Below are 274,334 nucleotides of genomic sequence, written 5' to 3' on the forward strand. Positions count from 1 at the left end.
ACCAGGAGACCTCCGTAGAGTAATTCGCCAGATAATTACATAGTAGCAGGTGGGGGGTGGGATTCTTCTCTGGAAGGTAAAGAGGTAGCATTTAATTTCGAGGGGGAAGCCTAATCCTATAATTACTCAGTGAAGTCCCGGATTCTCGCCAGCCCGATTTCCTGGGGCCGGCCTGACCTGCAGGACCAAACCAAGCAGAGGCTCTCCCCCACAAAGGGCATAAGGGCCTCGCCGGAGCCACTTCACGGTTGCATCCGCATTGGAGGCTTGAAATACAGCAGGAGAAGTAGGCCGGACACAGACCTGGCTGCTGGCCGCCGGCAGCCAAACTGACAGCGGAGGAGGAGCCTCCTCTGTCCCCAGGCCACTCGGTGGTTCCAAGTGTGGCCATTCTGGCTGGGGTTGGAGCCCAGCCAGGCCACCTCAGGACTACTTGGCCTTTCTCAGCTTCAGAGGGCGATGCCATATTGCACCAGCCATCTATACTCACAAGCAGTGTTGTCCAAGCAGCTGCCCCAAACCCAGAGCTGCGCATGACCCCTGCTTCTGCCATCAGCTCTCAGTCCAGCCTGATGTGTGGCTCAGTCCCCTGACTGGTGGTGGCTCTGCCGTGAGTCTCACCCTCCAGCAGGTGAGCCGGGGCTGTTGGCAAGGCAGCCGGCCAGTTCCAAGAGCAAGCGTGGAAATGGACCGGGCCTCTGAGGCTGGGCTGGGAACCAGCAGTGTGGTTTGGTCACAGTTGACTGGCCAAAGCAGGTCACAGGCCAGCCCCGGGACAAAGGGTGGAGCCAGGGACTCCGCCCCTCCTTGTGAGGCTCTGCTTACACCGCAGAGGGGCAGGGGTGTGGAGAAGAACTCGGGACGGGCCCGTGTCTGCGTCATTCTCCCGTGACCTGCCTGGGGCTGTTGCAGGATTTGTGTGGTGTGCACAGAAGGTCCTGTGCACACTGGCCGTGTTCAGTGAAGTGAGCTTTGCTGGTTATTGCGAAATCATAACGATAATAATAGTAATAATATACCCCCAGCACAGACTTGGGGGTCCCACAGCCCGCCTTGGGGTTCCCGTGCCTCTTTCTCCAGCTGTGTGTTCCGGGCAGCTCTCTTCCCCTCCGGCCACACTGAAAACGGAGGACATTGCATTCCGCAGAGTCGGGGCCACGTGACGCACGCCTCCCGCTGAGCTCGAAGCCAGCCCGATAGTCTGTGTTTTTCGGTCCAAGCCCCAATTGTCCAGAGGAGTTTGTTTAGCGCTGCGTCCTGTTGTTCCTATTACAACGAGCTGATTTCCTCTCTCTTTCTGGATGTTAAATTATTCTGTGACACAGAAATTCTTTTTCAGGCTGCACAGTGCTCCGGGGAAGATGGTGGGCTGTGCCTGCCCTAGCCAGCCCCACGGCCAGACCCCCGAGGCGGGACCGAACTCTCCTGGCTCGACTTCTCTTTTAAAATGAAGTAACCTCACAACAAGTAAGTACACTCTTTGGACAACGAGAGCATTGCAGGTAAGGTGAAGTTCCCTACGTCCACCAAAGTTGGCAAACCCTCAGAGGTACAGACACTTGGAGTAGCTTCTCATGTTATTCTTAACTTACATATGTGTATGTATGTATGTGTATGACATAGAAACATGTAATTTTGTGTCTTCATATAAATGGTACATATATTTGCTAAGTTGAAATATGGTTCGCTCCTTCCAAAACTTAGGCTGAAATTTTTTTAAAGATTTATTTATTTGAAAGTCAGAACTATTGGGCGGGGGAGGAACAGAGAGAGAGAGAGAGGTCTTTTTTTTTTTTTTTAACTTTTTGCCAGGCAGAGTTAGACAGTGAGAGAGAGACAGAGAGAGTTATGGACAGTGAGAGTGAGAGAGAGACAGAGAAAGGTCTTCCTTCGGTTGGTTCACTCCCCTAATGGCCGCTATGGCTGGCGTTGCACTGATCCGAAGCCAGAAGCCGGTTACTTCCTCCTGGTCTCCCATGCGGGTGCAGGGACCCAAGCACTTGGGCCATCCTCCACTGCACTCCCAGGCCACAGCAGAGAGCTGAACTGGAAGAGGAGCAACCAGGACTAGTACCTGGCACCCCAACCGGGACTAGAACCTGGGGTGCCGGCGCCGCAGGCGGATGATTAGCCAAATGAGCCATGGTGCCAGCCGAAGAGAGAGGTCTTAACATCTGCTGATTCACTCCCCACATTGCCACAATGGCCAGAGCTGAGCTGATCCAAAGCCAGGAGCTTCTTCTGGTCTCCCATGCGGATGCAGGAGCACAAGCGCTTGGGCCATCTTCCACTGTTTTTCCTGGGGCATTAGCAAGAGCTGGATCAGAAGTGGAGCAGCTGGGACTCAAACCAGCACCCATATGGGATACCGGCATCATAAGCAGCAGCTTTACCCGCTATGCCACAATGTTGGCCCCTAAAATTTTGTTGAATTATTTGAGAAAGCAGAGCGACAGAGATACATAGAAAGTCAGAGCTCTCGTCCACTGGTTGACTCCCTAGATGCCTGCAACGTCCCTGGGCTGGGCCAGGCTGAAGCCAGAAGCCTGCAACGCAGTGCAGGTCTCCCATGTGTGAGGCAGGAACCCAGTTACTAGAGCCACTCCGCTCTTTCCCACGGTCTGCATTAGCAGGAAGCTGAGCTCGGGAGCCTGGGACACAGGCGTCCTAACGGCCAGGCTACCTGCCGGGCCCTGTGTTGCGATTGAGCCCCAGTGTAGCAGTGTGGAGAGGGGGTGGGAACTTGAAGAGATCACAGAGATAAATTAATGCCCGGCTCCCAGGACTGGGTTGGTTCTCCGTGGAGTGAGCTCGCGCCAGCCTCGTGCCCTGGATCAGTGACTGCAGAGCAGTGTTGGCATTGAGGCCCTCGTATGTGCGTCCTCCCCAGCTGCCTGCTCGCCCTTCTGCTTTTGCATTAAGGTACGGCCCAGGCCCTCGCTAGAAGCCGGCAGGTGCTGGCTCCCGCCCAGGGCCGATCAATGCAGAGTTTAGTAGCACAGGGGCAAACCCTTTGATAAGTCCTGAGATGGCCGGGTCCAGCTTCCCAGAGAGCTAGAAGCATGTGCCAAGAAGGGGTGGTGGAAGGCAGCGGGGCGCACGCTGGAAATGAGAAGGGGTTCAGTGTTGGGGACATAGAGCAGGGAGAAATGAAGATGCGAGATGGTGTGGGTGGGCATAGTCTAAATCAGGGAGACCTTGAATGCCAGGCCAAGGAGAGGCCCCTGCAATGATGGAGACAAGGGGCAGCAGGGGACGTGTGTGCAGCCGGGGATGGCACAGGCGCTGCAAGAGTTTGTGGGCTTGAGAGAGGGAGTTTGGCAAAGGACCCCGGAGGCCTGCAGGTCAGCCCGAGCCCTTGTGCAGATCCTGTACTCGCTAAGCGGGGCTGGGAACCACTCACAGAGCAGGGATGGCTTCCTCTGGGGAAGTGGGGGAGCAGAGGTGGCCGGAGCGTCTGCAGAGAGGGTGAACAGCCTTGCCTGCTTCCTTCAGCTTCTTTGAGTCCAGTGTCTTAGGGGCAGGAGCCTGCCAGAATAGGATGAACTCTGCCATTGGCAGGCAGAGCCCGCTGAAGGCCCCAGCCCAGAGGTCTCCCCATCACTCCACAAGTATCAGTTAGAGAAGAAATCACCCCTGAGTCACTCCCCGATGATCAGAGGTGGGGTGTGCTCCCCGCATACAGTAAGAGCTTAATAATTCCTTCTCCCATGCCCCAGAACAACAGCTCTAGCACACAGGCTGCAGGCTGAGCCCAGGCCATGGGACCAGACGCGGCTCTCAGGTTCTCTGAGATGGGAGGGTTAGCTCTTGCCTGAATCATCGCCAGCCTCATGGAGAGCTGGGCAGGGCCTCTTGATGTCAGTGCCTGAGCTCAGTGTCGGGAGCGCGGCCCCCGGAGCCAGATCTTGAGGGATCGCCCCTCAAGGCCGTATTCGGAGGTGATGCAGGGAGCACAGGGAGACAGCCAGGGAGTGAGGCAAGGAAGGGCAGGCTCAGCCCAGTCTCCCGACCTCTCTGAATCCCCCCAGAGCCCACCCTCACCCCACCTTTACACGCCCCCATGGTCTGGCCACTGCCTGCCCTGCAGGTGGGTTCAGCCCCCCTACACACACAGACACACTGTGAGTCTGCCCTGCTGGCTGTGTGCCCCCGGCCCATGCACACGACCTTCCTTTGGGGCCCCTGGACCCCTTGGAACTACCCGGGGGCTGACTCGGGAGGGCAGGGCTTTCCCCTTGAGCTCTGGAGGCTGCTTAGGACCCCACAAAGACAGAGGCCAGCCAGTCCACACCAGCCCAGGCAGCAGCAGCCGCTCCTGGGAAGGAGTCTACACACACGTGAGTGGGCACAGCCCTGCAGTTAGGCACAGCCCTGCAGTTGGCTGTCTTCAGCACAGGCTTACCCTAGGGCAAGGGGCTGGAATCCCAGTGTCCAGCTGACACCCTCATTGGCCAGAGCGTGAATCCTGGCTCAAGTCCTGGTCAGTTGCCCCATGGCCTCAGACCCTTTCCTCATCCCTCTGGCCTCACTTTTGCCATCTGTGAAATGGGGCTAATAACAGCGCCTATTTTCTCTGCTGTTAAAATGCAAGGACGTTCGCCCACACAGAGGGCCTGGGCGTGCACTAAGTGCACACAGGAAGCTGAAAGTTGGTCTGGCTGCTGGGCCCGAGGGGTGGGGTGTCCCCAGGCTCACTTCCCCGTTCAGAGGGGGCATCATGGCACCTATAACAGCCAGTGACAGGGCGGAGCCCACGGAGCCCAGCCCAAGAGTATGGCCAGGCCAGGGAGTGGGTGAGGCCCCGAAGCAGGCTCAGCCTCCTCGATCCCTTCTTTCCCCAAGGACAGTCACTGGGTGTCTGGTGTTCCCAGTCCCCTAGCCAGCCCTGTGGGCAGGGTCTCCCAGCTGTGCCACGTTGGCGCCTTCACCTCGTCTTCAGACAGAGGCCAAGGGCGTCGGGCAGCAGGGGCCATATGAGCTGCACTGGGGACCCAGGACTCCACCCGCAGCCCCCCCCCAGGCCCCTGCTCCCTACAGCTCCCCCCTCCCCCACCTGCCCGCACCCCCACCTGGGACTCTGGGCACTTGGGTGCAGTACCTGGGCCTCCCCACCCCCCACCAGCTACAGGCGGGCCCCAGAGCAGAAGGGAAGGCACAGGCTGGCGTGGTTAGGGGTGGGGGTTGCTTCCCGCCTGGCCCGCGGCTCCCACATCAGACCCATGCTCATTAAGAAGCGCGCAGTGTGCCAGGGTGACATCTTCATTCGGGCGCCGGAGACTTCAAAGCCTTCAGGAGGAGATCTCCTCGGTGCATTAGACGTGGGAAATGTCGGCGATGAGATGGAGCGAGGAGGCAGCCGGCTGCTCCGGGCGCTAATTAGGCAGGGGGTGGGGGCAGAGCCGGTTGGCATCAGAATGAGGGTCGCCCAGCCTCCCAGCCAGGGTGGGGGTGCGGAGGGCAGAGGCCCGGCCCCCCCAGAGTCTGCCTGCAGCTGCAATCCTGGGACACCTGGGGGCCGGACTCGCCCAGCCTGCAGGCCGGGGCCCCGGAGGTGGGCAAGAGTGGATGGACAGGAGCGGCTGCTCTCCAGTGGGCAGACCGCGTGAACGCGGCCTCTCTGCTCCCCTCCGCCTCCTCTACCGAGCAGCTCCCCTGGCAGCCACACACACAGATCCTGTCCCCAGAATGCGGCACTGTGCGGGGTCTTGAGAGGGAAGTGGTCACCGGCCCCTCTGGGCAGCTCCTGTGGGAGCTAGAAGAAGCCCTTCAGGAAAGCCTGGGGTCCCTGGAGAAGGGGCCCATCAGGACACAGAAGAGAATGCCCAGCAGAGGGAGGGGCACACACCAAGGCTGGAAGGCCATTGGCAGGCTGGGGGATTGATGGGGGGGGGGAGGCAGGGGCAGGTGGAGGTGTGGTAGGGCCAGGAGGCATGGGTGGTGCTGAGAGCTGGCCATAGGGGTGTGGTCTGGAGAAGTGGAAGACCAGGACCTGGGGCTGGGCCTGGCCAGGCCAAAGCCAGGATCCAGGAGCTTCTTCCAGGTCTCCCATGTCAGTGGCAGGGGCCCGAGCACTTGGGCTGTCTTCCACTGCTTTTGCCAGGCCATTAGCAGGGAGCAGGATCTGAAGTGGAGCAGCCAGGACACGAATGGTGCCCATACGGAATGCTGGCATCACAGGTGGCGGTTTAATCCGCTCCGGCACCATGCCAGCCCCTCACTGTTATGTTTTGACTTTCCGAGAAAGTTTAACTGTGTAAAATGGTAGCAGATGTTTGCCTGGGACCTGGAGGCAGAGAAGGAAGCAGCGGGAGTGACTGGGGAGGACCTCCAGCCGTGCTGCCTGGCTGCGCTGGGGAGACGGGGCCGGGCAGGAGAGGTGGGGGGCCACGGGAGATGGGTGAGGGACGGAGCCAGGTCCCTGCTGCCAGAGCCTGCCAGAGGCGTGTTGGGGCCAGCCTGTGAGGAGGCGTGTCCACTGGAGGGAACCTGATTCTCTCTGTGGGAGAGGAAGTGCCCCACGGCTGGGCTGCACAGCCTGCGACCCAGGCTCCTTAGGAAGCTGGGGAGAGACCTGCAAGGACCCACAGAGTGGGGCAGGCAGAGGGGTCTGGGGATTGCAATCCACGCCCGGAGCCCCAGGACACATACATGCAAGCCCGCGTGCACACGCATGCACACGCAAGACCCTGCCCTGTGAAGCATCTCGGAGCTTCCCTTGGCCTTTTAAGAAAGACAGGAGCCTTCCCCGAGTCCCTCCTGCGGCTGCAGCCCCACCCCACCCCACCCCGGATCCACCCTGGGTACACTGGCCTCAAACCCAAACCCACGAGAGCATGCTGGGATGTGCCTTCCTCTCCCGCCCTCTCCACCCCGCCAAGCACCTGCCTCACCACTCCCAGGAAGTCCAGCCGTCCTCTTTCCAGCCCTGTTCCCCGCTGCTGGGGCAGAGCCCAGCCTGCTGTCACCAGGCCCCCAGCCCCCCTCGACGTCTGTCCCACCCAGCGAACGGTCAGCGCCAGGACAGCAGGGGCACTCGTCTGCCTTATGCTTTATTTCGTTTTATTGGCGCTCGGTATTCTTAGAGACACATGAGCCCTAAGTGTGCAGTCTGTGCAGTTTCCACCATGAGCACCACTTGGGTACGCGGTACCGGATGGGGAAACGGAACGCAGCCCCGTGCCGGTGACTGACTACTCGTGGCTTGCCCTCGGTGCCTGCCACACCCCAGACCTCCCGCAGCCTCATTCTGCTGCCGTCAGCACTTCCTGCGCTGGCGAGATGGAAGTATGTTGCTGAGGGTGACGGCGGAGCCCCAATTCCTCCCTGCTGGGTGATGCCATTCTGTGGCATGGGGACCCCAAAATTCCTCTCCCAGTCTCCTGCCAAGGCACCTGGGTGTCGTCTCTGGTTGGGATTTGGTGAGCGTCTCTCCCAGGGACACTGTTGTGTGTGACTTTGGTCAGTGCCCACAGACTCCGCTGTGGACTCTGGCCCGGGGTTGCTGGGGCAGAGGATGAGAGTGTGCTCAGCTGCAGCCAGCAGCAGGCCGCGACGGGGAGGGAAGTCTTCCTGTGTGTGCCAGGCTCCCTGGTGCCGCTGTCAGAACCGCCATCCTGCTCTGCGGGCACTGGGCGCTCGCCGGACCGCACCTGCTTGTACTCGTTCCGCATCTGCATGCCCAGAGCGGAGCCTGACACTGAGCCTCTGCCAAAGGCAGGAAGAGGGAGGGCAGGGGAAAGCAAGGCGGCTAGAAGAAAGGCGGGGAGTGGGGCGGGGGGAAGGAGAGTAGCGGCATGGGGGAGGGGGCTTGATGCCGCTCTAACGCCCCTGGCAGCCAAGGCAAACAGGAAGCCAGCAGGCTGTGTGCATCCAGCAGGAGCGCTGTCAGCCCTGGGGAAGCTTCTCAAGCAAAGATCAGGGATCTGGAACGGGCTGCGAGCTTTGATCAGACTCTGGCTAAGAGGGAAGCGTTGCTGACGCGTTGGCAGGAGATGGACCGCTCCGGAGCAGCACGACTTCCCGGGGCAGATGAAGAGCACTGGCTCGGCGCGCCCCTTTCAGGCCGGCAAATGAAAGCAGAGGCACCGGGGTGGCCACGGCACATCCGGGACTGGGCAGGGCTGCGAGCCTCCTGGCGACCAGGTCGCTGAGCCCTGTCCGTTTGTTTAGAAGGTAGAGTAAGGTCCTGGGAGGGAGCTCACGCAGAAGAACGCGAGCCGGGCCTGGGCGTCAGGTGGACAGAGAATGGGAAGGGGGAAGACAGAGCAGGGGAGGCGGCAGTAAGGCCCCTGGGCGCATGCGTGGCGTGTCTGCATGTCCAACCTGAACAGGAGAAGCAGGGCTGGCAGCACAAATGTCAGACAAAGCCAGCACAGTAAGTGTCGTCAAGTATCAAACGAACATGGTGCAGCGGCCCTTGCGTCGCAGCAGCAGTCACGGCCACACCGCTGCCGGCACTCACTGGACACTTCCGGGAACCAGGCACCCAGCGGATGTCAAAGCCGCACTCATCCCCTCCCACGGCAGCCTCACAGGGCGAACACCAGCCAGATCACCATTTTCTTAATTTATTTTTTATTGATGTGATGTGATGTGATGTGATCTCTCATCCGCTGGTTCACTCCCCAGATGCCCACCATGATCAGGGACTGGGCCAGGCCAAAGCCAGGAGCCAAGAACTCAATCTGGGTCTCTCCTGTGGGTGACAGGGACCCAACCACTTGAACCATCAGCGGCTGCCTCCCAGAGGTGCGTTAACAGGAAGCTAGAACTGGGAGGAGAGCTGGGACTGGAACTTAGACTCTCCGGTATGGGATTCAGGCACCCCAAGTGGTGTCTTTGCTGGACCAAACATCCAACCCCCATGTTAAGTATGTATTTTCACTTTATTCATGGGCGTAGAGACAGAGACCTTCCGGACATTGGTTCTCTCCCGCCATGCCCACGAGAGCCAGGGCCGAGCCAGGCAGGCAGCAGCCAGGAGCAGAGGACTCAACCCACGTCCCCCGAGATGAGTGGCAGGGACTCGGGCACTTGCGCCATCGCGTGCTGCCTTGTCGCGTGCCCATTAGCAGGACTGGAGGCGGAGCAGCCAAGACACAAGCCGGGCGGTCTGATACGGGGTGGAGCATCTCAACAGACAACTTAAACTGCTGTTCAAAGCACCTACCGCCAGTGCCCATTTTAGAGATGAGAACACTGAGGCCTGAAGAAGCTCCACAAGCCGAAGTTCTGGCTCAGAGATCACCTCGGGAAGTTCGATGCATCCCAGTGTTTCCCACCCCCACCCCCCCCGCACTCTCATGGGCCAAACCACACAGCAACAACACTTTTTTAAAAAACGTCAGAACTAAACCGAGAGAAGGAAATTTTATAATGGGAGAGTATTTTTAATTCTCTAACTCGATGCAATATTAAGTCAACAAAAAACAATAAGCAGTGGATAGGGATTGTGTGAGCGAGGAGGGAGATCACGTCTCAGTCTTTCGGCTAAGTTCAAGCATCTTGACTCGGTGTCGTAAAGCTCAAAATAAGGGCTTCCTAAAAATAGAAGCCCGGAGCGTGACAGCCACTCTGCTGCATCTGGGTCAGGGAGGAAACTCACGCACAACGGACGGCGCAGAAGACAATGGAAATCACGTCGCTGGAATCGAACCTCGTGCGCACGCAGGCCTCCGAGACGCCCCCTAACTTGAGGTGCTTTTATCGTGGAACCCTCCTGCGTCCACAGGGAGAGCGCGAGGAGCGGACGAAGCTTTAGGCTTTTTTAAGAAAAGAACAAGCCCAGAGGAAAACGGGGGGAAAGGAAATCACAAAGATAAAAGCAAATAAATAAATTAGAGAACATGAAAGCCGTGGAAATAATAAATAAAAGCCAGAGCCGGCTCTTTGAAAAGAAACCAATAAAACGGAAAAGCCTCCTGCACATCTCATCAAGACCCAGTGTGAAAGTGAAGGTCTTTCCGTCTTCCATTCGGGCTCTTTAATTTTTTAAATGGAGACAGGCTGTTATAATTAGAGACCGAGGCCGGAGGCGGGGAGGTGGCGCCCACCGCCTGTGCTGCCCCTGTCACCCAGGCACTTGCGGGACTGGGGACTCACAGCCCTGCACGCGCTGCTCCTGGGGGCCCCAAGAGTCAGCAGGTCTCGCTCTGAGACCTTGAGCACGTGGAGTAGCCTCCTGAGCCCCTCTCACAGCTGGGACTCTCAGGCTTGTTAGAGCTTAGGGATGCGGGAAGCCCCCAGCACTGGCCTCCTGTGCCTTTTGCTCACACTGTTCGCTCCCTCTTGGACGGCTTCCACCCTCCCTCCGTTTCTTCTCTTTCCTTCCTGGTGAACCTTATTTCTGAGCAAGGAGGCAGTGGTAGCAAGTGAGGTTGGTGTTGTGGCATAGCGAGTAGAGCTGGGAACCGGTTCGAGTCCCTGCTGTTCCACTTCCGATCCAGCTCCCTGCTAATGGGCTGGGAAGAGCAGTGGAAGGTGGCCCAAGGGTTTGAGCCCCTGCCACCCACATGGGAGACCCACAGGAAGCTCTTGGCTTTGCCCTGGCTCAGTCCTGGCCATTGTGGCCATCTGGGGAACGAACCAGTAGATGGAAGACTCCCCCCACCCCGTTCTCCCTCTGTCTGCATAACTCTGCTTTTCAAATAAATAAATAAATCTTTTTAAAAGACCCTTGGCAACAGATCACTCCGTGTTCCATGGTGGCTGTGTCCTGTGGCATTGCTGAGGCCTGAATGTGAGGGTCCTACCCATGCACCCTTTGGCTGGACCTGCACCCCCTGGACACTCTGACTCCCTCATAGCCGCATCCATGCAGCCCTTCCCACGTGACAGCTGACAGCAGCCTCATCCGTCCTGCTCGGGACAGGCACGCCTGTGCCACATACAGCCTTTCCGTCCCCCGTGTTGTATTCCATGGTGAGCCCATCCGATGCCCACGGGGCTGGAAAATGGCCGTTGCATGGTGACAGCGCACAAGGCCTTGCTCGCCTGGGTGGGGTCACTGGTGCAGACCCCTGCCCCACCAGCCCTGTAAAAGCACAGCAGGACGGCGAGGGACATCATGCTGGGTGACCACAGTAACCACTGTGCCTCTGCTTTGCATGGTCGCTACAGCTTCTTCTCAGCGCTACCTAACAGTGTGCTGCTTCTATGAATAACAGTTTCCCAGCCATCAGACGGTGTGCCCGTCACATCCGCACAGCCTCACGCACGTGCGTTCACTCTCCCTTGCGTTAACTCCATGTTGAAGGCTGTCCCATACGTGTGTGGCTGTGGTGTGCAATGGGCTAGGCTGTCCAGGCTTGTGGAAGTGCAGTGTGTGCTGTCCACTCAATGGTGGACGCAGCTGACCACACCTCTGTTGTGAAGCGTCGTGTGACTGTGCACAGAGCGAGGTCCCAGCCCCCTGTGACCACCAGAACAGTGCAGAGGAACTAAGTGGAGAGTTTCTGGTTTTAGGGCTGCATTTGTTCTAAACTGCCGCCCCGATTCACTCTTGGGAGCAGATACGTGGTGCAGCAGCTGAGACAGATCCACTGTCAGTGCCGGATCCTAGCTCTGATTCCCCTCCCAGTTTCCTGCTGCTGGGCCTGCACCCTGGGAGGCAGCAGGAGAGGGGGCAGGTGCTTGGGTTTCTGCCACTCTCATGGGAGGCCCAGACTGAGTTTTGACCTCCTGCCTTTGGCCTGGTGCAGCCCTGAATGTCATAGGCATTTGGGGAGTGAACTAGCAGATGGAAGACTCCCTCCCTCCCTCCCTCTGCTTGTGTGTGTGTGTGTGTGTGTGGTGTCTGTTTCTAATTTTCAAATAAAGTGAAAATAAATTTTTTAAAAATTTTTTGGGGGGCTGGCACTGCCTCTGCTTGCAATGCCGATATCCCATTTGGACACTGGTTTGAGTCTCAGCTGCTCATTTTCTGACCCAGCTCTCTGCTATGGCCTGGGAAAGCAGTGCAAGATGGCCCAAGTCCTTGGTCCTCTGCAGCCACATGGGAGATCTGGAAGAAGCTCCTGGCTCCTGGCTTTGGATTTGTCCAACTCTGGCTGTTGCATCCATTTGGGGAGTGAACCAGTGGTTGGAAGACCTCTGTCTGTAACTCTACCTCTCACATAAGTAGATAAATCTTTTTTAAAAGAGATTTATTGACAGAGACAGAGAGTGAGATCTTTCATTCGCTGATTCATTCCCCAAATGGCCACAACAGCCAGGACTGGACCAGGAGGAAGCCAGAAGCCAGAAACTGCATCAAGGTCCCTCATGTGGTAGGAACTCAAGAACCAGAACCATGTCTACTGCATCCCAGGCACATCGGCAGGGAGCTGGATCAGAAGCACGGGTTAACCAGGAGTGCCGCCACACTAACTCCAACCATACACTTAGAAAAAGCAACAGCAGTTGTGAGAGTGATCAAACGTTGGATTTAACAGAGACTTCAAAGTAGCCATCATCAACATACTCACAGAAATAAGATAAAGTTTGACTGAAGAAGTAAAGAAAGGTATGATTGCAATGTTGCATCCAAGAGAGAATGTCAATACAAAGACAGAGTGGCTTTAGGAGAGAGCCCAGTGGAAATTCTGGAGTTGGAAAGTGTAATGACTGAAATTAAGAACTCACTAGAGGAGCTCAACAGTAGATTGGAACAAACAGAAGAATTAATGAACTTGAAGATAGATCAATAGGAATTATGCAAGCCAAAGAACAGAGAGAGAAAAATAATGAAGAAAAATGAGCCTCAAAGACAGCAACGTAACGGGAGGGCAAGGATGGGAGAGAAAGAGAGCACCAAGAATTTCCGAAGGAATAATGGGGAAAAGCTCCTCGTGTGTGTTTAGAAAACAGTTACTGACACTTTAAAGTCCTCGAAAGGATAAATGCAGAGATTCACAAACAGTTACAACATAGGAAAAATGCTGCAAGTCTAGACAAGGAGAAAATTTGAAGCCAGCAAGAGAAAACAGACTCTGGCTGACAAAGGAATCCTGTTAAAAATAATAGCTGGATCCTGAACAGGGACAATACAGGCAAGAATGCCGTGGGAAGAGACATTAAAGTACTCACAGCGCAAACTGACCGCTGAGCCTGCGCCCAGCAAAGCTATCTTTATAAATGAAAGTGCAGTACTTTCCCAGATAAACAAATAAAAAAATGAGAATTTGCAGGAAATACTGAAAGCAGATAACCTCAGAGGATAATTTGAACTCAGAGAAATAAAGAACACCATGAAAGGTAACTATTTGATTATAAAAATCCGCATAAATGCATTTTTCATCTTTTTTTTTTTATTTTTTTTTTTTTATTTTTTTTGACAGGCAGAGTGGACAGTGAGAGAGAGAGAGACAGAGAGAGAAAGGTCTTCCTTTGCCGTTGGTTCACCCTCCAATGGCCGCCGCTGCAGCCGGCGCACCGCGCTGATCCTGGCAGGAGCCAGGAGCCAGGTGCTTTTTCCTGGTCTCCCATGGGGTGCAGGGCCCAAGCACCTGGGCCATCCTCCACTGCACTCCCTGGCCATAGCAGAGAGCTGGCCTGGAAGAGGGGCAACCGGGACAGAATCCGGCGCCCCAACCGGGGCATTTTTCATCTTTTTGTCATAACTGATTTTAAAAGCAATTGTATACAATGTTTATAATGTTCATCTTGTGACACAGAAAAGCGTAGTATGCGTAATAATGTATTTGTCAGCAGTAGCAGGATAGAGGCAGGTAAGAGCAGAGCTCTGTTGGACTAAGGAGGTGGTGACAGATGTAACATTAATAGGTAGAATCTGCATGACAGTAACAGCACGAGCAGTGGAGGAAGGGAATAAGGCCATACAGAAACCATGCTTCCAGGGGTGGGCTTTAGGCGAAGCAATGAAGGTGCCACTTGGGATACCCATTCCTGCATCCGAGTGCCTGAGCTCCTGTCCCAGCTCTGCCTCCAATTCCAACTTGCTGCTGATGTGTGCCCTGAGAAACAGGAGATGATGGAGCGAGTACTTGTGTCCCTGCCACCCATGTGGGAGACCTGGATTGAGCTCCTGGCTCCTGGCTCTTGGCTGACACAGCCCTGGCTGTTACGGGCATTTGGGGAGTGAACCAGTGGATGGAAAGTCTTCCCTCTGTCTGAGCTTCTCCTTCCTTTTTCTCTATTTCTGCCTATCAAATAAATAATAATAAACATTTAAAAATAATGCTTCCACATATCATAACCATGAAGCCAATATAAATCTGAAGGTAATTCTAAAAAGTATGTGAGAAACCCACGAGCAAAGGTAAGGTGGAAAAAATAATTAAGGATATCAAAATGCTGTTTAGAAAACAGTCAAAGCAAAAGAAAGCAGGAGAGGAAAACAGAGGGAACAGTGACGTCAGACTTAGAAACGTGAAGCGGAGCAGCCTGTCAGCTGTACCGGTAATGACCTGATGGTGACCACGCAAGGGCAGGCATTTGGCACGGCGGTTCAGGTGCCGCTCCGACTCCCACATTCCCTGGCCGAGGGCCTGCTCTGAGTCCCAGCGCATTCACTTCTAATTCAGCTTCCTGCTACTGTGTATCCAGGCGAGCAGTAGCAGGTGGCGGCTCCTGGGTTAGGGTCCCTGCTGCCCGCATGGGAGAGCCAGGTGGAGCTCTGGGCGCCTGGCTTCAGCCTGGCCCTACCTTGGCTGTTGCAGGCATCTGGGGAGTGAGCCAGAGCATGGAAGCAGAGCTCTGTCTTTCAAATAAAATGGAATAGATTGTTGAGCTAAATTTAAAAATATGGTACAACTATATTCTGAGTACAGGTGAACAAGATCAGATTCAAAGATACAAACAAATTAAATGTAAAAGTATGGGAGGAAATATGCAAACACAACCACAGCACATCCAGAGTGGCTCCGGTGGTATCAGACAAAATATCCTGCAAACGAAACACTGGTGCTGGAGAGGAAGGAGCATTGCACCGTGATGAGAGGGTCAGCCAGTCAGGAGACCACAGGAGCTGTCAGCATGGACTCCATAGTGGCACCAAAATACACAAAGTGAAACTGCTGTACACAGGGGGAGATGGACCATTCGGCACTAGTAGTCGGACACTTCACCGTCCACTTTGAGTAACAGACTCGACGGAAGGGCTGGCACTGTGGTGCAGCAGGTTGAGCCGTCACTTGCAGAGAACAGGTACAAATCCCAGCTACTCTGCTCCTGGCCCAGCTCCCTGCTGGTGCTCCTGGGGAAGGCAGTGGGAGAAGCCCCAAGTACCTGGACCCCTGCTGCGCATGTGGGAGATCTGGATGGAGTTTGGGCTCCTGGCTTCATCCTGGCCCAGCCGCAACTGTTGCAGCCATTTAGGAAGGGAGCCATCAATGGAAGATATTCGCATTCTCTCTCTCTCTCTCTCTCTCTCTCTCTCTCTCTCTCTCTGTGTCTCTGTCTCTCCCCCTCTTCCTTTCTCCTCCCCTCCCTCTCTTCTTCTTTGCCCTTCTCTGTAGCTCTGCCTTTGAAATATAAATAAATGAATGAAGCCTAGATGAGGATCTACACTGTAATATTAGACCCAAACAACACTGTAACCCTAATAAGCATCTCCAGACACTCTACTCAACAGCAACAGAATATGAAACTTCTCAAGTGCACGCGGAACATTCTCCAAGATCAGCCATCTGCTTGCTTGTAAAATAAACCTCAGCAAATTTAGAAGGATGGAAGTAATACAGAGTGTGTTCTCTGGCCACTGTTGGGATGAAATTAATCAATAATGGAGGGGCTGGTGCTGTGGCATAGCGGGTGAAGGCACTGACTGCATGCCGGCATCCCATATGGGCACCAGTTTGAGACCCGGCTGCTCCACTTCTGATCCTGCTCTCTGCTATGGCCTGGGAAAGTGGTGGAAGAGGGCCCAAGTGCTTGGGAGAACCAGAAGAAGCTCCTGGCTCCTAGTTTCAGATTGGCACAGCTCTAGCCGTTATGGTCAGTTGGGGAGTGAACCAGTGGATGGAAGACCCCTCTTCGGGCAGTGGCTTTACCCACTATGCCACAGTGCTGGCCCATAAATAAATCTTTTAAAAAAAAAAACCTCCAAATGGTCCTTGTGCATCATTCATAATAGCTCCAAGCTAGAAGTAAGCCACATGTCCACCAGTAAGAAAAGAGAAGCAGAAATTGTGGAACGTTAGCCAGAGAAATGCCTGACAACAGCAAAGGAAGCAGCCAACTGCGCTAACACACGGGGCAGGATGAACCTCAGAGCACACCGAGTAACAACACCAAGTCAGAGAAGCAGGCTGGCCACCTGATTGCGCTCATGAATATGTGAAGTGTCTTCAAAAAGTGCATGGAAAATGCGCATGATGGAAAGGCTGCAGGTGGATTTTAGAAGGTTTTGCATCAAAATAAACTGGTGCTTTCACTCTGTTTTCCATGCAGTTCCAAGGGGACTCTTAAAATACAAACAAGACACAAAAATCATGTATTAGGAGCACGTGCTTAGTGTGGTGATGAAACAGTCAAGGCAAGAGGAGATCCATCGAGATCCAAGCCAGGGCGGCAGTTACTGGAGGGCAGAGGCGGGTGGGGGGGGTGCTTGCAGGGTTCCACGACCTGGTCAGTGGCATCCACCTTGCGGTAACTCACTGGGCTGCTCGTTCCGGGGTGATGCTGGTGAGTGCCTTCCCTCACACCCCCCAGGGAAGACGCTAAGGGGAGCACCTGTGTCTCTGCCCATGCCCCCATTCATAGTCACGTTCCTGGAGACTCAGCGCTCGCACTCTCCCCAGCACTGAAGGCCCAGGGTGGCGGCTGGCCACGCTTCCCTTTCCCAGCTCAGGACACTGGGGCCAGGGGCTGTGGCTGTGTTCAGAGACAGAGCAGGAGTGGAGCACTCCCTCCCTGCCCTGCTTCCGCCTTACACAATGGATACGTTTGGGAGAAAGACGCAGATCACGGCTTGGTAAATGGATTTCATTTCCAATGCACTGGGGAGCCTGCCACTTACAGAAACCCCAGAGCGAGCTCGGTTATTAATTGATTCAGCAAATATTTATCGAGTGCCTGCTTCATTCACAGAACTGTGAACCCCTTTGAAACCTACAAATTTCTCTCCTGAAGTGAATGGTTGCCCCCTGATTTATGGGTTGTACCCTTCTTAAATATCTTTCTCCTTTTACTTTCTCCAAAAGTCATGCACTGACTGTAGCGCATCTAAAAATGGAGAAAACCAAAAGGAAGACAATAAAATCACGTGGGCCCTGCACCGGGGATAACCATGGTCAGCATTTCGGTGTCCCTCGTTGTAATGGTTCTTTTTCTGTAATCACAGTGGAATCATATTAAAAATCATGTGGTTTTTTTTAACATTTTAATTTTCTTTTAAAAAATTTTATTTCATTTGAAAAGCAGAGTTACAGAGAGGCAGAGAAAGAAAGAGGAAGAGAGGTCGTCCATCCACTGGTTCACTCCCCAGATAGCCGCAATAGCCAGAGCTGGGCCGATCCAAAGCCAGGAGCCAGGAACTTCTTCCAGGTCTCCCACATGGGTGCAGGGGCCCAAGCATTTGAGCCATCTATGGCTTTCCCAGGCCATATCAGTGAGCTGGATTGGAAGTGGAGCAGCCTGGACTTGAACCGGCACCCATGTGGGATGCTGGCCCTGCAGGCAGCAGTTTTACCTACTATGCCACAGTGCCAGCCCCTCATTGTGGTTTTTTTTTTTTTTTTTTTTTTTTGACAGGCAGAGTGGACAGTGAGAGAGAGAGAAACAGAGAGAAAGGTCTTCCTTTTGCCGTTGGTTCACCCTCCAATGGCCGCCGCGGCTGGCGCGCTGCAGCCGGCACACCGCGCTGATCCGATGGCAGGAGCCAGGAGCCAGGTGCTTTTCCTGGTCTCCCATGGGGTGCAGGGCCCAAGCACCTGGGCCATCCTCCACTGCACTCCCTGGCCACAGCAGAGAGCTGGCCTGGAAGAGGGGCAACCGGGACAGAATCCGGCGCCCTGACCCGGACTAGAACCCGGTGTGCTGGCGCCGCAAGGCAGAGGATTAGCCTAGTGAGCAGCGGCGCCGGCCCCTCATTGTGTTTTAAAAATCCAACTGGAATCCGTCCCAAAGCAAAGAGAATTATCTGAAACATGAGTCACCTCCCCTCCCATCCGGCTGAAGACGAAGTGGGAGGGGCCCCCTGAGGACTGCAGGGGTGTCCCTTGCCCCAGGGACAGCCCTGGAAGTGGCTGCACAGCTCACAAGTGCAGATGATGTCCCTGTCGCAGGGCTGTGAGGAGAGACCCCGCCCCCTGCTCCAGTAGGGAGAGAACCCCAGGCAGCTCTCTGCAAGCCACCTTTGAGACTTCCCTGGGAGGCTCCGCTAAGCTCCAGATAAGCTGGGCTCTTTGCTGACTGCGTCTCACCGCGGGGGTCCCTGCACAAGGCACTTGCCAACCTGCCCACGTGCTGTGTTTCTGGAAGAATCCTCTGCCACCCCAGGGTGCCGGATCCACCGCCACAATTTCCTTAGAAGGGGAAAGGGCAGTAAGTTACACGGCGGGAAAACAGCTGTCAGACGCCGTGTCATCCTGTAGGTCGAGGCATGGCGAAAGGCAGTAAGCGGAGACAAGCCAAGCACAGCGCGTGAGGGACAGAAAAGAGGGCCCGTGACCAGGACTCCCCAGCCAGCCGGCCGGCGGCTGGATGCCAACAGCCCGCAGCTAAGCCGACAGCATCAGAGAAAGACCTTGACCTGACACCTGGATTCCAGGTGCCCCACGGGAGCACAGGACAGTCACAAGGTGAAGGATCAGGAGAAGCACCCGGACACAGCTACCACGGACAGCGCACGCACCACGCCCAGAATCGCATCCCCGGCGCGATCCACCTTCCTCCACCTTCCTCGGGTCAGGATTCTACCTTTTCTTTTATTTTAATATTCAAGTGTGGAATTATATTTTGTAGCTTTTTAAAAATATTTGATTTATTTGAAAGAGTTACAGAGAGAGGTAGAGACAGAAAGAGAGGTCTTCCATCCACTGGTTCATTCCTTAAATGGCCACAATGGCAGGAGCTGAGCTGATCTGAAGTCAGGAGCCAGGAGTTTCTTGCGGGTCTGCCATGTGGGTGCAGGGGCCCAAGGACTTGGGCCATCTTCCACTGCTTTCCCAGGCCAGAGCAGAGAGCTGGATCGGAAAAAGAGCAGCCAGGACTAGAACCGGCGCCCATAAGGGATGCAGGTGCTGCAGGCCAGGGCTTTAACCCACTGTGCCACAGCACCGGCCTCAGGGCCAGGATTTTATCTTAATCTTATAGCACCAAGCACTGCCTTGGGAAAATGCACCTGATGGCTTTTGTGAAACAAAACCGTTCTTATATCAAGGACAAAGTCACCGGACCAGACAAAAAGTGAAGAGCGAGCAAGGATTAAAACCATCGTAGCCGGTGAAGAACTGATTCTCTCCCAGCTGGTGCACAGCTTCTCCAAAGCCTTTTCAACAGTTTCCCCAAAAAGTGAAGTGAAAGAATCAGCGGTACCCTTGCCTCTGGGTTGGTAATGAGTTTTGCGATGCCTCCGGTCTCTTTTTGGATATCAGCTTCTAGGCCTTTGTTCTGTGCTTGGAGGAATCTCGCCAGAGAAGGACGCTTCTCTGAGGTGCTGACCTTGGTCGTGGACCTATTGAAGAGCTTCCTTTTCAAGGGCGAATGTGCGCCGAAGCAAGAGCCGTGTTGCGCGCACGCAGGTCAGTGTGAGAGTTTGGAAAGGAGGTGCACAGACCGCCGGAGGGCGCCGACGCACGGAAACCGGCTGCCCAGTTTGTCTGTTTGGGACTTAGTAAACGGCTCACATGGCAAGGAGCGTCCCCCTGAGCCTTGCCATCTCTGCTCTGGACACAAAGAGGCACCGAGCCCTGGAGGAGCAGGGGCCGGGCCCTGAGCAGCCTCCTGCTCCCCAGGCTGCCGCGCTCTGCACACCTGGTTTGCTTTTATCCCACTCAGGGCACCGTGAAAGCCGTTCTGCGCCGCTAAAGGGTCTTCGATCACATTTCTTAATGGTGCCCAGCGTTCCCGGGTCCGAGTGCCAAGCAGAGGATTAAGTCAGTTCTCAGATTGTAGTTGTTTGAGACTTTGTGCTATTCTAACTGCCCCTACAGGGAACACAGTTGTAGCTACATCTTTACTCACTTAATTATTACCTTGGCATAAATTACTAGAACTGGAATTGCCGGTTCAAAAGGTATGTGCATTTTAAAGGCTTTGATGCATATTGCCAAATTGCCCTTCCAGAATGTTCCATGAATGTGCTCTCAGACCAGCAGGGTGGGCGTGTTCCTGTTTCCCTACCCACCCCCAATGCTGGGTCTGATCTTTTTGTTTTCCTCATCTCTTGCCAATCGAACTGGGTTTTTTTTTTTTCTTTTTTAAAGTGTCTTATTGTTGTTTGCATTTGCATTTCTATGATCGCTGGAAATATTCGGCACTTGTCATGGATTTATTAACCACTTGTGGTTTCAGGTCTTTTGTCCGCTCTCCCATCGAGGTACCCGTCTTCTCCTTAATGATTTATAAAAGCTCTCAGCGTACCTGCTCTCCCCAAGCAGAGCCCAGCTGCACCCGGCACCCTCTCTGGTTGCTATGCAGATGCTCGAGTGGCGGCACCGGTCGCCATGGCCACAGATGCCCGGGTCTCAGCGAGGAGCAGAGTGGGGAGAGGTTGCCATGGCGATGCTACCCAAGCAGGGCCTGGCTCCCCGCCCACTCTGCAGAGCCGCTCCGGCCGTGCGTGCCCAGGCAGAGGCTCTGCCCACTGCAGGGGAGGAGTTGAGGGGTGCAGTGGCGGACACCAAGGGCCGGGGGTTTAGTCCACTGCATCCCTGACATGGAGATGCCAGGTGCGATTAAAGGATGAGGCTCCTCACTGCAGAACTTAGGGAGCTGTGTCTGTGGCTGCGCCGGGCACCTGTAAGGCTCTGAGCATCGGTTAAAAATCTCTGGTCCCCTAGATGCTGTCAGCACTGTGGGGAAGCATCGTGTGCAGTTCGCTTGAAATGCTAACTTGGTAAAGTGGCCACTTAAAATATAGACTGGCATTTTATCTTTTTAAAGACGTACTTATTTACTTGAAAGGCAGAGTTAGAGAGAGAGAGGAGGGACAGAGAGATCTTCCATTCACTGGTTCACTTCCCACATGGCCGCAACAGCCAGCGCCGGGCCAGGTCAAAGCCAGGAGCCAGGAGCTTCCTCTGGGGCAGGGGCCTAGGCACTTGGGCTATCTTGCTCTATTTTCCCAGGCACATTAGCAGACAGCTGGATTGGAAGTGGAGCAGCCAGGGCTCCAACTGGCACCCAGATAGTGGCTTAATCTGCTGCACCACAGCGCTGGCCCCTTTACCTTCATGTTTTAATACATGGAGATCCCAAAAATGCATACATAAATCAGCTGCAGGACCCTGGTCTCTCTGCTGCCTCATTTCAGGGACAACCTGTGTCCCCATCCCGTGGGCCAAAGTCCGAACCCCTGCATCTAGAACGTGACTTCACGCACACGGTCTTCTAGACGTGATCACGTGAAAATGAGACCCTTAGGGTCCTGACCTGATATGAGGGGAGTCCTCGTGAGAAGGGGAGATTGAGAAGCAGGCCCTGGATACAGCTGCCAATGGCGCCACGGGAGAAGCCTGCAGCCCGCGTCAGAGAGCTGGGCTCAGACCTCGCTCTGCTGCTCGCTCCAGCCGCTGTGTACCCCGGGAAGCAGCAGGTTGAGTTCTGGGCTCCTGGCTTGGCCTGGGCCAGATGCAGCCAGGGTGGACATGTCGGGAGTGACCCAACAGGGGGGAGATTTTGAGTTTGATTCTGGATCGCTCTCTATATTTTATATCTCATGCAAATAGCAACTTTTTTTTTTTTTTTTTTTTTTTGGACAGGCAGAGTGGACAGTGAGAGAGAGAGACAGAGAGAAAGGTCTTCCTTTGCCGTTGGTTCACCCTCCAATGGCCGCCGCGGCTGGCGCGCTGCGGCCGGCGCACCGCGCTGATCCGATGGCAGGAGCCAGGTGCTTTTCCTGGTCTCCCATGGGGTGCAGGGCCCAAGCACCTGGGCCATCCTCCACTGCACTCCCTGGCCACAGCAGAGGGCTGGCCTGGAAGAGGGGCAACCGGGACAGAATCCGGCGCCCCGACCGGGACTAGAACCCGGTGTGCCGGCGCCGCCAGGCGGAGGATTAGCCTAGTGAGCCGCGGCGCCGGCCACAAATAGCAACTTTTTAAAAACTGTTTTGAGGGGCTAGCATTGTGGTGTAGCGGCCACCAGCTGAGATGCCCATATGGGCACCAGTTCGACTCCCTGCTGCTCTGCTTCTGATCCAGCTCCCTGATAATGACCGGGGAAAGCAGAGAGGAAGAGCCAAGTGCCTGGGGCCCTGCACCCATGTGGGAGATACGGAAGAAGCTCCTGGCTCCTGGTTTCGACCTGGCCCAGCGCTGGCTGTTGCAGCCATTTGGGGAGTGAACCAGCGGATGGAGGATCTTTCTCTGTCTCCCTCCGTGTCCCTGGCCCTCCTTCTCTGTAACTCTGCCTCTTAAATAAATAAGAAGGAAGCCAGCCCTGGCCCAGGACCTGGTGGCTCTTACTTTTCCCCTCGCTGACATTTCTGTGCAGTTCCCACTTAAATATCCGAGGATACTAAACGGAATTCCAGGAAAAGTTGAAATCAAAGATCAGTTTATTTCAGTGGGAAACGTCTGGGCCCCATGGCCTCTGTCTCAACGTGCACGGTCCACAGCCCCTGAGGCCCCGCCCACCCGCTGCACCGGCCCACCGGCCTCTCGTTGGCTGAAGGCCCCGCCCACCAGCTCCAGCCCGGCCTCTCATTGGCTGGTGTTCCACGTGTCCTGGATGCCGGCAGCGCACAGCGCGCAGCGAGTGCTCCTTACAGGTATCAGAAGATGAACGAATCGTGTTTGTGATCCTCAGTGTCCAGTCTCAAATTCGCCCTCCCAGAAGAACAACCCTGCGTCCTCGCTGAGCGCCCAGGTCCGCACTCGGAATCCCGGCATCCAAGTGCTGGCCACAGAAGCGAGAGAGGAAGTGACGAGTGTGACTTCAGTTTGTGCTATTAGAAAGATGGGCCAGCGCCGTGGCACAGTAGGTTAATCCTCTGCCTACAGAGGCGCCTGTTCGAGTCCGGCTGCTCCTCTTCTGATCCACTGCTCTGCTCCCGATGGGGAGTTACAGCCGAGAGTTAGATAACCAAACTCAAAGTTCCACAGGGCCCCAGCCTCGCAGAAGGCAGATCTGCAAACTCCAAGGTTCCTCCACCTGTACAACAGAGAAGAAATGAACTTAAGAAAGGCACAGGATAGGGCCGGCGCGGTGGTGCACTAGGTTAATCCTCTGCCTGTGGCACCAGCATCCCATATGGGCATCGGGTTCTAGTCCCGGTTGCTCCTCTTCCTGTCCAGCTCTCTGCTGTGGCCCGGCAGGGCAGTGGAGGATGGCCCAAGTGCTTGGGCCCCTGCACCCACGTGGGAGACCCGGAAGAAGCTCCTGGCTCCAGATCGGCGCAGCACTGGCTGTAGCGGCCATCTGGGGAGTGAACCAACAGAGGGAAGACCTTTCTCTCTGTCTCTTTCGCTCACTGTCTATAACTCTACCTGTGAAAGGAAGGAAGGGAGGAAGGAAGGAGAAAGAGAAAGAGAAAAGAAAAAAAAGAAAAGAAAAGAATGCACAGGATCTCAGGTTTCCAAGGGCCGGCTGCAGAGCCACCATGTGTGTCGTCAGAGTCCCAGAAAGAAAACAAAGATGAGGGCAGACCACTGCTAAGCAACAGACATAACACTCTGGACTCAAGCGATCAAGCCAACCCCAAATCACAGAAACCAGGGCGCAGCCCGTGTGTTAAAACTCCTGAAAGTAGAAGATTCTTGGGAGTTGCAAGAGAGAGAAACAATGTGCCCTTAAGGGAAGGCGGTTTTAATGCCAACAGATTTCTCATGGTCACCCAGGAGCCCGGGGCATTCTTCAAGCCCTGACGGCAGAGACCAGTCAGCCCAGCTTCGGCACTGCTGGCATCCCATGTGGGCCCCATGTCAAGTCCCAGCTGCCCCGCTGCCCCACTTCCGATCCAGCTCTCTGCTGTGGCCTGGGAAGGCAGTAGAAGATGGCCCAGGTGCTTGGGCCCCTGCACCCACGTGGGAGACCCCAAAGAAGCTCCTGGATCCTGGCACGGTCATTTGGGGAGTGAAACACTGGGTGGAAGACCCCTCTCTCTCTCTCTCTCTCTCTGCCTTTCAAATAAATAAATAAATCTTTTTTAAAAAGGAAAAGAAAGAAACTCAGAAGAAACCAAAACGTTTCAGAAGAAGGAACGCCGAGGGGCTCTGTCACCAGTAGCCTGCCCGCAGGAGCCCTTAAAGGAAGCTCTCCAAGAGGAAAGAAGGAAGGACAGTAACAAACAGAACAGAACAGAGCGCAAGAGAGGACGAGAAAGCGGGAGCCTGGGGACACCAGCAAGGACAAGCGTGAGCAGAAAGCACAGGTGCACAGGCGTGAGCTCCTGCCTGGGCTTTTCTGAGTGACGTTTGCTGGTCCAAGAAAACCTGGCGGCTCCACCAGGCGTGACTGTCCACGTATGTAAAAGAAGCGTTTGAGACACTAGGGAGTGGCAGAGTGGAGACGTAAAGGGACTTAGGTTTCTACACTTTATCCGACTGGTTACCTGTGGTGGAAATCCTAAAATAACCACTGAAAGATCTACATCCAGATGCAATCATAAACACAGAAACAAATACAAATGAAATGATAAATATTTATTTATTTAGAAGGCAGAGTGGCGGGGCAGGGTGGAGACAGAAGAGAAAGAGAGATCTTCCACCCGCTGGTTCACTTCCCAAATGTCCACAATGGCCAGGGCTGGGCCAGGGCAGGGCCAGGAGCCAGGAAGCCAGTGTGGACCTCCCACGTGGGTGGCGGGGTCCAAGCCCTGGAGCCGCCCTCCCCTGCCTTCCCCGGGCGCACCAGCAGGGAGCTGGATCAGAAGCAGAGCAGCAGGACTGGAACCCACGCTGCAATCCAGCACGCTGGCATCGCAGGTGGCAGCTGAGCCTGCTGTGCCACGGCGCGGGGTCCCGGTGGAGTGTTTCTAAAGGTCTGGTAGTCACGGGAGTCAGGACACGGAATGCAGGAAGACTGAAAACAGGAGGAGCAAATGGAAGACAAAGCGTGAGATCAGTCTTGGACCCAGCATAGCGACGATTGCATGAAACATTACGCTGGCACTGGGGGTGCCTGTGAGAGGGAGCTGGGGCCTGAGGTGGGGCCCTCCTGGGTCCGAAGGGGGGTGTCCTTGCCGAAGGCGGGGAGAGCTGCTTGTCTCTTCCAGCGGGAAGGGACTCTGAGCCAGCTGCCTCCGCTACCACCACCGCGGAGCCCACCGGGGCTTCACTGGGGCATTTTTGTCCACACATATGGGCTAAGATGCATGCAAACAGTGTGACATGCCCATGAGTGGACAGCGCCCAACCCAGCCCTGTCACAAAGTCACTTCAAAACCAGCGCTGTGGGTTGGCTAGAAGTCAAAGGCTGGGAGAGGGTGGCGACTGCACCACCTGCTGGCGAGGGCGCAGAGCTACAGGAACCCACATTTAATCCTGCTGGCGTCGAGAGTCAATGTTCACGCTGATGGTGGCACAGCCATGCCAGCAACACAAGGGACAAGTGCGATGGTGCAGCAGTTTGGGTGGGAGAAGTCACACAGGGAGCCTCTTTCCTGCCGAGACCCCTTTAGATATCCGTAACGTCGTCTGCGGAGCACACACAATGACCGGCCTAAAAATGAGCCTGGTACACATTCACTGAATTTTGAGCCCTGCCTGCAGTTACCCTGGCTGGGCTAGAGCAAACACTGCAGGGGCCTCGTACAGCCAGTGAGCCAGTGTCCCCACCCCTGCTGCATTTACAGAAAAGTCCCAGTTAGGATGCCAGCTAAGGCGTCGGCGTCCCATAGCACAGTCTTGGGTTCAGTCCCCGGCTTTGGCTGCTGAATCCAGCACCCCGCTAATGTGCACCCTGGGGAGACCACAGGTGATGGCCCGAGTCCTTGTGTCCCTTTTGGACTGAGTTCCCAGCTCGTGGCTTTGGCCTCTGCCTGAGCCCTGGTTACTGTGAGCACCAGCAGAGTGAACTAGCAGGTGGATGGGAGACGTGTGTGTGTGTGTGTGTGTGTCTATATCTTCCTCTCTAATCAGCCAATAAATGTTGAAACCATCCAGTGAGAGCTGAGAGCAGGTAGTAATGGTTGTCAGGGCCGTGTGACAGCCTGGGGGCAGCAGTGGGGTGTTTGTGGTGCGGGGGCAGTTCTGTGAGTGACAGCAGGCGTGGTGACGGGGATCTACCCATGGGACCAGCAGGCAGAGGCACCGCCTCCTCTCAGTGCGCTGCTCAGTGCTGTGTTGCAGAGATCACTGAGGCCGCCGTCGGGACCTCTCTGCACTGCCTCTGCGGCTTCCTGAAAAAATCTAAAAGTTCTTCCGAGTTGAAATGTAAGCAAAGTTTAGAATGCAAAGTTCTGTTCCTTCCTGTGAGTGCGTGCGTGGCATTCCTGAGGATAACGACCTGGCAAATCCAAAGATTTCTGGTCAGGATTTTTTTAAGGAGTTGATGGTGAACATGTTGTTGGTTATTTTGCCTTCTTTCTTTTTTTTAAGATTTATTTATTTATTTGAAAGAGTTACACAGAGAGAGGAGAGGCAGAGAGACAGAGAGAGAGAGAGAGGTCTTCCATCCAATGGTTCACTCCCCAGATGGCCGCAATGGTTGGAGCTGTGCCGATCTGAAGCCAGGAACTTCTTCCTGGTCTCCCACGTGAGTGCAGGGGCCCAAGGACTTGGGTCATCTTCTACTGCTTTCCCGGGCCATAGCAGAGAGCTGGACAGGAAGTGGAGCAGCCAGGACTAGAACCGGTGCCCATATGGGATGCCGGCGCTTCAGGCCAGGGTGTTAACCCACTGTGCTACAGCGCCGGCCCCTTGCCTTCTTTCTAATAACCCCCATCTTCAGCAGTTTCCAGCAGTTTCCTGAGCTGGGGGAACTGAGGCAGAGCAACACCTCCCCCCTCCTCTGAAAGCTGAAATCCCCGTTCCCACCTGCAGGCCGCTTGTGAGCTCCTCACCTCCTGTGTGCACACCGTGCACCTGCGTGGAAGCCCCTGACAGCACGAAGCCCGTCATGCCACTCCTGATGCCCGGGGCCCAGAGTGGCCCCTGTTTGCCCGCAGTTCTCCAGCCAGGAGCTCAGGGACCCCCAGCGCTGTCCAGTCCTGGCTCCCGGCACTCCCTGTGTCCCCTCTGCTGCTGCCCTGCTCCCGCCTTGCCGTCCCCACTTCTCCGTCTGCTAGGAGCCCGTTCGTCTGCCCTCTGGGTGTCTGCCTCCAGAGACAGGGGTTGAAGTTCACGTGCTGAGGAGTGCAGGGAGGGAGCACTGGGAGGCCAGGGCCTGCACTGGCAGGAAGCTGGAGTCAGGAGCAGGAGCCAGGAGTAGAACTCGGGGACTCTGGTGTGGGATACGGGTGTCTAATACCCGGTCAGTCGCCAGCTCCTGGGCACCATGAACCTTAGACGTCCTGGCACAGCTCTGCTGGGTGTTCCCGTTCTGACCGCCCTCATCCAAGCTGGTGGACTCCCACACCTGGATTCTGGCTCTGTGCGACGTGGCTACCCGCGGTGGAAAGACCAAGTCTCTGCTCGTCCAAATGACCGACTCACCCTCTGTGCCCTTGCACGACCGTCAGTCCCCTGAATGGAGCTCGCTCGCATTCCTCTCTGCTCCATCAGAGGCCAGATCGTTTGCCTCAAACCCAAGACCAAAAGCAGCCCCCAGGATCAAACCGTTTTCAGAGCAGTGGGAGTGGGAGGCTGCTGGCTGCAGTTTCATCGCTAAAGCCGGAGGTTTCGCACGGTGTCTCCCTGGCCACACTGAGTCCCTGAAGCAGCCCCTGAGACTCTGGCTGCCACCGTGCCCAGCCTGGGCATCAGCAGGACCCACGACCCTCGGGCTGTGCTCCGTGGCAGCCAGACCCCCACTCCGGTGCTGGGGAGGGTCTCTGCTCCCTTCTGTTCTTTCTAGAAAGAGTCCAGGGCCGCTGCGATGTGCCAGGTGCTGGGGACAGAGCAGCAAACAGCAAAACAACTGTGGGCACCGCACACTCAGCCTCTCTCGGCCTCAGGGCCCTGTGTGTGACCTGGAGCCGACAGCAGCTCCCGCATCCTACGCTTGTGCCGAGGGCAGCACCACTTAGCATGCACCAGGGGGCTTGGAACAGGGCTTGGCCCACTAAGTGCTGAGTAAATCTGGCTATTATTGGATGGCAGAGCTTCTGTGGATGAGACAGGGGGTCGAGAAGTCTGGGAGCAAACAAGATCATGTTACAGAAGGATTAGTGAACAGGAAAAAGCCAGCAGCCATGGGGTGCCGGGGGCGGGGCGGGGCGGGGCGGGGTGGGGCGGGGCTGGGCAGCGAGGGCTGGAGGTGACAGAGCAAGGTGGCCGAAGGAAAGAGCAGTGAGGCCTGAAGGACTCCCTCCCTGGTGGGTGAGGGCAGCAGCTGCAGGAGCCCGCAGGTCCTGCAGGGCCAAGAGAGGGGGGAGGCAGGGCCGGAGGGGACCCAGAGAAGAGAGCCCCGTCCAGGAATGCAGGATGTGCAGCTGCGGCTAGGCCAGAGACAAGGCCCTGCCCCTCCCCGCCACGCCACGCCCTCTCCTGCTGCCCTCCAAGCTCCTCCCCCACACAGGCACCTCCTTTGTCTGCAGAGACTCCAGCGCTGCAGTCCCTTGGTTGCTAGGTGATAGGAACTGGGGGGGGGGGCGGAGAATGGGGCGCAGAGCAGGTCCTGGGGTCCCGCAAGCTCCCGTAGAACACGCAGCCCCACAGACACGGAGGACACAGCCACACCCTGCAGAGGGGCTCACACACTCACACTTTGCACAGCCCACCCAAAGAACCACGTGCACAAAGACACACAGGCACAAAGCTGCACCCCAGACGCCGCTTTCGCCTGTACACGGGGGCATGCCCAAGGCAGGAAGGGGCCACCACGATGCTGCCAGGGCCAGAGACACCCAAGGGATCCCTGGCAGGAAAATGGGACACCCGTGGTAAGCCACATCCAGCGGTGTCCACAGCTGTATGCCCAGCAGGTGAGCTTCCTGAGCCTAGACGCCTGCCCGGGTGGAGGCCTGCCCAGCAGGCATCTGGGGACACCCCGGTGAGGACAGCCCTGGGAAGATGAGCCCCTCGTCCCTGAAACAGGAGGCTCTGACCTGTTGGGGAGCAGGGGAGCCCCAAGAGATCACATAGAGATGAGGAGCATCCCAGGCACGCACACAGGGCCTGAGGACCAAGGCATGGAGCCGAGGGACCAGCCAAGGCCTGGCTGCAGGGACACAGCAAATGCTGAAGAGATGGGCGGGGGTATGGGAGCAGCTAGCCAGGGCCAGTGGGGAGCCTGGTGCCTGGGCAGGAGTTAGCACGGAAGCGTTCTAAGCAGGGGTTGTCCCGAACTCTGAGGGCTCGGGATTGGGTCTGGAGAGGAAGCCAGGAAGGCAGAGGCCATGGCATTCAGACAGTGGGTGAAGGTGGCCTGGGTCGGGGACCCCTATGGGGTCAGAGAGAAGAGGCAGATCTGAGACTGGCAGGTGCAGGGCCAGGTGGGGTGTGGAGGGAGGGAGGGAGGAGCGGGCCTGCACCTTCCACGTTCTGAACCAATCTGAATGTCATGCGTTCTTCCCGCGTGTATCACCGGCGCTCCCGGCACAGGGCTGTGCTCAGTGTGAGAAGCCGAGAGACCAGGGATCTCAGCCGCCAAGACCTCAGCAGGCTGCTCATGCCCATAGGCCAACCCGGGTCAGCACTGGAGGGGCCAGCTGTGGCCTAGCAGGTGAAGCCACATTCAGGATGCCGGCATCCCATATGGGCAATGGGTCGGGTCCCAGCTGCTCCACTTCCAGTCCAGCTCTCTGCTATGGCCTGGGAAAGCAGTAGAAGATGGCCCAAGAGCTTGGGCCCCTGCAACCACATGGAAGACCCAGATGAAGCTCCTGGCTCCTGGCTTCAGCCTGGCCCAGCCCTGGCTGTTGCAGCCATCTTGGGAGTGAACGAGTGAATCAACAATCTATCTCTGTCTCTCTCTTTTCTCTGTCTCTAACTCTGGCTTTCAAAAAAAAAAAAAAAAAAAGAATAAGCTGGAACTTCTCTGCATAGCACAGGGACCTGAAAAGAAAAAAACAGACCTCCAGTTCCGTGCATGTGTTTCTCTAAGAGGGAGAGATCTGCTGTAGTCATGCACACGTGCAGGGTACCGCGGGCCCGTGTGGAGCAGCCATGCTCCTTCCCTGAGGAACAGAGGGGCCGGCCCAGGCTCCTTCCCTGGCTGCACAGTGCCCGGGGAAGTGGATTTGTGGATTAGGGTTTCTGATTTTAATTAAACGAACCCTAACAAAATGAGCAAGTGGCTTAAGACGCTCTGTGCAAAGGAAAGCCGGATCGCACCTCGCGGAAGCAGGGGCTTACGCGCAAGCCGGTCACGCCGCGCTCTCCTCCCCTCCTGCAAGGAGACCCTTGCGGAGTGCGGTACCCCGGTAAGTAGAGGGGGTCTCTCGCTGGCCGTGACGGCAGGGCAGGCACAAGAATTTGAAGGCTGGTCTGATCTGGGAGAGGTCCCAGGGCACGAAGCACGGGGCAGGACAGACTGTGCCTCATATTGCATGCACTCCGGACAATGGCAGGAGTACGTAACGTATGTTAGCGTGAGGATAAAAGCCACCCGCACTCTGGCCGCCCCTTGAGCTTGGCGCTGGGACGCTTGGCGCTGGGACTCGGCTGATCTAGATGACCACGGATTTGAGTTACAATGAGAAACACAAATGAGAATGCTCAAGTACCCGGGGTTTTAACTTTGTATCCTAAAAAACTGGGAAATTTACTGAAGAATTACAAAGAGGGTGGGGTTCCCCGCCCACTGCCCTCTCTGCCCCCAGCTCCTCCCAGGGTTAGCACCTGCGGGGTGCACTGGTCAGACCCAGAGGCGCACGTGGCCCCCACTTTCCCACTGATGTCTTTTTCTGTTCCAGGAAACAACCTCTCTGCCCCCACTCCAATCCGTGCTCCTCCATCTCCCCTGACCCAGCCACTGCCCTGGCCTGGACACGGCCGGTTATTTCACGGGAAGTCTCTCCGTTGAGGTTTGCCCCATGCTGCGTTACGATTGTGCTGGAGCTGTGGGCTTTCAGGTGTGCGAAGTGAGTATTTGGTCCATTTTCACAGTAGGGTGTTTAGCTGAGAGGCCACAGCTAGCTAGCATAACAGCCAGGTTAGATGCACCTGCAAGTTCTCCAGCAAACAGCAGGTTCGTGGCCAGAACAGCTGAAGATGGTAACCCTGTAGCTACTCGGCCAATGAGGAGCCGGGGGAGGGACCTGCGTGCTAGGAGATAAATAGCTGGCTGTAAGCCGGCCACCGTGAGCTGGTTCGTGAGTCACTGCATCTCGCAAGATGACTTTCACTGCTGTTCCTGGGTGCAACTTTATTTCTTGAACAAGGGACTTCAGAGGTGAGGTGGCCTTCTTTTTTTTTTAAATAAAATATATTTATTGATTTTGGAAGTCAGAGATCTTCTATCTGGTGGTTCACTCTCCAAATGGCTGTAACAGCCAGAGCTGGGCTGATCCGAAGCCAGGAGTTTTTCGCGGTGCAGGGGCCCAGGTGCATTAGCAGGGAACTGGATCGGAAGTAGAGCAGTGAGGACTCGAATAGGTGCCCATATGGGATGCTGGTGCTGCAGGGTGATTAATCTCTGCCCCCACACACTTGAGGCCTCCGCGGGAACTCTGGGAGCAGCTGGAGGGCTCATACTGCTGGGGGCTGCATCACTGCACCACATGAAGGGGGTGGGGCAGAGCAGGTGCGCGTGACGGCCTCATGCAGTGTGGCCACTGGGCTCCCAGAGGAGCATCCTGAAAACCGGCTGTCGAGGGAGCAGGCAGAGTCTGTGGATCCTCTCAGCCCATTCCCTCACAATGTGGCCACACTGCGAAAAGGCCCAAGGCATGGGAGCAGTGTGGAGGGTGGGGGGCCGTGGAAACACGCTCTGCCCAGGTGCTGCCTCTCCCCTGCACCCCCAGCACTGTGCCGGGTTGGTCCAATCCATGACCGTGTTCCAGCGCCAGTTTCCCCCACTGGACACTCAATTCCCAACAGCAACCTTGCCCCATGTCTCCACACTGTCAGCAAAAGTCCTCCACCCCGTGAGGGTGAACCTGGTACCAGTTCCATTCATGCCCCTGGCCAGCCACGCTACCCAGAAGCCATCGCTTCTCCTCTGAGTGGCTCTGATGTCCTCGGCCGGCAGGAGTTAAGGGGAGGGGGCTTCTGGGATCTGCAGAGAGAGAAGGAACAGGCGGGCTAGGGAAGGCAGAGCAGTTTGTGATACCGCCCCAGCTGCGGGGACTTTTTCTGTTTGTCTGAAAGGCTGGGGGAGAGAGACAAAGCTCTCCTCCATCTGCTGATTTATTTTCCAAATGCCTACAAAAGCTAGGGCTGGGCCTGGCTGCAGCCAGGACTCCAGGCAGGCATTGCGCATGGGTGGCAGGGCCCAGGTACATGAGCCATTGCCTACCGCTGTCCCAGGTGCATTAGCAGGGAGCTTGGGTCGGAAGCGGAGCAGCCAGCGGGAAGTGACCCTGCAAGCAGGTGACTCGGGCCAGTGCCTGGGCATCTGAAGGCAGATGGCCAGTCACCACTGTCTCCGGGTGGGGAAAAGCCGGTCAGTCCCTCGTAGGTAGGGGGTGTGGCCTCAGGAGTGGGCGAGCCCCTTATTAATGAGTCCCAGGGGGTGGCTTATCTGAGTATTTCCCATGAGTACTATTTTAATTAGGATGGTCAATTTTTTTTTTAACTTGAAAGAGAGATACACATAAAGATCTTCTATGCTGTGGTTCATTCCCCAAGTGCCTGGCCAAAGCCGGTACCCAAGCACTTGAGCCATCACCTTCTGCCTCCCAGGGTACCCGTTAGCAGGAAGCTGGAATTGGGATTGGCGCTGGGTCTCAAAGCAAGGCACGGCGCCAGCTGGCAGCTTTGCCAGACGCTTGCCTGGCAGTGGCTGACTTGATGTGTACTAGCTGCTCCTGCCTTGGCCTCCCCGCTGGCCAGCCTGCAGAAACATGTGAGCCAGTTCCTTAAAGAGACACACACACACACACAGAAAGTAGACACACAGACCGACCCACCCTCGCCCTACTGATCCATCTCCGGAGAACCCTGGCTCCCAGTCTGAGGACACAGCATTTGCTACACAGACACGTGGGGGCATGGCTGGTTAGGACTCTGGGATGGCTGGGGTGTGACGTGCTCCGGGAAGAGCGGGAGGCCCGAGCAGCCGGGCGTGGTGGTGCGGGGGGCCCAGCCGCGTGGGGCCCCCTGAAGGGTGCCGAGTGACACTTGGTGTTTGTGGGCAGGTGTGGGAGGGAGGTGGCGCTTCCTCTGGCTGCCAGGCGGGCAGTCGACCACGAGAGGCCTGGGCAAGGCAGAGAGGTCAGCGAGGAGGCTGCTGCTGTGGTCCAGGGGACAGAGGACAGCTGGCGATGGCACCAGGGTGACGGCCACGGAGCTGGTGCTCCCGGGTGATTCTTGACATTTTGGAGTCAGAGTCCAGGGGTCCGACTGCTCCCCTGCACCTGCAGGTGTGTTTGCCAAGGGAGTGAGTGGACGGCCTCTACGTGGTGCCTGGGGCTGCGGGGGCCACGCCCAGCCAGGGCGGCAGGGGGCCCAGCCGGAGCCAGAGCACGGCTGTGCCTGGAGGCACGCTCATGCAAGCTGAAGAAATAAGACACGGAATAATTAGTGAGCAGAGTGTGTCATTAAGCGCTAAATAGCGTGTTTCAGACTGGCTGGGTTGTGGGAGTGTGAGCTGGGGGGTTGATGCCAGGCTGCAGTGGCTGGGGGGTGGGGGGCCTCTGTGGGAGCCTGCGGGGTGGCTGGGGGCCCGAGCGAGGCAGTGGCAGGGCTGGGGCAGGAGCAGGGCGGTGAGGAAGGTGGGCACCCATGGCAGTGGGGGGGGCGGGGGGTCCCAGGCCTGGACAGGGTCAGCAGTAGGCCACGTCTGTGAAATGGGGTCACGGGAGAGTCCAGGGGCAGGTGCAGCATGAGGTTTGGAATCCTGGGACATCCAGGCAGGCGGAGAGGCAAGAGACGTTCAGATGGACACCTGGGCTCCCAGCCCCTGGCAGTGCAGGAGCCCCACCAGGAGTAGGTCCTAGCTCCCCTTGTCCCGCTCCGAGAGGCGGGAAGCCAGGGTGTCCCTAAGCCGGGTCCAGTCCCTAAGGGCATGTGTGGCAGGCTGTCGGCCTCAACACCTTCTGAAGCTGGGAGTTCCAGGGGAAGCACCCGGCGTGCGCTGTGGGCCTCGGGAGCCAGGTGGAGAGGACCAAAGGGCAAAGGGGCCCAAGTACAGGGATACGGGAGCAAGAGTGGGCTGCGCTGGGCGGGGAGGGTCGCCGCCAGCCAGGCCAGGCCAGCTCCCCACCCCCACCCCGCACCAGGCAGCCAGGCCAGATGGAGCAAAAGGGACAGCCGTGTCCCCAGCGCCGCGGCACGGGAGGCTCCCTCTTGGCAGCGCCGTGTTTGCAGGCTGGCTTAGCGAGCCGCTGCCTGTTAGACAAATATTGTGACAAGCCCACTCGACGCGGCTGGGGACAGCGGCAGCCGCAGCTGTCACCAAGGGCGGCCCGAAACGCAGCTCTGCCAGGCCAAGCCTCTTGCTGCAAGGTAGAGGTTAAGCACAAGCTGGCCCTACACAGGGGGTGTGGCCGATGCTAGCCACGCCCAGAGGTGACGTGGGGGCGGGGCCACGGCAGGAAGCTGGCAGAGAGCTGGCATCTCCGGCTTCTGCACAGCCTGTGCACTGATTTACCCACTCAGCAAGTATTGCTCGGGCAGCTAGTGTGTGCCACGTGCGGCCTGGGGTCTGGGCTACTATAACGGGTAACAGGCTCAGAGGCCTGCCCTGTGTCACTCACATCCAAGCACAGGAGGCCACCACCAGGAAAGGGGCCAGAGACAGGTCAGGGAAGACCTCCAGGAGACTGGGGGGACAGGAAGGGAAGGAGCCAAACAGCAATCTGGGAGAGCACTCCAGCATCAGGAGCCAAGGCCCTGGGGCACGCTTGAGTGTGATGACGTGAGCAGCTGGACACGTAGACCCCGAGGCCGAGGGGGGACCAGGGCACCTGCACAGGGCATGGCCTCAGCAGAAAGGGGGTCCTTGTACTCACCGGGGGCCAGGGCAGAAGCAGGGAGGCCCGGTAGGGGGCTGCTGCGATAATTCAAAAGGAAGAGGCAGCCAGGTGTCTTGGAGCTGCAGATGGCCGGGTTCCTTGGCAGACCAGGTGTGGGGTGTGGGGACAGGAGGTGTCGGGAAGTCCCCTCTGGGTTATAAGCTTCGGAACTGCACAGTTTCCACAATCATTCGTGTGTTCATGGTGCATCTTTTTTTCTTTTTGGTGGGGAGGAGGCGGGGCAGGGAGCTAGTGCCCCATTGTAGCTGTAATCCTGAAAGAGTGGGCCCCAGCTACCAGGCTCACAATGGGGTAATAAATAAATCAAGTGAGCCCAGGCAGATGGAAGAGCAAGCGGCTCTCAAGTTGCAGTGTTTGGAGAGTGTCCAATCCATCAGCCTCTCTGTCCAGCCTGAAGCCCCTCCCAGCCGTGCGCAGAGCCCCAGGGATCCTGAGACAAAGACCTGGCCAAGGGACAGCCCGGGCTGGAGACAGCTCCCCGCCCAGCCGGGGGAAGACACTGGGACCAGTGCTCCGGCAGGCAGGCGAGGTGGTGGGCGGAGTTGCGGGCGGGCAGGGGAGTGGCAGCCTGTCCCTGCTGTTCTGTTCACTGCGCTCCTTTCTCCGAGGCTTGGAGGCTTGGCCGAAGCGCTCTGCCCCTGGGGCCTGCGAGTCCTGGTTCCACGCTTGTCTGTGTCGGGGCTGCAGCCCTCAGCAGAGCCGTGTCCACTGTGGCAGCGCAGCTGAGCAGCCGCGTTCAGCGGCTTGACACAAAGCCTCCAGCTGGGACTGGGCTGCCGTGCAGTGGGCACGCGGGACTGCCGGCTAATTGGATCCCCGGGGAAGGGAGCAGCCGCCAGCCCCTCCGTGCACCCATGCATCCAGCCATTCATTCACGAGTTCATGGAGACCCTCCCACGTGCCCGCAGTGCCGCGCAGATGAACTCGGGCCTGCTGGCGGAGGGCTCGGAGGCAGAGCTCCACGGGGTACAGCGAGCCCCTGTCAGGGCGTTGTGCTTCTGCTGGGAAGTGACGGTGAAGCTGGACCCTGGCACATGCTCCCAGCTCAGGCCCCTGTAAGCACAAAATCCAGGGGGATCTGCTGGTACTTGGGGAGCTGGGGTGTGTGTGTGTGTGTGTGTGTGTGTGTGTGTGTAAGATGCGTTTATTCAAAATGCAGAGTGACAGGGAGAGACAGATCTTCCATCTGTTGGTTCACTCCCCCAGATGACCACAACAGTGGCTCATGAAAACCAGCCCAAAGCCAGGAGCCAGGAGCTTCTTCCAGGTCTCCAAGTGGGTGGCAGGGGTCCAAGGACTTGGGTCAGCTTCCATTGCCTTCCTGGGAGCATTAGCAGGGAGCTGGGTCGGAAGTGGAGCAGCCAAGACTTGAACCGCACTCAAATACAGGAATCCAGCCTCGCAAACGGAGGCTTACCTCACTGCGTGTCACAAGGCCGGCCCCTTGGGAGATGGTGAGGGATCGCGGAGCCGAATGGTCAAAGGGAGGAGTAGACAGAGGTGGCTGGGGGTCTCAGCAGGTGTCCGACTGGCCATGGCCTTGTCTGTGTGGCAGGAAGAGTTTGCAATGCAAGCCCAGGGCCCCAGAGGGACAGACCCGAGCCTGGTGTGCATCACAGCCTCTGTGGCCGTGTGGCCGGCGATGCCAGCCACCCATGTGGCCTTCTGCTATTATTAGCACACAATCCTCGATTCATGGATTGGGAAGCCAAAGTATGGTACCCAGACGCGGATCGCAGCCGGAGCCCCCAGAACCCTTCTGCTTGACCTGCTGAGTTTTTTAACGTTCCGTCTGTTGCCCACAGCTAGAAGTTGGGTGGCTTGTGGCCTGCCGGCGTCCCCGGGATAACCAGTCTGGGGCTGCCCCCGGCCCCCTCGGTGGGCTGCAACTCCCCCTTCACATGGCAGAGGTGGGGTGAGTGCTGGCAGAACCTCCCCTCCTGCTTGCACCACGCGTGGTGTTGCCCCTCTTGGGTGCCTTCCCTGCTGTTGGGGAAACTGGGGTTGCGCCTTCGGTTGGCCTGCCAGCTGCTGAGCTGACAAAGGACCCCCAAACCCCGCCTTCAAGATGCAAAAGATTTCAGAGGCCCTCACTGTCAGCGTACAAGGAGCCATCCCCCGAGGGGAAACTGGTCCCAGCCGCTCCTGGAGCACAGTTCCTGGGTGGCAAGCCTCAGTTTCCCCATCTGCCACAGTGACATCGCCCCCCCCCCACCGGGAGCAGTGTTGGAGGCGTTTGGCGTCATGGGTCTCTGTCGATTCAAAGTCAGCCTCCCCCACTTGCAGCTGTGTGACCTTGGGCAGGCGGCTCCACCCACGAAGTGGAAATCGGGGCATGAGGTTAACAGTGAGACCCCGTGAGAGGAGTTGAACAGTACCGGGCCCGTGGTCGGAGCTCAGCCCGTGTAAGCCAGAGCAGGGGGTCAGGAGCTGACCTGGGTCCTCTTCCCCAGGGGTTAGGCCCTGGTCATGGCCAACATGCCAGTGTCCCAGGCCATGGCACGGAGGCCAGCTGTCGTGTCACCGAGACTCTGCCATGTGCATCAGCACGAGGGAGGAGGAGGGCAGGGAGGGAGGGATCTGCCCAGAGGAAGGAGGGTGTCGGGCACTGGCACTGGGAATCTATTTGAAGGTGACAGGAGCCCCTGGAGGTGGCCTTGCTGGTTTAAAATGCGGCCAGGGGCAGGCTCGGCTCAGCCCGAGTCCTGCGTCAAGCCCACAGCTCCAGGCAGCTAAAGCCCAAGGGAGGACCTGGCGCATGGACCGCAATATCCGGGGTACAGCCTGAGCTAGGGGGTGGGCAGGGGGCACAGGGTGCAAAGAGTGGGGTGGGGGGTCCACAGAGCAGGGCCTGGGGCCAGGACCCGAGCTGGAGGATGGGATGGGGTCTCAGAGAGGAGGGCTCGTGCTGGATTTGGGAGAGGAGTCCCAGGACAGAGTCTGGGGGCGGGGTCCGAGCCGGTGGGCCTCACGGGGTGGGCGTGGCTCGGAGCTCTGCTGTGCCGCGGGACCCAGGGAGTGAACGGCGCAGAGGGCACTGCGCAGCCCGGACGCCCCCTGCTGGCCGCGCCGAGCGCCGCGCCCGCCGCTGAGTCTGGGGAGCCCCACCCCCGAGGCCGGACGTGGGGAGCCCTGCTCAGTGTTCGCCCTCTTCGTGCTGGACTTGTGGCCGCGGACGGCCCCTCCCCGGTGTGGAGCGCGCTTCGCAGGGGGCCGTGGCCGAGGTCACCCAGCGGGAGTGGCAGGCCCAGTCCGGGCAGCACTGTCGACCTTGCGTGTCTCCCGGGTTCGCAGCCTTCACCACTCAGGGCCGTTGTAGTCTGGGCGGGAAGAGCTTGAGTACGAATTCTCCATGTTCTGGTGGGTTTAGTTGCAGTCTCCCTGCTTGGCCATTTGTTTTTGGCACTGGGGTAAATGAAACACAGAGGAACAAGCTCCCAGCTGCTGTGTCTCGCTCCGGATGCGCACGGCGGCTGGGGCGGAGCCCACTGTGAGCCTCCTTCATAGAGGGCGGGGACCCAACTGTCCGAGCCATCACCTGCTGCCCCCCTGGTTGTGCCTGAGCAAGGAGCCAGCATCCGCTGTGGAGCCTGAACTTGAACCCAGGCACTCCAGCGTGGGGCAGGGCGTCTTCGCCGCCAGCCCGAGCACCTGCCCGGCCATGGCTGTCTTGAAGCTCTCCAGGACAAAAGGGTGCCCGTGGGTGCTGGTGACTGTGGGAAGAAGCCCTCCAGGAGGCCACCGGTGGTGGCTGCCCAGCACCGGTGCCAGCAGCAGAGACGACAGAGAGGGAGATTCTTAGCCACGACCAGGGTTGTGGCCAAGCCCCATGAGGATCTATTTTCTATTCACAAATTCAAAATGTTTATATAATGTAGATGGCTCTGATGAGGAGGCAAGAAGCCAGTTGGGGAGGAGTATATATAGAATGCTACAGTGTGCGTGTGTGCGTGGGAGGGGCGTTCTCCTGGGAGGGGGCTGGAGGGGAACCCACCTTGCACTGCGGACACTCTGCAATGGTGCATTTTCTCTGTCTTTGCCGCATGCAGATTTGGGGGTTTTCAAGTCTGGTGCAAGGCCTGGGCACTAAGATAACCTGCTGCTGACCGTCAGACCAGGGAAGCAGCCCGTCCCTACAATGCGGCAGGCCCAGAACCCCCCTAGATGCTCTTGGACCAGCAGCTGGAATACAGAGGGGTTCTGGAATCTAATCCCCACCCCACTCCGTCTGAACACCCTCCGAGCCGGCTGTGTAACTTTTGCTGGAGTTGTCCCCTGGTCTGACAGTTGGATCCAAAAGCCCCTCATCAAGCTCAGGACACGGGCCGCTCTGCCCTTGGGGCCGGATTGCTCCCTGCTCCGAGCTGGGCCCTGTGGGCCCCTGACCAGGGCGCCTGGACTGCTGTTGAAGTTGATCAGTCCTGACTCCCACGGCCGCCCCTGCTGGGAAGTTCAGGCCCGGCCTTCTCCTCCCTGGGTCGTAGGCAGCACGTCCTCCTCCAGGAGTTTTCTGAGCTCCACAAGGGCAGGACTGCCCACGCTCTGCTGTGACTCCATGCTGTAGCCATTCTACCCTTTGGTCTTGCCCATGTTAACCAAACCCAGACATACCCCTGGGCCTTTGCACCTGCTGTGGCCTCTATATGAAAAGCTGTCACCCTGATCAGGATGGTAACCACCTCAGGGAAGCCTCGGCTCACCCCCACCCCCACCCCCACCTTCCTTGCTTATGTGTTTGATCTTCTGTGTCCCTGGTAGACCAAAGGTCCCAAGGGAGAGGGACCTTGTCTCTCGCATTCTCTGCTGGATCCCGACACCTAGATCAGCACCTGTCACGTGATAGTCGTTCAACAAACATGAATGAATGAATGCTGCGGATGGTAGCAGGGAGGGACAAACCAGGTTGTGGCTGCACGCGCCCACCCCTGGAGACTGCCCTGAGCAGCCCCCACCCAGCCTCCTGCCCTTGAGCCCCGCCCCTCCTCCACGCTGGCGAGAAGAGGCAGGGCTGTAAGTCCCAGGTAAAGCTGTCTAATGGCCTAACTGCCTCGCTCTCCGGGGCAGTTTGTTAACAAAAGTGATTCTGCAGCAGCTAGTCCAGCCTAGCAGAAAATTGGCGATTCAGCCACAGGGAGTTAAAGAGGCAGAGCGCTGCAGCCCCACGCCCCTGCTCCACCCCCACGCCTCACCCCACTGGGCAGGACTCGGAGAAGGCAGAGGGCGGAGTCCTGGGAAGCCACAGGGGCCGCTGGGTGGTGTCTCTGGGCCGGGAGAGCAGCTGTTTCTGGCGGCGTCTCTGCTGGGTGCTTCCCTAAGCGTGTCTGGGCTTTCTTCTCCTTTGTTTTTAATTTAGGCTTTCACGTAGGAAACACATGCTAATAATGCAAAAAAAAAAAAAAAAAAAAAAAAAAAAAGTTCGAAAGTCAAGCTATAAATAGGCTTGCAGTTAGGAGTAGCTCCACCATGGTCATCGCCCACGGTTCCTTGCCTTGGGAATAAACACTGCTACTGGTTTCCTGGGGCACCTTCCAGAGGTGTGTGTGTGCGCACGCAGAAAACTGTTTGCATAGAACCGACGGCGTGCTATCCACACTCTGTTGTTTTGTTCTGGTCTGCCTCATTGGAGACGCTCCCTCTCCACGCCTCGTCTGGAAAGCTCTCTCGTTCTCTAACACCCGCGGGTCCTACCCTGGGAGGACTGCACCTCCGTTTCTCCGTGGCTCCCCTATGGCCGGAATTGAGGTTGGGTCCAGCCTCATGCCTTTATATGTGATTTTCACACGTGCGCGCAGAGTTCACGTTTCTTTTCAAAACAGTGGAGAGGGGGTGCCGCCGTCTCCTAGCTCGGAATCGCCCGTGGGTCCACCCCCGGCAAATCTCAGGGCCCCTCTTCCACGCTGGCGCTGACCTCCGCCGTTCCCAGGTGGGCTCCTAGCATTCAGACCACAGCGTGGGCTGCCCTGTTGCTTTCGCTCCATAGTAAGCGGCGCTCGCCATGCGTGCGCTCTGCGGGTCGCCATGCGTGCGCTCTGCGGGTCGGGATAGCGCGCACGCCACCCTCCGCCCAGACCACACCCTGAACCCCTCGCCTGGGGGCCCGGACGGTTGCCCGCGCTGTGCTCTGACAAAGCAGCACTGCGGAGAAGTTGCTGGAAACTGGGCCTCGGCGCACACCCTGGCACAGCGTCCGGCGGCGGCGGCGCGTTGGAAATGCGTGTGATGTGATGTGTGGCGCTGAGCCTGCTGGCCCGCACACATCTGCCCCACGGCTGTGCATCCAGTGGGGTGGGGGCTTTCTCACACCACGTGTTTCCTGAGCGTGGGGAGGTCACCGCAGCCGCGTGTCCCCGGGGGCAGGTGCGGTGTCAGGGCTGCGGCCCAGGCGGATGGAGGTGGGGAAAGCAGTGCGTGCAGAGCCCTCGCCTGCCCCTCGCTTCCGGTTCCCTCGTTGCCGGCTGACTCAGGTGGGCCCTGGGGTGTGGTGGCGGAGACCTTCAGGGTAGGCCCCTGGCTTCTGGGTAGGACCCCCTCCCCCTGCCCCTCCCCCTGCTTTTTTGCCTGCTGGTCCAGACGGCAGCTGGGAGTTTGATGGGGTTGGCCCATGGCCATCTGCGAAGAACCCTCTGCTGTTCCCACGAAGTTGCTTTGTCTCCCCAACCCCCACATGGAATGACAGGGCCGTGGCTTGATGCTGACACTGAGCCATCACAGATGCTTCTTCCATCCCATGTCCTATAGGGATGGGTTCTGGGTTTTGCTGAACTCCTACTTATCCCTCAAAACCCTCCTCAGTGTATCCTTCTCAGGGAAGCCTTCCCTGAGTCCCTTTCAGGCAGGACCAGGCAAGCCACCTCTGTCCCCTGAGACAGTGCCACCCATCTGCTCTGGGATGGGGCTTCGGACTTCTTGCCTCATACCCTGCAGGCTGTGAAAGGAAACTTAGGGTTGAGTGGAATTTTGATCATCAAAAGGACCAGTACTTGTTTTTATTCATTTGCATAACATATATAGGGAGAGAGAGCACACTTAGCAATACCAAGGCTTGTACTGGGTGCCCCCACAGAGATCAAAAGCACGCATACAGGAACAACGCCAGCACTGGAGGGGGCTCGTGTGCAGGCGGCCAGCCCAGCCAGGGCAGCAGCGGGGAGCGTGGTCCCCGAGCCACCTGCCTGGGTCTCATCACAGCCTCACCGGCTACCGACCGGCTGAGCTCGGCCGAATCCTCAGCCCCGCCGAGCCTCAGCTTTGTCATCTGCAAGACGGGAACCTGCACGTACCTGCCCAGGTCTCTGTTCGGAGGCAGAGGGTCTTGTGCGGGGCTTGGCTCTGGGCAGGCGCTCCACACGCGGCTGTGCAACAGCACCCTTCCGGGCAGTGCGCGTCGTGGGGGCCACTGTTGCTCATGTGGTCCAGGGAGGTTGACAGATGAGAAGGAGTTAATCGTGGGAGGGGGAGAGGGAAATTGCAAGCAGAGGGAGCCACGGGTGCTCGCTCCGGACACCCCGACCTGCTGCCCGTCACAGGTGACGGAGGAGAAGCAGGAAGGGGGGTGAGAGTGCCCACGTGACGTGTGGTGAGAACGTGACATTCCCCAGTGTTTGAAGAATATACTCCATTTCGGAGAGGAATTAAATTTCCAAATACAATACCTTCAAATATGCAAATGAAGCTTGAATTGGCTTCTCTGAATGTGACTTTTTTAAATAGACCGTTATATCCGGTTTCGTGCTCCAAATCGCTAAGCACAGCCTCCGATCCAGAATCTCCTCCGGGGGCAGACGTTTGGTTAAAATGCCGCTTAGGACACGCTGGCGCCATGTGACGGCGCCTGGGTTCAAGTCCAGCTCTGCTCCCGACTCCAGCTTCCCCGTAATGCGCGTCCTGGGAGGAGGTGGTGATGGCTCAAGTACCTGGGCCCCTGCCACCCCCGTGGGAAACCCAGCCTGAGTTCCTAGCTCCTGGCTTCAGCCTGCCACAGCTCCAACTGTTGGAGGCATTTGAGGAACAGACTGGCAAATGGGATCTGTTTCTCTTTCTATATTTCTATTTTTCTTTCTGTATCTATCTCTGCTTTTCAAATAAACACAAACACTTTTTCTCATGGTCAGCTCCCTGGGTTCTTGGTCACCACTGATGAGGAGTGGCAGGGACAGCAAATGACAAGTGTGTGGCCTCCCTGTGAAGCTGCTACAGAGAGCCCTCTAGTGGCAGGTGGGGAGGCTACAGGATAACGTCACCAGTTCTGTATTACATTTATGACAGATGCCAGGATCATGTTCCTATGTAATCTGCACTCCTGTACCTTTGTGGGTGGTTGTGAAAAGGTGATTTTGCAGCATGAAAATGCGCGGGTTAGACCACCTGCAGGCAAGGTGATGGTTAGGGTGTGAAAACTCAGATTGGGGCTGGGAGTGGAGCCCCAGGTGAGGAGGGGCCGCGGGGGGCCTCCTGAGGACCCAGGTGTCCACAGTGGAAGGGGGCTAAGGGACGGCCAGGGCTCGGCGAAGAGCTGTGTTGTGCAAAGATTCGGGGCAGGGCGGAGGGGAAGCAGCACGGAGCAAGCTAGTGCCAGTGGAGAGGGACAGAGCTGCGTTTTAGAAATCAAACGCACAGTTCTTGTTGACAGAATGGGGACGTGGGGTGGTGCTGAGCCGAGGGGAGATGTCGGGGGACTTCTGAGGCCTGGATCCTGGAACTAGGTGGGGAGGGGTCCCTGGGGGGGGTGGAAGCAGGTTCTCCTTTGGAGGAAGTCAGCCGGGCGGGGGCGGGGGTGAGGGAGGTCGTAGGTGGGTGCACCTGCCAGGGCACTTTGCTGGGGACAGTCCTGAGGAAGTATTGCCCCATCATTCTATTTTTAAGATTTCCTTGAGAGGCAGAATTAGGGAAAGAGACAGAGAAAGGTCTACCATGTACTGGTTCACTCCCCCAGATGGTTGCAATGGCCGGAGCTGTGCCGATCCAAGCCAGGAGCTTCTTCTGGGTCCCCCATGTGGATGCAGGGGCCCAAGCACGTGGGCCTTCTTCCACTGTTTGCCCAGGCCATTAGCAGGGAGCTGGATCAGAAGTGGAGCAGCCAGGGCTCAAACTGGCACCTGTATGGGATGCTGGCACCACGGGCGGAGACTTGGACCACTACGCCACAACACAACCCCCCCACACACACACACACTCTTAAAAGTACCCGTGTTCTCCTCTGAATGACCCCTAGAGTACGTGGATCATCAGTGAGGGCCCCGTGAGCGGCTGCAGGGAGAGGAGGTGGCGCTCTGTGCGGACGAGTAACCTGTGAACAGGGACAGTGTCGCTGCAAACTCGTCACGTGGCTGACAGGGAAGAATCAGAAGTTGGGCTGCGATGCAGCTTCAGGGTGACAAACAGCGTGCACACCCAGGCTCCCGGAGTGGAGGGGTGGGGGCGCGTTCCCAGGGCGGAAGTCCGCAGGACCCTCCTTCCACGATCAGGTGGCAGCCTGGCCTTGGGGCCCCTGGCAGGTGCACGGAGGAGAACGAGAGTCGCTTCCTTGCCGTCCCCCCGAGCACGTAACCTGCATCTCAGCACCAGGGCCCATCCCTGAAACCCAAGCTGCAGGATTCCCACGGAGAACACAGCAGGGCGACCTACGGCATCCAAGTCTCAAAGTCAAAGACCGAGGAATGTTCCAGACTGGGGAAGACGCGAGAGACAGGACCCGCAGGTCAGGGCAGGGTCGCGCCTCTGACTCAGGGGCAGGGACGTTCACGTGGTCTGGCTGCTGTCGTGCACCCGGCGTGAGAAGCGGGCAGAGCAAGGGGCTGCCAGTGGGGGCAGGAGGGGAGGAGGTGCAAAGTTCAGGCCCGGCCCAGTTCTGGGGCAGAGCTGATTCTTCCCCTTGGACGTGACTGTTGTGCGGAGATCCCTCCCCCTGCCGTCTCACTTCCTGCCGCTGGGACCCTCCCCTGGGAACAAGCCAGGGTGCAGCTACCCGGACCCCCTGCCTGGCCTGTGGGTGGAGCGCTGACTCAGCCCCAGGAAGCAGGTGTCACCTGAGCCCATGGTTGCCCGGCCGGGGGTGGGACCCGGTCACCATGGCACACACAGATAGTGCCACCTAAGCCAAGTTCTCAGATAATTCTGGGGAAGCCAGATTTCTCCAGAACCTTCCATGTGCTGGTTCCTCCGCACAGGAAGAATACAGGTCAGGTCAGGGAAGGGAGAAGTGGTACCCTGCGGAGGGAAGGCAGAGGGTCCCTCGGACAGTGGGGGTGTCCCCCGGCTGGACAAGGACTCTCCGCTCCAGGTGACTCAGTTCCCCCCAATGGGAATGGAGTCAAAGATGCTGTGTCGGCCACACCCTTCGGCAGACCCCTGTCCCTGGCTGGGCTGGGCTGCCGTCGCTCTGAGAGGTGCCAAGAACGTGAGGAGTATGTCCGGTGGGCCTGTCGCCAGAGCTGGAGCTGTCTCCCGAGAGGCGTGTGGCAGGGCAGCCAGCCAACACGGGCGCGTCCCCGCCGGCTGGCCCGTTCTAAGATCACCTTGCCCTTGGCATCCGAGGAGGGGAGCGGGCAGAGCCACATGGCTGCAGCAGCCCGGACGCCACTTCCCTGTGGATTGCCGTCACGTGGCCCAGCCTTCGGGGTCTCGACGCGGGGTCTGTCCCTTGGCAGAGCTGTAGCTCTTGGCCCTCAGAACTCCTTTACCTCCTAAAACTTAGCGTGAGGGGTGGGCATCTGGGGCAGCTGTTAGGACGTTGCTGGGGTCGCCTGCATCCCCTATCACAGTGCCTGGGCTGCAGTCCCGGCTCCACTTACAACCCAGCTTCCTGCTCATGCGCGCTCTGGGAGGCGGCAGGTGACGGCTCAAGTAGCCGGATCCCTGCCACTCGACTCGAAATGAGTTCCAGGCTCCTGGCTTCTGCCTGGCCCAGCCCCAGCTGTTGCCTGCAGTTGGGGAGTGATCCAGGATAGCTATCAGTAGAAAGAATACTTGGCTGCAGCAGGAGTGGCGTGGGGCCGTGTGCGCCCATGACCCCAGCAGTTTTGTCCATGAGGATGACCCCCAAGGGCTCCTGTTAAAGTCGCATGAAACATCAGAACCTCATTTGCTGTCACAGTTTGCTAACATCCCGGATCGCCAGAAGAACTGACGACTAACATACTGCCCCGCTGATGTAACAGAATATGAGTCGCTGCAGGTGTCAACATAGAGAAGCCCCCCAAAATGAGACGGGGGCACAGCAAGCTGTCAGAGAAAGCCATCGGCGCCGTCCTCTGAATTTCAGAGCACGTGAGACCAGACCTCCTGTTTCTTGTGTATACAGAAACTGCTGCATGGGGGTCAGGTGAGGGAACAGAGAGGGGTTTCATTGCAGCGGTGACGCCGTAATTCATCACATGATTTTGAAACGGCTGTGGGTGGCTGTGGGGACGTGGGGAGCCCTGTCGACGACTCCCCAGTACTCCGGGCAGAGACCGCCAGCTTCGCTCCAACATCTTTTCTTTCTGTCTCACTGACTGGGGACAGCGTGTGCACAGCCTATCCCTGCCACGGCAGCCACGGCTGATGAAGTGGAATTGGTCAGGAAGCACCGCTCGTGGGAAAGTTCCTCCACCAGAAGGCGTGATGGCCGACTGCAGTGTGGAGCGAGGCGGGACTGGACAGCTGGAGCCACGGCCTCCCTGCTGTGCCCAGGAGGCTGAGGACAGCAGAGGTCGCAGAGACAGGGACCACACACAGCTCAGATGGGGTGATGTCACGGGGCCCCGCCCGCACCTGGACCACACCAGCAGAAGCCCCTCCTGGCCAGGCCACGTCCACTTGCAGCCCCTCGCTCTGGCCACATGGAGCCGCCGTCCGCCCCTGTGCCACGTGCCTGCGTCCCCGTCCTCTCTGACCCTGTCCTGCTCTTGGCCTCGTGGAGCCTGCTTGCGTGTCTCCCCCTGCTGCCCAGTAATGGGATTTCAGCAATGCGGGAGGGGGAGGGGGAGGGGGAGGGGGAGGGGGAGGGGGAGGGGGAGGGGAGGAGGAGGAGGAGAGAGAGGAGGGAGAGGAGGGAGAGGAGGGAAGGGAAGGGAAGGCTGCCACCTCCCGGGCCGTGGGGGTGGAGTCCGCGGGGACACAGAAACCCTTGTTGCCTTCTGTTCTGGGGGAGCCCCGGATCAGCAGCTGACGATCGGACGTGTACATGAAGCCCCAGAATACTGGAAGTCTGAGAACACTTTTTTTTTTCCCCAAACTTTGTGGCAGCCCAGAGGAGGAGGAGGAGGGGTCGCATCTGAAACCAGAACACGAGCAGGAACCTTCAGGAAGGCCGAAACTATGAGAGCCTTGGCGCCCGCTCTGGCTCATGGCTGCGGGATTCCCGGGCTGCAGGGGTCGGCGGGCAGAGCCCACGTCCCAGCACGTGGCGGGAGGGGGCGGGCCCTGGGGTGCTCTCCCATCTTCCCCTCGCATCGGCCCCTTCCACACCTGAAAGCCATTTGTCTCTGGCCAGCGGGACCTGCTTTTGTGTCCCTGGGAGCCCCGGGCTGGGCCCAGCTGTCAGCATTGTTCGCAGCAGCGCCGGGATCTGCGTGTGCTCCCTGGCCCACTGGAGGGCGACACTGCCCAGGAGCCGTGACCAGCGCTGCAGTACAGGTGGGGACACTGGGGCATGTCCGGACCCAGCTCCGCCACAAGCACCCTGGCAATTCTGGGGGGGGTCTCCTTGGCACCCCTCCAACCGGCTATGTGTGCTGCAGGTGCCACCCCGTGGCACGGCCGCCTGGGAACCAGGCTCAGAGCCCGCTCTGTGTGGAAGGTGTTTTTGCCGGCTGTGACTGTGGCACAGTGGTGAGAGGCCTGGTCTCCGAGCCTCACTGCAGGTGCCGTCTAACCCAGCCACACGTGCACCTCCCGGGGGTCCCCATCTGTCAAGCGGTGGTATCAATGCCGAGAGTCTACACTGCTGTCCCAGCACGGTGCTGGGAGCCCCGACCTCCCCACTCCAGCAGAGCTGACAAAAGCCAGCCTGAGGTTCCCACGCAGGACCCTGCGGGGCGGCCTGGCCTTGCCCATGCTTATTCTCTGCCTGTTCCTGTCCGATTGCTCTGTCCTGGGGCGTGGCTGTGGCATCACCCGGTGCCACACTGCATGCGGCTGCCCCCGCACGCGGCCTTCTCGTCCCACTTCCCAGACAGAGCTGGAGCGGAGCAGGGCAGGGCTGGCCCGGGATGGCCGTGCAAGGGGCAGAGGAAGGACCGCGGGAAACCGCACAGGAGGGCAGCGACTTCCCTTCCGGTGCCATCCCTGCTCATGCCTTTGTCTCCCACACACACGCAGGATCTGGCGTCTCCGTCTCGCTGCGGCCAGCCCCGGGCCTGGGTGCTGGTCCGTGTTTCTTGGCTGAGGGAGCGTGAGGCCTGGGGAGCCCCCAGCCCCGCCCCCAACCCTCAGGGTTCAAGAAAGGGACTGGCCCAGGCACTGCAGCCCTATCTGCCGCTTTTGCTTTTTATTAAAAAATAGATCACGAAAATATACACGCTTCAGTCCACCCACCCCGGTGGGCTTGGAGGAGGCCAGAGTGCCATGGGGACGGGGCAGCGGGGCGAGGGAGGTGCCCGCTGCCAGCCTGCCCTGGGCTGTCAAGCCAAGGGCAGACGGAAGGGGGCCCCCGGGGGGGGGGCAGGAAGCGGCCCTCGGCCTGGCCCTGCCACCTCGCTCTGTTGCGCCCGGCCTCGGCCTCGGGTCCCCCAGGGCCAGTCCTCGCCGCGGCCCAGGGCAGCCGTGCTCAGGCGTTGATGACCCTCCAGCGCTCGCTGTCTGTGCTGTTGATGCTGCCCGCGTGGCAGGGCATGGAGGCCACGTCGTCCAGGTAGGCGACGCCAGCGGAGTCGAACTGCGTGCTGGAGTAGCAGGCGGCGGAGGCCCCGGCAGCCCCTGCGGCCTCCAGGCCCTCGCGCCTGGCCACAGCGTAGGGCTGGGGCAGGTGCACGTCGGGCTCCTCCGTCTCGTCCACTTGGCATTTGTAGGAGAAGAGGATCTTGGGCTCCGAGCTGCTGGGCAGGAGACAGGGTCAGAGGCGGCTCCCCGGCTGCCTTGGGGACTGAGGCCATCGGATGCGGAAGGGGAGCTACCAACAGGTGCCTGATGGCCGGGGTCGGTGCCTGCAGTGCGCCCTTGACCGGGCACTTCTCCAAACGCTCGCGCTTGGGGAGGGGGGGTACTGAGATCCTCTAAGCGGAAAACGGCCATGCGGGACAATGCACGCTGCCGCGCTCTCCCGGGAAGAGTGGGGGACAGAGCCCACGTGCGCGCGCACAGCGTACATACGCCGCGCCCCCGTGGTACCTGGCGGGGCCGCGCCACGGCACGCACACGCGCACGGTTCCGCCGGCAGCCACGTGGGGGCGCCGGAGGCCCGCGCACACAGGCCGGCCGGCCGGACTCACCCGAAGAAGCCCCGGAGGAAGGCCACGTAGATGAGCGGCGCGAAGAAGCTGAAGTAGAGGAAGGTGGTGGCGTCCACACAGCTGGAGCGGGGCGCGCAGGTCATGGCGGGTCTTCGTGGCCGCCCCGCCCCCCGCCTTCCCCCATCCCCCCATTCCTTGCCCCCGCCCCGTGCCCGTACCACAGCCCCTCGATGATGTCGGCGCAGAGCAGCGCGCTCCCCAGCCCTTGCAGCAGGTTGAGCAGCGCCAGGATGGCCGCGTACACGTAGAAACTCCTCCGCGCTGCGGGAGGGCGGGGGCGTGAGGCTCTGGGACCCCTGGGACCCGCCCTCCACTCCTTCCCCACCACTCCCAGCCCGCCCCCAGCCGCTCACAAGGCAGGGAGATGCGTTCCTTCAGCGGCGTCTTGGGCAGGAGGACCACCAGGGAGTAGACCTGCCGGGGAGAAGGTCGGAGGCGCCGGGCTCAAGCCTGCAGCCCGGAGCCTGAACACCGAGCACCCCGGCCGGCCGCACGGCTCACCAGGAAGAAGCAGCACGAGCTGACCAGCCAGAACTGGCGGCCTCCGTGCCCGTAGATGTTGAAGTCCTCGGCTGAGAGGTGGGCGTCCGGGTACAGGATCTCCAGGGTGCCCTGCGGCAGCGGGCGGGGCAGGCTCAGGCTCCTGGCCCTGCCGCGCCCGCTTTCCCTGGATGCGAAGCCGCACGCGCTCATCACCACACCAGCCCGCTGGGGCTGCCCCAGCCTGCTCCCTGCAGGACCTGGGCTGTCAGAGGCCTGGCCCTGGCCCCAGCCTAAGCGGGGACTCTGGACGCTGGTCTCGGGGTGGCCGTCCAGCCTGCCTTCCCCCTCCTGGGGCTCTGAGCCTGCTGCCGGTTGGACGGGGAACCTTAGAGGCAGCTCAGGGCCTGCCTCGAGGGAGCAAGCACCCCAGGTGTTTTCTCAGGTGTTCCGAGGTGTTCTGCCCGTGCTGTGCTTGGAAAACCTGCAGAACCTGATCCAGATCCAGACCAGGAGGCCGCGGGGTCCAGCCTGGTGCCCCCAGCCCTGCTCACCTGGGTGACGGAGTAGGCCAGGGATAGCACGGTGGTGATGGCCAGCACCCGTCTGATGCTTGACTTGCTCTCCAGATGACCTGGGGGACAGGTGCGGGCCGCTCAGCGGGAGCCATCAGGACGGGCCCCCCACCAGGCAGGGGTGGGGGCGGGGAGGCGGCCACCCAGGCCCCGGAGCCCAGCAGCGCACGCACCGAAGGCCAGGCCCAGGATGACCACGCTCAGCTCGATGGCCAACAGGAAGAAGCGGGTGATCTCCCACAGGATCTGGGCACAGAGCGGGCAGAGTGTCGGCCTGGGTGCCCCATGCCGCCCCCCCGAGCCCGGGTCCACCCCGCCGCGGCCTTAGCCACACCTTGTCAGCCACTGTCGCATCCGAGGCGCTCACAGTCATGGACACCACGGCGCGGGCGATACCCACCAGCGCCACCACAAACACCTGGCAGGCAGGGAGGGGTGGGGTCAGGTTGAACAGCCTCGAGGGGGCGGGGCAGGACGGCAAGCCCACCCCACACCTGCAGGGGACTTGGATGGAAGAAGGCAAGGAGGGGGTGGGGCGGAGGCTGGGGCAGGGCAGCCGGGGAGACCCAGTGGCCGGCCCATGACCTCAGCACGGCCTCTCCTCTCGGGCCACAGTTTCCTGTGTTTTGCCAAAGTGCCTGGGCTCACAGCTGCACCCCTCATTCTCTCCTCTCCCCGCAGTGTGGTTCCCGGTGAGGGTGAGCCCGCCCCTCCTGCTGCAGGGACAGGCCTGCGACCCTGGGCTGGCCTTTCCCAGGGTTTGGGGCCGGCCTGGCGATGGGCTTGGGACCCAAGACGACCTGAGGGAGGTCAGGCCCAGGAGGACACGGCACCCCAGCAGCACTGTGGAGCCCCTGACTCTGGCCAAGCCTGATCCAGCATCTCAGTTTATCAGTCAGCGACTTCCCCAGGTTTTCTGACGCCCGAGGGCCCAGGCGTAGCCACACTGTGCAGGGCAGGTGCAGCTGCCCCGCCGGTGCTCCCAGGAAGGCCACAAGCTAAGGCAGAGCCCACACGTGTTACCAAGGAGGCCGCTGCAGTGCAAGGAGGCCCCAGGTCACCCAGCTGCAGGGTCAGGGCCCGGAACCCACCCGTCCAAGGCCACTCTCGCCCCTGCCTCTGGAGTCTGGAGCCCCGTGGGACAAAGTTCCCGAGTAAGCAGGCTGCCCCGGCCCTGCTGTATGTTCTAGAACGTCAGCCCTGGCTCCCTTCTCCCTGTCTGCTCCCCCAGAAAAGGCACCTGCCTGGCACCCAGGCCCCTCGCCTGCCTCCCTGCCTGCCCGCTCCCCTGACGGGGAAGTTCTGAACCGGACCACAAAGAGGGGCCCAGGGCTCAGCCCGCAGGGCCGGTGGCTGAGAGTGACGGCCAGGGAGCAGGGGTTCCCTTCAGGGCAGGGGAGAGGGGCCCTGGAGGAGGACAGCCGGGACGGCCTACACCTGGGGGCGGCCTCTCAGCCCCAACACCCCTCTCTCCCGGGGACGAGGACGCAAACGCCCCCAGCAGGGCTCGTGGGGTGGGGGTGTGGAGAGTCCCGATGACATCATCTAATCCCCTGGACCCAGCCATACCTGAAGCCTGTGTCTCATTACAGCATCGGCTAATTCCCTTTCTCCCTTGAGCCATTGGAAGTCGGGGTTTCTGTCAGCAACTGGAGTGAACTCACCAGGATGTAGAAGGTGATGAAGATAGGGCTGGGGGTGATGCGGATCTTGGCGCGTGCCAGCGGAAGCTTCCAGAGCAGGAAGATGAAGAAGAGCACATTGGGGATGAGCAGCAGGAGGTCCCAGTACCGGACCCTGGCGGACAGGGGAGAAGCCGGCTCCCCGGTGAGGCCACGCCTCCCCTCCCGCCCACTCCCGGCTGCCCCGCCCCTCGGGGCCGCACCTGGAGGTGCCGATGTCTTCGTAGAGCAGTAGCAGGCAGCAGTGGGGCACGCTGATGTTCGGGGCCATGGGTGCGGGCGACACTGTGCCGGCGTCAGCCCCGGTCACCTCCTCCAGGGTGTCCATCCTGCCAGCAGGGGCCCTGCGGGAGGGAGAGCCGCTGGCATTAGAGGGCCCAGCGCGGCGGCGGGGGGGGTGGGGTGGGGATCAGAGGGGCTGCACAGGGAGCTCAGCCCCAGGCTTGATGGCCCGGAGGAGACGTGTGGGACTTGTGCAAGTGTCACGCCCAGGCCCTGGGCAGGCGCCTGTCCGTCTGTCCACCTGTAGGTGTGTCCGGCTCCATCTTGTGACCACCAAGCGGTGACATCGATGGAGCATCTCTGTGGGGCCTGAGGACTGAGCCGGGGAGCAAAGCCCTGCGTCAGAGCCCAGCCCAGCCCCACCCCAACCTCCTTGTCTGTTCTGTGCCTCAGTATCCCCGCCCCTCCCCAGTGCCTCCTCGCGAGGCGCCCCCACCAGGGGGCAGCCCCACCCTGCAGAGCTGGCACAGAGGCCACGCAGCTGCGGAGGGTCACGGCCGGCCATCACATACTCCTGAGTGGGACCCTCGAGCCCTGTCTCCCTTGGGGGATGCTGAGCTGTGGCTGGGAGACACACAGGCCCCCAGGTGGAGACCCTGCAGAGGGAATCCCAAGGCCAAGGGGGCAGGGGTGGGCCCAGAGGCCCGGTGCCTGGGTGGCAGTCAGTCCAGCCTGGGGAGCAGACACAGGCTGGGAGACTAAGACACAGACTCCCAGGTCAGGGGCCTCCGGGGCATGACAGCAGGGACTTCTGCAGAAGCTACAGGAGAGTCCAGGGCAGGATGAGCCAGGAGGGCGTGGGGCATGAGCAGAACCTAACGGGGCCAGCATTCAGAGTGCAGAACACACAGGTGAACGAAGGCCGGCTCAGCCCGTGGGATTCCATGTAGCGATAGAGAGAGTAGTCGACAGCACGGGCTGAATCTGCCAAGCTCGGTGTGGAGTGAGGGTGGGCACGCGACCTGCACGCCGTGTGGCCCGTGTGGAAGTGCAGACCGGGGGAGGGGAGGTTGCCTGTGTGGGGGCAGAGTGCACGCCAGCGACTGGCATGTCGCAGCTGACTTCAGCAAAGGCAGAACGTCAGAAAGACGTCACCCTGACAACACGTTCAAGGGCACAGCGTGGGGAGCTGCTTGACCGTTCAGGGGCTCGGTGACACCTATGATATCAGCCCGAGGGAGGGGGCACTTAGAGACCTGCCTGAGCCAAAAGGAGAGAGGACCCCAGAGTGAGTGGGAAGAGTGCGGCTCGGGCCCCCGTCCTCTCCACTGGGGCTGGGGCTGCACTGCCACTGGGACGTGTGACACAGAGACCTCGCAGCGACCTCCGAGGTGACAGGGAGCTGATCACTGAAAGGCGCCGGCTCCTCCCCTGCTGCCTGCTGATGGGGGATGTGACAAAGAAGCCCACCCGCTCCTGCACCTGCCTCGCAGCCCTTGCCAAGCACCCGCTGTGTGCCAGGCACAAGGGCAGGTACTCGGACTTGGCAGGGAGCGGAGCGGGCTGGGACGGGATGATGGGACACACAGACGAGGCCCCGCGGGTCCTGGCGACAGTGAGGCCTGCAGGTGTGTCCCGGGCGGCTGGCACCCAGAGTGTCCCGCAGCAGACGGAAGGCATCCTGCCGCTTTGGGTGGCGTGGTGAGACAAGGTGACCCCTGAGCTGAGGCCTGAATCGCTGAGGGGGAGCCAGCCTGGCAACAGCCCGAGAGAGGGGCGTTCCAGGGGGAGAACGGCAAATGCAAGGCCCCTGACGTCCAAGCAGGCTGGGCCCGGGCAGCCGCAGGACAAGACGCAGGCCAGCGCGGCAGGAGACGAGATCAGGAAAGCTCACGGGGCCAGGTCGGAGGGGATGACGGGGCCCACGTGCAACGGGAGTTCACTGAGCGTGCAGCAAGCCGGGTGCTTGGAAGGGAGGTGACGGGGCCTGGCTTCACATGCACAGGATGGCTGTGGCTGGATGAGGGCGGAACGCGGTGGGACGATGGACCCTGAGGGGCTACTGCAGCTGTCCCGGCAAGAGAGCGCAGTGCTCCACCTGGTGGCGGCAGTGCAGTGCAGAGGAGGGATGTGGCACAGCCCTGGGAGAGCCAGGGGAGGGGACCCTCAGTGCCCCTGCTCTCTGGGAGGCTTCCTTCTGGCTGACTCCACCCCTTCCCAACTTCCGGTAATGTGCACGTGAGCTAAGCCACTCCCACTAATGTGCACGTGATCTTAGCCTGGCCAATCAGGGTGTCCTATCACCCTGGCCAATGAGACTGTGCCCTGAGACTTTTGCTCTGATTTCCAGGAAACAGTCTGCTGAGATCGGTGAGTCGGGGCTATGGTCCCATAACTGGGGGCCCCTGCCCCAGGAGAGAAACCAACACAGGACTGCACCAAGCTGAGAGACGGGAGCAGTCACATCGCGAGGAGCTCCCTGAGCCTCTGGATTCGGCCTCACACGCTCTGTCTCTAAAACGCAGTGAGTTCCCTTCTCTGCATGGGCCCATTGCTGTCTGATTTCTTGGCTTTGCGAAGGAAAAGCTTCCAGCCAACACAGGTCACGGAGCTAGGCCTGCGCTGCACTCCTGGCTCTGCCCCGTGCTTGCTGGGTGACCTTGGCTGAGTCACTTCCGCTCTCTGAATGTCACTGGGACGGCAATACCTCCCTCACAAGGTTGCTGGCGGGAGCAAACCAAACAGGAGAAGTGAATGTGTGTGAAAGGACGCTGGCACGGCTCACCGGGGAGGGACCCCGGGGGGGGGGATGAAGGGGAGGAGGGCGGTTCCAGGGGCTAAGAGCCCTCACTGTTACGGGGGCTGCTCCCCCTGCACCCACTGCCCTACAGTGAGCAAGAGAACAAAGAGCAAGCCCTGAGCCCTCCCAGCCCCGGGAGAGGGACCCTCACTGTCCCTGCCGGACAGCCACCTGCTGGGCCTGCCGTCCAGGCTGGCAGCCTCCGGAGCCCAGCCCCCAGCCACCCCCACGGCAGGTGCCCGGCTCCATCTCTCGGTTCCTGCAGCCGTGGGTCCAGGGCACAGGCCCTCTCCAGAGCCGCGATTCTCAGCCCTGAGCGTCTGCAGGAATCATGGGCACGCAGGTCGCCACGCAGGTTCTGGGAGGGCAGAGAGCACCCTGCTAACATGGTGACGCTCCACCAAGCTGGCATCCTGCGGCTGTCGCTGGTATGTGTCAATGCTTATAAACCCACTGACGTCATGGTTTTAAAATAACAACAGCGTGCACCTCCCACGTGCAGACTAGGTGCTGAGTGGTAAAGTGTCCCCGCGCCAGTCTCTAAGAGTCAACAACCTCAGTACTGGCCCCATTGCACAGAGAGGAATGCAGAGGCTTGGCCTTGGCCTTCTCTGCCCCAAGTCCTGAGAGGTGGCCCAGAACACCCACAGTCTCCCCAGACACACTCCCTGATGCTCCTGGCGTTGCCCTCGGATGGGTTCCCGGCCTTGGGGACACAGCCCAGGCTGGCTCCTGGACAAGGAGAAGGCAGGATGGCTGGCTGAGGACAGGGCGGGGCCCCCGGTGCAAGAGGGGGGAGGGGCTTCTCAGAGAAGCCCGCAGGAAATAGAGAACCCCGGGGGCAACCCCAGGCCTCAGGACCAGAGAAACCGGGGCAGGCTGGGAGGGAGCCTCCCGGCCTCGTTAACATTGCCCTGCCACCTCTCCTCCCACTCTCTGCCGCCAGCCAGCCGGTGGGGCAGGATGTCACAGGTCATGGGGACCTGCTGTGTGCCCCTGGGCAAGCACCTTCTCTGGGCTCTCCCGTCCATGATCTGTGTGACGGGAACCCCTGAGCAGAGGAGAGGGGGCCGCGATGGCGCCCAGGGCTCCCTACCCTAGCAGGATGTTGAGCTCTCAAACGCTGGGCCCTCAGCGGGGTAGGGAGGACCCCAGACCACCGATGCCAGGTTCCTTTGCCGCGCCCCCATCGCCCTTCTGTGCCGGGGGTGGGGTGGACACTTCCTAGAGAGCCCAAGCCGGCCAGCAGCCAAGACGAGACGCAGGGCTGAGTGTTGTGGCACAGCGGGTGACGCCACACTTGGGATGCCAGCTCCCCGGATTCTAGTCCCGCCCCCCGCTGGTGCACCTGGGAAGGCAGCAGCAGGTGGCTCAAGTGCTCAGGCCCCAGCCCCGTGGGAGACCCTGATGGAGTCCTGGGTGCTGGCTTTGGGCTGGCCCAGCCTTGGCTATTGGGAGAGTGTGGGGAGGGAACCAGCAGGTGGAAGATTGTGTGTGTGTGTGTGTGTGTGTGCATGCGTGTGTCTCTCTACCTTTCAAATACATAAAACCTTACGAAACAGCGGCAGCAGCTTTGGCAGGAGCCCCCAGGGAGCAAGGGGGGCCAGCCCTGCTTCCCTAGGCCTCCAAGGCGCAGTCTGAGCTGACCCCTGCCCCGCTCTGCCTCAGTCCCCCCCCCCCCCAGCCAGCTGCTGGCGTTCAGTTTGTTCCTCCCACACACCAAGCTTAGTCTTAGCCCCAGGGGTCTCTGTGCTTGCTGTACCCCTCCCTGACTCTGCCTCCTCACTCAGGGCTCAGCTGTCCTGTCACCTCCTCCTAGAAGCCCCCCTGTGGTTTCCTTGCTGCACTTGAATTCTGCATGAGGCGGCCCTAGCTGTGTGTTTACACAGCCTCTGAGTGTCAGGACCCACACCCAAGAGCAGGGCTCACCAGAATACTGCCAGTGTGCACAAGTGACCCTGCGGCCCAGGGCAGCTGGGCCCCTCTGGGCGTGGGGAAAGGGGACCCCACCCTCATCCCCCAAGTCTGGTGGAAGTCTGGTCCCTGGGCCCCCACGAGGGCCCCTGACAGAACAGCAAAGCCCAGGGCAGGGCTGTGGCCCCAGCTGAGGACAACAGCTCCCTGTGCCTGGAGGCTGCAGGGAGGGCCTGGACCCCTGTTTGTGCACCGGGTTGGGGGTGGGGGGCGCTCCGCAGCCCAGATCTCTTCCTGCCTGGCCTGAAGCCAGGTGCAGAAGCCCTCCTGCTTGTGGGCGGCCCGGGGCCCTAGGCAGCGGCGGCGGCCCGGGGTCATTCCCCCCTCTCTGGGCCATGCCCCGACCCCATTCCCGAGGGGACCCCCAAGTACCGCGCGGCCCCTTCCGCTGAGCCCGCACACTTCGGGGCCCCTGCCCGCCCCGAGACCTGCCCAAGGCTGCCTCCTGAGGCTGCGCCCTCAGTGGGCAGGGGTCACCCAGGATAGAGGAGCGGGGACAGGGACAGGTGGGCCCCGGTCCCTGGGGATAGGTCCGGGGCAGCGATTGGGCTTTACGGCGCAGCGAGGGAAAGGGACAGAGTCCCCCTCCTTACCTGAGGTCCTGGCCGCGCTCAGACCAGGCCCCCGGGGCCGCCCATCAGCCGCCGCTGGGTGCGTGAACCCCACCGCACAGGCCGTGGGACCCGGGCCTCCAGGGCCGGCCGACGGTAGCCCAGGCCGGGGAGCGTCGTTCAAGAGCCGCGGACGGCTGACTCCGCGGAAATGGGCGGGAGACAGGAAAGACAAGACTCGGGGAGCGCCGCGGGCCCGCGGGCCCCCGAGACACCGCGCTGTCCTCCCCGGCAGCGGCGACCCGCAAGACAGCACCGTCTCTTCCGTCCAGCCAAAACTGCGAAAACAACCACCGTCCCTACTTGTGGCACCTAGGTCCGGCCCCCGAAGCCGCAGTAGCCTATAGGAACGGACTTCCCCCGAAAAGCACAGAAGAGGCCAATCAGGTTTCCAAGGGGGCGGGGCGGACCACTGACCTCTTAAAGAGATAGCACGGCTGCACTGCGTGCGGAAGAAGCCGCTGGGTTTCTCACCGGGAAGAGGGCCAGTTCCGCGCGCTCCAGAGCCACAGACGCCCCACCTCTTGCCCTCCTCGCCTTCCAGGTGTCAGCAGCTGGCGACTGGCCAGAGCCCGCGGACGGGTGCTCAGCCTACGGCCAGGTCGCCCTAGGCGGAGCCTCCAGGGACCGTCCCCTCGCAGGCCGCCGCCGCCTGGGGGCAGCTGGCAGTGGTGACTCTGGGTCACCCGGGAGGGAGGAAGCCAGGGAAGGCCCTCCCTCGGAAGCACGCACTTGCCCAGGAAGCCTTGCAGCCGGACGGGACGGTCTCCGCGAAAGCAGCGTCTCAGCCCCGAGCTGTACCCCCTCTCGCTGCCATCAGGCCGCTTCCTCCGGGAAGCCCTCCCTGGCTGCCCCCACCCGCCAGGACCCCTGTCCCTGCGGGCCTCAGCGCTCAGTTCACTACAGGCCCCCTCAGCTCTGCGAGATGGCGCCCCACGTGCCCCCGGGGGCCTCCTCTCCTGCCTGCCCCCTCCTCATTCCCCTCGCCTGGTTTGGGTCCTCCACCCCTCTCTCTGCCCTGACACCTGGCTGGCTCCTTGTCGCATCACCTGCCCAAGGCAGCTGTCCAGTCGCCAGCCCATAATGCTCTTTTATTCCCTTCAAAGCACCATCCCTCCCTCACATGATTTGTGTTCGGCCGCTGCTCCCCCCCACCCCCAGCATCAGTGTCATGCGGGCATCTGCTCTGTAGCATCCCGAGGCTGACTCAGTGCCTGACGCAAATGGTAGGCACCCCGTTATTACAGTCGCCCCAAAATACACACCCGTGACAGCACAGCTGGGCTGCAACAGAGTGGGCCCCGTTCCTTGTTCCAAACCGTGAGGCGGTTGGGCAGAGACAGCCTTGTAACCATTTGGGACTCGGTTTTTCTGGAACTTTCCCAGCCTGGGCCGCGGCCACGGTGTGTGCAGCTTAAGTCTCAGTGTCTGTGTTTGCTGGGAGCTACCTGTCGCTCGGATCACCAGGGACCACAACCTGCAGCTCCTGCAGCTCCTGCAGCTCCTGCCGGTTCATTCCTGCTCATGTTGAACCAACAGCAGTGCGTCCTTGGCTGCTGCTAGCGTCCAGGGGGCAGGACACTGCCATCCTTGCCATGTGCCAGGAAGCACGCGTCCAGGGCACCTCCGATCAGGCCTAAGGACGACCCTGTCTTTGTCGCCGTGCTGAGACACAGGCGGAGGTGGGGGGGGGGGCGAGTGAGTTTTCTGTCACCGCCACCACCCACGATCCCGCATTCTGTGCTCTTGACTTTCAGGCCCCATCGGTGAGCTTCTGAGTGGTTTTACTGTCTTTGTGGAGGAAGCGCAGGGACCCCGGGGGCATACAGGACGCACGCTGCTTCTGCCCAGATCAGCAGTACTTTGACGTACAGATGCGGCTCGCAGGAGGCGGCCCTCGTCCCACCCTCCCCAGGCCATGGCTGGCCGCGTGGACACGCTGCTGCGGAACGGGCTCCCCACAGCAGTGGGGAAGATAGCAATCCCAGAGCAACAGAGCCGCGTGGCAGTGCTTAGATGTCATCAGCAGGTCCTGTGACTCCCAGGTGGAAGGAGTGGCCGGGAAGGTTCCGCGTATTCCTGGGGTGGACTTGCTGGCACAGTGCCCGGGCTGCCTCCTGGTCTGTGGTGCGAGGGCTGTCACGGTGAGGAGGTGAGGTGTGGGTGGGGCCAGCGTTGTGGCCCAGGGTCGCCATTTGCTGTGCAGATGTCCTATATAGGGAGTGCTGGTTTGGGTCCCCGTTTCTCCGCCTCTGATCCAGCTTCGTGCAGATGTGTGTGGGAAAGCAGCAGAAGGTGGCCCAGGTGCTTGGGTCCCCACTATCCACGTGGGACACCAGGGTGGAGCCCCTGACTTCCGGCTTTGACCTGGCCCAGACTTGGCTGTTGCAGGCATTCGGGCAGTGAGCCAGTAGACAGAAGACATTTTCTCTCTCTCTCTCTCCCCCTCCCCTTCTCTCCCTTTCCCTCTGTTGCTCTTCCTTTCAAATAAATCATTTAAAAAAAAAAAAACACATTCAGTCAAAGCCCTTGAAACCCCCTCCCCCCGTCGTCGAGGCCAGTGCCACCTCGGGAGACCTGCAGCACCTGGGACAGGATTGGACTCCGATTCACCCATCTGGCCTTAAAAAAACAGTACAGAGGGTGGGCGTGCCTTGTAGCACACTCAGCCAAGAAGTCCCAAGGGCAGCTGCTGAGCTGGTGTCGCCGGCAGCGCTGGTGCACATGGCCTCGGCGACCCCAGGTGGCAGGGAACCATCTGCATTCAGAGCTGTCCCTGAGGCCACGGGACCCACAGGGACATTAGAGACATAGGGGGTGGGGAAGACGCCGCATGGAGTTTGCTGGCAAACCCTGGAAGCAAAACCACAAAGCAGCCCCTAGGGGAGCGGGAGCAAGGCCAGGGCACCCACCGCAGGCAGCTCTGCAGGGCTGCTGGGCCCTGGCCAGCAATGACCCGGGGACACCCAGTGACCGGGAGGCCAGAGCCCACTAGGTTGGAGATCCAGATGGGCCCAGAGCTGCAGGCCTGTGTCACCCGTCGTCACTTAACACAGTGGCGGCTCAGGCACCACCATGGCTGACAGGCTGGTCCTATTTATGGAGGAAAAGGCTGCGCTGGATCACAGGGGAGCTGACTCACCCTGTGGGCCACACGCAGCGTCTGGAGGTGGGACAGCTGACTGCACCTGATGGCGGGAGCAGCAGGTGGAGACGCCTGCTGACGCGCTTCCAGCACAACTCCAACGGGACTGTGTTAGCTGGGGCCTGCAGCTTCTCCCTGTGGGTGGCTCCCCTGCAAGTGAGCGGTCTGCGGGGTAGGTCAAGGTCAAGCACACACACTCCTCTCTGAATTCCCGCCTCCTGGAGCTTGGAAGTAGACCGACCCAAAGAGCGAGGTGCAGCTAGCCGGACCCTGGGATCATCTGTTACGTGGCAGCAGGTGCAGGCCTGAACATTCCCACCGAACCCGGCTCTCTGCAGCTGTGACTGGAACACACTCCCCGCACCTGGGCTCCCCTGGGTGAGGGGAATTTGCACCAAGAACCTCGTCTGTGAATGCCCACAAAATCCTGAAGCTCTTTGGGTGCTCTGTAGCTTGAGGAAACGTGGACACTGCCCACTCACAAACGAGGCACCAGGAAACACGGCTCTGAGCCTCATCGGCCCCGTCTGTAAGATGGCCGGAGCGCCACCAAGCCCACGCAGCCAGCGAGTGGGGTGGGACCCGCGGGACCCGCCCCCGCAGCACAGCCTAGCCCAGCCCAGCCCCGTCCCAGGCTCTCTGGCCGCCTCCCGGGGAACGCAGGGCCGAGCGGCGTGGGCGGGGCCAGACTCTGGCCCGCCCCCCCCGCGCCGCCGCCGCCCGCAAACAGACGCCGACGTCATGACGTCGTCTCCCTCCGGGCGCTTCCCGGGCTCGGTGCGTCACGTGAGCCGGTTTTCGCGCGAAAACTGGTTGTTGCTGGAGGAGCTTGAGGGAAGACAGCGGCGCGACGATGGCGGTGAGCGCGGCGTGCGGGGCGCGCGGGGTGCTGGCGGGGCCGAGGCGTCGCGGCCGCCGCGCCTCAGGTTCTCTGGGCTTCTCCGGGCCGCGGGCGGGACTCCGTGTTCGTGCCGGCGGGCCGGGGGCTGGGGTGCGCGGCGGGGTGGAGTCCGCCTGGCGATCCCTCTGCCCGCTGCAGCCTGGGGTCGCCGGGCACCCCAAGCCGAGCGCGCCCCTGTCATTGTTCACCCTGCACGTGCTGTGTAGGGCGCCATCTGTAAGCCTGCCGGGGGGGGGGGGGGGCGCGCCCGGCACGCCGGGGCCTGGGTCTTCTCCGCTGCTTCCTGCTGTGTTTTCCTGTTCCTTTGTCTTGGTTGCTGTGCGCTCCTCCAGCCCAAGGCCCCAGCCCGCTTCTGGTTTGGTGCCTCTACCTCATTTCCTGGCACAGGGCTGGGTACCTTGGGGGTGCTCAGATGGGTGGAATTCCTGCTGCAGGGCGAGCAAAGAGCCGTATCCCCTGGGTTGCGTGGAGAAAACGCAGGGTGCTGTGAGTGGCCGGGGTTCCCCTGTGCTCAGCCGAGAACATTCCAGGCAGAGGGAACCTCAAGTGCGAAGGACGTGAGGCTGGAAGGGGCTGGGGTGTTTGAGGACTGCTGCTGGTGGTCAGAGAGCCAGGAGGGAAGACCCCCGTGGGACCACCAGGAAGCTGAGTCGCACCCCCCCCCCCCCTCGGTGCCCCAGTGTTTGACCGCGGCTGCTTCTCTTGCAGGAATCATCCGAGTCCTTTACCGTGGCATCCAGCCCGGCCCGGCGTCGCCGAACCAATGATCCTCTCACCTCCAGCCCCGGCCGAAGCTCCCGGCGCACCGACGCCCTGACCTCCAGTCCTGGCCGTGACCTTCCTCCCTTTGAGGATGAGTCCGAGGGGCTGCTGGGTACAGAGGGGCCCCTGGAGGAAGAAGAGGACGGAGAGGAGCTTATTGGAGATGGCATGGAGAGGTACTTTCCTTCAGGGCCCTGGACGTGGCTTTGCAGAGCGCCCAGGCGTAGGCGTCTCGGCTTCGGGGGCTGGACAGCATCCTCGCCTGTGAGCGCAGCGTGGCTCAGGGTCTCGGGGAGACACAGCACAGCTTAGGTCGGTTTAACTTGCAGTATCTAAGCTAGAAGGGCCAGGTCTCGAGGCCTGGGTGGGCCCAACTGCTTGAGGGTGGCTCCCAGGGGACACAGGGGTCTGTAGGCTGGAGAAGAAGCACCAGCACAGAGAGATGGATTTATTTTATTTAAAATAGTTGTAGACGGAGAGAGGAAGGGAGAGGCAAAGGCGGAGAGAGAGATCTATCCTCTGGTTATTCCCCAAATGGTTACAGTGGCTGCGAGTGGGCCAGGCCAAAGCCAGGAGCTTCCTCTGGTTCTCCCACGTGGGTGCAGGGGCACAAGGACTTGGGCATCTTCCACTGCTTTCTCAGGGACATTATCGGGGAGCTGGGTCAGAAGGGGGACAGCTGAGGGGCTTTGCTGTGGTGTAGTGGGTAAAGTGCCGGCATCCCATATGGGCACCAGTTCAAGTCCTGGCTGCTCCACTTCCAATCCAGCTCTCTGCTGTGGCCTGGGAAAGCAGTAGAGGACGGCCCACGTCCTTGGGCCCCTGCACCTGCGTGGGAGATGTGGAAGAGGCTCCTGCTCCTGGTTTCAGATCAGCACGGCTCCAGCTGTTGCAGCTATGTGGGGAGTGACCCAGTGGCTGGAAGACCTCTCTCTCTCTTTCTCTGCTTCTGCCTCTGTAAAACTGCATTTCAAACAAACAGGCAAATCTTAAAAAGAAAGAAAAGAAAAGAAGTGGGGCAGCTGAGACTCGAACTGTTGCCTGAATCAGATGCTGGCACCGCAGACGGCGCCAGCCCTCAGTGCAGCTGTGGGCGTTGACATACAACTTTGTGTGTTTTCGGTTCTCTTGGTATGTTTCTAGGCATGGGGGCCAGGCCCTAAGACTTTTTTTTTTTTTTTTTTTTTTTTTTGTATTCACCTGTGTGCCGGAGAGACCCTTCATCTGCTGGTTTACTCCCCACAGAGCTGTGATGGCTGTTGTGGTCGTGGCTAAAGCCAGGAGCCTGGAACTCCATCTGGGTCTCCCACATGGGTGGCAGGGGCTCAAGCACTTGGGCCATCTTCCTCTGCCTTGCCAGGGGCATTAGCAGGGAGCAGCTGGGACTCGAGCCGGCTTTGATATGGGGTGCCGAGGACACCACCGGCAGCAACTCAACCCGCCGTGCCACAGTGCCAGTCCCGCCTTCCGCGTTCTTAGAAGCGAGGCTTGAGGGTTCCGATTCTCCGGCTGCTGTGAGGGGACACGTCCCTGTGGCTTGACTGGCATTTTCCTGGTGGCTGATGATTTCCGTGTTTTGTTTTTTGTTGTTGTTGTTGTTTTTTTAAAGATGTCTTTATTTTGAAAATCAGAGTTAGAGGAGGAGGAGAGAGAGAGATCTTCCATCTGCTGGTTCATTCCCCAGATGACTTCCATGGCTAAGGCTGGGGCAGACCAAGCCAGGAGCCAGGAGCTTCTTCCTGGTCTCCCACGTGGGTGGCAGGGGCCTAAATACTTTGGCCCTCCTCTGCTGCTTTTCCCAGGCCATTAGCAGGCAGGTGGATGGGTGTGGAGCAGCCAGGACTCGAACCCACACCCATATGGGATGGAGGCACTGCTGGCAGTGGCTTCACCCACTACATCATAGTGCCGGCCCCTCAAACACCTTTTTTGATTTTAGTAAAATACATAAAAAGTTGACTGCTTCAGTCTCTGCAGGCGTCACAGGTGGCGGCTTTACCGCATGGTTAAGGGATATTAAATGTGCCCGTATCGTGCAGGCCTTCTGAGCCTGCGTGTTGCTGGCCTGCGCGGCTGGGGCTCGTGGGCCTCCGGGATCGGGCCCACGTCCCGGGCGGGATGCTCTCCGCGGCGTTCACCGTGTTCACTCTGGGGCCGTCTCAGGGACTACCGCGCCATCCCGGAGCTGGACACCTACGAGGCGGAGGGGCTGGCTCTGGACGACGAGGACGTGGAGGAGCTGACTGCCAGCCAGAGAGAGGCGGCCGAGCGGGTCATGAGGCAGCGCGACCGGGAGGCTGGCCGGGGCCTGGGCCGCATGCGCCGTGGGCTCCTGTACGGTGGGTTCAGATGCGTGCTGGCCGGAGAGGCCGGTCCCGGCTTCCAGAGCCCCAGGGGGCTGGCAGGGCGTACCGGGGAAGCGGTGCGAGGTGCTGGGGAAGTTTGACGCGTGGGTACCCCTCGCCTCCCCAGACAGCGACGAGGAGGACGAGGAGCGACCCGCCCGCAAGCGGCGCCAGGTGGAGCGGGCCACGGAGGACGGCGAGGAAGACGAGGAGATGATCGAGAGCATCGAGAACCTGGAGGACCTCAAGGGCCACACGGTGCGCGAGTGGGTGAGCATGGCGGGCCCGCGCCTGGAGATCCACCACCGCTTCAAGAACTTCCTGCGCACCCACGTGGACGGCCACGGCCACAACGTCTTCAAGGAGCGCATCAGCGACATGTGCAAAGGTGTGGCTCCCTGCACCCTGGCCCCCTCAAAGGGTCCCTCACGTTGGCCTTGCTGGGGCACAGTTAGCACCTGTGAGGTGTGGGCAGTGTCCGGCTACAAGTCCCAGGCCGGATGGGGCTGGCACCGGAAACACAAGATGTCCGACCTTCAGAGAACCACAGTGTATTGAGTGTCTGCACTTGGACTGTCCTGGCTGTGCAGGGACCACCAACCTGGGTTCCTCCCCCACCCCCAAAAGATATTTATTTATTTGAAAGGAACAGTGAGAGAGAGCTTCCATCTGCTGGGTCACTTCCCAGATGGCCACAGTGGCTGAGGCCAGGCCAAGCAGAAGCCAGGAGGCTGGAGCTCCATCAGAGTCCATCTGTGAGGGGAAGGGCCCAGGCACTTGGCCCGTCCTCTGCTGCTCTCCCCGGGCCCATTAGCAGGGAGCTGGAATGGAAGTAGAGCCGCTGGGGACTTGAACTGGCAACTCAGGGAGGGCATGCCGGAGTCCCAAGTGGTGGCTTAGCCTGCCGCACCACAACGCCAGCCCCACCAAAATGTGTTTTTTTGTTTGTTTGTTTGTTTGTTTTGTTTTTTTTTGTTTTTTTTTTTTGTGTGTGTGTGATGTGTTTTGAAATGGCCAGGTTTTGTATAGAAATCTGGACTACTGCCTGGTCACAAAGTGGCAACACATTGCTGTGTGCAGTCCCCCCGCTCCCTGTGCCGGGCAGTTTCCCCATCAGTTTCCTTCCTGGTCCTTGAACGACTTTGCATCTGTAGCTCTGTTCCGTTCAGCAGCTCCACACTGTGGGGCGGCCCATTTTACAGAGCGGGGAGTTGAGGCTCAGGATGTGTCTAAGTCACGTAGGTAGAATCGCAGGGCCCCAGGGTTGGGCCAGTCGTCGTCTCCCTCCTCGTGCAGCCCCTGTCGTGAGGCAGAGGGCTCCTCCCTGGGCCCAAGCTGGCCCCTGCTCAGTGCCGTTGCCTCTCGCCCGCTCTCAGAGAACCGCGAGAGCCTGGTGGTTAACTACGAGGACCTGGCGGCCCGGGAGCACGTCCTGGCCTACTTCCTTCCCGAGGCGCCGGCAGAGCTGCTGCAGATCTTTGATGAGGCTGCGCTGGAGGTGGTGCTGGCCATGTACCCCAAGTACGACCGCATCGCCAGCCACATCCACGTGCGCATCTCCCACCTCCCTCTGGTGGAGGAGCTGCGGTCACTCAGGTGAGCTGCGGGCAGGTGAGAACCACGGGTCCTTGTGGTCTAGACGCTGCTGCAGAGTGGCAGTGCTGTGGGTGGGGCAGGGTGCGGCCAGGAAGAGCCCTCATCCCAGATGGGTTCTGGTTGTGTGGGAGTGCTATGGGGTGGGTTTGTTGGGTGGGCACTGTGTGTCCTCCTGGGTAGTCCTGGCCTTGTGTGGTCAGAGCAGCCTGGCTGCCGGCCTCTGATGTGTCCTTGTCCTCTACAGACAGCTGCACTTGAACCAGCTGATCCGCACCAGTGGGGTGGTGACCAGCTGCACGGGTGTCCTGCCCCAGCTCAGCATGGTCAAGTACAACTGTAACAAGTGCAACTTCGTCCTGGGCCCCTTCTGCCAGTCCCAGAACCAGGAGGTGAAGCCAGGCTCCTGTCCTGAGTGCCAGTCGGCTGGCCCCTTCGAAGTCAACATGGAAGAGGTGAGAGGCACACGGGTCCTGCTGCTGGCTGCTATCCAGTTTCAGTGGGTCCCCAAACGCAGGGCCTGACCCACCTCAGGCTCATGAAGAGGGACAGCAGAGAGCAAGATGGAGTTGTGTACTTGCTACACCTTAAAGAACTGCGATATTTATTCCAAAGGCAGAGTTTCGTGGGGGGTGGGGGGGGGCTCCTTCCCTCTGCTGTTCACTCCCCAGTGGTCACAATGGTTAGGGCTGGGCCGGGCTGAAGCCAGAAGCCTCGTAGTGCAATCCAGGTCTCCCCTATGGGTGGCAGGGCCCGAGCACTTGGGCCATCTTCTGCTGCCTTCCTAGGTGCCTTAGCAGGGAGCTGGGTCAGAAGTGGAGTCGCCAGGACTTGAACCAGCACTCATGTGGGATGCTAGCATCGCAGGTGGCGGCCAAAACTGCACCGTCGCTCTGCCAGCCCTGGTAGTTTTGTCTGAAATGTCCAAGTGGACAGCTTCTCCTGGCAAACTGGACCCCTTCTGACCTGGCTGCTGCTTTCAGGACACAGCTGTCCCGCCTCTGCAGGGCTGTCACTCATATGCACAGCCCCCGTCCTGTATGGACTCTGGTGCCTGCCCGGCTCGTGGGGCCCCTGGATTAGAACCACCTCAGGGCCGGCGCCGCGGCTCACTAGGCTAATCCTCCGCCTTGTGGCGCTGGCACACCGGGTTCTAGTCCCGGTCGGGGCACCGGATTCTGTCCCGGTTGCCCCTCTTCCAGGCCAGCTCTCTGCTGTGGCCAGGGAGTGCAGTGGAGGATGGCCCAAGTGCTTGGGCCCTGCACCCCATGGGAGACCAGGAGAAGCACCTGGCTCCTGCCATCGGATCAGCGCAGTGCGCTGGCCGCAGCGCACCGGTCGCGGCGGCCATTGGAGGGTGAACCAACAGCCAAAAAATATCTTTCTCTCTGTCTGTCTCTCTGTCCACGCTGCCTGTCAAAAAAAAAAAAAAAAAAAAAAAAAGAAAGAGTTACAGAGAGGGAGGTTCCTAGGCCATTAGGGAGCCGGATTGAAAGTGGAGCTGGTGGGATGGCAGTGTTGCAGGCGGTGGTTTACCTGCTATGCCACAACGCTAGCCCCATCACCGGGGCATTTTGGTTCAGAGTATGTACTTCTAACTGCTACGTCGTTCTCTCTTTGAGACAATAGTGAAATAATGGACAGCAAATAGGCTGGCACAGCCCATCAGAGTAACAGAGAACTCTTTCATCATTTGCTGCGTTCCTCCCCAAATGGCTGCGCCAGCCGGAGCTGAGTCAGGCCAAACCCAGGAGCTAGGACCTCCCTCCTGGTCTCCCGCATGGGTGGCCTGGGCCCAAGCACTTGGGCCACCTCTGCCTTCCTGGGCACGTTAGCAGGAAGCTGGGTAAGAAGCAGAGCAGGTGGGACTCGACGTGGACCTCCAGGATGGGATGCCAGTTTAACAAGCAGCAGCTTGACCGTTGTGCCACGAGGGCAGCCCCTCGGTGCTGTGTCCGTGGGGCTGATTCATCCGTGTCATGAGGTTGCAGTTAGAGCATCGGCATCCCCGTAAGTCACTTGCCCAGGAGAACGGACGCAGGATTTGAACTCGGGCAGCGTGGCTCATGGTGGCTCAGCCTGTATGAGATGTGCCAGGTTGGCCAGAGTGGGGACCGCCTGCCAGTGTTCTGGGGCGTGTGGGCTCCCTCCTGCCATCTTTGGCTCTTTGTTATTGCCCCTTTTCTTCATGGGACTGGGGTCGAGGTCAGGTGGCCTGGTAAGCTGTTGCTTTCAGGAGGGCACGAAGTGTGTCGCTCAGGGCGGGGCTGCCCTGACCTGCTGTCTGTCCCTCTAGACTGTCTATCAGAACTACCAGCGCATCCGCATTCAGGAGAGCCCGGGCAAAGTGGCGGCCGGCCGGCTGCCCCGCTCCAAGGACGCCATTCTGCTGGCTGATCTGGTGGACAGCTGCAAGCCGGGAGACGAGATCGTAAGTCCTTGGGGGCGGGAGCTGGCAGGCACGGTCACGGCCAGGGGTGGGGCTGGTGGTAGTGGGGGAGTCCGCCTGAGGTTGGTTCTTGAGTCAGCTGGGCAAAGAGCGTTTCCCCCTTGTGATGGCTGGCCAGGTGCTGGGATTAGGAGCAGTGTTCCTTTGGTTTTGCTGAGCTGCTCACCTTGGTGTCTGCAAGTGTGGTGTGGACAACTGGCAGTGGGAGAAAGTTGGGTAAAGGCAGCTGGAGGTGGACCCAGCTCCCGCTTGGCGCCTGGCTTCGGCCCTCTGACCAGTTGGCCTCTGCTGTCCCTAGGAGCTGACCGGCATCTACCACAACAACTACGACGGCTCCCTCAACACCGCCAATGGCTTCCCTGTCTTTGCCACCGTCATCCTGGCCAACCACGTGGCCAAGAAGGACAACAAGGTGGCCGTGGGGGAGCTGACGGACGAGGATGTGAAGATGATCACCAGCCTGTCCAAGGATCAGCAGATCGGCGAGAAGGCAGGTGGCAGGCGGGCTGGGGGCTGTGGGGCGGAGGCTGCTCGGCCCTGATGCCCTGGAGCCTTGGTTGCGATTCCCTGGTCCTAGAAATGGGCGCCCTCCTTACTTAGCTCCCCACCTGGAGCTCAGTCATCGCCTCCATGGGAGGCCCTGTCGCCGTGGGGAGGAGCCTGGATGTGGGTGCCAGGGAAGGGCCACCCAGCTCCTGCTCTGCCACGTGCCAGCTGAGTGGCCTGGTGGCTTCTGAGCCTGCGCCCCCTCCCGTGAGACAGGGAGGAGCCTCACTGGTTAGGACAGGATTGGGCTGACCATTGGGTGGGTTCTTTCCCCTTCGGCCTCCCGTGCCCTGCCCAGGCCTGACTCTGGAGCCAAGGCAGAGCCTTGGGGTAACTGCCAGCTCACGGGGCGTCCTGGCGGCCGGCCCTAACCCACAGCAGTTTCTCCAGGAGGAAGGCTCCCCCGCTGCGGCTTTGTGGTGGTTTCTTTTTTTTATTTTTTCCCCATGTAGACATTTTCACTGGAGGGTGGGGAGATGAGGGTTAAATCGGATGTTAGATTTTTCTCTGTAAAACTCCTCTGCCGTGTCTCCCGTCTAGACTCGCCTGCTTCCTGGTGCCTACTTGTTCTGAAGTTACTGTTCTCCCTCTGTCTTCCTCAGCTCAGTTTCTTGCTGGCTTTGTTGATGGTCTTGGATTTTGTGTGCTTTTTTAAACATTTGTTTATGTACTCGGAAGGCAGAGTGACAGAGAGACCTTCCATCTACTGGCTCTCTCCCCAGATGGCTACGACAGCCCGGGCTGGGCCTGGCTGAAGCCAGGAGACAGGAACTCCATCCTTGTCTCCCACGTGGGAGGCAGGGGCCCAAGCACTTGAGTGGTCACTGAGCATCTTCCCAGGTGGTTAGCAGGCAGCTGTATCAGAAGCAGAGGGACTGAGGTGCCTGGCACTCCAGTACGGGACGGGGGACGGCAGTGTTGCGCGTGGTGGCTTCCCCCTCTGTGCTCGACCTCGGCCCCTCCTCCTGCGGGGTTTCAGTGCAGAGCAGCTGCTGAGGGCCGCGTCCACTGCACTTCCCGTGGGCTGGCTTAGTGAGTGGGCTCATCTCCCTTGCGTGTGTCATCTCCCCAGGGACAGGGCCACCCCCGTCCCTAGAGGCTGGCTGGAGACAGCACGGCGAGTATGAGTGAATGGAGGCTGCTACGATTGGGGCGGAGCTGTGTCCCGGCGGCCGAGCAGCTCCTCGGTCATCGTCCTCTGTCCACTTGGCCTTGGAGCCCATGAGCCCTCTCTGCACAGCCGTGCCTGTCCCTTCTGGTCCCCCTCATCTTTCCATGCCTTGTGTCTGCTTGTCAGTGTCCCTGCACGTGCACGGCTGTTCTGCTTGCTTTGTTCCTCAGTGTGTCTTCTGCCAGTTAGCAGAATAGCTTCGTGTCCCACATCCCTATCCCCGGAGTGTTCAGTGGCTCTGAGTCCACGCGAGAGACTGCTCTGTCACCCAGCGGTAAACCCGGCAAGGGTGAGGCAGCTGGCATCTGCAGGCCTTGTCGGTGTGGGCTAGGCGTTCGGGAGTTTTCTGGGTTCTTCCCAGAAAGTTAATTTGGCGTGTCTGTTCTGTTCTTCCTCACCCCATCCCGTCTCCCACCCCTAGTCATCCCTGATTCGGTCTTTTAGTCTGAGGGTGAAGGAGAGAATCATGCCTTAGCGATGGGACCACAGAGGAGGGCTGCTTGTTTCATTGTGTGTTGCTGTCATTGAGGAAGTGCCACGGGAAGGCTGCTGTGAGTGCCAGTCCGCCCCCGGGTAAGGCAGACATGGCCCTTATTCTCACGCAGCCATAGATGCCCATGACAGCTAGGGCCAGGCTGAAGCCTGGAGCCTGGGACTTACTCCAGAATCTCCCAGGTGAATGGCAGGAAACCAGGTACTCGAGCCATCGCCTGTATCCCGGATGCACCAGCAGGAAGCTGGATTGGAAGAGGAATAGCCTGGACTCGGACTGGTGCCCCGGTAGGGATGCAGGCATCCCACGTGGTCACGTGGCTCTAGTTTGCTTTGATGTTCGTGTCACATGAGAATCTGGGCGTCTGGGTTTTTCAAAGTCTTAGTCTCTGATTACTGGTCCCTGTTCCTCTGGCAACGCTGACTAGGGCCATGCGGCAGGGCATGTGCCTTCCAGCGTGTTCTGTACCCCCTCTGGAGTTCTGTCCAGCCTGGTGAGCTCTGTTTTGAGACTCAGGTTGCCTTCTGGGGGGCATTGAATTTTGAGGGCCCTGGGCACTGATGGGGTCAAGTATTAAGGAGGTACGTGGCACACTGGACACAGATGTAACAGGAGAGGCACACGGCGTGCAGCCAGACTTCCTGTGGATTTTGGCCTAATCCTTCGTACGACCAGATAAGCCGCCCTCGTCTGTAAGTGGGGGGTGAGAGGACCTACTAGAGTTGTTAAAAGACCACGCAAGGGGCAGGCGTTGTGGTGCGATGGGTTAAGCTGCCACTTGGGACACCCATACCCTGTCTTGGAGTTCCTGGTTTGAAGCCCCAGCTGCTCCACTTCCCATCCTCTGCTAAGGCGTCCTGGGAAGCAGCGGATGATGGTTCGAGAACTTGCGCCCTTGCCGCTCTTCTGGGAGTCCTAGATGGAGTTCTGGGCTCCTCGTTTCAGTCTGGCCCACACAGAAGGAAAGAGCTAGACTGAATCAGTATTTGTGAAGTCCCTGTCCATGGGTAACTGCAACACTGTGACTCCTTGGCGCATTCGAGATTAGATTCTGTGCCACTCACCTGCTGTTCAGTGAGCCCGTCCGTCTCCTGGCTGACCGGGTCAGTGGCAGAGGGCACACGGGCAGTGTGGGCATTCGCGTGTTTGCTCTGCTGGCGCCCGGGAAGGCCTGCCTGGCACCGCCGCGGTGTGTACAGGATCGGCCTGGGCTTGGGGACTCTGCCCCGCATGGGAAGCAGGATGCCTGCCGCCCTTGGGACTGAGGGAGACGTTACCTCATCCTGCAGGGTTGCCCACTGCCAAAACGACAGCGGGCGGTGTCCAGGGGAGAGAGGTCAAGGCTTGGAGTCTTAGCCCGCCCAGCAGGGGTGCAGGCATGTGAGGAGGCTGTCTGCCCAGTGGTCTCCGCACAGTGAGCGTCTAACAAGAGAACTCTGTACTCGGTATTTGCCTGGAACGGTCGAGGTGATTTCCACGTAGTGCCAAACGCTGGAGGTGTCCTCTGGGCCCGTTTTGCTGACGAATACACTGAGGCACAAGGGGTTAAATAAGGATTTCCACCTTGGCAGTCGGGGAGCCCGTGCTCCCTGGACTCTCACGTGGCTGCTTCATCCGGTCACCACAGCTCGTTTTATTTGGTTACGAGGAGGTCCCTGGGGCACTCCATAACGCAAGGCTTAGTTCACACTGCAGAGCTGGCTGTCAGAAAACTTCATATGCGTGTGGAATGGTGTCATGAATTCGTCTGTCTAGTCCATTTTGTGCTGCTATAGCAGTGCCACAGACTGGGTGATTTTTTCGAGAGGCAGAGGGGGGGGACAGCATCCATGTGCTGGGTCAGTCTCCCTGCCCGCCCCGTGCCTGCAGTGGCTAAGGCCAGGAGTCAGGAAGTCAGTCCAGTCCACAGGAGTGGCAGGAACCCAGCTGCCTGAGCCGCCACCTGCTGCCTCCCAGGGTCTGCGGCAGCACAGAGCTGGAGCCAGGAGCCAGGGCCAGGAGTGGGACCTTGGGACTCCAGTGTGGGGCAGAGGCAGCTTGGCCACGAGGCCTAACCCAACCACGATGCGGTTATCACACTCGAGAAACAGTGAATGATTGGGACTGTGTTAGATGTCTCTGAATGTCTGACCTTTAAAAATCGGTGTGGGGGCTGGCCTTGTGACGCAGCGGGTTAAGCCGCAGCTCGCAGCCCTGGCGTCCAGTCCTGGCTCTTCTGCTTCCAGTCCACCTTGCTGCCCGTGGGCCTGGAGGCAGCGGATGATGCCCACGTGCTTGGGCTCCTGCCACCACGGGAGATACCTGGCTCCTGTCTGCAGCTGGTCCACCCTGGCTCTTGCAGCTGTCGGGGGAGTGACTGTGGACATAGGATTTCTCTCTCTCTCTCCTCTGTGCCCACCTCCTATTCCCCCCAGCACTCTGCCTTTCACATACATAAATCCTTAAAACGTTTGTTAGATGTTAGTGGCTTCTTGGAGCCAGCTTCCAAAAAGGGCCCACGGTGATGACTGATTTCTAAAGCTCATCTCTGAATCTCGTCATCTTCAGGCCGCTGCTTCTCCCTACTCCCCTTCAGTTGTTTGGGAGACACTGGGTGGTCTCCCCTGCTGAGTCTCCCAGAGTCCAGATGTTGCTGACCTGTGCTGGCTGAACACAGGCCCCGGTCACCTGTGCGTCAGTAAACTGGCGTCAGTTAGAGAAGCTGAGTCAGACTCTGTTTGGTTTTCATTCTTTCTGTGTGGGGGCCCTGGCTCTCACGGGCGGACTTCCTTCTGATGGGAGTGGCCACCAGGGACGGGGCGATCCTTGGCCAGGGCCACTGGGTCACGAGGAGTTGCCAGAGGAGGCTCACTTGCCGGGAATCCTTGGCAAGGAGGAGCGTCTTTGTGAGCTGTGTTTAACACCAGGTCGAGCCCCAGGAGGAAGCGCAGGACGAGTGCTCGCTCGTTCCTCTTTGATTTGCCAGTTTGCAGAATGGCGAGTTGGTTCTGCAGCGTCCTACGACGTGAGTGGCGCGTCCTTACTGAGTGGCGCTGTGGTCTGTCTTGTGGTTGCCATCTTCACTGAGCTCAGAGTGGCCCGTTTTTGTCGTGTTGGATTCGAAGAGTCCTGCTGACCCCACCCTGGTTGTCTTTGAGCTGCCTCTCTGGGTTTCTGGCAGAAGATACCGTAGGCTGCTCTTGTACCTTTCCCGCTCAGACCCGGTGTCGGCCACTTCTCCGAGGAGTGGGAAGTCTTCAGTGGGACGCGGTGTTCAGGAACGTCTGACTTGGCAGGTGGGGTGGGCCTCCTCTTCCACCGTCACTGCCGGTTTTCTTCTTCGGTGCCCTCCTCCCCGGGGCCCTGGTGCCGTCTGAGCTCCTCCTTGCTTTGTCCTGGAAGGAGGGAAGTGTGGGGATTCCGTGCTGCTCCTGCTGGCCGGGATGGGGGTGGGGAGGTGGCACCGAAGGTCAAGGTTCAGCTCTGCAGCTCCTCCAAGCAAGAACTTTGATGCCTCTAATTCTGTCTTTAAAACTCACGCAGATTTGCGTTCTCTCTCCTGCACACACCCTCGAGAGCTGTTGCAGTGAGTTGGCAGTCTCAGCCTCTGGTGGACACAGCTCCCAGATGTGCAGTCTTGGTCATTGACCGTGGCCCAGCCATGAGCCAGGCACTTGCCTGTCTCTCTGCCACGTGATGACACAGGCTGGGGCGGGGCAGCGTGGTGAAGACCCCCCGCCCCCGTGTCTGTTATGGGCTGACTTCCGCCACATGGTGCCCTGCTCTCAGATGCGGCTCTCGCCTCATCTCCACTCTTGATCTGTGGTCTTGGGAAATTACTTCCTGGCGTAAGAGAGTAAAGGGGTCTTTGAGTCATGGGTCTGTGGTTGTCTGGTAGAACTGATGGGAAGGCCCCGCGTCGGGGCAGGGCCTGGTGGGCCGGGTGCCTGAGAGCTGGGGCCAGAGCGAGCACTCACATCGGTGTCCCTCCCTGTTCTCAGATCTTTGCCAGTATAGCGCCTTCCATCTATGGCCATGAAGACATCAAGAGAGGCCTGGCCTTGGCTTTGTTTGGAGGGGAGCCCAAAAACCCAGGTGAGTGGCTCGGGCACTACCCCTTCCTCTCCAGGGCGCTAGCGGCTTTTGCTCCGCCAGTGTCTTGGGGAGCCAGCACTGTGGTAACAGGCAAGGCCACGTGGGCGCTGGGTGGAGAGAGTGGGTCAGGCTGTGTGTGTGACCCGCTCACCAGGAGGGAGGACAGCCCCTGGCCACTGCTCCTCAGGCTGCTGGGGGATCCAACTCCACGGCTGCCTGCCCTTGTGCTTGGAACAAATTAGTCTTTGCTTCTCTCTTAGGTTTAAGCTTTAGCTACAACCGTAGCATAGAAATCTTTATTTTACATTTTGATAAAAGATGAGCACACACTGCCCTTTTTTTCTTTTTGATAGATTTATTTATTTGAAAGCATTACAGAGAGAGGTAGAGACAGAGAGGTCTTTCACCTGCTGGTTCACTCCCTAGTTGGCCCATATGGGATGCCGGCACTGAAGGCTGAGGCTTTAGCCCGCTGCACCACACCGCCTACCCTAGACTGCTGTTTCTCGCCCCGGGTCCCTCCCTGCCGTAGGTCACTCCCAGTCAGGTTGCTGTGTGTGCTCCAGGCCCTTGTGGCAATGTTAACCGATGTGTGCAGTGAACAAGGGGCTTCCTGACATACGTGCGCATTGATATTTGCAAACGCAGGCTTCCCTGTGCGTGTGCCCCGTGCCCTGCCCACCCCGACACACCCAGCTGACCTCCCCCCTGCAGCCTGCAGAGCAGGCTCATTCTTGAGTCTCCGTGTCCTGGTCCGTATAGCATGGTTTGTTTAGTTCCGGTTGAGTCTCCGTGTCCTGGTCCGTATAGCATGGTTTCTTTAGTTCCGGTTGAGTCTCCGTGTCCTGGTCCGTATAGCATGGTTTCTTTAGTTCCGGTTGTACATTTGAATCACTCACTGCTGTGCACACTCACATTCACAAAGGATGCCTTGTGCAGGCTGCGTCCCCGGACGTGTTCCTCAGGGTTAAATGCTCAGAACGGAAAGACTGCTGGTGGGGGCCGCCCCTCCCTGTCAGGGGGCTGCGCCTTTGCCATTGCTAATAAGCAGGTTGAGGGGTGGATGGGGTGCACCCATCTTGCCCCCCACCCGCCCCGTGCCTCTTCCAGGTGGCAAGCACAAGGTGCGGGGGGACATCAACGTGCTTCTGTGTGGAGACCCTGGCACGGCGAAGTCTCAGTTCCTGAAATACGTTGAGAAGGTGTCCAGCCGGGCCATCTTCACCACCGGCCAGGGCGCGTCAGCTGTGGGCCTCACAGCCTATGTGCAGCGGCACCCCGTCAGCAGGGAGTGGACCTTAGAGGCCGGGGCGCTGGTTCTGGCCGACCGAGGAGTGTGTCTCATCGATGAGTTTGACAAGGTGGGTCCCTGGGTGGCGTGGGCCTCGGCACTCGGCTTGGGCCCGCCTGAGACCGGCGGTGGGGGCTGGGCCTTGCTAACGGTTGGGCCCTCGACTGGCAGATGAACGACCAGGACAGAACCAGCATCCACGAGGCCATGGAGCAGCAGAGTATCTCCATCTCCAAGGCCGGCATCGTCACCTCCCTGCAGGCCCGCTGCACCGTCATCGCCGCCGCCAACCCCATAGGTACCCCGCGGGGCAGCTGCTGGGCTTGGGGCCTGCCGTGGGGCACTGGGCAGCATGGGGTCCCTTCCGCGCGTCTTATTGGAGAGGGCAGGAGGTCAGAGTGGAGGCACGGGTGTTTTTGTAGAGCCCGCGTCTTGGACCCACCGTGGCTGTCCCCGGGAGGGGGCATCGTCTTAGCTGGGGCAGAGCTGGGTCTGAGCTTGTTAGACTTGCTCTTCAGGCTGTTTCAAGCATTGCTTGTGGAAAGAGCACTTTGCCTGATGGACAGTAGGTGCTGCGTGGCCATTCCGTGTCCTCCTTCCCTCCGACGCCCTCGTCCGCTCCCCCTCTGATGGAGGCTGGGGGCACTCGCTGTGATGCAGGGTACCCTGTGTTTCAGGAGGACGCTATGACCCCTCACTGACCTTCTCTGAGAACGTGGACCTCACGGAGCCCATCATTTCCCGCTTTGACGTCCTGTGCGTGGTGAGGGACACGGTGGACCCGGTCCAGGTACAGCCGCCTCTTCTGGGGTTCTGGGGCCCTCGTGTGAGGCTTAGGGCCGTGCAGTGTGCCTGGTGCAGGGAAATGGGCACTGCGCGGGCGTGGCCTGCTGTCCAGTGTTGTTCTCTCGGTCTTGTGTCATGTCCAAAAGTCCTGACTTCTCTTTCTTCCACCGGCCGCTCCCTGGCTGCCCTCCCAGCCTAATCCTCAACCTTGCAGTGAGTCTCTGCCCTTAGGCCTGAGAGTGTAAGTTGCTTATCGGCCAGCTTGTGGCTTTCCACTGAGATGAGAAGCCGTGGCCGTCCCTCTCCTGCCGGACCCTGTGAAATCTGGGCTGTCGCCGGCCGGTGGCGCACTGCCCGCACTGCTCCCTGCCTCTGCTTGCACCCGCCTGCTTCCTCTCCTTCCTGTCTTTCTTCCCGGCACATGAAGCTCTCTGTCCTGGAAGTTTGGAACTCCTCGCCTCCTCCCAGCTGTGTGACATCTCCCAGCGGGCACCCGAATCTGCACCGAGAGGGTGTGACGCGTGCATTGGTGAGAGGCCGTCGCTCTGCTCGCACACGCCACTCGGGCTGACCCCCCCCCCCTTCCTCCCCACCGTAGGATGAGATGCTGGCGCGCTTTGTGGTCGGCAGCCACGTCAGACACCACCCCAGCAACAAGGAGGACGGGCTGGCCAACGGCAGCGCCGCGGAGCCTGCCCTGCCCAACACGTACGGCGTGGAGCCGCTGCCGCAGGAGGTCCTCAAGAAGTACATCATCTATGCCAAGGAGAAGGTCCACCCCAAGCTCAATCAGATGGACCAGGACAAGGTGGCCAAGATGTACAGCGACCTGCGGAAGGAGTCCATGGTGAGGGGTGGCCTGTGTGCTCAGTCCCCAGAGCACGGGGCAGGAAGGCAGTGCAGAAAGCGGCACGTCTCTGTGGTCTTGGTCTCTTTTACGCCATTTTCTGTAACAGTACCCGCGACTGGGAGCTTGGGAAACAGAGGCTCTGGGACCTGCTGGTGGTGATAGCGGGTGGAAGGAAGGGTGAGAGGTCACTTAGCGGGAGGGGAGCGGAGAGCCGGCTGCCGAAGCCTTGCAGGAACCTGCTGGCCCCTGCGTTGATCCCTCCTGCCGGCTCACTGGTCTACCAAAGGCACCCCTTCCCAGTATTACGCCAAACCATGGCATACGCCTGCCTCGTGGTAGGGCCAAGGTCTTTGGATTGACCAACCGTCATCCTAAGTCAGCCACAAGACTCTGACCTTCTCTGGTTAAATTCCACATCGGCTTTGCGTAAATCTCACCCAGATCAACGTGAGATCTGAGCTCCAGGTTTCATTTTAGTTCATAATGAATGGAGCAGGAATTCTTTTATTTCCCTTATTCCTTTCATTCTAAATTTTTGTTTATTTACTACTTTATTTTATTTGAAAGGTAGAGAGCCACACAGAGCTCCTCCGTCTACTGGTTTACTTCCCAGATGTCCATACCACTGGGGCTGGACCAGGCCAAAGCCAGGAGCCCAGAACTCAGTCCAGGTCTCCCGCCTGGGTGGCGGGGCCCCATGCACTTGAACCATCACCTGCTGCCTCCCATGGTGCCCATTTACAGGAAATTGGAATTAGAAGTGGAGCCAGGACTTGAATGCTGTCACTCTGACATGGGGCGTGGGTGTCCCAAGTGGTGTCTGAAGCACTGTGCCAGATGTCCACCCTGGGAGGAAGAATTTCAGGGCAGCTCGTAAGCAGCTGGGATGCAGAATCCTCGTGGGTGGCTCTTCCTGCCCACACCTACTCAAGGCAGCCATGTTTTTTTGTTGTTGTTTTTGCCCTTTAGTTTTACCATGTCTTTCAGAGCATTCAACTCAGTTTTCGTAGAAACTACTTTTTTTCTCAGTGACATTTCACTGGGTTATGTGGTATTTGGTATGTGACAGTAGATTTTACAGCTGGCCACAGATAAGACCAGCTCTGAGCTGTGTTGAGGTCGGATGGGGGAGCAACCCCTTGCAGATGTGAGCGGCCAACATGCACTGCACACCTTCATGTTTTAAGAAAGACCCAGAAGGGGCTGGCGCTGTGGCATAGCGGGTAAAGCCATTGCCTGTAGCACCAGCATCCCATACGGTTACCGGGTTGAGTCCTGGTTGTTCCACTTCTGATCCAGCTCTGCTGTGGTCTGGGAAAGCAGTAGAAGGTGACCCAAGTCCTTGGGCCCCTGCACCTGTGTGGGAGACCCAGAAGAAGCTCCTGGCTTCAGATTGGCCGTTGCGGCCGTTAGGGGAGTGAACCAGCGGAAGGAAGATTTCTCTGTCTCTCTCTTTCTTTGCCTCTGCCTTTCAAATAAATAAATAAATCTTTTAAAAAATTCAGACAGACAGAGCTGGGAGCATGAGTTGGCCTGGCGCCTTCGCTCTGTGAGATAAGCCTGCCTGGTTCTGGCTGCCCAGAGTGCCCCCTCTGCCTGTCCTGCCTCTCCTCCCCCCCTGAGAGACCCGACGCCGTCCTCCCCCGCAGGCGACGGGCAGCATCCCCATCACGGTGAGGCACATCGAGTCCATGATCCGCATGGCCGAGGCCCACGCGCGCATCCACCTGCGGGACTACGTGATCGAGGACGACGTGAACATGGCCATCCGCGTGATGCTGGAGAGCTTCATCGACACGCAGAAGTTCAGCGTCATGCGCAGCATGCGGAAGGTGGGCGTGGAGGGGGCGTGGCCGCGGGCCAGCTCGGCCCGGGAGGCCGCGGGTGGCCGGCGCCCTGGCTGCCCGGCGGCGGCCTGACCTGGCGCTGTGAGGCGTGGGGAGCGGCGCTTGACTGTGCTGTCTCCCGCAGACTTTCGCTCGCTATCTGTCGTTCCGGCGGGATAACAACGAGCTGCTGCTCTTCATATTGAAGCAGCTGGTGGCAGAGCAGGTGACTTACCAGCGGAACCGCTTCGGGGCCCAGCAGGACACTATCGAGGTGCCCGAGAAGGACTTGGTGGACAAGGTATGCGCATGGGTGGGAGGTGGGGGTCGGGCTGTGCTGCTTTGGGAGCTGTTAGTGACATCTTGGGGTCGTTGAGCGGACCGGCCTCTGATGATAGCCGTTTGTTGAGTTTTCACAATTCCACGTGTGTGGCAGCTTGATCTTGTCTCATTTCCTAGAGGCAGAGAAAGGCACAGGGCCACCAAGGAACTTGTCCAAGTTCCACGGCAGCGGTGGAGCTAAGATTGGAAGCCTGGCTCCCGGCTCCGGCCCCGTGGTCGCTGCCCCTCCGGGTTCCCCTGCTCTGGGGACACGGCCCGGCTCACTCCGCGTTTGCTCTTCGCAGGCTCGGCAGATCAACATCCACAACCTGTCCGCCTTCTACGACAGTGAGCTCTTCAGGATGAACAAGTTCAGCCATGACCTGAAGCGAAAGATGATCCTGCAGCAGTTCTGAGGCCCGGGGGTTCTGGGCCTGGGGAGTCGGGCCAGGCGCTCAGTTTTACGGACTTTAGCCGAAGCCACTGGCGCTCAGAGGGTGCTGAGGCCACGGTGTGCAGCCCTGGTCTCCTGGGCTCAGGTCGTGTCTCGGAGGGAGGGTATTTATTTCTTTGGCTTCGCTTCCTGCTTCTCTCACCTTCTGGGTGGGCAGACTGCCAGCGTGTTAGAAGCTCAGTAGGCCGCGCCCACACCAGTGTTGTCTGTATATAGCACCTTGCACCACCAGAGTGCGCTTTAGGGGAATGACCGTCCCTGCACTGATGTCGGGAGAGCTGTGCCTTTCACCTTGGGTTTTGTGTCCACACTTGATTCTGCCGCCTTTGGCCACAGAGCAGTGTAGACGTCTCTGTTCTTTTTCACAGCTCTGTCCCGCGGTAGGGGAGCACCGCCCACCAGCGCGTGCCTGCGGGGCACCTGTGTGCTGCGGGCGTGGTGGGGCTTACATCCCCTGGCTGGGGCACTTGAGGGAATTGGATTGGGACATGAAGAGTCTCCATTAGCCACGACTGTCAGCCAGCGTTGCTATGCTCATCTGTTTCCTCGTTCTCCTGTTTGTACATGCAGGTCTGTTTCTAGAGTTTTAATTTTTAATAAAGAATTCCAAGCACTGGATGTATCCGTTGGCCTCAGTTCTGCGTAGTATCCCAACCCGAGCTTCCCCGGGCTTCCTTCGAAGGCCTTTTCCATCGTTGGCCTTTGGGTTTTGTAGGAAGTAGGGCAGATTAGGAAAGCAGCTTTGTGAATGTGGCAGAGTAAGAAATCACATGGACCTCCCTCAGGAACTCGGTGTCGGTGCTGTCTGTGACGTCTGAGTGGAATCCGTGGGGATCCAGGAGCAGGCGTGTGTGTGGCGGGACCGGGGGAGTGCGGCGGCATTGTCCTTTTCCGCAGTGTCGCTGGCTTCCACACCAGAGGCGCTCAAGGGCTGAGCTGCTGGAGGGCCTGGTCCGGGGTGGGGCTGAAGTGTCTCCTTGCTCCTCCTGCCTTGTCCAGTTGCGCCCTGGGGAACTTTCCAAGGTGCATCTGTTGGAGGAAAGCCCTGCAGATCCTTAGGGAAAGTGAGTGTCTGGGTCCCTCATCATTTCCCAACACGAGTAATTGCCTAAGAGCCTGCTAAGCACCACCCCTAGGCGGCCAACAGGCCGCACGTGGTTTCCTTTCCTCGCCCGGCCTGCAGCTCATGCAGGGCACGGGGAGTCGGCACAGGCCAGGGAGAGTCTGCAAGTCGTGCTGTGCGGCGAGAGGAAGCAAGCAGAAGTGGGAAGCTCCGTTGGCAGAGGTGGTGGGGAGTGGGTTGCTGAGGGAAGGACCCTTTTAAAGGTGTGGTTTCTGGGAGGATGGAGAAGGGGCCGGCCACTAGAGCGAGTGGCTGAGGCGCAGAGCTGGGGCGGTAAACTAGGCCGTAGCAGGCCTCAGCGCGGTAGGCAGCAGGGAGGAGGGTGTTGACAGAAGCCAGAAGCAACCGTTTCACAGGGTCGAGGCCAGCTGGCCCGAGTATCTGAGAGCAGGTAGAATGACACCTGTCGACGGTGACGTGAGATGCGGCTGTGCTGAGTCACCAGTATCCTGCGCAGACATCTCTAATGCATCCCGATGTATGTGTGTCTCTGAAACTCGGCGTTTGTGGTCGCGTGCAGGGGACCTCGACAAGCGTTTTCTGTGCTTCCTGGTGGAGGTCGGGTTGGAGTGTGAGTGGGATAAACGGAAGGAAGGAAACTGGAGAAAGCTGAGCAGTCTGGTGCTGAGGGGAGCCCGGGGGGACAGCTGACTGTATATGCAGCAGGGGAAGTTTTTCCATTGCTGTTCATCTTAGGAGTAGGCAATTCAGTTTCTTGTTCTTGCCATAGTTTATCAGATTAATTTTTTTTAAATTCAAAAAATATGCTGGTGCCGCGGCTCACTAGGCTAATCCTCCGCCTTGCAGCGCCGGCACCCTGGGTTCTTGTCCCGGTCGGGGCGCCGGATTCTGTCCCGGTTGCCCCTCTTCCAGGCCAGCTCTCTGCTGTGGCCAGGGAGTGCAGTGGAGGATGGCCCAAGTGCTTGGGCCCTGCACCCCATGGGAGACCAGGATAAGTACCTGGCTCCTGCCATCGGATCAGCGCGGTGCGCCAGCTGCAGCGCGCCGGCATTGGAGGGTGAACCAACGGCAAAAGGAAGACCTTTCTCTCTGTCTCTCTCACTGTCCACTCTGCCTGTCAAAAAAAAAAAAAAAAAAACTTAAAAAAGTCAAAAAATACGATACCATATGCATTAACTTTTCATTAATTTTCATGAAATTATTTTCATTTTTATTTGAAAGGCCAAGAAAGATCTCCCATGCACTGGTTCACTCCCCCACAACAGCCAGGACTGGGCCAGGCTGAAGCTGGGAGACTGGAACTTAGTCTGGGTCTCCCACGTGGGTGGGTATCAGGGACCCAAGTACTTTTTAAAAACTTTATTTATTTGAAAGGTAGATCAACAGAGAGAGACAAACAGATCCCTGTTCTGTGGTTCGCTTCTCAAATGCCTGCAACGGCAAGGCCCAGGCAAGGCCAGGCCAGGAGTCTGGAACTCCAGTGCCGTCTCCTGTGAGTGGCAGGCACCCAACTAGGTGACGTATCAGCTGCCACTCCACTTCCACAGCGCAGTAGCGGGAAGCTGCAGTCAGAAGCAGAGTAGCCGGGACTCGAGCCAGGCACTCCAGTGTGGGATGAAGATGTATTTATTTGAAAGGAAGAGTTACAGAGAGACAGATTTCCATCTCTGGTTCACTCTCCAAATGACTGCAATGGTTGGGGCTGGGCCAGGCCAAAGCCAGGAGCTTCTTCAGGGTCTCCCACGTGGCTGCAGGGGCCCCAGGACTTGGGCCATCTTCTGCTTTCCCAGGCCATAGCAGAGAGCTGGACCGGAAGTGAAGCAGCTGGAACTCAAACCAGTGCCCATATGGGATGCCGGCACTGCAGGCGGCAACTTGACCCACTACAGCACAGTGCTGGCCCCGTGTATTTTCTTCTAATAGTTTCGTTTTCATGGTTTTAGCTCCTAGGTCTCAGATCCATTTGGAGGTAAGTTTTGTATGAGGTAGGAGGTAGAAGCACCCAACCCTCATTCTCTTGTGTGTGTATACAGTCGGCTCAGCACCATTTCCTGAAGAAACCATTGCTTCTGCATTGAACTGATCTGGCACTGCTTATTGACAATTGACTGGTGACGATGAGAATTTATTAATGGGCTCTGAGTTCTTTTTCAAGGATATGTCTACCGTGTGCCAGTACCAATTTGTTTTTCAAGTTCTGACTATTTTAGATGCATTGGATTTTTGTATGAATTTAGGGTCAGCTTGTCAACTTGTGCAAAGAAGCCAGCAGCAGTTTCGGGGCGGGGGGGGGGGGGGCGGGGGGGGCACTGACTGTTCACTGTCGGGATTGCTCTCACTGTTAGGTCCTCTGATTGGGAAGTGGGATGTCTCATTTAGTACGTCTTTCATGTCTTTCAACAGTGTGTTTTCAGGGTGTTTTGTGCTTTCAAAATTAGATATTAATAGGACTGGCAGTGTGGGGTAGCTGGTTAAACCGCCATCTGCTGCGCTGGCATCCAGTATGGGTGCCGATTCGAGTCCTGGCTGCTCCACTTCCCATCCAGCTCCCTGCTAAGGTGCCTGGGAAAGTCCTTGGGCCCTGTACCCACATGGGAGCCCTGGATGAAACTCCTGGCTCTTAACTGTGGTTTGGCTCAGCTTTTGCTGTTGCAGCCATTTGGGGAGTGAACCAGCGGATGGAAGATGTCTCTCTCTCTGTCTCTCCCTCTGTTATTCTGCCTTTAAAGTAAATAAATAAATCTTTTAAAAATTAGATTTATGAGGATAATTTTTTAAAAAGCTCAGGAAAATGTAATTAAAATTGAAGTTTTTTTTTGTAATAAAATTTGAAGATCATGAGATGTCTTTAAAAAGTTCATAGAAAATGCATACTATGAAAAAGCTGTCTAAATTTCAAAATTTTAGATTTTAAATTTTTTGATAGGTGATGGCTTGTAGTTTTTCAATCTTATTTGTACCTTTGTTCCCTCTTTCATTCCTTGACATTTACTTAACGCCTTTTCCTTTTTTCTTATTGCTGCTTTATTCATCTTATCCAATAATACGCTCTCAGCAATCAGTTCTACTTGGTTTTTGTTTTTACTTCCACAACCGTAGAAATTTATTGATTGGCTATTGTGTGTGTTTGTGTTTTTCAAGCTCCCTAAATTGAATGCTTAGTGCATTTATTTTTAATGTCTTTTTTAAAAGTGAGCGTATTTGTGGCTATAAAATGCCGGTTGACTTGGCCACATCCCTTGGAGTTTGATGGACGGAGTTCTCACGTTGTTGATTTCTGAGCGGCTCCCATTTCAATCGTGACGGCCTCCGCAACCCGGGAGTCATTTAGAGGCACACGAACTTTGGAGTGCGGTTTGCTTTGTCAATTAATGCTCATTTACTTTGCATCTTTCAAGAGGTTCCTAGGCCTCTTGGATCCGCCACTGTGCCCTCGGGTTTCCCAGTGCTGTTTTCCATGTGTGTTTGCACGTGTGTGTGTCTTCCTGTCATCCCTAGGAACTGAACAGGATGGAAGGCAGATCTTACCTCCCCCAGTTTTTGCTCTTGTTTGTGTGTGTGGGTCTAAAGACTTATTTATTGGAAAGAGGTATGGAGAGGGAGGACGAGATGGGAAATCCTCCATCCAGTGGTTCATCCCCAAATGGGCGCAACAGTCAGGGCCGGGCCAGACTGAAACCAGGAGCTTCATCCAGGTCTCTCCAGGGCCCAAGCATTTGGGTCACCGGCTGCTTTCTCAGGTGCATTAGCAGAGAGCTGGATCAAAAGTGGGGCAGCCAGGATTCAACCTGGTGCCCCGTGGGATGCTGGCACCACAGGCAGCGGCCTAACCTGCTACACCACAGCGCCCGTCCCCTTGGAAAGTTCTCAAAAGTTCAATGATGTGACGATGAGCTCAATAGGAGGAACCTGGCCTGTGGGGCACAGGGACACTTTAAAGTCCAAAACTGCTTTACAGTCTAGCAATGACCCCGGTCTCCCCTTGACTGGGGAGGGGAGTACCTTGGCCCGGAGCTGCTGCTTGGATGGAGACCAGCAGAGGCAGCACGGGTCAGCGCTGTCATTCTCTGTGCGCTCTGACTTGTACCTCGGGAGAGTGTGCTCTGCTCTAACCCTGCTACGCCAGCCCCAGGTCAGACCTCACCCCTGGCCACCAGGACTCCTGCAAGTCTCTTCACTGGCCCTTAGCTCTTCTATCACAGGCCTTCCTCCCAGGTGGCCATCGGCGTCATCTAAAACAATGACCCAGTCGCACTATGATGGCTGATAAGAAAGGAAGTTCTTACAGGTTGGAGGGCAAATGTATCATCACATTCAAGACCCCTTACTACCCAGTACCTCTAATACCCAACCAATAAAACGGGCTATGGCAGCCGGCGCTGTGGCGTAGTAGGCTAAGCCTTTGCTTGCAGCACTGGCATCCCATATGGGTGCTGATTGGAGTCCTGGCTGCTCCTCTTCCAATCCAGCTCCATGCTAATGGCCTGGGGAAGCAGTGGAAGATGGCTAAGTGCTTGGGCCTCTGCACCCACGTGGGAGATGCGAAAGAAGCTCCTGGCTTTGCGTGGCCCAGCTCCGGTAGTTGCGGCCACTTGGGGAATGAACCAGCAGATGAAAAATCTGTCTTTGCCTCAAATAAATAAATAAATCTTAAAAAAAAAAAAAAAAAGGCCATGAAGTTTAAGTTGGCCATAAACTGAGACATGGGGTGGTTCTGTGAACGAAACAAGGCCTTTACTAAGGTCTAACCTGACATGACTGCTTTCTGTTACGTTCTTAGATTAGCCCCTTCTTCCTTGGGCTTAAGTTCTTCATGGAATACTCATACAAGGGCACAACCAAAAACTCATTGAGGTGTTTGGCTGAAGCCGTTTGCCCGTCTTCTGCCCTTGTCTTATCATGAAATCCACCCAGACTCCTAATACTGTGTTTTTCCTGGAAGAACCGTGTGAGATCACACTCAGTGCTGCACCCAGCACGGGGGAGAAGCTATTGTTGGGCAAAGCAGACGCCATAGAAAAATCCATTGTTTTCCTAATACACCGCCTATAAGGAAAGCGCCCACAAAACCTCTGTTTAAGTTGCAGTCATTCTCAAAGGGTCTGGGCGCCTCTCTAGCCGGGGAATGGCCAACAGGTGTTTGCCCTCTGTCTGGAATGTGCTCTGTGAGAACAGAACCTCCTGCCCCACTCCCCTCCCAAGGGCGGCTGCACCGGTGTCTGCAGGTACCCCTGCCCGCCGTCTCGCTGCACCTGCACTTGCTAACGGTTCAGCGACAGCACCACCTGCGCGCTGATACAGGTGGGCGGTGGGGTGGGAAGTGCCTGCACCTGCCGAGCTTGGACAGCGCGTGGCCTCTGGGAACGGCGGTGGGAAGTCTTGAGTCAGCTGCGTGGCCAAACCCTCGTCCACAGAGCGCACCCAAGCCGAGGTGGACCTGGTGGTCCTCGCCTCCCCGGGCTCCCCCGACGCAGCTGACCACGCTGCCTCTCGGGGGTCACTCCGACGTGCTCCCCCTCTCCGGCGGGCGGCCAGCTGACCCGCGCGCTGACCTCTGCCAGGACCCCAGGGCGCAGGTGCCGCCAGAGGTGCGAGGCCAAGGCGCTCGGGCAGCTCGGGACCCGCCCTCCTCGGGGTGTCCGCGGCGCTGATTGGCCGGCCGGGGGCTGGGGCTGCGGCGGAGGGGCGGCCGGCCGCGCGCCCGCCTCGCCTGCGCGGGGGCGCGCCCGCGGCACGAGGCCGGGCGGGAGCTGGTGTGAGTGACGGCCGCGCGAGCCAATGGGGCGGGCGCGCGCCGCCGCCGCCGCCGCGCGGCCCCTGACGCGGGCCCGGGCGCCGCGCCGCTGCGGCTGCGGGCGGCGACGGCTGCACCATGGGCCGGCTGCTGCGGGCTTCCCGGCTGCTGCGGCTGTCGCCGCCGCCACCGCCGCTGCTGCTGCTGCTGCTGCTGGCCGGGGGTGAGTGCGCGCGGCACCGGGCGGCCGAGCGAGCGGCGGGCGCCGTGCTGGACAGCTCCCCGGGCCGCCAACAAAGGGGCGGGCTCGTGTGGCGCGGCGCGAGAGCGCGCGGGCCGCCGACCAGCCCGCCTGCTGGCCGGCGGCGTGGGGATGGTGGCGAGTGCCCCCCGAGTGAGGCGACACCTGGGGCCGGGGCGCGCGTGAGGCCCGCCCGCCGCCCGGTCCCGACACACCAGACACGCGGGAGCGGCCCAGGGGTGCGAACGCGCGCCGCCATCGCGGGGGCTCCGCCCGGGACGCGGCAGGTGCGCAGGGTCGCGCGCGCTCGGCGGGGAGGAGCAGCCTGCGTGACAGGGGCTCGGGGAGGCAGGGACCGCATTCGTGCGGGCCCCGCACACAGCTGTGCGGCGTAGAGGTGTTGATGGGTGCGCGCCCGGGGCCACTCTGTTAGGAGCGGACACACACACAAAAAAGGGAGTGTCCCAGCCACGGGGAGGGCTCTGCTTGCGACGGCGACGCGGCCGGACGCTCCCAAGCAGCTGTCACACATGCGTGTGTGTGTCCGCGCGCGCGGGATGTGTGCAGGTGCGCAGCGGCTCGCGCGGTGTGGGAGAAAGCGCTCCCGAGGGGCGTGCGTGCGTGTGCAGGGGGTGTGACAGCCCGAGAGGGGGGTTACGTGAGGACTTGGCGCGGCTGGCACAGCAGAGGGGACTGAGTTGTGGTCGCACGCCCCAGCGTGGCGTGTGCCGTGGAGAGCGCTGCTGGCCCCCGCGTGTGCGTGTGTGTGCGTGGCTGGCAGGTAGCCTGGCCTGGCTTCGTTCCTGAGTCACGGGTGCGTCTGTTGGGAGCAGTGTGCGTGGCTCCGTGGCTGCTTCCCGGGCTTGTTGTGCGCAGGTGTGTGGGAGGGGAGGGGCTGTCTGCTTGGTGGGGCCGCCAGATGGGCTCACGGTGACAGGCCGGGAGGGGACAGGGGCCCTTCGCTGGGATCCGTGAGGCCACCGAGGATGGACAGAGGCCCTAAGGCCGTGTCCAGAGGAAAGTGTCCGTCGCTCGCACACACCTGCCTGAATCCCGAGTACCTTAACTCCTCTCTGGACCAAGTGCGGCTGATGGGTCCGCCGATCCTTTGTGTGACGGCCACACCAGAGCTGGCCAGCGGAGATGTGGCGCTATGCCCCTGCGCGACTGGCTGCGGGTTACTGTCCCAGCTTCCGTGCAACCCCGGCCCCCGCCCCCTGTGGCCGTCTTCTCCCGCAGCGTGGAGGGCGCGGGCGAGTGTCTGGCGCCCTTGGCCAGCTTGGCGTGGACCCTTCCCCGCGAGCTCTCAGACGCCCACGGACACACGCGTGTGGCGCTGTGTCTGCTGAGGCTGATGGAGAGAGAGGTGGCCCTGGGCTGGTGGTGGACGTGGGAGGGGGAGGTTGGCGCCAGGAGCAAACCGCAGGGGCTGACCTGGAGCCGGAGGTAAACACGGCTTCCGCCCCAGGGCCGTCAGCGTGCGTCGCTGGGTGGATTTGGGTCAGGTTTTATTTGTTCACTGTGTGTGTGCGTGCGTGCGCCTCTCTCTCTCCTCGCCCGCGCCACCACCGTCTCTGTTAGGAGTGATGAAGTGACAGAAAATTATAGGTGCCAGAAGGGGGAGGAAAAAAAAAAAAGGAAATCCATCACACAGCGAGTGGAAAGCTGCAGTTTGAAGTCACGTGGGCTCTCAAGTACGGCAGATTAATTAGGAAGCGAAACAGTGACTGGACCCGGACTGGTCAGGCCTCTGCTGCTACTCCGGTGCCGTCTTATGGAGGACAGTTTTGAAAATAAGGTCTCCTAATTACCAAAACAATTGTCTGCCAAGGCTGTTGAAAATAGCAGGCGCCGGGGCCTGCGTTGTGGCACAGCGGGTGAAGCTGCCGCCTGCAGCGCCAGCATCCCATATGGGTGCCGGTTCGAGTCCCGCCTGCTCCACTTCTGATCCAGCTCTCTGCTGTGGCCCAGGAGAGCAGTGGAGGATGGCCCAAGTGCTTGGACCCTGCACCGGCATGGGAGACCCGGGGGAGGCTCCTGGCTCCTGCCTGGCCCCGCCCTGACCGTTGTGGCCATTTGGGGAGTGGACCAGTGGATGGAGGATCTCTGTTCTCCTGCTCTAACTCTGCCTTTCAAATAACTAAAAAATAAAGGAAATTAGCAAGTGCTACAGGTCAACAACAGTCACCACAAGGAAAAACAAGGTCAAGGCAGTGGACCTGCGTACCAGGAAAGGAATGAAAACCAGGAAACACTAGATTCCTCTTTTTTTTCCTCAGCACGATTTTCAAAATCTTTGTTAAAAAAGGAAGACAGAGAGGAAAAAGAGCGATGTTGGAGGGGGCCTGTGGCTGCCCCAGGTGACCGGCAGGGAGAGGTTCAGAGAACGGGGGACCTCGCCCGAGCCGTGGACAGGGCAAGGGACAGAGCAGTGAATGTTGGCACCGCCGTCCCCTGCCCAGGCCGTGTGGCCGTCCAACACCTGTCTTACCCCACAGGTGGGCAGTCAGCGGGCTCCCTACTCGGACTCATCTCGCGAGGGCACAGGCGGCTTTCCCGAGGCCCGAGAGTTCTGGGGTGCCAGGACGAGGCCCAGGAGGCAGGGGCTTGTCGCCGAGGTCTCACAGAGGCCCTGCACGTCTGCCTCTTGGGAGCAGAGGGGGAGCTGCAGGCTTCGCCAGGGAGATGACCTTGCCCTTGGCCCGGGAGGGAGAGCCCCAGCTCAGGGCCCTCTCGGCGCAGCTGCTCGAGTGCCCTGGGACCCGGACAGGAGCTGTTGGGTGATAATTAGAAGCATCTCTGATCAGTTGGCGCTTTGTCTTCCTGGAATGCATGAATGAGATTTCCAGATTAATTTCTCCTGTTCTGGTTCCATGCCAGACGCGTTCCCCATCCCAGGGGATGCTGGTTCTGCAGGGCAGGGCTCTGAAGCGTAGAGGCGGCCCCTCCCCGAGGGCTGGCTCCAGGGAGCACCTGGCGCACCTCTTGGTGCAGAGTGGGAGCTGAGCAGTGGTCAGGGTTTCTGTGTAACCAGCAGCCCAACACAAATGTTACCTCTGCCAAGACAGCACAGCCAGCCTGAAGCCAGAGCTCCCTGTCTCAGGGGCAGTGTCTTGTGACTCTGATCCACTTCCTAAAAATCAGGAAATAACTGTGAAGTAAGTACAGGGTGGGGATGACATACTTCCAGATACAGGGCCTCTGTGGGATAAAACAAGGAGGTTCATGGTGGTGAAAACTCAGGGAACCTTCATTGCCTTGGTCTTTAGTGACAGGGTCTTTCCCTCGCAGTCTGCTTTAAATGTGTGTGTGTGTAGGCACGCATGATTCGAAAGGCAGAGTTACAGAGAGAGGTACAGGAAGATGTTCCATCCGCTGGTTTGCTCCTCAGCTGGCTACAGTGGTCAGGGCTATGCCAGTATAAAGCCAGGAGCCCAGAACTCCTTTCTGGTCTCCCCACAGGTGGCAGGGACCCAGCCACCTGGGCCATCTTCTATTGCTTTCCTAGGGACATAGCAGGGACCCGGATCGGAAGTGGAGCAGCTGGGGCTGGGACCAGCACTCATATGGCGGTGGTTTTTTCTTTGGCCCCGAATCCCTGTGACATATTTGGGCAGTCTGGGGTCTGGTCATCCTTTCTGTACACTGTGGAGGGAGGGCTCCCAGCTCAGCAAGCGGCAGCTCCTTGTCCCTTCTCCATGGAGCTTCTAGACCTTTCTGTTGAGAGGGGACAGCTAATGACAGCTCTTCCATTCACTTGCTGTTTGACCTGAATCCCACGACAGCTCACGTATTTCATGTGTGAAACAGGGGATTGAGCCGGATCCTTTCTTGTTTATTCAAGGATTTACTGAGCCCCTATTGTGTGTCAGAGACCAGGAGGCCGTGGAATTAAGGGGCACATTGACTAAGCACTCCTCATTTATTTGTTTATTTATAAGATGGATTTATTTGGAAGGCAGAGTTAACAGAGGGGAAGAGGCAGAGAGAGATCTTTGATTTGCTGGTTCACTCTCCAAATAGCTGCATAGGCCGAGGCTGAAGCCAGGGGCTGCTTCCTCCAGGTCTCCTACACAGGTGCAGGGGCCCAAGGACTCGGGCCATCTTCTGTTGCTCTCCCAGATAGATTAGGAGGGAGCTGGATTGGAAGTGGAGCAGCCGGGACTTGAACTGGCGTCCACGTGGGATGCCAGGTACTGCAGGCAGTGGTTTAACCTATTGTGCCACAGCGCCGGTCTCAGTGCTCCTTGTTTATAAAGGAGGTTGTACGGGGTCTCAGTCAGTCAGGTGAGGAAGTGTGGCGACAAGAATCTGTCCAGAAGGCTCTATGAGAGGGAGGAAGTGCACCTCGTCCAGGCTGGTGGTGGGCAGCAAAGGTGTCTCAGAAACTGAGACCGGGGTCAGTGTGGCGCAGTAGGTTAAGCCACAGCCTGTGACCTGCCTCCCTCTTCAGAACACCGGTTGAAGTCCTGGCTGCTCTGCTTCCAGTCCAGCGCTCTGCTAATGGCCTGGGCTAGTAGTGGAAAATGGACCAAGGTCTTGGGCCCCTGCACCCAGGTGGGACACGCAGTGGAGTTCTGGCTCCTGGCTTCAGTGTGGCCCAGCCCCAGCTGTTGAGGCCATTTGGGAAATGAACCAGTGGACAAAAGATGGCTTTCCCTCTTTCAGTCACTCCCTGACTCTGCCTTTTAAGTAAATATTTTTTTTTTTTATTTTTTGACAGGCAGAGTGGACAGTGAGAGAGAGAGAGACAGAGAGAAAGGTCTTCCTTTACCGTTGGTTCACCCTCCAATGGCCGCTGCAGCCGGCGCCCTGCAGCCAGCGCACCGCGCTGATCTGAAGCCAGGAGCCAGGTGCTGCCTCCTGGTCTCCCATGTGGGTGCAGGGCCCAAGCACTTGGGCCATCCTCCACTGGACTCCTGGGCCACAGCAGAGAGCTGGACTGGAAGAGAAGTGACTGGGACAGAATCCAGCGCCCCAACCGGGACTAGAACCTGGTGTGCCGGCGCCGCAGGCAGAGGATTAGCCTAGTGAGCTGCGGTGCCGGCCAATTTTTTTATTTTTTAAGATTATGTATTTGAAAGTCAGAGTTGCAGAAAGGAGAGAGATTTTCCATCTGCTGGTTCACTCCCCAAATGGCCGTAACAGCCGGGGCCAGGCCAGACTGAAGCTAGGAGCCAGGAACTTCCGCTGGGTCTTCCACATGGGTGCAGGGCCCAAGCACTTGGGCCATGTTCCACTGCTTTCCCAGGTGCATTAGCAGGGAGCTGGATCAGAAATGGAGCAGCCAGGACTTGAACTGGTGCTTGTGTGGGAAGCTGATGTTGCAGGTGCCGGCTTTATCAGCCCCACACTGAATAACATTTAACCATACAGGTAAAGCCGCCGCCCATAACATCTGAAAGCAGTTCAGGTGGTAAATCTTGTGCTGTGTGTACTTTTTAAAAAAATATTTATTTACTTGAAAGAGTTAAACAGAGAAAGGAGAGGCAGAGAGAGAGAGTCTTCCATCCAATGGTTCACTCCCCAGATGGCCGCAGTGGCCGGAGCTGTGCTGATCCGAAGCCAGGAGCTTCATCCAGGTCTCCCACGTGGGTGCAGGGACCCAAGCACTTGGGCCATCTTCTACTGCCTTCCCAGTGCATAGCAGAGAGCTGGATGGGAAGTGGAGCAGCCAGGACGCGAACCAGCACCCATATGGGATGCCTGCACTGCAGGCAGCTGCTTTACCCGCTACACCACAGCGCCGGCCCTGTGCTGTGTGTATTTTACCAGAATTAAGAAGGTGTTGGAGGGGCCGGCGCTGTGGTGTAGGGGACTAAGCCGGCAGATGGTTCGACAGGGGGAGAGTTGGGGAGAAATGGGTGCTCAGGCCGAAGGGCTAGCAGGTACAAAGACCCAGAGGCCAAGAGGGCGTCATGTTCTGGAAATTACTGGAGAGTGTGGGTGAGGAGTGGGTGACCCTGGAGAGGGTGCGTGAGGAGTGGGTGGCCCTGGAGAGTGTGCGTGAGGAGTGGGGGACCCTGGAGAGGGTGAGTGAGGAGTGGGGGACCCTGGAGAGGGTGCGTGAGGAGTGGGTGACTGGAGAGTGTGCGTGAGGAGTGGGTGACCCTGGAGAGTGTGAGTGAGGAGTGAGTGACCCTGGAGAGGGTGAGTGAGGAGTGGGGGACCCTGGAGAGGGTGAGTGAGGAGTGGGTGACCCTGGAGAGGGTGAGTGAGGAGTGGGGGACCCTGGAGAGTGTGAGTGAGGAGTGGGTGACCCTGGAGAGTGTGGGTGAGGAGTGGGTGACCCTGGAGAGTGTGCGTGAGGAGTGGGGGACCCTGGAGAGGGTGCGTGAGGAGTGGGGGACCCTGGAGAGGGTGAGTGAGGAGTGGGTGACCCTGGAGAGTGTGCGTGAGGAGTGGGGGACCCTGGAGAGTGTGGGTGAGGAGTGGGGGACCCTGGAGAGTGTGGGTGAGGAGTGGGGGACCCTGGAGAGGGTGAGTGAGGAGTGGGTGACCCTGGAGAGTGTGGGTGAGGAGTGGGTGACCCTGGAGAGGGTGAGTGAGGAGTGGGTGACCCTGGAGAGTGTGAGTGAGGAGTGGGTGGCCCTGGAGAGTGTGCGTGAGGAGTGGGTGACCCTGGAGAGGGTGCGTGAGGAGTGGGGGACCCTGGAGAGGGTGAGGAGTGGGTGACCCTGGAGAGGGTGAGTGAGGAGTGGGTGACCCTGGAGAGGGTGCGTGAGGAGTGGGTGACCCTGGAGAGTGTGAGTGAGGAGTGGGTGACCCTGGAGAGGGTGAGTGAGGAGTGGGTGACCCTGGAGAGTGTGAATGAGGAGTGGGGGACCCTGGAGAGTGTGGGTGAGGAGTGGGTGACCCTGGAGAGTGTGGGTGAGGAGTGGGTGACCCTAGAGAGTGTGAGTGAGGAGTGGGTGACCCTGGAGAGGGTGAGTGAGGAGTGGGTGACCCTGGAGAGTGTGAGTGAGGAGTGGGGGACCCTGGAGAGGGTGCGTGAGGAGTGGGGGACCCTGGAGAGTGGAAGGGGGCGGAAGGTGTCCGTGTCGGAGGCTCCTTCTCTGCTGCTGGCCCTTTGTCTTGGTGACAGGAGTGACAGAGGCAGTTCTGTATTCACGAGGGGCTCCCTGAGCTTTGTTACTCGAAGCGCGGCCCGTGGACCTGCAGTGTTGTTCAGCCTGCTGAGCTGGGGCTGGCTAGAGTCTGACGAGTATGGCTTAAATTATTTAGTTCATGATTCCCTGCGATAGCCATTAGGCTGGGGTCAGCTGCGTGGTTCTTCTGGTCTCAGCTGGACTTCTTCAGGCTTGCTGTCAGCTGCCGGTCACCCCGCTGCTCTTGGCTGGCTCTGTCCCGTTGAGATATCAGCTGGCACGCGGAGCTGACGTGGGCAGCTGGCCGGCCCGGGCTGGTATGGGCAGGGGAGTTCACAGAGGACGGGGGCAGGGCCGGCCTTCGGGGCCTTGCCTTGGAAATGGCACGGCATCACCACTTCTCTGCCTCCTCTTGGCTGTTGGAACTCACACAAGAGCAGCTCAGATGCGAGGAGTGGGCAGTTAGCCGTCGGCTCTGGCCAGGGGGAGCGTGGGGGAGCGTCGCAGTTGTATGGCGAGGACCCGTGGCTTGGAGGCTGCTGACTGGCCTCGGTGGACCGTCCACTGACCACAGAGCCTCAGGGAGGAAGCTTAAGAAGATGGTTTTCCACGGTAGGACACGTGACCCTGTCTCTTTCTCATGCACATACTACAGCGTGGAAACAGTTTTCCTTCATAATAACAGGGCTAGGAAAAAACCATGAGTAGTTTACTGTCCCCTGCCCCCCCACCCCCCGATGGGAAGGAGGACTGACGGAAGGGGCCGTGGGAAGGCCTGAGCTGCCCGGAACCCGACATCCCTGACTCCCCCTCTCCTGAACAGAGGGAAGTGGACCCTGAGCTGATGGGCTCGGCTTTCCTGGCCTCCAAGTATCCAGCCTCTTAGAAACTGCAGAGCGTGAGGATGCCGTGGCCGCGTTGGTGCTGGGGACACAGTCACGGGCTCGAGGATCATGGCGTAGCTTCGTGGAGCCAGGGCCTTGGGTCTGGAGGAGAGGTGGTGACTTCCCGGTCTGCATTTAGCAGAGAGCCAGGAATTCCCGGGGCTGCTGGTGACCAAGCTGTCCCGGAGCGGCGCAGCACCTTGGGGCCTGCCCTCCAGAGCTCACGGGAGACAGTTTCGCAGAGTCTCAGAGTGGACGTGACCACAGTCCTTACCAGCTCTGGGCAGAGGCTGAGATCTCGGGGTCTGCCTGCCCGTGTCCACCCCAGCCCTCCCCCCAGACTCTCCCTAGCATTTGTGGAAGGCACGGAGAACGCCTCTGATCTTCATTACCGCGGCAGCCTGTCCTTTGGGCGTATTTGAAGATGCCGGCCGACCACCGTCTCCTTTAAAAATCCCCTTTTCTAGGCCACGGGCTGCCGGGTCTGTTCTTTCTTTGGGATGATCACAGGTTTGCAGAATACTCTGGTCTGTGCAGCCCTGTGGAGAGCAGCGCACACATGCTGCCGGGGGTGAGCTCATCTGAGGCCCCTCCCCCGCAGGGGCTGCGGGAATCGCTGGCCTCGTTGTGCACGTGGGGGCTCAGCCAGCAAGCCAGAAACACAAACCTGCTTTGCTGGCAGCCGGCGCTGGCCTCCAGAGCACCCTTCTGTCTCGATTTCAAGGCCCATTTATCCTCTGCCGGTCTCTCTTCCTCCCCATTCATGCTACCCCAGAATGCCTCCCTTGTGGCGCTCCCCGTCCTGCGTTTTCCGGCGGCTGCATCATGCGCGGAGCCTCCTGCACAGCCCAATGTCCCCTCTGTTTCTCCCAGAACAGTCGGAAGCATTCTCCCTTTCTCCGGGGCCCGTCGCTGGCTTGGCACGTACCTAGCTTCAGGCTGCTGCTTCATCAGGGGCTTGTGGAGGTTAGCATTCAGACGCTGCTCACGATGCCAGCTGTTACCTGTGTTACAAACACACCACCTGTGCTGCTGTCAGGCCGGGCCGCGGGGCACGTCCCGCCCCGGGCAGGAGAAAACCCTGGAGCTCGCCTTCTGACATCACTGGAAAGAGTCTGGAGGTCACTCCTGCCCGCTGCCTTGCCTCTTGGAGGGGACCAAGACCAGAGGCCGGAAGCCGCTTTGCAGGAGGCCAAGGGCCCGCGCCACATGCCCGCTGTTGAGCCGAGAGACGGCGAGTGGGGCTGCAGTCCTCGTTTTCACTGACCGGGAGGGGAAGAGGGCCTCCCTTTAATCGGGTGCTGCTTTGTGCATCTGCTTGTTTTCTGAATTAGGGAGATGCAGGGTTCTGAGCCCTGTGTCGGATCACCAGCCTGGCGTGAGTCTTGCCTGTGGCCTCGTGTGGTTGGTAAAAGGCCGTGTCCGGGACACCGTGCTGCCTTGGTGCAGATTGGGGAGAATCTGAGCCCAGGGCAAAGCCTGTTGAAAAATGTCCACATGGGAAGCCGGGGCCCCACGGGGCTTGTGTTTGTGCCCCGGCCCCTGGCACCATTGCTAAGGGTGTTGGTTCCTTGCTCTCCCCACCCGTCGCCTCCGTCTCCCCCTTGCTCAGCGTTTGGCCTTTTCAGAATGAAGACAGCATCTCAGAACCCCCACAGCCTCTGGGTGTCAGAGGGGCCGTGGAGGACCCCAGCACTGGGCTCTTTGTGGTCGGACACGCCCTCCCCTGCCCTCTGCCGCCTCTCCTAACCGTCTGCCTTTATGTCCCTGCAGGAGCGTCCCTGGGTGCCTGCGCAGCTGGGTCTGATGAGCCCGGCCCAGAGGGCCTCACCTCCACCTCCTTGCTGGACCTCCTGCTGCCCACTGGCCTGGAGCCCCTGGACTCAGAGGAGCCCAGTGAGGCCATGGGCCTGGGAGCCGGCCTGGGAGCCCCTGGCTCGGGCTTCCCCAGCGAAGAGAGCGAAGAGTCTCGGATCCTGCAGCCCCCGCAGTACTTCTGGGAGGAAGAGGAGGAGCTGAACGACTCCAGCCTGGACCTGGGTCCCACTGCAGGTAGCCTTTCTTCCCTGGAGAGCGTGCACCACGTGCATGCCAGAGTGAGCCACACGACCGTGCCCCGCCCCGCTGCCCTGTCCTCCCGCTCCCCACCACTTTTTTTTTTTTTTTTTTTTTTTGACAGGCAGAGTTAGACAGTAAGAGAGAGAGACAGAGAGAAAGGTCTTCCTTCCGTTGGTTCACCCCCCAAATGGCTGCTATAGCCGGTGCACTGCGCCGATCCGAAGCCAAGAGCCAGGTACTTCTCCTGGTCTCCCATGTGGGTGCAGGGCCCAAGCACTTGGGCCATCCTCCACTGCACTCCCGGGCCACAGCAGAGAGCTGCACTGGAAGAGGAGCAACCGGGACAGAATCTGGTGCCCTGACCAGGACTAGAACCCGGGGTGCCGGCGCCGCAGGCAGAGGATTAGCCTAGTGAGCTGCAGTGCCGGCCTCTCCCCACCACTTCTGACCGTGCTGCCATCCACCTGACATCAGGGCAGGGTCCCTGGGACTCGAGCGTCCAGCTGGCCCAGGACACCCATTCGTGGTTAACTTTAACTGCTGTTACTTTGTTCTTAATGTATATAACGCTTGTCACCTGGGAGACGAGGAGCGGTGTCTGCATTCCGGACAAGGGAAGTGGAGGCTTGCAGAGGAGAAAGCTCGCCCGAGGCCGGGCGGCTGCGCAGCAGTCGTGTTCCAGAGGTGTGGGAGTTGCGTCTCCCCGCCTCGGTGCTCTGTCGGGGGTTCCCGTGAGACCAGCGCAGCTGCGTCCCTCTGGGTCTGTTTGCATCCAGTCCAGAGGCTCCGGTTGCCTCCCTCTGGGGGCATCAGAGCCGGTGGCTGGGTCAGCAGAGCGTTTCTGTGAATGCTGGCGTCCCGGGGCGAGTGTGAGGCCTGGCGCTCTGAGCGGGAACGAGATCACACGGGGGCGGCTGATCCTGCTGGCTGTGCCGCAGCTGCAGCAGCTGTGCCCTTTCTAAACGATGACCTGGTGCGTGTGTTTGTGTGTGCGTGTGTGTACGTGTGCGTGGGGCTGGGGTGTTGCAGATTTTAGCCATAATATTCATTCTCAATATAGATAGTGTTGATTGGATGTAGTCTCTCCAGTTGCAAAGAACCACATAAACCTTGTAGAAAATCTGAGAAATAAAAAAAACAATACATAGAAGAAAAAAACCACCCATAATCCCACAGCTGGAGGATCATCAGCACTCACAGTTTGGGGTCTGTCCTTCCCATCACCGCTGTGTGCAGAACTGGAGTCGTAAGGGACACTTTTATTCCACATCAGTGGCCACCCTTTTGTGTAACCCGATTTTTAATGACTACGTGTTATGTCATGTTGTGGGTCATCGAATGATGACACCAGTTCCCTGCCAACACAGAAGCTGCGTCCAGGTTTAATCCTTGCACTTCGCTGGTTGTTTCCTTAGGGTACATTTCTAGAGTAAAATCGCTAGGTCAGAAGATGGGTCAGTCAGCGTCCTGTCGGTGACGCCATCCGATCAAGATGGTCCACGGAGGGCTTACCTAGAACGCTGTGGGGACACAAACCCAGAGGATCCAGGAGCAGCAGCAGCTGAGCGGTCACATCTGAGCCCCAAGAGACAAGGAGTGGCCGGTGAAAGGGGCCTACAGGGAGGGATGTGAGAGTGGGTGGCTCTGTGGGGAAACCAGGAGAGCAGACCCCCAGCCTCAGTTGCAGGAAGCCAGGGCATGGGATCCTGTGGCCTTGGTCCACCGGCTTCCCGACCAGGGCCAGGATCCATGGACGTGGGAAAGTAGACCTGGACAGCAAACAGGCGCTGATCTGTGCAAAGGCCACAGTGAACTGTTGGCCCTGCTGAAGGTCTGTCCCTGTGCAGCTCAGCACACGTGGGCCGGGCGTCAGTGCTGTGAATCCTTCCCAACAGAGTTTTGTCATTGAGAAACCTTTCTCAGCTTGATAGGAGAAATTATCAGGGCTTTGATTGTGAATAAGTTGTGTCTTATTCATGATATAAGTAAGCATTACACAGAATATATATATTCTTCAGAGAACACTAGCCAGGTGCTGGCTCCGACGAGGAGCAGCCAGGACTCAGACTGGCACTGTGGTGTGGGTGCCAGTGTTGGGAGTGGCCGCTGACGCCACCTCCTGGGGCTGGCATTGTGGCGCAGCCCATCGAGCAGCTGCTTCCAACACCGGTGTCCCACATCGAGTGCCAGTTCCAGTCCTGGCTGCGCCTCTTCAGAGCCAGCATCTTGCCTGTGTGCCTAGGAAAGCAGCAGGTGAGGGACCAGGTGCTTGGGCCCTGCCGTCCATGTGGGAGAAGAGGGTGGAGCTCTTGGCTCTTGGCTTTGGCCTGACCCCGGCCTGGCTATTGCAGCCATTTGGAAAGTGAACCAACAGACGAAAGATCAGTCTGTGTGTCCCTGCCTTTTGAATAAGTAAATAAGTCTTTAAAAATATGTATTCTGTCTCTATGATGAATATAATAAATAGTATAATCATATGTAACATACAAGAGTTTCACAAAGTTCATGGAAAAATAAGATGAAAACTTATTTTGGGTCAAAAAAATTTAGAAATCTATGCATAGTTTTTTTTCATAATATGTATTTTCCATGATGTTTTTGAAGATTCCTGATAAAATATACTTGAATAATCTGTATGAATAATGCATTTTTGTATAGAAATAATACCTATTTATAGATCTTTTTGATTTGAAGCATAGTGTAGTTAAAAGAAGAAGCTTTGCAGTCAGGCGGGTCCCACAGTTCCAGTGCTGCGATGTGAGTTTTGGCAGGCAGCTTAATCGGTGCCTTGGAGGTAATCGCGCCTGTCCCGCAGGGCTGTGAGTTTCCAGCGCAGGAAGCCATTTCAAGTATTAGTATGCAGCTTGGCACATATGAAGCACTTTGTGGGTATTAGTTTGGTTTTATTTTTTTCCCAGATTTATTTATTTATTTATTTATTTATTTATTTATTTATTTATTTTATTGAGATGCCAAGTTACAGAGAGGAAGAGGCCTTCCCTCTGCTCATTCATGCCCCAGTTGGCCACAGTGGTCGGAGATGGGCGGATCTGAAGCCAGGAGCTTTTTGCGGGTCTCCCACATGGGGGCAGGAGTCCATGCCCTTGGACCCTCTTCCACTATTTTCCCAGGCTATGAGCAGGGAGTGGATGGGAAGTGGAGCAGCTGGGACTCGAACTGGCACCCATCTGGGATGCCGGTGCCACCGGCAGAGACTTAGCCTGCTAAGCCACAGCACTGGCCCCAGGTGTTAGTTCTTAATGCTTCCCATTTGTGTCCCTGCGGCGTCAACGTGCTCTTATCACTGCACACATTTTTTTTTTTTTTTTGGACAGGTGGAGTTATAGACAGAAAGGTCTTCCTTCCTTCTGCTGGTTCACCCCCCAAATGGCCGCTATGGCCGGCACTGTGCTGATCCGAAGCCAGGAACTCCTGGTCTTCCGTGTGGGTGCAGGGGCCCAGGCACTTGGGCCATCCTCCACTGCAGTCCCAGGTCACAGCAGAGAGCTGGACTGGAAGAGGAGCAACCGGGATTAGAACCGGCACTCATATGGGATGCCGGCGCTGCAGGCGGAGGATTAACCAAGTGAGCCACGGCGCTGGCCCCATGCTCAGATCATCATATGGAGTGGATACTCACTTGTCTCTGACATATACAGAAAATACCTTTCTTAAAGGCTTGTTTATTTGAAAGGCAGGGTTAGAGAAAGAGAGAGCTTCCATCCACTGATTCACTCCCCTGAATGGTTGTGACAGCCTGGGTTGGGCCAGGCTGAAGCCAGGAACCAGGAGCTCCATTGGGGTTTCCCCATGCAGGGTGTCGTCTTCCGCTGCCTTCCCAGGTGCATTAACAGGGAGCCGGATCGGAAGTGGAGCAACCGGGACTCGAACTGCTCTCTTATGGGAAGCCAGCATGTCAAAGGCAGCAGCTAAACCTGCTGTGCCACAACACCCGCCCCCAAACACCTTTTCCGTTTGTCATTTTTTAATCTTACTGTGGTAATTTTCAGCATACAGAAATTCAATATTTTGTCAGCTTACACTTTGTTCTGAAATGAGTCAGATGTTTTTACGTCCTTTCGTTTGCTTTGTGTTTGGAGACGCCTGCCCCTCCCCGAGATCTGTGCACCTTTATCCCTCCTTTCTCTGGATCTTCACGTGGGGCTGTAGCGGTTGTAGCTGGGAGTGTGGTGTAAGGCAGGAACCCAGTTTGGTTTTCACAGTGAAGACCCCTGACAGCCGCAGTGGGTTCACGGATAAATCCATCCCTTTGCTGTTTGAGAACAGCGCCCCCCTGCCTTGCACCGCCCAGTTCTGTGTCCTCGGGTCTCGTTCCCGAGAGCCTGAGAGCCTCTGTGGAGAAGGCAGTGGTGTGCCCTGGGCCTGTGCAGGACTGCAGTGGGTACTCCCGAGTGCTGACGGGCAGACCGCAGTCCCTCCTCCCATTCCCTGGCTCCTGTCCCGTCCCTTGGCTTCTCCAGGTCTCTCGGGACTAGCTGTCACTCGCCCCAGTCCTCTGCGGTCTTCACCGCGGCTGCACGTGGCCCTTCCGCCTGCACATCCGAGTGTGGGGTGGCTCCCGGGCCCTGCTGTCCTCAATGCACTGCTCGTCTTCTCCGTGGGCCCTTGGCCACAGGCCTTCCTGCCCCTCGCAGGCCCTTCTCCGTACCGCCTGGGGTTGAAACAGCTGCGGACGCCCATCTGTTCTTTTTTTTTTTTTTTTTTTTTTTTTTTAATTTGAGAGAAACACACAGAGTGCATTCCCGTCCGCCAATTCATTCCCCAAATGCCCCCAGTGGCCAGGGCTGAAGCAACGAGCCAGGAGTGCAGTCCAGGTCTCCTGCGTGGGTGACAGGATCCTGATGACTTGAGCCATCGCCGCTGCCTCTCGGGCTGCATTGGCAGGAAGCTGGAGCAGGAGCGGGTGTGGACCCCAGGCACGCTGATGGGGGATGCAGGTGTCTCAACTGCTTAGCTGAATGCTGCTGCCCACCCCCCCCCCCATCTTCTTAAACACCTTCTGGAACCCCAGCGCCCAAGGAATAAAGATTAAATTTCTTAGCATCTCAGAAAATGCTCCGCGTGGTGTGGCCCCAGCCTTCCCCGAGCCTCCTCGCCTTCCCCTGTCTGCTGTCCATCCGATTAGCTCATTTAATCAGCAGCTTTATCCCTGACGCTAGCAGACTTGAACTGACGACACCCTGGAAGCTGAGTGCCTTGCCCGAGGGTGCACAGCTTTGTGCATTGAGGCCGGGTCTAGAATGAGTGTCTGCTCCTGACAGCCCAGGCCGTTCCCTGGACGTACAGTGCCTTCCTTCCTGGCAGCCCACCTGCTTAGGGAGCTCTTCTCCATCCCTCCCGTAGCCATAGAGGCCTGAGCGAGCAGGGCCACTGTAGGAGGTTACGTAGGTGGTGCCACACCCAGGGCACTTGCTCAGTCAGGACCACCCGTGCACCAGGCCTGGCTGGGTGGGAGGAGGGCCCTTTCCTAACTCACCCCGCAAAGGGGACGTCCCTAAGTGCTGGCAGTAACCTTGAACCGAGCAGGCCGTCCCGGCACCTCGGTGGTGTTGGATGAGGACGTGGCAGAGGCAGGCAAGTGTTGTGGCAGCTGGCTCACCGACGAGGCAGAGGATGCCGTGGGCCACTCCTGCGGCTCTCTGCTCTCCTGGCACACAGCCTGGGTCCCAGCCGCCTGGGACGTCTCTGGGGGGAGGGTGTACCGCCCTTGCCCTTCAGGTCAGAAGGGACCGCTGGGAGCCCACCCCGGGGGAATCCGTGCAGATTCTAGACTCTGCCAAGTGCGTTCCGCTGGGGACGCTGCTAACGTCATGCAGCTGAAAACCTGGCTGCGGGCGGGTCCGATTGCCAACCAGTAGCTCTTTGAGTCGTTCGCGGCTCCCCTTGGGAAAGTCCCCCTCGATCAGCTCATCACCAGCCAAGCTGCCTGCCACGCCCTGAACCCCGGCTGTGTGCCGGGCACCCGTTAGGAGTTAGGAGGTACGGGTTCTCAGTTCACCGAAGAAACGGGTTTGTATTCTTACTCCCATTTGAGCAGTGAACAGACAGGCTTAGCGAGGGGGCAGCAGCCCAGCTGTTAGCTAAGAACCAGGTTGTCAGACCCCAAAGCTTCTGCTCTTTCTCGGGGGACACCTCAGACCGTTTGTGGAAAACAAAGTGGAAAGATAAGTCTGTGCTGATGTAAGGAACTTGACATCCTTGCGTGGTTCTTTTACAAGACATTTTCCGTGAACTCCCTGAAGACCCCGTGCACGTGGCCCCTTGGCTTGGCGGTGTTGCAGGGAGAGGCCGCCGTTGTCTTGTAGAACTTTGTAGACTGAGCTGGTTTGAACCTCGCAGCCATGCAGTGAGGCCAGCCAGGCGGCGGCTACTGCCTTTGCCTGACACGTGGTGCAGCTGAGGCCGGGGCTCAGGGCCCACCAGGGGTCGCACAGGCTGCGTGCAGCAGAGCCCAGCGTGCGGCCCGTGCCCGCTGAGCGCGCTGCCTCCAGGCTGGCTGCTTGGCCAGGGAGCACAGCACGTGCCTGCTCTGTTGTCCCTGGGACTCGGCCTCGCAGCTCCTTTCTCGTGCGTGGCCTGATGCCGCCCTCCCCTTCTGTGCTGCCCCCTGCAGTCCGGCGGGCGGGCAAGCCGCTGGTGGGAGTCCTGCTGGGCTGGGGACCTGGGCGGGGGCAGGGGGGGTGCTTTTCTATACTCGGCTCAGGCTGTAATGAGACCGGTGGAGAATACACTGCGGTCTTTTTCTACTTCAACACACGGTGCTTCTGGGCCATTTTAGGTGGAAAGAGCTGTTAGGCCGTCACGAAACACCAGACACCGGAGTGAGGGAAGAGGTTTATTGGGGAAACTGCAGCAGACCGGAGGGGTGGGGCGAAGAAGGGAGGAAAGGGAGAGAAGGAGACTGTAAGAGAGAAACAGAGAGGAGAGGAGCTAGCGAGGAGACAAGAGAGACGAGAGGGGGAGAGGAGAGGAGAGCAGACGAGAGGAGCCGATAGAGCCACGTGCTCGGGAACAGGCCCTTTTAAAACTTGGCCAGGGGGCGGCCAGGGAAGCAGGAGCAGCGAATCCCATTAGGATGGGGGTGGAGCTTGGCACCGGTGGTTGGGCCATGTGGCCACCAGGCTTCCAGCAGTGGCGGGGGGGGGGCTAGAGCCTAGCATGGTGTCAGGGTGTAGATCGCGCCATAGATAAAACTGCGCCATTTTCCTAACGAGCAGGCTCAGCCGAGTCAGGAGTGGGGCGCGCACTGCCCCCCCCCCCCCCCGCCAGCCGTGAACTACATCCGGGGCTCACGGACCACCGCTGGTGCTTACGAATGGGCTCCCGGCTGTGCGTCCCAGGGCCATCCCCGTGCGCCCTCCACCCGTCTCCTTTGTCAGGTTCCTTAAGAAAGTCATCTTGGCGTGCAGTTTCGATTTTCCTGGTGAGCAAGCAGATTGCTGTGTTCTGCGAGAAAAGACAAGGCCTGGGGCCTACCCAGGTGGGCTTTTCCTGTGGGATAGGTGTGCAGCTCCAGCAGGCCCGGTCCTGGAGGGCTGAGCCCCGCATGGCAGAGCCCACCTCGCTTGCTTCTGCCCTGCCTCCCCGCCGGCTTCACCCTCGTGCAGACAGGCTGGTCCTGGGTGCAGGCTTGGGGAGCCCCGGTAACCCCTTCACCCGGTTGTGGGTATGGACTGCCCACGACTGTGTTGAGCCACCCCAGACGCCGGGGCAGGGCCCCCAGTCCTGAACCACAAGGAGAGGTGGAGAATCTCCCAAAGAACCGAGGAGCCCTTGGCCGACTGAGACGGGGAGTGTGTGCACCGCATCGCGGCTGCGTGAGGAACATTGACAGGCGTGCTGAAGCTTTGTCCGCGTCTGCACGCACGATAAAGTCTGTAAAAGCATGCATGATTGGTCTCTGTTTTACAGCTAAGGAAACTGGGTTAGAGATGTAAAGTGGCACTGACTCCCGTGGTTAATTTAAGTGGCAGAGCTAAATCTCCGGTTTCTGCTTGGAGACGCTGCCCCCTCTCGGCAGGAAGTCGTCCATACTGGAGTGCTTTAGTTATCAGTGCCTGGAATGAGTTTGGGAGGAGCCCGATCATCAAAGCAGCTGTCTGCTGGGACCCGAAATGCTCTGTTCAGTGACTGTGTCTGCGGCAGAGTGAGCTCGGGAGGGCGGGCTGATGCCTGCAGGGCACACAGAGCCCAGGAGCACCTTCTCGCTTCTGTGCCAGTCCCCAGCGGGGTGGGGGCCGGCTGCTCCAGGAGGGGGCTTCCAAGAGAGGAAAGAATCCCAAAGGGGCTGGTGGTAGTGGGGTTTTAAGTATAATTTCGAAGGAGAAAAAGCTGACAATCAGACTGGCATTAGGTTCCCAGGCGGGACAAAGCCCATCAAAAGGCCTGGCTTACAGTGTTCCATCCTGTCTGGCTGCTCCTGGTAAAACAGAAACCATCCAGAGGGTGGGGTGGGTGACCTGTTCGCTCCCTTGCTGTTCTCACGGTGAACTGGGAGATTCTGAAGGAAGGAGGGCGGCCTCTTTGTTCTTGAGGAAGATAAAGTTGTGGGGAAGGAAGCACATATTTTCCACCCCGAATTCCATAGGGATCCCCTGACCTGTTACCCACTTGACTCCTCCCATTCCATCTCCCCAAGATTGAAACCCTAACTTCTGTTAGGGGGACTGGGCCATGACTGCTCTGGCTGCTGCTTGCTGGCAGGGGGGACAAGGCAGGGGTGCAGCAGGAGGGGGCTCCTCCAGGGGGGTGCAGTGCCAGCTGCAGAAACGGCTTCCATCGGAGGTGTCATGTGCACGGCCACTGAGGTTCTAAAACCGCGGAGAGAGTCCCTGTGGGAGGCCCTAAGAGAGGTGCCTACACCACGAGCAAGCTCTTTCGTTGAGAGGTGAATAGCAACTGACACAGGCTTGAACGTCGTCAGGTGGGCCTCAAGGCCTTGCCGGCTCTGAGGCTCAGCCCTATATACTTGGGATACGTCCTAAGGGAGGCACCCTGCTGACTTCCATCACCTGGCTGGCCTGGGAGGAGAGCTGGCTCAGGAGACATCAGTTAACAGTTCTGCCTGCAGTGTTGCTGACCCTGCCTGGCCGTCCCCTCCGCAGCGGCGGTTACTTCGGAAGCCGGGCCGAGCGAAGGGCTCTTCAGCTCAGAGCTAACAAGCTCTGGCTCTGACGGGAGCCCTCCGACTCCAGGGCAGGTCTGTTTGCAGTGACCCAACTCCTGGCTGGCAGAGCTGCCAGGCTCTCCATCAGCTGACTTCGGCTGCAGCCCTGGCTTTCCACACCGAAACCCAGTGCAGTGGGCTGGCCTGTGGGTCTCCGTGATCGCAGATGTGCAGTCTGCTGTGCGAGGCAGCCATTGACTGGCCTGCCGCCTCTCTTGACATTGCTCCTACAGCCTAGCGTCCTCTTCCTCCTGCTGTGTGTTAAAGCTGACCAGAGGGAACCTTTGAGGGGGTGCTCCGTCCCTCATCTTTGGTGGGCTACACTAGAAATCTGCAGTCACAGGTGGTGGAATAAGGACACCTCTCTATTCTGCGCCTCTTTTCCTAACAGTAGGCACGGCACGCTCTGATGGTGGTTTTCCTTTGAGGTGCACAGTCAGGCTTTTGTTACGTGAACCGTGGTGGGAGACCTGAAGCCAGGCCGCGGGAGCACCCCGGGGGTTTCGCGAGGGCACGTTCCTGAGTGGCAGTTTCTGTTCAGAATGTTTGTTTCTCGAGCTTTTCGCTCATACTGCCCAGTAGCCCTCCCCAAGCGTAGCCCGTTTCTGTTCCCATTGGTTGTGAGGAAGAGTTGTAGATTGGTGCCTCCTCACACGGGGAACCAACATTTTAGGAGAAGATGTGCAGAACAGAGAGGAGGCAGTGTACGAATTTACAGCCAGACCAAATTTCTGCAGAGAAAATTTGTAGAGGTGGGTGACCAGCTGCCTGCATGCGCACTGATGGAACGCGGGGCAGAAGGCCTGGACCCCCAGGGGCCAGGCCTTTTTATAAGGAGGGCTAGGGGTGGGGGTAGGGAATTCCTGGAACTGGGCGGGGCCCTGGGAACCTGGAAGAGAGTGCAGGGTAGGGTGTGAGACCCACGTGAGATTCAAGAGCAAGGAATACGTCCCCAGGTTTGTCTTGTTTTGGGCAGTGAGTGAGAACGGCTGAGGCTTATGTCCTGGTTCCATCTGCCCAGTGGTTTGAGTCCTGTTCCTGCTCCACCCAGCACCAGTGTCTGCTTCTGTATGTGAGACACATGCGTGTTTGTCAAGGTTGTAGTCAGACTTCTTTTTAAAAAAGATTTGTTTGTTTGAAAGGCAGAGTCACAGAGAGGCAGAGGCAGAGAGAGAGGGAGAGAGAGAGAAATCGAGATCTTCCATCTGCTGGTTCACTCCCCATATGGCTGCAACGGCCAGAACCGGGCTGATCCAAAGCCAGGAGCTTCTTCCCGGTCTCCCATGCGGGTGCAGGGGCCCAAGCACTTGGGCCACCTTCTACTGCTTTCCCAGGCCACAGCCCAGGGCTGGATCAGAAGTGGAGCAGCCAGGACTCTATGGGATGCTGGCACTGCAGGTGGCGGCTTTACCCACTATGCCCCTGTCTAAACATTTTGGTAATTGTTTAGGTCTCTTTGATGACCACCAAGGTTAACCATTAAAAGACCACTAACAGCGTCTTCCTTCGCACCTCTGTTGAATACAAACCCATTTTGAACTTCCCGTGGTTTTGCGTCAGCACTTGGTTTAATAACTGGCCTGAGAGCTATCCTCAGGGGCTGTTTCAGTCACTTGACGTTAGCCTAAGAGGACATTTAAAGTGGTCTTTCAAGGGCTTGGGCCCTGAGGCCTGTTTTTAATTTTGAACACAAGAATCAGTTCATGAATATTTCAGCTGAGACCAAAGGTCATCCCTAAGATGATGGCTGCCCAGACAGAGGTGAAGTCCAGTGTGGCCTTGATAATTTTCGCAGGTGTTCCTGCTGGGAGTAGAGCCAGCGATGCATGCCGACGTGCCCCTCGAAGGAGGCCTGGACGTGTTCGTGAAGGTGATTGCCAGCCCGTGTTTGCTAGGCTTAGTCTCCTGCAGGAGGCTGGGGTGTCCGTCAGGTGGGCCTCCGAGGCTTCGTGTGTGGCAGGGCCGTGTAGGTGCTTAAAGAGCAGACACACAGCGTGCCTTCCCGGGGCGCAGGGAGGGGCATGTCACGTGCATTATCTGGTCATCGGGCCACAGCGTTGGTGTCTGGTGTTGGGGACAGGGGCCTGTCCTTTGGCCAAAGCCAAGAGAACCCTGAATTCCAGCCGCTCCCTGCCCACGCAGCTGCGAAGCGCATCTGGGCTCTCACTGTTAACCACTCTTGGATCCAGGCCCAGCTTCAAAGAGATCTGTGGTCACGGAGGCACAGAGGGACCGGGGAGGGGCAGTGACGCTGCTTGTCAGCTCGTGCCCCTGGCTCGGGGTCCCACGGCAGGAAGTGTCAAGACACCGGCTGTAGCTACCACGAGTCTAAGAGATTTATAGCCTTACTTCTGTGCCGTGCCAGGCGTCGGGACGCAGAGCTCCCTGTCTGTAGGGGGCGGGAGGCGGGCCCTCCTTTACCCACCTGGGCCCTGAGTCTGGGGTTAGAGACTTGCTTCCAGGGCTCCAGGGAAGATGTAGTTTCCAATTAAAGCCACCAGGGGACTGTCACTTCACAGCGCCGTCCCCAGCGGTAATGGGAGCGAAGTGACAGAGCCTAGGGGACCGTGTGGTCCCTGGCTGCTGATCTGTTCCTTGTCTCGAGCCCCTCCCTGGGCACTTGAGTGGTGGAGGGCCCTTTGCCTGCCCTGGGCCATGAGCCGTTGCTTCCACGGAGCCAGCCCTTTGACAGGGCTCGCTGCTGTCTGCAGCGTGTCCCCCGTGGGCTGCGCTGGCTTGCACCCATGTGCAGGTATGGCCCTGGGGGTGCTCAGGTCCTGGTCCAAGAGGCTTTTGGAGTTTGGCTGGAGACTCAAGGAGCTTCTTTGAGGGTCTCTGCTGAGCCCAGGAGGAAGGGGAAGCCTAGAGCTGCAGGTGCACGGGCCTCCCTGTTTGGAGCTGCAGCCCTACACACGGCATGGTGTGCCTTGCTGAGCCAGGCCGAGAGGCCTGGGGAGTCCGTGGCGCGTCCCTTCTCCCCGCCTCCCTCTCTCCAGTCTCCTGCATCCCCGCCTCTCTCCTCCGTGTCACGTCTTTGTTTCTCACCCTCCAGTGCCCGTTGGCTCTCCTTTGCCCTCCAAATGCCCGCTGGGCATGCCCGCCCCTCACCACTGGAGTCCTTGCAAACCACTCTTCATTGCTCAGGCTGCCGTGGGGGGCAACTCGACCCCTGTCTGCCTAGGTGGTGCGCCTGTCTCAGGGCAGCTCTGTCCCACCTCCTGGAGGTCCGAGCTTCGGCTGCTGGCCGCTGGCGCTGGCCCCGGCCCGTCCTTTCTGGTGGCTCAAGGCCGTTCACTACCACTGGGAGGGTGATTCTCTCTCAAGCCTGTGACCCCTCAGGCTGAAAACAAAACTCCAGAGCTGCAGCAAGGATTCCCATGCACACTGTTAACAGTTGGTCCCTTTGGCTTTATCGTTCTGTGTGCATGGGAAAATGGGTTTACCAGATGAGTTGATTTTAGTGCAGACATTTTTTAGATCCATGCATAGTTTTTCCATAACATGCCAGCTTCATGACCCTCATATGGGTCAGTTATTTTGGTGGCTGTCCCTGAATTTAGGTTTATCCCGTGTTTCCCCGAGGTTAAAGTCAGGTTACGCACTTAGGGCAGGGGTGACAGAAGCAATGTGTCTTTCTCAGTTGTTCGGAGCAGAGGTCAGGTCTACGCTTGGACAAAGCCTGCTTCCCTCACTGCTTGTTTCCCACTGGGCTCTGGGCTCACCAGCCACTCTCGGGGCCCTGTCCTGTCCCTGTGCTGCCTGTGGCACACTCGGTCACACCGCTGGTTCGTAGTGGTCTGTGTCTCTCTTGGGCTTCCCCGTGAAATTCTCGATTCTGGTGTAGGAGACGTTTCTAGAATTCAGGTTGTGTCTGGCCTTGTCCATAGAGGCTCCATTGTTTCCTGTACTTTTTCTTTCTTTTTGAGCTTTATTTATTTATTTGAAAAGAAAAGTAACTGACACAGAGAGAGATCTTCCATCCGCTGGTTTGCTCCCCAAGTGCCTGCAGTAGCCAGGAGCTCTGTCTGGGTCTCCCCCGTGGGCGATGGGGACCCAGTGCGCCGGCCATCGTCTGCCGCCTCCCAGGTACGTTAGCAGGAAGCTGGCTCAGAGGCGTGGGAGAAGCAGTCTGACGTTGCAGAACGGCCTCCCGAGTGGCGCGTGATCCGCTGCACCGCTGCTCCTGCCCTGCCCGCCCTTCGCCCCGTCCACGTGTCCACGCAAGAGCTGAGGTCATGCGGTGAAAAGAAGGGGGCACCGTGGGAGCCTGAAGCCGTGGGCAGGGGCTGCGGTGGAGCCCAGGACCCAGTGTCACTTAGAGGCTGGGGCAAGGGCAGTGCTTGGCCGAGGTGCGGATTTTTCGCTGACAGCGGACGGTCCTGGGGATGAGAACTTGCCGAGGAAGGGGGCGGGAGTGCAGGCCGGACCCCGGGAGCGGTCGCCTCATCCGGGAGACCAGCGAGAAGCTGCTGCACAGCCGCAGGAGGAGCGTGTGTGTGGTCGGAGGCCCCGTTCTCCCCATGAGGCACAGGCCCTGGGCGTGGGAGGCAGCAGGCGGGAGTCGGGCTCCCGAGGACCCCTGGCTCCCGGTGCTGGGTGCCGGGTTGCTTGCGGCCAGTGTGTGCCAGCTGGTGAATCCCGTCTCGCTCCCGTGTGCGGCGGCGAAGTTGCAGTTAATATAGTAAGGCCTGTTTCTCAGAAACCGGCTCCAGAGTTTACAGTTCCGGTGCTGGCACGGCTCTGAGTGGTCCTACCTAGCCACGCCCTCCTGTGATGGAAGGTGAGAACTGGAGCCCGGGACCTGCAGGTGAGCTGGGCGGAGCCTCCCGAACCCCGGGTCTGTGGCCAGCGGCGTGGCCCACAGTGGCGCTGTCTTGAGGAGATGGTGGGTCGCCTCCCCTTATCCCCAAGCAGTACCTGGGACTCCCAGGGGTGCCAGAAATAGCCTTGCAGGTAGTGCCAAACCCTGGGAGTACGTACGTATTAGGTGAAGCTTAGTTTATCGATGGGGCACAGTAAGATTTAACAGTAATGGCTAATAAAATAGGATACTGACAGCAATACACTGTGGCAGAAGTTATTGTAACCATGTGAATTGTTTCTGTTTTCCACATCCTGCCTGAGCCACTGTTGGTTGTGGGAAACTGAGGCTGAAGATAAGGGAAGCGCTGGGGCGGGTCAGGGCGTTCTCTGGGCAGCGGCCGCTCTCTGGAGATGCCGGGACCCCGGCTTTGCCAAGTCCGCGTCCCGCTGTGCTGGCACGCGCGGTGTGGTGGGCCTGCCCTCTTGGGAACCCCCCCCCCCCAATCCCCAGTGGGATTCTGCCGGGAGGACGTCGCCCTCCGCCGTCTTCTGCCAGTCCCGGCCTGGCTGGATCCACGGCCGCCCCAAGTGCCTCTGGGAGCTTCCAGGATGCTTCACCTGCCCTGTTCTTGGCATGGCCACGCCCACCCCTGGCCAGGACTAACTTCCTCCCTCTCCCCACGCAGCTCAGTGCTGGGTCGGCGCTCCCTCAGGGTCCTGACGCGCAGCCGCCCCTTCTGTCCCTTACGGAGTCCTCGCCTGGCTGTGTCTGTCCCGGCGCTGCGTTCAGTAAGCCACCCCTCCGCCTAGTTCCTGCACGTCGCTGTTGGGCTGATTTCCTAGTAATGAAGTCTGGGCGTGCAAGGATTTCCTGGGCTGTATCTCCACAGCCCTCATCCGACTGTTAGTGTGGCACTGAGTGTTCCTGCTACGGGGGCCTCCAGTGTCTCGGCGGTGGGCTTACGGCCTGCCTTTTCATTAGGCGCAGATCTGGCTGTTAGGAAGTTCTTACTGCCGTTGAAGCAGAATAGTTCTCTAGTGCTTGCTCGATGGGTGTAGTGTCTTCCTGACTCTTTCTGCAGATAAGAAGTTTGTCTGAGGTCTCTTTTGTTTGGGATCTGTCGTGTCTCAGAAGTCAGCTGCTGTGAGGCCGGCCTCCCGCACGGGTCCCGTGGGTCTCGAGCGTCCCTCCGTGTCCATAAAGGTGACACTGGACGTGGCAGTACTGGTGGCGTGGGTGTCCCCAGCAGTGAGGTCGCTGTGGCACCGTAGCGACTGTTGTGCCTGGGAGCAGTGAGCTGCCCTGCAGAGCGTGTGCAGGGCCGGAGCAGAGGAGGGTCTCCTTGCGGTCCCTGCCCCTCAGGAGGGGCCATTCACGAGGCGTCCTATTACTCAGTGAGACGTGGCAGTGGGCTTTGGGCTGTCCCAGGGCTCGTTCGGCTTCTCCGCCACGCCTCCTGTCGCAGGGCATCCACTCGTCCCCAGAGCTCGCTGGATCCCTGCTCAGGTCTGAGCCGGCCGCCCCCAGGCCTCTGTGCAGCTTGAGCTGCAGTCGCAGAGCACTGCTCTGTTCCTTGATTTTCCATGTCTGCTGTTGTGGACTTCCTGGACAACCTCCTTAAGTCACTCGGAATCTGTAGATAGCGAGACTGTGAAGTCCTCGCGGGTATGAAAATACCTGACTTTGCCATCACTGGAATAATGGTTCAGTTGGGTATGAAACCCTTTGGTTCAAAATAAATACCCTTTAGGATTTTTATTGCATTTTCAATTTTCTTCCTGCAGTCTAGGGTTAGTAGAAGCTTGATAATTTGATGATTTATTTTTCTGAAAAAAGGATTTGTTTATTTCTTTGAAAGGAAGATTAATACAGAGAGAGGGAGAATGGAAGAGAGAGAGAGAGCGAGAGAGAGAGAGAGAGAGTGCGCTTCCATTTGGTGGTTCACTCCCCAGGTGGCTGCAGCAGCCAGGGCTGGGTCAGGCCACAGCCAGGAGCCAGGAGCTTCATCCTGGCCTCACACGTGGGTGGCAGGGGCCCAAGCACTGAGGCCACCATCCACTGTCTTCCCAGGTGCATTAGCAGGAAGCTGGATTAGAAACTGCATGGGGCTGATACTGGGGCTTACGTGGTTAAGCCACCGCTGTGGCACCGGCATCCCACGGGAGCTCTGACTGAAGTCCTGGCTGCTCCACTTCCGGTCCAGGTCCCTGCTGATGCGTCTGGGAAAGCAGTGGAGGACGGCTCAAGTGCGTGGGCCCTGCACCCACGTGGGAGACCTGGATCTACACTTCATCCTGGCTCGACTCTGGCTGCTGCAGCCGTCTGGGGAGTGAACCAGTGGGTGGAAGACTCTCTCTGTAACGCTTTCAAATAAATAAATAAATCTTAAAAAAAAAAAAAAAAAAAGGGGGAGGGAGGGAGGAAGCAGTGAACAGAGCAGCAGGATGGAAGCCGCTCTGCGTTGTGGGGTGAGGCGGGGTGCGCAGCGGCCGGATGCCTGGCCCGGGTCTCTGTGGGCGCTCTCCTCTCTGCCTTCCCTCGCTGTTCCCAGCTTCTCTTGCTCAGAGCAGTGCAGTGTCCCGAGAGCAGGGTTGGGCGTGAGCGCTCTGGGGACCTTCACCCGGCCTGTCCTGGGAGGAGGTTTGGTTCCTCCGTGCTGGTTCGACGTTGGGACCCTCAGTGTCGGCTGTCTTTCAGCTTCTTTCTCTTTTTGCTTTTGTCCTGGAGGCTTTTCCCCGACTTTGTCTTCCAGGCGTTGGAAACACTGAGTTTTTCTTTTTTTTTTTTTTTAATTTTTTTTTACAAGAGAACAAATCCACTTTTATTTATTTACTTTTCAATAGTTTAAATCCTTGAGGGGTACAGCATCACACGGATTCTGTGTCCAATGGCCCTCGCAGGAAGGTTGCTTCGGAATTTGGCACGAACCACGCCACTGTTTCCGTGAGCACGAGTTACCTTTCCCCAGGTTACTCTGGTTTTGTTAGGTTTGCCGCCAGGAGTCACTGTGGTGTTCTTTGCTTTGTACACATAAGCACACCTCTTGCCCAAGTAGAATTCAGTTTCCTCCCGAGCATAAACACCTTCGATTTTAAGCAGTTGCCGTGTGTTCCCTTTGGTTCCGGAGACCTCGCTTATAGCTAGCAAAAATGGCCTTGCACCACAGTCTTCCAGACATAGCTGCCTTCTAGAAGTCCTGCTCCCTGCAGGCCTCCACAGTCTCCAAGATGGCCATTGAGTTTTCTATCTGTGGAATTTCAAAATTCCAGCAGTGGAAGTCCGAGGTCCAAGAACTCTCCCTTTTCAGAAGATGACTGCTGCCCCAGGCTGCGCTGGTGTTCCGTCCTTCCGCGCGTGTCCCGTGTCCTTGTCACTTCTGCAGTTGTGCGTCCCCCATTGCTGCCTTTGGCCCAGAGATGATCTGTTCCCCCGCTCTGCTTTCCATGCCCTGGAGACGCAGCTGCGGGTTTTCCCTGGGGCGGTGCTCGGGCAGTGGGGTGCCCCCTCGCACGCCGGAGTACCTGCATCTGAGTCCCACATCCGCCTCTGAGCCCAGCTTCCCGCTGATCTGCACCTGGGAGGCCGCAGGTGTGCACGCGGTGGCTGTGTCTGCACCCGTGTGGGTGAGCTCCTGGCTCCTAGCTTCTCTGGAACGTGAACTGGTGGATGTGAGATCCCACTCTCCGTATGTCAAAGTCGTAATTTTTTTTTTAAATGAGCACTCAGATGCCTAGCTCATCCTCCAATTAAAAAAATAAATAAAGCTTTGTGCCTTCATGCTGCCAGTTAAGTGTTCTTCCTGTCACGTGACAGCTGTTTTGGAGGAAGGGGAGGTGAGTGAGTGGACTTGGCCGTCTGCCGTCACCGCCTCCCTCTGCGCTCCCGTCTAGAAGGTCGCCTCAAACCCGACTTGGGTAGTTACTATTTTGGAACAAAGTGGCACCAGTAAAAGCTGCTGCCCACATCGGGCTTCTGTTTTGAGTGAATTTCCAGAAGACCGGTCAGTGGCCACCCTGAGGGAGAGTGGGGTCCCCGTGCAAACCAGGAGGCCTCCCGCGAGCTCTGGGTCCTCACGTGGCTCCTGGGCACAGCAGGGGAGGAAGACCCCTCTGCCACAGCCGGCAGTGGCCTGGAAACCTCTGGGCGCAGCCCCCAGCCCCTCTCTCGGCTCCCCTTTCACTGGGCCTGTAGTATGCGGATGGTGGTCGGACCTGTGGCCTCCCCTGTGGCTGGGGTGAGAGGGTCCTCAGGCCTCCTCCCGGATTTCACTGGGAAGACCCCTCAGCAGTACCCTGGGGGAGGGGCCCAGGGAGCCCCTGACGGGTGCTGCAGGGGTCCTCCTGGGAGACTGCAGACGGGGAAACCCTGGGAAGGTGAGCCTGGAGCTGCTGCCGGCTACCCTGAGGCGTGCAGCCCCCTCTCCACGCCCGCGCTCACTGATCTGGGGGACGACTGCATCACTTGTTAGCCTAAGGAAGCTGAAGGCTGGCCGGCCCTTGGGTTCCTGCACGGTCCTTGCCCTGTGCCCAGCCCCCCTGCCTGCCCTGCCTGCACAGCCATCATTGTCTGATGCCCTCCTGCCCCATGTGTGCGTTACGTTCTCAGTGAGCTCTGACTCAGCCCAGGAGGAAACAGTGAACGCTGTCGTCTCTGTCCCTAGATTACGTCTTCCCAGACCTCACCGAGAAGGCAGGTTCCGTGGAAGACGGTGGCCAGGCCCAAGAGCTACCGAGCCTCCCCTCGGGCTTGCCCAAGATGAATCTCGTTGAGCCCCCCTGGAGTATGCCTCCTGAAGAGGAGGAGGAGGAGGAGGAGGAGGAGGAGAAGGAAGAGGAGGAAGAGGAGGAGGAGGAGGAAGAGCTGCTCCCTGTGAGCGGCTCCCAAGAAGAAGCCAAGACTCCTGCCCACGACGCTCCTCCCACCAGCAGCCGCCAGACACCAGGGGCCACCACACCCAGGCCCGAAGGCCCCGGGGACCAGGCCTCGTCAGGCGCGGAGGTGGAGAACAGCGTGGAACCCAGCCTGTCAGCGCCCTCCGTGACCCCGAGTTCACTGACCCTGGGGGATAGGGACTTCACCAGCCAGGAGGCAGGGGCCACGATGCTGCCAGCTGCGGGGCTTGGGGTGGAGTTTGAGGCTCCCCCAGAAGCCGCCGAGGAGGCCACTGTGGGGGCAGCTGGGATGGCTGGCAGGCCAGGGGCGGAGCTGGCCTCGGCGCCGTTCCCTCACACCGGAGCTCCCAGTGGGGCTGAGGCCCTCGATGAAGGTCACCCTCACCCCAGGACCCCAGCCTCTTTCCCACTGGCCCCCCGAGATGTGGAGCCCACGCCCTCCTCTGCTTCCTCGGGCCCAGAAGATCTCAGCCAGCAGCCGCAGCTGCAGCCAGGGCAGGCGGTGGAAGCGCCATCCAGAATACCCTGGGACTCCACTCAGGTAAGCGCAGGTGCAGCCCAGCCGCGCACGGGCCAGCGTGGCGAGGTGGTAGCACCTGCCAGCCAAGGAGCCCCGGCCACTCACACACGGAGACCGTGGCTGAGCTGGGGGGCGGGGTCTGGCCCAGTTTCCGTTTGTTCCCTGCGACCCCCGTTTCTCCCAAGCACGCGCACCCCCGGACAGCGCGAGGGAGGGAAAGGTGTCCCAGGCGCTCAGCCCGTGTGTGTGGCCCACAGAGCGTTGGAAAGCAGCTTTGCTGTTGAAGTCCTGCTGCCGGGCGCCCTCTGCAGTCAGCTGCTTGACGCAGGCCCCTCTGCCTTCTCTCGCTCAGACTCCCGGCTCCTGGGCCTGCCCGTGCAGACGCTGGCAGCCCCGCGAGCCTGCGCTGGCTTCCGCCCAGGGCGCTCTCCCCGACGCCCCTCCTGCTGCCCTCCTCACCGTTGCCCTTCCTTCTGTCTCATTGGACAGGTGATCTGCAAGGACTGGAGCAATCTGGCTGGGAAGAGCTACATCATCCTGAACATGACCGAGAACATAGACTGCGTGAGTGCTGGGCCAGGCTCTGTCAGCAGGGATGGGGCGGGGCGGGGCTTAGTCCTTAGGGAGGAGGGCCGCCCGCACTCCCGCCTACAGAAGAGGCGTGCTCTCCTAGCGAGATTCCCCCTGCCTCCCTTGACCCCGACCCCGAGAGCGGTTGTTTCGTTCCCTGCGCAGCGTCTTCTCGCTCTGACAGTGCGGGACTCTTCCTGCAAGGTGTTTGCTCCCTGCCTGGGTGGTTTCCACCTTTGCTTTGGTCTCGGCTGTTTGATTTACGCACTCGCGTCTCTGAGTGAGTTGACGGAACCTGGCCAGGAGCTGCGAGCTGGGGCGTGGGGCCGCCCCGTGCAGCACCGCCCTTCCTCCTGGCGAGGTCATGGTCTTTGCAAGGAGCTTGTGTCCCCCTGGCTGTCCTGTTTCTAGGAGCCAGGGTGGGGCAGAGGACAGGTGAAGCCGTGTGCATCAATGTTAATATGCATGGCCCCTGTCCCCACAGCCGGGCCGGCGCCCTCAGGTTAGAAACCATCTCTCGCAGTCTTCATCCAGGGACGAGGGCCGCTGTGCAGCCCTGGGAGGGGGCTGGGATCCAGCGGCTGTCCACGCAGACCCAGCACGGCGTTCGTGCCCTCCCGCAGAGGGGACCGGGGCTCGGTGCTGCTGCTCCGGGGCGCACAGCTCACGGCTGCACGGTGTTCCCCGTTTGGGGTTAGGGTGCAGCTCTTCACGGCGTGTCAGATCGGGAAATTCTCATCCCTCCGCTTCCAGGATCCATGTTCTGTGGCTCCTATGGCTTGGTGCTGGCCCTGGCGGTTTGAGACCCTGAGCCCTTGGCCCGTGCTCAGCGGGTTGAGGGAGGGGGACGGGCATCGTCTACGCGAGGGCCAGCCGGAGGCTCGTGTCCTCCCCACAGCGTCAGTAGAAGCTGCGGGCTCCCCAGAATGCGTGCGTTCCTTCCTCTTGCTGGTGCTCGATCCCTCGCTTGTGGCCAGCGAGGTCCTCTGCGCATTGGCCGCTGCGTCCTTGGTCTTCTCGCCTCGTGGTGCGGCAGGACCCTGCCTCGTGTCCCTGCCCCAGGCGGGAGTCCGCGCTGCCCTCGGCGTGGACAATGGCTCCTGGCCGCCACAGCGTGCGCACGGGGCTCTCTCAAAGCTTTGGGACGCGTGTTGAGCAGTCGAGGCTCAAGCGTGAGTCTCGGTTTCCACACAGTGCCTAGATACTGAATCGCTTTTATTCTATTTTCCTTATTTTTATGGTGGATTTTTATTGTGATATAAAACACAGAACATAAAACCTGGCATTGACCGTTTCTAAGGTCGGCAGTGTCAAGCGCATTCACATTGTTGGCAAACAGATCTCTTGAAGCTTCCATTTTCTTTTTTCCTTTTTTTTTTTTTTTAAGATTTTATTTATGTATTTTGAGAGGTAGAGTTACAGATAGTGAGAGGCAGAGAGAAACGTCTTCTATGCTCTGTTTTACCCTCCAAATGGCTGCGATGGCCAGAGCTGAGCTGATGCCTTTGATCTTTTTTCGGGTCTCCCACGTGGGTGCAGGGGCCCAAGCACCTGGGCCATCATCTTCTGCTTTCTCAAGCCGCAGCAGAGAGCTGGATCAGAAGCGGAGCAACCGGGACTCGAACTGGCAGCCACATGGGATGCCGGCGTCACAGATGGAGGATTAACCTACTGTGCCACAGCACCAGCCCCGAAGTTTCCATTTTCAAAACTGAAATCCTATAGCTGTCAAGCAACTCCCCACTCCCCCACGCCCAGGCCCTGGCTCCCACCTTCCACCTCTTGTCTGTGAGTCTGACTGCGCTAGGTGACCGCACATCCGTGCAGTCAGCGCTGTCTGTCCCTCCGTCTGGCTCACTTCCCTTGGTTTAAAGTCGTCCGGTTCACCCGTGCTGAGACACGTGTCAGAGTTTCCTTCCCCTTGGAGGCTGCGGAGCACGCCAGCCTGTGCGGAGGGCGCAGTGGGCTCCTCCGTCCCTCCGTCCGTGGACACCGGGGTGGCTTCTGTCTTGTGTCTGTTCTGAACGATGCTGCCGTGAGCTCTCTTGGAGACCCTGCTTCCAGTGCGTTTGAGTCTAGACCCAGAGGCAGGGTGGTAGGTCATTCTGCTTTTAATTCTTAGACTCCCTCCTGTCTTCCTCGGTGGCTGCACCGAGTCGCAACCCCGCTGGCGCAGTGCCAGGGTTGCGGTTGCTCCGCGTCGTCTTTTCTGTCGTCGTCGTTTTTGTGTAGTGGCCGTCCCGACAGATGTGAGGTCACATCTCCCTGCGGTCAGCTGCTGACTTGTGAGGCTGAGCATCAGTCATTATTATTACCGATCCGTGCTGATTCCACTTCTTACTGTTCACTGCAGTTGAAAGGCAGAGAGGCAGACAGAGGTCTCCTGTCTGCTGGGTCATCCCCCGCTGCCCACAGCAGCTGGGCTGGATCGGGCTGAAGCCAGGAGCCTGGGATTGGATCCGAGTCTGCTGCGTGGACGGCAGGGACCCAAGCGCTTGAGCCGTCACCTGCTGCCTCCCAGGGTGCAGGTTCGCAGGGAGCCTGCGCTGGAGGCAGAGCTGGGGCTCGGGTCTGGGCTTGTAGGGGTCCCAAGGGGCGACCTAACTGCTGGGCTGAGTGTGCGCCCCAGTGTTTCTTGGGCTTCATTGGCGAATTCGCAGCATCCTCTCATTAGCTCCTGTGGCCCCTCACACCCCCCGCCCCACCTGGCTCCAGGCCCTTCTTCCCGAGGGGCCTCCGTCGTGCCTTGCCTGCTGTGTCGTTCATTTTCATGCTTGCTTTTTGTAATTCCATGTGCTGACGCAGTCGCAGACTTACAGAAAGAACGAGGAACTCCCCGGTGCCCCTCGGTCAGTGTTACCGCTTGTGCAGCAGTTTCTCAAATCGCTCGTGAAAAAGTTTCGCCCCTACCTGTAAATACCTTAGTTGTATTTTTTGAAAACAAGAATTTTTTTTTAGTTAACCCTGGAACCGTGATCAGAACCGGGAGATTAAAATAGGCACAGGACTGTCCTCTCAGCGGCTGCCCTGCTTGGACTTCTGCAGCGGCGCCTGTAACGTTCATTGTGGCTTCCTCTGCCCTCGCGCAGGACGCGACCCAGCGTCTGGCGTTGCATTGGCTGTCGCGCCCCGGGGCCTGCTTCGAGCCGGAGCAGTTCCGCCGCCCTCCTGTGTGTTTAATGCGCATCGCGTAGTGCAAGAGCCACAGGAGAGCGTGTACCAAAAGTGATGGGGTCTCTGGAGCCCGCGTCTTCAGAAACAGACAGGGAGGGGAGCAGCACGCGCCCCGGAAAGGTGTTTCCTGATCCAGCTGCTGTCCAGCCGTTCCATCCTCAAGATGGAGAAAAACGAGCAGCTTCCGCTCGTGTTCCTGAGCTCTCAGAGGAAGCTCTGAGATCCTCCCGCCCCCAGGAAGACCGGGGGGATCAGGTGCTAGTGGCGAGTGTCACCTCCCAGCTCTAGAAGGCGCTAGAACAGTGCCTGCTGCGGAGGCGTGAGGTTCTAATCCTGTGCCCAGCCCACCAGAGCCAAGTCCCGTGCAAAGACGAGCGGGAGGGAGATGCTGGCCGAGAGAGGGCTGCAGCGCAAAGCACTGGGCAACTGAGTGGGGAGCACTGGGCGCGTGATGCACCCCCTCCCCCCGGGTGTCCCAGGCTGCTTTGCACTTGCCCCACCCCAGGGAGAGTACAAAGGGGGTGTGCACAGGAAACCTGACTCAGCGTTTCTCCGAGGGGCCCAAGTTCCTGTTCAATGAGGAAAGGGATCTGGAAACCAAGATCTGAGTGGCAGGTGTGCTCCTGGCTGTGGGGCTGTCACTGCTTGCAGACCCCTCCCTTTTCTAAAGATTTTATTTATTATTTGAGAGGTAGAGTTACAGACAGAGGGGGAGAGAGGGAGAGGGGGATGGAGGTCTTTCATCTGCTGGTTCACTCCCCACATGGCCCTAAGGGCTGGAGCCGGGCAGATCTGAAGCCAGGAGCCAGGAGCTTCTTCCGGGTCTCCTATGTGGGTGCGGGGGTAGTTCGGTTGGAAGAGGAGCAGCCGGGACTTGAACTGGTGTCCATATGGGATGCCAGCACTACAGGCAGAGGCTTAGCCCACGACGCCACAGGGCTGGCCCCCTGCCAGCTCCTTTTAGAAGAGCTGATACACACAGATCCCTGCGTAATAGGCACAAGTACACGTGCACACATGCTGTTAAACTGGGTGTTCAGGGCCCCCAGCCCCAGCATGTCGCTGGCCAGATCCTCTGTGCTCCTGGCTGAGCCTTAGATCCGCAGTGCACCTGGGATGATTTTGGTGGCTGGTGTGCGGCGCGGGTCTCAGCCTTCCTCTCCGCCTCCCCTGGGTTAACCAGTTGTCCCAGCACCGAGCTTGAATAAGCACTTTTCATCTTCACAGGAAGTCAGGACCGTTGCTTACGTTCACAGGTGGGAAACTGAGGCTCAGGGAGACAGAGTACTTTATTCAAGGTCGCAGAGCCGCCAAAGGGCAGAATCAGGATTTGACCCAGGTTAACTTGATTCTGAAGCCAGAGCTTTTCACCCTTGCCATGGACGCTGAATTTTCCCATCTGCACATGGGCGGTATAAAGGCTGTGGCCATCAGGCCCTTGCAGAACTGACACGGTGGGTGTGTGGGCTTGTGCCAGGAGGACGTGGGGCATGGGCAGTGGACAGACACTGCACACGACAGGGGCATGCATGCTTTGTAAGCAGCGGGACCACTGGGCCACAGTGCGCACCTTCACCCAGGCAGGTACGGGCATGCAGGGAAGGTAAGGGACTGCAGGGCCAGGGCTCTCCTGCCTGTGGGCAGCTGCTCCCGGATCCTGAGCTGAGGCGCCTGCTAGGCTGGTGTCTGTCCGCACCTGATACTTGGCCTGGTGACAGGAAACAGAGGCTAGAGGTTGGCATGACAACCAGGGCACAGCTCACTTGCTGGGGCTCCTGCAGGAGGGAGATTAGGAATAGCAGGGGCCCACAGGGGTGGCCTGGCTCTCAGCTCCGTGGCAGGGCACCTAAGAGAGCTGAGCAGCCGGGACAGCCGTGTCTGGCCCAGCGCTTTGGAGGCTGGGGGTGGGAGAGGAGCTGTCTTACACTCACGGGAGGGGTTGGGGGCCACGGGGCACGGACTCGGCACCACAGCTGGCCGCCTCTGAGCCTGAGCCCCGCCCCTCGCTGCGTCCTGGCTGAGGGCAGGCTCTTGCTTGCGTGTCAGCACGTTGGGAACCCGAGCAGTGAGAGCATCGCCTGGGAAGGAAGTGTCCGTCTCCGGGTCCCTGTTCCCAGCACCGCCTCGCCACCGCTGTCAGTTCTCGGGCGGCTCTCGCCGTCCACCGGCGTGGGGCCGGTGGTCCTCCCACCTCGGCCCGGATTCTGGCCACTGTCCTGGGGCGGTGTCCCTCTGCAACCTGCCGCCCGCCCCCCGGGGCAGCCCTCCACGGTGTGCTTGCTGTCTGGTCCTCTGTGAACTTCGCGCTGTGCAGGCCCAGCTCCGAACCCTCGCTCTTCAGCTGTGGACACTCACTCCGCTGGAGGCAGAGTGGACCGTGGGAGTGTGTCTTTGCGTCCCTGCCCCTCCACGCCCCCCCCCCCCCCCGGCCAAGCTCACAGCTCTCTGGCCGGCCCCAGGGCTGGCCAGAGCTGCCTGCCTGGGCCTGAACAGGGGGCTCTTTCTGAACCCGTAGGAGGTGTTCCGGCAGCACCGGGGCCTGCAGCTGCTGGCCCTGGTGGAGGAGGTGCTGCCACGTCACGGCAGCGGCCACCACGGGGACTGGCACATCTCCCTGAGCAAGCCCAGCGAGAAGGAGCAGCACCTTCTGATGACGCTGGTGGGCGAGCAGGGTGAGCGCGGGCCGGCGGGCGCGTCGCCGATGAGGCCTGGACACTGGGTCCTCACGATGGCAGGCCTCTGCGTTAGGGTTCAAGGCGTACCAGCAAGCGTGGGCCCTGAGGAGAGGGGCAGGGGCTAGGTGGTTCCAGCACGGTGTGCGACACGCAGGCCCTGCCACCGTAACTGGAGGGGGCTTGTCCCGGGAAGCAGGTCGCGGTGCCGCGAGGATGTGTGGTCATCCGCAAAGCGTGGCGAACGCGGCCCAGGGCAGCTGCGGGGGAGGCGCCGGGCTGACAGCGGCGTTCCTTGCCCTCAGGGGTGGTGCCCACGCAAGATGTCCTTTCCATGCTGGGCGACATCCGCAGGAGGCTGGAGGAGGTAAGGACGCAGGGACTCGGCCCCTCTGAGCCTGGGGGACAGCAGGCCTCCCTGGGGACGCGGCTGCCCACGTGTGCAGTTCAGAGGAGCAAAGCCAGGGCCCTGCTCTGGGCAGGCTCATGGCCGGCCTTCCGGAGTCGCTGCCTGGAGCGCAGGGAACACGCGGAAGTTCCCCGACGGGGCAGCGCGTGTGGCAGCCGTGAGGGGAGGGGGCAGGAGGGGGCAGCTGCAGGGGCATGAGGGGGGAGTGGGAGTTGGCTGGGTGGACAGTGGGGGACAGAACGATGGCTCCAGCAACACGAGAGCTCTCCAGGCACGGACGGGGTGCCGCAGCCACGCCTTCCCAGACGGCAGTCTGCAGGTCCAGGCCAGCTAGGAGGAGACAGCTGGGCACCCCCCTGAGCCGGCGCACAGGCTTGGTGGGGAGGGGCGGAGGCCCGGTCTTCCTGCTCAGATCCCACCTTCCCTGGAGGGCAGAACCTTCCACACCTCCACCAAACGGCCTCAGTGCGCTGGGGCTCCCTGTGCCTTGCTGTCTGTCCCCGTCACTGTCCCCGTCACTCAGGGCTCTGCGGTATTTGACAGGCAGGATGTGTGTGTGTCACTGCGGGCCGCCTCCTTATCTGTGCCACCCAGGGGCGCCGTGTGTTTTCCTGCCTACTCTATGCTGAGTTCTCTCGCGTAGTACTAGCCGCCACCCCCTGGGGCCCGAGGGCTAAAGAAGCCGCCTGCCCAGCACTGCGGGCGTCTGCGGAGCTGGCTGGGGCAGGGGTCTTTTCACGCAAGGCAGAGCTTGGGTGGGAGACAAAGGCGTGAGCACCTGTCCAGATGGAGTCCGACAAGCAGACTGGGGTGGCAAGGTTAGGGTTTAATGGAGAGAACACACCTGGCAGGCAAGGGGGCACCTAAGCAGACTAAGCAGACATGAGAGCTGGCACACAGCTGACAGCCCTGGCCGGTGGCTCGGGAGGACTGGGCTTGTGAGGGAGTGGAGTGGGGGCCAGGTGTTCTGCCGTTTCACCCCCCCCCCCAATCCCCACCCTCTCCTCCTGGATGAAGGGATTGCTGGGCTATGCAACAGGTAAAACTGCTTGTAGGGTTTAATTGCCCAGTTACCCGCCTGGTAGCCCGCCCGGTGCCGGGCCTCCCTGGGGAAGGCCGGGACCCCCTGTGAAGCTACCAGGGTCCAGGCAGGACTTTGCTGAGAGCTGCTTCCCTCCTTTCCATGGACGCTGTTTCCTTCGGCCGCTCTCACACACGGGCTGACTTCTGTCTTCCCACGTAACCCTGGTGCTCCCGCTTCCGGTGAGAGCCGACCCAGAGCAGCTAGGTGGCCGCTGGAGGCCGCACAGCTCGTGGGCTGCAGAGCCGGGCTTTGGGGCAGGCCCGAGTGGGAGCCTGGGTGTTCACCAGCTGCTGTGCTGCCTGGAGGGCCACTGCGAGCCCTTCCAGGTCTGAGATTCTGGGTTCCTGAGCACAGGGGAGGGGCGGGGCTGCTGGCCTTGCCCTTCGCACACAGACCTGCCTGCCCTGGGCACTGCATTCAGGCCAGCGGGCCAGAAGGCAGCACACGGCGGGCGGGCAGGCGGGCAAGTCCAGCTGCGAAGACGGATGTCTGGAAACGTCCTGGGAGCGAGCAGGCATCTCATGGAGAGGGCGCGAGAGCTGCGGCCTGGGACCCTGTGGGGAGGGCAGGCCCGGCAGGAGCACCTGCGGTGTGGGAGGGCTGACCGGCTCCTGGAGGAGGGAGGCAGTGGGGAGCCAGGTGTGGCCCCTGAAATGGGCTGCACCAGCCTCCCTGCACCTTCCCTGGCGATGAGGGGCTGGCCGGCGCCCCGTGGCCATGACCGTGCCCACACCCGAGGTGAGCACTGTGCTGCAGGCCAAGCCGTGTGTGTGGGGAGGGGAGGCTGGGCATGGGGCCTCAGACTGCAAGCCCTGGTGAGCACGGGCGCCCGGAGCGTGCCAGCGGCTTCCCAAAGCCTCAGCTGCAGCACCTGGCCCCTCCCACCCCCAGATTGGCATCCAGAACTATTCCACCACGAGCAGCTGCCAGGCACGGGCCAGCCAGGTGCGCAGTGACTACGGGACGCTCTTTGTGGTGCTGGTGGTCATCGGCGCCATCTGCCTCCTCATCATCGCGCTCGGGCTGCTCTACAACTGCTGGCAGCGCCGCCTGCCCAAGCTCAAGCACGTGGTGAGCGTCCGCGCGCGCCGGAGGGGGCGGGAGGCCAGGATGCCGGGAGAGCCAGCCAGTTCACGGAGATGATGCTCAGCTGTGTGGGGCCGCCCTCAGGGCCAGCAGCGGAGGTCTGGGAGCGGCCCCCGCGGGGTTGGTTGGTGCCAGGGATCGAGGAGAGGCCCGGCAGCCTGGCGGCTTCTCCAGAGAGAGCAGGGACACTGGCCGCACCCCCCCCCCCCCCATCTCGGTCTTTGGTTCTCCGCGTCTCTAACGGGTTGCTGGGAGGGAGCCGGTGATGCTGGCGACGCCAGAGGGCTGCTCTGCGCACGGGCCGGCCAAGCTGGGAGGACACCAGGGCCTACCCAGGCCCGTGGCCGTCCCCAGCAGCCTCTCCCCCCGCCGCAGTCGCACGGCGAGGAGCTGCGCTTCGTGGAGAGCGGCTGCCACGACAACCCCACGCTGGACGTGGCCAGCGACAGCCAGTCGGAGATGCAGGAGAAGCCGGCCAGCCTCAACGGCGGCGCCACCGTCAACGGCCCGGGCAGCTGGAGCGCGCTCATGGGGGGCAAGCGGGACCCCGAGGACTCGGACGTGTTCGAGGAGGACACGCACCTGTGAGCGCGGCCGCGTGGGGCGGACTCGGAAGTGGACCGCAGCCGCCCTGCGGCCCCAGCCTGGCTGTCGGCGCGGGGCTTCTCCTCGCCTCCCCGACTTCACCGAGCGCTCTTGGCACAGCTCACCCCACCTCCCGCCCCAGGAGCGGGTCTCGGACCCGGCCCCCGGCCCCCTGCGGCAGCCGCTCGGAGCGGCTCCGCTTCCCGGCCCCGTGAGCCCCGGCACCGCGGGCGGCGGGCCGGCGCTCCCCGCGCCCCGGGACTCCATTAAACCCTCCCGGAGACCCGCCGGGGCCAGCCCGTCCGCCTGCCCGACTCGTTCTTACTTCCGGGGTGGGGGCGCGGCCGGGCGGGGCGGGCGGGGCGGGCGGTCCTCCGGGCGCCAGGCGCCGCTGCCGAGCGAGCGGGGCGGGCCGGCCGCGAGTGTTTACATCCGGCCGGAGCTCGCGTCGCCGCCGCTCCGAGCCTCCCGTGCCATGGATACCAGCGACCTGTTCGCCAGCTGCAGGAAGGGGGATGTGGGCCGAGTGCGGTGAGAGCCCCGCGGGGCGCGGGCGCGAGCGGGCGGGGGGCGCCCTCCGAGTGTCTCGGCTGCGCAGCCGCGGGGTGGGGGAGGGCGGCCGCGCGTCGGGCCGCGGCTGCGGGGACCACCCGCCGGAGCGGGAGCGAGCGCGGGGGCGCCGGGGCGGCGGAGCCCCTGGAGGCGGAGGCTGCTCCGCAGAGCCCCGCAGAGGTGGGCGGGGAGAGGAGCCGCTGCTCGGACGGCGGGCGTGGCGGGGCCGGCCTGGGGCTCCGACCCGGAGCGCGGTATCGCCCCATCCCCCGAGGCTCGGGAGCTCCTGGTGCGCCTGGGGGAACTGGCCAGGGGGACGGGTCTCCACGGCCTGGGCCCGCCCAGCTGGGGCCTGGGGCGCCTCTTGCTTGGCTCTTCGCGCTCCTCTCTGTCTTCCTAACTCTTCGTCTCCCATTCCCTGGTCCTTACCCCCAGGAAGCCTCAGCTTCCTCAGTGTCAGGTGCCTCCCAAGAGTTGGGGGAAGACTCCCACCCCGCCTCCCCTGCTAGCTCAGTCTGGCCCCATCCCCCACCCCTGCACTCCTGGCTGCCTCCACACCAGCCACGGCCCCAGCCCCTGGTCCACTGCCCGGCGTCTCACCTTGCGCGTCGCGTCGGCTGCCTCATCCTGTGACCTGTACCTTCTCGAGTGTTTCCCCCTCTGCTGGTGCCGTCCACACCCCGAGGCGCCCACAGCAGGGCCAGCTTTTGGTCCAGCAACCGGGCAGGAGGAGCCCCGGCACCTCTCTGGAATGCCAGAAGAGCCGTGTCCTGGCCGCCGCCGCCCAGCCCAGCCCCGGCTCCGGAGCCCATCACCGCGCTGACTCGCTGTTGTCCACGCTGCTTTTCCGTGTGGGCCTGGCTGTGCAGCTGCACCCCTGTGTGCCCTGGGCCGCAGACACCTTTCCTGCTGGGTCCTCCCTCACCCGGGAGGCCCCCAGCTAGGAGGGGGTTCCTCCCCACCCCCAACCCCACGCACAGCTCTGACCTGGGCTCTGGGTTCCTTCCCTCCCAGGTACCTGCTGGAACAGCGCGACGTGGAGGTGAACGTGCGGGACAAGTGGGACAGCACGCCCCTGTGAGTGCCCGGCAGCGGGTGGGCAGGGTGGCCAGGGGGCGCTTCGCGGCTGATGGCTGCCTCCCGGCCCTGCCTCCCCAGGTACTACGCCTGCCTGTGTGGGCACGAAGAGCTGGTACTCTACCTCCTGGCCAACGGTGAGGAGAGGTCGGGGGCGTGGCCAGTGGCTGTGCCCGTGCCTCTGTGTGTGTGTCCGGGGGCCTGGCATAGGTTTGCAGACACCCCGACATGTGATCCACAAGCACTTTCGCACCCTGCCGGTTCCTCTGCCTGCTTCACCGGCCCTGGCCTGGGCGCCTTACCCTTAGGGCTTCCGGCTGCTCCTCCTGCCCCACCTGCAGTGCGTTCTCGGTGCTGGAGTCTGTAGGATCTCATTAGCGCTTGGGATTGAGCCAGAGGCTTTGGCAGGCTGTGCCAGACCCCACCCCCCACCCCCAAACACACACTCCTCCCCACTGCGGCTGGACCTCCCTGGCCTCTCCCGGCTGCTCATACAGCCCCACTGGCTGCCCCTGGTGGCCCTGGGCCTGCCCCAGGGCCTTTGTCCTGTCCCCGCTGCTGTTCCCCAAGTCTACAGTGCCGCGCGCTCACTTCATTTGCGTCTCTGCACTCTGTCACCTCCACGGTGACCTTCCATGACCTCCCCGAGTGACAGCCACCAGCACTGTCGCCGTTCCCCGGCTGTTTTCCTCAGTAGGCCTCCCCGCCTGCATCAGCACCCTCTGAAGGCAGCCACCCCTGCCGACAGAGCCCGGCTGGCGGGGCGGGGTGGGGCCTGGCTCGGCTCCACGCGGGCTGTAGCACGTGCAGAGTGTGTACAGGTGTGAGTGTACGTGGACTCTCTGTGTGGGGCCTTGCCGTGGAGGATGCTGGGGTCACGCTGGGTCCGGGGTGTTTTGGGGGGGGTTTCCGTGTGTGTGGAGGAGGCTCAAGGGGATTAAGGTCTCCCCTGCCGCCCCCAGGAGCCCGCTGTGAGGCCAACACCTTCGACGGGGAGCGCTGCCTCTACGGGGCGCTGAGCGACGCCATCCGCCGGGCTCTGCGCGACTACAAGCAGGTCACCGCCTCCTGCAGGCGCCGGGATTACTATGACGACTTCTTGCAACGGTGAGCAGCCAGGGGCGCCCCCCCCCCCCCCCCCGAGCACGCACCCTAGCGGGGGGCCATGGTCCCTACCCACTGCTCTCCCGTCCCCAGGCTCCTGGAGCAGGGCATCCACAGCGACGTGGTCTTCGTGGTCCACGGGAAGTCCTTCAGGGTGCACCGCTGTGTCCTGGGGGCCCGCAGCGCCTACTTCGCCAACATGCTGGACACCAAGTGGAAGGGCAAGAGCGTCGTGGTCCTCAGGCACCCGCTGGTGCGGTCCTCGGGGTGCTGGGGCGTGGCGGCCCGCCCGGGGCGGCCGGAGCTGGTGCTGGGCTCCTGCCGGGCTCCTGCCCTGACCGGCCCTCCTGGCTGTCTCTGCCCACAGATCAACCCCGTGGCATTTGGGGCCCTGCTGCAGTACCTGTATACAGGTGACCGCCTGTGCCTGGGCTCGGGGCGGGGGCAGGCTGCCTTTCTGGAGGCCTAGGTGGTGCTGAGCTGGCCCTGGACAGCTGGACACTGGGTCGTGCCCATGCCAGCGTGCGGCCGGCCGCCTCCAGGGTTGGGTGGTGGGACGCCGGGCTGGTGGGAGCCTGGGGGGGGCCCTCACGCCCTGCCCCCACTCACTCGGCACCCAGGCCGCCTGGACATCGGCGTGGAACACGTCAGTGACTGCGAGCGCCTGGCCAAGCAGTGCCAGCTGTGGGACCTGCTCAGTGACCTGGAGGCCAAGTGCGAAAAGGTCTCCGAGTTTGGTGGGTCGGGCTTCGGGGCTGCAGGCACTCCGCTGGGCACGGGCGGGGCCGGCCTGGCTCCCTGAAGCTGCTCCCTCCCTGTAGTGGCGTCCAAGCCCGGCACGTGTGTGAAGGTGCTGACCATCGAGCCGCCCCCAGCAGACCAGCGGCTGCGGGAGGACCTGGCTCTGCTGGCCGACTGTGCCCTGCCCCCTGAGCTGCGAGTAAGTGCGGGGCTAGTGGGGCGGGGGATGCGGTGGAAAGCCCGCCCGTACTCAGGGTCCGTTCCTTGTGTGACCCCAGGCCAGGCCCTTGCCCTCTGTGAGCAGCTGCGCTCTGACGCCTCTCCTTTACCCAGGGCGATCTCGGGGAGCTGCCCTTCCCCTGCCCCGACGGCTTCAATAGCTGCCCGGACGTGTGCTTCCGCGTGGCCGATTGCAGCTTCCTCTGCCACAAGGTGCCGGGCCCGTCTCTCCTGTCCCCCAGCCCCTGCCCTGAGCCCCGGGCCCTTCACGAACCCCAGCCTCCCCCAGGCCTTCTTCTGCGGCCGCAGTGACTACTTCCGGGCCCTGCTGGACGACCACTTCCGAGAGAGCGAGGAGCCGGTGGCCCCCGGGAGCCCCGCGGTGGTCACGCTGCACGGCGTCTCGCCCGACACCTTCACCCACGTGCTCTACTACGTGTACAGCGACCACACCGAGGTGCGCCGCGGGCGGGGGCAGCGCCGCTCTCCACCTTGGGCAGGGAGTTTCATTTGCTTGATGGGCAAAGTTGCAGAGAGATTTTCCTGTCTGCTTGTTCATTCCCAAGCTGGCCTCAAGGAGCAGGGTGTGGCCAGGCTGAACGCCATCTGGGTCTCTGCTCTGTGAGCAGGGGCCCGTGCACTTGGGCCATCTTCCACTGCTTTCATAGGGCAGAGGTGCAAGTCCACCAGCCGGGACTCGAACCTATGCCCATACAGCATGGCCTGCGCCTGGTCTAGGCCATAGCTTGACCCAGTCCTGGAGAGACAGGCTGGAGGAGCACCTTGTGCTTTGTTTTTTTAAAGAGCTTTATTTTTTTTTTTGAAAGTGAGAGTTACACAGAGAGGAGACACGTCTTCCATCTGCTAGTTCACTCCCCAGTGGGCTGCAACGGCCGGAGCTCCTTCCAGGAGCTTCCTGTGGGTCTCCCACGTGGGTGCAAGGGTCCAAGGACTTGGGCCATCTTCTGCTATCCCAGGCCATAGCCGAGCGCTGGATCGGAAGAGGAGCAGCTGGGTCTCGAACGGGTGCCCATCTGGAATACCGGCACTGCAGGCGGGGGCTTTACCAGCTACGCCACAGTTCTGCCCCTCCCCCCTTTTGCATTTTTGTTTCAGACAGCAGGGACCCTGGGAGGTGGTTCCAGTTCAGGAAGGAGTGTCAGAGTCTGGGCAGTATCTCAGAGTCCCTGCCTCTCGATAGGGACCGGGCTGGGGACAGTAACCTCAGAGTTCCCTCAGGGAGCCCCGCCCCTCCTTCCAGCTGCCCTCACGCACCTGCATCACCCTGTGGGGATGCAGACCCCAGACAGGGGGCTAGCAGGCTATGTCCACAGGGCAGGGGCTTGCTAAGGACCCAGGCTGTCCCTTCCCTCCGGGGCTCCGCCCACAAACTTTCTCTGGAGGTAAACAGTGTGGGTTCCCACGGCTGCTCCTCTGGGGGCAGGGCTGTGTTTTCCTATAAAGCTCTGTTTCCGAAGCCTGACTGCCATTGCCCAACGCTGCCCGGGGCACAGTCCTGGGGGGTGGGGAGGGCATGACAGGCCAGCTCGGTCGGGTGCTAGCACCTAGGGAACGGGCAGGGGGAAGTGGCAGTGCCCCACCCCCCACTGCACCCACTCTTGGCCAACTGTAAGGCGGCGAAAGGCCTCTTGGGGACTTGACAGCCTTCTGCCCCAACCGCACGGCCTTCGTGGTGGATGCTGCCCTGGGCCGGCTGCTGCCTGGGGAGCTCCCCCTGACGGAGCTTGGCTGTTCCCAGGGCCCGTAGTGCACACTGGGTCGAGGCCTGGGCTGGCAGGATCAGCCTCTCCGGAGCGAGCTGTTCTGCCTGTTTTCCCCTTCATGAAATGGGGATAGCAGTAGCCCTTGCTTCCTAAGGTTTTGTGCAGATGAGTGTGTCCTGCAGGTCAAGTAAGGGCCCGGGCACCGTGTACACGGTAAACACAGGCACGTGGTGGCAGAAGTGAGCAGTCCAGGGGAGACCCGAGCCCTTCCCAGCCTGTGGGTGTGCACTCAGCGCTGTAAACCCCAAGGGGGGATAGCAGGGAACAGTGACGCCACTCCCGCCACCAGCACCTGGGAGGAGAGGCCCCAAGCCTGCACAGGCTCTGCCTAGGGGGCACCTTGTACACAGGACAGCAGCAAGTGGCTTGCCAGGAGGCCCCTGCTATGCCCTGCCTTCCACCCTGAGGCATGGGAACCCCCCTTCTGTCTTCGTGGGGTGTCATGGATCACTGGGGGACTCTGGCTTGGACACGAGGGGCGTGGCCAGGAGCTGCTGCTCGTCCCGTAGCCCCCAGGAGCTCGGAGTCCACCTCCTTCCCCTCTCCCTGCAGCTGCCCCCCGAGGCGGCCTACGACGTGCTCAGCGTGGCTGACATGTACCTGCTGCCCGGCCTGAAGAGGCTGTGTGGCCGCAGCCTGGCGCAGCTGCTGGACGAAGACAGCGTGGTGGGCGTGTGGCGCGTGGCCAAGCTCTTCCGTCTGGCGCGGCTGGAGGACCAGTGCACGGAGTACATGGCCAAGGTCATCGAGAAGGTGCGTGGTAGTGATGGGAGTGGAGGGGGGTGGGGGTGGGGGCCGTGGCCGCGCTGAGCGGGCCTGTCCCGCCGCAGCTGGTGGAGCGGGAGGACTTCGTGGAGGCCGTGAGGGAGGAGGCCGCGGCCGTGGCCGAGCGCCAGGAGACGGACTCCATCCCCCTGGTGGACGACATCCGCTTCCACGTGGCCAGCACCGTGCAGACCTACAGCGCCATCGAGGAGGCCCAGCAGCGGCTGCGGGTGCTGGAGGAGCTGCTGGTGGCCATTGGCCTGGACTGCTGAGTCCGCCCGGCGGCCCCCAAGGCAGGCGCGTGTGTACGCGTGTGTGTGTGTGTGCAGCTGTGCTGCCTGTGCCTGGCACGCTCGGGCTCCGGGGGATGAGCCCCTTCCCCCCGGGGCCCTGGGACTGGCACCACTCAGGGACACCGGGGGGTTGGGGGGATGGGCATGGGTCACTCGGTGCCTCCCTGCCCCCCCATCCCCGGTCCTGGCCTGGCCTGCTGCTCAGGCTGGCTGTTCATGCACACGGGGCCGGGCCAGGCGAGCCTCCTGGCGTGCCAATAAAGCTTGAACTCACCGTGGCTCCCGTCTGAGTGTCAGCCTCACACAGGCAGGGGCTGGGGTGCTGAGGCCCGGACAAGGGGAAGCGGGTTGAGGGGTCACAGGAGGTGCATCAGAGCTGCCCTGATGCCCAGGGGGTGCTCCCGCTGGAGTCAGAACCGGGGTCTTCCTGCCGTGTTCTCTCTGCCCAAGGCGCTCGCCTTCTCCCAGCCTCTCACCCTCCTTGAACTTGGGCACAACGCGGCCTTGCTGCGGGGAGCGGGGAGGCCCAGGCAGGAGCCCGGCCGCTGCACTGAACGGGCTGCAGTCCGACGCTCAGTGCTCGTGTGTAGCTGCTGGGGCAGTTGGGTTTAACCTAGAGGCAGGCCCCGCGCGTTGGACTAGACGAACAGGCGGAGAGCAAGCCTATTCTTGAACGAGCTCCACTCTTGATCATTTTTTTTTCTCACTCTTGATCCTAACCGGGCCCACGGCTGCCGTCGGCCGCCTGGCCCCGGGAGTCAGCGGTCCCCCGGTGTTCGCTCCGGGGCAGGAAGTCCGGGGCTTGCTCTTTGGTCTTGCTCTTCGATCGTGTCAAACCGTATTTTTGGTCACTGCAGGCAGCTCTTGGGAGCGGAGGCGGCCACGGTGGGGGCTGCAGGGTCTCAGGGGGCTGCTGTCTCTGCTGTTCTTGCCCTGCGTGGGGCCTTGGCGGGAGGTCAGGAACTTTCCATCTCTCTCCTCTGCTGGGGGGTGGGGTGGGGGGAGGGGCCGGCGCGTGGGAAGGAAGTGGCCTCGGGAGCCACCATCAGGCCATGCTGCGAGGTTGCTCAACCCCGGCATTGGCTCCGCCTCCCACGCTGACCTTAGAAATGGCCGAGTCCCGTTTGAGGTGGGGCGCACTGCCCACCTCCAGGTCATGTGAGGCTCCCAGCAGGAGGGACCCTGAGCCAGCACGAGCCCCGCGGGGGACCCCAGACCCCATTCTGCGTCTCTTCTCTCCCCACCCCTCTGCCCTCACCCCTACCTGGTCACCACGCCTTGCCGAGTCTGCCTCGTCTGGAGCTGCTGCCCCTCACCCTTCCATGTCCCCACTGCCATGGCCCCATTCAGGGTCCCACCTCAATCCCTGCCACCTCTCGGTTGTCACTGTTCCTGGGCGCGTGGGGCCTGCACCCTGATACCAGTCCGGCCCCTGGTGTGCGCTGAGCAGAGCCGCAGGCCCCTGCAGTGGCTGCTTCCTCCCTCGCTGTCCGCACCGCCTCCCCTCCCCTCCCCTGCACTAGCACTCACCCACTCAGTCCCGTACCCGGGCTCCGTCCCTCAGCCCGTGCCCTGCTGGACACACTTTGGAGGCCCCTCTGGAAGCAGGCAGAGGTTCAAGGAGGGCTGGAGACAGGCAGGGAAGGGACCAGGGTGGGGAAGGCTTTGCGAGGGTGCCGTGTGGACACAGGAGGGTGGGGGCGAGTCACAGTGCGCTGGGAGCCCCAGGAACAGTGCAGTCGGCGCGGCCCCAGCCGAAGGGAGGTGTGGCTGCTGTCCTGCGGGAGCCCCAGGACTGGAGACGCTGCGCCGGCAGAGCCGCTGAGGCAGGCGTGGAGCGAGGCCGCGGAGGGGTCCGGCGACCTAAGGCAGCCAGGTGGGAGGGTGGACGAAGCCGGTAGCCACGGAGGCCGGGCACCACAGCCTGTGAATCGGTGCACGGATGAACCCACTTGCCGGGCACACAAGCCCCAGTGTGGACAGAGAAACTGCGCCGCGGGGAGTGCTCCCATCTCCTCTCGCCATGCCCGGTGCAGGTCCTGCGCCTAGTTCCCGGCAGGGTCCCTGCTAGCGTGCCTCCTGGGAGGCAGTCGGCGAGGGCTCACAGGCTGGGGGCCTGCCACCCCGCTGGCAGACTCGAGGTCTGGCTTCGGCCTGGTCCAGCTCTGGCTGCTGAAGACTGGGGGAGTGAACAGCAGCTGGAACTTCCCGTTGCTCTGCCTCTCAAATACACACACATAAATGAACAAACAAGAGACCCCGCACGCTCCGACCCAGGCCTGGAAGGAGTGCTGGGTGCTGCCCCGGAGAGGCGTCGCTGCCATCGGAGGCCGTGGACAGACGGGACAGACGTACCCCTTCAGAAAACACCTGTTTATTACGATAAGCTGTGGCGTACATGGGTGCTCGGAACAGCTCGAAGCTGGTAACGCGTTCCCCGCCTACGGCGTACACATGGAGGCGGGACTGTGCCGCGGTGACAGTGACAGAGTGGCGGACAGCTCGGAAGATCACGGTCATCTAACAGGTTTACACCGGCGATCGGGAAGACAGAGGAGCTAGTGGGAGCCGGGAGGCGCGTGGGGAGGCCCAGGCCAGTGGGTTCACCGAGTGTCCCCCAGCACTCGCTCTCCGAGCCCCAGCGCCAGCCAGGAACTGTGAGGCAGAGCCTGGGGTTGTGCTGGGAGGGGGGGAGGTGGCCATCTGCTCATCCCCCATCTCAGCCGGGGGCCTGGGGGGGTCGTGCCCCTGCTGATGCAGGCAGCATCTCTCCCCAGTGGGTCCGCGTAGCCTCGGGGATGCTGGGAAGGTGCCGTGTTCGCATCAGGGCTTTGGCCTGGTGACCCAGGTAGGGAGGGCCTGCGCCCTCCACTCCCATCCAGAAGCCGAGCCTTCTGCGGCCGTATTCCCTCAGAACCCCAGCTGCTCAGCAGCTCTGAGGCCAGCCCGGGGCCCTCCCGGTCCCGAAGGCTGGATTCAGGGCGCTCACGGTTTGCTCAGGACAGGGTACAGGGCATAGCTCCGGGGGCCCTGCCCGAGGCGTGCCACCGCAGCCCCCTGCCCACTTACAGAGGAAGGCAGCCGTTCTGGGTTCAGACCGTGGGGTTTGCTACTGGGGGTTCTTCAAGCACACGCGTCGCCATGACAGGTTTTGCACGTCTGTAAGGGCTGTCCTGCCCTAGTGCACGATGTCTAGTGTAGGAACAGCTGTTGCTGTCCTGTGCTTCTGGGGAGGCGGCACGGGGACCGGGGGTGGCCCGCACTGTCCCAGCTGGGGGTAGGGGTGGCAGATCTGACTGCAGGGGCCCCTCAGGGTCTGTGGTGGGGTCCCGGTTCTCCTCCGCCGAGAGCAGGCACATCCCTGTGGAGGCCTGGCACGGTGGGGCTCCCCACATTCTCAGAGCTCTGTCTTCCCAAGAAGCCAGAGTTACGAGGTGGGGCTGGGGACCTGCTGCAGCACCTGGGCCTCTCTGTGCCATGCAGGGCTGGCCTTTCGTGAGGCGCAGGGACAAGGGAACCCCCATGCATGGCCTCCGGCAGGCGGGCCAGCTCCTGACCCCAGTCTCTGCCTTTTCTGGGCACCCAGACCCAGTCCAGAGAAGAGCAGGCCATGGAGGGGACAGAATCCACGGCCCCAATGCCCAGCCTCTGCGGCACGGTTGCAACATGGGCCGTGGGGTTTGCCGGCCCCCAGCAGCCGCCCCCCACCCCCAGCCAGGGCCACATTTGCGCTCTCATGAGGCTCCTGAGGTAACAGCAAGGCCCCTTGGAAAGGTGGAAGTGGGCCTGCACTGGGCCGTGGGCCCCGTTTATTGCTGGCGCTGAGTGAGGCCAAGGGCGGGGCCAGGGCGGGGCGGGCACCTGAGTAGGGCAGGTCAGGCAGGGGCCTTATCTGGGAAAGGCTGGCCAGTGCCAGCCATGGTCTTGGGCGAGGACCGCTCGGCACGTCCTGCTGTGGCCAGGGATGGGCTGGGTCCCTGCGAGTGCTCCGTGCTGCCTGGGCAGGGCGGCCTGGACAGCCACTGGGATGGATGATTCCCTCCTCCTGCCACTAGAGGGAGCTGTGCTGCCAGCACTGAGACCCTGGGCACTGTCCTGCGGGGCTGGGACTGCCCCTGCTCTCAAGTCCCCCCAGGCTCAGGGGCACTGGGCTGTCTCCCGCTCAGGGGCTCCCTTCCAGTTCCCCTTGCTCCCACCCCCGGGCCCAACAAAGCAGTGTCTGCTTCTGAATATACATTCTGTATCAGGCGCAGTGCAATCCCCCAGCAGCAGGGGGCGTTAGTCACGCCGGCGCTGGGTTAGTTACGCAGTGCAACATGGGCAACCCAAGTCCCCCACAGGAGTGCGAGGGCTGGGGAAGGGGGTGCCAGGCTTCCTGCCTGCCTCCATCTCTGGGCTCAACCTCACCCCCCACCCCAAAGCGGGGCTTCAGGCTCCAAGAGCCCACTGTTTGCTGCTCATCTCCAGAAGTGCGGCCTCCAGGGGCACACAGGCACCTGGGGGAACTGGCCTGGATGCGGATGGCGGCCACCTTGTCACATGGCCGCAAGCAGGCCACAGGGCCAGGCCAGTCTGGGTCGGAGCTGGGAGGGGGCAGGGCAGGTCTCAGTGCGGCCAAGCCTACCATCCCAGGAATCCCAGGGAAGCTGGTGGGACTGGGAGAGGCGGGCCGAGGCTCATGGTTCAGCCATCCCTTCGGCCACGTGGCCTGGGACCCCTTCTCTTTTTTGCATAAAGTGCCTGCCCCCTGGCAGCCTTAGGGTGACAGAAACGTATTTCTTGGTTAAAAAAAAAAATCCAATTGAGCTAGTGATTCCTCCAATTGGTGGTGGTTGTGTCATGTTCTGTGTGAGTGTGTGTGCGTGTGTGGAAGCCACATCTGAGAAGCCAGCTCTGCCCTCCCTCCGCCTGCCCCCCCAGACCGTGAGCCGGTCACCTGGCCAGGGCGCTCAGGGCGCGGAGCCGGTCCCGGCCGCAGCTGTCCTTTGAGAGACCCACATGTTTATTTCATGGAAGACGGAGTTGGTGACTTCAGGAAGCTCTTTGTGGAGAACGTGGTAGGCACCTTCGTAAATCTGCAGTTAGAGGAGACACAGGCAATCAGCGTCCCCCCGTCGGAAAATGGGGCAGGTGGGGGCCCCAGCGCCGCTCCCACACCCCAAGGACTCGGCACAGGCCGACATCACGCGAGCCCCACGCCCTTGATCGGCTGAGGTCTGAACGAACCGCAGTGTTCCGGCTTGTTCCAGAACCTCCCCGGACCCCCCAGCTCTGGCCAGACACCAGCCATTCCTGGGCTTCCGGCTCCAGAGCAGTCTCGTAGGGGTGTTCCTTTCCTAGTCTTCCGTGGGGGGCTCAGCCCCTCCCAAGCCACTGTCCCTCCCTGCGGTCCACGGAGATCGTCTGTGGCAGGGTCTCCAAGAGCTCCAAGTGCCACAGCAGGGGCCCCGGAGCGCTCAGGTTTGCACTTCTCGGCCTCTCTCCTCATGGCTCAGTCCCACCTCCCTCCTGGAAACAGGGCTTCTGTGGCCAGGCGCTCCCCTGCCCGCAGCTCCTTCAGCACAGGTGCACAGCGCCCCCGACCTCCGTGGCTGGCCTGCACCGAGCGCTCAGCCACGGCCTTCTCTCTCCTCCTCACTCCCTGTCACCTCGCCTCGTCCTGTGGCTCTGAAAGCCATGCGCGGGTGGAGGACTCTGGGACCCTGCTGCGCCGTGGGCCGCCTCTGCGTTTGTAACAGTGCCAGGGGCCACTGAGCACGGAGCCCTCGAGCTGCTGCTCCCCTGCCCGGGGTGGGCTGCCTCAGACCCCCAGGCTCATCCTCCCTTGCTCTGATCCCACCTTCCTCATCTCCCTCCAGGCCGGGCCTGCGCCCTTGGCCTTGGTGCGGACACCAGCCTCCACACTGGCCTCCCTGCTCCCACTGGGGCCCCAGGCCCCGGCCTCCGTGGGCTGCTCTTCGATGCCAAGATGGCCCGGGCCTCGGGCCCTGCCCTGGGTCTGGAATGTTCGTCCACTGTCACCTCTCAGGCCCCCGTGTCCCCTTGGCCCCTCCCTTCTGCTCGAATTCCTTCACCAGAGGCCATCCACTCCTCTTTCCTGTCCAGCCCACTAGGCTCGGCGGAAGGGAGGCCTTGGCACAAAGTGAAAGCCCACTGCATACCTGACTTACAGAAGCAGTGGCTGAGTGGCAGGGAGAATGACAGGGGCCAGGGGATCGCTCTGGGAGGGGCAGCAGGGCGGCACGCAGCGGGTGGGGGTGCAAGGGTGCACGGGGCTTGTGTGCGGCTCCAACAAGGCCCGTCCCTCTGGATCCCAGACCACGTCAGTGATCTCAGGGCCCCTCCGAGTGCGTCCCTTGCTGCCTCTGTCTACCGACCCCAAGGCCCAGTCCTGACCCCCTGCCCAAGGCCCTGGACTTGAGGGCGAGCGCCTGCAGATCCCCTGGCCCAGGAGGCTCCGCCGGGCCCCGCAGGTGAGAGGCGGCTCGGCCAGGCCCCCTCCCCGGAGCTTCCTCTGCTCAGCGCCCCGCGGTGGGTCCTGTCCCTGAGCGTCTTCCTTCTCTCTGCACTCACACATGGGAAGCCCTCACCAGACGGCTCAAGCGCTCTCAGACTTGGCCGGTGCCCCAGCCCCCTGCTTATCCGTCGCCTGGCCGGTGCTGGCCGGTGGCCGTGCGGCCACTCACCTTGAGCGTCTTGTCCTGGCTCTTGGCCGACTCCATGAGCAGGTAGGCCCCTTTGCTGTCACACAGGCGGTCGGCGGAGCCCTGGAGCAGCAGGAAGGGCAGGGTCAGCTTGGGCAGGGCCCGCTCCACCCGCGACACGGCGTTGAGCAGCTGGATGCCGAAGCACACTTTGAGCCCAGCGCGGCAGATGAGCGGATCCGCGTTGTACAGGTCCACCTGCAGGGGAGGGGGAGGGCGAGTGTCCTGTCAGTGCCCCACCCCCACCCCTTGGGAGCTCTGCCTCACTCCCCTGCCGGTCTCCATGGGGACCCCATGCTCCGGGGGATGCTTGCGTCCCATGGAACCCACACGTTTCCTCCTGCAACCCCCAGTAACGTCAATACAGTAACTTGTAATGCCCCATGCTAGGTAAATGCGGGGTATGGGGTTGCTCGACTGTGTCACCTGGGGACTGGTGACAAGGACCAAGGTGCACGTTCAGAACACAAGTCACCACCCACCGTGTGTGTTCAGTTGCTGCCATTGGAGGACAGGGACTCCCAGGAGCCGAAGGGCCCACTGCTCCTTCCCCTGTCTGCCTGGGGGAAGATGGTGAGAAACCACTGGGGGCCCGGCCGGGACCTGCCTGCTGGGATTCAAGCCAAGGGCCGGCCTGGGCTGTGGTCAGGGGGTGGACCCCGAGGCTGGGCCCTCGACGCCAACCCCCAGCTCTGAACCTGGCCTTGCCTTCCTTGGAGCCACGCTGGCACCCGGTCACGGCTTCCTTGGGCCTCCCTCCTCCTGCCTCCCATGGCTGAGCTGCATAGCCCACAGAACATGGCTAAGACATTTCTAGACAGTTCTCAGGCCCTTATGGGTACGTCCCTCACCCTTGCCCGAGGGTTTTTGGGGAGGGCCTGGGGACAGCAGGGATCATGGCGTCCACTGGACTGACTCAGATCCTCCCAGGGCAGGGGCTCCCCCCCACCGAGCCTCACAGAATATTCCAGATCCCCGCTGGCAGGAGACAGGCTGTCCTGCAGCCACCCCTGCCATCCCTGGATGCCTTCCCAGGCAAGGGACTAAGCTCCGCCGACCAGAGCATTTGTGAGAGCCCCACGAGGCGGATTAGCCACTTCCTGCAGCTGAGCTGGCGTGAACCACAGGGCCAGGCCATCTGTCCGGCGGGCTGAGGACACGACACTGCCAGGGCAGTGTGTGGGCAGTCCAGGGCCAGCCGGCCAGGGACCGGGGGCGGGCCGAGTCTGGATACCAACAGCGCGGCAGCACCACCTACCAGGCTCGCTCCCTGTGCCCGCTCTGTGCCGGGGCCCCCTGAGTAACCCAGGCGAGGACAGCGAGCTCTCCTACGCCTTTCCTACATGCACAGCACGGAGCGCTTTCTGTGTCACAGCCCACCGACCTTGTCCCCCTGCCCTCACCCAGGTGAGGAGGCTGAGGCATGGAGAGGCGGAACGAGCCATCACTCGTCACCCCAACTTGTTGTTTCCCCCTTTAGGACCCTGGATGTTTACTGGAGTGCTCCACCACTCAATAAAGACTACATTTCCCAGCCTTCCTTGCAGCTACCTGCAGTCACATGATCACACCTGGCCAATCGGAAGTGAGCATTCTGGGTGGGGCTTTCCCCCTCCCCTCTGTTAGATTATGAGCTGGGCCGCACTGTTGCCCTGATATAAGAACTGTCAGCCAGAAGGCAAAGCCCTGTAATGGCTTTGGCTGCTGTGTAGGGCTCAGTCCCAGCAGGCTGGCTGGTTCCCGGGGCCGACGGCGCCCTGTCTCCCCCAGGGCTCCCGGGAGACTGCACACACAGGGGCAGGCCCTGCGGCTGTGTGCTGTAACCACCTCCTCCTCCCTGGAGCGGCCTGAAGCTCTGCCCGGCTGACCCCAACGCCCCAGGCAGCCCGGCCCCTCGGGGACTGCGCTGGGGTTTAACTGCTCTGGTGGCCCAGCAGCTTCCAGCTCTTGGCCTCGTTCTCCACGTCCCCATCACGCAGGTCCTGTTTACACAGCGGTCTATTCTGGGCCCGGGGAAGGAGCCAGCAGATGTGTGGAGCAAAGAGCAGGTCCCTGATGCAAGCCACAGGGAGGCGGGGGCAGGAAGGAAGAGGGGGCCACGTGGGCAAACGCACGCTCCTGGGGGCCCACACTCGCCCTTCAGCTCTCGTCCACAGAGCGGCCCGCTGTTTCCCAAACGCCAGGAATGTGTCCTGCTCTGCCTGCACCTCCCAGACCAAGCCCAGGCTAGACCACTGACTGGCAAAGTGAGCCTGCTCAAAGCCACAGATCCTGGAAGTCAGTCCTCAAAGCTGACCTCGGTTCACACAGAAATGAACCCACCTGTGGTTGCCAGGACTAGGGAGGCGATGGGGGTGAGAGAGGTGGGGGTGAGAGAGGAGGCGGTGGGGGTGAGAAAGGTGGGGGTGAGAAAGGTGGGGGTGAGAGAGGTGTGGGTGAGAGAGGAGGGGGTGAGAGAGGAGGGGGTGAGAGGTGGGGGTGAGAGAGGTGGGGGTGACGAGCATACATGGGGAGGGAAGTGCTCCGTGGCCTGTGTCGATGGCCGGACCCTGGCTGGGATACCATCCTGCAGCCGTGCGAGACTTGACTGCTGGGGGAACCAGCTCTTGGGGTACACAGACACTCTCCACGTTATTCCCCCCAGCTGCACATGAGCCACGATGATCCCACACACAGCTAACGAAAAATCAGGAGCAGGGACCCCACTGTCCCCCTGTGTCGTCTGGACCACCAGTCTCCCACCCACTGAGGACAGAGCCCATGGGGGACACAGCCTCAAGCAGCAGCCCGGCCGATCATCCGGAAGTGACCGCGTCCTTGCTCTGGGTAACTGGAGTCTGGGGAACGTGGAGTCTTGTTCCACCCTGCAGCTTCCTGGGCCTCAGTTTCCCCACGGAGGAGACCACCGAGGCCCCTCTTGGGTTTCCAGTTGCACAACCTGTGACTCCCGGCCCGGCCCCGTGCGTTCGTTAGCGACTCACCGGCACGGCCCCTGCTGCCCGGGGCTCTCTGTGAGGCTGCTCTTGACAGCCAGGGCCCCGCACGCCAGCCGGGGCTTCTGCGTGTCGAACGCTGCCCTCAAACTCAATTCCCCAACTGCTGGCTGAGCCAAGGCAGGCACGGCCTGTCCCATTCACCTCCCTGACCTGCTAATTTTCAAAAACCTGCTCCAGGAAGAGATGCAGGACCGCCTGGTCGTTAGAGTCTTGCTAACGAACTGCCCGCTGAGCCCGGAGCTCCGTGAGCGCTGGGTGCACGGCCTCATCGCCCACTTGCCCCTTTAACCTTCTCAGGAAGTCTGTGATGTGAGCCCTGTTGCTACCAACACTGCTCTCCATGGGGCAGGAGGGGACTGACCCCACCCCACACAGCAGGCCAGGCCCACAGCCACCACGAGGACCGACGTGCGCCAGCTCCTCCGCGAGCACCCTAGCCCTATTGTGCTGCGTTCTGCCCAGAGAGCAGGACCCTGGCGCTTGCCAGAGAAGATGGGCGTGGGCCTGGCAGGTGTCCCCATGGGCCTTTCAGAGGACCTGGGGGGCGTGCCAGAGTCTATCACCCTTCACAGCCAGCCACAGGGGGCCTGGGAGCCCGTCTGGGCAGAGACCCGTGTGCTCCCTGACTGCACCCTCACTGCACCCCAGCCATCTCACATCCTGCGGTGCCCCTCACTTGGGTTCTTCTGCCCCTCCTCCCCTCTGGCTGCACGGTCCCCCCAGGGACCCCACCTCCCTCCTCTGCTGTTTAGATCTCTCTTAACCCAGCCGCTTCCAACACAGGGAAACCGGACACCGCCTCTGGCAGCAGGCACGGCTCCACCCACTGACACCTGTGAAACCCAGAAACCCTGGGACCCTTTGTCTGAAAAAGCAGGAGACGCCCCCTTCCGCGTGCGGGCTGCGTCTCCCACCTCCAAGGGCTCTTCTGACCCTTTGCTCCCGTTCTAATTCACGCCGCCTGCTCCTCTTTCAGTTCCCGGCTGGGACTTGAGAGGAGGAGGGGAGGACCCCCACCCCCAGACTGCCCCCCGCGGCCCTGAGCCCGGGCCCAGGCTGGTCAGCATGTCTGTCCCCCGCACTCTGTCCATCCTGCTCCCGGCCAGGCCCTAGGAGGCCCCGAGTAAGCCGTGAACGCGCCTCCTACCCCCTTGCCCTGCTCCTCCAGCCCAGATGCCCCTCGGCCTGCACCGCCCTGCCTCAGCTGCCTGTGGAGCCTATCCTGCCCCTGCTTCACCCTCCCAGGGGCCTCCTCCTGGTGACCGCCCCCTCTTCCCTCCGTGCTGATGGCGTCGCTGGCTCCCCGGGACCTCTTCCCTTCTGCAGGGCCCAGGCAAAACCCTTCCCCCTGCTACTGCTGACCGGCGCCCAGTCCCCCTTAAACAAGCCCCGTCTCACAGCTGGGGCGACAGCTCCCATCACCAGCGCCCCCTCCCCTGACACATTGAAGACCCGAGGCCCAGCAAGACCACCTGTCACTTCCAAATGCATAAGGAGGCACGAGGGGGCGAGCTGGACTCATACACTGGGCTATTCCACCCAGCAGTGCATACACGGGAAGGCAATGGCCGTGGCTCAAGTACTTGGGTCCCTGCTGCCCACATGGGAGACCTGGCACCCCCAGCCATCTCTCTGTGTCTACCTCCCTCACACCCGCTCTCTGGCTCCCCGCAGGCCCAGTGCTCCTGGACTCCCCTGCCTGCCTGATCCTCAGCTGTGTCCCTTGGAGACCTAGAGACCTTGACCCACAGAGCCTCCTTCCTCCGTGCCGCCTCGGCTAAGCGGCGGCAGGGGCCAGGCGGCCCAATTTCAAGACGCAGCCAGAGTCCCTCAGGGCACAGAAAGCCAGGAACGGCCCAGCTGCCTGAGCCACTCCACCTCCCGTTGTCTTAGCGATTTCTGCCTTCTGAGACAAGAGGGGGAACCGAGGCAGAAGGGTGTCCAAACTGATTGAATTAGGAGGATTCTGGCGTCTCCCTTGTGCCCAGGGTTGCCTTCCAACCACGAGCTGCAAGCCTGCGGGGACCCTGGCCCACCCACAGAGCAGGGCTGGAGACCACCACTCCACATATTCCCAGGAGGACCCCAGGCAAGTCCTCTCCCTCTCTGGGCAGTTTGCTCCTCTGCAGTATGGGCCTCTTTTCTCTAGTACCACTGACCCAAAGGACCCCCCCCCAACCCTCAGTCTGAGTCCCCGTGAGACTGATGCCACCTCCTTTCCTAGGCAAGTAACCCAGGTCTAGACAAGCACCCAGTAAGCATCGCTCTGAGATTTCCTGTTGGAAACAGGCTGCTCAGGCAGGGCGCTGGTGCCCTTGTCTCCGGCTGGGGAGAGCCTGTGTAGGAATGAAACCAAACCAGCGCACGTGGGAGCTGGGACAGACGGGCGGTGAGCAGGACGCGGACCCCCCGGATCCAGCCACGCCTGAAGCCTCCTGTTTTGGTTACTAGTAAATCCCTCCCTCCTCTCGCTTCAACTGCTCTGACTTGGGTTTCTGTTGCTTACAACCCCTAGAGTCGGGGCTGACACAGCGTCCTCCGGTTAGCAGCTCTGCGTGCCCGGGACACAGTTCACGCCCCACGACCATCCCTCTCCGTACCCCACCCGAAGCCGGCGCTGTCTGTGCCTTCCCTGTACTGCCACCACGTCCCACAGCCTCAGGAAACGGACAGAACACACAGGACAGAGCCCAGGCTCCGGTCTCTCCCCGGGGCTGCTGCCCTCCCCAGCCCGCCGGCCCGGAAGCGCCCAGGGTTCCAGGCAGATTCTCACCTCCGTCTTGTTCCGGGAGAGCACGCTGGAGTCAATGGGCCCCAGGGACAGGTTTGGCAGCACGAGGTTGAGCACCTTCGCTGCAAGGACCTAGCCAGGAAGCGAAAATGAGAGTTGTGAGTCCGCCCAGCAGCCGTGGGAAGGTGGGCAGAGCAGCGCCCCAGCCGACGGTCAGCCGGGCTCCTCGCCCCAGACCCGGCACCCCGGGAGGCTGCCTTCCGACTCAGCCTCCCCCGTCTGGCTCGGCTCCCCGGGGCGGGGCGGGGCAGGGGAGATGTGCCCTGTGTCTGTTCCTCACCTGCTTAGAGGTGTGCGTGCCGCCCTGTGATCACGCACTGGAAGTCATTTCCAGTCACGTGCAGGAGCTTCTAGGCTGAGCTCTAGGACCCAGGAGCTAAACCTAAACCTATCCCTAGCTCTAACCTCTACCCTCGCCCTCGCCCTAACCAAAACCCTAACAGCCGCCCTCACCCTAACCCCAGCCATGACCTTATCCTGAACCCAACGCTGGGGCTACTGAAAACACAGCAGGGCAGGGTGCCTGGCCCAGGGGTGCAGGGTGCCTGGCCCAGGGGTGCAGGGTGCCTGGCCCAGGGGTGCAGGGTGCCTTGGCAACAGGCAGAGTCAGCGGCCTGACCAGGAGAGTGTGGCGGAGGGGAGAGGCTTGGATTTGACACCGGGCTCTGTCGCCTGGGGAATGGCTGAGCCTCTGTGTCCTTGGCCGCCATGGGGGACCTCGGCGCCTCCCCGGAGGACCCTGGGGACAGGTTGTGATGCCCCGGGCAAAGGCCCTGGCATGCGGGGGACGCTGAGCACATGGGCACTGAACTCGAATCCGATGCTGGTTCAGACCTTCCCGCCCCTCCCCCACGTCTCCTTCTGCATCACACGTTTTCCGGGGAGACGCAGAGCCCGGATCTCACACGTACGTCTGCCTTCAGAAATGGGCTGTCTTCATTTCTACAGCGTGTGCAGACACTTGAGGGAGGTGGGGGGGGGGATGCTATTTCAAAAGTGAGCCTCGAAACCACAGCCGGAATTAGAACTACGAGAAAGTGGTGGGCAGGGAGCTGGGGCAGGGGCACCGACGGTCCCCGGAGGACCAGCTTCTGGCGTGTCGGGCACAGCACGGGGTCCCAGGTCTTCTCAAGCGTCACAAAAATCCCAGGTTGGGGGCACAGTGGTGATCCTCATTCCACAGGCAAGACTGCGGCGGGGCTCAGCACCTGCGGCCAATGGGCAAGGGCCGGGGTGGGGCTGGCCCCGTCTCTTTCCTCGTGGATGCTGCGGAGGGATCTGAGCACGTGGCCATGCTCACGGGTCCTGGGGCACACTCTCACTGTACCCCCTGCAGACCTGGGGCCGTCCAGGCCTGTACAGGCACGAGGCAGCCTCACCCCACCCTCGTCCCCACCACTAGCAGTCAGGCAGAGTGAGTAAGAAGCCCCCTGTGCGCCATATGGCCAATGGAGAGTGGACCAGCTCCATGGACAAACACGGCGAGGGCCTCAGCATCCTGGGATCTGCCCCCCGGGATCTGGATACAGTCGCACGTGGCTACCCAGCAGGCTACATTCAGAGCAATGCGTCAGGAGGTGTGTAGGGGATGGCGCAAACACCCTAGAGAGACTCACAGCGACTGGATGGCGAAGGCCAACTGCAGTCCGTGGTGGTAACTGTGAGGTGTGCGAGCCGCCTCCCATGGAGACGTCCCCTCTAAAACAACAACTCAACCTCTGGGATGATGAATGCGTGCACACACCACCATGCTGACGGGAACACAGCCTGCTGTGCACAGGTGGGGTGATGTGTCCCCTGCCGCCGCTCACCATGGCGACACTACTGCTGGACTGGCTGCCTCCTCCCCACTACCCGGCATGCGATCGTCCTGGCGCCCCCTAGAGGAGCTGGTGAGGCTGCAGTGGCCCACAGCGTGGACCAAGATGTTGGTGTCCTAGCAACGGTGGTCCAATTGCAAATGCAGACGAGGGCTCATCCCCTCCAGGAACGCCATGTGCACGCATCATAGCCTCTGTGTCCCAGCGCTGAGCCCCGAGGGAGGCCACCTTGAGAACAGTAAGGCTGCAGATGGCTGCCGAGGCCCTGGGTGCGAGTGCATGGGGAGGCAGGGGGAGAGGCCCAGACAGACAAGCCAACACAGCACAGGCAGACGGAGCCACCGAGGCGACATCTAGACCCACGGCCCCGAGTTCTCAGGAAGCCTGCCCATGTGCTGCTCTCCACAGCCAGAGTGTACGGCTTCCCTGCTCCCAGTGTGGTCCTGAGACCAGCAGCCCCTGCAACGCTGGGCTCACAGGTCAGGATCTGCACCTTCACGAGACCCCAGCTGGCGGCTGGGTGGCCAGGCCCGGGGGGGTCCCTGCATCTGTGTCTCTGTAAGAGCTCCCTCGGTAACTGCATTGTGCAGCCAGAGCACAAGCGGTACTGACGCACACAGCTGGGGATGGGGCAGGTGTCTCTGCAGGCCAAGCTGCCCTGAAGGAGCTCCCGCGACACGCTGGGACAGCCCTGACCTCCAGCTCTCTAACCCTGCGCAGCCAGTTCCAGGCCTTTTTTCCAACAGGACTCCATTGGGTCAAGGCAGAGCTTTTGATCACAGTGACCTCATAGCTTAAAAAAAAAAAAAAAGCCCCCCCCAAAAAAGGAAAAAAAAAAAAAAACAGGTGCTTGGTTAGCTTCTCTCCCCACAAACACCATGGAAGAGGGGAAGCAATCCCGGGGCAGGACGCTGGGAGCCAGTGCTGCAGACTCTCACTCCCCGCTGTCTTTAAGGCTTGTCAGTTTCAGGAGGCTGACGGCTCACGCGGGAGGCCAGGGTCCCGGGGGAGGAGGAAGACCTAGCAGAGGAAGGAGTTGATGGTGGGCGCAGGGAGACTGCAGGGTTGAGTGGGGTCCAGCCACCTGGCGAGGAAGCACTAGGAAGCAAAGGGTCTCGGGAGAGCCCACACCCGAGCAGGCCAGCACTGACGTAGCCGACCAGCCGGCTGCTGCTCCCTGGGCTCACAGCGGCGCGCTGCACCATAGCCCAGAAGGCAGAGGACATCTAGGGGGAGGGAGTGCTCACCCCTAAAGGAAGTGGGGTGCAAACCATCACTGCTCTTTCTGTCTTTTCAACCGAGACTTTCAACATCTTTGGATAATCCTATGGGAGTCGGCAGAGGACTTGAACCTGGCTCAGGAGAGGGGAGTCCCTGGACAGGACCCCTCCGCGAGGTGGAACCTGGCTCCGCCTACCACATGGGCAGGAGGTGGCAGATCTGTACAACCACAGAGCACCCAACGGCACCGACACTACCCAGACCCCCCCTGAGGGCAACTGGGAGCCAAACCTCACAGTGAACCCCACTCCTCCCGGGAAGGGGCTGGCGACGTCATGGAGAAATCAGACTCAGGCTGGCGGGTGAAGATGTGGGCTTTGGTTCTGACTCGACAGTCTGGGATCCTCAGTGTCCCCTTCTGTAATCTGGGGACCATGGAACCCACCTCTGAGGACCGCTCAGAGTGTGACAGGAGACCAGCTCCCCCTTCCAGCTTCCAGCCCCCAGGAGAAGCCCGAGACGTACCCCTGGGAGAATACCAGAGCAAATCCATGCAAAACAGACTCGGGGAAAGTGTATGTCTCCTACAGACAAGAAGAACTGAGGCCAACACCCCCATGAGCACCCTAAGTGCTGGCGGCACACACCAACACCCTTATTGATTGCAAAGGTCACCAGCTCCTTGCCTTCACATCCAAGCCGTGGCCAGAGAGGGACTCGCTGTGGGAAAGGTCATTACCACTTTCTCCCAATATGGGTCCAGCCAGCCGTCCTGTGCGCAAGGAGCTCAGGGCTCCACGCCTTCTGAAGGGACCAAGCAGGACAAGGGTCACGGGAAAGCCACACCCGTGACACAGCAAGGGCCCTCGGGGCCAGCCCAGGCTTCCTTAGGAGGGAAAACACACCCCAAGGCAGTCGTGCACCTGACGGCCTCCTGTGCCTTCTCCAGTGACCTTCACTGGGCAGGACCCGGCACTTGCTCCCTAGAGCTGGGCTGGGGGAGACTGGCAGGGACAATGGCTATTTCCTGCAATTCACTTTGTCCAGAAATCTGGCCCCCAGCTCAGAGAGAGAGCTGCTGCCTGCAGGACACAGGTCAACCAACTCCCACCCGCTCCTGGCTGCAGCCAAGTGGGCCAGGGCAAGGCCAGGGCTGAGTTCCCTGCTCCTGGGTCTGAGTTCGCTGGAGCTGAAAGCGTGGTTAATTAGCCACACTCCACCCAACCCCCCGCCACCCCCACCCCAGCTGCCCTGAGACCTTCTGGATTCTCAAGACTGACAGCAGATGCGTGACAGTCAGAGGGAAGTGGCTACCGGCCAGGGAGGCTGACCCCAGGCCTGTTTCGGGGTCAAAGGTGGTGTGCTAGTACCAGGCTCAGGCAGCAGGCAGGGGAGGTTTGGGGCGACGAGCTTCAGGGGGATTTCTGTGCCTTCCCCGAGGTTCCCAGGGGGAGGGGGGCCCTGGTTCCTGATGGTTGTCCCAGGCAAGCAGCGGTGAGGAGCCTCTGTCCCCGGGGCACGAGACGGACAAAGTCCACCCCCACACCAGGAGCTCAGAGCCAGCGCGGTCTTGTGATGCCCTGGGGTTTTGTTTCTGAACTGCTGCTGCTGCCACTTTCCCGGGGAACCACTCTCTCAGCACAGCCGACGTCCGGGGCCCCAGCCGCTGTCCTCGCTGTCTCTTCTCCGGGCTAAATATATCTCAGCCTGGGGAAGATGAATGCCGGGCAGAGAACCAGATGGCAGTGGGATTTTGGAGGGTGCCAGTGACCCGGCCTTCTCCCATCTCAGGGGTGGGGGCTGGTCCTCCTCGCTTGCCTGTCTGTTCCGAGACTCGGCATCACCCTGGGGGGTGGGGGGGGCTGAACGACGGGGGGCCCTGGTGCCAGGAAGCTACATCTGAGGGCTTTTGTGAGCAGAGCCCCGGATGGCGCACCCTGAGGCCCGGAGGGGGCTCTGCTCTGCGGCTGCACACGGTGCAACGTGGGGAAGCCCCCGGACCGCGGCCTGGCGTTCTCGTCCAGAACACGTGGAGAAGAGGCAGACTCCGGAATCTTCCAACTCGGAGGGTCCCAAGAGCAAACCTCACCTGCCCTTCCGGAGCCAGAACCCGGCCTTGCAGGGGGACCCGGGTGAAGCCCCGATGAGCAAGGGGTGTCGTGAGGGGCCGCTAGAGACAAGACTCGCAGAGACAAAGCACCACCACCCAAAGGGCCAGAGCCAGCAAGTGACGGCCAACGCGCACAGCAGGCGCGGCCACGGGGTGCCGAGGCGGCACACGCGGGACAGGTGCTGTGGCCGATGGCAGCCCCCAAACCACAAACTAATTTAAAGTGTAAATTAGGGGCCAGCGTTGCGCTGCAGCCAGTTAGGCAGCCACACTTTGTGTGACGCTGGCATCTCCTATCTGAGTGCCGATTTGAGTCCCGGCAGCCCTGGTTCCCGTCCAGCTCTCCGCTAAGGCACCAGGGAAAGCGGCAGAAAACGCTCAAGTGTTTGGGTCCCTGCACCCATGCGGGAGACCCGGATGGAGTTCCTGGCTCCTGGCTTCAGCCGGGCCCCAAGGCTGGCTACTGTGGCCATTTGACAAGTGAACCAGCAGATGGAAGATATGTCTTTCCCTGCCCCTGTCACTCTGTCAAATCCATAAATCTTTCAAAAATTGTTTAATTTTTTTTGAAATGTGAGACTCTCAGCAGGGTGGTCAGACATGCAGATGTGCAGAGCAGCCGAGTCTTGTGGGGCAGAGGGACCAGCACGTCCCAGACTCAGCCCAGCAAGAGTTCAGGGTGAGGAGGGGGCCACCCCCGAACCTCATCTGTCTTGGTTAACAAGAGGGCACTGCGTTCCCCAGGGACAGCCGGCCCCTGATGTGACATGCTGATCTATGAGCACGAGGTCACCCAGGGTAGCCTTGCCCAGAAGTGCTGCCTCCTGCAGCCAGCCCAGGAGCCCCAGGGGACTCTGGGAGGACCCCTGCTGGCCCCACCGCCCGGCCCAGCTGCCATCGCCCCCCACCCCACCCCCGGGCACTTCAACTGAAAAGCCCCCACGTCCCTGGCTCTTCTCTAAGGAAAACTATCCTCTGTCAGCGTCCACTTTCCTCCAGGAGAGGAGACAGGGAGCGACAGCCCTGGCTTCGGTCCCGTCACGCCTGCAAGTCTCTCATGCTCCCTAAGCCTTGCCAGCCGCAGGACACCGGTCACGGGCCGGGCGTTCAGCCTGGCAGCCAAGGCAGCAGTCACATCCCGCGGCGGGTGCCTGGGTGCCACACCTGGCCCTGACTCCTGACTCCGGCTTCCTGCTAATGCAGACCTGGGGAGGCAGCAGTGATGGCCCAAGTCGCTGGGCCCCTGCCACTCGTGGGGGACCTGGACTGAGTTCCTGGCTTCACTGCAGGCACTTGGGAGTAAACCAGAGGATAGGGGAGTGTGCTCTCTCTCTCTGCCTTCCAAACCAATGAATAATAAAACATAACAATACAATACAACACAACTCCCCAAAGTACAGGCCGTGGATGTCAGCGCACCTGCGTGTCACCCACGGGGCTCCCAGATCCCCACGCGGTGCCTGGCACCCAGCAGGGCCTCCCCTTGCTCTGTGACCCTGCCTGGCTCGCTCTGTTCTCAGATGAGAACCACGAATCCCTTGGCCTCACAGGACACAGTCATAGTGATTATGGAGCCATGTCTCCCCTCGAACAGGGAGATGACAAAGTGGCCCACCCACACAGCACGGGTGGCACCCAGGGCCCTGGGCTGTTCCCTGACAAGCCCCGCCTGCTGACCCACCCAGCACTGAGAGCCACACCCCTGGAAGTCAGCTCCCTGGGGATAATGGGGGGCCTAGAGGCCACCGTTTAAATGGCCCTGCTGTCGTCTGAGGCCAAGACCGAGAGACGGGCCTGTGAGGTGACGGCTGCCCAGTTGCCCAGGCCCTGGGACCCACCCCTCACTCCCCTGGGGTTGGGGACTCCTCCCATCCTGATCTGTGCCGAGGCCTCTGCTCTCAAGGCCAACCTGGCTGGGTGGGCCTCACCACTCCACCGGGAGGAGCCCAGAGCCCCCGCACTGACAGCAAGTGCCGTCATCACCGGAAAGAGCAAACGGTGGATTCGCTGGGTCAGGCTGCATGCGCCCAGGGAAGGGCGGAGGGAAGACAACTCCGCCTAACAGCCAGGGGCAGCCAGGAATCTGCCCACTGCTCACCTGGTGAGCAAACAGCGCCCTGCAGGGCTCCCAACCCAGTAACCTCCCGTCCTGTAAACCCAACCAACAAGCTGTGAGTTAACAGGAAGGCACCTTGCTCTGTGTCTTTGGGGAAGGAGACCGCTGACTTTAGAATGCACAGAATGTGGACGAGACAGCAAGCCTTGGCGTTTGTCCAGACTGCTACCCGACGGCGCCAGAAGCCCAAGGACAGACCTGGGCCCTCTGCGTCAGGCTCCGACTCCAGATGGGTGCGCCACGGCCAGGGAGCCGGTGGGGACTGCACAGGGCGGAAAGGACCTTGTACCTTGAACGTTGTTGCTGACTCCGGACTGGCGAGAACCAGAGGCGAGATCAGGACCATGCCGGAGAAGTGGGCCGGCCTCTCTGCGGCGGTCAGGATGGCGATGGCACCGCCCTGCAAGGCAGAAGGGCAGGGTTGCCGCGGTCCAGCACCGGCCAGGGCACGCATCTCTCACACACGTGATGGAGGAGGCGGTCCCGAGCTGAGCTGCGGCCGGGCCCCGCGGGGGACTCCCCTCCAACACACAGCATCTGGCCAAGGATAAATCTGATCTGCGACCAATCTACCACATGTGTTTCTACCCCCCTGGTGTTTCCCAAGAGCAAGCACTTCAAGGAGACAGAAGTAGGGGCTCCAGGCTGTGTCAGCACCACAGTCCTGCCGTGTCTCAAGCCCAAAGCTGGCAGACCCGGGATCCGGCTGCCCCGCAGGCTGAGGAGGTGACATGATGAGGTGACACGTGTGTGTTTGTGCTTCGGGTTTATTTACTTATGTTGTTGGTGTGCGGGAGGTAAACGGATCATAATCATAGATCGTTAACACCTTTTTCCTGGTTCAGTGAAAGTCTCAGAAATTGAGGGTCCAAGAAAAACACTTCAAGAATGGAGGAGGTAGGAGGGAGGCCTTGCCTGTCCCCTGGGGTTCAGAGGTCATTTAAGCCGAGTGCTGTCGCCATCTCAAACACTCACCAGGCCCAGGCAGCTAAGAAATGCAGGGTGGAGCCAGGCAGTGGGAAAGGGGGCAGAATCCCCGTCCTCATGACATGTCCCCAGACCCTCTCCCAGCCAACCTGTCCGGCCCAGGGGCAGCCAGTGTGAGCACCCCTGCCCTGAAGCTGAGCCCTGGCTGATCGCAGGGGGCTCTGATGTGTGCCAAGGCGAGCAGGATTCTGAATGATCCTGAAGGGTGGTGTCCACGGGGACTCCTGACCCCAGCTCGAGTTGCTCAACTCTGACACGAGTGCGTGGGGGGTCTGGGGCCCTTCGTGAGCCAGCCCCACCCTGAGCAGTGGCTCTTGGTGGCTTTCCTAGGGAACAGCACCAAGGGACCACAGGAATCTGGGAAAAGGATCAGCTTCCCAAGAGGCCTCTGCAGCACAGGCTGCCGCGTCCCGGCCCAGCCCGCAGCCCCGACCTGTAACGAGGGGGCAGCGCCTGGGCTCTCCCCGCGGCTGTCTCCAGGACCCCGAGCCCGGCCTGTGGCTTACCTGCAAAATCGCCTGGAAACTGCAAGGGCGGAGCCTGCCAAGGGGGCGGAGCCAGCAGCTGGGGGGACAGGGCCCTACCCGCCCCCAGGCGTGGCACGAGCTGGGGCTGCTTACCATGGAGTGGCCCAGGAGGAAGACGGGGACGCCGGGGTGGTCCTTCTGCACGAGGTCCACGTGCTGGAGCACGTCCCTGACGAACACGTGGAAGTCGGACACCACCATCCTCTCTCCTTGGCTCTGCCCATGGCCAACTGGAAGGGAACGGAGGAGAGAGAGGCGCATGGTTACTGTGAGGTCGCCCGTGCCAGGCCCAGTGGCCCCCCTCCCAGTGACGACAGCCACTCCATCAACCTATCTGACCTCACGTGAACGTTGGGACCCCTCTCCCATCTCACGGGTTAGCAAACAAAGGCCATGAGTGGTTAAGGAACTTGCCCGGGGTCACACAGGCAGGGGCTGCCACACCACGGGGTGGACACCACGAAGCCCAGCCACCCAGGTCCCCAGGAAGCAAGAGAGTGCAGGTGTGCAGCCAGCCTCAGCCTGGCCGCCGCCCCGCAGGGTGGCCCGGAGGACGCCAGTGAGGCTCCGAGTTCCGCTGGGTCTGCCCAGGTGCTGGACGCTCCCAGCCGTGTTTCGGCATCAGCCTTCAGCGGGGACCCTGCTGTATGCTGTCACCTCACTTGGCAGCGGGAGGTGAAGGTAACACGACAGAGCTGGGTTAAGATCAACTCCAGCATGGTTGCCTGAAGTCTTCCAACCGAGCAGCCGCAAAACTGGGTCACCCTCTGCTCCTGCTGGGCGTTTATCCATCAGCGCCGGAGCTGTGCACCTCCCCTCTGCTCTTCCCTTAGGCTGCCTCACTTGTCCCCCGGCTGGAGGTCGGCAGTAGCTATAGAAACAGCTGGGGGCAGCCTGATGAGATGGTGGGGGGACCGGGGGCCCCACAGCATATAGGACCTGCCCAGGCCCTCCCTGCTGGGAGCCGGAGGCCTCACCCAGCGACCCTCCTGCTCTCCCACCAGGGGGCTGGGACAGCAGCCACAGTCATCGCCGTCTGTCACGGCCTGAAACCGACCGCTGCCCAGACCCCCACTCAGAACCGCTCCTTGTGGTCAGCCTTGAGACGCCTTTCTGGCCTGCTCCGGCACCTGGGCCGGCCGTCCCCCTGCGCGGCTCGACAGGTGGGGGGTGGGTACTTGAGCCATCACCTGCTGCCTCCCAGGGTGCGCATTAGCAGGAAGCCGGAACTGGGAGCCGAGCTGGCCACTGAGCCCAAGACCTCCAAGGGTGGGATGCGGGTGTCCCAAGTGGGCTCTTCCAGCAGCACCAAGCACGTCCACGGCGCTGTGCACCCCTCACCACAGTCTTCCTTAACCAAAGCTGCACAGCCAGTGTGCGGCGGCGGCTCGGTGCCCTCCCCGAATCCAGGTGCAGAAGTCCCTGCCCTGAGGATCATGGGAGGTCACTGTGGTTGCAACCAGGCTCTTCAAAGAGGCAATGGAGTTCAAGTAAGGCCCTAGTAGTGGGCGTCGATCGAAGCCGGATACAGAGCAGGCCACGTGAGCACACGGCGAGAAGACGGCCGCTGGCACCACCCTGAAAAAACTGGCCCTACCACACGCCGGCTGCAGCTCTGGAAGCTGGAGACACTGGTGCTGCTGGCGCTTCAGCCACCAGGTCTCTGGAGCTCGTTACAGCAGCCACGGCACGGCAATTAAACCTGAACTCCCCAGAGCCCGCTCGCCCAGCCCCAGGAGGGCTAGGCGGCGCCCTCCTTGCGCTCCATTCCTGAGGCACGTGTTGGGTCTGCCTTCCTGTTTAACGCCGAGTAACATTCTGCTCTGCAAACACACCACGTCGTGTTCCTCCGCTCGTCCGCAGCCCAGACGCCGGGCGGTTCCTCCTCCTGCCTGCTCACGAGCAGTGATGCTAGGACCACGGCCGTGCACCTCCCGGGGGCCGCGTCTTCCATTCTCGGGAACGAGCACCCAGAAGCGGATGCAGGACGGCGTCACAATCCTGTGCTGGATTTCTGAGGGGCGGCCCAGTCTGCACCTGGAATGTTCACAGCCTATAGCTGGCCCTCTCCGTGCCACCTGCTGCGGGCTGCGTGAACACGACCCTCGAGCCCAGCAACGCCAGGCAAGCTCTGGGCTCTACGCCCCGCTTTGCTCCTGCTCTGGTGTCCCTGCCCAAACCCACGCTGAAATGTGGCGGCCAAGGTCGCAGGATCGGGAGGGGGCTGCAGCCTCTGACACGAGGCTGGCTCGGCACCCCGTCTGCCACGCACACACCACAGGCCCTTCTGCTCTTTCCACCACGCACGTCCCAGCAAAGGCCTCTGCCAGCGCGGCCACCTCACCTTGAACTTCCCAGCATCAGGCTCCGCGGGCTACCCCAGCCTCCTCCTCTACAGAGTGGCCGTGCTGGCTTGCTTTCCAGCAGTCCCTACCCTCCCAAAGTTCAACCCCACACCCTCCTCATCCTCCCGCCCACACCTCCGGGGCTTCCCGGGCCACGGGCTCTGGGCAGGCTCCCGACGGGGCACGGTCCCTCTGCCTGATCCTGGCCACCCCTGGCCAGCTCGCCCTCCAGCTCCCCTTCATTCTGTCACCCTCTGTCCTCTCTCTCCCCCTTCAAAGGGTCATCCATACCCACCACGGCCTCCTCCCAACCTGGAAAGGTGGTGCCCCTTCCTCTGCTCGGTCCCCACAGCTGCCCGCTGGGCAAATCCAAGGAGCTTTTCTCCGCCTCCACCCCCTTGGCTCTCGGCTCGTGGCGCGCGGCTCCCTGAGCGGCCCCTGGGAGAGGGGCGCCCATGTCTAGGGGCTCCTCACCAGGCTTGCTCTGTTGCCTTCGCCTGCTGGATTCCTTCTGTACTTCATTCATTCTTCCTTTTAAAAACTGCATTTTCACATACAACGCGCACACACGGTTCAAACATCCCAGCAGCGTTCCCAGGGGCACCTGCGCAGCCTGTCACGCCTCCATCCCCACCTCCCCCGAACTCTGCTCTTTACTGCTCAGCTCTTCCCACACAAACACAAACACGCACCCCGATCCCCGCCCCTCTCTGTCAACACAAAGGAATACACAAAGCACTTCCAGGGCGCCTGGGAAATGGAATTATAGGACAACTGTACCTTGACAAAATAAATAAAAAGTACACACATAAGCGGGAGGGGGTCTTAAAAGTTCATGGAAAAATGCATATTATGAAAAAACTATGTGTAGATTTCAGAAGACTTTTGCACCAAATTAAGCTCATCTTTTAATTCCACTTTCCCAGAACTTTTTGAGGCTCCCTTGCACGGTGTACCCTGACGGGTACCTTGCCAAGGTCACCTGATGGCGCACCTTGGCGCTCTTTAACTCTGGTTTTTACACTATCTTTTTTTAAGATTTATTTTTATTTATTTGAAAGGCAGAGTTTCAAAGAGAAGTAGACACACAGAGAAATAGAGAAGTCCTCCATCTGCTGGTTCGCTCGCCAAATGGCCGCAATGATGGGGGCTGGGCCAGGCCAAATCCAGGAGCTTCCTCCTGGTCTCCCACATGGGCGCAGAGGCCCCAGCACTTGGGCCATCCTCCGCTGCTTTCCCAGGTGCATTAGCAGGGAGCTGGATCAGAAGTGGAGGAGGTCCCTGTAAGCGCCCTACTATCTTTCCTCGATGATTGTTACCACTTTATTGGCTGTGTATCTGTCATTCAAAAGGAAGCTGTGGATTTCAACGACTGGAAAATTTCAGTGATACACAGGGTTGGTGCCAGCGCTGTGGTATAGTAGGTAAAGCCACTGCCTGCAGACAACAGTTCAAGTCCTGGCTGCTCCACTTCCGATCCAGCTCTGCTATGGCCTGGAAAAGCAGCTGAAGATGGATCAAGTCCTTGGGCCCCTGCACCCAAGAGAGAGACCTGGAAGAGGCTCCTGGATCTGGATCAGCCCAGTTCTTGCTGGTGTGGCCATCTGGGGAGTGAACCAGGAGATGGAAGACCTCCCCCCCCGCACCTTCTCTCTCTCTGCCTTCACCTCTCTGAAACTCTTTCAAGTAAATAAATCTTAGAAAAAAAAAAAAAAAGACACAAAGCGTTGCTGGGTTTATTACTACTATTTTTGAAACCTTTCTGTATACTTGATTTCCAAACAGAAGTTTTATAAGTCATACGTGGCATAACATTTCACCCCTGAACACTTCTAAAAATTAAGACATGCTCCTCATCCCCTACCACTATGCTCCTCCCTGAGTAAACGAAAAATAACTCCCTGAGCTCGCCTCACGCTTAGTCCCGATGGAAACTTCCTGACCGCCTGCCGTCTCTACGGCTCGTTTGTAGAACCAGCCTAGGCGCTCCGTGGGCTGTATTCAGTGGTTGTTGTCCTCACACGGACCATGTTCTGGACCTGTTCTCTCCCGCGTTGTCGCTGGCCGCTCCCCGCACTCCCATTCATTGCCACCGGCGCCTCATTCTCTGGTAGAGGGGCACCAGCCTCACTTCATCCTCTCCCTGCTCCGGACCAGGTAAGCATTTCCCAGGGGCCCAGCTCCTGTGAGTGCGCAAAGGGGGTTACAAATGAAGACGCCAACACTGGGGGCGCTCGGTGCCACAGGTGCCGTCGCTCCTCTACCCTTTCAGCTGAGCTGGAAAACCCGATTTTTTTTTTTTTAAAGCTGAGTAACAAAATTTCCTGTTAAAACATCAAAGTTCTAGAGTTGGCTGGTGCCGCAGCTCACTAGGCTAATCCTCCACCTGTGTCACCGGCACACCGGGTTCTAGTCCTGGTCGGGGCGCCGGTTCTGTCCCAGTTGCCCCTCTTCCAGGCCAGCTTTCTGCTGTGGCCCGGGAGGGCAGTGGAGGATGGCCCAAGTCCTTGGGCCCTGCACCCCATGGGAGACCAGGAGGAAGCACCTGGCTCCTGGCTTCAGATCAGCGCGGTGTACTGGCTGAGCAGCCATTTGGGGGGTGAACCAACAGAAGGAAGACCTTTCTGTCTAACTCTGCCTGTCAAAAAAAAAGTTCTAGGGTTTGTGGCCAAGGTTAGGTGCAGTGTGGGGTTCCTGCGCTGTCTACTGGAGAGCCAGGGTTCGAGTCCTGGCTCTATGCCTAATTCCAGCTTCTTGCTAACGCACATCCTGAGAGACAGCAGACGCGGCTCAGGCACCTGGGTTCCTGCCACCCACATCTGAGACCCGAGCTGAGTTCCAGGCTCCTGGCTTCAACACGGCCCAGCTGCAGCTGCTGGAACATTTCAGGAGTGAACCAGGGGATGCAAGATCTGTCTGCCTCTCTCTGCCTTTCAAGTAAGTAAGAACGTTTAAAAAACTGTAAGAGCCATGTTCTATGGTTTTTCCTTCCTTCTTTGCTTTCATATTTTATCTTTTTCTCAACACTGAAATTTTTGCTTCCCAATAGCAGGAATGGGTTCACCTGCGTGAGGGACCCTCACTGCACAGCACGGCTTCAAACCTACAATACCATCACCGTCATTAACAGTGAGCCTACCGAGAGAAGCCGAGGCCGGAGATGCATTTGTATTTATTTTTATCCTTCAAATACAGTTCAGTTGTGGCCACAGCGTTGTGTCCAAAGTTCAAGTTCTTATAAATAGGTGGTAATTCTTTTCTCTGTATGCACATGTTACTAATTAGATGGGCAATTAGATCCATCAATTTCAAATTAACTGTATTTCGGATGTTAAGTTTTGCCTTTCAGCTTCTCAATTTAATTTGCTTTTCCAAACATGTAAACAGCTACTTAGTCTAGCAGTCAGAGTCTTCAAGAAGATTCCCCAGTGCAGTCTGCCTTCTACCCCCGTCTCCTCTGCCTCCCTGCTTTGTTTCTACGGTTAGTCACTGGAATTATTTTCTGGGTTTTCCTAGAAGCATTTCTTCCTGTAGAAATAATAAAGCTCCCTGTCTGTGCATCTCCTCACTGCGTTACCCACCCACTCTGCCACCCACCCCTCCACCTGCTGTGGGTCCCCTCCTGCGCCAGGGCTTTTGTCTCCTACTTACAGGTAGCAGACCCTGGGACCCGCCTCATCCTAACGGCCTCCCCCACTGCAGGGTTCTACAGGAACTGGGCCTTGTTTTCCCTGAGTCCTTTGGGACGCGCTGTCTCTGTCTGTGGTAACACACACAGAGCAGCACGCTGATGTGAACGTACGTGTGCTCAAGCGAGCTATTCTGCGGCAGTACGCGGATCCATGCCGCTGTGTGCTCCTCGCCACCATCCGGCTCCAGGCCTGGTTTCCTGGCTGTGTGTTCCATCCTGGACCTGTCGCTTCCTGTCTAGGTATGGGGTGTGAGGCAGGGATCTCTTTCCAGTTCCATGTCCGTTTTTTTCCCTCCAGCAGGGGTCCCATTCAGGTCACAGGACATCAGCCACATTGCGCATAGTTCAGTGGCATCCAGCACACACGTGGTCTTGTCACACGCGGGGATCCTTCCTGCTCATCCCAGCAGGGACGTCCTCTGTCCCTCTGCCACAGTGCCCTGCCACCGTGGCCCAACGTTAAAATTCCCTTCCCTGGAGTGTCACCTCTTTATGGATTTCCGCCCAGCTCCCCTGACTGGCTCAGTCCTAAACCAGCTCCGCACTGCTCCTGCGTGCAGAACCTAGGCTGCTGTGTGCACTCCTGCTGGGCTGTGTGCACCACTCCCAGGCTTCCACTGGCGCCCTAACGCAGGCATCCCCCGGGTCTGCTTTCCAGAGCTGCTGGCCAGGCAGGAAGTCCCCACCCCCCACCCCACGCCCCATCTGTGCCACGACGCCTCTGAGATCAGCTCTCCTTCTGGGTTCCACTTCACGTGGCCCCAGGATCCTTCCCAACTGTGCCAGGCTCACAACAGGGCCACCGTCTTCGCCCTTGATGCTGTCCTGACGTGCAACCTTTGGGATTCCTAGATTCCCTGGTCTCCTTCTTTGCCCTCTTGGGTCCCCTATGCCCTTTAACTTGCAACGGCTTTGTCATCCTTCTCCCTGCCCCGAGCCCTCCCCATTCAAGCCAGCCCACATGGATCTACCTCCTCTTCCTCACCTGCAGCACCCAGACTGCCCGTGCTGTTCCGAGCGCACCCACACACTCCAGCCCGTGCTACAGGCTCCTTCTGCTGCACATTCCACACCCCACACACCCCTGCCTCCCTGCGGGTCCCTGCAACACTCTCTGCCCTCCCGCCCATGCCTCTGACCCGACAGGCCCTCTGCTGCGACGTCTGCACCCCTGCACCAGGCCGAGTCGTCCAGGGACAGCCTCAGATAGCCCCACTCCTTGGCGCCTGCTGCACTGCCTGCAGGTGCCACTGTCGTCCTTTCACACCCACAGGAGCCGATCGGAGTCCTCCCTCCGTCCGCAGGCCCTGACAGGTGGGGAGATGAGCAGCTCTGGCTGGTGGGCAGAGGCCGCCCCCTGCACCACGCCGCGGAGGATTCCGAGCGAGTCTAGCGGGACTGGGCAGGAGAGCGCCGTGGGCGTGAGGCCTGCACGGACTCGGGGAGGAGGCTCAGGGTGCGTGTTTGCCAGAGCTGCCCTCGAGGGCAGGGTCCTGCTACACTCATCTGCCTGCTCCTCAGGGCTCCCTACACCGGCCTAGCAGACGGCAGGTGCCTGCCACGTGGGCTGCGGCGGTCTGTAGGCAGAGCCTGCACCATGGCTGCTCACCAGATCCTCGGCTCCTGCACCCCAGTGACCGCTGACGCAGAGCAGTCCTTCCCCACCAGGAAAGCGCGGGTCACCGAGTCGTTCTGCAGACGCAGGCAAATTCTTTTTCTCCTTTTTTCCTTAAAAAAATCCTGCTCCACAGATTGTCCAGTCTTTGCTCATTCTGATTTCTGAATATATTAACTCTGCCTTTGATGTTCCATCATGGGATGCTTGAGATCTCGGGCCCTGCGCGTCCTGGCGTTAGCTAGAGACAGGAACAGACCTCACCTACCAACGCCCCTTCTAATACACACTGAACAGTCAGGGACCAAACCCCACCAGCCACTCTCTGCTGCACAGGACCAGACAGCCAGGGACACCCCCGCCCAGAGCCCTGACCTGGTTCCCAGGAACCCCACACCCCCTCGCCCCACCCCGCCTGCTCCCCAGGGCAAACTCGCTCCCTCGCTTGTGTGTGCATCGCGACCCAGCCCTGCTGGCCCGGCTCTTCCTGGGGACCTGTGAGCCCAACAACCCTCCTCCCTCCTGCCGGTCATTCTGCCCCTCTGCCCACACCTGATTAAAACCAACCCCGGGCACCGCATTCAATGCGAAGCAAGCACGGCCCCGTTCTTTGTTGAATAATTAGACACAGTCTCCCTCTTACACAGCATCTTCCTACCCGAAAGTAATTTTCCAGACGGCTACCATGTGCGCAAAGAGGATTTCAGGGGGAAGCAGCCGGCAAGCTGACAGTGTCGCTCGGGTCAGAACGGGCAGCCTTGGGCCTCCCACTCTGGTTTGCCTAGGGCGCCAGTCCTCCTCAATCACATTCCTACAGAGGGAAAAGCCAGGGAAACCCACCCCGAGTGGGGAGACGGGGGCTGAGCAGTTACCTGACGTCAGCGCGGCCCTCACAGCCCGAGGGTGGCGTCACCCACGGAGCCCTCTGCCCACGGCTGATTTCACAACCTCACTAGTCTGTCCCCCGTCTCCTGGCCGAGAAAACTGAGCCGGAAGTGATCACGGGCGAGCTCAGCCCCTGCCACGTAGTGCCCTACGCGGGGACTTGGAAGCAGTAGCTTTGCTCTCCCAGCTCAGGGCGAAACATCGGGAAGAAAACAGATCTGAGCGCAAACAAGACCAGACCTACTTTGCAGGAAACAGAACCTGATGTGAAAGCCCCCAGCTGGCTTCTGCCCTCCCAGGCCCTGGCCACGGCGCTGTGGCTGGGGCCCCGGGAAACATCCTTCGGGAGACTTCAAAGTTTCTGAGGGTGGGCCTGATGGGAACAGGGGGCTGGGCACACGCTGCCCCTGGCACTGACAACAGCACCGAGCGTCCACCAGAGAACACGCGCCTAGGCCAGCGGTGTTCGCCCGCCAGAACTTTCTAGACAGCATGGCTGGGTCTGGGGAGATTCAATGTCCTTGCTGGCTGGGAGGCGTGGCCATGGCGGGGTGTGTGTGTGTGTGTGTGTGTGTGTGTAGGGGTGCATCAGGATGACAGCGTTTTAGGTGCAGGGAAGGTGGGGAGAGGGATGTGATGCGCTGTGGGAGGAGGTGGCCGGAGACTGCAGCAGGGACAGTGGCCTTGGCCTCAGGCTGTCATTTCTCCATGGGCCATTATGGAAATGTCCCAGTCACCAACTCCATCCACACGGCCCCAGGGAGAAAGGACCCTCCACGCTGGGGCTCCAGGCGCTCACAGGTTGCATCAGTGCCTGAGGGCAGAGGGGCAGAGTCAGAGGAGATGGCTCCCGCTGGCCCTGACCCCTGTGCAGAGGGCGGCCCCACACCCTGCTGGGCCTCACCTCTGCAGGTACCACCTGCAGCTCTTACCTCACAGGTGAGGAGACTGAAGCCCAGAGAACCAGAACTGTGCAGGAGGCCGCCCCACCGGGAGCCAGATTTGATCTGCGAATCTCATCTGGAGCCTGCCGGCTGAACCCTGAGCACCCAGCGGCGGCACAGGAGGGGTTCTGTCCCCCCTGCCCCCATGTGGTCTCCCTGCTGCAGTCAGAGGCCCTTAGTGGAGGTGCTGACCCCACACAGAGCTCCCTGGTGGGCTTCTGCACCTGCTGCAGAGAGACCATGAGCAACGGGAGCCCAGGTGGCATCAGGACGCCGAGCTCCCCATGTCGCCACCGTCACCTGGGAGGCATCATTGTGGGCGCCCCCCTGCAGGGGGGCTGGCTTCAGCTTCCCTAGCCCTGAGCCCACTAGGGCTGCTGTACAAATGGAAATCACTCCTCCTCTCTCCCCTCTGTGCCTGAGCAGGTGCCAACTGGAAAGTGTGTCCCTGACCCTCCTAAGCAGCCGCTCAGCCGGCCCAGTACGACCTGCTCAGCCTACCAAACCAACCCATTCCACTGAAAGATGCAGGAGCTCATTCTGAAAAAGGGCTCTCATCCTGGCTCCGCGTGGACCGCCAGTGGGCTCTGCTCTCCAGAGAGCGAGGAGACAGCTCGAGGGGGTGGGAGCCAAGGCTCCGCAGAGCTGGACTCCGCTTCCCCAGGCCATCAAGAGAACAGATACCGGTGTGGGCGCTGTGGTGCAGCGGGTTAAGCGGCCCTAGGACTTGGGCCCCAGGGCATCCATGTAGGATTGAACCGGCAGGTGGAAAATTTCTAGATCTCTCTCTCTCTCTCTCTCACTCACTCGGCTTCTCATACAAAATAAATAAAACCTTTAAAAAAATACACCAAGAGCAGAGAACACCTATTTTTAGAAATCCATGCCTATGTGATCCAAACGTACAAAAGCAAGGGAATGAAATGCAAACTTCAAGACAGCAGCTACCTGCGGCTACTTCCTCACCTATAAACCGAGGAAAGCTCTTTGCAAAAAGTCATTGGGCAAATAAATGCAACATCGCCATGGGCCTTGCGTGAGCCTGCAGCCTTGCCAGCTCCGTCTTCAGAGCAGACAATGTACGAAGTCACACGCGGTCTTGGGGTTCAGCCCTCTCGCCCGTCAGAGCCGGCCCACCCGGGTCCTCGGTTGCCATCAAGATCTCCTTGCAGGCGGGGTCTCCCGGCTCGCTTTCCTCTGAACTAAAAATTCCCAGCTGCAACACCCAAGGGACCTCGTGCCTCCCTCGAGAAACACGAAGCCAGGGCTGCCACACCAACCATCAAATTCAGAAGTTCCCGGCCAGGGCCCACACAAGCTGTTTCGAGCTCCAGGTTGGTAAAATGGGACAAAAATACCAACACCTGGTGACGCAAGTTTAATTACAGGGAACTGTGAAGAATGTTGCTTTAAAAAAACAAAAGGGAGGGGCCGGCACCATGGCTCACTTGGTTAATCCTCCACCTGCGGCGCCGGTTTCCCATATGGGTGCCGGTTCTAGTCCTGGTTGCTCCTCTTCCAGTCCAGCTCTCTGCTGTGGCCTGGGAGGGCAGTGGAGGATGGCCCAAGTGCTTGGGCCCCTGCACCCGCATGGGAGACCAGGAGGAAGCACCTGGCTCCTGGCTTCGGATCAGCGTAGCTCCGGCTGTAGAGGCCATTTGGGGAGTGAACCAATGGAAGGAAGACCTTTCTCTCTGTCTCTCTCTCACTGTCTGTACTCTACCTGTCCAAAAAAAAAAAAAGGGGGGGGGGACAAGAAAAACTCAAGTTCAGCACTTCCAGAGCTTCCAGTAAAGGCAAGAGTGGGGACTCTCATGGATCCCATATGAGTTATGTCCCCCTCCTCCGCCCTGCACAGTGTGACCTGCACCCAGCAAAGGCAACAGCTCTGTGCCCTCACGCCCAGCGCCGCCCCGGTGTCAGGGAAGGCCCCGCCCACATGCATCCCCTGAACGAAGGAAGGAAACGAAGGCTGCTGCAGATTCAGAATTGGCTGTTACGAAGGCAAAAAGGAACCAGAGTCATTTGTCGAGCGCCTGCTGTATACCTGGGCCTAGGCCAGGCCGCTAGACCTGCTGCTCCTCCAAGCTGAGAGGCAGGAGCCACCATCCTACCAGAGAGCAAGGAGGCCAAAGCCAGAGGTGGGCAGGAAACAGAGCACAGGGGCCGTGCGGCCTTGGGCAGGTGATGGCCTCCTGACGCTCTGTGTGCCACCTGCACCCGAGGCGCCGTGAGGATTTATGAGCGTGGGCCGGAAGTGCCCACTGAAACGTTCGCCGTCACACGAGGGTGACCGGGGAGAGAGGGCTGGGCCCCCAAGCAGCCCTATGTTGTCTGCTTGGATCGGTGCCAGTCCCAGGGCGTGACCACCCACCTCCAGGAAGCAACGGGACCATCCGCTGCGCCTCCCCCCAAGGCGCACAGTGAGGAACAGAAAACCTTGCCGTTTTTTCCCATCATGCATTTCCTGTGAACTTCTGGAGAACTCCTCTGTAAAGACTCAGGACAGCACCAGACACACGGTGAAGTCGGAAGAGAGGCTGAGGGCTGGGACCCCTGGAAGGGGGCCACAACCCAGCTCTTTCCTGTTGATTCCTCAGGCAGACTCGGGAGTGAGCCCACCCCAGGAGGTCTTGACTCCCACCCCCTCCCTCCTAAGGAGCCTGGCCAGGCAGGGGGTCCAGCAGGGGTGCAGATTGGGTACTGGAACTCAGTCCCAGGTTGGGGGGTGCTGCAGGCAGAGTAACGGACAAGGCAAAGGGAGGCCTCGGGCACACGCCACCTGCTGGGACTGGGGGCCCGTACAGCCTGAGCCCCAACCCCTCCGGCCTCATGAGGTTAGCGCCAGGCCATCTGGCCTCCCTGCCCACCCTCACCATCTGCACACACGGCTCAGCTTCCAGCACCGAGGGAGGGAGCGTGGTCCTGTGGCTGCCAGGCCGGCCCCTGCTGCAGCGAGCTCTCTTGAGTTTGCCAAGCGGATGGGCAAGGCCTGGCTTCCGCCGGCAGGGCTTGGCTCTGCTGTGCCTGTGAGAGGAGACGGCACTGCCCAGTGTGGTGGCCAGCAGCCATGTCCGTCTGTTAGATGAACTTGGACTTACTTACAATGAAAAACTCAGGTCCTCAGAGTCTCCCCTGCCACAGTAAGGGCTCAACAGCCAAGGGTCCAGGGGCTTCCCAGCTGGACGGGGCAGGTGCAGAACACGCCCGTCATGGCGGGAAGTCCCATCAGCCGTGCTAGAAGCAGCTTTGCACTCAGGAGGCGCCACAGGGCACACCGAAGAGCACCTGGGTTCACTGGCTGCCTGTGACACACACATACAGGCACACATGCACACACACATGCAGTCACACACATACACACACAAAACATGCACACAGGCACACACAAGCACACACGCACAGACACACGAGCACGCACTCATGCAGTCACACACATACGAGCGCATACACACACATGAAGTCACACACACGCACACACAAAACATGCACACACACATACAAGCCACACACAGGTACACATGCACACACACACGCAGTCACATGCACAGACACACACACAAAACATACACATACCTGCACACACATGCGCATACAAGCACACATGCAGTCACACGCACAGGCACACATATGAGTGCACACACACACATGCAGTCACACACACACAAGCGCACACACACATGCAGTCACACAGTCACACACATATGAGCGCACACACACGCACACATGCAGTCACACACACATGCATACACACACACAGCCAAGCATGCACACACATGCACACCCGGTGTCTTCTCTGACTGCACAGCAAATTCCTGGCCAAGAGGCCACAACAGCCTCAGGGCAGCTGCTGGGGGTGGGGCGGAGCACGAGAACCCAAATCAGGCTTGGATTAAACCTGGCCCCCCCACGGGCAGACTTCCCAAGGGCCTCAGTGTCCCTGACTGTAAACTGGGGACAGTAACAGTCCCCAACATGTCAGATCACTGGCGCATCTCACTAAGGTAACACAGGAGGGCTGCCCAAGGTTAGCGGTAAGTGGAGCTCGGAGGCCGGTTTGGGGTGGGTGTTTGGTGTGGCAGTTAAGGTGCTGCTCGGGACACCTCACCTGCACACAGCGCAGTGCCTGGGTTCGAGTCCTGGCTCCTCCACTTCTGAATTCAGCCTCCTCCTACGCACACCCCGGGAGGCAGCGGTGACAGCCCCTGCCACCCACACGGGAGGCCAGGATGCCGTTCCTGGCTCCCGGCTTCGGCCCGGCCCAGACGTGTCTGCTGTGGCCATTTGGAGGCTGAGCCAGCAGAATCAAGTGTCTGTCTCTGTCTCTCTGTCTTTCAATCAATAAATAAATATTAAAATAATTAAAGGTAAGTTTATCTGGTTCCAAAAGAAAATGGAAAACCTTGCAGTTTTGTCCCATCATGCATTTCCTGTGAACTTCTGGAGAACTCCTATGTAAAGGCTCAGGACAGCACCAGACACACGGAAGGTGCCGCTGACCCTGGCCGTCTCCCGCTCTCACCCAGGCCAGTATGCCTCAAAGTCAACAGTTCCAAGAGGGTCCAAACTTCTTTGACTTATTTGAAAGGCAGAGTGACAGAGCGAGTGAGCGAGCGAGCGCACTTTTCCATTCGCTGGTTTACTCTCCCAGCGGCTGCAATGGCTGGGCCTGGGCCAGGCCAAAGCTAGGAGCCTGGAGCTTCTTGCAGGTCTCCCAGGTGGATGGCAGGGGCCCGAGCCCCTGGGCCATCCTCTGCTGTTTTCCCAGGTGAATCAGCAGGGAGATGATCAGAAGCAGAGCGGGCGGGACACAAGCCGGTGCTCTGATCTGGGATGCTGATGTGGCAAGCTGCTGCGCCACAACACGGGCCCCGAGAGGGCCAGGATCCCACCAGGGTGGTAGGAGGCGGAGCTGGTGGGAGAGGCACGCCCTCGGGGTGGGGAGAGTCCTTCTCACAGGAGGGGTGGCTATCAAAGCTGGACTGGGCCCAGCCTCTCTCTCTTACCCTGCTTCCCAGCTCACCACGTGCACGTCGCGAATGCAGGGGCCACACCAGCGTGGCTCCTTCCCAGGTCTTCTGCTATGGCAGTGGGATGCTGACCAGGGCAGAGTGGCTAAGTGAAGACGCAGGGTGTGTCAGTTGTGAAGATGACAACTGAGAAACCGCTCCTGCCCTTACCAGCCAGTTCAGTCTCATCCCAGCACCGGGCAACTGGAACGAGAGGAACCCGGGACAGCCTCAGGGAGGACACATGCGAGAGAAAAATGCAAGCTGCCCCAGGACACCCATCTAACTCCCCACTTCTGCTTTTGACACACACCAGATCTCTCTCTCTGTTCCCTGGGAGTCGTCTAAACACATACTGAAAAACAGAGAAGGCCCTGGAAGGCCACACTGAGGCTGGCCATGGCCTGGGAGGGCCTGGGATTTGGATGGTGACCCTCAGAAGCCGGGGGCTTTGCAGGTGTGATGGTTACTGACGTGCTGCTGCTTTGAGCTTCTGAGGCCCTGGGGACTGTCCTGTGTCCTGCCCTGCAGGCATGAGCTGGCCCCTCCCCCATGCGGCCACATGCTGGCCAGCATCCAGGGGCAGTGGCCACAGGGGTTCCTCACAGGGGTGTCTCAGGCAGTGAGTCACGCTGCATGGGCGGGGAACCCACTCAGGGGCCCGAAGGGCCAGGCAGGTGACTCAACGGAGTGGACAGGCCTGGAGCGGAGGGACACACACAGACCTGCAGGGCAGTGTTCAAGAGAAGCCAAAATTTCAGCTTTCAATGTCAAGGTTACCAGTTCTGTATTTTTTTTTCATTTTTTAATTATGGTAAAATCTGCATAATGTAAAACAGTATCATCATATCCACCCTTAGGCTCACTGCCACTGGTACATTCACATCACTGTGTAAGCGTCACGGCCATCCATCTCGCCACCTTTCCCTTCTCCCCAAACTCAATCTCTGTCCCCAGGAAACACAAACTCCCCCAGCCCCTCGGCCAAGCCCTTGGGCTCCTCCTCCTCCTCCGCTTCCCGTGTCTGTGAACTCGACCTCTCCTGGACCTCAGGGCGGTGGACTCCAGAAGCCTCTGCCCTTGGTGGTCATCATGCAACCCCAGTGCCAACAGGACAGGGTTCGTGGTTTCAGCCTTGCCCTCCACTGTGGAGATGGGGAGGTCCAAGAGGATGGCACACAGGGCCCAGGGGTTCTGTAGCAGCCACAGGGGTGCACCCCAGAGCAGGCAGATTGCGCCCGAGTCACAGACACTTGGTGCTGGTTCTGCAGGAGGCAGATGCGTTTCTTCTGTAGGACACTAGGGCAGGGCAGGGCAGGCAGCTGCAGCCCTGGAAGGCACCGATGCACAGCAGGTGCCGAGGGGGGGGGCTAGAGGGAACATGTGGAGCTGGACCCCGGGCGTCCTTGTCCTCCAAGGGCACAGCGCTGGACAAGCACTTTGTCTGGTCACTCAGGACCCAAAGGAACAGAAACCCCCAGGGTGGAGTGAGTGCCCTTCAGGCTGGACTGGCCTGGTCCACACAGGGAACCACACTTGGTCCCAGCCCTGGCAAAGGGGCAGCCTCCCGCGGCCACCTGTGTGAGTGCAGCAGCACCTGGCTTGGTGCCCTAACTTGGGGGCTTCTAACCACACCAGGTAACAGCCGACAGCCTCTGAGCACCAGGGACCTCGGCACAGCCACGTCCCAGAGAGAGGAATAACTAGGACATCTCCCCCACAGCACAGGAGGCACGCCCTGGGGGACCCCGAGACATGGCATCCAGACACTGGGGCAAGGAAAGAGTGCAAATGTGCAGTGCACATGAAGACTCCCCCCCTCCCCCCAGGCCACATGCGTGCCCTTGTGCGTCCCAGGGAAGGCAGTGCCACACAGGCGGCTCCTGGATGCCACCTGCCCTTGGGTAACTGAAATACGATCCCGGTAGGGCTGGGGCAGACTGCGGTGGGCGCTCCCAGGGGCAGGGCCTCTCTCGGCTCCTCCCTGCCAGTTCTCCTCATCCCAGACAAGGCAGAGCTGGTTTGGGTCAGCACCAGGCTTGTGCCGGCACACCATGACAAAGGGGGAGATGGTTAGGAACCAGTGTGGCCACGGACCCAAGGACCCACCTCCCAGCAGGGCCAGCCAGGGAGGGTATTTGCCTCCTTGCTAAGTGGACAGATCTTGCTGTGTCATGGCTGCCAGAGGCACGTGTTAGGGGATGGGTGGGGAGGAGTTTGGCCTTCAGCTGAGCCACACCTCCCCGCTGAGAGGCTGCAGCAGAAAGCCCGTGAAAGCGGCCACTTTCCGTTGAACCGACACCCCCGAAGCACGCCTGTGTGTCAGGTCTTGCCCAAGCACTGGGGATTTCAAGTTCACTCTGGGCATCACATGACCTGTGACTGTTTCCCCCACAGGGTTGCAAAATCGGTGCTTGTGACTTCAGATTGTATCGTAGCCTGTAGGGGCAGAGACCATGCCTTACTTCCCCAGCTTGCCGTGGGATGCCTGGACGGCCTTCGAGACCGTTAGCGTAAATGACGCGGACATGAACACCTACGGATGTGCATGAGATTCCCAGGATCAGCCCGTCCCAAATGGGGTTTCTGCATCCACAGATACTGAGTATTTTCATCAGTCTTCACCCAGAAAACCAACAAGGCTCTTTGACTTCACGACTTTCCTGGCTGCCAGCAAAGTGTTGAATGTGTGAGGTCAGCCCCACCCTTGTCAGAGGACCGGGGGCGGGCCTTCGTACACTCCCGTGCGTGACACGTGAGGCGGCCAATCCCACCTGCTCTCCGTGAGGGATGCACTGTTCCTTCTCTTCCCACGGTGACCTTTCCCTCTGGTGGGGAGAGAGCCACAGGACAGACCAACAGCGGGATCCGAACACATCCGGGCCATAGCGGAGTCCCACGTAAAACGCCCCCAGAAGAGAGTTCACAGGAAAGCAACTCAGTAGCCAGCACCTGCCCAGAGGCAGCCCTCCCGCCCCGGCAGATTTCCCGTGATTGTCCCGTGTCCTTGGATCCTCGCGGCCAACCACAATGCTTCATCAGGAAGAGGATGCCGGCAGCCCCCACGGCCCAACTGCTTACGCTCAAAGCACTTTGGATAGCACGGTTTCCAGCCCAGTTTTCTAAGGCGGGTCTGGAGCCCGTGCTCCTGCACCATCCAATGGCAGAAATTCCACACGCACCGGTCATCTACGAGGCTGGAAGGGAACAAGACCGGTGACAAGTGAAAAGGAAGAGGAACGGACCCCTTAGGGGAAAGGCCACCTGTCCATCTACCGTCGCCAGAGAACACGTGTTTGGCCATCCGCCGACACCTGCCACCAACCCTCTAGACAAATGTCCTTATTAGGCTCCAGCAGACAGTGGGAACCCAGGCAGTCCCCAAGCCTCAGGCCGAAGGTGACCAGGGAGGCCCTGGGACCCAGGGGAGATGAGCACTGCGGGCCACCTGCCCGGTGGCCACCCCCAGCAAAGCCCGACGCGTGCCCAGAGAGGCTCCGTCCCTCTCCATCTTTCTCAAAGACATGCATATGGCAGCAGGTCCAGGATCACAGCTTGTTGGCCTGGAAAACAGTTTGTTTCCCTCAACAAAAGCCATTTCCGCCTCGTCTGTTTGCTGATGGTCCAGGCTCCCATCCGCGGACGCGGGCAGCCCATGTTTGTGTCTCCCGGCTCCCGCCGCCCAAGCCACCTTCCACCCAGCGCACGGCGCCCGAGCACCAGTGTGGCCTCGCAGAGGCGATAAAGGCAGAAATTAATTTCTGTACTAATTGACGACAGCTTGAACAAGGTACGGAGAAGCCAGAACCCAGCATATGGGCTAGGGAGACACATTTCCACTCTTTTTTTTTTTTTTAAAGCAGTGACAACATGCCTTATAATATAAGCAGCTAAAAGGAGGCAAACGGTACTGCGTTTTCGAAATAACGCATTCTCAGGATTTCCTATTTAGAGGATTTATTTGAAAACATCCTCCTCTCCACTGTAGAAATACGAGCAAGCAGCACGGTAAGAAGTGTCAGGATGATGCTCTCCGTGTCTCGCGGGATTATCCCGCTTCCCTGTCCCACAACAGGTGACGGTGTGGACGCGGGGGAAGCCAGGGGGCGCTGGCTGTGTAGATTCAGCCGTCAGGGCCCTGGAGGCTTCCCCTGTCCTGAAAGGGGAGGGGAGGGGTCTTGGCAATCCTGCGCTGGGCAGAATCATCCAGAAACGGCAAGACCTTTCTCTCTGCTGGCTCCCACGAAAGCTGCACACACAGAAAGTGCCTCTGGCTTCTAGACAAGCGACAGCTGTGGGGTGGGGAGAAGCATTTGCTACCAGCAACTTCCAGGAAGTGACAGATCAAGGACTAAGAAGTCTGTAACAAAATAACACGCTGCTCCCAGCTCCAAGGCTGCAGGCAAACCAGAGCTATGTGAGCAGTAACCCCCGAGGGCTCTCAGGTTCTCAACTTCTGAACCACGTTTAGCGTATTTTCAAAAATCCTCAGTATACTTAGATCTCAAGACATTGGAGTGACAGAGGAGGCAAACTCCTGCCATGTTTCGCCTTCTGCAGAATGCTTAATTTTAAATTACTTTCTCCTTGTCCTTAAATTCACCTCTCCCTGAGAAAGAGAATACGAGATAGGGATTCCTATCTTAGCCTCGATGCCACCAACTCACTGCCTGGCAGTTTCTGGAGAAGAATATAAAGAACCTCAGCTTCAGCATTGGATCTGGGTTGAAATCCTGTTTTTAACATGTCAATTGTCATTTGTTTATAATTTGAGAGCCCAAGCAACAGCCAGACAAAAGAGATCTTCCACCTGCTGGTTCACATCCCAAACGCCAGCATCAGCTGGGGCCGGGTCAGGCTGCAACCAGGAACCCAGAACTCCATCTGGGTCTCCTACGTGGGTGGCAGGGACCCAGGCACCCGAGCCACCACCTGCCGCCTCTCAGAGTGCACACGGGCAGGAAGCTGGGGTCAGAAGCAGATCCGGGACTCAGATGTGGGCTGCACAGGTGGCCCATGCAGCGCCTCAGCCGCCATGCCAAATCCCAGCCTGGAATGCTGCTTTTTTATCTGTGCGGCCTCAGAAAATTATTTCCCCACTACTGTTCTTGGTTTGCCCGTCAGTGAAGACCACCTCCAGGGAAGGTTGTATTTACCTAGTGGGTTTCTGAAAGGGTTAAACGGGAAAGCGAGTGAAAAGCACCTGTCACACAGTAGGCGCTCAATAAACGCTGGTCTTCCTTCTTCCACCTTCTACGTTTCACTCGTGCAAGCGCCAGCGAGAGGAACCAGAAAGCCTGCTTTTGGAAACTCGAGTCCCCGGCCCGGCGTCTGTCCAACCTCCCCAGCATAGCCTCCGCCCTCGGACACAGCCAGGCACCTACACCGGCTGCACCCCGAGCTGGTCTCAGCCTCTGTGCTGTTGCCATGGCAGCCAGGCCCGTGTGCAGGCACAGACAGTGCAGGGGAGGAAGGATGGAGGAGGCTCAGCCGCACACCAACCTCTCGCAAGGTCGGTTGCGCGTCCACCGAAGTAGTTGTGACTTTTCTGAAGCAGAGGGGGCAAACGGAGTCCGAGACGAACGTGGGACGCAGCGGCCAGGGGACTGGGAAAGCGCCGGCCCGAGCAGAAACGAGAGAGGACCCAGAACCTGGCAGGGCTGAGCAGGGACAAGGAGGTGGGCAGGGCCCCGGGGACCCCGAGACAAGGCGAGTCCAGTGGGAACATGGCTTCTGGACTTCTCCTTCCAAGACAGAATCCTCCAAACCACGCAGCCTCCACCGAATTTTCCCAATGCACGGCCCCGCACGCCGCCTTCCCCACGGTCTGGCTCTCTCCAGCCCATGCATAGTCCCCGGGCAGATGACAGGGTCCTCCTCTGCTCACAGACCCCCGCTGCTTCATCTGGCCCCTCGGTCCATCCCCCCGCCGGCCCTGGGGAGGCCATGGAGTCCGGGGCCTATGCTCAAGGGTGCCCAAGTCACAGCCTAGGGAACAGGGCTGGCACCTGATGTCTGAACTGACCACATGTTCCCTTGGGATTTCACAAGGGGCGGGGCCCCGGCGTTAAGCCAAGCAGCACCCAGCAAGGTAATCCCGAAGTGTTCGAAGCCACGAGTGTCACAAGTGATCTCACATAAACACAGAACACCTTGCAATCAAACCTGATGTTCAGGAACACAGCAGAGAGCAGGCCAGCTTAGGTCTTCCATGAAGGCACCCCCAGCCGCCACCCACAGCCCCAAGCTGGTTTTCCCTTGGCACCTTAGAGTGGCATCTGGTATTCCAAAGACCACCCAAGTGACATCTGAGTGAGTGACTTCTCCGTCCCTGTGAACTCCCCAGAGAGGCAGAGATTGGGAACGTTCCAGCGAAGTGTGGGACACAGCCCCCGGAACCTGGCGCCTCTCACCTGGTGCATTTCCCATGGTGAGGTCCTGACCCCCTTCCTCTGAACGAGGCTGGACCTGGAGGAAGGACTGCCACAGAGGTGCGTGAATCAAAGAGCAGTCGTGGGAGTGGGCCCACTCCTATATGCTCACTGTCCTTTTAGGAGGACGTGGCTGGCACACAGACACGGGTGGAGCACGGACCAGCCACAGACACAGGGAGATGGCCACCTGTGCGTCAGGGACACAGCCTGGGGGGAGTCTGCCTGCCAGCCTCCAGGAACTGAGAACGTCAACGTGGCTGGGCCCCCGGTCCACGGCACACACCAGACTTCTCTTCCGCCCCAACTGCCACTCCAATCCATTCACTGATTGATTATATTCACTTAGTTATTTAAATAATGTGCTTGATTTTAAACCCCTTAACATTTACCCGAAAGGCAGACACACACAGTGAGTGAGAGATGAACCTTTCATCTGCTGCTTCACTCTCCAAATGCCTAAAGCAGCCAGGGCTGGGCCAGGCGGAAGCCAGGAGCCTGGAACCAACCCACCCCCAACGCCCAGGGCTGGTGCAGCCCCAGAGCGCAGCAGGCCTTCGGGACACAGGCACTGAATTTCACAGCTCATTTCTGGTCTTTAAGTGACCCGGAACCAGTTGTGCTACGTTAACTCCAATACTCATTCTCAACTCTTAGATGGGAAAGCGTCACCCTGGTACCTAAACTCTGAAATACAGAAGATCTTCACCAGACTTGGGAAGGGATCTGGATCCGGCTCCTGCCTCCAGCTTCCCACCAGTGTAGATAGCAATGATGACTCAAGCAATTAAGCAATCCATCCCCGTCGCTCAGGTGGGAGAACCTGAATTGAGCTCTCAGCGCCAGGCTTCAGCCCCAGTGCAGCCCTGGTCATGGATGGCACTCGGAGAGTGAACCCGCGGGTGAGAGAGCAGGCGCCCTCGCTCGCTCTGCCTCTAAGGAATGAATCGCACTTGCCCACGGAAAGCTCACCAACAGCAGCCGTGCTATCAATCAGCCTGCAGTGGGAGCTGTTCTCGGGCCACGATCGGAATCAGAGCTATGCATTCACATCCTGCACCCACGGGCCAGAGCCTGGCTGGGTGCTGGCTGCTGAGCCTGTGGAAACCAGAGGGCGGGGGAGGAGAAAGGAACGAGAATGAGAATGTGTGTGGGGTGCTGGCGGCAGTAGGGGAGTAATGACACTCACCCTGAAGAGCCCTCGGATGGGCCGTTGCCCCCACTTGGATGGGCCAGCCATGCCCCCACCCGATTTACTTTATGTATTTAAATGTATTTGAAAAGCAGAGAGTGCGAGTGAGTGAACGAGTGACAGCCTGCCCTCCGGTCTGTTGGTTCATTTACCAAACACTAACAACCTCAGAACGAGGAACTCAATCCACGTCTCTTAGGTAGGTGGCAGGAACCCACTTATTGGAGCCATCAGTGCCACCTGGTGGGCCTGCATTTGTGGGAAGCTGGAGTCAGGAGCAGGAGCCAGGAACCAAACCCAGAACGTCCATGTGGGATGCAGCCACTGGGACTGGTGTCTTCAGTGCGGGGCCAGAGCCTGCCGCTTGCCTTGATTTAAACAGGCCCCGAGGCAAATGCACATTACAGCAGGAGACGCTGGCGGAGAGGATGGCTCTCCTCTGAGACGGACGTCTGGGGCTTTCCAAGGCACGAAGTTCACGCCCTGGAGCTGGTGAAGAGCCACCGAGGACACCCACCGCGTCGCCCGACTGAAAATCTGTCGCTGAATACACTGCGCATGCGCACCTGCTCCTCTGCTGGCTGTGAACCCCCAGCCGCGCCCACACGCCACCCCCATGTGTGGTGTGGGCGTCCTCTCCTTCCTATCAACAAGACTGGCAGACTTCCCCTCAACAAGCTGTCTTGGAGCCCCAGCCACGGCCCAAACAAGGCATCTCGCTTCTCAGAGCATGGTGAGACCTGACTGTGCCCGGCCTGTGTGCCTGTCCCTTGGCTGATGGGCTTGCGGGCTGCTCCCCCGGAGCCACTGGGACAAAGCTGCCCTGTGTACATCCTGGCTGACAAAGCACTTCAGAGGGAAGACGGCGGTAGAGGGGGGTCTTTGCAAACTCACAGCACCCCCTCAGAGAAATGCTGCTTGCTCCCCACCCTCCCCCCACCCCCCACTCCTGCTGCCTGTGTCTCCTGGGTCTCTCCCACCCTCTGCCTCTCCGGGTCCCTGCAGCTCAGTTAAGTGCACAGGACACGGGGCTGTCAGCTTTTCTCTCGAGCACCCGCCTTCGTCTAGAGCGGGGAACGTGGCCTTCCACTGGCTCGTGCTCTTGGCTATTTTTATGAAAAATCAAGGGCTCTTGTAGCAAACGGCTGCCTTACGGGACTGCTGCCTTTCACAGGAAGATGCTGCCGTGGGGACGCGTCCCGGGAGAGGGAGACACGACACTCCTCACAGCCATGCCGCACAGGGCAAGCCCCAGAGCAGACAGGGCCCACGGCCCACCCCAGACTCTCGCTCCCCACTGAGTGTGTGCCCAGCGCAGGGCAGGGCGGCAGGCACAGAGAGGAGTCCCCTCCAACAGGCGACAATGCAGACAATGAACCTCGCCCTGCCAGTCCCTGCTCACGGACACCATCACTCTGCTCCCGGCACCCAGGGCTGCTCTCAAGTTAGGTGTGGGGCCATAGCCCCTGCACTGTGGTCTCCAGGGTGGCCTGGCTCTTTGTCCCTGGTCATAGGCCATTGACTCTACCACTGCCTGTGGATAGCACAAGGCATCCGCTGTTCCTGGCCCCAAGTCCTGGCTCTGTTGCTAGCGGGCTCCTAGCATATGCTGTCACCTCTGGCGACAGTAATGAGATCAGCAGTGGCCCACGGGGGCAAATGCTCCTTCTGCATTGGGCTCACCTAATGCTGGGGCCGGTGCTGTGGCTCACTTGGTTAATCCTCCACCTACGGTGCCAGCATCCCATGTGGGCGCCAGGTTCTAGTCCCGGGTGCTCCTCTTCCAGTCCAGCTCTCTGCTGTGGCCCAGGAGGGCAGTGGAGGATGGCCCAGGTGCTCGGGCCCCTGTACCCGCATGGGAGACCAGAAGGAAGCACCTGGCTCCTGGCTTCTGGCTTCGGATCGGCGCAGTGGGCAGGCTGTAGTAGCCATTTGGGGGATGAACCAACGGAAGGAAGATCTTTTTCTGTTTCTTTCACTAACTCTGTCAAATAATAATAATAATAAAATAACCTAATGCTTGCATCAAGGCCACCTTGGCAATGAGACGGCCAAACGGCCTAGTACAGGGGCGGGGCAGGCCTCTGGACTGGCAGCAGGGCCCCACCCACCCTTCCTTTGGGTGGGTCCCACCCCCCTGCTGCGCACCCACCACCCCCCTGCTGCGTCTCAGCCTCTGACTTGGCACCTGCGGGTGGGCGCTCACTGGCCCCGCCGAGAGCCGTCTTCCTCCCCTCCTCCATACGGCAGCCCTCCGGGATGCAGGCACCAGGCATGGCCCTGGTGCTGTCCTGTTTCAGCCGCTTCTAGCCAGGGACCACTGCGGGCGGGCACTGAGCTCTGTGTTAGAGGCTGTCGCCCCCTGCCACTCCTGACCCTGCAGTCACTGGGCTTCTGTGAACTTTCTCTTCCTGCCAGAGCTTCCCGCTGGGAACTCCCACAGTCTGGGAGACCCCCCCCCCCGCCCCGTCCTTGAGTCCTGGCACCTGCCAGGCTCTGCACCTACGTCCCTATCAAGCACACTCCAAGCTCCTCTAACGTCCTCGAGAGAAGCTGAGAACAGGGGTGGCGCTGGGGTGCCAGCATGCATATGGTCGCTGGTTCAAGTCCTGGCTACTCTACTTCAGATCCAGCTCCCTGCTAATGGCCTGGGGAAGCAGTGGAGAATGGCCCAAGCGCTTGGATCCCTGCACCCACGTGGGAGACCTAGAGGTTTCTGGCTTCAGCCTGGCCCAGGTTTGGCCATTGTGGCCAACTGGGGAGTGAACTGGTGGATGGACGATCTGTCTCTTCCTCTCACTCTCTCCCCTCCACCTTTCAAATAAAAAAATAAATCTTTAATAAAAGAGGGGCCAGCATTGTGGCACAGCAGGTAAAGCTGCCACCCACAACGCTGGCATCCTGTATGGGCGCTGGTTTGCGTCCCAGCTGCTCCATTTCTGATCCAGCTCCCTGCTAATGCGCCTGGGACAGCAGTGGAGGACGCCCAGTGACCCGAATGCTTGGGCTCATGTGTGGGAGATCTAGAAGAAGCTTCTGGCTGTGGTGTGGCCCAGCCCTGGCTGTTATGCTCATCTGGGGAGTGGACTAGCAGATGGAAGATCCCTCTGTCGCTCCCTCTCTGTACTTAAGTTTCAAATAAATTAATCTTAAAAAACAAACAGAGAATAGCCCTCCTATTGACAGAAGCGGTCCCTGTCACCTTCGTTACCATGAATGACAACACGAGGGCGGAGCCACACAGGCTCCAGGACACCCCCATCCTCCGATGCCACAGCCCCGCCATCACCTGGTAGGAAAGCCACGCACGGCCTCCGTACCCCGTGAATCATCTCTGGACGACTCACAGCACCCGACACCACGACAATGCCGATGACAGCCACGCTGCGCCCCTTGGGGAGCAACGGCAGGACGAGCGCTGGCACACGCCAGGATCCCTGCCCGGCTGTCGGTAGAGTGCAGACCACATGCGTGCAGAGGGCAGCTCCTCGCATGCTTGAAGCTCCGCACCGAGGTGCTGCATGCAGGGCCCACACCTTGCTCCCAACAGCCCCCCGCCCCGGGTGGGCACACCGAGGTGCTACATGCAGGGCCCACACCTTGCTCCCAATAGCCCCCCCGCCCCAGGTGGGCACACCGAGGTGCTACATGCAGGGCCCACACCTTGCTCCCAACAGCCCCCCTCCCCAGGTGGGCACACAGAGGTGCTGCATGCAGGGTCCACACCTTGCTCCCAACAGCCCCCCCGCCCCAGGTGGGCACACAGAGGTGAAGGGGCAGCGGGGCCAGCACCCACAGCCCGCTGGGTTGGCAGTGTCACCTCAGGCCAGGCCCTAGTGGGCACACAGAGGTCTGCTCTGTAGGCCGGGGGATCAGGGTGGGGGTGGAGTGAGGACCCAGAGCCGCCTGCCCCACTGCGGCCCTCCCGCCTGGGGGCCGCACCTGCCTGCTCCCAGGGCTGGGGGCGCTCCCTTGAGAAGTCCCCCACCCCAGGCCAGCCTGGGAGGGGCTGTGAGAAAAGGTCCCCTGCCCCCTGTCCCATCTCCACGGGGCTCAGCCTGGAGGAGCAAAGGAGAACCGGAATTCAGACGATTTCGCTTCTCCGGGGCCAGCAGAAGTCCAAGCTGGGCTCGTGCTGGCTCTTCTCAGGGTCCCCTGTGCGGGGACCGGGCTCCCCAGAGGGAGACGGCTTCCGTGTTTGCTCCCGGCATTACAGAGGCCCAGATGCCTGCCCACCCCAACCCGCTGGGCCTCCCCTATCAGGGACTGGCACGGAACGCCCAGTGTGTGGCCAGAGGTCCTTTAATGACAACTAGAAGGAGAGGCTGGATGTGGGGAGGCGGGCGGCACGCGTGCTGACAGTGCGACTCGGCACAGCCGGGACAGAGTGGCCGTGCCCCGTGGATGCGCCAGCCCCTGGTCCCTTGCGCCCGAGTCAGAGGCGCGCAGCCCACTCACCGGCGCCTGCTCAGCAGCCCTGATGCATGTCTTTGCTAGGTGGCCTCACTCTTCCTCCCTCAATCCCTGTATTCATCAGAGACACTATTGAGTGCTCTCATTAATGGAAAGCTGCAGGCACTTCCCGCACGCAGAGGTCAAGTGGACGAGACGGCCATTTGCCTCTGCCATATCCATCCCGTCGCTCCCTTCTCGGTAACTTCCGTCTCATTTTATTCAGATTGGCAACATGCCCAGCTAAAGCACTCTGTCTCCCAGCCTCCCCGGCAGTCAGGTGTGGCCACGCCACTAAGTTCTAGCCACTTCGATACGGAAGGAAGTGGATAGATGGAACTTCCACAAGGGCTTCTTAACCAGAAAATGGGCATCATTGTGATGTGTGAAATAGGAAAGGGATGGGAGAGCTGGAGCTCTTGCAGCCACACTGGAGCAAGAGGGAAACTCAAACCAGATTACAGGCCGGCACCGCGGCTCACTAGGCTAATCCTCCGCCTTGCGGCGCCGGCACACGGGGTTCTAGTCCTGGTCGGGGCACTGGATTTTGTCCCGGTTGCCCCTCTTCCAGGCCAGCTCTCTGCTGTGGCCAGGGAGTGCAGTGGAGGATGGCCCAAGTGCTTGGGACCTGCACCCCATGGGAGACCAGGAGAAGTACCTGGCTCCTGCCATCGGATCAGCATGGTGTGCCGGCCGCGGCAGCCATTGGAGGGTGAACCAACGGCAAAGGAAGCCCTTTCTCTCTCTCACTGTCAAAAAATAAACAAAAAACCAGAATGCACTATGGGTTGGTTTTGTGATGACAGTAAAGAGCTGTCATCCCAGACTGCAGTAAAATACCTTTTAACTTCTAGGACCTTACTGAGCTGGAAAAAAACTGCTCACCTTGGGGCCAGTTACTAGACATTGTAAAGGCCTCGCATCCAAGCTTCCACTTGCAAACTACCCAGCCCAGAGTCCACAGCCCCACTTGGGCCAGCCTTCTCCTGCCCTCATCACGGCAGAGAAAGGACCAGACAGGCCCTGCAGCCAAGCCTCCCCTGCTCGTCCACTCCCTCCTCTGGAAACCACAGTGGAGCTCTTGCCCGCGTGGCCCGTCTCCGCCCTCTGCCTCCTGGCCGGCACAGGTGCATCCCCAGGCGGCCCCTGGTCTTGCAACCCTGGTATTAGATAGCTGCCTCCTGACATGTGCGCCTCCCCACAGCTGGGTAACAGCAACATCTGCATTTATTTCAGAACACGAGCCTGAAACAGAGGCTTTCTTGTTTAATCCTCTGCTGTCGCGTCTGTGCCTAGCAGCCAGACTCAGTCTCCAACTGCTGACAACAACCCACACGATGAACACACGTAAACAAGCACAAAGCAGCTGCCCACGTGCTACCGAAAATCCCCTTGGGGGTGGCTATTTGGCTGCCAGTCGGCACGCCGGCTTCCCACGTCGGAGTGCCTGGGGTGCCGGCGTCACGAGGAAGCACGCTGTTGACTTCTCATTGCTTGCCGACTGCTACTGGTTTATTAGAAACCATAGCAAGCACACCCCCACAAGCACACATACACCCCCACTGGCATCCCGGTAAATCCACCACAAACAGAAACCAATCTGCACTTGAAAATTCACTTAACCCATCTGACCTACAGAGTCCGCCAGCCGGGAGCCGCAGTGCCCTGCAGAGCACAAGGCACACACACGCTTGGCCACGGGGCAGACGCCGCTGCCTGGCATTGCCAAGACAGGATCCAAGCGCACGGCGCCGGCCCGGCCAAAAGCTTAAAGCAGGAAGCTGAAAACATGGTTCCCACTGAGCCTGCGCCGTCCTCTCACACTGGGAAGTGGAAGACTCGGGAGTTGGCCTGTTGTGACACCCCACCCCACCCCGGGACACACTACCGCCCATCATTTCTGCTATGTCTGACACCGGCAGGGACTCCGACTGCCTTGGTCTCAGGTGCGCCCTCCCCCGTGCCTAGGACCAGGCCTGGCTTCGTGGCAGGTGCTCCATCAATTGCAGTCTGTGAATGAGGCTCATACATGGGAAGAAACTAGAAAAGTCGCTGGCTGCAGGGCGTTCCAAGCCAGGCTCTAGGCCAGGGCTGCCCGGCCCCCCTACTTCGTGGGGCTAAACTCGCAGCCTCGCTGCTCTTGGCGGTATGCGCCACTGCTTGCTCTGAAAGCCGGCGCCTCCATCTCCTCCCGCTCGGTGCTGCCGCAGAGTAAGGATGTACCAAGTTTCCTGTCCAACCTGCACTGGCCTTGGCAGGGCCAGACAGGGTGACGGGGAGGGCCTTCCACCCCCTCCCTGGCCTCCCAGAGATGCGCCGAGACTGCCGATGCCCAAGGCCCCACAAGCCTGTGGTCCCTGGGCCAGCCAGAGAGGAAGGAGGGACCGGCCCAGGTCCCCTGCCCCCACTCAGCCCCCTCCTCTCACTCTTGGAATCCGTCCCCATGGCCCTCAAATCCAACACAAGGCCTGGAGGATTCCTCTCCTTTTTTGGTCAAAGTTCCCAGGGAATAAACCCACAGGGTCCTTTCTCTGATCTGCCCGTGGCAGCACAAGAACTGGAGAAATCAACAACAATCCTCACGGAGCCTAAGTGACCCGGTGTCTCCACAGCTCTGGGGCAGAGAGAGAGAGGGCGGCCCTGACGCTGTGCCGGCCGGCCCTGCCTCGCCTGCTCTGGCCTGGCCGCTGAAGAGGGCAGCTGGTGGCGTGGCAGACAGGGCTGCCGGGTGAGCGCAAGCTTCCCAACCAAAGCAGAGCGGTGTAATAGGCAGAGTCGCCGGATGTTTATTGTGTGCTGGGTCCCAGGAACCTGTGTTTCTGGAGGAGGCTTTGGGCCCATCACACAGATGGGTAAACTGAGGCTCACAGAGGTAAGGTGACAGGTTCTGGCCACACAGATGCGAAACATGTGCCAGGCTCCCTACGCCTGCATCTAGAGGAATCGCGTCAGAAAGCTCCGCGCTGAGCTAGGGTCTGCCAGCGGAGCGCCGATCCCTCTGCAGCTCACAGCCCACGGCGCCGTCTCTGTCCCTCGGCTGGGCTCAGGCGCCACCTCTGGGCGTCCGGGCGCCTCCCAGCAGGGCCTTGCAGAAGCAGGGGAGCTGGCACAGGCACCCCGACAGGCTGCTCGCCACGAGCTGCCCCCGATGTCACTGCGGCACTTCTGCCGGGGGCTACAGAAACCCCAGGGCCCCTTGCCTGGGGATGGGGCTCCAAGCCAGGCTGCTCAGCGGCACGGCACGGTGGTGGCGGTGGCGCTAGTCTCAGGGAGCCTCCAGCCCCCCAGCCCTCAGCAGTGTCCCAGAAGCTAAAACCACAGCAAGGTCAAAGAGTAGGGGTTTGACCTGATCTCCCCGGGCAAGTGCCCTGACCTCAACAGGGACACCCTGCCTCGAGACACTGCTCTCACTGGGGTGACCTCTGGCCAAGTGGCCAGCATGGGGACACTGGGTTCTCCTGGCTGGGAAACCATTGTTAAATTTTCAGCCGAGTTCATTGTACACGCCAAACCGCACCCACACATACAGCGGTCATGACCCTGAACTTGGGCGTACCCAGAGAAGTGACTGTTTCTCTCCAACGCCTGTGTCTCAGTAGCATTCACTGAGCAGCTGTGACGTGTGGGCACCACACAGCATATGGGGATCAGCTGTTCTCACAGCACATGCAGCACAGCTGGGGCCTGGGGCGCCCAGGGGGAGCTGCCACGTGGGCAGGAGCCCCGGGAGGCCGAGGACCACCTGCCTCGCCTTTCACAGCTTCCTGGGCCTGGCTCTTGGCTCTCGCCCATCACTGAGTCATGATGACCACCATGTTGGGGTCACTGGCTGAGTTTGGGGTGGCGACGGAGAGGTCTCCCCAGGGCTCCTCCTCCTCCAGCGGTCAGTGCCGCCCTCTGCTGCTTCCCGAATCCGGGTGGGAGCCGCGGAACCCCAAGCACAGCCGCTCTGCACCCGCCTCTCGAGGTGAGCCAGACTGCAGGCTCCGTTGGGGGCACTTTTGGTGCTTGTCCATGTCCTACGATAAGCAGCTGGGCTACTGCAGGGCCCTGCTGAGGGGGAAACTGAGGCAGAGAGGAGCCTGGAGCCCAGCCGGTCTCCCTACAGCACCCGTGCTACCCTCACACGCAGACTGTACTCGCCCAGGCACAGGTGAGCCCTGCCTGCCAGTCCTGGCCATGCCCTAGCCTCCCGTTCAAGGGTAGGTAGACCCCCACCACCCTCCATCCTAGCTGTCTTTTATACCACTAAGAGCAGAGAAACCGAGGTCCAAGAGCCCGACTTCACAGGGGTGCTGCCTGCAGTCCCGCTCCTAGTGCGTGTGCAGTCCTGGCTCCTTCTCCCTTCTGGAGAATGGAGATGACCATGGCTCCGCCTGCCTGGGAAGCTATTTGCAGGAATGACATGAAACCAGGGCTAGGCCAGGTTCCAGCAGGGGCATCTTGGGCCTCCAGTGTTCCCACCCGGTCTTGCCTTGCAGGCCGAGGTGGCCAAGGGTGCTGCCTGAGCCCCCACCTTCTCTGGCTGGCCCTGGCAGCAGCACAGGCGCTATTTTTAGTCCTTGGCAGCTTCATCATTTCCTGGTCGCATGCTGTGTGAGCTCCCGTTTCACAAAACACACTCAGGGCCTCCACCTGCTGCAGCCCGGCAGCCCTTGGGGGACCCCCCACAAAGCCAGCACCCCCCCCAGGGCTTTCCCTCTCCCCATCTACCTACAGCCAGAGTGGCTCTGAACATTAACTCACATCGGGAGAGGGGCCTGGAACCTGGTTCCTGAGCCACAGCCTGAGTGGGGTCCAGGCCCACACCTGCCACACAGTCCCCCATCTCCATAAAATGAGAATGGGGGTGGGCGGGGAGGCTTCCTCACAGATCCTCGGCCACCTGCTGCATTGTCAGCGACTGAAACGATGGCGCGTGTGGTCACTGTGCCAGCTCTGGCTCCGAGCTCTCTACAGATGGGGAGCTTGCTGTGGTTGGACCACATCTCTCCCAAGTCCAAGTGTACCCCCAAAGTCACATGTGGATGGCCACCAGAGGTGGACCCACAGGAGCTCCTGGGGTGGGGGCCCTGCCTCTGCAGGGAGGGGAAGCGAGACCCCAGTCAGAGGCCTTGCTCTGTGTTGCCATGGGGCGCCCTCGGCATGTGCTGCTGCAGGGGGACAGCCCGCGCCAGGGCCCCCCCCCCAGCTGTGAGCCACGTAAGCCCCTATCTCCAACACCTGGTCTCAGCTCTTTTGTGAAAGGTAGAACTCCCTGCCTGGGCGCCATTATTGCCACCTCCAGCTCACGGACAAGGAGATGGGGTCACTCAGGGCCCAGGGCCACGCCTGTGCCTTGCAGCTGCACAGCCCAAGAGCCGGGTTTTTAAAAAACCCAACGGATGTATAGAACCAAAACCCACCGTGAGATCAAGCCAGCTCGCATTCCCCAAAGATGGAAACAGCGAGGGCTCGTCTCAGTCAGCACTGCTGGAACAGGGCCTCTTCTGGCCCTGAGAAGTCCGTCCTCTCCTGCGCCAGCCCGGGAACCACCTTCCCAGCACTCCCCATCCCTGCCCTACCGGGCTCCCTTGCTGCTAGGCAACCAGGACACCTCGAAGGTTTGGTCCAGGCACCTGACTTTCCCCTGCAGAAAGAGCGTCTGCTCCACGGCTCCCTCACTGATTCTTAGATAATTCCATTTCATTTGGGTTATTAGACAAATCCCTTCCCCGTCTCATAGCCACTTAAGGTCTTGCTATCTTTCTGTCAGAATGACATTTTCTGAACTTGGGGAAAAAAAAAAAGGAGCCGGGTTTTGAACTTGACCTTCGACAGAGAATCTGACTTCTCACCCTCTGCCGCCTCTGCTCTCCCCTCGCCTGTGACCTCACATGCGCTGGAGGCTTGCGCAGACTGGGAACAGACGCGCCATCCACTCTCAGATGTCTTTAGGGAGAGTCGGTATTTCAAGATCTTGGGAAAAGCCAGTCCAAGCCCTGTTACCTAAGCCGGATGCGGCCGATTTAAATTTAGGAGGTGTCTGGCGCATGGTGCCTGCTGCTGTCCAGCACATGCTGATGGCGCCAGGGGCACGGCAGGGAGCAGGAGTAACCGGCCCCGGGGAGCAGCCCCTGATGACAATGCCTGCGGGTGTCGCGATGCAGCTCCTAAAATCAATGCCCTGGATGCAGCGAGGCCACACTGAAAGTCAAACGCCTGGCCACCAACTGTCCCTTCCAAACAGCAGTCCAGGCTCCTCAAACTGAAGGCCAGTTCACACTCGGCCAGAACCGCAAAGCCCAGAGGCACGCCCTGGAATGTAGCCCCTGCTCCCCGAGGGGCCTGGCGTGGCAGCCAGGGCTTAGCAGACCCTGCCCAGCTCGGGGACTTCCAGTGAGAGGCGTGTCCTGCCCATCCTGACTCCAGCTCTGCCACCAAGGTCCTCCCTGCCACCCCAACCCCCATCCCTCTCCCCTGCTGCCACTCTCCATCCTTTAAGGTGGAACCTTCTGCTGAGTAGGAGGGGGAGGGGGGGCACCTTGGCGATGGACAGTCCTGGAGGAGCGACTGGGTTTACCTGTGTCCCACACGGTCCCTGCCCCCTGCCTGGTGGCCATACCCTCGGCTGTGTGCTAAGAAGCCAGGAAACAAACACGGCTCCATCACAGGAGACCCTGGGAGTCCAGCAAGGGAAGTTGGAGCATAAACGGAGCACTAAAAATACACAGAGTGAGCCGCGCCATCCAAAAAGCAAGCCGAACCCAGAACACGCGTAGGAGCCCCACGGCAGCCACACAAAGATCCGAGCTGGCCGCCAGGGCAGCTGACCAGCACCGGGGCTGGGAGGGGGTCAGGCTACTGGTGAGGCCACAGCCCGGCCATGGCATGTCCCTCTGTCCTGACAGCACCCCCCCAGAGCAGGCATCAAGCCTAATAGCGAAGACCCCCATGTCCCAGGTTGCACAGCCTGGCTCCACTGCTGACCCCACCTCCTACCAACGTAGGTCCTGCGAGGCAGGGATACGGCTCCAGTACTTGGTTCCCTGCCAACCAAGTGTGAGGCCTGATTGGGCTCCCAGCTCCTGGCTCTGGCCCAGCCCAGTCCTGACTCCCGCAGGCTTTTGGGGAGTGAACCAGCAGATACAGAAGGCACTTGCTTGCTCTCTTTCTAAACACAAAACAAAAACGAAAACTCAAGGCCATTCAGCAGGTGCACCAAGCTGTATGTTGGGAGGGGCTGGTGCTCCCTGGTCCCCAGGACCTTGGCCACCTTGGGGGACACTAAGCAGCCTGAAGGTGGTGACCTGAACCCCAGAGGCCGACTCACGAGAGGGCAGATAACCCTCCCTGGGGGCCGCCCCCGGGAGAAGGCTGGGGTCGGCTGGTCCGATCCAAACTCCCCAGGTCCAAACACTCAGCTACCCTGGTCGTGGCTTCTTGCCCACACGCGTCCCTGACGGTGAAGCATACAACTTCCCCTGCGTGCAACCTTGGCCTGGCTTCCGGCCTCCCACAGCTCAGAGTGGGAACACCCTCTAACACGGACAGGATGAGCCTGGGCCCCACGGTGCCTGGGGAACGCTGGCGCTCTGTTGTCCTGTGACCCTGCACCTGCCTCTGGGCCGCCCCCGGGGGTCCAGGACACCCTGCTGCTCTGCAGGCCAGCTCTTTGCTCTGAGGACTCCCAAGACCACACCCCTCCATCCAGCCTCTCTCTCCCCCCTCACCCCCAGGGTCAATCCTCCCACCCATCCCTCATTTACTGCTGGGGTTTCCAGTTCCCAGGGCCGCCCTGCCAAGAGCACACACTTGCCTGCTGGGGTTAACCAGACCCCTCACCCACCTCCACCCCCCGACTTGTACAGACTGGCCCTGGGAGGAGGACGCACTGGCCCTCGGGAACATCAGGCATGCGGCAGGTTCCCTGGGCCCCAGGAAGCCCGGCGGCCTCAGAGTGTCACGGATACTGCCCAGTCAGGTCCAAGGGCTAGCAGAGGTGGGCAGAAGGCTCCCTGGCTGGCCTCTGGCTCCCAGCGTGACAGCCCTATTGCCTGTGCAGGCCAGCCATGCCAACACCCAGGCCAGCGGGGAAGGCTCTGGCAGGTCCCGGCCCACGGTCAGGGTTCAGTGTAGCTAGCGCCCAGGGCTGGCTGTGGCTAGGCAGACGTGGGCACCTGGGGTACGAGCCCTGCCCCTCTGGGATCACCCCTGTGCCCACTTCCAGGCTGCCTGCTGTGAGGACCAAAGACGACAGCCGGGGCGTAAGTAACATTGACAAGTATTGATTAAACCCAAGTATTATCTCACAGGTAAGAAGTCTGACCAACAGCCCATTGTATCAGGGTCAGCACTAGCTAAGTGGAGGCAAACCCAACTTTCTCAAGGGCAGCCAACGGGAGCCAGTATTTATGGAGAGCTTCCTGTGGGCCAGGCATGTCTCGCGGGTGAGCTCATCGAATTCCTTTTCAAACCCCTTACTGATGCTGTGAGAAGAGACTCGCCCAGGGAGGTTGGGTCACTTGCCGGGGGTCACACAGCAAGCACACGGCTGATCCGACGTAGACTTTCAGCCAGCAGTGCCCATGCCTCGCTCTTCACCCCAACACAAAGCTACGTACACACTGTAGCTCAGCACCTCTTCTCCCAGCCCCCGACCCGCGGCCCGCGGCTTCCCTGCGGTGCTCTGCCCAGATCACACGGATCTAACGGGGCCACGCGCCTCAGGAGGCGGTGGCGATGGCCCAAGTTGCTGGGTTCCTGCTCCTCACGGCAGGGGGGGGTGGGGCCTGGGCTGAGCCCCCGCACCAGCGGTCCCTTGTCCTCCTGTCACTGCAGGTGTAGGGAGGGAACCTGTGGTTGGGAATTCTCCCCATCTTTCTGTTTCCGATTCTTCAACACGTTTTTCTTTATAAAGAGGCTGCTTTAGCAACACTGCAAGGAAAGTCTCGCCCCCCCCCCCCAACTGTTGACAGAGTAAACAGAACAGGAGCCTGAGTAAACTCCTCTAGAAAAGATGCAAACTGTGCACTTCATTTGGAGAAACAAAACCAAAAGAAAAAAATCTCTACTCAAAGACAGGAGCCAGGGAGTGGTGCGGACAGGGGTGAGGGGTGAGGGGAGGGGTGCGGATACCCACCCAGCACCCGCCAGTTAACCACATCTGTTTAACCCTCACCGGGCAGATTCCGACTGCAAGCCGCAGGTGGGGAAGCGGCGACTCCCCAGTGCCCAGGGGCACAAGCTCCAGGTCCTGTGCAGAGCATCCGGTGACCGCCCCCTCCCACCCCTGCAGCAGACCCCCTCCCCCTTGTCTCCGGGGATGCTCCACCACAGCCACGTCTGCCACAGCCCCCGACAAGCTTTTTCCAAGCCCACGTGTCTCCCTGGCCTTGCGGAGGCTCGTGGTGGCGGTCACAGGTCTGGGTCGTCGCCCAGGACAGACGCAGCTGAGCCACCACTTAGCCCACCACCGGCCTCTGCTACTGCCGAGTGCTCACAGCCTGCGTTCTGTTGGCTGTAGTCTCAGAAATAAACTACAGTTCAGAACTAGAGCCCGGCCTGCTTCACTCCCAAGCTGACTCCATAAAGGGAATGCTCCCAGCGGCAGCCCCTCCCTGCCTCTTCCCCCCTCGGCTGGCGCTCACTCTCTCCATACGACACACCCGTTCCCTACCACCCCACCCGCGCCCAGGCCAGAGGCGGCCCCGGAGGCCCCACGCTCCTGCCGCACACCCGTGGCAGCCGTGCTGCAGGGAAGCAGTGATTCTGAGCCCCCCGGTGCTCACCGAGCACGCTGCCTTCCCAGGTCTGCATGGGGCGGTCGCCCCAGGGGCGGCCACTGCTGCTGCGGTTTGGTCTCTGAGGACGTGCACACGGGAAGCCCCTTGAGAGCAGATGGCTCCCTGCAGTTTCTCAGTAAAAGCCCATGAACAACTGGATGCGCTCTGAGAAGAAGCTTCCCCGAGGCGCTCTTTACACAACTGCCCGCCTGGACATCAGAGCTACACGGACTCCCCGTCGGGCGGAAGGAGGCTCTGCCACAGCCCTGCTGCCATAGCCAGTGCCCAGCAGAGGCCTCCTCCAGGTCCAGGGTGTGCTGAGCCGTGCTCTCCTGTGTACTGGGAGTCTGCGACTGGCCTGGGGTCGGCTCACTGTGTGCCAGCACCCAGACAGCGCAGCTGTGCGGTGGGTCCCAGCAAATGCGTGCCAAGAGGCCAGAGAGCAGAACAGCACCCTCCACCCTGGCCGCTGTCCGGGGCGGGGCGGGGCGGGGCGGGGCGGCCCCTGCAAGCGCTCAGCTGGGAGCCTGGCGCGCCTGGTGTGCCCGTCCCATCAGCAGCTCTCACTGCCCATCCTGACGGCACTGGCCCTGCCCCCACTGGCCCTGCCCCCACACTGCCCGCCCCCTGCCCGCCCCCGGCTGGTAAGCGCCCCTCCCCCATAACTGCTCAGCCCCCTGGCGCACGAGGCACTTTCTTTTTTTTTTTATTTTTTTTTTTTTATTTTTTTTTTATCTTTTATTTAATGAATATAAATTTCCAAAGTACGTCTCATGGGTTACAATGGCTTTCCCCCCCATACCGTCCCTCCCACCCACCACCCTCCCCTTTCCCACTCCCTCTCCCCTTCCATTCACATCAAGATTCATTTTCGATTATCTTAGTATACAGAAGATCAGCTTAGTATACCTTAAGTAAGGATTTCAACAGTTTGTTCCCACACAGAAACATAAAGTGAAAAATAATAGATGATTTTTTTTTAAATGATGATGAAATCAGATCAGACCTATTGTCCTGTTTAATCCCAGTGAGAGTCAAGTTGGGAATTGATACTTTCTTTTCTTTTTTTTTTTTTTTTAACAGAAGATCAGTTTAGTGTACATTAAGTAAAGATTTCAACAGTTTGCACCCCCATAGAAACACAAAGTGAAATATACTGTTTGAGTACTCGTTATAGCATTAAGCCTCAGTGTACAGCACATTAAGGACAGAGATCCTACATGAGGAGTAAGTGCACAGTGACTCCTGTTGTTGACTTTACAAATTGACACTCCTGTTTATGGCATCAGTAATCTCCCTATGCACCAGTCATGAGTTTCCAAGGCTATGGAAGCCCCTTGAGTTCTCCGACTCTTATCTTGTTTAGACAAGGTCATAGTCAAAGTGGAGGTTCTCTCCTCCCTTCAGAGAAAGGCACCTCCCTCTTTGAAGACCTGTTCTTTCCACTGGGATCTCACTCACAGAGATCTTTTTGCCAGAGAGTCTTGGCTTTCCATGCCTGAAATACTCTCATGGGCTTTTCAGCCAGATCCGAGTGCCTTTAGGGCTGATTCTGAGGCCAGAGTGCTATTTAGGACATCTGCCATTCTATGAGTCTGCTGAGTATCTCACTTCCCATGTTGGATCACTCTCCCCTTTATTTATTCTATCGGTTAGTGTTAGCAGATACTAGACTTGTTTATGTGCTCCCTTTGACTCTTAGTCCTTTCATTATGATCAATTGTGAACTGAAATTGATCACTTGGAATAGTGAGATGGCATTGGCACATGCCACCTTGATGGGATTGAATTGGAATCCCCTAGTATGTTTCCAACTCTACCAATTGGGGCAAGTCAGCCCGAGCATGACGAGGCACTTTCATACCTGACTTCTCAGTCAGGATCAGAGGATTTCCTAAGTGGAAGAAGCCCCCTGAATTATTCTGAATTATTCAGTCCGGCAGTATCGGAATTTTTTTTTTTTAGCAGAGAATCCTTTAATCATGTGGGATCTTCTGCAGCAGGACTGCTGAGCAGCCCTGGGGGTGGGGGTGGGGTGGGGGAAGGCCGCAGCGTCCAGCACGTCCAGCTTCTGGAACATTCCCCACGGCCCCTCGCAGGACAGGGGCTCCCCTGGACAGCCTGCAGCCCTCCCGTCTGCATCAGCCCCCTTTCATTTCAGAAAGGAATAGGGGAGCGTGGTTGGCCCGAGGCCGCCTGGCCAGTTGCTGAAAGAGCCACTGAGGCCTGGGTACTGGCCTGGCCGCCCACCTAGAGAGTGAACAGAGAATGTGCCAGAAAACACACTCCAGGGCGGGGGGGCTGGGACAGAGCTCTTTCCACGGTCACTAAGCTCAGTGACTTCCTCGGGTCACAGGGTGGGCACCCAGGGTCACAGCACTCGGTGCTCTGGGTCATGAGGCCTCCGGAGTCTAGAACTTTCCTCCTGTCCCTCAAAAACCAAGAGAGGTTTCACAGCAGGAACAGCAGACGCCACCCCAGTCGAGCACGTGCCACGGCACCTGCACACTGACAGAAGGTGAAGGTCGCTGGCCAGGCCCGTCTCTGAAGCTGTGCCGGTTCTGTTCCCGCCAAAGGGCTGACAGGGGGAGGCTGAGCAGGCTGCCAAGCACCACCCCCCCCACCGCCGCCGCTGCCACGGCACCCCCAGGAGACAGGTGTGATGAAGCGGCCGGCTCAAGCTGACCCAGCCACGAGGCACAGGCTGATTGACAGCTGCTGTGTCTGCCTCCAACACCTATGCTCTCTGCTCCGGGGCGGAGGGGTGGGGGTGGGTTTGTGCCCCTCAAGCTCATGTTGAGATCCTACCCCCAGGATGCTGCTGTCAGCAGACAGGGGTGATGAGGTCATGGGGGCAGAACCTGCATGCACCAGACTGGGGCCCTTGCAAAGGGGGCCCCAGAAAGCACTCTGGCCCTCGTCCCCTCTGCGCACACAGAGGGCAGGCACTGTCTATGAACCAGGGCTCTGACTTAGTCAGCCAGTGCCTGGGTCTTCGACTCCACCCTGCAGACGGCGAGCGGCGAAGCTTCACCGTTTCGAAGCCACTCCACCTAAGGTTCCAGCACAGTATGAGCTGGGCAGGCCCCTGCCAGCAGGCCAGGCTGTTCGCTCCAGGGTCTCTGCTGAGCTCCCGGGAGAGGCTGTGTGGGGAAGCCTCGTGCAGGCTGGGAGGTTCTGTGCAAGTGTGTGCTGCTCCCGCGTCCGAGGGAACCGTGGGCATCTGTCTGGAGAACGGCTCCTCAAGGGTAGTGGGGGCAGGGGGTGCAGCGGTCCTGGGAAGCAGGCTCCAGAGCCAGAGAGCCCAAGTTCAGACCCCACACTGCCACTCAGCAACCAGGCAACCTCGGGCAAGCACCTTAACCTCTTACCCAATACAAACTCATGTCAGAGATCGATTTCCCATTGAGTGGCCAAACCCTCACCCAAGTGAGCGAGCAACGTCAGGAGAAGGGGAGACGGCAGGGACTCCACGGGACACGTGGTTCCACACCCAGTGCGTGTGCGGCAAGTTCACGGTCACCGCACTCGGGGTGGGGCCCCATGAACTCTCCAGGCACCTCAGGGTGACTCAGCGCCACTTTCACTCTCATATTTACTAATGCAAGAGAAACTGTCAGCACATTTCTCAAACCTCCCAGCAACAATGTATTACTTGGTACTGATGACGCTCTATTTTAGAACACTCGAGCCAGGGCCTCGCAGAAATCTGTCTCCCTGTGTGGAAACACACACACACTCACACACACACACTCACCCATCTCTTTGATAAATGCTCTGCTTCTGCCTGGGCGGGGCCTGGACAGTCCCCCAAAACTTCCTCTCCTCCCACTCCCCCCTCCCTTTCGCACTTTCTCTCCATTATTAGCATAGAAGTCATTCACCGTCAGTCAGTCAAGGATGGTTCCTTTACCAAAGCAGGCATAGAGGGTAAAGCCACTGCCCGCAGCGCCAGCATCCCATACAGGCACCGCTTCAAGTCCTGGCTGCTCCACTTCTCATCCAGCTCCCTGCACTTGGGAAAGCATGGGAAATGGCCCAAGTGCTTGGGTCCCTACACCGACATGGGAAACTGGGAGGGAGCTCCCAGCTGCCCTGGCTGTTGGGGGGCTATTTGGGGAGTGAACCAGTGGTTGGAAGACCCCTTTCTGTCCCTATAACTCTGCCTTTCAAATAAATAAATCTTTAAAAAAAAAAAAAAAAAGCAGGCTGCCCTGCACCCAGCACCCGGACTTGTGGTTAGCGGCTGCTGAAGGCTCGCCCTCCCCCATGCCCTCTCCCCAGCAGACTTCGTGGAAGGCCGAGGGGTTTCCTGTGAGTCAGAGTGAGCAGCTGGTAGACCCAGGGACCACAAGAACACCCGGCCCAATTTTCCCCATGCTATATTTAGAATGCCACAGAAAATCCCAGCTGCTGGTATTTCTACCTGCCCAGACGGGGCCAGCGGCTCCTCCAGCTCTGCTGCCCACGCCTCCCCCCTGGGGAGCTCAGGACGCTCCTAGAAGTCTCCCGGCCCCAGGCCCAAGAGCTCCTCCCAGCAGCAACCTCACCCTTTCTAGCTCCAATTGTCTAAAGGGATTCAGGGCCCGCCCTGAGTCACACAGGCCAGCGACTCTCTTCCTGCATTTCGTCCTTGCCGACCACTCAGGGTCCAGCTGGGACACGGGCAGGTGATGCCGAGTAACGGTCAGAGTCCTCAACGTGTCTGCCTCTGGCTTGCTCTGCCCACAACGGGGACAGTGTCCCAGGCTCTGGGCACAGGGAAGCCAGGGCCTCAGCATTCGTCCAGATGCCCCAGAAATGTCTTGGCATCCAAAGTAACAAGACCCAGCCACCTGCCAGCCCCACCGGGTGCCACCCCACTGCCTGGATGCTCCTCTGTTCCCCAACTTTGCAGCTGCCACCCTGCTGGGCCCCAGCGGTGCTGGCGCACGCAAATGTCTTGCTTAATACATGCATGGTCCAAACTCGTCTGGCTCATCAACTCTTGAGGGTCGATCAACAAACTGCACACGTCGCCTCTCTCTGCCTAGGGGCTCATGGCAGGGCTGCTGGGCTGCTCTGGGGGCAGAGGTGCCGCTGTCACTTGGATGGTGGTCACCACTCCATGTGTTCCTCCAGTGGCCAGGGTGAGATCGGGGCGACACCCAGACAAGCCTTCACCTCCAAACCTTTTGAAGGGACATCAGGGTGGATGGGGGCAGGGAACGCTTCCAGCAGACATGACTAGTGGGGGGCGGCATAGGGGGGCCAGCTGCCAGCCACAGCCACGCCCTGGTCTCTCCACTGCCAGAGCCCTGTGCTGCTTGGGTCAGTGGTTAACAAAGTCCATCGCCTTGCCTTGCTTACAGCTGGCCAGAGCCATGGGATGCAGCGCTCATCAAGGAGATGCGGCCGGAGGCTGCTGGGGACCTGGGACAAAAGCCACAAGCTAAGTGAGGACGGCTATGCAAGGTTATAGACCGAGCCCTGGCAGTGGGCGGCATCAGGCAGTGCTGGCCTCTGCCTCAGGTTTGGAGGGGCGTAAGGGCCAACTGAGCCCCCTCCCGGTCAGGCTGCTCTGCTCAGGTGCCCCCTCCCATTGCCATGCTGCTCCCCGACCACCACGTGGGTTTTCGGGCAGCGAGAACGGCATCCATGGTGACTCCGCCTCAACTTCCTCACCTCCAAAAACGGCGTGCCAATTGGCCCAAGCAATCAGGGGCAACACACACACAGGGCCCGGCAGTGAGGGGCAGGAACCTGTTCCACTGCTGGTGAACCCTGCAAATCCACGAGGGCATTTGGGAAAATTCTACAATTAAAATAGAACTGGGGGTGAGGGGGGAATGGGGACACTGTGGTGTAGTAGGTAAAGCCACTGCCTGTAGTGCTGGCATCCCATATGGGCGCAGGTTCAAGTTTTGGCTGCTCCAGTTCCTATCCAGCTCTCTGCTGTGGCCTGGGAGAGCAGTGGAAGATGACCCAAGTCCTTTGCACCCTGCACCTGCTAGAAGAAGCTCCTGGATTCAGACTGGCCCACGTCTGGCCGTTGCAGCCACCTGTGGAGTGAACCAGTGGATAGAAGACCCCCTCTCCCCGCCTCTAACTTTGCCCTTCAAATAAATAAGTAAATCTTAAGAAAAGGAACCTGGAGCCCTGCAAGGCACACAGGGCACATGGGCTCTGCACGCCCACATCACAGGCAGCCACGCCTCGGCATCTCAGGGTCTGAGCCGTATTATGACTGGCAAACACCAGATGGACAGGAACCCCTGTTTGCACAGGTTGTGCGTAGAACCCAGCAGGGAGACCACATGGGTAGCTCCACCTACTTCACCAAGTGTCGTCCTGACCATTGCTTCATTTATCTTCCCAGTGACCCTTATGGCCAGAGACATGTGCCCTGCCCACCTGACTCTGCTCTGTGGGCCCTGCTCGGAGCCGTGGGTCACGGCCGGAGGGACACTGCACAGCAGCTGGTCAGCACTGCGGCTGCACGGGGGCACAGACCAAGGGAAGAAGGCACCACGGAGGGCCCTCAGGGCCCCAAGCGCGCTTCTCCCGACAGCCTCTGGGCAGACAGCAGCATCCCCTTGCCCAGTGGTAGAGGAGATGGTCCAAGAGGGGCCGAGACCACACAGCCGAGACCCACGGCAGGGTGGGGGCTTGGACCAGGGTGAACCCTGCAGCGTCTGAGCACTGGGGGCCACCCCGACCCCAGCAGTGAGCCCTGCTCTGTGACGTTCAGACCTCGCCTCTCACTGGCACAACAGTCACCCAGACGTCCAGATCTTGGCTTCGTTCTCCTGCGCCTCTGGGGGTGTCCGTGCCTACAAACACTGGCACGGTGTGCCAGGGAGCCTGCCCGATGCCCCTCCTTTCCCATCACTTCCCGTGGCTCTTGTCAACAAGACAGAGACATGGCAAAGACCAGCAGCCCCCGACACCCCCTTCTGCAGCCTGCACGAGACCCCCACCTCGGCAGCCCACCTGCCTGGCTTTCATCTACTGAAGCAAGCCACAGGCACTTCCTCGTGATAGGTGACAAAAGCCACACACACACACTCAGTGGGGCTCCTCTCGGATAAAACACCGCCCTCGGGCTTCTAGGAGCCTCCCAGTGAGTCATTTGGGCACCTGGTGACATGAGCTCGCTCTCACGCTGTATTTGCAATCTCACAAGGCTCTGCCTTGACTTCAGGTGTTATTCTGGAAACACCACGAGGTGCACTGGTGTTCTGCTTCTGTTTTTCCCCTCCCTCTACCGGCAAAAGGGAACCTTTCACAGTTGTTCTTCAAAGGGCCAAGGGGGACAAAAATCAATGAGGCCCAGCGTTCAGTCTACCGCCACAGTCGGGGCCACCCAACAACGCACCTGAGGCTGAGCTACCAAACTGACTCTGGGAATCCCAGCCGCGTGGTCTGCACTGCTGCTCCCCAGGTGTCCTCACGCCACGGCAAAACGCTGGTCACCCATCTCCAGGGAGGCAGGGGCTGGAGGCCAAGCATCTGTGCCGCACTCAGGACAAGGAGTGCGAAGCCGACAACAACCCAACCCTGCTGGGCAAATCCGGTTTCCCCAATGTCTTACAAACATGACATCGGGGCAGTTGGCAAAGCGCAGGTGCACGTCACGACTCTCGCGGCAGACGAGGCGTTGTTCAAGGCTCTTGGTCACAAGGACACCGGCACGCGATGGGCTCAGAAAGGGCCCCTGGCAGATCAGAGCCACAGGTCTTGCTGCGCGAGATGCCCCAGCCAGCCCGTCTCTGCCGAGGGCTCCTGTCCCCACACGCACCGCTCACCCTCCACGGCCAGGGACACGCAGAGCCCTGTCCCGGCCGCCCTGCCCCCTCCCCAGTGCCATCGTCTCATCACCTGTTTGCAAATGAGACACAACACAAGCACATTCCTGGACACGGGCCGGGGTGACAGAATTTTCCACCGAAGCCGTGTTTTCTGTCACTTTGAAAACCCCAAGAACTAGCATCGGTAGACATCTGTGCCGTGGAGGATGCCATAAAAAAACGACGGAGAAGCTGCTGACTCAGCAATGAACAGTGCCTTCCGACGGCTTCTGCGGATGCTGCTGCACGACCGAGAACCAGTGACTCAGCATGGGGACGTGTCTGTGTGCGTGTGTATACACATGCATTCTATGTGCGTCCCCTTGTGCATGTATGCGCATGCCTCTGCGTTTATGTGCATATCTGCATACGTACATCTATGTGCATATACATGTATTTGAGCTTGCATGGGTATGTATGTGTGCACATGTTGACATATGTGTCTACACGTGTCTGGCTATGTGCATGCACGTGTGTGCGCCTCTGGGGTTTTCTTCAGACTGATATAGCCTACTGGGACTTTTCCAACTCTCCTGGTTTGAAACATCTGGTGGGCCCCTTGTGGTTAGCCTGGAGTTTGACCTATGCTTGACCTCACTACACCACGTCCATTTGAAGTCCCCTGGGACAAGACCAGGGCCCACTTTGAGAGCAAGTGCTTTGCACACGTGGGCAGGCATTCCCTGGCCCGGGGCAAGGCCTCCCACAAGCACGTCCAGAGATGGCCTCCTCGAGCCTCCTGGTGGCCCCCATCCGACCCCAGACTCGACAGGAACCGAGTGACGTCCGGTCTGCCAGGCATGGCGCTCCGGGGCACTCACCATGGTCGTGGGCAAACACCAGCAGCTGAAGCCCCACCAGCATCTGAGCGAGCTCTTCGTAGCGGCCGCAGTGCTCGCCGGCTCCATGAGACACGAAGACCAGCGCCCTGCAGGGGAGGAAGGCGTGGTCAGGAGCGCCAAGCTGCAGCTGCTTCCGCGCAGCCCGGCACGAAAGCCCGCACCAAACCCATCACGCACCGCCAGCAGGACGCTCGGCTCCCCCGTCCCAGGGGATGCAGTGCACAGGGCCTGTCCTGTGAGGGTCTGCTCCCTCCTTGTAAGACGGTGGTGACCTTGGGGTGCTGTGGGGGGCACAGGACGCATGAGGCAGAGCGCTGGCACGTGCAGCCCCTCCATCAGTGCCGTTGTCTTCCCCAAGGGCCAGGCACGGGCATCCAATCTTCCCGATGCACAACCGAGCAGGAGTCCCGTGGAGAGCTGGAGTCCCCCCGGACGAGGGGAGAACGGCCTAAGGGACCCCCACCCAATTCCTCCCTTTTACTGAGCAGTTCCTGCACACCAGCTCCTCTGCTGACTCCACGTACGAGACGTCTGCTCCTCCAGTCCCTGTGTCATTTCTCTTCTCCATAGACGAGAGTGACACTCTGAGAAGCCAGGACACCGACCAGGTCCCACCAGTGTCCGTCCCCATGCACTGGGCTTTCAGGGCTCTGGGCAGATGTCACCTCCCTGGCGGTCGGCCCCCTGGCTCCCTTCCACCTCGGGCTCAGTTCTGAGGACGCAGTCCCCGGCCACAGCGTCTGCACCACCTAAGTGACCGCCTTGCGCCCTGGCCCACGTTCCCTCCCGGCCGAGCCGAGTCGGAGCACACCACGCATCCTGCCCCCGAGCACAGGGAGAAGCCCTTCACCCCTTCCCTCCCACCTGCCCCCCCTGCGTTTGGCTGGGGCGGGGGGCTCCCCTTCCCTCAGCACCCAGAGGCTCACGGCCAGAATCTCTCCACCACTCCCCCTCCACTGTCCCCAGGGGCTGCGCTTCCGAGGGCTGGGTCGGCGCCTTTGCAATGCGCCAGCTGCTGTCTCAATGCAGACGGAGGAGCTGGAGAGGCACAGTCAGGCTCTCATGAGGGCTTCAGGGTGTCATTTGGGGACCAGACGAAGGGCCTACATCTCAGTCACCCTCCCAGAATTGCCTGTCAATACAACCTTTGCCCACGGCAGGGTATGGAAGATGCTGGATTCCTCTGTCTTACAGCAACCATTTCTAAATGAGAGGTTCTAACCTTTGGGCACACATTGGAACCAGGCTGGGAGGAAGGGGCTTTTAAAACTACGGAGGCCTGGCTGCCCTCGCACCCCACCAGTCCCCTGGGCGAGCTCCCCAGCGGCTGTGCCGTGCAGCGGAGGCTGAGCCGCACCTGCTCTGATCAGGGAGTGTAGGACACCGCTCAGAGGACACAGAGACGGAGTAGCGGCGAGAAGGCAGCCGGGGCGGAGCCACGGATGTCCCCGGGGCAGCTGGGATGGATCTGTGGCGGCTGTACGGCTTGTAGTTGCCACCCCATTGGGAAGAAACCTCGGCAACACCAGCAGACTTGGCCTTGACCAGCCCCTGCCCCGCCTGGTACCCTCAGACCACACTCCCACACCAGGCCGCATTCCGATCATAAGTTCCTCCCGCGCCAAGTGGGATTTTCCCTCAGTTCCCAGATTCAGGTCTTGCCTGGGCCCCGATTCTGTCCAATCCACCTCCCCTCCCATCCCCCAGGCTGAGTCTGCTTGGTGGAACCTGTCTTGCACGGGGAATCCAACCAGGTTCCTCTCCTGCCCGGACCCTCCCACGACAGCCCACGGCATGAGAGCAGAGCCACAGCCTCCACTACCCAGCTCCTCCCCTTGTCCCCACTGACGCGATCTGCCACTGCCTTCTGTGCCCAGATAAGCCCGTCCTGGGTGTGCAGCTGGGGGCAGGGTGGGGTAGGGGAGTTCCAGTGCATGGCATCTGTCAGTCTCCACAAGGCCGATCTCAAGCCTTGGAGGGATGTCACTCACACGTGGCCAAGAGGAGAGGCGCCCAGCCAGGCCCCTGCTGGGATGGCCCCGCACCGGACTCTGCTTTCTGCTTTCTCTGCCATGTGGGTCTGTCTGGGACCCTTGGGAGAAGAGACCGTTATTTATCTCCCGAGATGTCAAGTCCAGCGAGGGGCAGGGGTCTCGTCCGCCTGCTCTTCTACCACATTCCTAGCTGGGAAACACAGCGGGGCAGAGCAGGAGCAGCGCAAAGACTGCCTAATTGACTGCAAGACCCCTGCTCCCTCCCCCATATGCAACCAGGTCCAGGGCTTCCATCCCTGTGTCCCTGTGCCCGCTGCAGCCCCAGGCTCCAAACCCAAACCCCGGCCCTAGGCTGCATTTCGGAGTGGGGGCTGGCATCGAGACTTTCCACTGCTGTGTCTCCCCCAGTCTACTCAGAGGGGGCAGGTCTCCCTTCATCCTCCCCTACACAACTGCTGTGGGCGGAGCCACAGTCGCCCCTCCCCCCACTCCCTTGCAGCCCAGGTCCCAGCCTTTCCGGGCCTGGCTGCCTCGCGCACACCCAGCCACACCCCGAGCCCCGTGTTTACAGCTGTCCCTCTGGGGAAGGGGGCAGCCCCCAGCTCCAGGCTTTCCCATGGGACTTCCCCAGGGTACATGTTGGACACATCACGGGGATTTCACAATACACCGCGATTCATCTCTGCTGTGAGAACACACGTGGCTGAGCGCCGAGAAGCTAAGATGTTGCGGGAGGCTGTGGACACTGAGACCCCAGAGAAGCACACGTGACCCCCGGCAAGGCACCCAGCCTGAGAAAGGAAGCTGCCCCGCCTCAGCGGGTGGCAGCGACTAACGAAGTGCAGACAGACGATCCAGAGTGTGTTCCATGCCAGGCCCCGGCACACAGAGTCCCTGCCCACACACAGCACGGTGCACACCAAGCGGGGCAGACAGGGGAAGCCGGGGACGCCTCCAAGCTCCTTACGGAGAAGCAGACCCAGGCACAGCCAGAGCTGTCTGCGGGCAGGAGCCTGTCCGGCCACAGATAGAAGGCCAGGCGTTCACAATGCTGATCGGTAGCTGAGAGGGAGCGAGCTCCGGGAGACAGGCGCCCGTGGGCCCTGGGGGCAGCCCTGGGGAGCCGGAGGGTGCTCTCCGTGCAGATGGTGCCAGGCGTGGCCGTGACCTGACGTGACTTCGGCTCTGTGAAGACGGCTGGCTGCCGTGCAGAACGGAGCCAGGAGACAGAGGTATTTGTCAAGGAGCTGACACAGCGGGGCCCATAGCAGGTGCCCGGGAAGTAAGTAGCTGCTTCCCTTCCTTCCTCCCCTGGCATTCCCCAGCGGCGGCCGAACGCGAGGCGAGCCACTTACGCAGCGGCCACCGCAGTGAGCTTGCAGAAGAGGCTGGCTGAGATCTTTTTCCTGGAACTTCAACGGCTGCAGCCAGTCGGGGAAGGCAGGGGCTGCGGGAGGGGGAGCCCAGCCCCACAAGCAGATGGCCCTCCTGGCAGCCAGCCTCGGGAGGCGGGGCAGCTCCCGCGAAGGCACTGCAGCCCTGCGGCGCGCACGCTGGGGCCGGTGAGCCGCGGCTCTTCCTCCGGTCAGGCAGCAAGTCCTGTGGTTGTGGAGGATTCCAGTGACCTCACTTAACCCGGGTCTCAGTCTACTCACCTGGAAACTAGAGAGGGGCCCGACCCCACGGACCTCAGCCGGGCTAGCAAGGGATCGGAGAACGCCACCCCAACCCTACTCCACCCCGACTCGGCCCAGGGAGAGCTCTCTGCGGCTGTGTGCACAGAGCCATTTGCCCCAATGCCTTTGCTGGTTTAAGCGCCTGCTTTCCCAAAGGCTGGCCCTCAGTTTCCCCACCTGTGAAATGGAGACACAGGTGCCTCTTTGTAGTCGAGGTGAAAAGATGCGGAGAGGCTCTGTAGGGGCCAGGGGACGGTCCCTGCCTCCACAGCCACCCTCTCCACCTGGCTCAGTCCCTGGACGATGGAGGAAGGAGCAATCAGACCACGGACAAGTCACATTCGCATCAGCCACTGCCAGTCCCTCGGTGCAGGAGGCCTGGGCAGCTTGCCTGGAAAGACAGGCAACAGGCCAGCAGCCCAAGACCAGAACAGAAGAACAGGACGCCCTCCACCAAGAAGCCCCCCACCGTTGGCCGTGTCTGGACTCGTCTGCAGGGCGGGGATACCAGCATCAGAGCGGACGCCGAGGGACGCGGGGCCTGTCTCTGCCACCAGGCAGCAACACGGGTGCGGCCGACACCTGACTCAAACCCGGGGCCACCATGACTTCCAGTGCAGGAGCAGCAGGGCCTCTGCAGCCCCTCGTGGGTGCTGCGCAGGCTCTGTGCTCGGCCATCTCTGGAAACCACCCCCGTCCCGCTGGGACACCCGCTCCATCACCCACATCCGCCCAACGCGTTCCTGCCAAAACTGTGCGACTTTCGCCCATGTGCGAGGCGCGTCTGTGCCCGGGCCCGCGTGTGGGATTGCGAGCGCGACTTGGATCCCTTTCTGGTAGCTGAAGCAGCAGCGGGCTGGGCTCAGTGGAAATCCAAATTTAACTCTGTCCCCTCCTCTACAAGGATTCCAGGAGGACTGGGTCCCTGCCTGTCTCTGGCACAAGGTCTGGGGGGAGATGAGGGTGGGGCGAGACACAGACATAGAACAAAACCCAGGGCCGGGGTCTAAGACCTCCCCGCAGAGGCCAGCGGCAGGCATGTGCTGTGGTCAACAGGTCGCTGCTGCCCATCAGGCAGGGCTGGGGAGTGGATGGAAAATCACCCAGAGCTGGCATTAGAGAACAGCTGGTGCTAACAGCTGACGGCTGCTTTGGCCAGATATCAGCCTAAATACGTTATTATGTGTTAACTCATTTAACCCTCACGACGGCCGGGGGGGGGGGGCATCATTTCTACCACTTTATAGATGCGCAAGGAGACCCACAAAGAATCGACAGGCAGCCTGCGGCCACACAGCCGGGAGGACTTGCCCCCAGCCAGGCTGCCTGCCGAGGCCACTCCTGTCCACTGTGGGAGCGGGAGTCACCTGGGATGCCATTACAGCCTGCACGTGCTCAGTCCTGTCCCCAGATCCCCCATCAGCTTAGCCTCCGGCTTCCACTCCAGCACCGCTCCTTCCTCACCCTGCCCTGTCTGTGCCTCCAGGACTTGGCCCAATAACCCTCCGTCCCGCATCTCTTAGCCAGCATCTACCTGAAGCTAGCGTAGGTCGACCAGGTGCTGGGGGAGGACGAGGCCCCAGCTTTCCCATTTGTGCTGTGGGCCTGTCTGGCAGCCAGTGCTGCCTCTGCTCCAGAAATGCTCCATCAGTGAATGAATGAATGAATGAATGCATGGCTCAGAGAAGGGAGCTCTGTTACCTGCCACTGAGCCTGGCTGATGCTTCATGGGCAGGGTGGATGGCAGAGGATTTCTGCAGAGGATGTTGAAGGTGAGCAAGGGGCAAGGCGAGGCGTGGGTGCTCATGAGACCCCAAGGAATGTGGGTGGCCACCAACAGACCTGGTGGGAATGGGAGCACAGTGCCGCGGTGGGGGGAGCCAGAGGCAGAGGCCCCCGTGCGGGAAAGCAGCCCTGGCTCTGTCCCCGTGCGGCTCCAGGTGAGCATGTGACAAGGCAGCAGGACCTCAGCTTTGTCAGCGCAAGAAGAGGATGGAATTACAGCCCCAAATGCAACCGAAGCACAGCGCCCGTGTCCCAGTCATTCTTTCACTTGATCCATCTTTCAAAACAGACCCAGCTTAAGATGCGAAACAGCTCTGCATGCAGCACTGTACCCCAAAGGTGCCGCCCACCACCACTCAGAGGCGGCAGCAGCTCCCCGTGGCTGTGCTCCAGTCACACCCCTTGGTCTGCTCCTCCTGGCTGTGGACACGTGACGAGACCTCTCTGTGTCTCTTCATTAAAAGACGGAGTAATGACAGCACCCACCTTCCCAAGGCTTTGTCAAGCACTGGCCACGCAAGCACCGCCAGCCCAGCACCCGCTCCGTCCAGGTGAGCTCATGACACCACCTCCCTGGGCACAATGTCAGCGACTTGGATCGTACCGTGTTTAGCCAAAATGCACCTGCGCCATGTGCCAGGGGGTAGAAACTGACTCGGAGATGTACTTGCTTAACCAGCATGCTCTTCACGGCCAGCTCAGCCTCGCCACCATCTCCTGTGAGGAACCGGAGGGAGGGCGCCTTGTGTGCCGGGGGTGGTGGACCCTCAACAGCTCTGTTGTCAGGGGGATTTTCAGAGGACCCATTAGTGACCCCCATCCTGCTTCCACCATCCCATCTGGAAACAAGTGTCCTAAGTCAGTCATTCAGTCACTTATTTCCAGACATCCAAGGACCTCCGCAGCCTTCGTGAGGTCTCGTGGCAAACAGTTTTTCTGACTGTCCTATTTCCCATCAGCTCCGTCTCCCTGCTGCCCCTCCCCAGCAGTCTGCCCACCCTACAATTTACTGCGCACCCTGGCTTTCTTGTCCTAATCAACCCAGCCCACCCACTTCCTGTAGCACCTCACCTGGCAGCCAGTTCCTCCCCCTCCACACTGCTTCACTGGCCACCCCCTCTGCGGCCTGCTCTGATGTCGGCCACAGGGTTTAGAAGACCCGGGCCCTCCAAGCAGCCCCGCGCCCTGCACAGCCTCGGTGCACGCAGGGCAAGGCCCACCGCCCCCTTCCTCCCCGTGCACATGCCTCCCCTCCCTACCCAAGGCTCTCAGGAACAGAGGCCAAGTTCAAGTGAAAAGCACCCAGCCCCATACCCACACCTCTGGCTCTGTGTTCTTTGCATCCTGGAAGATCAGAGTCCTACAGAGCCGTGAAAGCTCACCCTGTCCCCATCCGCCACCCCTGTCCCCGGCGAGTCACCTGCCTCCTCCTTCCCCGTCCTCTCCTTTCCTCTGGGAGCCGCTGTGCTTTATAGACACCCCTGGAAGGATCTGCAGCCTCCAGGGTCAATGCCCAGCCATGGTTCCCGTATCACATCCCAGTTACTCGGCACTGCTGTGGTCAGCGATTACCGGGCTTGTATCGGAAGGGTGTGTGCGCCTCCAGCCACCCCTACGCACTACAGTTCAGAAGTGCTTCTTGGTGGAGCCACGCACTCTCCATGCATCGCCAACTCCTTGCTTCTCTCACCCTGGCCTCCTCTCGGGACACACAAACACCCACGTGCACAAAGCATCCCAACCGGACTGTCCCAGGGCAGGCATCTCCTCCCCACCTTGGACTGAGACTCTCCAGGCTGCCAGTGGCTCCCTTTGCTTTTTTTATTTTATTTTTTTTTATTTTTGACAGGCAGAGTGGATAGTGAGAGAAAGAGACAGAGAGAAAGGTCTTCCTTTTGCCGTTGGTTCACCCTCCAATGGCTGCCGCGGCCGGCACACTTCGGCCAGCGCACCGCGCTGATCCGATGGCAGGAGCCAGGTGCTTCTCCTGGTCTCCCATGGAGTGCAGGGCCCAAGCACTTGGGCCATCCTCCACTGCACTCCCTGGCCATAGCAGAGAGCTGGCTTGGAAGAGGGGCAACCGGGACAGAATCCGGTGCCCCGACCGGCACTAGAACCCGGTGTACCAGCGCCACAAGGCGGAGGATTAGCCTAGTGAGCCGCGGCGCCGGCCCCTTTGCTTTCATTCTGCACACAGAGGCAAGGAGCATGGATTCCTCTCGTTGATCAACCATGAGCCCAGCCCCAGTACAGTCCCAATGTGTGTTTCTCCAGCGCTCCCTACAGAAATCTATCTACCATCCTGAGGTGCAAGTCTTTAACAGGTCTGTCCTCAATCAACTCATTTTTTGATTCCTCTCGCAGACCAATATTACCATAGGAAAAAACCCACTGCTGTGGTCCATGAAAGTGTAAGATCCAACGGAGGGCTGGCATCCCAGCAGAGTGGGTTAAGCTGCCAGCTCAGACACCAGCATCCCTATGGTTGCCAGTTCGAGTTCTGGCTGCTCTACCTCCGATCCAGCTCCCTGCTAGTAGCCTGGGAGAAGCCCCTGCTATCCATGCGGCAGACCAGAATCAAGTTCCTGGCTTCATTCTGCACTGGCCATTGCAGCCCGCTGAAGAGTCAACCAGCAGACGTAAAGATAGAAGATCAATCTCGGCTGGCGCCGCAGCTCACTAGGCTGATTCTCCGCCTACAGCGCCGGCACCCCAGGTTCTAGTCCTGGTCGGGGCGCCGGATTCTGTCCCAGTTGCTCCTCTTCCAGGCCAGCTCTCCGCTGTGGCCCAGGAGTGCAGTGGAGGATGGCCCAGGTGCTTGGGCCCTGCACCCCATGGGAGACCAGGAGGAAGTACCTGGCTCCTGGCTTCAGATCGGCGTAGCTCCGGCAGTAGTGGCCATTTGGGGGGTGAACCAATGGAGGAAGACCTTTTTCTCTGTCTCTCTCATTGTCTAACTCTGCCTGACAAACAAAAGGATCGATCTCTCTCCTCCAACTCTCTCAATCTTAAACAATCCAACAAAAAGGGGCTAGACAGAAGCTAGAGCAACAGGGGACAAGCAAGCTTCAGAACTCGGCTCCACCTGGGTTTGAACACGACCACTGGTATTGTAGCAAGTCACTCACAGGCCCAGGCGCCTCAGCTGCAAGACAGAAGTGATAATCCCGCCCTCCAGGGGTGCAGAAGGTGCCAACTATGTGCCTGCTGCTGCGAGCTGGGTCCCTTCCCTATGTGCGTCAGGGCCTCTTACATCAAGATGCCGAGGACGGACAAAGGGGCGCATGCACCTGGCCAGGCTGCTCCAGGTGGCCCGCATGCACTGGTTTACTGGGCTGTGCCCCAGGTTTTTGTACCTGGCTCACGAGCAGCAGGCACACCCGGGCCAAAAGCTGACTGAGCCCAATGCCACCCGGGGCTATGAAATACTGCTCCCTGGGAGCACCGCAGCGGCGGCCGGACTACCTGAGTCTGCAGGAATGTGCCATCCCCCTTGGCCGCCTGCCAGATGGAACCCTTCCCAGCTCCGACTCGCTGACGGCAGTGGCTTTCCCAGGAGAGCTCCGGCAACCAGGCTGGAGCCAGGCTCGCAGCACCACAGCAGTGCCCTGGGCCTCAGCTGGCTCCACAACACTCACCACCCACCCAGGTCTCCGTCTGCACTTGCCTGGGTCTGGGGGCAGGCAGAGCGGAGCTCACCAGGGCAGAACGGCACAGGCTGGTGGGTCAAAAACCCCCCTAGGTACAATTCCTCGTCTGCTCGTGCCTTGTGAACTCATCAAGTCGAAGGAGTTGAATAGCCATCCAGCGTCCACACAGGCAGTATTTAAAAATGCACACACCAACTCGCACACACATAGCGTATGTGTGCTAGAACAATGTGGGTTATTGCAGAAAAATAGAAAAATGCTGACACACACATGCAAAAAAAAATCCATCCACAATCCTGCCGCCCGGTGCTAACCACCCAAGAACTTCCTTCCAGGTTCACCCTTTCCACAGATTCTAGGATCACGTTGGAATTACCTTTAAGTCAATTATGAACTTATCATTAGAACTTACAATAATCACACCGCGTGTTTCACTTTGGCTCCCACTTTCGATTTTCCCAACACTGTGCCATGTGCATTTCCCCATTGGAACAGTACCACCGCCTCTCTCCAGAGAGGGTCTAACATAAAGGGGCCACAGAACATAGAGGAGACAGGCTACGAACTCACAGCCGAAACATTAGAGAGATCCCCCAGTGCAGCACAAGGGCCCCAGAGGAATCTAGGAAACAGAATATAAACACTGCCTTGGCACTCCAGCCACCGTCCCCACTCCTGAACTCACAGCAGACATTATCAATCAATCACAGCTTCCTCTTCTACTGAATGTGCCAAGCCCCCTCCCCCTCCCCCCCATTTTTATTTGACAGGCAGAGTTAGACAGTGGATGAGACAGAGACAGAGCAAGGTCTTCCTTCTGTTGGTTCTCCCCCCAGTGGCCACTGTGGCCGGCACACCGCACTGATCCGAAGCCAGGAGCCAGGTACTTATCCTGGTTTCCCATGTGGGTGCAGGGCCGAAGCACTTGGGCCATCCTCCACTGCACTCCCGGGCCAGAGCAGAGAGCTGGACTGGAAGAGGAGCAACCGGGACTAGAACCCGGTGCCCATATGGGATGTCGGTGCCGCAGGCAGAGAATTAACCAAGTGAGCCACGGCGCAGGCCCCGCGCCAAGCCCCTTTCAGAGAGCACCGCCGTGCCCTGGCTTTGAAACCACGGGCTCCAAAAAGGTTCAACTGATGGCTTCCGCGCAGGACTCTGCCCCGCTACTCCAAACGCGGAGTCTCTAGCATGCAACGGATCTGCAGTTGGAGCGTCTTTGTATTCAACTTGGGCCTTCAGTAAAAATGGCACCACAGAGCAGGTGCATTGGGGATGCTGAAATCCAAGTCCAGCTTCAGGATCGCCAGGTCCAAGTCCAGCAGGTAAGAAGGCTCCCCGCTGCACGGTAAGCGGCCAAGCCAGTCCACCTTAACTGAGCCATCGAGACAAGGATGCCATCACCCAACCCTCGAGAAATCACCCTGTTTTGGCCCACCCCCCCTAGCAGCGGGCCTCCCAACGCTCTCCCAGCGCAAGGCTAATTAGATTGCAGAATGGGCCTAGCCTGAAGTTATCCAACTGGATAATGACAAGCCCAGCGGAAGATGTATTTCCATATAAATGTGCAGAAGGAAATCCAGCATTAACCGGCCTGAAACGTAGGGGATGCATTTTAACACCTCATCTATCACGCTGCCAACATCTCTCTTTGGGCACTTACCTCACTCCCCTGGGGTCACTGCAGAGCCTGCCGTATCCAGCCAGCTGGGCCCAGGGGCTCTGAGAGGCCCCCAGCCCTCCTGCTCTGCAGAGGCTCACAATCAACTAGTGTGCCTGCAGGCAGGGACGGGGGAGGAGCAGCGCGTGCAGCCCGCAGTCCCCGGTGCAGAAGGGCACGTGCCTGTCCCCCATGGCAGCCTGGCCCTGTCAACGGCAGCCCCTGCCCCCACTCACTCCCACTGTCCTCCTCCTAGCCTCCCTGCAGAGCCCACGTGCCAGGACCAAGCTCCACTCAGCTCCCCGCCTCTGCTGAGCGACCGCCCTGGGGTGGGCTCCTCCCACTCCTCCAGTCCCTGCGGTTATCCGGTTATCCCAGGGAAGATGCCCTAGCTGGCTTTGTGCAGGCACACAACAATGGCCCCCGCGCCAACAACAGTATCACATCGCAAAGCAGAGTTTCCCCTGGACCTCTGCAGACTCAATCCAGTCTTGCTCTGCATACAGCTGTTTTCTGGGCTGCAAGACCCCCAAGAACAGGGACCCCGGGACACAAGGATGGTGGCCACACACCATCGATGGATGGCGGTCATCTGTGGTCCCTACTTAACTGCTTAGGGTGTTGTTGACCTTTGTTTGAACTTCCCACTGCAGTCCCAGCTCCCAGCCCTGGGTTCTCACTGAGGTTGAGCATCCAAACAACACTAACAGCCTCCAGGTTTGCAAATCCGAGAGCAACACAGAACTCTTCATGTAGGATGGCAGAGCCTTTCCCAAGTGCCCCAAACCCTCATTTCTAACTACAGTCAGGTCAGGGCCAGCCAGATCGCCAGGGCTGTGCGATCTCTCATTGTGAAACACACACGCATCATGAAGCAGGAACAATTTATCCACACAGGTTAACCGATTTTAACAGAGGGGCCACCCTGAACCTCCCACCTACTGAAGACACAGAAGGTCACCAACATTCCAGTGTCACCAACGTGGTGTGGGCTTTCTAGGCCCCCAGGGAGGAACCAACGGTCCCCAGTTTTGTCATCTCTGCTTTTCTTTGTAGCTTAACCACCCCTGTGTGCAGCAAGGTAACAACCTGCTGGCTGGCACCCGCACTTGAACTTCCATGTCAACAGACTCACCGTGGCACTTTCCTGGGTTCTTCTCCTATGCTTTGGGGACTCATCTGCACCGCTGGGGCCCTGCTCACTACCACATCCTACTCCGCGGTAAGGCTATTCTCTAACTTACCTCCCCACCTCCCACCGAGGGCCACTCGGGTCGTTTCTGGTTGGGCCTGTGTCTCCTAGTACTTGAAGGCCTGGTAATGCCAGACCCTCAGCTACGCGGATGAACAGGCGTGAAACGGCATGCCCACCCCAGTCCCAGCTCCCAGCCCTGGGTTCTCACCGAGGTTAAAGCATCTCCTTGCTCAGGACTGAGCCTTCCAGGCTGTGCTGTCCCACACCACCGTGACTGCTGACATCCTGAAGCCCCCTGCCTGCCTCTCTGCTTGGTGGGCTCCTGCTCATCCTCCAACAGCCAGCACAAAGGGACCTTGGGGGCAACATCACCCCCCTCACCCGGTTCTCCCAGCCCCAACGTCCGTGGTGCCTCTGGGCTGGGGGGACCTGCTCCCTTGTTCTGCCAGCCCAGGAGTCTCCCTCCTTTGCCCTCAGTTACCTGGCAACGCAGCGGCTGCTCCGTGTGCTCCTGGATGGACTGCATTAGGTTTGGAGAAAAGCTTATTGCTTCCAGCATAGAGTGGCTTAGGTGGAAAAAGAGTTTGGGTTTGGACAGGAGGACAGGTATGGACACCTTGCCAACTCTCTGCGCCTCTGACTGGCATAGGGAGTCAGTTCTTGGGGTGCCACCCAACAGGCCATGTCTCTGGGGGCTCCCACCATTGGTCTCCAGCCCCAGGCTCTGAGCCTGCAGCACCGGGTCTCCTGGGCCCCTTGTGCACAGCTGGGACCCCTTTGCTGCCGGCTCCCACCCCTGTACCTCCTCGCCCCACGGCTCTTCACCTCTCCTGCATTTGTTCTTTCCACTCCCGCTGTTCCCACCCCCGGCCCTTATTACCCCAGACCCGAACGAGCGCAACAGCCTCCAGCCCAACGCCCTGCCTCCAGCCTCTCCCACTCCAATCTGTGCTCGCACAGGCTCCATCTTTCCACGGTGCTCACAGCCAAAGTCGCCGGCGGCCCTGCTGGCACGTCCACCTCCTCCCCACCCTGCACCCGGCACAGCCTTTCCACCCCGCACACCTGCTCCACCCACAGGAAGCTCTGCCCTGCAGCCTTCCCACAACGCCCTGGCCACTGGGGTGCCCCGGAGAGTGCAGGCGGCCAGGGGGTGTGCAGTGAGACGACTGTGCACTTGGCGGTCCCTCACACCAGCGAGACAGGCAGGGCCACCTGGCCAGCTCCAAGTCTATCAACTCCCCATTCTCCCGAATTCCTGGCACATCAAACAAGCCATGGGAATTGTCAGGGACCAAGAGTTTGGAAATGGCCGGGAGGGAAGCACAGTCGCACTGGGAGAACAAGACCAAGCCTGATCTCTGGAGAGGCTCATGGAGCCGTGGACGTCTGCAGCCCCAGCACCCGGCTTCCTTGAGCAGCCCGAGGCACTGACAGGCAGGCCAATCGCCAGCAGTCAGAAAGCCCGGGACCTGAACTTGGATCCACAGGGCTTAGACTCGGCATCGCACCCACCCCACCCCACCGACAGAGACGCAGGCTCTGAATCCTGGCTCCATCATGCGCTGGGATCCCTGGTGCTTGGGCAGCTTCCCCAGCCCGCCCTGCAACCCTGGGCACACACCTGTGCGTGTGTGCCTGTGCGTTAGCTGAGACGTCATGCCTTCGGCCTGCTGGGTCTTACTGCGAGTGCACTGCCTCCAGCCCTTCCTTGGGGTGGGGGTGCCAATCGACAAATCGAACGAATGAACCCAATCCCCAAGTCCCCTTTCAGTCCACAGAGCTGCTTCACAGCTGCCGTCTCATCTCCCAGCTCTGCCACAGCCGGGGGAGGGAATCGGGCTTCCCACAGCCCCGGAACTGCTCATGGGTGCTCGCTAAGGACAGTCTTCACAGCATCTACTAAGTCCATGCAAGACTGCTCGTCTGCATGACAATGGTGCACTCACAGGGCACTTGCATGGGCCAGCATTAATATTCCCTAAAAAGCCATGTCGTAAGGCTGCGCGTTCCTGCAAATCCCATTCCTTCCCCCAACCCCGGCCCCCCAACCCGCTGCCACAGGCACACAGTTTTTGGTTGACATGTGGCTGCCCAGATAGAGAACACCTTCCCAGCCTCCCTTGCAGCTGGTATGGCCACATTAGTCACGCCACTGGAACACGAGTTCTACGACAGCTACTTCAAACAATCCGTTTGCCCTAGACTTGCCCTCTTTCTCTTTTCCATGGCCTGGATCACAGCACAGGCTGTGATGAGCTCTGGTCACTGGACCACACCCTGACAGGAGGTGGAGCAAGAAGCAAGAACCTGGGTCCCCGGGTGACTGCATGGAACACCACAGCAGACCTAGAACTTGCACTGCTCATCTCTAGACTTCTCAGAGAGAAGCAGACCTGTCTCTTCTGGACGGCACTACGTGTTGAGGTCTGTTAGGACAGTCAGCCTGCACCTGCTCGACTACAGCCCATTCGTTAATGTGATTGCTCACAGGGGAGGAGCCAGCTGGCCTGGGTGTGAATCCAGCGGCTGTGGCTCCCGAATCCTGGGACTCTGGCCCAGCTCCGGGAACTTCTCCATCTCTTCACGGGGCAGCAGCAAGACCCGCAGTGAGAGCGGAACGACACGGAAGCCCACGCAAAGCCGGCCAGGGCCATCTCCAACTCATCTCCCAGCAGCCGCAGCCCCAGCCGGCTACCGTGTGTCACTCACCCTGGAGCACAGGAAGCAGCTCTGACGTGGGTCTCCTGTGTGGCTGGATGTCTTCCTGCCGCAAGTCATCTCGCTGTCATCACATCCATGTTAGCCCAACGATCTCTAACAAGCGTGTCAGGAAGCGCCACCCACACGGGCGGGCCTGGGCACAGGCCAGGAGAGGCGTTCAGGGGCATCTCCCTCGCCTGAGCTCAGAGTCTGCAGAGCTCTCAGGTGCCAGCCCCGCCCCCCAGTGCGCTGCTCACTCCAGAACGGAGCTGCTGCTGTCTGCGGTAACCGCGTCCCACGTGGGCCCCGTCTCCAGTCCCAGCTGCTCCACTGATTCAGCTCCCTGCTAATACACCTGGGAAAGCGGCGGAAGGTTATCCATGGGCTCGGGCCCCTGCACCCACGTGGGAGACCTCGAAGAAGCTCCTGGCTTCAGGCTGACCCAGCTCTGACTATTGTGGCCATTGGGGGAGTGGCCAATGGAAGGAAGACCTCTCTGCAGAACTCTGCCTTTCAAATAAATAAATCTTAAAAAAAAAAAAAAAAAGTCAACAGAGAGGAAAGAAGAGCAGTGTTTCCCAGTGCAAAGGGCTAAGGTTTCAGAGCCAAGTACAGACCATGCCAGGTATCCTAACACCTTCACTTCCTCTAAAAAGAAACACCTAAGCTATTTTTCAAAATTTTCATAATAAACACGTTGTATTTCCAAGATGCACAACTTTAACAAGACTTACTAGCAACATTGCTTTCCCTGCAGAAGCTGATGCTCAGCACAGCGGCGGGAAGCCCACCGCGCTGACGGCGGCAGCCCTGCCGGGACGAGCAGGAGGAAGCCGGCCCCAGGTCCGCACGGCCGCTGGCCTCGCGCTCCTTCAAGAACACAGCCCCTGGGTGCTTGTCTGGGCCGGAGCCAGCTCAGGCTCTGGGCACCCATCGGGGTTACATGAAGCTCCTACCTTTACGGGCATCCCAGCACAAGAGCGGAAGAACTGGCAAACGGAACCCTGCGGAGAAAAACACGCCAGGGCCGGGGTGGGGGGGTGCAGGGACGCTCTGGCCCGCCCGCAGCACGCCGACGACTCGCTTTTCAGCCCGCGAGGTCAGGGAGCTGGGAGAGCCGGGGGGAGGTGGGGGGCATGCCCTCACGCAGCTGCAAGCCTTGGTCACTGCAAATGAGATGCAGACAGGAGCCGAGCGCAAGGCCGCTGCTTCTCTTAGCAGCCCGACAACCCGGGGCCCGAAATGCAGTAACCAGCACAACCGACATCCCGGATTCCCTAATTAAGCTTAATTATCCTCTCCCACATCTTCCCTTCCTCCAGCAATCTCTTAGAGGTGCAGAAAACATGTCAGCTGCGGTGAAATGAGATGGATAATTGCCTCACATCAGCTAGGTTAGCAACTCAGATGGAAATTACGACTCCTGAGCGCCAGAGAGCTCCTGCCTCAAAACCAGTCCCCTCCACTTCGGGGATGCAACCTCCAGGAATGATCTATTTTTAATCGAAAAGCCGTTCTGCAGGGGGCGGGGCGCTGAAGTCCTGCATTAGCATGCGCGCTGGCCTCTGGACAGCAGGACCCTGGCCAGCTCCGAGGAGACTCGGACGCCAAGGGCTCCCTGGGGACTGCGTCCGGAGCAGTGTGTGCAGTTGGCCTTCTGGGAAATCAGGGATGGGCCATGGAGGGCACTTGTAGGACGGGCCATTAATGAAGGGCTTCACAGCTGTCCCGAGGTTCGGGAAATAACACCCAAGGGGCCCCGATGGGCGGTGGGACAGAGAATGCTGAGCTCTCTCTCTCCCAGGCCCAAGTCCCTCTTTCCCTACATCAGTGTTGGCTCTTGTTCCAAACAGCAGATGCCCACGGCCAGGCCACCTGCGAGAGCAAAGGGAAGGGGGTGCTCTGACCTCCAGCTCTTGCCCCGAAATTCTCCCAGGGGCCAACGCAACGCCCGCGGGCTCGGGCCGCAGGTGCCGCTATCTACATAACAGCAGGGAGCTAGACTACCAGTCCCTGGGAGGAAGGACAGAAAGGCTCAACACTTAGGAGCAGGCGTGACAAAACCCCAGGGGTGCAGGGCACCCAGCAGAGGTGTGGGGTCAGCACATTAAATAACTTCCAAGGGGCACAGGAGGAGGCTGCCTGTTCCCAGCTCAGCCCGTGCCACGCCTGTGAGGACGTGTGAGCATGGCAGGCCGATGCCGACCTCTCCACCGCCGGCTCATCTGCATTTCCAGGCTGGCGAGAGGCCTCTGAGCTCGGGGCTCTTTGGCAAGGCCCCATGGACAGCTGGGATTCAGCACGGGCGTTCTGTTTCTGTCTCGGGATCACCTTCCATTTACGGCACCTGCCGGGAGACTGGCTTTCCACTTCCTGTGTTAGAATCAAGTTTCTCCTTTAAATAGATCTAAGGTGGAAAAAAAAAAAAAAAAAAAGAAGAAAGAAAGAGAGAAAGTGGGTTGATTCAACTAAAACTGTGAGGCACTTACAAGAGCCCCAGACAGAAGCACGGCACGTGGACGCCCAGGCTTTGGGGAAAGGGACGCGGAGCCGAGCGCGAGTGCGGCCAGCAGCACGCCGTGGAGCCCGAGGAGACACAGTCCCAGGCCTCGGCCCGTCGCCAGCCAGCAGGCTCCTGTCCAGACCCGGCTTTCGTGTCCCCCTGCTCCAAGCCCTCCTGCCACCCCGGGAGAGTCAGCTGACCCCACTCATCCCACTTGGTCCGCAGCTCCTCCCACGGCCAGCGAGGCCTGCAGTAAGGAGTGTGGGGGCCCGGGGCTGGTGCACCTCAGTTTCCCCACTGTTGAGCCCAGGGACTGCACTAGATGCTCTCTGGGGTGCCCTCCACCCTCTCAGCGTCTGTGCCCAGAGCAGTAGTTAGTCCTGGGTGGTCACTCGTGCTGCTGAGTTTAGTTTCTCTCTCACACATGCACACAGCCGATCTCCTTGGCAACACCCAAACAGACTAACTTCAGATGAGCAAAGGAAGGTCAGGCCCTTTGCATGAGGGAGAAACGGCCACAGTTGGGCCAGGCCAAGGCGCCCTTGCGAGGCACCAGGAGAAAGAGGGCGAGGGTCCCCCGGGGGCTCTACAGACGCCCCAGGCCCTGGAAACCACCCCCGTGTGTCCCCCAGGCACAAGGCAGGCAGCCCAGACTCTGCCGGGAGGGAGGTGCGCAGAGGGCCCTGGGGAAAGCCCCTCCCCGAGCCCCCCGAGGAGGCGTTGCTGGGCAGAAGGCCCCACGCCACGGGGGAAGCCACGGGCGCTGCTGCAGGCAGCTGGGCTCCGTCTTATGTAACGCATTTTTTTCCCTGGAAGAACAGCCTGAACTTCCCGGGCCTGCAGATGGCTCCAAGTTCTTCTGGGTGGTGAAATGCCAAGTGGATGGCAGCGAGCGACCAGGAACGGACCGAGAGCGCAGGGGCGCTGGGGCAGGCGGAGGGAGGAGCGCAAGGGGCCAACCAACGGCCCCAATCTGAACGACATGGCCGGGCCTCGGAGCTCCCTGATACCCGGGGAGGGCAGCCGCGGCCAGGCCGGCATCGTCAGAGCAGGTGCTGGACTGGGACCCCGGCTGTTCTTCCTTCACCCAGCCTCGTGGCGCCTCAGTCTTCTCATCTGTGAAACGGGGCTCCCATGCCCACCTCCCAGGGCAGCTGTGTGCACCGAGAGTCATCGGTTGCACGAGGCTGGTTACGTGCACAGTGTTCTGTATGTTTCCATGAGGCAGAGCTGGGCGTGGGGGATGATGGTGCTTTCAAAGCAAGCAGATCTGAGCTCCAGTCCTGGCTCTGCCGCCTTTCAGCACGTGGCTTTCTCACCAGCGCGAGACTCTGATTCTCACGCTGGTCACTTTCACGTGACTCGGGGAAGGGACACAACAGGGCAGGCGTGGGCTTGGGCCTTCCTGAAGCCTGGTTTCCGTCTCCCTTTCCAAAGGCAGTGCAAGCTGAGAAACTGGGTGCAAGAGTAGTTCAGAAGGGCAGGAATTCAAGATCTGCACCTCTCTGCAGTCCTCCGGGGCTGAGCCAGGGACATCAGCCAGGCCTCCTCGCCAGCTCATGCCTGGTGCCTCAGTGGTACTGGAGCCAAACAATGCCCATCGCTGGTGTTGTGTTCGCATTTCTGAATGCACCAAAAGTCCAGGCAGCGCACTAGCACGGGACTGTGAGGGTCCCTCCTCCGGGAAGCTTTCCAGTCGCTCCAGGCAAACTACAAGGTCAAGGCCCCAGACCCCAGTACATGCCTGCCTGTGTGTCTCCTTGTCCTGCGAGCCCTTGGAAGTCAGGGTCTATGGGGTCTTAATGATGTCTCCACCCAAGGTCGGTCGGGTTGGTAAACAGCAGATACGTGTTGAATGAGGCAGATGGAAGGAAGATGGGGGGATGGGTGGACAGGTGGATGAACAGCTATGCGGGCAGGTGCATGGAATGCATGCGATGACGGGCTGATGAGGGGATGGGTAGACAGATGGCTGGGTGCACGGCTGCGTGGATGGGTGGCAGATGCGTGGAAGGTAGGCAGGACGGACAGATGGGTGGGTGGAAGGAAGCAGAGATGAGTGTTCACCGCTATGCATTCGTCTCCTCCCTACAGATGCTGCAGAACCCCCTGGGCCGCTCTTGCTGGGACCTGGAAGCTTGGAGGCCGAAGCCCCTCAACACCCAGCCTGCTTCTCTCTCGAGGGAGCCCCTGATGCATCCTGGGAAGGCTGCCATGAAACCACCCTCACAGCACCTTCTCCCCTCACCCCTGCCTTTAGGTGACACCACCCAAGAGAGGGCCAGGAGGAGACTCCCAGGCCAGCTGCTGGCCCAGGGAGCCTGTGGCCCCATCCCCAGGGTCCCCTCCTCTGCACCTTCTACTTCTGCACCCCTCAGCCGGGGAAGGAAGCCTCTGCTCTCTTCCCCGTCTTAACGCCAGCACCCTCCCTCTGCCCTCACAGGAAAGGCCAAACAAGGCACACAGGCTCTCCAAACACAGCCCCTGCGCTGCAGCTCTTGGCCTGTTTCTTGAGGGCCTTCAGATGCTGGCCAGTCCGCAGCACGTTTCCCTTTTCTGTCCGGATCCCGTCACCCTGGGGGACCTGGCTCAGGGACAGGGTTCTCCAGTGCCTTCCACACAACCGCTCCTTTTAGAACATACTGGAAACACAGCGGGGCAGCGTAAAACCACCCACGCGACACCACAAGCCCGAGATGACCCCGACGCGTGCGTCCAGTCTCTGTTCCCGCGGTTGCCTGTCTAATTGGGTGGGGATCACAGGTCCCACGATGCACCATGGCTGGAGGTCCCAGGCCTCCAGGGCGATGCTGGACACAGGCCGCGAGATGGATGTGCTTGTCTTGTTCCTGAGCTCAGAGGACAGGCGGCTGGGAGTGTGAGGGCCTGGCGGGCATTTCACAGATCCCGTTCTCCAGCCTGTAGAAGGACTATACTCTGTGGGCGGTTTTTTGCTTAATTCGAGGTCTCGTTCTAAGTCTGCTCAGGTTTTCCATTTCTTCTTGAGTCAGTTTTGATAGTCTGCATCTTTCTAGAATTTTGTCCATGCCACCTAAATTGTCCAGCGTACTGGCATCCCATTGTTCACAGCATGCCTTGTCCGATTCTTCTTATTTCTGAAAAGTTTATAGTAAGGTCCCATTTTATTCCTGATCCGAATTATTTATTTTTTTCTTGATCACCCTGGCTATAGATTTGCCAGTTTTGTTGACATTTTCAAAGCACGGACTTGCAGGTTTCTTTGCTCTATTATTCCTCGCGAAGTTCTGCCGTCATCTTCGTGAGTTCCTTCCTTCTGCTCGCTTCAGGCTTAACTTTCTCCTCGTTTGCCCGTGCCCTGAAGTGGACAGACGTTTGCATCTAGGGACTCGCTGGGAGGCAGACCCAGGGTGAGGACAGCCAGGAGGTCTCTCTTGGACCCTAAACCCAAGGACGGGGCGGTAACTCCAACCCCAGCTCTTACACAGCCTGTGAAAATGGCTTTTTTCCCTCTCCTCCGGTCTGTCTTACCAAAAAAAAATTATCTCCCATCTCCAATGTGACCGTTTCCAGACCCACGATGCTTCTCAGCCGTGACCGAGCGCACCGCCCACGCTCACGGGCTCCTGTGCCGCGGGGCTCGGTCCTGTGAGGTTTGCCCCGAGGGGCCCAGGCTATGGCACCAGGCCCTGGGTTCCCTCTCCACCTGTGAACTCTGAGTGCCGATCTCTGTCAGGCTTTCCCCTTGGGGTCTCCAGGTGGCTGCCCAGGGGTCCCCCGGCAGAGCCCCCTTCCGAGGAGCAGGGCGCCGGTCTCCCGCCACAGGGCCCTGGGGAATGCTTCCTGACCCGTGACTCACGCCGCAGCTGCGGTGGGGGAGGGAAAGTGAGACAGGCTCTGCCCGGCACCCGGCTAGGCTGGGACCAAGGCCTGCTCGGGCCCTGGCGGCAGCCCCACGGTTCTCCAGCATCCCCAGTGCCTTTGCCTGGCTGGTCCCCCTGCCTAGGATGCCTCTCCTCCTCCTGCTCCCACGTGCCCCTGGCCCGCTCTGGGGCTCAGTTCAAGCCTCGGCAGCCCAAGCATTCACCACCCACACCCACCACATTCAGATATGCGTCTGGCTGAAGGCTGAAAGCCTCAGAACACAGGCATGGATCTTTCTCACGTCAGCTGACGCCTATTTGCAGGCCAACCCAAGGTCGGTTCAGCTGTTCCACCAAGGACTCAGCTGTCCCTGACGATGTCCTCTGCTCTCTGTGCTCGTGGCCTTGTCCTCTCGGGAATGCAAGCTGCACCTATGTGCTGCCCGCATCCCCCAGGCAGGAAACAGGGGGTGAGCGGAACGGGGCAGAGAAAGAGACGCCCCGCAACTTGCTCTCTCTTGCCTTTCAAGGTGGAGCTAAAATCCTGGAATGCTCTAGAAACTTCTGTCTTGTTAGCCACCACCAGGTTCTGTGGCCAGTCCTGGCTGCAAACGATACTAAAAAATAAAGAGAAGCTGAGCCAGCGCCGCGGCTCACTAGGCTAATCCTCCGCCTTGCAGCGCCGGCACACCGGGTTCTAGTCCCGGTCGGGGCACCGGATTCTGTCCTGGTTGCCCCTCTTCCAGGCCAGCTCTCTGCTGTGGCCTGGGAGCACAGTGGAGGATGGCCCAAGTCCTTGGGCCCTGCACCCCATGGGAGACCAGGAAAAGCACCTGGCTCCTGCCATCGGATCAGAGCAGTGCGCCGGCCGCAGCGCACCAGCCACGGTGGCCATTGGAGGGTGAATCAACGGCAAAAGGAAGACCTTTCTCTCTGTCTCTCTCTCTCACTGTCCACTCTGCCTTTCAACAAATAAAAAAAAAATAAAAAGAAAGGGAAGCTGATCGTGAGTCATAACCTGGGACAGACATTAGCAGGAGAGAAGGGGGTGGCCCCAGAGGGAGGGTAACTCCTGGGCCTGCACCGGGCCCAGCCTCTGTGCACAGTCTATTCCTGGCACGCACCCATCTGCATCTGCTGCCAGCTGCCCAGTGGGGGATTCTGAGCCTGGGTGGCCTTGGACGCAAGGCATCAAGGCACAGGATGACCTCCCGGCCGGCTGCGACGCTCACTGTGAGACCACAGGGAGGCAAGGGTGTGCAAAGGCAGGCTTTACAGAGTCAGCCCCAGGCAGCCTTGCGACATGTGACCACTCGTTTTGAATGTGGCAGGCTGTGACCACTGCTGAGCCCCGCGCGACCCCGACTGCACCTCTGCACAGAGGCCGCGATCCCTCCACACCCGGCTGTCATGCACGGAACCAGCAGCACAGAGTGAGGACCCTCGGGGGTCACCATGTTCCTTAGACTCCAGTTTCAAAGAATCCCTGCCATTCTCAGAGCGTACCAGGCTCCCCTTCCCAGCTCGCTGCTTGGAAAGCCCCTTCCGCCCCCAAGACTCAGCTTAAACTTCTCTCTGAAACCCCAACACAGAACCCACGGCCCTCGTGAGGAACGCCCACGGCGCTTGGCACCACCTCCCTGACAAATGTTCGCTGACATCTTCAAAGGCAGGGACAGAGCCACTTTGTTCCTGTGTCACCAAACTGGAAGCAGACCCGGCCCATACGGGGGTGCTCGTGCGACGGGCGGCTCAGAACGCGCATGGGCAGGAGGGTGCAGCGTGTGTGTGCACCTCCGCTGCTGAGCAGCACAAGCTGAGGCCACACCCAGAGCTCATTTCACGCCTGCGGAGCCATCCCCACCCCCCAGATTCTGGCACCCACCCTGATCCCTCTGCTAAGATGGGGAGCACCTAGGGTGCGGCGCCCACGCCGCCCGTCTGCGTGCCCGTGCAGTTTCCCTCCAAGTTAAATTGGCTGAGACACAGAACCACCTAGAACCTCAAGGGATCACCTGTAGAGACAGATGTGTCTGAGGTTCCTTGTTTTGGGCCAGGCCTGCCACTCTGCGAGAGGGAAGGCCTGGAGGAGACAGAACAAAACCTAAATGGGAATTCTGCCCCCAAAGCAGCTCAGAGAGGCAACCCATCCTGGAGTCACAAAAATGTAAAAGAGCTCCGGGAACTCTCTGGAAGGTCTAAGAGTCGGAAACTGGTCTAAAGTCGTTCAGGCAGAGGCAGGAATAAGGTTTTATCTGGGATCTGAACTCTTAGTTCCAAGAGTTTTTTGCCCCATGGAAGACACCATAAATAGCAACAAAGTATTTGCCACGCCTTGCTCTTGGGCCCACAGGCTGCCTTGGGCTGGCCACTAGACTTGCTTTCTTTTTTTTTTTTTTTTTTTTTTCCTTTTAAGATTTATTTATTTAGGCCGGTGCCGCAGCTCAGTAGGCTAATCCTCCGCCTTGCGGCGCCAGCACCCCGGGTTCTAGTCCCAGTCAGAGCGCCGGATTCTGTCCCGGTTGCCCCTCTTCCAGGCCAGCTCTCTGCTGTGGCCCGGGAGTGCAGTGGAGGATGGCCCAAGTCCTTGGGCCCTGCACCCCATGGGAGACCAGGAGAAGCACCTGGCTCCTGCCATCGGATCAGCGCGGTGCGCCAGCCGCGGTGGCCATTGGAGGGTGAACCAACGGCAAAAGGAAGACCTTTCTCTCTGTTTCTCTCTCTCACTGTCCACTCTGCCTGTCAAAAAAAAAATTTATTTATTTATTTGAAAGTCAGGGTTACAGAGAGAGAGAGAGAGGTAGAGGCAAAGGCAAGAGAGAGAGAGACAGTAAGATCTTCCATCCACTGGTTCACTTCTCAGATGGCTGCAACGGCTGGCGCTGGGCCAGGCTGAAGCCAGGAGCCAGGAGTTTCATCTGGGTCTCCCATGTAGGTGGAAGGGGTCCAAACACTTGAGCCATCTTCCACTGCTTTTTTCCAGGCCATTGCAGGGCACTGGATTGGAGCAGCTGGGACCCCAAGTGGTGCCCACATAGGATGCTGGCCTTGCAGGGGGCAGCTTTACCCAGCATGCCACACGGCGGCCCCTCCAGACTCACTGTGACCCCCAGTATCGACACACTTGACACAAGCAGAGACTTCCAAAGCACTCCTAGCATTTGCTGCTATGCTACTCCTGACCTGGGCTGATCTGATCAAGGAACAGAGTGCACCTGGAGAACGGAGGTGATCCCACCAACAGCCTCATGCCAGACACTGTTCAAGATCAGCAAGCACCTCACTGTCCTGCCGGCGCCCACAGATCAAGTCCGAGCCCCACCAGGAGCGGCAGAAGACCCACCCCGCTGAGCCCAGCACAGAATCAGGTTCAGGAACAGCTGACGGGTTACTTGAGCACCCCAGACAGCTCTGCCAGGGAATGGCGGGACGGCACCCTAGCTACGGTCTCCTTCCTGGCACCACAAACATTTCCATAGATCCCCCAACACACAGGCAGGACCACAGGAGAAAATCACAGCTTCAGACACGGGCCACTGAGTGGGGACGGGTGGTTCCGTGAAGCCTTGTGGAGTGGATCCCAGCCAACAGAGTGAAAGGCTGTCCAGCCCTCCGCCCGGTGCCGTGGAGTCGGCCGTGCAGGAAAGCGTCTCATTACGCTATGCGTTCACGCAGAAAGAATTTCACCGCTGCCGACTGACTTCCCCGTGGCTTCGCTGCCTTTGCTCTATAAACAAAGCAGCCAGCCTTGTCTTAGTTTATGGAGGAGTCTGCAGTGTCCATGAATCAGAGCTGTGATTTGACTGCTGCAGGGGAAACAAACGGCCTGGCGACGGAAAGCCAGGCAACTCCGGGGAGCGCGGCCACGGCGGCACGTGTAGAAATCACCAGGGCTTTCACTCCAGGTCTCCTCCACAGATGTCTGCCGCAGGGTGGAGGGAGCCAAGGACAGTGGTGAGCCACAGACACACCCAGCACGTGGTCCCCACTGCTCACCAGGGGGAGGAAGGCGGAGGCGGCCAGAGTTCAGACTCTACAGGGAGTGTTACTGCCGCGTCTCATTCCCCGTGTGCCGGGCGCAGTCCCAGCACTTCGCCCAAAGCCTGCCCAACCAGCCCCTGGGGAAGGGGCTGCCACCCCTCGTTTGAAAGAAGAGAAAAACTGATGTGAACATGATCGGGAAATTTCTCCACAGCGTCCAGGGCCTGCTCTTGGCCCTGCCCTGGGAGCTGAGCTCTCCTCCATCCCCAGAAACCGGTTTATAAAGGAGGCGTCAACAGGACCCACAGGTGAGACCTCTCAGACGTCCACACGCAGCGATTTCCTAACTAGAAGGTTCTCATCTCCTGTCCAGCAGGCTGCCAATGGCCTGGGGAGCCCAACTCTCTGACAAGGATACACCAAGTAGAGGCCACGCAGGGCCCACGGCAGTTTTCTCATTTGCCTCCATCTTTCCCCCTTTCCGGTCTTTTGTCCCTCCCCCTTTCCTCTCTCCTCGAGGGTCCTCTTACCTGCAGCCCCCAGCCCCAGACTCTCACTTTCCCAGAGGTCTCCAGGGCTCTCTGCCTCCCATGTCTCCCCTCCTGCCCACTCCCTTGCATGGGGTCTCCAGGAACGTCTCCACCATCTGTGAAGTTCACCTGCCCGGCCTCCCGGAGAACCACTGAACTGCCCACACGTGGCAGCCCACAGACCACAGAACCACTTGGCCGGAGACGTGGCCCAGTCAGCGGACTCGGAGGGGAGACAGGGAGCTGCCCCAAGCTGGGCCTCAGCTCGCATCTCTCCAAACGGGCTGGCGGCACAGCAGCAGTGCCTGAGACACAACTCGGCACAGACGAAACACCAGCCCCTGGGAGTGGCCTGAGAATTCCTCTTCACCCTCCGGGCCTCGGTCTTGCCATCCGTACAATGAGCAGGTTGGCTCTTTCCGCCATCTTGCAGCCGGTGGAGGCCTGCTGGGAACAGGACTTCTAGAAGGAGCCAGGTCTGGGAGACGGTGGTGTGAGGCCACTTTTGCTGGCCATCAGCATCATCGTCTCCGGAACCAAAGAGAGCAAACCGCACTTCTCAAAACTGCAGGTCTTTGTGCCGGGGAAGAAGCAGAATTCTGCTCAGCCAAGAAACATGCCTAAGACAGCCCAGTGCCTGCTGGCGGCAAACGCAACAAAACCGGGGCGACCTGGGGAGAGGGGTGCTCTCGGAAACAGGGTTTGTGCCCGATGCCGGAGCAACTTTCCCGCGAAGCCCACTGGGTAATGCTGCACCTCACAAGGGTTTAAGATATTGAAAAGCAAATAAACAATGGATTTGTTCTTTGGTTAAAAATAAATAAAAATTAAAAAAAAAAAAAAAAGAGGAGGCTGGCCCAGAGCCTGGTCTCCTAGTGGAGAGCCCGACACGTCCTATGGTCCCTCTTCCTTTCCAGGAAGGTACACGCGCTCACCTAAGTCTAACCCCGCGTAGCAGCCGGGAGCCTCTGCAAGTCTCTCTCTCTAGGGCTGCCCAGCGCCCCAGCCGCTGTTTCTCCAGCCTCCTCTCCCTCCCTGTCCCCTTTCCTCCTTCCTTTCCCCCGACTTCTCTCATCCTCTTCCTCACTTCCTCACTCCTTCCCACCTGCCCTCCATCTCGAAGGCTGATAGAGCTCTGACCCGGCAGACACCTCCTGGCCACACACGAAGAATCAGAACAAGTGGCCAGCAGTGGCCGGGGGTGGCCTGGCTCGGGATGTCACCTCGGGGCAGCTGTACGGGCAGTGACCTGTGGCGCGCGGCTCTTCTTGTAGCCCTCAGATGCACAGAGAACAAAGTCACCCCAGTGTCACCCAATGACCGCCAGGGCAGCCCCACCCCCACGCCCTAAGGAGCGAGGCTGTGCGCAATGAACCTCCTACCAAGAAGAGCCCTGGGTGACCCGAAAATATGGGACAAGGGTCATCTTGTAATCTCAGCTGTAAAAATCTGCGCGGCAGAAGCCCATTTCCTCCATTCACACAAAGGCTGGCAGTTTGGTTTGCATCCGCGGACAAAGTGCATCTGGGCCGAAGATCTAAACCCAAAAGGTGCCGGGAACTGGATAAATGGACAACAGCGGACAACGGCTGCCATTCACGAGGCAGCTTATTTTGCGAGTTTTTTCTTAGACTCCACTGCAAAACAAAGCCAGGTCTGAATCTGCAGAACATCCTTAGAGCAACTGGGAGAAATTAGCCCTTAACGAAGCTGCTGGAAAAACCAACCGCAAGAATAGCAGTGGCCCTTCCTCTCCTGCCATCAAAAGATCTTTGCTTCTCCAAGACTTAAAAAAAAAAAAAAAAAAAAAAAAAAGGAAGAAAAGAAAAAGCCCAGGAGCAGTGCCCTATTTAATCATAAGACCGTTTTCTATGGTATTACAAAGGCAGAGACAGCAGCAAGAGAAATAACAGCTCCCTACGAGAGGAGGAAACTTCTAAAAATAATTAAAATAAGTAAAAGAATACAGAGGTGCTACCGAAAGGCAGTAGGCTGGTTGAAAATGACGTCATGACTCGGAGGAGTGGGGCAGGGTCCGTTTCCTGCGTGTCGGGGGACATGTCACCAAGCAGCAGGTTTCCAGCCTGTGACCCCCACGGCAGACACCCCCACGGAGACAGTGAGTCAGGATTCCTTGCTAAACTTCACGAAAGCCATTGGGGACCGACGTAGACCCACGTTTGCCTGGCGGCGTTTGGAGCGCGGTGCTGTTGGCTGGGCCGGCGCCCCTTGGCTGTCGCATCCCACTTGGGGCGCCCGCGTGTCCACCTTGCCAGAGACAACCCCAGGAGGCTAAAGAGAATCCTCCTCCCTGTTCGGGCACCTGCCCCTCCCCATCGCTAGACAGAACGCTGGCAGTCCTCGGCTGCCTCCCTGCACCGGCTCGGTCCACCACCTGCCCCACCCGCTGCTACCTCCTGGAGCGGGGTCTATGCCTCAGCTGGGTCCTCCTGGCCTCCCACCTGGATTCCCACAAACACCCCCACCTGGCGGGTTGTCCAAGACACAGACCTGCGGCTCCTGATGCCACCCTGCTCCTCACACTGTTCTGTTTGCTCCCCGTCCCCTCTGTTCAAGGACACGGGACGAAAAGGGGAGTGGGGGCTCTGCTCACAAGCCAGGGCTGCAGCTGCCTGGGGGGCTCCTTTCCCTGCCCTGCACAAGGCTCTGCATGGCTGAGCCGTAGGCCTGCCCCGGGTCCCTGCCACATCCCGTTGTCACCTCCACGCGTTTGTCCATCTCCGCCCCTTTCTCAGACAGAAGAGGCTTTGCCACCCTCCCCGTGCCCTGGTACCCAGCACAACGCCTGGGCCATGCAACCGGCAGTAAAGAAGGGTTTGCTGACCGCACGTGTTGAGTCGCAGCCTGACAAAGGCTGAGTGCCCAGAGCGGGGTGGGGGGAGTGGGAGCTGCAGAGAGGGGCCCTCGGAGCCTGCCTGAGGGTACCCTGCCCACTCCTCAGCTGCAAGGCCAAGCCAAGGGGGAACTCAGCCATCCTTCTCCCCATGGGGACCACAGAGGGGCTCCTCGAAGGGATGCACATGCTGTGCAAGTCAGCTGCCCTGGGGAGGAGTCGGCCGCAGATGCAAGCAGAGTGGCACCTGCCCCTCGCCCAGGCGGCTCATGCGCACGGGGGCTGTGAGAGCCGACAGGGCCTGTGGGGAGATGGGAGCTTCCCTTCCTGGGCCTTTGTGCACTCAAATCAGAACCAGCAGAAAAATCCCCAGAACGCTGAACACCTCGGGGCGGGGGCGCAGGCACTCCAGACCCTGGCTTGGCCCTGCTTTGAAAACCTGGCCGTGTGCCGGCGAGCCGGCCTGATCTTCGAGTGAGAAACGTTCCAGGGGCAGAAGGGATGGAAACTGTGTCCAGCCAGATGGTGAGGGTTCTTCCTCTCCCTGGCCTATGGCCACACCCTGGGCTGATGTGAGGAGGCCGTCAGGGGTCTGGGCAGGTGGGCAGATGTTGGGAGCCATCCAGAAAGACCCCAGCTGTGGGGAATGCATCTGCCCCAGGCAGAGGAAGCACCCTGGGATGGTCCTGTCTGACTCTCCCGACAAGGGGGGGCGGTGAAGGGGGTGGCCTCCACAGAGGAAGGGGTGACCCAGGAAAGTGTGGGGCTGACCCAGGGAGCACCAAGAAACCGTGGGAGGGGGGAGCCTGAGCTTACTCATTCTTCATCTACTGACAGCAGCTGTGACTCTGAGAACTTGAGCAGGTTCCAGAATGGCCCCCCTCGCCAGCCCACCCCTCAGGGAGCAGCTGAGCCTGGCGGAGGCGGGGAGGTACCGAGGAGGCAGCCCTGGCGAGGGGTGGCTGTGGGGTGCCTGGAGGGAAGAGCTACCATGGCAAAGCCAGCGAGGTCCCCAGAGGTGGTTTGGTTCTAGGAGGCTTCTGCCAGCGCAGAACTGGATGCGAAACAAAGAGGCAGGGCTCTCTTGGCGCAGGCACGCAGCCCACCTCCCGCCCACCTGGTGCCAGGCCGACCACCACCGTGTGCTCCGCCCTGGCCGTTCAGAACCAAACGAGGACTTCCTTGGAGTCCAAGTCATCATCTGAGGATGGTTTTCAGGCCCCTGCCACCTTCCATGTGGCAATACCATTCAGCCGTCCCCGTGGGCAGCGGTTGGTTCAGAGTCACCCAGTCCGTGGACTGAGCTAACAGGTGCTACAGGTGTTCCTCCAGGGCACAAGAGCAGCGTGACCATCCCGGCAGCCCAACCGCCAAGGACAGGCCCCACGGGTCCGTGGAAATCTGGGAGAGAAGCAAAACGGCTGGCGTTCCAGCTGCCTCTGGACAAGTCAGCCGCCAGCCGCGGCGTAATCAGATTCCTCTGTTCTGTTCTTCAGAATGGAGGCAGAACTTTGATCTACCTCCCACTTTCACCATGTTACAAGGAAGCGATTGAGGCGAATTAATTACTCGGTTTCTCTTTACTCTGGGTTGTGATCTCTGCCCTCACCCCAAATGAAACCCCCATCTGTGAAAACAAAACCAGGCCTCCTTCGGGGGCGGGGTTGTTGGGAAGAGCAAGTGCCTGGGAGTGGCCGGGTCTGGGCCAAATCCAGCCACCAAATCCGAGCAGGGCCATCTGGGGCCAAGCATTCTGACTTTGAACCTGCACTTCCTCATGGGGAAACAGGAATAGCAACAAGCCTGTCTCTCACACAGGTGTGATGATAAAATGAGATCGATGGTTCCAGACCCCAGAACAGGTCCCTGGTGCTCAATTTGGAGGAAGCAACTCTGCCCTACCTGAAGTATGCTATCTGTTATGACCGTGGACTTCTACTGCAAGGCCATGAACTTGCCAGGTGGAGGGGTGGGCTCTCTCATCCGTGGTGAGCAGACTCAGGCCTCTCTATTCAAACCAGCATTGTGTTTGCTCACGCAGATCATCGGGGCTGCCCCTAGAAGGGCTTCTTGCCTTCCCCGTGTCCTGAGGAGCTTGGTATTGATCGGCACATGGCCTGCTTCCACAGAGCAGGTTGGGCCGGTTTGCCGACTCGCAGCTGACACCAGCCACAGGCTGCAGCTCTGGGTTGCTGCATCTAGCAAGTGCTCCGAGGAGCAGGGGCCAACTTGTTGACCAGAACCCAACCCAAACGAGAGCCAACTAAGGAAAGCAGGCGTGGGCCTCCCAGGAAAGGTGGTCCATGGACGTCAGATGGCTCCGGGGGGCCCCAGGGCCTCTGTGAGAGAGCGGACACAGCAGCAGGTGCAGAGAAGGGACGTGTGACCGACATTTTCCCTCGGTCAGTAGAGGAGGCCCAGAGAGTTCAGTCTCGTCTTTTTCTCCTCTCCTCTGTCTTCCTAGCTGGGAGAGCCCATGACTAAGCGAGAGAAGAAGCCAACCCTGATGAAGCCCAAAGGGCCCTGGGAGGTGTGGGGTCGGGGTAGGTGGAGGCCCAGGCCCAGGCTATCCGAGGGCTCCCTCTCTCGGAAAAACAGACAGGACGGTGCTATTCAGCTACTGCTGCAAGACGGCAGGTGCAGAGCGGCTGGTCTCAGGTACGCGTACAGCCCAGTCGGCACAAACCTCTGTCCCATCCCCATCCCCTGCCCCTCCCCACTGCTCTGTCTGCCATGACGGCTCCTCCACGACCCGCAGACCTCCCCAAGATCCAGCAACCACAGGGTTAACAGGTAAGGCAGGCCGTCGTCAGGAGCCTGCTCGGTGCTACCTGCTCGGGGCTGGTTATGAAATGTTTCGAAGCTTGCCCCTGACAGATGGATCGCCCCAACCCCAAAAAGGGAGTTCACAGGTCTGCATCATCTCCAGGGGGGTAGTGCACATGGCCTAGCCATGCGAACCGGGCAGGGCCCCTGACCTCGCCGGCTCCTTCTCTGAGATGAGGGTAGCATGATGGGCAGGGTTCATGGAGCCACAGGCACTAGTGGTTCTGTTGCTATTTCCATGTCGGTCCTTCTGCCCTTAACTTGGTCCGGACCCGCACGTTTCTTCCAAATCCTAGGGTGCTACTGCCTCCCCGGTGCCACTCACTCTCCACTCTGGCTCCGATCGGCGGCCACCCCAGGGCACACGCTGACTGCCAGAGACCACGGCTCAGCCCCAGCCGTGCTGAGCTGCCATCTCTATCCAGAGCAAAAGCAACGCAGCAGAGAGAGCCGCCTACCACGCAACTTCAGCAAACCACCCACGGCCGAGGGAGGGCGGCCAACTCGGCCATTCCCAACCCACTCCCCAGCGCCCTGCCCTGGCTGGGACTGCAGGCCCTCCTTCTTGTACTGACCGCAAACTAGGGCAAGCTCACAGCCCCACCAACAGAGCCCCTGGGAGCCCAAGACGGGACAGGAAAAAGTCCCTTGTCCTCTTTCAGTGCAGAGATCAAATAACTCGTGGTAGACTAATTCGTTAGAAGTTAACAAGGATATGCAGTTCGGCAGCCAGGCGAGTCAGGGTAGAGAATTAATGATTAATTAGCATCATAATACTTGACAACCCTTTCTCTCCTTCCTTCTCTCCTCCCTCCCTCTAACACCCAGGCACTTACAGACCTGTAGGAAATCTCAGAAAAAGATAATTGCCAGAACTCATAGGAACTCTTAGCCCATCACCCACCTTGGAGGCACACCAGAGACAACGTCACAGCAAGTTGGCACAGCTTTCCTGTAGCCAGGACTTTAAGCCAGGTCTCCACAGGTCTCTATCTGCACTTCTAACGCACCACCAGCTGTATTGCATGCACACCTTGTCTCGTGGCTGTCCTAGGGCTGGGTGATTTGGGAGACACACAACCCGTACCCCACCGCGACCCACAGGAGACAGGTGAACTGTCCCCAGAGCAGGAAAATGTCCGCCTGTCTTCAGGCCAACTGGTTGCCACAAATACAATTTCTTTCCCTGAATAACACAAACCAGCAGGGTTTTCCTGCTCCATCCAAGAGAAGGCTTGCAGCAGGAAGCCAGCTGTCTGGTGGTGCAGAGTTCCAGCGCCTGCTTCTAACAGCAAGACAAACCCTTGACGGAGAAACGCACCAAGGAATCGAGCTGGCAAGAACAGGGAGGAAAGACCACCTACCCACCCTGGCCCCCTTCTTCCCGGTCGTACACGTGTGTCAGTGTCGGGAGCTGGGGACCAACAGGGAAAGAACACGGAGACTGAGCTACGGACACGGTGTGGGCTTGCTCAGCCGTTTGCAGGCATGTACCTTCAACAGCTGAGGCTGCTTTCCAACAAATGTCTGTCCAAGAAGAGATCAACTCGAGCCCCAAACAAAAAGTCATGTGGAATTTCTGCAAACTGCCACATGGCAGAAGCTGTATCCCAGCTATAATGAAAAAGCAAGCTCTTGATTCTTTTTTTAAGTCGGTAACTCAGTTGTGTCAACACGGCCATGCCTGACGCTCACAAGGCATGGCAAGTAGGTCATGGAGAAAGTGGCCCCGGGGGGAGAGGAGACCGAAGCCAGCGGGCAGCAGGTGCGGCGCAGGCCTCTGGGTGACGGGGGACTTACTTGGGTGTGCCCGTGGGTTTCCAGTACCTGCAGAAGAGGTACTGTCCATCAGCATTGACCAGGTGAGGGAGGTCCTGGTACGGCAGGCTCTGCGGGGTCCGCCGGGGGAAACTCTCCTCCGGCATTCTGGAGGGGTCTTCAAGCCCTTGAAAGGAAGGGGGGATATATTCCAAAGTCAGGAGCACTGGAGGAAAGCCTTGCCCAGAGCCAGCAAAAAACACTTCATCTCAGAGATTTTTAAAAATACATCTATTTCTTGCAAACCTCTCCAAGACTGAAAAAAAAAAATTCCATTTGTCCTTAAGAAAATGTTCACTTTATTTTTTTAAGTGCCTCCTTACGGCTCCCCCCCCACCTCCACCCCTTCCCATCTGTGTTTATTTTAAATCATTTCAGGAAACTTCATCTTAAGGGCTATTTTAGCTGTAATCAAGGGGAAATTACAGTCAGCTCGCTGGGTACAAAGACCCAGCTGCGAGAAGCCCCTTCTATCAAAACCTCCCAGGAACAGTTTCCAGGGGGCACGGGCACGAGGCGCAGGGCGCCCCGCTCCCCTCCTCGCCGCTCGAACCCCAAAGCCGCGGTCACAGACCTGTTTCCATTCCGCCCCGGCTTTCGCGTCCCACGCCCGCGGCAGCCTCGAGCGTCCGCGCCCGGCGAGCCGAGCCGAACCCACCCGCGCCCGCCGCGCGGTCCTGCCCGCGGGGCCGCGGGTGCCGAGCCGGGAGCCTGCGCCCCGCTCCTCGCTCCCCGGGGCGGGACCCGGCGCCTGGAGCCCCGGCTGCTAGTTGGTGGCATCACTTTTCCTAAACAACCCGCGGGAGGGGCCGCGGAAGGAGGGGCTGCGCGCACACGAGGGCCCCCCCCCCCGCACCCGCACACAGGCGCCCCCCGGGACGACGTGCCCCCGGGGCTCCTCGGCAAACTTTGCTTCCCGCGTGCCCCCGACCGCGCGGGGAAGGGAGCCCCGCGGCCGTGCTCGCAAACGCCACCGGCACCCCCGGGGGTTCGGCCCGCGGTCCGCGCACCACCGGCTGCGAGATGCGGCTGCCGGGGACAAGTTGGTTTGGGGGCTGGCGCGAGGCAGCAGGCGGCGCGCGCGCCCGCACACACACACGCACGCGCGCGCACTGCCACGCGCACCGCCACGCGCGCCAGACACACGCACGCGGGGGGCGCGGGCTCGCCGAGCGCGCCGGGGACCCCGATGCCGGCCTCGCCCCTGGCGGCGGCGGCACTGGCTGGCTGGGGCGGGGGCCGGGGGAGCAGTTACCGGGGCCACGAGCACCGCAATCGCGTTCCCCGAGCGCCGCGGGTCCGAGTCTGCGGCGGGCCAGGGCAGGGACGAGCTGCGCGCGGCCGGCTCCGCGGCGACAGGGCGCGGCGTCTGCGCCGCCACTTTATCCCCGGGCCGGCTCGGCGGCGGGGGCGGCCCGAGGTGGGTGGGGACGCGCGGGACCGGCGGGCGGCGCGGGGAGGCGGCGCCCCGGGGCCCACGTGTGCCCGGCCCGCGGGGAGGAGCGGGGGCGCCGCCCGCGAACCCGGCCACGCGCTCCTCCCCGCCGGCCTCGCCGGCGGCCGCGCCCCGGGGTGGCGGCCTGGGGACTGTCAGGGGGCCATGAGTGGAGCTAGGCTCTCCAGGGCCTCCGTGCGGAAGGGCGCACCGCGCACCGGCGCGCGCACAGAGCCATCCCCAAGACAGCACGTGCACGGGAACACACAGACACCCTCATGTGTGCACAGAGATGCCAGCACTGCCGCAGACTCTTCACAGGGGCACACAGACACCGCATGTGCACACAGGGTCCCTGGCGCAGGCATTGCTGCACACAGTGATACTCCGCAGAGAGCGCACATGCTCCCAGCACAGCCACACATGCTCCCAGCACAGCCACACATGCATGCACATATGCACACTACATGCTCACACACATGACATCCACAGAAGCTCACACGGGGACTTAGACACTCTTAGAAAGTAACACAGACACGGAGACAGACAATCCAGGAATACACACACACATGTACACACACACACACAGCCACAGCTCAGAGAGGGACCCCTGCACACACCCCCAGGACATAGAGGAGAGGCAGGCTTAGAGCCCACAAATACCCTCCGTCTCCAGCCATCCTCCCACCACCGCAGGAGCCAGATCTCCAAACACAGTATCACACACAGGCTGGCACAAAGTCTGCACTATGTCCAGTACAAGTGGTCATGTGGCCATGGAGGGGACAGGAACAGCCACTCGGCTGAGAGTCCCAACCATCTGCGCTTTGGTCTCCTCACCTGAGTGCCAGCCCCAGAGTTTGAGAAGTGCCCCTGACTCACGCTGACCTGAGTAGCCTCACACTGACCTCGAGTAGTCTCTGTGTCCTTCCTTCTGTGGCCAATAACTTTCCACTGCAGCATTGCCGAGCCGCTGTCTCAGCGTCACAGCCTTGGATCACAGGAGGCCCAGGCCGGAGCAGAGCCTTCCTCTAAACTTGGAAACAGCCGGTGAGCAGCTGGGGTGGCGGGCAGTGATGAGTGACTTGACTCAGTCTCTGGCCTCAGGCAGGTCCCCAGGGCTCGACAGAGAGGGCGTGGTTCCTGAGTCACACAGGTGGAGGGTTAGGGACAGCAGTGCAGGGGTGGGGAGCTGGGGGCTGTGCTAAATTCACCTGGATTATCCTTGGGTTGTGATGTATGGAAAGGAAGGGTGGCTGGTGTTAGGTTTTAGGATCTTAGGGTTCAAAGAAGGGAGAGGAGGAGGCCAGCACTGTGGCACAGCGGGTAAAGCTGCCACCTGTGACGCTGGCATCCCCTATGGGTGCCGGTTCGAGTCCTGGCTGCTCTGCTTCCCTTCCAGCTCCCTGCTAATGCTCCTGGAAAAGCAGTGGAAGATGGCCAAAATCCTTGGGCCCCTGCACCCACGTGGGAGACCCAGAAACAGCTCCTGGCTCTTGGCTCCTACCTGGCCCAGTCCTGGACGTTGCAGCCATTTGGGAAATGAACCAGCAGATGGAAGATATCTCTTTGTCTGTAAATCTGCCTCTGAAATAAATAAATCTTAACCAGAGAGAGAGAAAGTGGATAAAGACTTTATTTTAGGGGGAGTAGAACGAGAGTCGGGGCTGAGCCTGCCCGGGTCAGGGAATGGGGGTTTGAAACCAGGCTTCGTTCCGTCTGAGCAGCAGGCAGAGTCTGCCGCACACAGAGATAGCATGCACACGCACACATGCACACGCACACACACTACATGGGGACTGCCCTCGGGATGGATCTGCCCTTTCTTTTCACTGAACTTTTTATCTGGGGGATAATTGTAGATTCACAAACAGCTGCAAAAAATAAAACAGGCTGCGTCCCCTTTACTTAGTACCCCTCCCACCACCCCACAGAACTGCAGCCACTTCCACTCTCGCTTATCTTCACCACCCCGCGAAGCCCTGGCAACCACTCGTCTGCTCTCCACTTCTAGAATTTTGCCATTTCAACAATGTTCTGTGGATGGGCTCGTGACCTTTTAGGAGCTGCTGTTTGCGTGCAGGTGCTCCACGGTGTGACGAGCCACCCGCTCACGGACATCTGGGGTGCTAGTGAAGCTGCCATAGACGCTAATGCACGGGTTTGGTGGAGGGGTGGGGCACATGAGAGTAACAGTGTTTCTCTGAGATGAAATGCCCGGGAGAGTGGGTGCTGCATTGTATGGAAATGTCATGCTCCCTTTCTGAAGACATTGCCAAAATGTCTCCCAGAGTGGCTGCGCCCTCTCACAGTCCCCCAGCAGCACTGAACAATCCAGTTTGCCAGCATTCTTGTAGGTGTTCAGTGTTATCAGTTGTTTTTTACCTTTCTGGGAAGCGCCCAGCCACCCAGCCGGCTCTCACTGTGGCTTTCCTGTGCATTGACTGAATGACTCAAGTAGTTCGTCTGTCACTGTCCATGTTCAGCGAAATGCCTCTCCCTTGTTTTTTTACCATTTTCGAACTGTTTGTTGCTTTTGCTGTTGCGTTTGAAGAGTTCAGGACACGAAGCCTGCGTCAGATGTGTGCCGTGCAAAGCCCTCTCCCCCTCGGGCGGTTCGCCCTCCCTCCTCCCTCTTAACAGGGTCCTCGCATGCCCGTTTGGACCGAACACGTCTGAGCAGCATTCCCCTTTGTGGATCACGCTTTTGGTGCCAGATCTAAGAACTCTTTCCTTAGGCTTCTCTCTGAAGATCCTCTCCTATGCTTTCCTCTAAAAGTTGTGCAGATCTGTGTTTCAGTTTGTACCTCGTTCTAAGTTGGTTTGTACAGTGTTTGATTTCGATCAGGGTTCATTTATGAATGTGCAATGGCTCCAGCACTGGCTGCCTTTCCTCCCTGGAATTGCTCCTGCATCTTTGTTAAAATCCAGTTGACCTACTGTGTGGGTCTGTTTTGGGGTTCTCTGTTCTGTTTCATTGATCTGTGGCTATCCCTCTACCACTAATGCTACAGGTGTTTTTTGCTGCGTAATCTTGAGAATGGGTAGGCTGCTTCCTAGCATCTTGTTTTTCTTGTCAAGGTTGCTTTAACTATTCTAGTTCTTTCCATATAAATTTTAGAATAATCTTGATAGGTATTGCATTACACATGGATACCAATTTTTATGATCCATCTCCCAATCCATGAACATGATATATCTCTGTTTATTCAACTCTCCTTGGTTGTATCATTCTCAGAATACAATGTTTTATCAGATTTACACTTTGTTTAAAGCAATTATTAATGTTACATATTTTTAATGTTTCCACCTGTTAATTTCTTGTTAATCCCAATATATGGAAACATATTTGATTTTTGTATGCTGCTGTTGTATCCGTTGCTAAGGTAGCTAGGTGGACATTGGCCCTTGTATGTTCAAGATGCCAAAGAAAATGGGAATTTTGGGGGAACAACTTTTGTATGGCTCAAGGAGGGAAAAGCGTGGAAACCAGGAGCAGAGCAGCATTTACACACCGAAAGTCTCGTGCTTGTTGGACAACGTTGTTGGGTGGGGTGAGTGGGTCCCAGGCCTCTCCCAGGGCCAGTTCAGGGGAACCTTCCCCATCCTACTCCAAGGGGGCTGTTAGGTTCATTATGAAGTCCTGTGGGGAGTTTGATGAATTTCACGTCCAGAAAACCCTCCACCCAGTAATGTCCCAGCAAGGGGGTGGGGTAATAAGAGGCCCACAGCCAATGCTGTAAAAACGTCAGTCTGAATGCACATCCTCAGATGCCCACCTCCTCTGTCGGGGGTCCTCCCTTCATTAACCTTGCTTAGCAGGCTTCCAGGTACCAATTCCTTCTTGTGCAGACAGGAACCTCTGACTAGCAGTCTCTGATGACACTGGCCCGAGCTCACTTACCAGATATGGATACAGGAGGGTTTGGGTTGGTTCAGCTTGTAGCTCCCATGGTATTTTCCGCATTAACAATTACCCTATTTGGAGTGAGTTTCTTGTAAACAAGATAAGGTTGGATCATTTTAAAAATATTCTGCCAACGTCTGTCTTTTAATTGGTTTTTTAGACCCTTTATAGTCAACGTAATGGCTGTCGAGGTAGGGCTACAGTTTGCCATTTTCTTCCCTACTTTTCTGTTTCCTGTTTTCTCTTTTGACTTCCTGTGGGTTATTTTATCGATTTTTTAGTTCCATTTTTGTTTATTTCTTTGTATAGACTTCTTAGTGGTTCCTCTATGCATTGCATTTCATGTATCACAGTTCAGTGGTGGTGTTAGTTAGCCTATGTGTGAAAAGAGGCCAAAAGGAAGGGGAATTTTTGTGTGATGGAACAAGGAAAGACATCTTGGGAGAAAACCTGCATTACCTCGTTAGGCGGATCCCAGCCCTCTCCCTGGGGGCGGCTTCTCCGCTCCTCTCCCCGCCCTGCACTGAGGAGAGAGTTGTTAGGTCCCATACTGCTGTTGATAAAGCCCTGGGAAGGTTTTCAGGAATTCCACATCCAGAAAGGCCTCCACCCAGCTATTTCCCAGAAGAGAGAGGAAGGGAGGAGGAATGCAGGGAGGTGGGGGCGGGGCACAGCCACACCGCAGTCTGCAGACCCGGCTCTCCGTTCTTTCCAGAGGTGCCCGCCTCGTCTGCCAGTGTTTGCTCTTCATTAGGCTTGGCTGGCAAGCTTCCTGCTGCTGTCTGCCTAACATCTGAATTCTTTCTTGTGCAGACAACAACCTCCGATCAGTGTCTCTGGTCATTTTACCAGTTCTGGAGAATTACAGACACTTAGCATCCCCTACCGTCCCTCCTCTCACCCGTACTGTCTCCTCTACACACACTGAGTATCACATCAGATCATCTTACAATGTTTGCTTCAACTATCAAATAGAATTTATTGAATTTATATAATGTTTGCCCTTATTCTTGTTCAGTCTGTTCCCTCTTCTTCTTGCATTCCAAGTTTCCCTTCTGTTATCATTTTCTTTCTTCCTCCTCCTCCTCCTTCAATTATTTGAAAGGCAGAGTTATAAAGAGAGGGAGAGGAAGAGAGGGAGAGATCTTCCATCAGCTGGCTCACTCCAAAACTGGCCACAATGGCTGGGGTTGGACCAGGCCAAAGCCAGGAGCCAGGAATTTTCTCTTGGTCTTCCACAAAGGTGCGGGGGCCCAAGGACCTGGACCATCTTCCGCTGCCTTCCCAGGCACATTAACAGGGTACTGGATTGGAAGTGCAGCAGCCAGGACTCAAACAGGCACGCACATGGGATGCCGACATCACAGGCAGAGGCTTAATGCCATAATGTTGGCCCTTTAACATTCGCTTTCCAGGCAGAGAAATTTCTTTAGCCACTTTTTTGAGGAGATCTCTTTAGGCAAAACTTCTCTTCGTTCTCCTTCATCTAAGAATGTCTTGATTCTTCCTCAGTCCTGAACGCTATTTTCACTAGATTTAGAATTCTTGGCTCATAGTTCTTTAATTCCAGCACTTAAAAAACACGGGGCCACTTCTTTGTGGCCTTGGTGCCATCTGATGAAATATCCACTGACATGAATTCTCTTTCCTCATACAGGTGACACGCCATTTTCTCTCACTCCTGTCAGAGTTCTGTCTTCATGTTTTACAAGTTTGACTGTGATGCGATTTGGTGCAGATATCTTAGTGTTCATTTGGTTTGACTATGAACAACTTGAGGTGGTTGCCTCCTGCCACATTTGAGACACTGCAGCCGCCATTTCTTAGACTTCAGTTTCAGCCCCGTTCTCTCCTCTTCTGGGACTCTGATGATGCGAGTGTGCACTCTTGTAGTACCACAGGTCTCTGGGTCTCTCTTTGTTTTTCCTCAGTCTACTTTCTCCTTTGCTATCTTGTTCTGTGTTCCAGCTCAGTGATTCTTTCATCTGTCCCTGCCATTCTGCCTTTTTTTTTTTTTTTTTTTTTGACAGGCAGAATGGACAGTGACAGAGAGAGAGACAGAGAGAAAGGTCTTCCTTTTGCCATTGGTTCACCCTCCAATGGCTGCCACGACCAGTGCGCTGCGGCCAGAGCATCGCGCTGATCCAAAGCCAAGAGCCAGGAGCTTCCTCCTGGTCTCCCATGTGGGTGCAGGGCTCAAGCACTTGGGCCATCCTCCACTGCACTCCCTGACCACAGCAGAGAGCTGACCTGGAAGAGGGGCAACCGGGACAGAATCCGGTGTCCCGACTGGGACTAGAACCTGGTGTGCCGGCGCCGCAGGTGGAAATTAGCCTATTGAGCCGCGGCACCGGCCCCATTCTGCCTTTGAGTCCATCCATCGAGCTTTTTATTCCAATTATGGTATTTTTCAGCTCTAGAACTTCATTTGGTTCTTTACATCTTTTATTCCTTTACTGAGGTTTCCTATTTTTCATTTCTTTCAGGTGGTTCATAATTGCTTACTGGAGATTTTCATCGTGGCCACTTTAAGATCTCCCTGTGTGCGTGTGTGTGTGTGTGTGTGTGCGTACTTCTGTTGCATCTGTTGATTGTCTTCGATCATGCAGTGTCAGATCTTTCTGGTTCTTGGTAAGTAATGTTTCTTTGAAACCTTTTTTTTATACCATCAGATTTTGGGTCTTATTCAACCCTTCTGTTTTCCCTGGTATTCTCTGAAACTACCTTTGCAAAAGGTGGGGAGGGAAACACCAGCCTACGGCCCCTGACAGAGGTAAATCCAGGTTCCCCAGGCTCTGTGCATGTGGAAGTGGACCAAGGTGTTTCCTGCGGTAGTTGACTGGGACAGAGCAGTCCTCTTTCTCAAAGTTTCCTGTCTCATTTCACTTTCCTTATCTTGGATGTTGGCCTAGAGCGAGAAGACTTTTAAAAATGATTGTTTGAAAAGCAGAGGAAGAGAGACAGGGAGCGCTCTTCCATCTGTTGATTCACTCCCACCATGCCTCCAGCTGCTGATGCTGACCCAGGCAAAGCCAGGAGCCCGGAACTCAATCCAGGTCTCCCACATGAGTGGCAGGGACCTAACACCTGGGCCCTCACCTGCCTCCTTCCACGGTCTGCATTGGCTGGCAACTGGCCAGGCACTCTGACATGGGACGTGGGCATCCCAAGCAGCATCTTGACTGCTGTGCCAAACGCCCACCCCAAGAGCAGACTTCTGGGGGTCTTTCTTTGATCTGTGCCAATGACATTTCTGGGACACTGGGTTCCAAGTGTGGGTTGCATGAGGCAAAACCAGTATCCAAGGAATCACCACTATGCTGTTCCTGGGGCGCAAGGTTCTCTACATCATCTGCCTGTCCTTCCCACCTTTCTTCTGGTTGTTTTCTATGTAGCATCTGTGTTTTTCAGCTGAACTTAGCAGGAGGTGTAGGGAAAAACACATGTACTCCTCCCTTGCAAATGCAGAAGTACTGGATCTCGCTTTCTCAGTTGGAGGGAAGTCCCTGGGGCAGCAGGGCCCCACCTGCCCACGTGGCACTGAAACCTTTAGGTCAAGGTCACCCTGGAAACAGCGCTGTCCCTACAGCCCAGGGGAAAAAGGCACAGTGATGTCCTTCTGCACAAGCTAGTGTTCTGGTGTGGCCGTGGGAGATGCCCCAAGGTCTGAGGAGCGTGGAGCATGAGAGGGATCCCGTGAGGAGGAAGGCGGGACAAGGAAGCTCGGAGCCAGTAAGAGAACCAGGAATTTGTCTGGGTTTAGCAACTTCAGGAGTGTGTGAATACAGCCTTCTACGATCGCAAGGATCCGGTTGCTGTGTACGTCAATTACAACTCACTCCTGGTGGGGGCAGGTGGAGATGTGGAACAGAACTGGCACTGAAAGTCAACCACGGAGAGGAAGTGAGCCTTTGTATTGTCAGACCTACGGGAAAATGAGCTGCAGACCTACGCCCACGGCCTCAACTGTGTTATTTCCGTGTGAGTTGCTTTACCTGGCTCACGCCCCCTCCCCGCCTGTAACACTGGGATTCGAAGGTGACCTTGGCCAAGATCCACGGAGATGGCACCTGTGAGGCAGTCCACGCGGTGCTTGCACTAAACCAAGCGGCGGGTGACCCGAGGAAAAGCACTTTTCCATCTGAGGTTTGTTCTGTGAACTCTAAGAATCACATGCAGATGGAGATTCCCCACTCTCTCAAGCACAGAAGGAAGGAAATGCTTACACTGAGCCACGGCGCTGGACGTCTTCCCTGATGTGCCGGCAGGGGTCGCTGGATCTGTGGGCCTGCAGCTGGAAGCAGAGGTCAGGCTGGAGACAGAGAAGTGGAGATTGGCCCAGAAATGGGAGAGCATGTATTCACCGGGCATAGTGGGCAGGCATAGGGGAGACGTCACAGCCCTCACACTGCACCTGCTCGGCAGGAGGTGGGGCCCATGCATGACACTTTACAGTCCTTGAAGCATTGCACATAGAGATGCAGGCACCCAGGGCCACCTCTGGGCGGAGCTCACGGGGGCCCACCCTCTGCTGCTGCTGCTTCCGGGAAAGCGAGCCCTGGGGTTCCTGGTTTAATTCAAGGAGGGAAGCTGTTTTCTTGAATCTGTGGGGTACGCAGGAAGGGGAGGAGGTCTGGGGGGTGGAGGGTGGGATGTCACATTCATCATGGATGCTGAGAGCTCTGTGGGATGGCCACAAAAAGAGGGCAGGAAGTCCAGGAGGAAGCACAGGACGGAGGTGAGGTTTGGACGTTATCAGCCCCGTATGGTCAGATTGCCCAGGGGATGCAGGCTGGGAGGCCAGGCGGGTCCAAGAGGTCCCCGGAGGAGAAGGAGAGGGGTGGGGTCTGCAGTGGGGAGGGAGGCCCAGGAGGGTCACCCCGGACAGGACATTTCAGGGGCTCCAAGAAGGAAGACGCAGCTGACCCAGTCCAACACCACCCAGGAGTCAGGGGGAAGAAGGGCCAGGAAATGTGCAGGTGATCGGGCCACTGGTGCCCGTGGAGAGAACCAGGTCCCAGAGTGACCAGGGTAGATGCCAGCCTGTGCCGCCCTACAGAGGGACTGGGAAATAAGTGGAGACAGCAGACCAAGTGGGACCTGGATCTGCACCTCTGCCCTGCTGACTGCTGATGACGGAATCTGTGGCAGGCGACGTTCTCTCTATACTCACATCTATGACACAGGATAACTGAAATCGCCACCTGTTCCGGGGACTGAAGGGGAGGACACAGGCCGTGTACTCAGCATAACACCCAGCACCAGTGAGCAGGGTGCAGTGCAGTTTCCTTATGATCACGTGTGGGTTCCAGATGCACGCGTCCGAAATTCAGATGAGAACCAAAATAAATGCATAAGGAACTAAAACAGTGCATGGTCCTGCTTCCTGTCCCCAGGTTCTGTGTGGCCTGGCCTTGCAGAGAGGCTCTGAAGGTTTGAGGGGGGTGGGACCTGCCAGAAGTACCTGTGAGGGCCAGGAGGCTGTGAGCGGAGAGGGAGGGGGACCGACTGGATTCCTCGTGACGCCATGTGGCCAGGCAGCAGGACACAAACAGGTGAGCCCGGAATTAAGGACAGACCTTGAGACACACCTCCACAGCAGCTGTGGACATCTGTTGCCTCAGTGGCGGCGGGGAGGGGTCTCCCTGTTCCTGTTCTTGGCACTGACTTGAAGCTCTTCCCATCCAGACCCTGGATCTGCCCCCGCCTCTGAGCTGCTCTGGCCAGCAAGATGTGTCGGAGGCGGCGCCCTGCCCGTTCCCAGATGTGAAGAGGCCTTGTGTGCCCTCTTGCTCTCATCCTCGCTCCCCGCCACACCCCACCTCTGCCCTGGGAACTGGCCTGGGCCAGCTTGATGGAGCAGTGATCCCCGCACAGGACAGCTGAGCCTCGCCCGCAGGCAGGCACCCACTTCCCAGAGCAGATCCATCCTACTGACCTTCCCTGCCGGCGGCGAGCTAAGGAACCACCGGGCCGAGCTCAGCCCAGGTTGCTGTCCCAAGGATTACGAGCTGGGTGAGTGGTGGCTAGGGCTGGCGTTGTGGCGCAGCAGGGTAAGCCGCTGCTTCTGATGCCGGCATCTCATCCTGGGGCTCCCATTTGAATCCCAGCTGCTCCGCTTCCGATCCAGCTCCTTGCTAATACACCTCAGAAGAACGCACAGCTGAGAATGGCCCAAGCACCTGGGCCCCTGCCACCCACATGGGAGACATGGATGGGGTTCCAGGTTCCTGGCTTCAGCCTGGTCTGGCTCTGGCTGGTGTGGCTATTTGGGGAGTGAACAGGCAGATGGGAGATCTATCACTCTGTCTTTCAAATAAATAAATACATAAATACATACATCTTTAAATAAACAAATAAGAGGTGGCTGGTTTAAGCCCCTACGTTTTGGGGTAGCTTGTTCGGTAGCAGCAGTTAGCTGGTGCAGCAGGTCACCCGTTGCCTTGCTATCTTGCACACTTGAGTGGGGCTGGGAGGCGGGACTCAGCAGTTCTAAATTTAAAAATGTCATAAAAAGCAAGAATTTGGTCTCAATCAGAGCAAGCACAAAGCTGTCCTGCAAGCCGCTTCTCCCATACGCTCTTAGGTTCCTTCTTCATACATTCTTTCGGCACGGAAGCTTTGGGGAGTATTAAATGAGAACGTGTGGCAGCCTAGGTCGTTTTGCACCTCCTGAGGGTCCCTGGGGGCTGACTTGCCTCCAGTGTCTGTGTCCTCACTGAAGCCACAGCCCAGAAGGGCAGGTGTGGCGGTCAGAACCATGCCCCATCAGGCAGGAAGAACCAAACATGGAGTCCTGAGTCCTTGAGTGTGGCTCCTGGGGGCAGTGGATCAGCTGGACTCCCAGGAGGGAGGGAAGTGAAGAGGTGTGGGCGCCAGTGTTGCCCCATCTCTGCAGCTGGCCCTGCCACGCTGGTGCTGGTGCAGGACTGGACAGTGGAGGACACCATTGCAGAGCGGTTCCCTTGCTTCCCCAACACCGTGTTGGGCAAGGGGCAGAGCGGCCGGCCCCTGGTTCTCCCCTTTGCCGCAGATGCACCTGTGGGACGAGGAGGCAGGCGCAGGTGCTACATGTCCAGGGCATCAGATGACACTGGCCTCCACTCTGAAAACTGCCCTCATCCCTGTTCTCGGTCCTTTCTGATGACACAGAGGCACAGGCCTGCTCGGGTTCGCTGAGGCTCGCTCAAAGCCGTGTGCAGCCGGAAGTTAACAGTGCTGTCGTGTTGTTTTGTTGTCACTGATTTTCTTGGTAGGGTTGCCTTATTTGTGGCGAGAGTGTATTTTGTATTAAAGAAACTTTTTTTTTAAAAGTAATATACTTCTCTTGAAAGTATGGGTTCATGTAGAGAAAGATATTAAGGAAGTAACGAAGCTCATGGGACACGGATACAGCAGAGCCTCAGGTTAGTGGTGTGACTGTGACCAAGGCCGGGGACACACAGGAAGGGGTGCAGGTGGGAGGGCTGGGTGTGGCCTCTGCACTGCCTCTGAGTGCTCTTTCCTGCGCATCAAAGTTAGGCCAGCCCAGAGGTGGGCACTTGGCCTGCCAGTTAACACACTTCTCGGGATGCGCACACCCTGTATCAGAGAACCCTGGTTCCAGTCCTGCACTCCCCGTCCCAGCTTCCTGCCACCGTAGACCCAGGCAGGGAGTGGCGAGGACACAAACAGCTGAGTCTCTGCCACCCACCTGGGAGACCTGGATGGAGTTCTGGGCTCCCGGCCTCAGCCTGGCACGTCCCTGGCTGTTGCAGGCATTTGGGGAATGAACTAGCAGATGGAAGATGCCTGCCCCCGCACCCCGCCTCTGCCTCTCAAATTAAAAAAAAAAAAATTAAGGGTTGGCCCAGATGGTCTCCAACGGTCCTCCCGTCCCTCAGAAAGTCATGCTATAAATGGCTGCTGTATTTTGCTATATATTTAAGCACAGAAGCCAGGCACTGGGAAAAGCCATTAAGCACAGTCCTGTCCAGCAAGATTAAAGTGCAGGTTCCCACCCCCGTGCCACTTTCTTTACACGCATTCAGCCAATCCAGAATGGCAGGCGTCCCCACAGCAGGTTAGATTTGGTCTCTGCGGTGAAGGGGGGAGATTCCCACTCCTGCTAACACGGCCAGCGAAGCCGGCAGAAGCTGGACGCGCCGAAAGAGCGCCCTCCAGGGTCCGCACGGGCACGAGGAACAACGGTGAGCCACACAGGTGTCTCTTCCTACGTCACTTTTGAAAATAAACTTTTCTAGACTTCTTTGGAAACAGATGCTGGGAACCTGACACCAAAGTGTGCCTCGGGAGGCAGATGCAAGGTTTGAACAGGGCCCAGTGAACGGCTGAGTGGCTGCAGAAACCACGCGGGCGCATGGAGGTTTCCAGAGAAGCAGGCACGGGCAAGCGGGGAGGTAAGCCAGCTGGCAAGAGTCTCTGCACAATAGCAGGCTTTCTGCTTTCTTTCTTCCTTATTTAAAAAAAAAAAAAATTATTTGATGGGGGCCAGCGCCGTGGCTCACTTGGTTAATCCTCCGCCTGCGGCACCAGCATCCCACATGGGTGCCGGGTTCTAGTCCCAGTTGCTCCTCTTCCAGTCCAGCTGTCTGCTGTGGCCCTGGAGGGCAGTGGAGGATGGCCCAAGTGCTTGTGCGCCTGCACCCGCATGGGAGACCAGGAAGAAGTACCTGGTTCTGGCTTCGGATCGACGTACCTCCGGCCGTAGCAGCCATTTGAGGGGTGAACCAACGGAGGGAAGACCTTTCTCTTTGTCTTTCTCTCTCTAACTCTATATGTCAAATAAATACATAAATAAATAAAAATTATTTGAAAGGCAGAGTTACTGAGAAAGAGGGAGAGACAGAGAGAGATCTTCTGTCTGCTGGTTCATTCCACCAAGTGACTGCAAATGGTTCACACCCCCAAATGGCTAAGGCTGGGCTAGGTTGAAGCCAGGAGCCCGGAGCTTCTTCCAGGTCTCCCGCATGGGTGCAGGGGCCACCACGTGTAATGAATGCACCTGGCGGACCAGGCTGGCATCTCGGGAAAGAACTGACAGCCTGGAACTCTTTTTGACAATTGTTTCTGGAGCAGGTGCTGTGGCCCAGCAGGTGCGATGCTGCTCACATCTAACTTGTAGCCCGCATCAGAGCGCCTGGTTCAAACCCTGGCTACTCTGCTTCCAACCCAGCTCCCTGCTGGACTGTAGCACATGATGGCTGAAGTAGCTGGGTCCTGGCCACCCCTGGGGGAGACCCAGATGGAGTTCCTGGCTCCTGGCTTTGGCCTGGCCCAGCCCTGGCTATGGGACACATTTAGGGAGGAAAGAGCAGATGAAAGCTATCTCCCTCTTCCTCTCCCTCCCCCTCTCCCTCCCCCTCTCCCTCCCCCTCCCCCTCTCTGACTTCAGCGCTGGTCATTAGTCTCTAAATAGGACAGTTTGAAAACCACTTTCACAGCACTGACATAGAGTGCTTTTAAGGATGTCTCGATGTCTCGAGATGATTTAAAGCAGGGGTGGAGAATTTTTTTTCTGTCAGTAGCCATCTGCATATTTATCATACGACATGATCACCTTACAAGTGAGTGTACCGCAGATGTACCGAATTTCAAGTCCACCTGCGGCAGCCTTGGAAGAGCCGGATCAGGTGATTTTGTGAACCTGTACAGCCTGCAGGCGGGACGTCCCCTGCCCCCGGCTAAAAGGATGCCAGGGGATTATGCAGGGTCCACACCACTCTATGGAAAGGACCTGGGCACCCACAGATCGTAGTGTCCTTGGGCACTCCTGCAAACGACGCCCTGTGGACGCCGAGGGACGGCTGCATGTCCTTTTAAGGAGCTCCGCACCACAGTGTGTCTTCTGGGGACCGCTGCCAATCACAGTGGCCAGGGCCCAGGGAGGCCGGCCAAGTCTCTGCCTGGTGGCCCTGGAGCAGGGTGTCATGGGTGTGGGTGGCCTCCCTCGCTTTCGCGCTGAGGGAGCTGGGTTCCCGCTGCAGCATCCCTGAGGCAGGTCTCGGTGCTGCATCCTGATGTGCTGATCCCAAGCCTGGCCGCTCAGTCTCGGGTCCATCTGGGGAGCCGCCGCAGTCCTCCGCAAAGCCCTTTCGGCCTAAGCCAGCCAGGCTGGAACGGCCCTGGTTTAGCCTGTTTGCTCAAGCTCTCGGAGTGATGAGCAGGCTCCTGGCAGGCACAGAGCTGGCTGGAGGCAGCGGAGAACGTGGCCCTGCTGTGCAAAAGGGAGGGGAGGGCAAAACCCCAGGGTGTCCTTGGAGTGGCTGAGAGAAGGCTCGGCAGCCAGCAATCAGGGACTCGGCAGAGGGCCCCAGGCCGGCAGACAAGATGGCGCCCTCAGGCAGACACAGAAAACAGGAAAACGGGCAAGTGGGAGTGGCCACTTCCAAGGGCTCTTTCCAGGGGAGCAGTAGAACCTGAAGCCCATTCGGCGTCAGGGTCAGCCTGGCAACCGTGTTTGTTTACTTTTTCTCCCGCTCGTTCAGCGGGACACCTGCCATACGCCATTGGTGTTTATCTGTGGGACCCAACAGGTGATCTCATAGGACAGAGGGTGGAGAAGGGATCACAAGAGGCTGGGCCGGAGTTTGGGGGTTGGGGTGGGAAGGATGGGGAGAAGGTAGAGGTTGAATAAGGGGAGCGGAGTTTGGGCTGGACCGGCGGGACTGCTTAGTGACACCCTGATCCACCGCACTGTGTGCTGACCACACTTAACAACAACAAGGCATTGTAGGGTTCCAAATTAGTCAAAGGACAGCTTTTCACATTTGCGCTGCAAAAAAATGATAAGGGATGACAGGTGATGGATATGTTAATTAGCCTGTACAACGTACGTGGGTCACATCACCACATTACACTCCATAAACACATACATCATTTGTCAGTGAAAACTGAATTTTAAAACATTTAAAAACACAAACCATAAGGCAAAATAAGACACGGAATTTGCCTACATCAAAATGAAGGATTTATTTTCAATAATGCACAACGCGCGCAGATAGGGTACGGCAAGGAAAAGCGCAAGGCCTTTGCCGAAGATGAATTAGAAAGTGGTTTCTAAAGGGTTCCGGGCCCTCCTAACACCGGCAAGGAAAGGGTGACTGTCCCCGGGAGGGGAAGTGGGCAGGGGACACAAGCAGACAGCGTCCAGCAGCTCATGGGTGCAGGAAGGAGAGGCCCTTAGCGAGCAGAGCACAACCCAAGGACGCTGGTGTCACTCTCTGAGGCTGGCCCACACGACACCGTACAGACCAGAAAGCTGAGAGAGGGGAGTCTTGGCAGGGCCGGGAGCCCTGAGGAAGGCCCTGCTCAGGCCCCTGCACGACAGCTAATAATACTAAGGTGGTGCTGGGTGGGGGCAGTGCGTCCTTGGTGGACGGATGTCCGTGTGCAACCAGCCCTGTGGCAGTGGATGGGGCGGTGATATGCAGGACACACAGGAGGCCAGGAAGAATTCGAGGCCATGGCCACACATGCCCAAAGCACCAGGACAGAGATTACAGAAACACAGAATGAGATCTACAACACAACTCCACCTAAAAATGTAAGCACCCAGGCCGGCGTTGCGGCATAGTGGGTTACGTCCGTCGTAGCCTGAAATGCTGGCACCCCATGTCCGAGTGCTGGTTTGAGGCCTGCTTGCTCTGGTTCCAACCCAGCTCCCTGCTCGTGTGCCTGGGAGGGTAGCAGATGAATGACTCAGACTTCACCTGCAGTGCAGAAACTAACAGGCGAACCCATGAGCTGCCAAGCGCTGGACTCCAGTGCCATGGCCCTCATCCCCCGGGCCCTCCACTTAGGTCCACATCTCTCCCCAGCACATGGGTGTGGGGTGTGTACCGGCCTTGTGTTCCTAGCACTCAGCTCTGCTGGGGGCCTCTGCTCTGGTGCCCCCACCTAGTCCAGGTCTCCTGCTTCTGTGCTCGAGGTGCCCCCCATCTCCTTGGGGTGTCACAGTCACTCCCGGGGCCGTGAACCCATGGCGGGCCCTGGCCCACTCTCTGGCTCATGAACGCATTGCTCACATTCTGGACTTTAACTGAGGGGCTATATTTATTTTTATTTTTTTCAGTCTATTTGAAAGGCAGAGCAAAAGAGAGAAACAGAGAGAAAGACTTTCCATCCATTGGTTCGCTCCGCAATGCCTGTATCGCCTGGGGCTGAGCCAGGTCGAGGCCAGGAGCTGGGAACTCTACCTAGGCCTCTCACGTGGGTCACAGGGAACCATCGACTTGAGCCATCACCTGCTGCCTCCCAGGGTTAGCAGGAAGCTGGAATCGGAAGCAGAGCCAGCACTGGAATCCAGGAACTCGGATACGGGATGCAGGCATTGCAAGCTGCATTTTAACTGTTCAGCCAAATGCTCAGCCCAGTCTCCGGTCCATGCGTTCTGACCACACAAGCCCAGCTCCACCACTCTCCCTTCCCTAACACTCTGCGGCCACGGCACTGGGGGGCAGGGTCTGTGTGTGTGTGTCTGTCATACACTCCCCACACGTCTCTCGGGAATGCCACAGACTGAAACACAGCTGTTAAAAAGCTAAATGCCAGTAAGATAGGAAGATACAAAATTAGCATATAGAAAACAAAAATCTTCTAAGATAGACATAACCGATTACAGGCTATTAAGGTAAGGAAAATCCCTTTTCCAAAATCAAAAAGGAAGATTTAGGAATAAAACATCTAGGAATAAAAACTTAACGAGAAAGATGTAAAACCCATCTTAAACACCCCTGAAAGACACAGTTGTAAAAAATATGAATTAATGGAAAGATATTGCTTGTTCTTAGATAGGATGACAGTATCAGAGAGATGCCAGTTCTCCTTAAATTAATTTATAAATTTGAAACAAACGCAGTAAAAATAGCAACAAGCTGCTTTGTGGCGCTAGATAATTGCTACCAAAGCTCTTATTTTTAAAAATGCAGCAGGAGCGTTCCGTTTCTGGGAGGAGAGAACGTCTTTCCAGACACCCGAGCAGCGTGGGACCAGCACAGAGACCAACCAGCGGGCCAGCGGCAACACGCGACCCAAGCACACAGAGAAATGTAGTATCTGGTGGAGGGCACCTCAGATCAACTGGGGCAAAGACAGAGTTTTGAACCCGCAGTCATTCACAGCAGGTGGGGAAAAGGTAACAGCAGATCCAAAACCATCCGATAGGTAAGAAGGAATTCCAAATGCATCCGATACCTAGGTATACAAAAGGCGACCACACAACTCTGAGAAAGTTCTTGGTGTTCTGGACCCCCCAGGCCCTCGAGGGCTGGGATTTAAACACTTCTTTGGCAAAGTAACTAAGGCCGAGTGCCTCACTAAGAGCAAACGCCCTGCTTGCTTCCCCGTGCAGCTGGAGCAAAGCTGTCACTTACGTGATGCAGGGAAGTCAAGACCTCCCCCCGCCCAGGGATACATGGCTACAGCCCCCCGCCCAGGCACGGACGGCTAGAGCCCGTTTCCCAGACACCCCTGCAGCCCAGGGCTCACGTGGCTCAGTTCCGGCCCACAGAGGTGCAGGAGGCACCTGACGACGTGTCAGGCCAGGCCTGACCTGGGACTCCTCCCTCTTCTCCTGCCCGTCAGCCATGTGAAGACTGGGGGGTTCTGGAAGACGGCACGTGGCTGTGCGGTCGGAAGAGCCTGGGTCCCTGAATGACAGCGTGGAGCAGAGGAATCCCCCCTGCCAACGTGCACCAGGCAGTAGAGCGAGCGAGAACCGGCCTCGGAATGGGCCAAGCCCCTGTGATCTGGGTCTGGTCTATGACAGCAGCCGGCCCTACTTGCTCTCATACAATATTTGAACAGTTACTGCTGCCACAGAAAATCCTTTCTTTTTTTTCTTTTTTTTCTTTTTGACAGGCAGAGTGGACAGTGAGAGAGAGAGACAGAGAGAAAGGTCTTCCTTTTGCATTTGGTTCACCCTCCAATGGCCGCCGCTGCCGGCACGCTGCGTTGATCTGAAGCCAGGAGCCAGGTGCTTCTCCTGGTCTCCCATGGGGTGCAGGGCCCAAGCACTTGGGCCATCCTCCACTGCACTCCCGGGCCATAGCAGAGAGCTGGCCTGGAAGAGGGGCAACTGGGACAGAATCCAGTGCCTCGACCGGGACTAGAACCCGGTGGGCCGGCGCTGCAAGGCGGAAGATTAGCCTATTAAGCCACGGCGCCGGCCAGAAAATCCTTCCAACACTTTAGAATCTTCTAGTTCTTTCCTGCCTCAGGATATGCGTGATATGCCGACGTGGAAGCAGGCCAAGTTTAAGCTGAGTAGATCCACAGGGACCAATTCACCTGAGGCCTCCTGTGGGAGGACCTCGGCATGAGACCGAGGAAAACAAAACACGGAGACACAGAGCGCTGGCAGCCAGAGCGGGTCTCAGGGACCAAGTTCACGAATGCCGGAAATGACGCACAGCCCTACCTCTAAGTTAAAACTCTCCCACGTTTATTTTGGGATCAGACCAGAAGGAAGAGAATATTGTTACAGTTGTAAAAACAATGCAGTAAGAAAGTCACTGGACCGAGTCGGATCACGGGGAGTCAGGGAGACAGGCGGAGCTGGTACCAGGGCAGTGACACTGGGACTTTGTTTCTGTAGAGCTAAAACAAAGTGTTTTCACGTAGCCAGCAAACTCCTAATTATTGTCACAGGAGCCCCGGGTGAGCAGCTGCAGATACCTTGGAAGTGGGGGGCATGACCTGGCCGGTTCCCTGAGCACAGACCAGAGCTTCCTGGGACAGCGGGAAGTGGCCTCCCAGCCCCAGAAGACTGGAGAGGATGCTCTGGGCATACGGGGCTGAAAAGCAGAAGGGCACTGAAAGAGAGGGGGCTTGGGGGAGGGGGCCGGGGGAGAGGGGGCTTTCTGAGATGTAACTATGGTGGGACACACAAGTCCGCAGAAGGAAGCGGCGGGCTGCTTCAAAAAGCCAGCCCTGGGGGTGCTTCTGCTTGTCCCCGTGCTGGGGAATGAAGGAACAGAGACCACCGTGCCCCTGCGTAGCAGCAAGGCAGCCCAGCGGGCTAAGTCAGGCTCCCTGCAGCTGTCTGAGTCCAGAGAGGGCTGGCAGCTCGTGCAGTGTCCCCCCTGCCTCACACGGGGTCTGCACGCCCAGAGCGCAGTGGACTCGTGGCACTCGGGGGTGACAGGGCAACCGCTGCGGATGCTGGAAGAACACGCTGGCAAACCACAACTGACGGACGCCGGCAAAGGCGTTCAGACCTCCTACCCCTCTACACGGGAGAAAGCAGGACGTCTAGGGGACTTGAGCTTGGGCTCTCGTCCTCAGAAGACACGACTCCTTGCCTGACTCCCGAAGCCCCATGGGGCCACAGAGCTGACAGTGCCAAAGGCTGCCTTCCCCACTCTCAGCCACACCCACCATGGTGGCCACACCCACTGTGCCAGCCACACCCACCATACTGGCCCCACCCACCGTGCTGTCCACACCCACAGTCTCCTGTGGCTGGAACACTCCGAACGCTCCGCATTGCATCCTGACACAGGGCCTTTCCTCTGCCGGCTGCCCTGGGACCTCGCTCTGCCTCCAGCCTGGGCCTGGTTCTGTCTCTCCTTCCGTCTGGTCTCTGCCCAAGCGTCAGCCCCACGCAGAGCCTGCTCGGGCCCGCCAGGCCAACAGCGCCCTCACCTTCTGCCCATCCCTCACCCTGGGTTCCATTCCTTCGTAACAGCCTCCCGGTACTCAGTACCCCCGCAGCACGTATTTACTGTGCACCGTGTCTTTCCTGGCCCGTTTCTTGCCTAGAATGGCTCCAATCCACAAGGGAGGCTTGAGCACACTTAAGCCGCCATGGGCACCTCCTGGGTTTTTGCAAATTTGGCATAAACGCAGAATGCAGAGAATTCCAAGAATTTTTAGATCGAGGCCATGTTGGAGTGAGACTATTTTAGCCATCTGGGGTTAACCACAACTTGTGAATATTTATTCCAGTTATTCCATTTTTGCTTTGTGAACGTGTCTACAGAACAGTCCCACTTCTACACGCGGCTGCGATGTCTGCTTTGCGTTAATGCCCAGGGCACTGTGGTGACTGGCAAGGACGGCCTGTGAGAGTGGGGACCCTGTGTCTCCTGTCCTGGCACCAGCACAGGCTTAGCACACAGCTGTCGAAGGGGCACAGCGTTTGCTGAGTGGTGATACGCACTCTCCCCCTCTTCCTCTCTCCTAACTCAGCCTCCAACGTCGCTGAAACACAAGGAGCTCACACCCAATCTTGTCTGCTTGCTTTCTTTTTAAAGACAAAAAAATATTTATTTTTCGTTTTATTTATGAAAGGCGGAGCGATAGAGGGAGATAAAAGTGAGATTTTTCCATCCACCGGTTCAGTCCTCAGGTGGCCACAGCAGCCCAGGCTGGGCCAGGCTGAAGTCAGGGGCCAGGAACTGCCTTGAACTGGCACTTGGATATGGGATGCCGGCGTCGCAGGCGGTGGCTCAACCCGCTGCACCACAACGCTGGTCCCCTTTGTGCTTGCCTAAGACCTGTCCTGATTTAACTCCTTTTGAGCAGATATTAAAACACATATTTGTCCCTCTCTTCTGAAAATAACCAGTATAGCTATTGCATTTTAAGCATCACATTTTGTGAACGAATCAGTTAAAGTAATGCACTCAAAGGGGGTGCTTGGAAGAAAGCGGGGGGAGGGGTGCACAGGTTACACACCGTAGGGGAGATGGCACACGTGGCACCGAGAGGGCAAAGCTCTGAGAGCCAGAGATGAGGAGCGAAGACAGCACAGGTAACAAGCACTGCAAACAAGCCCCCATGTCCCGCCTTGTCTGGGCACGCCCACCGGGCAACGGGGCAACCAGCAGACGCAGCAAATGCAGCCACAGAAGGAGCCACAAGCCACTGTTCCATGCCACACAGGTAAGAGCCCCAAGCCGGGCATACACAGAGCAAAAGACCTTCAGGTCTAGCCGGGTGGGGGAGAGGGAGCGGGGCAGCCTGGGCAAATACGTGTGACACACACATATCCTGAGCACATCCACATGGAACATGAGTGTCTTTTTAAAGGATTATTTATTTGAAAGGCGGAGTTACAGAGAGGACATGCAGAGGCAGAGAGAGAGAAGTCCTCCATCTGCTGGTTCACTCCCCAAATGGCCGCAACGGCTGGAGCTGGGCCGACCCGAAGCCAGGCACTTCTTCTGGGTCTCCTACATGGGTGCAGGGGCCTGAGCACTTGGGTCATCTTCTGCTGCTTTCCAGGTGCATTAACAGGGAGATGGATCGGAAGTAGAGCACCTGGGACTTGAACCGGTGCCCATATGGGATGTCTGGGCTGCAGATAGTGGCTTTACCCACTACACCACAGTGCTGGCCCCCACGTGCATGTTCTTGGCCTTCTGTCACTGCGTGCTCAGAGGAAATTCTGTTCTCCACTGATGCTCAGAGTTTACAGCTTGAAGGATGACGTTGCACAGAGGAATTGTACAAATTTTACAAATAAAGACTAGTTCAGGGCCGGCGCCGTGGCTCAATAGGCTAATCCTCCACCTTGCGGCGCCGGCACACCGGGTTCTAGTCCCAGTCGGGGTGCCGGATTCTGTCCCGGTTGCCCCTCTTCCAGGCCAGCTCTCTGCTATGGCCAGGGAGTGCAGTGGAGGATGGCCCAGATGCTTGGGCCCTGCACCCCATGGGAGACCAGGAAAAGCACCTGGCTCCTGGCTCCTGCCATCGGATCAGCGCGGTGCGCCGGCTGCAGCGGCGGCCATTGGAGGGTGAACCAACGGCAAAGGAAGACCTTTCTCTCTCTGTCTCTCTCTCTCACTGTCCACTCTGCCTGTCAAAAAAAATAAATAAATAAATAAATAAAATAAAAAAAAATAAAAAAAAAAAGACTAGTTCAGAAAAATGTCTACGGGCCGGCATCGCGGCTCACTAGGCTAATCCTCCGCCTTGCGGCGCCGGCACACCGGGTTCTAGTCCCGGTCAGGGCACCGGATTCTGTCCCTGTTGCCCCTCTTCCAGGCCAGCTCTCTGCTGTGGCCAGGGAGTGCAGTGGAGGATGGCCCAAGTGCTTGGGCCCTGCACCCCATGGGAGACCAGGATAAGTACCTGGCTCCTGCCATCGGATCAGCATGGTGTGCTGGCCGCAACGCGCTGGCCGCAGCGGCCATTAAAGGGTGAACCAACGGCAAAGGAAGACCTTTCTCTCTGTCTCTCTCTCTCACTGTGCACTCTGCCTGTCAAAAAAAAAAAAAAAAAAAAAAAAGTCTACAAAAAACTGAGATCCAGGCAGACACGTGAAAACAGAGGCCACCAACTAAAAGGAGCATTTGGAGCGGGCACAGACTCCAGCCCCAGAGGGCTCCCCATCTGAGCGCCTCGGTGGTGGAACGCCTCCCAGACCTGCACATGAGTGGCACATCAAAAACCAGGAGAGGCTAACATTATACTTCCAGGGAGGAAAGAGGTAATTTTTCACACCAGAATTAGCATCAGTAAAACATGCACCTGCAGAGTGGCTAGAGCTAGTGTGACACTTAGGACAGAATGAAAGCAAAGGGTAACACCCCCTGGAACAGAACGCACGGGCCTAAAAGCCCTGAACTCTACCGTCTTGCAGTGCGGGAACACGCTCCCTGCCTTTGTCAGCTGCGAGCACACCTGAGCATCCTGGAAACCTCTAGTCCTGCAGCCCAGGCTGCCTGCTTGGCGCTGCAAGGAGACGGACGCAGACTGAGCAGAGCCTTTGATTTACAGTTCTGCAGTGGCTGCAGTACCGGGGTGGGGGAGCCCACTTGCTGGACTGTTGAGCTAAGGAGACCTGACAAATCCATAATGCGGCTTGCAGGCAGTGTATGATCAGTCCCCGGGCTTACAGGTTACATAAGAGTAAACCTGGGCTCTGTGAGTGTCTGCAGGGGGAGTGGGCGTCAGCACAGGAGGAAGTGCTTTTACACAGAATGCCGCTTATTTGTAAGGGTGCACCTGTGACAACATTATCTGTGCTCATTCATGCAGCCACTCCGGATCCATTAGCGCCTCTGCAAAGCCACTGGCCGGGTTTAAAAGTGAAGACAGGGTCCCTGATAGCAAGAAAACCACAGCCTAGTCTCAGACAGCGACTTAGAAGGGAATGATCAGGACTCCCCACCGGAAGTGCTAACAGACTGCTGGAAACTGTAACAGGAGCTGGAAGAGGACAGGAGGAGTCCTCCCTGGTGAGGGGCTCCTGGAGGAGTGGATGCTTATAGGGTACTGAAGGTACAGTAGGAGTTTACCAGGCAGAGGAGAGGAGGACGGTGTTCAGGATGAGGACCTAGCACCTATAGAACTCATCAGCAGAAACCCCTCGTGAATGTGCAGGCTGTGCAGAGCGTGCAAGGAGGAACGGAACTGGGGTCATATGAGACAAAGGTGAGCATGGCCTTGGGCATTAGTTTGAAAGCGGGCTTGCAGCCGGCGCCGTAGCACAGTGGGTTAATCCTCTGCTTGCAGCGAGAGCATCCCATATGGGCGCCGGTTCTAGTCCTGGCTGCCCCTCTTCCAATCCAACTCTCTGCTATGGCCTGGGAAAGCAGTAGAAAATGACTCAAGTCCTTGAGCCCCTGTACCCATGTGAGAGACCAGGAAGAAGCGCCTGACTCCTGGCTTCGGATCGGCGCAGCTCCGGCTGTTGCAGCCATTTGGGGAGTGAACCAGCAGATGGAAGACCTTTCTCTCTGTCTCTCCCACTTACTGCCTGTAACTCTAACTCTCAAATAAAATAAATAAAATCTTTAAATAAAAAAAAAGAAAGTGGGCTCAACTGTCTTTAAAGAAAAAAAGTCCCCAAATCAGAGTGGCTTTTAAAATATAGATGTTTATTTTTCTTACATACTAGTGTGGCTACGGGCTGCCCAGGGCTGGCGGGCGGGTTCCCGGCCACAGAGACACTGACTGCTTGTGTCTGGGTGCCCAGCTACCCTGGGAGCTCAGCCTTATCCACACGGTGGAGATGACTCACCCCTGCCACGCCTGAAGCCACAGAGCCTGCCACATCCGCCTCGACCACGTCCCCATCCACAACCAAGTCTCCATCCACCTCATCCTCTTTCTGCAGTCTAGCTGGCAGGGCAGGGGAGGGGTGGACACTCACGTGCTGTGCTGACCCGGCAGGGCCCCGCTCTGTGGATGCTGGGAAGTGTAGTCCTTGCTCCTGGCAGCCACGTGGGCAGCCATCTGCCCAGTTTAAGACAGGAAGTGGCTGCGCACCCCCCGCCGCTGCAGGCTCCTGCAGGCTGTGCCCAGGCTCTCCAGAATGCCTCTGGAATAGAAATGGAGCAGGCTGCAGTCTTGCGCTTTATTGTTCCTGATATGCTGGCTTGAGAGTAACTCTGATTTCACAGAAGTAGAATCTTCAGGATGCAAGCGATGACTCAACGTTGGCAAGGAAGAAGTGGGTGCTGGCCCAGACATGTGCGCTTTGAAAGTAGGGGTTCCGACTTTATTTTAAAGTCTTCGGTTGCCCAAGTTCACAAAAGTAAGCTCGGGCATCCTCTCCATTGCCCCACGGCAAGAAGCGGGAAGAGACTTCTCGCAGTCACAGGAAGCAGACAGTGGATCTCACACCACCTTGTGTCCGAATCCCAGGGCACATACATCTTCAGGTGCCACTTGAGCTTTTCTCTTTTTTTCTTTTTAAGATTCATATTTTCTTATTTAGAAGGCAGAGTTATGGGGGGTGGGGAAAGAGACAGAGAGAGACAGAGAGAGAGAGAGAGAGAATATCTTCCATCTACTGGTTCATTCCCCAGATGCCTGCGATAGCCAGGGCGTGGTCAGGCCAAAGCCAAGAGCCTGGAACTCCACCTGGGTCTCCTACAAAGGTGCAGGGGCCCAAGCACTGGGGCCATCTTCTGCAGCCTTCCCAGATGCATTAGCAGGGAGCTGGGCTGGAAGTGGAACAACCGGGGCTTGAACCTGCACTTACATGAGATGCAGGTGTCGCAATGCCGGCCTCATCGCTTGATGTTCCTTGGCTTCAGTTTCCCCCTACGTAAAATGGGGACAATGACGATCGTTGAGTTGTCAGAATTAAATGAGACGGTGTGTGCAGCCGAGACAGGGACACCAGCACACGTCTGCTTTCTTCTGATTCACAACACGGATCCCCGGGTCCCCTGAGCACAGCGCTTGCGTGGCAGTCACTGCCCAGCCGCCACGTGCCTAGCACCTGGGGAGGAATCACTGCCCAAGAGAGGACTCAAAGTCTGGTTTCTGACAATGAGAGAGGGACACTACCACCTACATCGGCATCAGCCACGTGATCACCACAGCGAAACAGTGACACAGCGTGCCACCTGCCGGGCTGCCCAGGGAACAGGACATAACTTCACTCCTTCCAAAAACGCGGGACCTGACTTTCATCGTGAAGAAACAGACACATTCAAATCGAGGAATGTTCTGCAACTGGCCTGGACTCTAACAACATGGTTCAACGAAACATACTCACACACGTGCCTGCGCACAGAGGAAGGGGAACTGTTTGAGTCTAAAGGAGATGAGAAGCATAAATGATTGCAATCTCAGATTAAGTCCTGATTGAAGAAACCCTATAAAGGCCATTGTGAGAACCATGCAGGCAATTTGATGGTCACCTATATATTAAACAATGCGTGTGGATGTTAAACCTGCCGAGGGAGGCCACTGTGGGATGCGGGTGTCCCTGGCATTCTCAGGGATGGGTTCCAGGAGCCCCCACGGATACCAAAATCCATGGATGCTCAGATTCCTCCTGTGACACCGGCCAGCACGGCCCAGCTGCGCCCCTCCTCCCGAACGCTTTGCAGCAGCTCCGGCTGGGCTTGCTCTCCTACACCCACGGAGCTGCCGAGAACTCTGGCTGAACCGTGCTGTGTGGGAGCAACGAAGAGACAGGAAGCTTGAGCGCCTTCTGCACGTGTGACCCACGTCTTCTGAATATTACCCATCTGTGACCGGCTGAACCCGCGTGTGCAGAACCCACAGACACACAGAGCAGACTGTTACAAGGAGGAACACTCCTTATTATTTATTTTTTTGAAGATTTTATTTATTTCTTTGAGAGACAGAGAGAGAGGTTGTCCATCTGCTGGTTCACTCCCCAAACGGCTGCAACAGCCAAACCTGGACCAATCCAGATCCAGGAACCAGGAGCTTCTTCCGGGTCTCCCACCTGGGGGCAGGGATCCAAACACGTGGGCCATCTCCCACTGCTTTCCCAGGCCATAGCAGAGAGCTGGATCAGAAGAGGAGCAGCCAGGACTCGAACCGGCACCCATATGGGATGCAGGCTCTGCAGGCAGAGGCTTAGCCCACTGCGCCACAGCACCGGCCTTGGGGAATGCTTCTTTAGTGTTATTGTAGTATTCTTTTCACTCTTATGATGGATTTGAAACTAGTCAAGATCAAAGCTGGAGGAGCAAAATGCGCTGTCAGGAAAGCAAGGAGGCTGAGTGGCACTGAAGAGGCGGCGCGTTCCAGACCACGCTGGGTCCGGCTGCTCTGCTGCTTCAGCCATGGCCAACGCAGAAAACAAATCGTTTATCGTCTGTTCACATTTTTGAAAAAAGAAGAGAGCAAGGGCTGAGCAGTGGGTGGTGGACCTGGGTGGGAGGCAGGGCTGGCCCCGCGCTCTGCGCCCTCATCAGCTTCGTCCCTGAAGACGTGTGAAAGGCAGTGCAGAAGCTGAGCAGAAAGCGGGGGCAGCGTGCTCGCACCCACACGTGTCCGCTCACTGGAGATCAGAGCCGGCCGGCCGCCGAGGACAAGGCTGAGCCTGAGGACACGTGCTCGGGATCAGCCAGGCGGCTGCAGCGAGGGAGCAGCGGCGGAGGCGGCAGCACACGGGCTCTCGGGGACTCGGCCGGCCGCGGGCTCCCTTTCCCACCTCCTGCAGCTGATGACCCAGGGACCCGGCCGCCACAGGAGGCGGCTCAGCTGCAGGTGCGTTAACAGTGATCCAGGAGAGGACTGAAGCACACTTACCCGGACCACACAAGCGGGTACGTGTGCAGCCTGGCGGCTACGGCGCCCACCACGTGCCCCGTCACAACCTGGAAGTCTGACTCTGCCGCCTGACTCCAGCTTCCTGCAGATCTGCAGATGCACGCTCTGGGAGGCAGCACTGATGTCGCCGTAGCTGGGTTCCTGCCACCCACGTGGGAGACCTGGATGGAGTTCTCAGAGCGCAGCCCAGCCACTGTGGGCATCTGGGGAGTGAACCGGTGGACGGTTGCTCTCTGTCTCTCCCAAATTAAAAAAAAAAAAAAATTCTTCTTCTTAAAAAAAAAAAAATCTAAATGGTGAAACAGAGTGTGAACGGCAGTACAAATCCCTCCTTGAAAAATTCATGTGATTAAAATACTAATCCATTGCCTTTTCCCTTTGTGTGTGGGAGTGCACACACGCTGGCGTTATCTCAACAAAGTTTAATGAAAGAAAATGTGTGCAGCGTTTCTCTTGTAGACTTTTTTTTACTCCTGTTATTTCACGATTATTGTTGAAGAGAATTCTGGTGTGTGGAGGCGGACGGTGCTGAGACTTGGTTCTCTTTAGGGGAGTCCTGTGTTGGGACACTGGGTGGAGGGGCAGAGCAGCAGGGGCATGGACCACGCTCCGCCCTGCCCCTCCCCTGGCGTCTGTCTACAGAAGCCCGGCTTTAGAGGAGAGGAGAGAGCGGCGGGGGACAAGGCAGCCCGGCTTTGCAAGCTGTGGCGTGGAGAGAGCGCCGGCTGACGCTCCCGGGCGAGGCCGGAGCTGCCAGTGGACAGAGGCGGCTCAGCCACATGTTTCCTGAAGAGCCCTGGGCAGCCCCAGCCTCAGAGGCACTCAAGAGCCCTGGTTGCAGGGGTGCCGAGGGTGGCGGTGGGGAGTGTGGAGGGCCACCCCAGGGCACGTGGTAGGATCCCCTAAGCTGAAGGTGGTGCAGGCTCCCCAAATCCACCCAGAGATGCAAATCCCCTACCTGGGCAAACCTGTTGGACCACAGAAAGCCCAGGCTCACTGAGGGAAGGGTGCAGGTGCAAGGATGCCTCTTGGATTGCAATCTGCGGCTCCCTTGAAGCGCCTGGCGACCAACAGCAGCACTGCCGCTACCGGTGCGCCCCTCGGACTACGGGACGTGGGCGGGCTCAGCCCCTACCTGCCCGCTGCTTCCCTGCAGGGTGTTCAACAACGCGAGCTCTGCTCACTCTCCATGCTGGTGGATTCTTTCCCCAGCTGTGACGCCAGCCTCAGCCGGTGGCTTCCCGTGACCGGGTGGGTGATGTACGTCAGCATGGCCAGTGACTGTTCTTCTCCCAGCTTTGGAAGGAGGATTTAAGAAAGGAAATCTTCAAGACATTGAAATATGCTAGGGTTTGTTTTCTTTTCTTATTAGATCCGAAAGCCCAGGAAACAAAAGCAAAAATAGACAAATGGGATTTCTCAAAGGCAGCGACTAGCGGAGTGGAGAAACACCAGACACAGAGTGCAGAACTCTCTGCCAGTCACACATCTGACCGGGGTTAGGGACCCAACAGCAAGCAGAACCAAATGATCCGATGTAAAGATGGGCCGCAGATCTGAACAGACATTTCTCAAAGGAAGACATACAGGCGGCCGACAGGTACAAGAAAACCTGCTCGATATCGCAAACCATCAGGAAACACAGATCACAACCCCATTGGGTGGGGTGGGGCATTGGCTGGGTGGCGCAGCAGGCGAAGCCTCCGTGAGCGGCATCGCCAACCCGCACCACAGTGCCGGTTCCCGTCCCAGCTGCTCTGCTCCTGATCCAGCTCCCTGCTAATGTGACGGGGTAGGAAGCAGAAGCTGGCCCAGGTAACCGGGCCCCAGCTACCCAGGTGGGAGACCAGGATGGAGTTCCTGGTTCCTGGCATTGGCCTGGCCTCCACCTGACTGTTGAGCCCCTTTGAGGAGAGAAGCAGTGGATGGAAGCTCTGCCCCACCCCCATCCCACACCATCCCATCACTCTATCTTTCAAATGAGCAAATAAATCAATCTTTAAGACCAAGTCCCAGCTCCACCCCGATGCCAGCACTCTGGGAGCCAGCAGGCTCAATCACTTGGGTCCCTGCCGCCCACATGGGAGCCCTGCATAGAGTCCAGCCTGGCCCAGTCCAGTTGTCGCAGGCATTTGGGGAATGATCAGTGAGCAATAGATTTCTCTCTCCTATTTCTCTCTTTCTTGCCCCACAAATTAAAAAAAAAAAAAAAAACACACAATGAAATATCACCTCACTCCAGCTGGACTGGTCTTTTATCAAAAAAGCCACAAGGTAACAGGTGCATGTGGAGGGAAATGCACAGTGCTGATGGGAATGTAAGTTAGCACCACGGTTGTGTGTAACTGTAAGGAGACACCTCAAAAACTAAAAGTGGAGTCGGCGCCGTGGCTCACTAGGCTAATCCTCCGCCTTGTGGCGCTGGCACACCAGGTTCCAGTCCTGGTCAGGGTGCCGGATTCTGTCCCGGTTGCTCCTCTTCCAGGCCAGCTCTCTGCTGTGGCCTGGGAAGGCAGTGGAGGATGGCCCAAGTGCTTGGGCCCTGCACCCCATGGAAGACCAGGATAAGTACCTGGCTCCTGCCATCGAATCAGCGCAGTGCGCCGGCCGCAGCGTGCCAGCCGCGGCGGCCATTGGAGGGTGAACCAACGGCAAAGGAAGACCTTTCTCTCTGTCTCTCTCTCTCACTGTCCACTCTGCCTGTCAAAAAAAAAAAAAAAAAAACTAAAAGTGGAACTACCACGGAAAGCAGCAGTAACAGCACTCGGTATGCAGCCAAGGGTAATTACATCACTCGGTTCCCACCCTTGTTTGTTGCAGCAGTAGCTACAGCAGCCAAGAAATAAGGCAACTTATCTAAGATCATCGTCGGGAACGGTGGTGAGAGCACTTCTAGTACTCGCTGAGGTCTCATGACTGGCCATCCTCTTTGTCGTTCTGAGGCTGATCCGTGGCCTTAAAACAAGCAGCTCTCTCTTGAGCATCCTCTGCGTCTGATGACGCCCAGCCGAGCTCTGCACGTTCAGGAGTGGGGCTTTGTAGGATCCCACTCCTGAACGTGCAGAGATCGGCTGGGGTCATCAGACGGCAGAGGAATTGCTCCAAGAAGAGAGCTGCTTGTTTTAAAGGCCACGGATAGCCTCAGAAAGACAAAAGACGGAATGGCAGTCATGCGACTCAGCAGAACGTACTAGAAGTAAACATCCAAAAGAACAGACGAGCATTCTTAGAAATTAAAATCCTGATGGCTGGGAGCTGGTTTTGTGGTGTAGTGGGTAAAGCCACTGCTTGTGATGCCGGAATCCCATGTTAGAGCACCAGTTTGAGTCCTGGCTGCTCCACTTCCAATCCAGCTCCCTGCTAACTGCCCGGGAAGGCAGCAATGGTGGTCTAAGTACTCAGACCCCTACCACCATTGTGGGAGACCTGGCTTATGGAAGTGTGTGTGCTCTCTCCGTGTGTGTGTGTGTGTGAGAGAGAGAGAGAGAGAGAGAGACAGACAGACAGACAGACTGCCTTGAAAATGAACTAAATATTTATAAAAAGACAAAACGATGACGGCTGGAATGAAAGACTCCATAGACGCCTTGGAAGGTTAAGGGCAGGAACCTGAGCAGACACAGAGAGCTGGGGAATAAAGGAGAAAGACGAAGAAACGGAAAGGATGGTCTGTGAGGCTTGGTACTCAAATAGCAGGAGTTTCGGAAAAGGGGAACCGAGGAAGCCGAGCGTGGCATGGGGGACTGGGGCTGCAAGGCTAGGAGCTGTTCACGTTTTACATGGCAGACTCACCGGCCTCCTCCGCGGACGGCACAGCGCAAGGGTTAAGGAATAGAAAAATGTGAACGCAACGTCAATGAATAGAAAAACCCAGCAAACACTGGTGACTGAACCTGAGGGGACGGAGAGCAAGGAACTCTCTCTGATTCACACACTCTTGTCGTCTTTGCATTTTTGTTACAATGAGTCTGTTGCTGTTGTGAATGGAAAAATACGCATTTTTGATGTGACACAGGTTTACCAAGAATTTCTGGAAAAAGCCAACAAGACAGTGTGTCTCCTGAATGGTTGTCCGGATGGGCTCAAGCTCCTGTCACAGCTTTAAGCAAAAAATGCTTGGGTGTACCTGGGAAGCGAATCCAACCACACAAATACGCACAGAAATCCACTAAAATGTAAACGGTGGGTGTCCTGGGCAGTGAAATCTGGGACAGTTATTTCTTCTTTTCTACTTTTTAATACTTCCCGAGTTTCTATTATAAGCATGCATTATTTCCACAGCTAAAAAAAAAAAGCAGTATTAAAACAAAAACAAGGCCGGCGTCGAAGCTGCGGCACCAGCACACTGGGTTCTAGTCCCAGTTGGGGTGCCGGATTCTGTCCTGGCTGCTCCTCTTCCAGTCCAGCTCTCTGCTATGGCCTGGGAAGGCAGTGGAGGATGGCCCAAGTGCTTGGGCTGCACCCCATGGGAGACCACAAGGAAGCACCTGGCTCCTGGCTTCAGATCAGCGTGGTGCACCAGCCTCAGTATGTCGGCTGCAGCAGCTGATGGGGGGGTGAACCAATGGAAAAAAAAAAAAAAAAAGGAAGACCTTTCTCTGTCTGTCTCTCTCACCATCCATTCTGCCTGTAAAAACAAAAACAAAAACAAAAATGAAATATCACTGCCAACTCTACTGCAAGATTCACGTCAATCATTTCCAAAGTTTCTCCCCAGGATGGATGCGTGCTTGGGAAACGGTAAAAACGGACGCTCCTACAGAACATAGGCTCTAAAGAAAAGGCATCTGAAGATGCATGCGAGAGATGGAGGCAAGGGTGGGGAGGCTGGGAGGCAGCAGAGCCACACAGCTGGGCCTGAAAGCCAAGGCCAAGGCCAAGGCCAGACACTCAGCAGTGCTGACAAGGGCCCCCTTCCTGTTTGTACTTGACACATGCTAATGAGCTGCTGTTTTCCACACAGAGCCAGTCCTGTGTTCCTAACCACACCTATTCCCCCCAGCCCCTATTCCCCCCAGCCCCGGGCTGTGCAATGTTCCCAGCAGGTGGCTTTCTGCTTCCTTCTGGACTAGTTTCTTCCGGAAGGTTACTGATAGGCTTTTCCTGGGGATATTCTCACAGCTCCGGATGGCCCTTCAGCCCTGCCCCCACTCCCACACACGCCTGCAGTCCCTGACCCACAGTTCTGAGTGTCGCCTCACTGCAAGGCCTGGGGGATCTGAGCCGGCGCAGGATGCACCTGCCCCACACGGCCAGTGGGGCAGATGTTCAGGGAAGATGGAAGGTGCCGACGGGGGTCAGCTTCAGCAGCGGGAGCGCCGGATGAGCCGTGCCTTACAGAACCTTGAAGATCTGTCCATGGATGAGGCAGGAAGGAAAAGCCGAAGAACTCCAGCTCACTTCCTAAAGGGCGGCGTGAGCAAAACCATCATTATCCACAGCCGTCCGCGATCCCGAGTGTGGCGCACGTGCACGCCAAGCACAGCACTCCCACCTGCAAGCTACCGCACTAGGCCAAGGTCCCCTTCGAGCAAATAAAACTTCCCGCTCAACCTGACGTGCTCCCAAGAGCCACAAGGACAAGGGGCTGAACGTCAGCCTTGATCACGCGAGAGGTGCCTGTGAAAACTGCACTGAACACCAGGAGTTCTGCTGGTGAGGCTGGGGTGGGGACAGACATTCAGACACTGCTGTCCTGCACACAGAGGGTGGCTCCCCGCAGGGAGGAGAATCTGGCGATATGTAGCCAATTCGACAGCTTTTGCCACCATGATCACTCCTAGGATGCCTCCCACGCACTGCATTCAATGAGATGTGTGCACAAGGCCACCGCTTGCAGCTCTGTTTGCAGACAACGCAAACGCTCACGGAGCAGGAGCAGCTGAACACAGGGTAGACCCGCCTAATTCACGCATACAAGGGGCCTTCCGCGTGTAAATGAGAAATGAATACCACCAAAAACTAACCAAGGATTTCTTTTCTTAAAGGTCTCCCACGGGGGTGCAGGGGCCTAAGGACTTGGGCCATCTGCTGCTGCTTTCCCAGGCCATTAGCAGGGAGCTGGATCAGAAGTAGAACAGCCAGGACTCGAACTGGCGCCTGTCTGGGCAATACCTGCTACACCACAAGGATGACCCCTGTTCAAATGTTCTTTATGTATACGTCTGGATATAAGGCAGCTGACGTAAAAATCAGCACTGAGTGACAGCAGTGGAGGGACTGCTATCATCCTGTGGCTGCAGGCTGGAATCTTCTTGCCTCGAACAGAGCATAGATCTTAGATTCTCTCTCACGTCTTTTGGAGCTGGGTTTGAGTAAGAACCAGATGAAGTTCAATGCTGAAATTCCACCAAAGGGAAGCCGGGAATCAGGAAAACTGCTTTCACCTCATTGCCTTGCAGCTCTGGGGAGGAAAATCTAAGTTTCATGTCACATTCTTCAATTAAATCCCTCTTTAAGTAAAACCCCGAAAGTCCCGCCTCTCCTTTCTGTCTAATGAATGACATCGTAAGGGTAATGGGCTGCTGAGTTAACAGTTCCGGAGATGTAGGCACAACGGAGTTTATAAAGTTAATATTTGGCCAAACACCCAAAATTTTAATGAAATATTAATGAACAGGTGAATTTCCTACAAATGATTTGTCACTTGTAGCATGCCATCCTAATGAATTATATTATGCAGTGTAAGCTTTAGTTGAAAGTGGAGACCTGCCTTTCTCATCCAGGGCTTCTAAGCGTTTTTTTTTTTTTTTTTCTAAGATTTTACTTATTTATTTGAGAGGTAATGTTATAGACAGATCCAGAGAGACAAAGAAAGGTTTTCCATCTTCTGGTTCACTCCCCAAATGGCCACAACAGCTGGAGCTGGGCCAGTCCAAAGCCAGGAGCCAGGAGCTTCTTCTGAGTCTCCCACGCGGGTGCAGGGGCCCAAGGAACTGGGCCTGCAGCTTTCCTAAGCCATAGAAGAGAGCTGGAGGGAAGTGGAGCAGCTGGGACTTGAACTGGCACCCACATGGAATGCTGGCACTGCAGGCAAAGGCTTACCTTACTACGCCACAGCACCAGCCCCTAGGGAATTATTTTTAATTTTAGTAAGTTCTCATAATCTTCAATTTCTGATAAACTCAGCTATAGTTAGTGCCAGAATCTCCTACTATGATTAATTATTTCCATTATGAAATCTAGTAAAACTAACAGAAAAACTGGTTATGCTTGCTGGAAGGAGTAAGAAAGAGGAAGAATAGACATTCACTTCTAAGGCACTGAAAACATGTATGCTGTTCTCCAAATACTAATAAGAATTGGGGTAATTTACATGGTTTGGTTATTCAGCTTAAATTTAAACTGTGGCTTATTTTACACATTCTTGCACTGTTTCTAATTGTTTTATATTGTTTAAAATTTCTACCTTCAAAGAAGTTAAGAAAATTCACCTGACATATTTTGACCTCCCAAGAAACTGATATTTGTATTAGTATTGAATTTTGGCTAGCACTTCAATTTAGTTACTGTCTTAAAATAAAGCAAACTCTCACTTTCAAAAAAAAAAATCAGGGCGAAAGAAAATTAAAATCACCTACTTCCTCCCATGAAATTCAACAACATAGTTCTTAGTCTCTGCAACCTCAATGACCTATGAAGTTCAATGTCAAGTGCACATCTGATCGCACCTCTGTTGCCCAGTTCAGGCGAGGTTAAGACACAGTCTGCTGGGGCATCTGGTGCAGCAGTTACATCACCACCTGGAACGCCCGCATCCCGTCTCACGCACGACTCTGGGAAGCATCAGGTGATGGCTCGAGAACTTGGGTCCCTGCGACCCATCAGGGAGACCTGGATTGACTTCTGGGCTCCTGGCTTCCGACTGGCCCAGCCTGGGCTGGTGCAGGCATTTGGGAAGTGCACCAACACCGTAAGTAGAAGATCCTTCTCCTCCTCTCTCTCTTCTCTCAAATACAATGAAAATAAATAAATAAATAATTTTAAAAACCAACAACCCCAAAACATGGTCCATTCAGGGTGCTGAGAGATGGCCCTGGACGCCTCAGTGAGCTCCCCTGCCAGCCCCCCACCTCGTCTTCTCCCTTGTCCCTTCCACGCATGCTCCGGGGACTGAATCCACTCTCGGAGTGGCAGGGCTCCCCAGCTAGCCGGGAAAGCTGCGGTAAGCCACGCTGTGTCTCAGACGCTTCCCGAAAGTGCCGAGGAAGACTCTGAAATTTTACAAACGGCGTGGCAGACGCCCCACTTTTCCATTTCAAGATTGAAAATTTGAGGGAACAGCAGGACGTTCATGGACAAGGAAATTTTTATTCTGATGCAAAGAAATTCATGTGCACACATAATAGTTTCCTAAAACACATTTTCTATGAACTTCAGGAAGACACCTCATATGTCCTATACCCTACTTCTTCCAAGCCAAGTAGCAGCCTGGCCCGACCCTGCTCAGCTTCCAAGATCAGATGAGATGCAGCGTGTTCACCCTGCTCCCTTAGTATATTTAGGGGGGTGTGGCCGCAGACACCCTGCAGGGATGGCTGGCCTACTGGCTGACGCCCATCTCTGTATCAGAGAACCTGGCCTCATGGCTCTAGCTGCTGACTCTTGTTTCCTGCTCATGCAGACCCTGGGAGGCAGCGGTGATGAATCAAGTCACTGTGTCTCCAGCACCCACCTGGGAGACCTGGATTGCGTTCCTAGCTCCTGGCTTTTCCCAGCCTCAGTCATTGTGGGAATTTGGGGAATTAACCAGCAGATGGAAGCTGGCTCTTTCTCTCTCTCTCTCTCTCTCTCTCTCTCTCTCTCTCTCTCTCTCAATTTCTTAAACAAGTAAAAACTTTTTTTTTAATGAGTTACTTTAAAAAAAAATGCGAAGCTTAGTAACGACAAAACCAACCATGTCCACAGAGCCCTCCGCCTCTGAGCTCCCGCCATAGGAGGCGGAGCCTTGCTCCGCACAGAGCGTTTTGCCGTCAGGGACAGTGAGGCTCATGCCAGGATCCCAGCCTTGAACGCGTCTGTATTTCCTCAGTGGGCAACTTGCTTGTGGTCGCATCTCGGCTGAAGCGGCCAGATCTCTGCCAGCGACAGCTGACCAGGCCACCCCCCGACCAAGCTGACGCTCTGTAGCAACCACCAGGCCCCCCTGCCTTCCCTGTGGGCTGAGAGAAGATAAACCGAGTCCTGTCTCAATGATGTATTAAGGTCAGGACGTCAGCAAAAGGTGAGCTGAGACTCAAATCCCAGTTCCCCAACGCCAGGTTCAAGGTCCATTCTGAGATACCGCACGTGAGCTATCATAAAACCTTCAACACTGTGGCTTTTTTTTTTTTTTAATCAAGAGTGTTTCACATTGCTTGAGAGAAATGTATCTGTAAAAACTTACACGTTTTGAACATTTCTGTTATTTTACAGGTTTTGATAAGAAAATCTGTCTCAGGAAAAACAATAACTCAGATACCTACAGGTTAAAGTCTCGGTATAATTCAATCACACCGCTGCACACCTCATGGCTTTCTGTGAGGGAGAGACATACCAGCAGGATATGGCTTTTAGAGACATGAATCAGCCCACAGAGGGCATCGAGTTATCCTCCTGTGAAACAAGACCCACCAAATGAGAAAACAAAGTTCCAGAAACAGGGCCACGTCTCTGAATGCCCTGTGGCCCATAAAGCTGCCAGAAGAATCAACATTCTGGGCGTTGTCCTAAGCACCACACAGGCGTTCACTTGGTTACGCTCACGACAGCCCTACACAGTGCCCTACACCGTGTCACCACGGCAGGGGGAAACTGAGGCACCCGAGGGCTGGGCTGCCGAGAGGCAGGGACTGAGCCAGGCTGCCTGGCTGCCAGGTGACCTGCTGGACCCCCAACAGCACCCACAGTGCTGGGCCTCACTGTCACACAGTGTGGCTGCTCCCAGGGGGTCGCTGTGGAGTTCTGCGGTCAGGGGGTCTGAATGGGCAGCTCCTCGCATCTGCACCCTGCAATAAAGGCAGAGAGGAGGCTGTCACGGTCTCCCATCATCATCCCCCTCTCTTCCGTTCCCCTGCAGGGGCCAGAAGCCAGAACCTGCCCCGTCCAGACCTCCTGTCTGAATTCCAGCTGTGCTTCCCACGGGAGCGGGCCCCACGCCAGGCGTCAGAGGCAGGTAACGGCTTCTCAGCCCCCTGCAGCAGCAGCAGAGGAGGCTCAGCTGGGAGGGACTGGGGGTGCTGGCCCTAAGACGACACCCCAGGGCCTGGAGCCGCTGCATTTACTGCCCGGACATTGGGCATCACCAGCCTCCCCTGTCTCACCGCTGCCACCACCCCCTTCCCCAGCCCTCCATATGGGAAAGAATCGCCTATGTTCAGTCGCTCTCCACTGGGACAGCTGGGCCAGTTTTCCCCCGTGCTTGCTGCTTGATTCTGACCAGGGAGTGACCCTAAGGCCCTGTCAGCCTTCTTCCATGAACACACCGGGCACTTGCACCCAGGTCCTGATGAGAGGCAGCAACTGTGACGGCGAGGGGTCCCCAACACGTGCCCCGCGGACTCCCTGCCATGCACCCTGTAAGCGACGCTGGCCACCTGGGCTCACAGAACCTGGCAACTGAGGATCCGGGTAAACAGGAACAGGAGGGTCACGGCAGCGGGAATGCCCCTCCTGAGTGTGCACACACATGACAGCCATCACGCCCCAGACACGGCAGGGAAACCAACGACGAGGAAGAGAGGAACCGGGAGAAGCAGGAAGGGCCGCCGCCCCTGCAAGGAGCCAGAGACGGCTCAGCACACTGCCGGGCAACAACACACGTCCTGTACTCAATGTCTGATTTCGCAAACCCGCCTTGTCCGTGCATGAGTCAGGAAGCACAAAGAAGCAGAGATACGCTGAGACGTCTCAGCTTCACTCCTCCTCACCCTGTGGCTGAGCCCTCATGCTAGTTCCCTGTGCAAGCACAAGCAGATAAGGAAAACTGTGCTAGTCTGATGGCAGAGAGAGCCAGAGCGGACCCCTGAGTCCTGAGCAGCCCGTCACTGCCGCTGGCCTGGCTACCATCGCACCCCAGGAGGAGCCGCAGCTGCCACAGGCAGCCCCAGGCACCGTCGACCGCAACCACGCACCACAACCACGAGCGCTGAGGCTGAGACCCAGTATCCGTTTGCCATCCACCTTCCCTCCCGCCAGCACCACCAAAACAGGCAGCCTCACCTCGGCAGCACCTGCCGGGGCGCAAGAAGCTGGTCGCAACAAAGGGGTCCATGATAAGCAGAACAGTGAGAGTGAGGGAAAGAAGGAGGGACTGGAGAGCGCTCCCCAAGGCCAGCCCAACCGCGCTGGCCCGACGGCCGGTGAAGGCTCCCGCCTCACTACCTGTGGAGCCCCCATGGGTATCAACCACAGAATTCCCAGGCTGCCGCGCAGGCAGAGGGGATGGGAGGTGCCGACAATGAGGGTGCAGAAGAGCAAGGCAGACCAGCAAGACGGAATACGCGTCGGGGGTCACAGACCACCACTCCACAGAGGTTCTCCTCACCAAGGATGAGCTGGAAGGGACAGCCATGAAAAGATGTGAAAAACCAAGGAGGCGAGGTCAAGGCCAGCAGCCGCCTCGGCGTCGTAACGATGCAGATGTCCAGACGACTCTAAACCACAAGCCGGCAGGGACAGGGACGGCTAATGCACCAGGGAGACGGCTGATGCATCCGCTCCCCTGGCTGAGCCGGCGGGGCCGGGCAAACCCTGGCTCAGCATCTCTGCCATCATCGGGTTTAGTCCCCCTACAAGAAGAAAGGACTGGAAAATGCAGCGATGAGAAGCGGACAGGAGACGGCAGCTGAAGACCCCAGGGCTGCTCTCTGCCCGCTGACCAGATCCCTGAACGGCCGCGTTCTCTGTGCAGCCTGGGCTTGTTATTATTTCTACCTCGAGATGTCTCTTTGTGGTAAGGAAAAACACGTTTATTCATTTTAAAGAGCTGGGTTTTTCTCGATACAGCTTTAAAGGTTTTTAAATTGTTACATATCTCCTCATGGTGAGTTTTTTTTTTTTAAGAACTTCACTTTATAATAAAAGTTTATGACTTGATTTTTTTCAAAATATTCAACAAACCGCATGTATCTGTTAATAAAGGTCTTAAATAATTCAAAAGAAAAGCAAAGCTGCATTATCTTCCTTCCTGCCTCACACGGAACACGTCACGGCATGTTGCATGTATGAGTTTGCTGGCACTGCCATGACAAAGAGGCTTGGAGGCTGAAGGCCAAGGTCACGGGGGGTGGGGGAGCTCTTTGAGGCTCCCCCACTGGCTCAGGCTCTGCCTGGATGTGTCCCACCCTAGTGGCCTCATTTTCACCTGATTATCTCTGTAGTCACCCAATCTCAAATATGGCCACATTCAGAGACGGGAGTTAGGATTTCAACATCTGATTCGGGAAGAGCGGAACCCAACCCATCCTAGTAAGTGTACACCCAGCTGCAGTTTGGATACGGCTGGAGTGCGCCCAAGACTTCATGTACTGAGAGTTAATTCCCCCTGAGGGGTATCCAGAGGGCAGAGGCTGAATCTTGGAGGCAGGGCCTTTGGCAGTGATCAAGGTCATCGGGGAGGAGCCCTGTGCTCACATCCAAGTACCTGCTGCCTCCAGGGTCTGCAGTTAGCAGGGAAGACAGGACTTGAACCCAGGCACTCTGAGACAGAATGTGTCTTAACCACTAGGCCAAATGCCTGCTCCGACTCTGCTTTTTTAAGGATTTCTCTAAGTAGAGAGATTCTGCAATGAACCCACTCACCCACCACTGACTTCAGCAATCACCGACCCAGTGGCCTTGCTGCCCTCTATAGAGCCCCAGTCACTCCTGGCCTCATATCACCGTACAGGCAAATTCCAGCCAATGTAGGATTTCCTCCATAAACAGTGCAGTAGGTATCCACAAAAATACTTAGAAGAGCTACTGTTTGCAGTAGTGCTTTAAAACAAAACAAAAAACACCTTGGCCACAATAGAGACCCATTAATGATATAATCTAATTAGTATGCATAGCACT

The 274,334-nt window shown here is 58.9% G+C and overlaps 5 protein-coding genes, 1 long non-coding RNA gene and 1 pseudogene across 16 annotated transcripts; 4 read left to right on the top strand and 3 right to left on the bottom strand.

Moving 5' to 3' along the window:
• Nucleotides 1-48,740: 48,740 nt before the first annotated feature.
• TPRA1 (transmembrane protein adipocyte associated 1) lies at nucleotides 48,741-58,746 on the bottom strand. Of its 3 annotated transcripts, none has more exons than XM_008260317.4 (11): nucleotides 58,478-58,746; nucleotides 52,657-52,797; nucleotides 52,436-52,568; nucleotides 51,106-51,189; nucleotides 50,945-51,017; nucleotides 50,751-50,830; nucleotides 50,218-50,328; nucleotides 50,070-50,130; nucleotides 49,875-49,977; nucleotides 49,696-49,776; nucleotides 48,741-49,299 (listed from the first exon to the last, which is right to left on the bottom strand). In XM_008260317.4, the coding sequence occupies exons 2-11, from the start codon at nucleotides 52,779-52,781 to the stop codon at nucleotides 49,035-49,037; spliced, it is 1,116 nt and encodes a 371-aa protein (XP_008258539.2). In that variant the 5' UTR covers nucleotides 52,782-52,797; nucleotides 58,478-58,746; the 3' UTR covers nucleotides 48,741-49,034. The 3 variants fall into 3 exon arrangements, with proteins under 3 accessions (XP_008258539.2, XP_017199201.2, XP_008258538.2); XM_017343712.3 differs by having other exon boundaries at nucleotides 58,535-58,657; XM_008260316.4 differs by lacking the exon at nucleotides 58,478-58,746 and adding an exon at nucleotides 58,043-58,380.
• A 3,178-nt stretch (nucleotides 58,747-61,924) lies between these two features.
• MCM2 (minichromosome maintenance complex component 2) lies at nucleotides 61,925-81,685 on the top strand. The gene is made up of 16 exons (XM_051852595.2): nucleotides 61,925-62,064; nucleotides 62,815-63,044; nucleotides 65,032-65,207; nucleotides 65,341-65,601; nucleotides 66,590-66,809; nucleotides 67,054-67,261; nucleotides 69,103-69,237; nucleotides 69,554-69,745; nucleotides 75,446-75,539; nucleotides 76,650-76,900; nucleotides 77,002-77,128; nucleotides 77,508-77,620; nucleotides 78,215-78,463; nucleotides 80,116-80,298; nucleotides 80,438-80,593; nucleotides 80,919-81,685. The coding sequence occupies exons 1-16, from the start codon at nucleotides 62,059-62,061 to the stop codon at nucleotides 81,027-81,029; spliced, it is 2,712 nt and encodes a 903-aa protein (XP_051708555.2). The 5' UTR covers nucleotides 61,925-62,058; the 3' UTR covers nucleotides 81,030-81,685.
• A 6,264-nt stretch (nucleotides 81,686-87,949) lies between these two features.
• Nucleotides 87,950-127,442, top strand: PODXL2 (podocalyxin like 2). Of its 4 annotated transcripts, none has more exons than XM_051852598.2 (8): nucleotides 87,950-88,108; nucleotides 97,872-98,150; nucleotides 116,808-117,580; nucleotides 118,049-118,123; nucleotides 123,819-123,975; nucleotides 124,281-124,342; nucleotides 126,360-126,539; nucleotides 126,930-127,442. In XM_051852598.2, exons 1-8 carry the CDS (start codon nucleotides 88,024-88,026, stop codon nucleotides 127,140-127,142), a joined length of 1,824 nt encoding a protein of 607 aa, XP_051708558.2. In that variant the 5' UTR covers nucleotides 87,950-88,023; the 3' UTR covers nucleotides 127,143-127,442. The 4 variants fall into 4 exon arrangements, with proteins under 4 accessions (XP_051708558.2, XP_051708557.2, XP_069907112.1 ...); XM_051852597.2 differs by having other exon boundaries at nucleotides 126,360-126,652; nucleotides 126,930-127,067; XM_070051010.1 differs by lacking the exon at nucleotides 87,950-88,108 and adding an exon at nucleotides 88,252-88,413.
• Nucleotides 114,917-115,398, bottom strand: LOC100359043 (large ribosomal subunit protein eL33-like; annotated as a pseudogene).
• A 72-nt stretch (nucleotides 127,443-127,514) lies between the features above and the next one.
• On the top strand, nucleotides 127,515-133,952 carry ABTB1 (ankyrin repeat and BTB domain containing 1). 4 transcript variants are annotated; one of them, XM_051852601.2, is made up of 12 exons: nucleotides 127,515-127,670; nucleotides 128,706-128,768; nucleotides 128,850-128,905; nucleotides 129,731-129,875; nucleotides 129,966-130,125; nucleotides 130,240-130,285; nucleotides 130,493-130,609; nucleotides 130,694-130,812; nucleotides 130,947-131,045; nucleotides 131,122-131,289; nucleotides 133,169-133,369; nucleotides 133,447-133,952. In XM_051852601.2, the coding sequence occupies exons 1-12, from the start codon at nucleotides 127,615-127,617 to the stop codon at nucleotides 133,651-133,653; spliced, it is 1,437 nt and encodes a 478-aa protein (XP_051708561.1). In that variant the 5' UTR covers nucleotides 127,515-127,614; the 3' UTR covers nucleotides 133,654-133,952. The 4 variants fall into 4 exon arrangements, with proteins under 4 accessions (XP_051708561.1, XP_051708562.1, XP_051708564.1 ...); XM_051852604.2 differs by lacking the exon at nucleotides 127,515-127,670 and adding an exon at nucleotides 127,743-127,871; XM_051852603.2 differs by lacking the exon at nucleotides 127,515-127,670 and adding an exon at nucleotides 127,893-127,980.
• Nucleotides 133,953-136,032: 2,080 nt separating this feature from the next.
• Nucleotides 136,033-235,438, bottom strand: MGLL (monoglyceride lipase). 3 transcript variants are annotated; one of them, XM_051852606.2, is made up of 8 exons: nucleotides 235,306-235,438; nucleotides 232,945-233,089; nucleotides 199,925-200,031; nucleotides 155,040-155,176; nucleotides 153,722-153,832; nucleotides 146,148-146,237; nucleotides 140,361-140,576; nucleotides 136,033-138,749 (listed from the first exon to the last, which is right to left on the bottom strand). In XM_051852606.2, the coding sequence occupies exons 1-8, from the start codon at nucleotides 235,358-235,360 to the stop codon at nucleotides 138,624-138,626; spliced, it is 987 nt and encodes a 328-aa protein (XP_051708566.2). In that variant the 5' UTR covers nucleotides 235,361-235,438; the 3' UTR covers nucleotides 136,033-138,623. The 3 variants fall into 3 exon arrangements, with proteins under 3 accessions (XP_051708566.2, XP_051708568.2, XP_051708567.2); XM_051852608.2 differs by lacking the exon at nucleotides 235,306-235,438 and adding an exon at nucleotides 234,218-234,356; XM_051852607.2 differs by lacking the exon at nucleotides 235,306-235,438 and adding an exon at nucleotides 233,537-233,786.
• LOC127492458 (uncharacterized) lies at nucleotides 234,244-236,019 on the top strand. Its single transcript, XR_007921950.2, has 3 exons — nucleotides 234,244-234,382; nucleotides 235,358-235,447; nucleotides 235,800-236,019. It is a non-coding gene; the product is annotated as an uncharacterized lncRNA (long non-coding RNA).
• The last annotated feature ends 38,315 nt before the right edge of the window (nucleotides 236,020-274,334 follow it).

Source organism: Oryctolagus cuniculus, chromosome 10 (genome assembly GCF_964237555.1).
Source record: "Oryctolagus cuniculus chromosome 10, mOryCun1.1, whole genome shotgun sequence".
In the NCBI taxonomy this organism is placed as follows: domain Eukaryota; kingdom Metazoa; phylum Chordata; class Mammalia; order Lagomorpha; family Leporidae; genus Oryctolagus; species Oryctolagus cuniculus.

Excerpts from the sequence above, each read along its gene's own strand:
- PODXL2 (XM_051852598.2), top strand. The coding sequence starts at position 88,024 with ATGGGCCGGCTGCTGCGGGCTTCCCGGCTGCTGCGGCTGTCGCCGCCG. Across the intron at positions 98,151-116,807 it reads GGACCTGGGTCCCACTGCAG|ATTACGTCTTCCCAGACCTC; the intron begins GTAGCCTTTCTT and ends CTCTGTCCCTAG. Across the intron at positions 126,540-126,929 it reads TGCCCAAGCTCAAGCACGTG|TCGCACGGCGAGGAGCTGCG; the intron begins GTGAGCGTCCGC and ends CCCCCGCCGCAG.
- MGLL (XM_051852606.2), bottom strand. The coding sequence starts at position 235,360 with ATGCTGCAGTGGAAAGTTATTGGCCACAGAAGGAAGGACACAGAGACT. Across the intron at positions 200,032-232,944 it reads AAACCCACGGGCACACCCAA|GGCGCTGGTCTTCGTGTCTC; the intron begins GTAAGTCCCCCG and ends CCTCCCCTGCAG. Across the intron at positions 153,833-155,039 it reads TCCTCCTGGGCCACTCCATG|GGCGGTGCCATCGCCATCCT; the intron begins GTAAGCAGCCCC and ends TCTGCCTTGCAG.
- TPRA1 (XM_008260317.4), bottom strand. The coding sequence starts at position 52,781 with ATGGACACCCTGGAGGAGGTGACCGGGGCTGACGCCGGCACAGTGTCG. Across the intron at positions 51,190-52,435 it reads TCATCACCTTCTACATCCTG|GTGTTTGTGGTGGCGCTGGT; the intron begins GTGAGTTCACTC and ends CCTGCCTGCCAG. Across the intron at positions 50,131-50,217 it reads GCTCGTGCTGCTTCTTCCTG|GTCTACTCCCTGGTGGTCCT; the intron begins GTGAGCCGTGCG and ends TCTCCCCGGCAG.
- MCM2 (XM_051852595.2), top strand. Across the intron at positions 65,602-66,589 it reads CATCAGCGACATGTGCAAAG|AGAACCGCGAGAGCCTGGTG; the intron begins GTGTGGCTCCCT and ends GCCCGCTCTCAG. Across the intron at positions 78,464-80,115 it reads ACCTGCGGAAGGAGTCCATG|GCGACGGGCAGCATCCCCAT; the intron begins GTGAGGGGTGGC and ends CCTCCCCCGCAG.
- ABTB1 (XM_051852601.2), top strand. The coding sequence starts at position 127,615 with ATGGATACCAGCGACCTGTTCGCCAGCTGCAGGAAGGGGGATGTGGGC. Across the intron at positions 128,769-128,849 it reads AAGTGGGACAGCACGCCCCT|GTACTACGCCTGCCTGTGTG; the intron begins GTGAGTGCCCGG and ends CTGCCTCCCCAG. Across the intron at positions 131,290-133,168 it reads TGTACAGCGACCACACCGAG|CTGCCCCCCGAGGCGGCCTA; the intron begins GTGCGCCGCGGG and ends CTCTCCCTGCAG.